At 43.2% G+C, this 288,358-nt stretch overlaps 1 protein-coding gene across 2 annotated transcripts; it reads right to left on the reverse strand.

Moving 5' to 3' along the window:
- Positions 1 to 8,699: 8,699 nt before the first annotated feature.
- Positions 8,700 to 214,620, reverse strand: LOC109868726 (contactin-associated protein-like 4). 2 transcript variants are annotated; one of them, XM_020458456.2, is made up of 24 exons: positions 214,329 to 214,619; positions 171,677 to 171,787; positions 148,706 to 148,899; positions 145,141 to 145,288; positions 120,549 to 120,758; positions 105,045 to 105,226; positions 103,850 to 103,990; positions 98,816 to 99,116; positions 98,437 to 98,586; positions 97,338 to 97,509; positions 71,169 to 71,275; positions 61,276 to 61,395; positions 54,834 to 55,031; positions 53,692 to 53,848; positions 50,986 to 51,113; positions 49,861 to 50,031; positions 46,017 to 46,238; positions 30,963 to 31,202; positions 29,617 to 29,847; positions 22,156 to 22,289; positions 18,908 to 18,995; positions 12,860 to 13,078; positions 12,343 to 12,414; positions 8,700 to 10,099 (listed from the first exon to the last, which is right to left on the reverse strand). In XM_020458456.2, exons 1-24 carry the CDS (start codon positions 214,411 to 214,413, stop codon positions 9,900 to 9,902), a joined length of 3,981 nt encoding a protein of 1,326 aa, XP_020314045.1. In that variant the 5' UTR covers positions 214,414 to 214,619; the 3' UTR covers positions 8,700 to 9,899. The 2 variants fall into 2 exon arrangements, with proteins under 2 accessions (XP_020314045.1, XP_020314046.1); XM_020458457.2 differs by lacking the exon at positions 12,343 to 12,414 and having other exon boundaries at positions 214,329 to 214,620.
- Positions 214,621 to 288,358: the final 73,738 nt, after the last annotated feature.

Consider the following 288,358-nt stretch of genomic DNA (forward strand, 5'->3'; position numbering starts at 1 on the left):
ATTTGAAGAATGTGAAATGTCAGAATAATAGTAGAGAGAATTAATTATTTAAGCTTTTATTTCTTTCATCACATTCCCCGTGGGTCAGAAGTTTACATACACTCAATTAGTATTTGATAGCATTGCTTTTAAATTGTTTAACTTGGGTCAAACGTTTCGCGTAGCCTTCCACAAGCTTCCCACAATAGGTTGGGTGAATTTTGGCTCATTCCTCCTGACAGAGCTGGTGTAACTGAGTCAGGTTTGTAGGCCTCCCTGCTTGCAAACGCATTTTTAATTCTGCCCACAATCTTTCTACAGGATTGAGGTCTGGGCATTGTGATGGCCAGTCCAATACCTTGACTTTGTTGTCCTTAAGCCATTTTGTATTTCTACTTGCACATCATCATCTGCACATCTATCACTCCAGTGTTAATGTCACGACTTCCGCCGAAGTTGGGCCCTCTCCTTGATCGAGCGGCGCTCGTCGTCCACTTTTAATTTTCCATGTGTTTTGTCTTGTTTTTCCTCACACCTGGTTTCAATTCCCCCAATTACTTGTTGTATATTTAACCCTCTGTTCCCCCCATGTCTTTGTGTGGGAATGTTTATTGTAAGTGCTTGTGCACATGTTGACTGGTGCACGTCTGGTTTTGTACCCATGTCATGTTATTCTTGATGCCGTTGGTTTTGCAATTAAACTGCTCCGGCTATTACCTAGTTCTGCTCTCCTGCGTCTGACTTCCCTGCCACCAGTTACGCACCCCTTACAGAATCCCACACCAGAATATGGAGACAGCAGAAGCAGGTGCCACTGGAATAGGGGTGGAGGAGCGTGTCCGGGAGCATGCGGCGATGCTCCGTCATCTTGATTCCGCCATGGACCGTGTTGTCTAAACTATGGACCGCTGGGAGAGACAGGGAGTTCCTCCAGTGCCTCCACCAGCACAACCAGGGCCTCCACTACTTGTCCCCCCTTCACCTAGTCCCAGTGGGATTCGTCTCGCCCTGGTTTATGGTAATCGCCCGGGATTATGACGATCTCTACCTGGCAACCGTCCCCCCGGCTCCTTCAGGTCCTGAGAAGGTGTCCGCCCTCGTCTCGTGCCTCTCTGAGAAAGCCTTGGAGTGGGCCAACGCCGTTTGGGGAGAAGGAGTTGCGGTGCTGGACCATTTCGAGGATTTCTCTTCCATCTGAGGCAGGGGACGAGGAGCGACCATGAGTTCGCCATGTTTGTTTTTTACCCTGGCCGCCGGTGCGGGATGGGAATGATAGGGCCCTGATCGACCACTATCGCTGCAGTTTGCGCGAGGACGTCCGTCGGGAGTTGGCCTGCAGGGACACCACCCTCACCTCCAACCAGCTGGTGGACCTGTCCCTTCGGCTGGATAACCTGCTGGCCAGCCGCGGACGTCCAGGTCGGGTTCTGTCGGTTCCATCCCCCAGCACCACCGCTCCGGTGCCCTTGGAGCTGGGAGGTGCGTAGGGAGACTGGAGGAGGTTCCGGCTCGTGCACCATCTGTGGCCGCTATCGCGGGGGGTTACACTGCCGGTCGGTGTCGGGTTGGTTCCTCTGGGGTTCGAGGCAGCAGGCAGGACACTCTGGCGTCATCCCAGGTGAGCCGTCACCCTTCTCACCCAGAGCCCTCTGTTGCAGACATGTTTTTGTATGTTTCTTTTCCTGAGTTTCCCCCGGATTCCCAGCATAAGGCGCTCGTCGATTCAGGCGCGGCTGGGAATTTTATAGACAGATCGTTCGCTCTTAGTTTAGGGATCCCCATTGTTCCCGTGGCTGTGCCCTTCCCCACTCACGCCTTAGACAGTCGACCATTAGGGTCAGGGTTAATTAGGGAGGCCACCGCTCCTCTGGGTATCAGTCTCTTCCTCAATGACTCTCCTGCGTTTCCCGTGGTGCTAGGCCTACCCTGGTTAGCTTGTCATGACCCCTCTGTTTCTTGGCAACGGAGGGCTCCCACGGGGTGGTTGCGAGAGTGCTCGGGGAGGTGTTTCGAGGTTTGTGTTGGTGCTACTACGGTGGAAAGTCCAGACCAGGTCTCCATCGTGCGCATTTCCCCTGAATATGCCGATTTGGCTCTCGCCTTCTTCAAAAAGAATGTGACTCAATTACCACCCCATCGATGGGGCGATTGTGCGATAAATCTCCTGGTCGACGCTGCACTTCCCAGAAGTCACGTGTATCCCCTCTCACAGGCGTAGATGGTGGCTATGGAAACATATGTCTCCGAATCTCTGCATCAGGGGTACATTCGGTCCTCCACTTCACCCGCCACCTCGAGTTTCTTTTTGCGAAGAAGAAGGAGGGAGGTCTGCGCCCGTGTATTGACTACCGAGGCCTAAATCAGATCACGGTGAGGTGCAGTTACCCGCTACCTTGAGTCAATGCATGGGGCGTGCTTCTTCCCCAAACGAGATCTCAGGAGTGCTTACACCCTGGTGCGTTTCCGGGAGGGAGACGAGTGGAAGTCGGTGTTCAGTACGACCTCAGAGCATTATGAGTACCTCGTCATGCCGTACGGGTTGATGAAAGCTCCATCAGTCTTCTAAGCCTTTGTAGACAAGATTTTCCAGGACCTGCACCGGCAGGGTGTAGTGGTGTATATTGATGACATTCTTATATACTCTGCTACACGAGCTGAGCATGTGTCTCTGGTGTGCAGGGTTCTTGGTCGACTGCTGGAGCATGACCTGTACGTCAAGACTGAAAAATGCCTGTTCTTCCAACAGTCCGTCTCCTTCCTAGGGTACCGCATTTCCACCTCAGGGGTGGAGATGTAGAGTGACCGTATTTCAGCCGTGCGTAATTGGCCAACTCCCACCATGGTAAAGGAAGTGCAGCGGGGTCCTCGGGTTTGCCAATTACTACCGGAGGTTTATCCGGGGTTTTGTTCAGGTAGTAGCTCCCATTACCTCACACTGCTGAAGGGGGGGCCGGTTCGTTTGCAGTGGTCGGCCGAGGCGGACAGGGCTTTTGGTCACCTGAGGGCTCTGTTTACCTCGGCTCCCGTGCTGGCCCATCTGGATCCCTCTTTGGCGTTCATAATGGAGGTGGACGCGTCCAAGGCTGGGATAGGAGCCGTGCTCTCTCAGCGCTCGGGTACTCCACCGAAGCTCCGCCCCTGTGCCTTCTTCTCAAAGAAGCTCAGCTCGGCAGAGTGAAACTATGACGTGGGGGACCAGGAGCTGTTGGCTGTGGTCAAGGCTCTGAAGGAGTGGAAACATTGGCTTGAGGGGGCTAAACTTTTGTAATAGTTTCACCATAGTTTCTGTGGCCCTTACTGTTACTTTCTTTTTATACAATGGGTGGGTTTACTCCTGTATGCTGATTGATTAAAACCACATTCCAGCTGGTGTCTATTCCACAAGTTACCACCGATAATAGATAAATCTATGATGTTAAAATGCCTATTTACTCTGTTCCAGCTGACTGCGCAATCTCTCACCAGCCCACTATAAGAAGCATCTAGACATTCTCACATTTCTTTTAGACTAACCTTTAGTTTTTAACAGAGGACTGCCATCTGTCTCTCCGACATTTACAACAATCTCTCACCAGCCCACTATAAGAAGCATCTAGACATTCTCACATTTCTTTTAGACTAACCTTTAGTTTTTAACAGAGGACTGCCATCTGTCTCTCCGACATTTACAACAATCTCTCACCAGCCCACTATAAGAAGCATCTAGACATTCTCACATTTCTTTTAGACTAACCTTTAGTTTTTAACAGAGGACTGCCATCTGTCTCTCCGACATTTACAACAATCTCTCACCAGCCCACTATAAGAAGCATCTAGACATTCTCACATTTCTTTTAGACTAACCTTTAGTTTTTAACAGAGGACTGCCATCTGTCTCTCCGACATTTACAACAATCTCTCACCAGCCCACTATAAGAAGCATCTAGACATTCTCACATTTCTTTTAGACTAACCTTTAGTTTTTAACAGAGGACTGCCATCTGTCTCTCCGACATTTACAACAATCTCTCACCAGCCCACTATAAGAAGCATCTAGACATTCTCACATTTCTTTTAGACTAACCTTTAGTTTTTAACAGAGGACTGCCATCTGTCTCTCCGACATTTACAACATATTCAAAATAGTTCTCCAGCTGTCCCATATTAATGAACAGGATGAGACAGACAGTTAGGCAGCTTTTCTCAGCCAGTCGAAATCATGAATCAGCAAAATAGTTCTCCAGCTGTCCCATATTAATGAACAGGATGAGACAGACAGTTAGGCAGCTTTTCTCAGCCAGTCGAAATCATGAATCAGCATCATTTGTATGGATTTATACAAATAAATGTCGATAGAAAACAAAACAAACAAAACGAAGTGCAGCTAGTTTACAGTCTTTCCAGCTTTAGTGATTGTGTTAGCCGTGTTGTTGGCTAGCTCTCGAACAACAGTGTTGTGACGAGAGAGCGCATTTTAATGCCAGGTGCAATCGCACCTCATTATCACATTGTTATGGATGTGGCCAAATAAATTTCACTCGAAAACAACTTAAACAAATGCAAATGCAGCTACTTCATTGTTATTCTGGATGCACTGTTTGACGTGACTGTAAGTTTAGTCGTAGATAGCTAGCTAGCAAGCAAGGGATAGCCAGTATAACAACTTTTTAAGGGTTCTACCTAGAACATTTAACATCTTAAAAAAAGGGTTTTGGGAGAAAGGGTTCTTTGATGATTCTTTGGGAGGCAATTAGGCTTCTTTGAAAGGCAAGAAGGTGTTACGGTTTTCTTCCGTCGAAGGAGAGTCGGACCAAAATGCAGCGTGGTTGAAAATATACATCTTTAATGAAGATGAATACGGACAATACAAAAACAAGAAACGGAACGTGAAAACCTATACAGCCTATCTGGTGAAATACAAAACACTGAGACAGGAACAATTACCCACGAAACACTCAAAGAATATGGCTGCCTAAATATGGTTCCCAATCAGAGACAACGAGAATCACCTGCCTCTGATTGAGAACCGCCTCAGGCAACCATAGACTTTGCTAGAACACCCCACTAAGCCACAATCCGAAAACCTACGAAAAACCCCCATACATAAACACAACACAAAATAAACCCATGTCACACCCTGGCCTGACCAAATAAATAAAGAAAACACAAAATACTAAGACCAGGGCGTGGCAGAAGGGTTCTACATAGAACCATACTGTATATAATATTTCCCAGCATGCTCTATTGCAGTGCGATTTTCTGAAATGTTCGTTTTACTGTTTTATTTGTGTTTAAATTGATTGGTTAATACATTTTATGCTACACAAAGATAAATAACATACCGTTTTCTGAACTAATCCAATCTGTTGGTTTTATGGCACCCATTACTTAGATGGTTGTTCCAGTTTAAATGATTGAGGTAGTCTCAGTGTTCAGACTTCCCTAACCTGGCAGTCATTCTGAATGCAGGTTGTGGGGGATTAACAATTACACTTGTTGGATATGCTAACTATGGCTGGATTCGAATAGGAATGACTCATCACGTGGCCAGCCAGCATAATGTGACTTGAAGGCCTGATTTGCAGGCCTGATTTGACTGGTTGAAATAATATTTAGGGTTAGAATTTCACAGATTCCTTTCTTTGCAAATTGAACGAGTGGAAATACAAAATCGATCGTGCATGCTATATGGACATTTTTAGGATATGAAAAATGATTTTATCTAACAAAATGACACTTCATGTTATCTCTGGGACCTTTTGGATGATAAATCAGAGCAAGATTTCAGAATGTAAGTACACATGTCACCTTCAGAGGTGAATATATCAAACCTATCATAGTGAAAAGTGTTTTGTTGTTAGGAGCTCTCCTCAAACAATAGCATGGCATTTTTTTCAGTAGGAAGAACCGTCCAAAGATAAAAGGGTTCTTAGTAGATCCCTTCATAGAGTTTTTTATGCAGAACCCTTCATAGAGGGATCTAGTTAGGACCATATACAGGGGGTTCTTTGAAGAGCCCTACATAGAGGTTTCTCTGCAAAGGGTTCTACAATGCACCAATAAGGGTTCCCCTATGGGGACAAACCAAAGAACCCTCTACAGTTTTACTTAGCACCTTTTTTCCAAGAGTGTAGTCGTAAAGATTTGTCATTCAGCTTTTAAAATGTATGACCTTTTATTGTGGCGTAAACACAACCAGCCATTATGTTTGCATCTGATTGTCAATCACTTAAAAGGGCTCCTTTACTAGGCTAACCCGTGCAGGTTCATCCACTCACAACAGCCTCCAAACAGTGGTGAATGGAAAGAGACATCTGCTACACAAAACACCACAAAGTGTAATGACATTTGGCGATTGTCATTAGGCCAGAATTTATGCATCCATTGCTGTCCGTGCGCATCTCGGTGTGGGCCATTCATCTCTGCCTTGGCAAAATGTCAGTGTTCTCGTTTAGCCACATGGCATTTTGGAGGGTGGGCTATACCACCCGCTTTCAAATCCATTCGCTCATTTTTCAAGCCTCTGACATGCCTAATGATAAATAATAGTGTAATAGCCTACAGTTTTCATAATAGTTTTACCATAGTTTCTGTGGACCTCACTGTCTTTCTTTATAACTTTACTTTTAGGTATATCAGACTTAATTTCATGCAATTTCTGCCCAACAGTATGTTTGAATGCACTGCTTACTGCGCTCTCTGGCTTTGAACCTGCGTTGTGTTGTGGTGCATGTAGATTGACTGGAACCAGGACACACTGCTAGTGGTTCTGGTCTTTTATTACTGGCTGAGATGAAATACCTACAGTGAATAAATTGCAGTGCAAAGCCAATTACATTAAATGGCAAGCTTTTCCACGCTGCACACACCTCTCCTCAGCAAGCATCGAAGCAGACTCATATAATACATTTGTTAGAAAACATGAAAAGTATTTAATTATCTTAAGTACTATTATTCAAAAGTAATCAACAGTAATATTTTTTATAGCTACTAGCGTAGCTACTAGCTAGTTACTAACCAGCTAGCTAGCTATCTACTAGCTAAGTAGCTAGCTACGTCTGGACTAGTGAGGATCAGCGCTAGTTCGGACCAGAGCTAGGTAGCTACTAGCTACGTCCTGGACCAGGGCTAATTAGTGCACACCAGAGCTAGACCAGAGCTAATTAGTGCAGCCCGGAGCTAGCTAACTACAAGCTACATTTTGGATGAGAGCTGGACCAAAGCTAGCTAGCTAGCTATTAGATACACCCTGGATCAGAGCTAGTGCCGGCGAGCTCTCTTAATCTACTAGCAACACTCTGGACCAGAGCTAGTTAGTGCAGATCAGAGCTATCTAGCTAGCTACTGGCTACACCCTGGGTCAGGGCAATAATGCTAGTTATTGTGGACCAGAGCTAGCTAGCTACAAGCTATGCCCTAGACCAGAGCTAGAGTTGACCAGAGTTACTAGCTATGCCCTGGACCAGAGCTAGAGTTGACCAGAGTTACTAGCTATGCCCTGGACCAGAGCTAGTTACTAGTAACAGTAATATTCTTAGATAGTCTGAATAAAACAGTTCTGAAATTACAAAAAAATACAGGTAAAGACGTTTTTATTGTCAGATACATTGGATAGGTGCAGCGAAATGTGATGTTTTTCAGGGTCAGCCATAGAAGTACAATACCCCTGGAGCAATTTAGGGTTCAGTGCCTTGCTCAAGGGCACATAAACAGATTTTTCACCTTGTCATGGCCTTAAATACTTGGCCTTAAATACTTACTACATAACTTCAGTAATTAATAATTGTTTCATAACAAAAAGGAAAATTCATATCACTTTACATCAGTACTTAGCAGCTACATACAAACTACTAACAGATTATTAACGTGTTCTTACCTGTTCATTGCAGTCTTATTCCCTTGTTGTCCAGACGTTACCGTTATTTCAGCACTGTAAACTGAAGTGCTACCATTTCATCAGATGTCTTCTCTTCTTCTCTGTCAGCGTCTCACAGATGACTTTCCTCTGATTATCCCCTTGTTACCTGTGAATCACTATGCCACCCGAACTGTCTGTCTGTCAGGCAAACCAAACCATGTATTTTCCTAGAGATTAGCATTTAAAAAATATGAAATTCTTCTCCTGCGTCGGCATTAAAAGGAAGGTAACAATCAGACAGAATATTTTAGAGCCTTGTGTTTTGACTTCTGGATTTTCTGAGAACTTGATCTGTTAAAGGGGTCTACCTGCGGGAGGTAAGGAAGCGGTGTTTAAATGGTAATGCTTTATTTTTGTCCAGGATAATGCAGAGAAAGCACATAAAATTACAGGTAATGCTTGCAAAGGAACTGTCTGAAGTACAGAAAAGCCCCCCCCCCCCCCAAATGAACATACTGTATGGAACATAATACTGTATTAACATACAAGTTTTGTCAGTGGAATTTTCATTATTTTCATTTGTTCAATTATCATTGATATGCAGGGTGCAAATTGTAGGGGGGGTGGGGGGGATTTCCCCCCTCCACCCCCCACCCCTCTGCTTGAGTCATACCCATTTCTAAAGGGTTATATGTATTTTGGTAGATTGGTTTGATCTGATGCTTTTACTGCGGTACCAGAGAAAGTTGGTGTGCCATATTGGAAATATGTAAATACACAGTACTATATGTGGAGTGTACTTTAGAGGGATTCTGCATGGCTCAGACATGGTAACACTACATGAAGCCAACATTCATCAATATAATAGCAAAATATTTTCAACTCAATAATCCAAACATTTATTTTCATCTTCATAACCATACTGCAGTTACATATAAATCCCTCTAGTGTATGTTATTATCATCTTTTAGGTGTTGTATCACCGGAGAAGAATATTAGACAGCGATTGTTATAAAGACATTAATTAATTCAACATTTACATTTTTAAGAATATTTACAGTCCCATGACAGTATCAACACCTTTCAATGTCTCTATCATTAACACTTCTGTGTCATATCACCAGTACCTGTACTGAACAAAAATATAAACACAACATGCAACAATTTCATTGATTTGACTGAGTTACAGTTCATATGAGAAAATCAGTCCATTTAAATAAATTCATTCGGCTCTAATCTATGGATTTCACATGACTGGGAATACAGATATGCATCTTTTGCCACTTGATAAAATACAATTGTGTTCGTTTTCTGTAGTTTATGCCAGCCTATACCATAATCCCACCACAATGGAGCACTCTGTTCACAACGTTGACATCAGCAAACTGCTTGCACACACGATGACATACACATGGTCTGCGGTTGTGAGGCTGGTTGAACGTACTGTAAATTCTTCAAAAGTGATGTTGGAGGCAACTTATTGTTGAGAAATGAACATTAAATGCCAATTGCACACTCCCTCAAAACTTGAGACATCTGTGGCATTGTGTTGTGTGACAAAACTGCACATCTTAGTGGCCTTTTATTGTCCCAAAGTGCACCTGTGTAATAATCATGCGGTTTAATCAGCTTCTTGATATGCCACACCTGTCAGGTGGATGGTTTATCTTGACAAAGGAGAAATGCTCATTAACAAGGAAGTAAACAAATTTGTGCACACCATTTCAGAGAAACAAGCTTTTTGTGCATATGGAACATTTATGGTCTCTTATTTCAGCTCATGAAACATGGGACCAACACTTGACATGTTGTGTTTATATTTTAGTTCAGTGTAGTATATAAAAAAACAACACCCAGTAAAACAAGAAAAAACAATACATGGACGAATTGATAGGATATTTTTTAAATCTTCTCCACATTTTGGTCAGCCATCTTGTTTTGACTGTTGCTGAGGATCTTTTACTGTGTGTGTGTGTAATGCACTGTGAATGTAATTAATGTCTCTAGGGCATTTCTGTACTTCCTTAATCAGATTCACTGGATAAGTCAAACATTTAGAAAGTCCGGGGGTGGACAGATGGAGCTATATGAAATACTCCTTTTGGTTTTCACTTAGTACGTTCTGTGAGGTGGGCTCGCTGTGGAAAGGGTACTCAGGACTGTCTGCCTCAGGTTTGATGCTTTTGGGTTCTTGGCTGTGGAACGTCACTTTCCGTCGATACAGGAACCTTACCATTACTGCCAACGCAGACAGAATCACAAATATCACTACAGCAATCACACCTGCAGAGGAGTACAAAATATTGAGTTACGAAACAAGAAAAGGGCACTTATTTCGAATCAAAATGAATTCACATTCACTATTCCTTATGTTGTTACAGAAAAAAAATGCACTTCGACAAGAGAATAGTTTTTTTTTTGGAGAACAACTAAAGAATTCTAACTAGCAACCAATTATGATCCATTGTGTAACTGTGACATCTGCATGGGTTTCAGAAGCAAAGACAGAGAAAGCACAGTGGCTTTGAGACCACATGAATGCCTTTCTCAACTCCACGTTTTGCTCTGTGAAATCTGTCTATGGCATCGGAGCCTTAACAGAAATAATATGGCAATGTAGCCTGTGGGTATTTCATTGCTATTACCCAGCCTGTCTGATTTCTGTTGCTAATCTAAACTCTAAAAAGGCATTACGCAAGCGTCTGAAAGCCGTGGTTCCTCTTTGTGCAAGGCGCGGCACAAAGAAATCCAGTTCAATTCTCGCAAATGTCGCAGGCATTCATTTCATAAACCTTAGCTACAGTCCTTGTACACTGCTATGCTATGCATGGTGCATTTCATTATCAAGAGAAAATGATATATCTTATTAGGAAGCCAGAGTACGGCCAGACCCAATTCAATGGTATATTACAGTGGTTTAAAATGACAAAGTATTTGAAGATAGCTGTAAAAAGTTCCTTAATCAGCAAATAATTTATTTAAACGTTTAATTAGTTTTGGTGTCCTTTGTGCATTTGGCACTGAATCAGCCTGTATAAGGACGACTTTGAACTACTTTCTACATTCCAGCAATTGTAACGGATGGGAATTAATCAACCTTGACTTTGAATCTGTGGCGATGGTCGCTTAAAAGTTTTTGTGATGTGATGCTGCAAATATGCCATATCAATTGCTGAAATATTTCATTTATTTAATTCAAATTGGAATTATACAGTGTTGTCTCTGAGAAAAACGAATACAGTGCCCTCTGTAATTATTGGGACAGTGAAGCATTTTTTCTTATTTTGGCTCTATACTCCAAAAGTTTGGATTTGAACTCAAAACATGATTGGTGGTTAAAGTACAGACTGTCAGCTTTAATTTGAGGGTATTGTCATCTATTTCGGGTATAGAAATTACAGCACTTTTTGTGCATAGTGCACCCATTTTAGGGGAGCAAAAGTATTGGGACAAATCCACTTATTTGTGTATTCAAGTAGTAAAAAAGGATATTTGTTCCAATATTCATAGCACCCAATGATTACATCAAGCTGTTCACTCTACACATCTGTTGGATGCATTTGCTCTTTGTTTTGGTTGTGTTTAAGATTATTTTGTGCCCAATAGAAATGATGTATTGTGTCATTTTGGAGAAACTTTTATTGTAACTAACAATAGAATGTGTTTATAAACACTACTACATTAAATGTGGATGCTATCGTGATCACAGATCATCCTGAATGAATCGTGAATAATGATGAGTTAGAAAGTTACAGTCGCACAAATATCGTACCCCCAAGAACCTCGCACCATTACAATAACAGAGTAGGTTAGCATTTTTTGAGGGGTATGATATTATGTCCATCAGCAACTTTCTCACTCATTATGTAATTTGTAAACGGTTCACCAAATTTGGATGAAAATACCCTCAAATTAAAGCTGACAGTACTTTAACCTCATAGTCATTGTTTGAAATACAGTATATAGTCAAAAGAAGAAAAAAATGCTTCAGTGTCCCAACAATTACAGAGTGCCCTGTATTATCAACGTTCTCTATTTTTATCCAATTGGTAGTAGTTACAGTCTTGTCGCATCGCTGCAACGCCCGTACGGACACGGGAGAGGCAAGCCGCACTGCTTCTTGACACAATGCCCATCCAACCCGGAAGCCAGCCGCACTAATGTGTCGGAAGAAACACCATACACCTGACGACCTGGTCAGCGTGCACTGCAGCCCGGCCCGCCACAGGAGTTGCTAGTGCGCGATGAGACAAGGATATCCCTGCCGGCCAAACCCTCCCTAACCCGGACGACTCTGTTCCAATTGTGTGCCGCCCCATGGGCCTCCCGGTCGCGGCCGGCTGCAACAGAGCCTGGACTCGAACCCAGAATCTCTGGTGGCACAGCTAGCACTGCCTTAGACCACTGCGCCACCCGGGAGGCCCAACGTTCTCTATTTTGACCAGGATAATCTAATACCTGCCATTATGTTGTTTCACTAAATACAACTATGGTTTATTGTGACATGAGAAACATGTTCCTGTTACCTCCAATCAATGCAGAGTCACTCTTGATTGCGTTAACTATAGGCTCACCAGTACCTACTGTACCTGAATGGTCTACAGCAGAGAGATGCACAGAAAGACACAGAGAGATAGAGAGCGAGAGACAGCAGAAAAAGAAATAGAGATAGATGAGAAAATGAAGGATAAGAAAGACAAAAGAGACAGAGAGAGGGAATCAGTAGCAGAAGTCATCATCAGTCTATGCAGGGTTCATTTAATACTACGCCCTCAGTCATAAACTGCATGAGGATGCCCACGAAAGAAAGATGATGCAAATGAGAAATCTCTCTCATAGAAATTAATTAACTAATCTGCCACAGTGTAATCAGTTCCATTCTCAGTTAATGATCAAGGAAGATGGTGTACTCATTAAATGAGCCATTGATAAAGTTTGAAAAGCAGTTCAGAAAAAAGTGGAGATTCTCAAGTGGAGTTAAAGCAAAATAAAAAGCACTCAAACAGAAAGAGAGCCCTTCACCAAAGACTCCTCCCCTCTTACCTGATAGGGGGTGTGTGGTTTCAGCTGGGTAGGTATTGGCTGGAGATGAGGAACCACAGGTGGACTCAGCTAGGGGTCCTGTCACTATGACTGGGCTGGTGTTTGGGTAGAGTAGCGCTGCCTTCAGTGGAGTGATGGAGTTAAACTGGACCACCGACAGACAGCCACTGAAACCCAGGGAGTTCAGCCTGGCAATCTCTGGATCCAGCTCACCAGACTCTTAACACACAAACGCATACGCACGCACACACAAAAATGCAGAAACAGTCAGTGAGATCTGGTATAGTTATCGTCTAGGGTAAAAGGAGTAGGATCCACTGATTTGGCAGATGATCTAATTCATTGACAGCTAACAATAGCTGCTACTCCCCCTATTGACATTTCCCCCCCAAAATGCTGCTCCTCCTAGGGACATCCTACTCCTCTCTACCCCATTCCCCCTCCCCTATTGACATTTCCCCCCCAACATGCTGCTCCTCCTAGGGACATCCTACTCCTCTCTCTCCCTCTCTACCCCCTCCTCTATTGACATTTCCCCCCCAACGGTCACTTACCTTACATGCTGCTCCTCCTAGGGACATCCTCCCCCCACATCAACGATATTCAACTGTCACGCCTTGGTCTTAGTATTTTGTGTTTTCTTTAATTATTTGTTCAGGCCAGGGTGTGACATGGGTTATTGTGTTGTCGTATTGGGGGTTTTTGTAGGCATTGGGATTGTGGTTGATTAGGGGTGTGTCGAGTGTAGGCTTGGCTGCCTGAGGCGGTTCTCGATCAGAGTCAGGTGATTCTCGTTGTCTCGGATTGGGAACCGTATTTAGGTAGCCTGAGTTTCACTTTGTATTTCGTGGGTGATTGTTCCTGTCTCTGTGTAGTGTTCACCAGATAGGCTGTAATAAGTTTCACGTTCCGTTTGTTGTTTTTGTATTTATAAGTTATTTCATGTATCGTCGTTTATTTCATTAAAGACATGAGTAACCACCACGCTGCATTTCGGTCCTCTCTTTCGACAAACGAAGAACGCCGTTACATCAACACTATTGTAGTTGTTAATATGTATATTATAGATATTTTTCTTTCAGTTGGTCCCCACACATCCTCAATGGTCATGCTGCTCCCTTTATGGTCACCCCCCCCCCCCCCCCCTCAACAGTCTAATCTGCTTCCACCCCAATGGACGTTTATTTATGAATCACTGCCACAGTTGTTATGATGTATTATTTTATTTCATTTAGTCCTGCATGTTCGAGCTCAGAGCCTAAGATTTTCACTGGACACTGCAATCACACCTACAACCCTGTACTATTAAACTCTCTTAATCTGAATCTAGACATGAAGAAGATAATGAGAGACCCCAGAAACACTGCCCCCATTTGACTGGCTTGGATCCAGTGAAACCCTATGTTTGCCAGGGAAACTGGGTTACTGTCTCTTCCAAATGACAATGACTATGAATTTTTATGATGGGAATTTGCATGGTTATAAGTGCTCTTAAAGGCAGTGAGCTGATGGCATTGTACAGCATCACGTTGTATCACACTGCTACTGTATCCTGAAGGTATCCTTCCTTCTTACAACAGCCAGATAGCTATTTCTCCTGTCAGACCTCATCAATATACTCTCATCTTTCTCTCTCCTTCTTTCTCTGACTCTCTCCTACTCACTCTCCCTCTCTCTGCCTTTATCCCCTCTCTCGCTCACTCACTCTCTGAGTGGCTCTCTCTTTATCGCTCCCTCTCTACCTATCTCTCTCTCTCCCTTTCCCCTCCGCTCTCTCTCTGTCTCTCTGTGACTCTCCCTGTCTCTCTCCTACTCCTCTCTCTCTCTCTCTACCCCATTCCCCCTCTCCTACTCCTCTCACCCTCCCCTCTGCATTCATTACAGGTCAATTTGTTAGTGTGATTGATGACAGGTGTTGCTGGGAAGGACACTGAAACCACTTCCATGCCAGCTCTTTGATCCTGATATGACACACAGACTGTGGCAGGGTGGAGGGGTTAGAGAAGAGTGAGGACCTGGTCACGTGTTAACATGGTTCAGGTCATCTGAGATACACTACACTCCCATAGAGCTTCGTCTCTCTCTCTCTCTGTGTGTGTGTGTGTGTGTGTGTGTGTGTGCGTCAAATCAAATTGTATTTGCCACATGCGCTGAAGACAACAGTTGTCGACCTTACCGTGAAATTCCTACTTACAATCCCTTAACCAACAATGCAGTTTTAAGAAAAACAAGAGTTCAGAAAATATTAAAGGACTGTCTGCCTCAGGTTTAAAAAAAAAACTAGCACAATAAAATAACAATAACAAGGCTATATACAGGGGGTACCAGTACCGAGTCAATGTGCAGGGGTACAGGTAAGACAAGTTAACTGAGGTAATATGTACATGTACAGTAACAGTCAAAGGTTTGGACACACCTACTCATTCAAGGGTTTTTCTTTATTTTTACAATTTTCTACATTGTAAAATAATAGTGAAGACATCAAAACTATGAAATAACACACATGGAATCATGTAGTAACCAAAAAAGTGTAAACAAATATTTTATTTTTGAGATTCTTAAAAGTAGCCACCCTTTGCCTTGATGACAGCTTTGCACACTTGGCATTCACTCAACCAGCTTCATGAATGCATTTCAATTAACAGGTGTGCTTGTTAAAGTTAAATAGTGGAATTTATTTCCTTCTTTATGCGTTTGTGCCAAACAACTGTGTTGTGACAAGGTCGGGGTGGTATACAGAAGATAGCTCTATTTTTGTAAAAGACCAACTCCATATTACAGAACAAGATCAGCTCAAATAAGCAAAGAGAAACAACAGTCCATCATTAGACATGAAGGTCAGTCAATCTGGAAACGTTTAAAGTTTCTTCAAGTGCAGGCGCAAAAACCATCAAGCGATATGATGAAACTGGCTCTCATGAGGACCGCCACAGGACAGGAAGACCCAGAGTTACCTCTGCTGCAGAGGATACGGATGGTCCTTAGAGTTACAAGCCTCAGAAATTGCAACCCAAATAAATGCGTCACCGAGTTCAAGTAACAGACACATCTCAACATCAACTGTTCAGAGGGGACTGCTTGAATCAGGCCTTCATGGTCGAATTTCTGCAACGAAACCACTACTAAAGGATACTAATAACAAGAAGAGACTTGCTTGGGCCAAGAAACACAAGCAATGGATGTGTCTTTGTGAGATGCAGAGTGAGTGAATGGATGATCTCCGCATGTGTGGTTCCCACCGTGAAGCATGGAGGAGGAGAGGTGATGGTGTGGGGGTACTTTGCTGCTGACAATGCTAGTGATTAATTTAGTAGGCGCACTTAACCAGCATGGCTACCACAGCATTCTACAGTAGTACACCATCCCATCTGGTTTGCGCTTAGTGGGACTATCATTTGTTTTTCAACAGGACAATGACCCAAATCACACCTCCAGGCTGTGTAAGGGCTATTTGACCAAGAGGGAGAGTGATGGAGTGCTGCATCAGATGACCTAGCCTCCACAATCACCTGACCTCAACCCAATTGAGATGGCTTGGGATGAGTTGGACCTCAAAGTGAAGGATAAGCAGCCAACAAGTGCTCAGCATATACAGTGCCTTGCGAAAGTATTCGGCCCCCTTGAACTTTGCGACCTTTTGCCACATTTCAGGCTTCAAACATAAAGATATAAAACTGTATTTTTTTGTGAAGAATCAACAACAAGTGGGACACAATCATGAAGTGGAACGACATTTATTGGATATTTCAAACCTTTTTAACAAATCAAAAACGGAAAAATTGGCAGTGCAAAATAATACGAATACTTTCGCAAGGTATCTCCTTCAAGACTGTTGGAAAAAGCATTACAGGTGAAGCCGGTTGAGAGAACGCCAATAGTGTGCAAAGCTGTCATCAAGGCAAAGGGTGGCTACTTTGAAGAATATAAAATATATTTTGATTTGTTTAACACTTTTTTTGGTTACTACATGATTCCATGTGTGTTATTTCATAGTTTTGATGTCTTCACTAATATGCTACAATGTAGAAAATAGTCAAATAAAGAAAAACCCTTGAATGAGTAGGTGTGTCCAAACTTTTGACTGGTACTGTAGGTAGGGGTGACTATTCATAGATAATAAACAGCAAGTAGCAGCAGCTAATGCAGGCGTTAATGCAAATAGTCCGAGTAGCCATTTGATGAATTGTTCAACAGTCGTATGGCTTGGGTGTACAGTAGAAGCTGTAGGGAGCATTTTGGACCTAGACTTGGCGCTCCGGTACAGCTTACCGCGAGGTAGCAGGGAATACAGTCTGTGACTTGGGTGACTGGAGGCTTTGACGATTTTGGAGCCTTCCTCTGTCACCGCCTGGTATAGAGGTCCTGGATAGCAGGAAGCTTGGCCGTACGCACTACCCTCTGTAGTGCCTTGTGGTCGGATGTCGTGCAGTTGCCATACCAGGCAGTGATGCAACCAGTCAGGATGCTCTCGATGGTGCAGCTGTATAACTTTTTGAGGATCTGAGGACCCATGCCAAATATTCTGGTCTCCTGAGTGGGAATAGGCATTGTTGTGCCCTCTTCACGACTGTCTTGGTGTCCTTGGGCCATGATAGCTTGTTGTTGATTTGGACACCAAGGAACTTGAAGCTCTCGACCTGCTCCACTACAGCCGCGTCGATGTGAATGGGGGAGTGCTCGGCCCTCCTTTTCCTGTAGTCTATAATCATCTCCTTTGTCTTGACCACGTTAAGGGAGAGGTTGTTGTCCTGGAACCACACTGTCAGGTCTCTGACCTCCTCCCTATAGGCTGTCTCATTGTTGTCGGTGATCAGGCCTACCACCGTTGTGTTGTCGGCAAACTTAATGATGCTGTTGGAGTCGTGCTTGGCCACGCAGTCGTGGGTGAACGGGGAGTACAGGAGGGGATTAAGCACACACCCCTGAGAGGTCCCGTGTTCAGGATCAGCGTGGCAGATGTGGTATAGGCTACCCTTACCACATGGCGGCAGCCTGTCAGGAAGTCCAGGATCCAGTTGTGGAGGGAGGTGTTAAGTTCCAGGGTCCTTAATTTAGTGATGAGCTTTGTGGGCACTATGGTGTTAAAACACTGAGCTGTGTCTGTGTGCGCGTGTGTGGTGTGTGTGTCCCACATGACCAGAGAGCAGACCCCTTAGCCCCACATGTCATTATAGCCCAGAGCTATACTGGATTATTTCCCGATTTTAGACTAATGGAGCTTCTTGAAAGGTCATAAAGAAGTCAATAACAATGTCACAGTAGCTACTGTATGACTTTGTCACTGTGACATTCTTGACATTGTCACAGATGAATTGAAATGGTTTGCATCTGAAATACACTGTAGGTTGGCCTAGTATGAGAGCACTATTTTACTTGTTTTGTTTGTTAAAATGTTTCAGAATGCACTAGACTGCAACTGCTGTATTTGCATCTGTTCCTTTCAATCATTTCTCATTACTATTGAAAACAGACGTCCTATTTTGAAGCAAATACATTGGTATTAGACATGCATAAAGTGCCCTATTTCTGAAGCAGGGGATAGGCAATAACAATGCATAAAGCCGATATTATTCAGACTTTAAGTAAACAGACATGCACCAATCATAACATGTCATGTCGAATTTTGATTGCCTGACTGAACAAACAATACTGTAATACATGTGCATTTGCCCCATCAGTTTATCATCCTCCTACATAGCACTAAAATTCACGTAATAATACATAATGATTCCACTCATACTTCTATTTTATATAAAAGCTTCTGGTGAGTGGGATTGTAACCAGCTCTTTAGTCCTGTGTTCGAGAGACACGGCCAAACACCTTTCAGCATTCTTTATTCAATAGCTTTCTCCTTCATCATTTTAATAATCCTGTCGTACAGATGTAGGGTCTTAATTTAGGCCAGTTTTCTACAGCATAAAAGTAATCATGCAGCAACAGGAAATGTGAATTATTATATGGATTATAATTAATGGCCATTTTTTTGTAAGGGTCTCAGCAAACAAAAGAGTGATCAAATTAAGATCCTACATCGGTATATTTCTCACCTTGCACTTTCCCAAGGACAACTGACTTGATAGCATTGAATTCTGTATCAGATGTGAGATTGAAGTCTTCCCTTCTTTGCTGGTCAATCTAAAACAAAACAAAAAATAGAACCTGTAAACACTTTGTTGAATAGTCAAATTGGAGATGAAAAAAAAGACAATTTACACTTTCATGTTTCAGATGATGGAGAATGTACTCTTCCATTTAGAGTGTTTTAATTAAACCCTGCTCTTCAAAGTACTTTAAACACATCATCGCTTGGCTGTTCAGTCTCTGCCATTCAATTAAAAAGGAAAGTAGTACTAGAGCTTGGACAGATTTTCGAGTTGAACTTACATTATTGAAAATGTGATCACTACTCGAAGTGTACACTAATTGATGCAGTTTAGCTGAGAATGCCAAACAGTAGCTTAACAAAATTGATTTTTTTGTTGACGTAGTCAGACTCGAACATGTCCAAATGTGTCTTTCGAAGAATGGCTGAGAAGAATGACAACCAACTTTGGTGTTACAACTCATGAAATGTAAAAACATATTCTGCCAGTCTCCTCACAGATTTCAACCCCTTCGGAAGACGACTGTACATTTTCGACTGTACATTTTCTATTGATTTCTCTATACTCTTCTCTATCCTATTCCTTTTCTCCACCCTTTCTTCTTCAGAGTCATTCATGTTGCCCGAAATGTCTTTAAATTGTGAATGAGTGTGCCCGCTTAATGGCTGAGAGTTGGAATGTGTCTGTGCATTCTGAATATGTACAGCTCTGCAACACAAGCCTAGGGTTGTCGCTTACTGTGATGTTGACAAAGGACTTTGACTTCATGATAGTTGCAGTCTTAAAAAGCAGAACTACGGTATGCAAAACCTGCATCACTCTTCATCCCACTACACTCAAGTTGTATCACATCTCACTGTATATCTAAATCGTCTGGGAGTGATGTTCTTTCATTTCTTAATTACTTTCACTGACCACGACACAGATCCCACACTGCTAACATGTACACACTTGCATTTACAGCTCAGCAGTGTAGATATAGTGCATATAGACCTACTTGTCTATACTTGCCTCTTGCTGACTTTCAAAAAGAAAGTGGTTCTGAATCTTTTTAGGTTATGCTACACTCAATTACATTTTGCTCTGCTTGCATTACCTCTTCATGTACAACCAATCATCAGGACTATGTTCTTGTGAATCTTCCCAAGTACACCTTGTGGATAGGTCAGGTACCCCAAGGAGTACTAGCACCCCACGAGAGAACCACTGCGCTAAGTTACAGTGCATTCGGAAAGTATTTAGACCCTATCCCTTTATCCACATTTTGTTACGTTTCAGACTTATTCTAAAATGAATCAAATATATTTTATCCCTCACCAATATACACACAATCTCCCATAATGACGAAGTGAAAACAGGTTATTGGACATTTTTTACAGACACTACCGCTCAAAAGTTTGGTGTCACTTAGAAATGTCCTTGTTTTTGAAAGAAAAGCTATTTTATTCTCCATTAAAATAACATCAAATTGATCAGCAATACATTGTAGCTGAAAACTGTTGTCCTGATTAAAGAAGCAATTACAACTGGCCTTCTTTAGACTAGTTGAGTGTCTGGAGCATCAGCATTTGTGGGTTAGATTACAGGCTCAAAATGCCCGGAAACAAATATCTTTCCTCATCAAGTCTATTCTTGTTCTGAGAAATTAAGGCTATTCCATGCGAGAAATTGCCAAGAAACTGAAGATCTCGTACAATGCTGTGCACTACTTCCTTCACAGAACACTGCAAACTGGCCCTAGCAGAATAGAAAGAGGAGTGGGATGCCCCGGTGCACAACTGAGCAAGAGGACAAGTACATTACAGTGTCTAGTTTGAGAAACAGATCACTCACAAGTCCTCAACTGGCAGCTTAATTAAATAGTACCTGCAAAACACCAGTCTCAACATCAACAGTGAAGAGGCGACTCCGGGATGCTAGCCTTCTAGGCAGAGTTGCAAACAAAAAGCCATATCTCAGACTGGCCAATAAAAAGAAAAGATTAAAATGGGCAAAATAACACAGACACTAGACAGAGGAACTCGGCCGAGATGGCCAGCATCCCGTAGTCGCCTCTTCACTGTTGACAGTTTTAAGCTGTGCTGACATAATTGCAAAAGGGTTTTCTAATGATCAACTAGTCTTTTAAAATGCTAAACTTGGAATAGCTAACACAACGTGCTATTGGAACACAGGAGTGATGGTTGCTGATAATGGGTATCTATTCCATAAAAAGTCAGCCGTTTCCAGTTACAATAGTCATTTACAACATTAACAATGTCCACACTGTATTCTGATCAATTTGATGTTATTTTAATGGACAATTATTTACATTTTCTTTCAAAAACAAGGGAATTTCTAAGTGACCCCAAACTTTTGAACGGTTGGTATTTTAGACCCTTATCTATGAGACTCGAAATTGAGCTCAGGTGCATCCTGTTTCCATTGATCATCCTTGAGATGTTTCTACAACTTGATTGGAGTCCACTTGTGGTAAATTCAAATGATTGGACATGATTTGGAAAGGTACACACTTGTCTATATAAGGTCAGATCAAAAACCAAGCCATGAGGTCTAAAGAATTGTCCGTAGAGATCTGAGACAGGATTGTGTTGAGGCACAGACCTGGGGAACTGTACCAAAACATTTCTGCAGCATTGAATGTCCCCAAGAACACAGTGGCCTCCATCATTCTCAAATGGAAGACGTTTGGAACCACCAAGACTCTTCCTAGAGCTGGCCGCCCGGCCAAACTGATCAATCGGGGGAGGCGTGGCTTTGGTGCCCGCTGTGCACCCGTCACAGCAGAGCCTGGACTTGAACCCGATCGAACATCTCTGGAGAGACCTGAAAATAGCTGTGCAGCAACGCTCCCCATCCAACCCAACAGAGCATGAGAGGATCTGCAGAGAAGAATGATAGAAACTCCCCAAATACAGGTGTGCCAATATCGTAGCGTCATACCCAAGAAGACTCGAGGCTGTAATCACTGCCAAAGGTGCTTCAACAAAGCACCTTTGTAAAGGGTCTTATGTAAATGTGATATTATATGTAGATAGATTTTAGAATAAGGCTGTAATATAACAAAATGTCGAAAAAGTCAAGGGGTCTGAATACTTTCCAAATGCACTGTATATACTGCACTGTAACTTCTGAGTATGTCTTTGTTTTGAATGAGAATAAGTTACATTAATAGTGACAAAATAAATTACCTGAACACGGACAGTCTCTGATATCCTCCTGATGGAGACTCTGTGAAGTTGTCCATTGGCCAAGTTCCTAATGCTGGTCCTGAATACCTCAGCATCTCTACTGTTCTGCAGCTTGTATTTAACATCCAGGTAACCTTCAGGAGATATAGAGACAAAACTTGAATATACAGTATCTTATATTTAACATCCAGGTAGCCATCGAGAGATATATGAAGACATAACTTTAATATCACGTCTACTTAATATCCAGGTACCTTTCAAGTGATAAATATAAACTCAGCAAAAAAATAAACATCCTCTCACTGTCAACTGCATTCATTTTCAACAAACTTAACATGTGTAAATATTTGTATGAACATAACAAGATTCACCAACTGAGACATAAACTGAACAAGTTCCACAGACATGTGACTGACAGAAATGGAATAATGTGTCCCTGAACAAAGCAGGGTCAAAATCAAAAGTAAAAGTCAGTAACTGGTGTGGCCACCAGCTGCATTAAGTAGTGCAGTGCATCTCCTCATGGATTGCACCAGATTTGCCAGTTCTTGCTGTGAGATGTTACTCTTCCACCAAGTAACCTGCAAGTTCCTGGACATTTCTGGGGGGAATGGCCCTAGCCCTCACCCTCCGATCCAACAGGTCCCAGACATCCTCAATGGGATTGAGATCCGAGCTCTTCGCTGGCCATGGCAGAACACTGACATTCCTGTCTTGCAGGAAATCACGCACATAACGAGCAGTATGGTTGGTGGCATTGTCATGTTGGAAGGTCATGTCAGGATGAGCCTGCAGGAAGGGTACCACATGAGGGAGGAGGATGTCTTTGCTGTAACGCACTGCATTGAGATTGCCTGCAATGACAACAAGCTCAGTCCGATGATGCTGTGACACACCACCCCAGACCATGACGGACCCTCCACCTCAAAATCGATCCGGCTCCAGAGTACAGGCCTCGGTGTAACGCTCATTCCTTCGACGATAAATGCGAATCTGACCACCCCTGGTGAGACAAAACCACGACTCGTCAGTGAAGAGCACTTTTTGCCAGTCCTGTCTGGTCCAGCGACGGTGGGTTTGTGCCCATAGGCGACATTGTTGCCGGTGATGTCTGGTGAGGACCTGCCTTACAACAGGCCTACAAGCCCTCAGTCCAGCCCCTCTCAGCCTATTGTGGACAGTCTGAGCACTGATAGAGGGATTGTGCGTTCCTGGTGTAACTCGGGCAGTTGTTGTTCCTATCCTGTACCTGTCCCACAGGTGTGATGTTCGGATGTACAGATCATGTGCAGGTGGTGTTACATGTGGTCTGCCACTGCGAGGATGATCAGCTGTCCGTCTTGTCTCCCTGTAGCGCTGTCTTATGAGTCTCACAGTACGGACATTGCAATTTATTGCCCTGGCCACATCTGCAGTCCTCATGCCTCCTTGCAGTATGCAGGGACCCTGGGCATCTTTCTTTTGGTGTTTTCAGAGTCAGTAGAAAGGCCTCTTTAGTGTCCTAAGTTTTCATAAATGTGACTTTAATTGTCCACCGTTGTGAAGCTGTTACTGTCTTGTCGACCGTTCCACAGGTGCATGTTCATTAATTGTTTATGGTTCATTGACCAAGCGTGGGAAACAGTGTTTAAACTCTTTACAATGAAGATCTGTGAAGTTATTTAGATTTTTACAAATGATCTTTGAAAGAAAGGGTACTGAAAAAGGGGCATTTCTTTTTTTGCTGAGTTTATAACTTTAACGTCACCTCTATACTCTATATAACATCCAGATAACCTTAGAGAGATATCAAAATCCATAACTTTAATATCACTTCTATAAAACAGCTAGGTAGCGAACCTTCGAGTGATACAGTCGCTAGTGAAAGTCTACACACCCCTAAACGTCTTCACATTTTTCTGCCTTCTTAGCAACAATGTGAATGTTCCTGATTGGTTTAGTCTTAACATTTCCTTAAAACATTTGAATATTGCTGTCCATCAATGATTCCCCACCAAATGTACAGCTTGAACAATTTTGAGCATATGTATGGTACTAGGTACCAGGCACACCGGTTTGAGTGTGTCAAGAACTGCAATGTTGCTGGGTTTTTTTTTATGCTCAAGAGTTTCCCGTGTGTATCAAGAATGGTCCACCACACAAAGGACATCCAGCCAACTTGACACAACTGTGGGAAGCATTGGAGTCAACCTGGGCCAGCATCCCGGTGGAACACTTGACACCTTGTAGAGTCCATGCCCCAACAAATTAAAGCCGTTCTGGGGGCAAAAGGGAGTGCAACTCAATATTAGGTAGGTGTTCCTAATGTTTGGTACACTCAGTGTAGAGACATACCTTGAATATCACTTCAATATAACATCCAGGTAACCTTCAGAATTATATTGTCACACCCTGGTCTTAGTATTTTGTGTTTTCTTTATTATTTTGGTCAGGCCAGGGTGTGACATGGGTTTATTATGTGGTGTGTTTAGTCTTGTTTTTTTTGTAGGTATTGGGATTGTGGTATAGTGGGGTTTTCTAGAAAAGTCTATGGTTGCCTGAAGTGGTTCTCAATCAGAGGCAGGTGTTTATCGTGGTCTCTGATTGGGAACCATATTTAGGCAGCCATATTCTTTGAGTGTTTCGTGGGTGATTGTTCCTGTCTCTGTGTTAGTTTGCACCAGATTAGGCTGTTTAGGTTTTCGTGTTACATTTATTGTTTTTGTACTGTTCTTATTCATTAAACATGAATCTAAGTAACCACGCTGCATTTTGGTCCGATCCTTGCTACACCTCCTCGTCAGAGGAGGAGATAGAAGAAAACCGTAACAGAATCACTCACCACAACAGGACCAAGCGGCGTGGTGACAGGCAGCGCAGGAGGAGCAGCGATCACAGGACTTCTGGACTTGGGAGGAGATATTGGACGGAAAAGGACCCTGGGCACAGCCTGGAGAATATCGCCGCCCCAAAGAGGAACTGGAGGCGACGAAAGCAGGGAGGCGCTGGTATGAGGAGGCAGTACGGCGACGCGGATGGAAGCCCGAGAGTCAGCCCCAAAAATGTATGGGGGGCTCACAGGGAGTATGGCTACGCCAGGTAGGAGACCTGCGCAAACTTCCTGTGCTTACCGGGGGGCTAGAGAGACCGGGCAGGCACCGTGTTATGCTGTGGAGCGTACGGTGTCTCCAGTGCGGGTGCATAGCCCGGTGCGGTACATACCAGCTCCTCGTATCAGCCGGGCCTAGAGTGGGCATCGAGCCAGGTAAGGTTGGGCAGGCTCGGTGCTCAAGAGCTCCAGTGCGCCTGCACGGTCCTATCTATCCAGTACCACCTCCACGCACCAGCCCTCCGGTGGCAGCTCCCCGCAACAGGCTTCCTGTGCGTGTCCTCGCCCCTGTACCACCAGTGCCAGCACCACGCATCAGGCCTACAGTGCGCCTCGCCTGTCCAGCGCTGCCAGAGCCTCCCTCCTCTACAGCGCTGTCGGAGTCTCCTGCCTGTCCAGCGCTGCCGGAGCCTTCCTCCTTTACAGCGCTGCCGGAGTCTCCTGCCTGTTCTGCGCTGCCAGAGCCTTCCTCCTCTACTGCGCTGCTGGAGTCTCCCGCCTGTTCAGCGCTGCCAGAGCCGCCAGTCTGCATGGAGCAGCCAGAGCCGCCAGTCTGCATGGAGCAGCCAGAGCCGCCAGTCTGCATGGAGCAGCCAGAGCCGCCAGTCTGCATGGAGCAGCCAGAGCCGCCAGTCTGCATGGAGCAGCCAGAGCCGCCAGTCTGCATGGAGCAGCCAGAGCCGCCAGTCTGCATGGAGCAGCCAGAGCCGCCAGTCTGCATGGAGCAGCCAGAGCCGCCAGTCTGCATGGAGCAGCCAGAGCAGCCAGAGCTGCCAGTCAGCCAGGATCCGCCAGTCAGCCAAGATCCACCAGTCAGCCAGGATCTACCCGAACCGCCAGTCAGCCAGGATCTGCCAGTCAGCCAGGATATGCCGGAACCGCCAGTCAGCCAGGATCTGCCAGAACCACCAGCCAGCCAGGATCTGCCAGAGCCAACTACCTGCCTGAGCTTCCTCTCAGTACTGAGCTTCCTCTCAGTGCCGAGCTTCCCCTCAGTGCCGAGCTTCCCCTCAGTGCCGAGCTTCCCCTCAGTGCCGAGCTTCCCCTCAGTGCCGAGCTTCCCCTCAGTCCCGAGCTTCCCCTCAGTCCCGAGCTTCCCCTCAGTCCCGAGCTGCCCCTCAGTCCCGAGCTGCCCCTCAGTCCCGAGCTGCCCCTCAGTCCAGTGGCGTCCTTGGTGAGGGTTACTAGGCCTAGGTCGGCGGCGAGGGTCGCCAATCAAATGACGCGATGCATGCGGACTAAGACTTTGTTGGAGTGGGGTCCACGTCCCGCGCCGGAGCCGCCACCGTGGACAGACGCCCACCCGGAGGTAGGGTTAGTAGGGTTATCTAGAAAAGTCTATGGTTGCCTGAAGTGGTTCTCAATCAGAGGCAGGTGTATATCGTGGTCTCTGATTGGGAACCATATTTAGGCAGCCATATTCTTTGAGTGTTTCGTGGGTGATTGTTCCTGTCTCTGTGTTAGTTTGCACCAGATTAGGCTGTTTAGGTTTTCGTGTTACATTTATTGTTTTTGTACTGTTCTTATTCATTAAACATGAATCTAAGTAACCACGCTGCATTTTGGTCCGATCCTTGCTACACTTCCTCGTCAGAGGAGGAGATAGAAGAAAACCGTAACATGTATAGAGATATAACTTGTATACCGTAAGAATAAAAAACATGTAGCCCTTTCCTGCTGTCAAATTACCTAGTCATAATTAATTAATAAACATTTTCTCCAAAACCTGCTGAAAATCTAGTGTTTCTATGTCGAGCGGTTTTTGTATATTTCAGTCTTCTGTGATGTATATAAAGTGTAATATTGGGATGCAAACTCAAAATTTAATACATTTCAACTCTATATCTGACATGGTACAGGTGTCTTCTTTTTTAAGTCCATTGCCATGTGTGTGAGGTGTATAATTTTGTTTCAAAGGAGATTTGTGACCCTGATTTAGCCCACTGCAGTAAAAGGTTAAATGTAGACAGTGACAGACATGTAACAATATCACTGTCATTAAAATGCAGACAACCACTGAACAATATTGCTACCATGTGGGGAACGTTCACGATGTACCCCGGCAAATTGTTGTTTATACTGTAGCATTTCAAGGAAAGTTCCTCAATGTTCAAGGCTACAGTGACTGATTTCATAACATAAGCCTACAAAGCATTCAGCTACTAAGAGGATTAATCTCTAATTCCCTATCAATAACAGAGATATTAAATCAAATTTATTTTTGTAATTTGGAAGGAATTAAGTATCCGAGGGGCTCTGAGTAATGAACGGTCGTGTTGGTGTCGTCAGTCATCTCAGAAAAAACAACAACATTCACATTCAAATGAATGGGGAGATTGGAAATGTATTGTATTGTATTGAAATGTATTGCACCTCTTAAGACAACACACCCTTATTGATGCTGCTGCACACAAATGATCACTTCATACGAAGGTGGAATTGTACACTTTGAGCAGACAATGTATTTGTTATTTGAATATATATATATATTTTACACACATTAGGTAAAAAATAAACATTTATAAGGGCTAGAATAGACAAACGATTTGCGCAATAGGACAAATGAAACAATTCTATTAAATGTGGAGGACACATTTTTTGGATTTAAGCAGAGGGCAATCGTATCAGATAGTTCACAATTACTGAGGCACTGCAAGGATAGGAGTATTTGAGCCATGACATGATTTGTACCATAGGACTAAGAAACAATTATATTATATAACTGGAGAGGGACCATTCAGATTTTTTATTTTATTTAACTAGGTAAGTTAAGAACAAATTCTTATTTACAATGACGGCTTACCAAAAGGCCCCCTGCGTGGACAGGGGCTGGGATTAAAAATGTCATTAAAATTCAAATCTAGGACAAAACACACATCACGACAAGAGCGACACCACAACACTACATAAAGAGAGACCTATGACGACAACATAGAATGACAGTAACACATGTATGTGCTTTGGTTGAGAGTTTCAAATTCCTTGCTGTCCACATCAACAACAAACAAGATTGGTCCAAACACACCAAGACAGTCGTGAAGAGGGCACAAAAAAGCTTATTCCCTCTCAGGAAACTAAAAAGATTTGGCATGGGTCCTGAGATCCTCAAAAGGTTCTACAGCTGCAACATCGAGAGCATGCCTGGTACGGCAATTGCTCGGCCTCCGACCGCAAGGCACTTCAGAGGGTAGTGCGTAAGGCCCAGTACATCACTGGGGCAAAGCTGCCTGCCATCCAGGACCTCTGCACCAGGCGGTGTCAGAGGAAGGCCCTAAAAATTGTCAAAGACCCCAGCCACCCCAGTCATAGACTGTTCTCTCTACTACCGCATGGCAAGCGGTACCGGAGTGCCAAGTCCAGGACCAAAAGGCTTCTCAACAGTTTTTACCCCCAAGCCGTAAGACTCCTGAACAGATAACCAAATGGTTACCCGGACTATTTGCATTGTGTGCCTCCCCCCCAACCCCTCTTTTACACTGCTGCTACTCTCTGTTTATCTTATATGCATAGTCACTTTATCTATACATTAATGTACATCCTACCTAAATTGGCCCAACCAACCAGTGCTCCCGCACATTGGCTAACCGGGCTCTCTGCATTGTGTCCCACCACCCACCAACCCCTCTTTTAACGCTTCTGCTACTCTCTGTTCATCATATATGCATAGTCACTTTAACGATACCTACATGTACATACTACCTCAATAAGCCTGACTAACAGGTGTCTGTATAGAGCCTTGCTACTCTTTTTTCAAATGTCTTTTTACTGTTGTTTTATTTCTTTACTTACCTACACACACACCTTTTTTCCCCGCACCATTGGTTAGAGCCTGTAAGTAAGCATTTCACCGTATTCGGCGCACATGACAAATAAACTTTGATTTGATTTGGGGACGTTTAACAAAATGCGAATGGGTGCTGTTTGTGGAGGATGAGGGCTGCAGTAGGTATCTCAGATAGGGGGGAGTGAGGCCTAAGAGGGTTTTATAAATAAGCATCAACCAGTGGGTATTGGGACGGATACAAATGAATCCAAATGAATTGTGTTAAAGGTGCTAGTGGAAGGAAAGGAGCAGCCAGATTAGGACCTGCTTTCTAACAATGATCTCTCTCTCACAGTTGCCGTTAATAACCTTTCTAGACGTAGTAATATTTCATTCCTAAATGACTATAGATGTACACCTTGACGTTACTTGATTTGTCCGTTATTTTTCAATCTTTATAGACCCTACAAGATGACACATAGATTTGGATTCACTCTGTAAATGTAAAAGTAAATGCTAAATAAAGGTGTGTTACTTCGAATCATTGAAATGTTTAAAAACGCCAGAAAAGACTTTTTTTTTGTATTTTCTTTATCTCTCTGCTTCTTACCATTCCTGTTGAGCAGCACAGCCAGGTACTCTCTGTAGTAGGAGCAGATGTAGAGAAGTAACGCAGGGCTCTGTGTGGTTCTGAAGCTAAACGAGACATTCTCTCCTCGTAGCGTCAGGTCAGAGTAGATGGAGGAGGACTGGGACTGAGTGCTGGTGTTTCTAGTCAGCTCGTACGGCTCCTTGAACGTGTATTGGACTGATGTCCCAGGTTTGAAGTAAGCAGAGACCTCTGGAGGTTGGGAAAGCAGAATAGAGGAGTTGGTGGTTATTTTGGGGGGTTTGAATTGAACAGGCCAATCATTCCACATTGTGATAGAACAGTTTTTCACTTTGTTCGAGATCTGTTATCATTCTGTCCATGAGTAAACTCTATTAACAACTTAAAAACTTTAATTTATTTAACAATCTATGCCTTTGTTCATATTTTCAATTTATTTTTAACAGACATACTGTAAATAAAACCATACAATCAGCATGTTACATACAGAACAATACTCTATTTAATGCTCAACAGTCTACCACTGTGGCATTGTGGCATGGCGACTACCCGCTGATGTTCTAAACAGGAAATGGTCCACGTCATTCTTATGAATTTTTGAAAATGTACAAATCGGCCTGCCTGCATCACCATCGCCGATGGCGATGACTCAGAGACATCCAAGGATGTACAGAAACACTCCTGTATCAAGCTCTTGATGGAGCTAATGCACACAGCTGGTAAGAACTTGTAAAGTAATGTTTGACCTCGAGCTCAATATGAGGGTCCTCTAAAATAATATCATTTTGATGGTTCTCATTTAGTACTGTATGCACCACTTTCTAAATGGCTGTTCTGGAAGGTATTTCCACTCCTTGGTAGGAAGTGACGAAGAGGTAACCGTATCTATTAGCCTTATAATAAAGGAATGAAATAAACTCTCAGACAGTAGCAGAACCATCAACAAAAAACATATAGCTTTACAATCTACCAACAGTTCTAACATTAGTCTTGTACTGTAATACAGTATGTCCTCTGTGTTTTTGTTGAGTGCACAAATATAAGCTCCACCAGCTGGTCCCAAATCGTTCCTATCCTCCCTCTAATCCTTGTTAGATGTATGCAGCTAGATCTAAAGGGTCAGAGACAGGTACTGTATACGCAGTAAAGTGGTGAAGCTTCCTCCACATTGCTTCCACCTTATCTGCAAAAATTGAAAGGGTTGGGGCCAAAGAGGAGGATTAAGGAGTGAATTGGGACTGACATACATCCTCTCACATGGCTGATCGCCCAGAGGCAAGTGAGTTGATCAGAAGAACCTCAGAGCTCAGAGGCTGAGGTCGAGGTGATGCTCCTAGTCTATTTACCTCTCTGGCAGAAGGGGCCTGCGTAGGCGGAGAGGCCACAGTCGCAGGAGAAGCCATTGTACCTCTCCACACACCTCGCCTGGTTCTGGCACAGATGCCCGTAGCTGCTGCAGTGTCCCGGGCAGCCCGGACTCACCCCAGGCGTAATCTTAGCCCTCTCCTCCAGGTCCAGAGTCCTCCCGTTCAGTTGCAGCGAGCGGATACAACCCAGGAAACCTTTCATCCTGGAAGCAGTGCCACCTGCCAAGAAACAACACAAAATGCATTGTTCCTGTTTTTTTATCTGTTCTGTTATCTTCTTCAGTGTGATGGGGCACGCAGGGCTACAGTACCAGAGTTATTGGACATGTCACCCGCCCATCGCTCGCGGGAGGGTACATTTGTCAACACTTTTTTTTAAAGAACAGAAGTCATTTAAACGATGACAGGGCGATGAAAACAAAGTTGAGAGTGGAAAACGCATTCAGGGAGTTGAATTTGATCAGCTGTCTGTCTGCTGCCACTGCTCTGGCTGCTAACCTCCATCTCCTTTTCTTCTCTCGCTCTTCTTTCTGGCAACCCCCCATCCTTCAGAGCTGGCAGCTCAAATTGTTCTTGGAGTTCATGCAAGGCTTTTCGCAACAAAGAATCAATGAGCCTTTCCCCCTGCAAGGCAAGGCATTCTGGCTCTCTACGAGTACAATTGGCATTCTGATTCAAACTGAAAACCTGATTCTAATGTTTCTTTTAAGCAGCACTCCAATGTTAAAACATTTTTTAGGTGGGTTGTGTTTGACCCTTTGGTCAAATATGATTGAAAGCTTTTTTGAAGCAAATCAGCACGACAATCCATTTCTTAGCTATTGTCAAATTCTTGGTCAAATGGAATGTAAAAAAATATTTCCTTCTATAAACTGTTGAATAAAATGTCACTTGGTCATTGTAGACGGAACATTAACTGATGCTGACAACGTGGATTTTTAAAAACAAACTTACACTACAATGTAAAAGCGTAAAAGCGTTTCTAAGGTAGTTGTCAAATCAAATGTTATTGAATACTCTTAAGCTAGTTGAGTTGGAATAAACTGTAATTTGGTCATCGCAGAGCAGACTTTGGGTAACTGTCCGGTGGGATTTAATCATGTTTGGGTAATTGTGCATCAGAATGAGCTCATGATTCCGAGAAAGTGGAACAGTGAGCCGAGACAAATCCCTGAGGAGAGGAGAAGCCAGTGCGTTTGGGCCACTGGAGCAGGAAAAGGAGAGAAATGCTGTCACAGAGAGAGAAAGAGAGAGAGATTTGATTTGAGAGAGAGAGAGAGTACGAGTGAGAGAAAGAGAGAGAGAGTGAGGGGGGATGAGTGAGAGAGAAAGAAAGAGAGAGCGAGAGAGATAGACAGAAACTGGCGGAGAGTGAGAGAGAAAGAGAGAGTGAGGGGGGATGAGTGAGAGAGAAAGAAAGAGAGAGCGAGAGAGATAGACAGAAACTGGCGGAGAGTGAGAGAGAAAGAGAGAGTATACGTGTGGAGATAAAAACTGTCAGAGAATTAAAACACTTAAAAGGAAAACATGACATTAGGAACCTCAGGTGAAAGTCAGTGTGTTTAAAAGATAGGCTAATAGATTTTCACAGTTAAATTAGGCTACATGTCATTACTACAAAACCTACAATAGAACCACTAAAGCAGTCATTTGGACTGCTCATGAATTTAAAAAAAATGTATTACTATGCCATTTTTAAAGACAATCTTTGACTTTTCCTAAACAAATCTATAATATGCAGTACCGGTCAAAAATTTGGACACCTACTTTTCTTTATTTTTACAATTTTCTACATCGTAGAATAATAGTGAAGACATAAAAACTATTAAATAACACATATGTAGTAACCAAAAAGGTGTTAAACAAATGAGATTATTCAAAGTAGCCACACTTTTCCTTGATGACAGCTTTGCACGCTCTTGTCATTCTCTCAACCAGCTTCACTTGGAATGCTTGTCCAACCGTCTTCAAGGAGTTCCCACATATGCTGAGCACTTGTTGACTGCTTTTCACTCTGCGGTCCAACTCATCCCAGTTGGGTTGAGGTCGGTTGATTGTGGAGGCTAGATCATCTGATGCAGCACTCCATAACCCTTACACAGCCTGTAGGTGTGTGGGGTAATTGTCATTTTGAAACACAAACAATAGTCCCACTAAGCGCAAACCAGATGGGATGGCGTATCGTTACAGAATGTTGTGGTAGCCATGCTGGTTAAGTGTGCCTTGAATTCTAAATAAATCACTGACAGCGTCACCAGCAAATCACCCCCGCATGCTTCACGGTGGGAACCATGCATGTGGAGATGATCCGTTCACCTACCCTGCTTCGCAAAGACATGGTGGTTGGAACCAAAAATCTCAAATTTGGACTAATCAGACCAAAGGGCAGATTTCCACCGGTCTAATGTCCATTGCTCGTGTTTCTTGGCAAAAGCAAGTCTCTTCTTTCTTATTGGTGTCCTTTAGTAATGGTTTATTTTCAGCAATTCAAACAATTCATGCATTCTCCTCTGAACAATTGATGTTGAGATGTGTCTGTTACTTGAACTCTGTGAAACATTTATTTGGGCAGCAATTTCTGAGGTGCAGTTATTCTAATGAACTTATCCTCTGCAGCAGAGGTAACTCTGGGTCTTCCTTTCCCAGTTTCATCATAGCACTTGATGATTTTTGCGAATGCACTTGAAGAAACTTTCAAAGTTCTTGAAATTTCCCAGACTGACTGACCTTAATGTCTTAAAGTAAGGATGGACTGTAATTTCACTTTGCTTATTTGAGATGTTCTTGTCATAATACGGACTTTAGCAAATAGGGTTATCTTCTGTATACCACCCCTACCTTGTCACAACACAACTTGGCTGAAACACATTAAGAAGGAAATAAAATTCCACAAATCAACAAGTCACACCTTTTAATTGAAATGCATTCCAGATGATTACCTCATGAAGCTGGTTGAGAGAATGCCAAGAGTGTGCAAAGCTGTCATCAAGGCAAAGGGTGGCTACTTTGAAGAATCTCAAATATAAAATATATTTTGATTTGTTTAACACGTTTTTGGTTACTACATGATTCCATATGTGTAATTTCATAGTTTTGATGTCTTCACTATTATTCTACAATGTAGAAAATAGAAAAAATAAAGAAAAACCCTGGAGTAGGTGTCCAAACTTTTGACTGGTTATGTAAATTCTGTTATTGTTAGAATCTTAATATCACAAACAGAACTGGTGTTATCCACAGTTTTAGGAGGGCATGTCATTTTTTACATGGTTTTTCCCCATTGCACCTCTGTCTCATGAAAGTAGGGCCTGCTCTCCTCCTTCTCCGGAGAGTTAAAGATGTCTGTCCAGTTGAAAATCACTCCGATAATTGCCTCCAAGTTGAACCGAAAGTGACTAATTTCAGACATAGGCCTATAAAAAGAGATAAAATAAATGAAGTAGGCTAAAGTATGATGGGGAGAATGGGATGAGTTGATGAGCGAGGGAAAGCGAACGATTCATAATTATGTAATCACCAATTGTGAATGAAGAACAGGGCGGGCCATTCTACTCTATTCATCTATTCTAATCAGTCTACTCAGGCCTACTTGGAATATACAGTGAGGGTGTGCGTAATTTACAATGGTAAGAAGACCAAGACAAATGGATGCACTCGTTAGCGTTGCTACAAAATCTGAATGAAAACAACTCTGACAGTGGGGAATAAATAAATCAAGATGACATCTCTGATGAGTATTCTTCTGATTCTGAGCCGAAACCGAAACCGACACCTCCGGGGCCTAACTGCAAAAAAAAAGACAGAACTGTGCACGCTGAGTTGGTGCCCAGGTCACCACCAAATGAAATCGTCGAGACAGGAGCTAGGAAGGCACTGGTTGGGAATAGAACAAGCCGTTGAGAATTCTATGAACAGCACCAAATGTCATCACTGATAAGCAGTCCCTACATCTCAAGCAAGAAATAAAATGAGCTACGCACTCAGCGGCTTTCGTTCTTCAGGCTATGTGAAATGTACATGTAATTAACTTTTTGACTAACATATTAACACATATTCATAATGCTATTATTTATATTGTCAAGCACACGTGGTGATGATGATGATAAATGATAAATAATGATATTTAGGCTACTGATGTTTTCGTCATTTGACTATGCATCTTGCTGACCGTGCATCTTAGTGGTTGGGGTATTTAATTTAATTTGTTTATTTTGTATTTTATTTATAAAAATAAGCGTATAGCCTACCAGGTTCCAACACCGATGCTTTCTGTTTCATATTTGTAACATAGGCACTCCACGAATACAATTTATTAAACAGTTAATAATATTATTTGTGTTTTTATATTGCCTATAGGAGGTACCTTAAGGGGCAGCAGGTAGCCTAGTGGTTGCTGGATCGAATCCTCAAGAAGACAAGGTAAAAATCTGTCATTCTGCCCCTGAACAAGGCAGTTCCCCAGTAGGCCGTCATGTAAATAGGAATTTGTTCTTATCTGACTTGCCTAGTCAAATAAAGGTAAAAAAAATAAGTGCCTCCTATGGAAATCAAATGTCTGCCCAAGGGATTTGTACCAGGGCCGGCACTGAAATGGAACAAATCCTTTTACAATACACAGACTGTTATCTCTAAGCAAATGTATGATTTCATTTCATTATGCCTTCTGACAGGCTCTGATAAACCTTTACGCAACCTCATATTGAGCCTATCAGTGTCACTGTGCTGGTCTTCAGTCTGTTTTCGCCTGAGACCATCTTCTAATGATTAAAGAAAGGAAACACAAGGAAGGCTGCAGTAGAATAGTTTATCACCAAGCAAATATGTTTTCTTTTTCTTGTCATATCTGCAAACACCCACTTTGGAGGAAGAACAAACAGTGGCTTCTAGGGAAGAAACAGAGACCGGGTATTTGAATGAATATTGATGTGAGGAATGTCTTTAGCCAGTAATCCTAGAGAATGGTTACCAGTGGGGGACCATATCAAGATGCCCTATGGGGAAGAAAACCTCCTGGGGTTCCTAGGAAGTAAAAAATATCTTAAATGTAAATTCCCCATATTTAGGGACTCTGTTAGATTATATATTTATTTTTAATTCAGTATAGTATGAGAACGGTAGCCCCTATCTGTAAAAGCATGGCGTTTCCGAAACGCTGAGTATGTTGACTATTGATCGGTGCCTTCAAATCTTTGGTGACTTATTACCATATATGGGCATACGGATTTATAAGGGCAGCCCGAGCCCTTGACCTCATTTCAAGATGTCTGCTACCTACATTCCGTTTAACGTTGTGAAGCATAAACAAAATAAACACGGAATACATTGATACACATCGGAAGCTGGGACTAATCTTATCTAAATGGCTGTGACCTACTGTTATTTTTCACCAGCCCGAGAGTCAAAATGTTTATTTTACACAACGTTTTCACCAAACATCTTAGAAGGTAAACTTCGATTTGGTCTGTGTTTGAGCTATAGCTACATGGGGGGTATCAAATGAATCCTTAGGTTGGTAGGAACACATCTTGCATATTGCCATGTTATTTGATGATGTATGACTTAATGGAAACATCGAATGCCCACTGAGTGACTTTATCTTTGCGCATAACAGATAGTGTTGACTTAATTATTATTCTACAATGTAGAAAATAGTAAAAGGAAAAACCCTTGAATGAGTAGGTGTGTCCAAATGTTTGACTGGTACTATAGTCTCATGCTTTTCATAGTGCTTGTGGCACCATTTGTCCAAACAAAATCGGTTTCCCCAAGACCAAGGTAGACGACATGACAAAGACAGGGGAGAGGGGGACGTTGGATCAGGACTAACAATCTGCTTTTTTGTTAAATGGAACTAGGGAAGTATCCATGCTCAACACATGCCAAACGACAGATGGAGGAACTGTAAGCACAAAACACAGGGGGAAAAAGGGAAAAATGACAGATTTTCTGTCCGAAATGCCAGTTCGCTTTTTCTTTCCTGGCACAGAGGGACTTTTATTTTATTTATTTATTTCACCTTTATTTAACCAGGTAGGCTAGTTGAGAACAAGTTCTCACTTACAACTGCGACCTGGCCAAGATAAAGCAAAGCAGTGCGACACAAACAACAACACAGAGTTACACATGGAATAAACAAACATACAGTCAATAACACAATAGAGTAAAAAAGTATATATACAGTGTGTGCAAATGAGGTAAGATTAGGGAGGTAAGGCAATAAATAGGCCATAGTGGTGAAATAATTTAAATGTAGCAATTAAACACTGGAGTGATAGATGTGCAGAAGATGAATGTGCAAGTAGAGAAACACTTGAGTGCAAAGGAGCAAATACATAAATAACAGTATGGGGATGAGGTAGTTGGATGAGCTATTTACAGATGGGCAATGTACAGGTGCAGTGACCTGTGAGCTGCTCTGACAGCTGGAACTTAAAGTTAGTGAGGGAGATATGGGTCTCCAGCTTCAGTGATTTTTGTAACTCGTTCCAGTCAATGGCAGCAGAGAACTGTAAGGAAAGGTGGCCGAAGGAGGAATTGGCTTTGGTGGTGACCAGTGAAATATACCTGCTGCAGTGCGTGCTACGGGTGGGTGCTGCTATGGTGACCAGTGAGCTGAGATAAGGTGGGGCTTTACTTAGCAAAAACGTATAGATGACCTGAAGCCAGTGGGTTTGGCAACGAATGTGAAGCAAGGGCCAGCCAACGAGAGCATACAGGTTGCAGTGGCGGGTAGTGTATGGGGCTTTGGTGACAAAATGGATGGCACTGTGATAGACTGCATCCCGTTTCCTGAGTAGAGTGTTGGAAGCTATTTTGCAAATGACATCGCCGAAGTCAAGGATCGGCAGGATAGTCAGTTTTACGAGGGTATGTTTGGCACCATGAGTGAAGGATGCTTTGTTGCGAAATAGGAAACCGAATCTAGATTTAATTTTGGATTGGAAATGTTTGATGGGGTCTGGAAGGAGTGTTTACAGTCTAACCAGACACCTAGGTATTTGTAGATGTCCACAGTCAGAACCGTCCAGAGTGGTGATGCTGGACGGGCGGGCAGGTGCGGGCAGCGATTGGTTGAAGAGCATGCATTTAGTTTTACTTGCATTTAAGAGCAGTTGGAGTCCACGGAAGGAGAGTTGTATGGCATTGAAGCTCGTCTGGAGGTTAGTTAACCTTTTGTAACTAGGGGGCAGTATTTTCATTTTTGGATAAAAAACGTTCCTGTTTTAAACGGGATATTTTGTCACGACAAGATGCTCGACTATGCATATAATTGACAGCTTTCGATAGAAAACACTCTGATGTTTCCAAAACTGCAAAGATATTGTCTGTGAGTGCAACAGAACTGATGTTACAGGCGAAACCCAGAAGTGATCATATTTTGAAAGCCCTGCATGCCAATGACTCCTTATATGGCTGTGAATGGGCTACGAATGAGCTTACGCTTTCTACGCATTCCCCAAGGTGTCTACAGCATTGTGACGTCTTTTTACGCATTTATGTTGAAGAATAGCCGTAAGGGACCACATTGAGCAAGTGGTCACATGATGGCTCCCGCAGAAAATCTTGCGTAAAGTACTGAGGTAGCCATTATTCCAATCGCTTCTAATAAGAAACCAATTGTCCCGACGGATATATTATCGAATAGATATGTGAAAAACACCTTGAGGATTGATTCTAAACAACGTTTGCCATGTTTCTGTCGATATTATGGAGCTAATTTGGAAAAAAGTTCAGCATTGTAGTGACCGCATTTTCCGGTCGATTTCTCAGCCAAACGTGAAGAACAAATGGGAGCTAAAAAGGTACATTTGCTATCTAACTGGGAGTCTCCTGAGTGAATACATCCGAAGTTCTTCAAAGGTAAATGATTTAATTTGGTTGCTTTTCTTATTTTCGTGAAAATGTTGCCTGCTGCCAGCAGAGCCTAGCATAGCATTATGCCATGATAAACTTACACAAATGCATGTCTAGCGTTGGCTGTAAAGCATATTTTGAAAATCTGAGATGACAGTGTGATTAACAAAAGGCTAAGCTGTGTCTCAATATATTTCATTTGTGATTTTCATGAATAGGAAGATTTTCTAGGAAGATTTATGTCCGCTGTGTTATGCTAATTAGTTTGAGGCGATGGTTATGCTCCCGGATCTTTTTGGTTTGAGAGTCGCAAGAAGTTAACACAGTGTCGAAAGAGGGGCCAGATGTATACAGAATGGTGTCGTCTGCGTAGAGGTGGATCAGAGAATCACCAGCAGCAAGAGCGACATCATTGACATTTACAGAGAAAAGAGTCGACCCGAGAATTTAACCCTGTGGCACCCCCATAGAGACTGCCAGAGGTCCGGACAACAGGCCCTGCGATTTGACACACTAAACTCTGTCTGAGAAGTAGTTGGTGAACCAAGCGAGGCAGTCATTTGAGAAACCAAGGCTGTTGAGCCTGCAAATAAGAATGTGGTGATTGACAGAGTCGAAAGCCATGGCCAGGTCGATGAATACAGCTGCACAGTATTGTCTCTTATCGATGGCGGTTATGATATCGTTTAGGACCTTGAGCATGGCTGAGATGCACCCATGACCAGCTCCCTAAATTATATCAGCATATCGATTGAGTGACCTGGGCTGGCAAAACCCTAGATCATTGTTATTCTAACTTCCGCGACGCAAAAAAGGCTCTCCCCCACCCTCCTTTTAAAAAAGCTGACCACGGCTCTATTTTGTTGCTCCCAGTTTATAGACAGAAACTAAAACAGGAAGCACCCACGCTCAGGTCTGTTCAATGCTGTTCCAACCAATCGGATTCCACGCTTCAAGATTGCAACGATCACGTGGACTGGGATATGTTCCGCATAGTGTCGAACAACAACATTGATGAATACGATGATTCGGTGAGTGGGTTTATTAGCAAGTGCATCGGTGATGTTGTACCCACAGCGTCTATTAAAACATTCCTCAACCAGAAACCGTGGATTGAGAAACCGCTGAGATCCTGGTTGAAGACAGCAGAGGTGTATTTGGAGTGCAGGTTGGTTAGGATGATATCTATGAGGGTGCCTTGTGTTTACGGATTTGGGGTTGTACCTGGTAGGTTCATTGATAATTTGTGTGAGATTGAGGGCATCAAGTTTAGGATTGTAGGATGGCTGTTAACTTCTTAAGGTATAGTGGGCAGCATTTTCACTTTTGGATAAATAGCGTGTCCAATTTCAACTTCCTGATACTCATGCCAGGAATATAAGATATGCATATTATTAGTAGACTTGGATAGAAAACACTCTGAAGTTTCTAAAACTGTTTGAATCACGTCTGTGAGTATAACAGAACTTATGTAGCAGACAAAACCAGCTAGCTAGCTAGCTGCGATGATCCAGGTGAAGAGGTTCAGAGCTTGCTTTAGGAATCAGTTCATATGGAGAAAAAAATTGTCCGATAAGCTCTGGGTTGAAACATGCTGTACAGACTGGCAGGAGTTGTCCTGGCTAAATGTTAGCTGATGACCGCTAGCAGTGGCTAGCTGACTACTAGCTAGTAGCTAGTTAGCTGGCTAGCTGCTTTTGGGGGTTCTGGTTCTAAAGTAAAGAAAATAGCAGATCCATACCACACTGGGTGAGGTGGGTTGCAGGAGAGTATGTTGAAGTTGGGGTTAAGAAAAATATAAAAAATATGTAAAAAGATATATACACGGGATACAAGATGAAGGCACTATAACTATGAACACACCATATACATGTAATTGCCAAAATAAAGGAAACACTTCAGTAAATGAGAGATGCAAAATATATTGAATGCAGGTGCTTCCACACTGGTGTGGTTCCTGAACAATTCCTAAGCAATTAATATCACATCATGCTTAGGGTCATGTATACAAATTATGGGCAGAACCAGTTGCACATGATTTTGGCTACCATGGCCATGCCCACATCCATAGTGCATGAGGGGTCACTAAATGTGTTTATAAACGTTAAAACGATGTAAACCATATGCCATGGCCATTTCAGTAACTCGATCTCAACCCAATTGAATGCTTTGGGAGATTCTGGAGTGTTGCCTGTGACAGCGTTTTCCACCACCATCAAAAAAACACCAAATGATGCAATTTCTTGTGGAAGCATCCCTCCAATACAGTTTTATTCACTTTGTGTTTCCTTTATTTTGGCAGTTACCTGTATGTTTGATGATGCCGCAGATTTGAAGTGTTCTTTACAAAATATTCAACCACATTTTCATAGGCTTACTGTCATGTGTAATTAAGACATATTCAATTCAAATGTTTTAGGTTGAAGTGTCATATGTACTTTACAAAATATTCAAATCACATATGTTATACTTTCGTATACAGTGACTTTTGAAAATATTGATACCCCTTGACTTATTCTACATTTAGTTGTTACAGACGGATTTCAAAATTGATACAAAAAATCATTCTCACCCATCTACACACAATACCCCATAATGACAAAGTGAAAATATGTTTTTAGAATTAATAAAATATATATATATTGAAAATGAAATACAAAAACATCTAATTAAAAAAAGTATTCCCAAGTCAATACTTTGTAGAAGCACCTTTGGTGGCAATTACAGCATTGAGTTGTCTTCTTGGGTATGTCTGCAGCATATTTGCACATCTGGATTTGAGGATTTCTGCCCATTTTTCCTTGCATATCTTCTCAAGCTCTGAACAGCAATCTTCAAGTCTTTCCACATATTTCCAATGGGATTCAAATCTGGGCCACTCAAGGACGTTCACATTCTTGCTATGAAGCCATTCCAGCATTGCTTTGGCTATAGGCTTGGGGTCATTGTCCTGTTGGAACGTAAATCCTTGCCCCAGTCTAAGGTCCTTTGCACTCTGAAGCAGGTTCTCCTCAAGGATTTAACTGTATTTGGCTCCATTCATTGTTCTCTCTATCCTTACCAGTCACCCAGTCTCTGCCACTGAAAAGCATCCCCATAGCATGATGCTGCCACCACCATGGTTCACGGTAGGGATGGTGTTAGATGGATTATGAGCTGTGCCTGGACTTCTCCAGACATCACGATTTGTATTCAGGCCAAATAGTTCAATTTTTGTCTCATCAGAACACAGAACACTCATCTCACAGCCTCCCCTAATCTTTGTTGGCTGGGTAGTAGGATAGTATGTGTGTAGGATACCTAATGTTTGTGTGTGAAAGTATGTGCGTAAGGAGTCTGTTTGTCTGTGAAAGTATGTGCGTAAGAAGCCAGTATAAAATGAATGGTTTTGTACAACTAACCAGCGCTCTCGTAAATAAACTTTCTGACTATCGTAGCTGGGCCTCCGTCTGTTTCATTTCAACCAGTATCTTAAAAATTCTGGGTTGCAGACTAAGTAGTTTAATTGAATTGGGTTATGAACATTCAGAACATAATTCTCATAACAATTTGGTCCTTCGAGCCGGATTCCAATACCTGTCCCTGTTGTCCGAAAGTACCATGCCGAAAACCGTGCATGGGCATTGCCAACTACAGGAAGCATTTGTTTGTAGTCATAACAGCAAAAGATGGCACAACCAGTTATCGAGTGTAAGGGGGACCTTTTTACAAATGGACATTGCATAACTTTGTTCATTAAATAAGTACCACATTTGTGTTATTTGTTCACTCAGGTTCCCTTTATTTAATATTAGGTTTTGGTTGAAGATCTGATAACGAAAATATGCAAAAATAATTGGAGGGCTTACACACATGTACACACATGTTCACACACACACACACACACACACACACACACACACACACACACACACACACACACACACACACACACACACACACTCTCCTACTGTAGAACCGCATGATCCAAAGCCCATCAGCAGCGTGATTCATGGTTATTTATTGAATGTGATTATTGTTCAGGAAACAGTCAGCTCAGCACCTGCACATTGAATAGGAAACCACAGAGGAATGGCATTTAGCCAATAATGTGATGGAGGCTGCTCGATAGGTGGCAGGTAGCTAAGTGGTTAGAGCATTGGGCCAGTAACTGAAAGGGTTCTAGTTCGAATCCCTGAGCTGACAAGGTAAAAATCTGTCGTTCTGCCCTGGAAAAAGCAGTTAACCCACTGTTCCTAGGCCATCATTGTAAATAAGAATTTGTTCTTAACTGACTTGCCTAGTTAAATAAAGGTAAAATAAATGTAAAAAATCCACTGCATCTTACTATTAGAAGCTTGGCCTTCTTCTCCTAAGTACTTACTTCACATATGAACTATGCTGTACAGTACTTAAAAACTTCAGAAATTGCACAATATTTCACACACCAATTTAATCTGGAATTACCGTTACTTGTATTTGGAAGCCATGGATTCAGAGTCTCTGTTCACCACTGACAGAGCAAACAGAATCACATTGTGCCCCAACTCAAAGATTGTGTCCCAAATTACACCCTATGTAGTGCACTTATTTTGACCAAGGCCAGTGGATACACTAGGGAATTGGGTGCCATTTGGGAGAACGCTAAAGTAGACGTTAATCCATCGGCTTACAAATGACAGACGTCCCCTCCCTTTGATTCTAAGTGTGGGTAAGGCTGGTGGATGTGGAAAGGCTAGTAGCTCTGACTGAGTCATTAACACAGAGTGTAGAAAACATTGTGAACACCTGCTCTCTCCATTGCATAGACTTTCCAGATGAATCCAGGTGAAAGCAATGATCTCTTATTGATGTCTCTTGTTAAATACACTTCAATCAGTGTAGATGAAGGGGAGGAGAGGAGACATGTTAGAGAAGGATTTTTAAACCTTGAGACAATTGAGACACGTATTGTGTATGTGTGCCATTCAGAGGGTGAATGGGCAAGACCAAAGATTTAAGTGCCTTTGAATAGGGTATGGTAGAAGGTGCCAGTCGAATCGGTTTGTGTTAAGAACTGCAACGCTGCTGGGTTTCTCATGCTCAACAGTTTCCCGTGTGTATCAAGAACATCCAGTCAACTGTGGGAAGCATTGGAGTAAACATGGGCCAGCATCTCTGTGGAACGCTTTCGACACCTTGTAGAGTCCATGGCCCGACAAACTCAATATTAGGAAGGTGTTATTTTTCTCTGGTAGAACCAGGATTCAAATTATATTTGAAATAATTCCAAATAGTTTCATACAGTGCATTCAGAAAGTATTCAGACCCTTTGACTTTTTTCCACATTTTGATATGTTACATTTTGATACGTTACAGCCTTACTCAACAATTGATTCTTGATTCTTCTACAGTCTACACACAATACCCCATAATGGCAAAGCAAAAACAAGTTTAGAAAATGTAGCTAATTTATTACAAATAAAACAGAAATTCCTTGTTTACATAAATATTCAGACCCTTTGCTATGAGACTCAAAATATAGTTTCCATTGATCATCCTTGAAATGTTTCTACAAGTTGATTGGAGTCCACCTGTGGTAAATTCAATTGATTGGACAATCTTTTGGAAAGACACACACATGTCTATATAAGGTCCCACTGTTGACAGTGCAAGTCAGAGCAAAAACCATGAGGTGGAAGGAATTGTCCGTACAGCTCCGAGAGGATTGTGTTGAGGCACAGATCTGGGGAAGGGTACCAACAAATATATGAAGCATTGAAGGTGCCCAAGAACTCAGTGGCTTCTATCATTCTTAAATGGAAGAAGTTTGGAACCACCAAGACAGGGAGGTGACCAAGAACCGATGGTCTCTCTGACACAATTCCAGAGTTCCTCTGTGGAGATGGGAGAGCCTACCAGCACTCCATAAATCAGGCCTTTATGGTAGAGTGGCCAGACAGAAGGCACTCCTCAGTAAAAAGCACATGATAGCCCACTTGGAGTTTGCCAAAAGGTACCTAAAGGACTCTCAGACCATGAGAAACAAGATTCTCTGGTATGATGAAAACAAGACTGAACACCGTGGCCTGAATGCCAAGTGTCACGTCTGGAGTAAACCTGGCACCATCACTACGGTGAAGCATGATGGTGGCAGCATTATGCTGTGGGGATGTTTTTCAGCTGCAGGGACTGGGAGAGCAAAGTACAGAGAGATCCTTGATGAAAACGTGCTCCAGAGCGCTCAGGACCTCAGACTCACCTCAACTTCCAAAAGGACAACGACCCTAAGCACACAGCCAAGACAACACAGGAGTGGCTTCGGGACATGTCTCTGAATGTCCTTGAGTGGCCCAGCCAGAGCCTGGACTTGAACCTGATCGAACGTCTCTGGAAAGACCTGACAATAGCTGTGCAGCGACACTCCCCATCCAACCTGAGAGAGCTTGAGAGGATCTGCAGAGACGAATGGGAGAAACTCCACAAATACAGGTGTGCCAAGCTTGTTAGCGTCATACTCAAGAAGACTCAAGGCTGTAATCGCAAAGGTGCTTCAACAAAATACTGGGTCTGAATTATTTTTATACATTTGTAAAAATAAAAAATAAACAGTTTTTGCTTTGTCATTATGGGGTATTGTGTGTAGACTGATGAGGGGAAAAAACAATTTCATTTTGAATAAAGCTGTAACAAAATTTGGAAAAAGTGAGGGGGTCTGAATACTTTCCGAACTGTATGTGCTTGATTTAGCTTGCCTGGTTTAATGGACCAATAGAATAGCCTCAAAACTGTAAACCCCACCTATCTGGCACTCCCAGGGCAGGCTAAAGATAATCTCGGTTAAGTTCTGGATCCATACATGTTAAGAGAAGAGAGAGAACGCGGGACGAAGAGCTCCACCCTCACTATTTTTTTCAAGTTACGGGTAAGTCTATGGGCCAAATGTCCCTTCCTCTTCCGGAATTCAAAGATACTAACATCTGCGAAATCGTGATTTGTCCAAAGCACTGGAACTAATGCTGCTCGTTATCTCACGCATTCCATTGTATCATGACAAATACACAGTACCATTTATGTTTACATAGTCTGTCCACGAGAGATTAGGCGAGAGCAAACACGAGTATTTGAAACATTTTGAATAGCATTTGAACCCAGGTCTGGTGTTTTTCCATTCCTCTAATGAGGGAGATGTAGCAGCCTGAAGCAGCTGGATTTTCCTACCTACAAATAATTGGCTGTTGAGTTGCAGATGGATGTGACCGTCGGCGGGGGCCTTCTGTGTGGTGCCCGGGAAAGAGTCCACACACAGTGAAGCCTCTTTCACGTTCCGCTCCGCTCGAACGCGGTGCCACCTGTCGTCGTTTAGCGCCATGCCGCCCGTCTCCACACGCACCTCAAAGGGGCCATTGCCCACGTCAAACGAGAAGACGACCTCCATCGGAGCTGTGGGAGGGATGGAGAGAGGAGGATGGGGGAGAGAAGGAGAGATGGTCAGACACACCAGATGAGTAGCATTTGGATGGGTGGTTAAATATCCCACTAGCAGAGAGTAGTAGCAGAGCTTTTTACAGCCAAATAACTATCAAATGACACCAGAATTAAACCCCCTGGACATCTCAATATTTTCCGGACATTTTATTTCCGATGTCTATAAAAATCCTCATCCGGCCCCTGCGAGCGAAACCTGACAACATAATAACTTTCACTGCTCAGACAAGATCATATGACTTTCTTTTATTTCACTTTTCTGTGAAGCATTGTTGATTGAATGTGGTGGTTGCTTTGACCTCGAGTATCAACAGAATAAAGATATATGAGGTGTTGTCATGCCAATACCAGTACAAAGTGGCCTTACGACATTGTGTTCCAGTTCTACTCTCCCCGAGATCTATCATCGCATGTATACACTGAGTGTACAAAATATTAGGGACATGTCCTCAGAACATCCTCAATTTATCGGAGCATGGACTACAAGGTGTCGAAAGCATTCCACAGGGATGATGACCCATGTTGACTCTGATAATTCCCACAGTTTTCTCAAGATGGTTGGATGTTCTTTGGGTAGTGGACCATTCTTGATACACACCGAAAACTATTGAGCGTAAAATACCCAGCAGCGCTACAGTTCTTGACACACTTAAACCGGTGCGTCTGGCACCTACTATCATACCCCGTTCAAAGCCACTCAAATCTTTTGTCTTGCCCATTCACCCTCTGAATGGCACACATACACAATCCATGTGTCAATTGTCTCAAGTTTTAAAAATCATTATTTAACCTGTCTCCTTCCCCTTCATCTACACTGATTGGAGTGGATTTAACCCGTCTCCTCCCCTTCATCTACACTGATTGGAGTGGATTTAACCCGTCTCCTCCCCTTCATCTACACTGATTGAAGTGGATTTAACCCGTCTCCTCCCCTTCATCTACACTGATTGGAGTGGATTTAACCCGTCTCCTCCCCTTCATCTACACTGATTGGAGTGGATTTAACCCGTCTCCTCCCCTTCATCTACACTGATTGGAGTGGATTTAACCCGTCTCCTCCCCTTCATCTACACTGATTGGAGTGGATTTAACCCGTCTCCTCCCCTTCATCTACACTGACTGGAGTGGCTTTAACCCGTCTCCTTCCCTTCATCTACACTGATTGGAGTGGATTTAACCCGTCTCCTCCCCTTCATCTACACTGATTGGAGTGGCTTTAACCCGTCTCCTCCCCTTCATCTACACTGATTGGAGTGGCTTTAACCCGTCTCCTTCCCCTTCATCTACACTGATTGGAGTGGCTTTAACCCGTCTCCTTCCCCTTCATCTACACTGATTGAAGTGGATTTCACGTGACAACAATAAGGGATCATAGATTTCACCTGGATTCACCTGGTCATTCACCTGGAAAGAGCAGGTGTTCCTGATGTCGTGTACAACACGCCCATCCAAATCATAATTTACAACAAAAACATCCATTGCTGACCTGGCAGTTGGCTGCACTATGCAGTAGCTATCTGTCTTTTCCCCCCCTTGAAAACATTTGTCAGGCATTTTTCATTCATTCAGCGCATATGTTCATACAGGGCTGTGTAATTGATGCTCCTCCTGCCTGCCCATCTGTAGGATGATGGGATCTCACACACACACACACACACACACACACACACACACACACACACACACACACACACACACACACACACACACACACACACACACACACACACACACACCACTGTGCATAGGAAGCTGAGGCCAGGGCCAGAGTTTGTCATCAAACACTTCTCTGGTCTGCATGGCGGCGACAAAAACTCTGTGAAAAAGCTAATAATCTATTCTGATCTCTTTAGTATTCACTGCACAGCTAGCTTCCCCTTCTGCCTCTTAAGAAGACACACACACATACACACCAATGCCAACGCACCCACAAGCACACACCTTGTCTGAGGGAATGTGACGGCAATGGTAAGGTAAAAAAATAGCATCGACATTCACAATTGAATAAATTAGGGGGTGAATGTAAATTGTTCTATTTCCATAGGATATACTTTGATTAAGCCTGAAGAGTCAGCTGTGCAACTGTTACTAGTCTACACGGATGCTCAATCGATAACATGGTATGGCTGTGACCTCACAACAATAGACACGTCTCTCTGTACAATAGGTACATGTCATGCTGTGTCCCCAGTAATTCAGTCTGGTGGGATTCAGGGGCTTTAATCAAGCTCTGTGATTTCAGTGATGTGTACAGATATAGGATCGTAATTTGATCACCCTGTCACAGGAAAACAATCATGCAATGCAGGAAATGTAAAACTTGTAGTGTATTAGATGGTTAAAAAGGCTTCTGAAGTTTAAGTGCCATATTGAAATTTCAGGCTTGATGTTCACTTACGAAGAATGTATCAATAATCCGCATTAATTATAATCCACATAATAATTCACATTTTCTGCGGGATAATTATTCTGCTGTAGAAAACTGGCTCAAATTAAGATCCTACATCTGTAGAATGGGTCATTACAGCAGGAACATACCCCTGCACCCTGGAAGGTCTCTCTATGCAGGACTCCCATCCATCACCCCTGGCTATTGTCTCTATAGACAATAACATCTAGCACCGCGACAACAGTGTTAACATTCCGCTACAGATGTCCAAAAAAATCAGTCCTGACAATACAGAAGAGAAAAGGCTTCTTCCCTCCTAAGTCGGCATCCTCCAATTGCAAAGGCTCATGGGGATTCTACCAGAGTGCGGATTAGTTGTCATGGGACCAGGAGAAGGCATATGAAACAATAACAGTCACAGCGCCAGACCATCATTTAGAGACAAAACTTCTTATTCCGGACCCATAATAATGCAGTTCTATCTAAACAAGAGTCAACATAAATTAAGTATATCAGCTCCAAAGTCTGTGCTTCGCTTTAACAATGGCAGTCCCATAATTTCCCCAAGGAGAGTATGCTCATGATGTCTGTGTAGCGCCGCAGACTCTCTCTATCATATGTCGTCTCAGAAAGGAGTTTCACGCTTTACTGCTGCTTCACAAATAGACCAATAGAAAGCACCGTTCAGAGTTATTAGAGCTTTACAATCTCTGCAACTGCAAATATCTCTGACAATGAGCTGACCTAATAAGCCAAATCATGTTCAATGCCACGAAGAAAGATGATGTGATCCATTCAAGCCAAATAATGTTATAAGACTATTCGGAGATGTGTATTGCATTCGAGCTGAATCATTTTCTATCATCATGGTCGAAGAGGATGTGCATTGCATTCAAACTAAATCAAGCTAACACCATTCAAAGATGTTAAGGCCTTATTGCATTCAAGCTAACTTGTGCCTAACACCTTTGGAAGATGTGTATTGCACTCAAGCAATTGTAAGCCAAATTCAGGACCTATTACATTCAAGATGAATGCCATGGTCTCTCCGCAGAAGTTCAGTGAATTTTAGTGAGTGCAGCTTCTCCTTTCCGAGTCTATATGCCTTCTTGAACCCTGCACCGAAACACTTGATCATGAACCATAGTCAAGCATTCTCTCCACGGTGGTATCATTCACTTTACTTACAGCTGAGTTCAACCCGTATGAAGTCTTTAATGCCCAGGTTTTCCAGGAAGACCCCTGAAGAGGCGGTGGTTTTGAACAGGAAGGAGATGTCTGCACTGAGCTCTCCGTGGAACGTGGGGAAGTGCAGGTACGATGTCTCTTTGTTGAAGAACGCTGCATTCCAGAAGTTCTCTAAAAATAAAAAAATTTGGCAAAAAATATATATTAATTCAAATGTATACTGTTTATACTTTTATACAGTTATGTTTTTTTTGTTGTCTTCTATGCTGTTGTACATATTGTATGCACCAATCCTTGAGCAAAAGGTTGCTAATTGCAAAAAGGGTCTAAATAGACTGAGAATTAAATAAGAGTCTACTGTCCCCAACCCAGTCCATTACAATGAGCCATTGAGACTGTCAGGTACATAAACAAGCCAACCGTTTCTACTAATTAGTCTTAATAATATTCCACCATCGTTTCCCCCATTTACGTCTAATTTACTAAGAGTAATATTTGTAGGTAACCAAGGCTGCAATTAGGAATAACAAAGAGATGGGGATTATTTCATTATTGCGTGATTAACAACAACGACTACCTACTGCCATCAGCATAACAACATAGAAGAGAGAACATTATTGTTTTTGTTACAATTCTGCTAATGTGGTATTTCCCTACACATAATTAGACGACGTGCATAACCAGAGTGCGAGAGGAAGAGAATGTTGCACTACCATCAAACAGGTGTGGAACGAATGACTGAGCTGAGAACTCAGAGTAAAACAGCTGGTAGTCTATTACTATGCGCAGGTCGTTTCTCTGCATTTGTTTGAATCACAGCCTGTGTGTACTGCACATACTCCATTTCCATATAGGACATAATGGACGGATAGATTAACTGATAGACTGACATATCAAAAGCAAGCATACAGTATTCAGTATGACCCAGTCAATGTATCTGGGGAGGGCCAGTAATGGAGTAAATAATAGACTGATACAGTAAAATGACTGATTGACATTATACTTACTATCTAAGCCACACACAGGAAGGCATTGTGTGCCAAAATGTTAGTGCTGTCCAATAAATCTTTGGGAGTATAGATAGTCACACACTCTATCTTTATTATTTTATCACTTGGTACTTACTGTCGCCATGACATCTAAGTGGGCTGACTCTATAGGCTGCCTCTGATTCAGGCCTCTGTATATCCCCCACCACCACCCATCTGACTGGTAGATTCTCCTTATGGATGAGCAGGCCAGAGTCAGCAGCCCTGTTGGAAATCAGGGCAGGTTAGCGTTTTTCATCATGAATCTTGTTCTGCAGGTAGAGTGGTCACTAACTGACACAACCACAAAGTCATAAAATCTGATTTTAAACCTAACCATAACCACACTGCTAACCCTAATACCTAACACTAACCACATTTTTGTTTTCCTTCATTTTTACAATACAGGCAATTTTGACTTTGCAGCTGGCCTATCTAAGGGGAAATCGCTTAGTTCACCCTCCAGCACAATAAACGTAAACTTGCGAAATAAGAGAGGTGGTATGCATTACAACAACATAGTAACAACGTACAACGTAAAAAAAAATGGTTTAGTCCATCAGACCTGTAGTACCAAATAGTACTTGTATCTCATATCTTTTAAATGAACAAAAATATAAACACAAAATGCAACAATTTCAAAGATTTTACAGTTCGTAGAAAGAAATCAGTCAATTTAAATAAATAAATTAATCTAATCTATGGATTTCACATGACTGGGAATACAGATATGCATCTGTTGGTCACAGATACCTTTAAAAAAAAAGTAGGGGCGTGGATCAGAATACCAGTCAATATCTGGTGTGACCACGATTTGCCTCATGCAGTGCGAAACATCTCCTTTGCATAGAGTTGATCAGGCTGTTGACTGTTGCCTGTGCCTCCTCTTCAATAGCTGTGCGAAGGTGCTGGATATTGGCTGGAACTGGAACACGCTGTCGTACATGTCGATTCAGAGCATCCCAAACATGCTCAATGGGTGACGTCTGGTGAGCATGCTGAAATGTTCAGCTTCCAGGAATTGTGTGCAGATCCTTGTGACATAGGGCTGTGCATTATCATTCTGAAACATGAGGTGATGGCACAACAATGGTCCTCAGGATCTTGTCACGGTATCTCTGTGCATTATCATTCTGAAACATGAGGTGATGGCACAACAATGGGCCTCAGGATCTTGTCACGGTATCTCTGTGCATTCAAATTGCCATCGATAAAATGCAATTTATGTTCGTTGTCTGTAGTTTATGCCTGCCCTTACCATAATCCCACCACCACCATGGGGCACTCTGTTCACAACGTTGACATCAGCAAACCGCTCACCCACATGACGCCATACACGCTGTCTACCATCTACATGGTACAGTTGAAACCGGGATTCATTCATGAAGAGCACACTTCTCCAGTGTGCCAGTGGCCATCAAAGTTGAGCATTTGTCTTCTGAAATCGGTTATGACGCCAAACTGCAGTCAGGTCAAGACCCTGGTGAGGATGACGAGAATGCAGATGAGCTTCCCTGAGACGGTTTCTGACAGTTTGTGCAGAAATATTTTGGTTGTGCAAACCTACAGTGTAATCAGCTGTCCGAGTGCCTTGCCTCAGACCATCCCGCCGGTGAAGAAGGCAGATAGGGAGGTCCTGGGCTGGCGTGGTTACACTGACAAATTCTCTAAAACGACATTAGAAGCGGCTTATGGCAGAGAAATGAACATTCAATTCTTGGGCAACAGCTCTGATAAACATTCCTGTAGTCAGCATGCCAATTGCATGCTCACTCAAAACTGCAGACACTGTGGCATTGTGTTGTGTGACAAAACTGCACATTTTAGAGTGGCCTTTTATTGTCCCCAACACAAGGCGCACCTTTGTAATGAGCATGCTGTTTAATCAGCTTCTTGATATGCCTAGCAAATATGCACAATATTTGAGAGAAATAAGCTTTTTGTGTGTATGGAACATTTATGGAATCGTTTATTTCACATCATGAAACACGAGACCAATACTTTACATGTTGCGGTAATATTTTTGTTAGTATACATTAGATGCAACTGATTGACCTGGTTCATTGGAACCAATGAAATAGTCCCAAAAGTGCAAACCTAGCACATCTAGTACCACCAGGCAGGCTCAATCAAGCACTCAAAGAATTAGAGGTTGGTGGCACCTGAATTGGGGAGGGCTTGTGGTTATGGCTGGAGCGGAAAGAGTCAAATGGTATCAAATACTAAGCTACACATGGAAACCATGGAAACCATGTGTTTGATGCCATTTCATTTGCATCGTTCCAGCCATTATTATGAGCCGTCCTCCCCTCACCAGCATCCACTGATTTTAACCCATGTCTGCAGTCCATAACAACTTTAGAATAGGAAATAGAAAAGGAGATTGTGCAAATACTAACAAACATCATCCAGATTATGTTCATTTTTACTTTCAGATGCTGTTTGAGTTCTTGCAGGCTTATAACACTATTGCCGGGGCTATAAAATTATATCTAAAAATATAAATGCCGGCGAGAGAACAAGGCCCTTTCTGAATAAGATTAAATATTGAATGGAGAATCTCAGTCAGTAGAGTTCATATAGAGTACCAAACATATATAAGGAACCAAACAGTATATAGGAAAGAGGGTAAGGGAGGAAAATACATAGGACAGGATGAGGTAAAGGAGCTGAAGAGTAGTGGAGAAATAAACAAAGTGTGCGAGAGAGAAGAAGATAGGGAAAGAATGAGGAAAAAAGAGAGAGCGAAGGAACAATGGAAAAATATACAGAATGAGAGTCGTAATTGGTGATGGTATTGTACCATTCTTTGCGGTCAGCGTCACAATTGCAGTAGTGGTCTGAGTCGATGCAGTTACCCTGAAGACCACAGCCACACTGCTGGCTCCCTGGTACTGCCCCGCCCCAGTACGTCTGGGGCTCGTCTGTACGTCCCACCCACCAAGTGAACGGAGATCCATCTGAGGCACACACACACACACACACACACTTATTCAAAAACCCTACAGACTCCAAAACTCGTTGGGCTCTAATGTAAAAACATTAAGCTCAAGGTATTGCAAATGTCTTCTAAACAGATCGGACAAGGTGTGTTTTACCTAGAGACCAATAAGTGCTATTTGCAATGACAACACTGATGATATATAACAGATGCACTTTCCACAAAAAGACTGGAACAAGAGGAGAGCGAGAATGTTTGATAGAGAATGGTTAAATCACCAGTTTCGGACCTCCACAAAAAAAGCAGTAGAGACTCCAAAGGGCTCCCAACACTTGTCTGATCACGCTCCCCTCATTATTCTTCATTTGACATTTTCCAGCATGATTTATTTAGCTTTGACATCGTTTTCCTCTTCTCTCAGTCAGCCTCTACAGTAACGAGACAGCTAATGGACAGCAATTACTCTGTGAAGCTGTGCGTTGCCTCGTTTCATGTTCATTTGCAGGTCTAAAATAGTAATTACAAGGTTGACAAAACTACAAATGAATACCACATGGCAAACACCAATGACACACCAACAAAAAAACTTTAAAAATCGGCTAAAAGCTAACTCACTCAGTGCATAAACATGTAGCATTTCCAGAAATGGTGAATATTCTATCACAACACAATGGTGTTAGGCCTACATACATTACTCAAAGAAAGTACATCTCCCCTCCAAACCTAAATTAGTTTGCAACAAAGAGCATAATAATCCAATTGTGACGTCTGCTTAAGCTCTGCGTGTGGCGTGCAGCACTCCCAGAGTGTCTCCCAAATGGCACCCCGTTTCCTATATAGTGCAGTACTTTTGGCCAGAGACCTATGGGCCCTGATAGGGAAATAAGGAATATGGAGCCATTTGGGACGCATGCACCGACTCACAGCCGACCGAGTGAACAGCTTCTTAATCATCCTGACCTTTATGGCTGGCTGGGATCAATACTGTTAATGAAAGGGCTTACCTGGTGTGTTTAAGAGGCGTGACTTTCTACAGTGGTAGAAGACTTCCTGCTCGCAGTGCTCCGCCTGGGTAATTATGGCTCCGAGCTGTTCCGCATCGGCCGAATAGTTAAAATAGGCTAAATGCTGATTTATCCCAGAGGAGGCCTTTAATTTGGTTAGCTCCGTGTTATTGTGTTGGATCACCATCCACGTTTTATCTGCAGGAGAAGAGAGAGAGAGAGAAATGGAGGGGAACCCCTAAGATCATTTTACATCATTATGCAAATATTAATGATAACAAAGACACTCTGAAAAATAGGGATGGGGTGGGTGGGAAGATGAGATGATTCCGATAGCTGCTGGTGCCAGCCCTGAAGGATTGGAATTCTGTCAGATGATCTGTGATCCCACCCAGAGATTCAGATTCAGTTTCAGAGTGTTTAATAGTCACATGGAAGTGGTTGTAGGTGTGATTGCAGGGTACAACATGCAGGACTAAGTTAAATAAAATTATGAAAATAGTCATAAAAAAACAACAATAGAAATAGCCCTATATACGTACATCATAACAACTGTAGCAGGGATGAATGAATAAATGTCCATTGGGGTGGAAGCAGATTAAAGACTGTTGAGGGGTGTGGGGGGAATTACCATAGGGGTAGCAACATGACCAGTGAGGGGGTGTGGGGACCAAGTGAAATAAAATCAATAACAATTTGTAAAAATAAATCAAACTATGCATATTTACACCTTCATCAGTGATTAATGTGATTGGGGTGGGGGAAGAGTAAAAGTCTGTTGGGGGGGGGGGGGTGAAGGATGTCCCTAGGAGGAGCAGCAGGTAAGGTAAGTCAGGGGTTCCCAAACGTTTTCACTCGGGGTAGTAGGTTGGGATTCAGCAAGCTGATCTGGTCTGAGGGTAGAAACTATTGGCCAGTCTTCAAGTTTTTGCCATGCTGCTCCTGTACTGCCCGCGTATCAGTGATTGAAACGAGGAGAACAGAGCATGACTTGTAGGTGTCCTGTAGGGAAGGCAGGCACGCACCCTCTGAACCTACAGCTCACAGCTCAGTTACTTACTGAGAACCATCAACTGCACCCTAAACGGGTCGATCTCTTTCCGTCAGTGAGAGAGATAGCTTAAGCGCCACTGGGGGGCAATAAGCCAGTACCATACGCCAGTGTAGGTGGCCATTTAGTTGTACCTAACCTAACTTTGCTGCTATAACAGCCTACACTCTTCTGGGAAGGCGTTCTACTAGATGTTGGAACATTGCTGCGGGGACTTGCTTCCATTCAGCCACTAGCAGTACTGTGGTCGGGAACTGATGTTGGCCGATTAGGCCAGTCTAGCAGTCGGCGTTCCAATTCACCCCAAAGGTGTTCGATGGGGTTGAGGTTTGGGCACTGTGAAGTCAAGTTCTTCTCTTCAGTAAGGTTATTCTACTGCCAATGTTTCTCTATGGAGATTGTGTGGCTGTGTGCTCCAATGTATACACCTGTCAGCAATGGGTGTGGCTGAAATAGCCAAATCCACTAATTTGAAGGGGTGTCCACATAGTTTTGTACACTGCTCAAAAAAATAAAGGGAACACTTAAACAACACAATGTAACTCCAAGGCAATCACACTTCTGTGAAATCAAACTGTCCACTTAGGAAGCAACACTGATTGACAATAAATTTCACCTGCTGTTGTGCAAATGGAATAGACAACAGGTGGAAATTATAGGCAATTAGCAAGACACCCCCAATAAAGGAGTGGTTCTGCAGGTGGTGACCACAGACCACTCAGTTCCTATGCTTCCTGGCTGATGTTTTGGTCAATTTTGAATGCTGGCGGTGCTTTCACTCTAGTGGTAGCATGAGACAGAGTCTACAACCCACACAAGTGGCTCAGGTAGTGCAGCTCATCCAGGATGGCACAACAATGCGAGCTGTGGCAAGAAGGTTTGCTGTGTCTGTCAACGTAGTGTCCAGAGCATGGAGGCGCTACCAGGAGACAGGCGAGTACATCAGGAGACATGGAGGAGGCCGTAGGAGGGCAACAACCCAGCAGCAGGACCGCTACCTCCGCCTTTGTGCAAGGAGGAGCAGGAAGAGCACTGCCAGAGCCCTGCAAAATTACCTCCAGCAGGCCACAAATGTGCATGTGTCTGCTCAAATGGTCAGAAACAGACTCCATGAGGGTGGTATGAGGGCTTGACGTCCACAGGTGGGGGTTGTGCTTACAGCCCAACACCGTGCAGGACGTTTGGCATTTGCCAGAGAACACCAAGATTGGCAAATTCGCCACTGACGCCCTGTGCTCTTCACAGATGAAAGCAGGTTCACACTGAGCACATGTGACAGACATGACAGAGTCTGGAGATGCCGTGGAGAACGTTCTGCTGCCTGCAACATCCTCCAGCATGACCGGTTTGGCGGTGGGTCAGTCATGGTGTGGGGTGGCATTTCTTTGGGGGGCCGCACAGCCCTCCATGTGCTCGCCAGAGGTAGCCTGACTGCCATTAGGTACCGAGATGAGATCCTCAGACACCTTGTGAGACCATATGCTGGTGCGGTTGGCCCTGGGTTCCTCCTAATGCAAGACAATGCTAGGCCTCATGTGGCTGGAGTGTGTCAGCAGTTCCTGCAAGAGGAAGGCATTGATGCTATGGACTGGCCCGCCCGTTCCCCAGACCTGAATCCAATTGAGCACATCTGGGACATCATGTCTCGCTCCATCCACCAACGCCATGTTGCACCACAGACTGTCCAGGAGTTGGCGGATGCTTTAGTTCAGGTCTGGGAGGAGATCCCTCAGGAGACCATCCGCCACCTCATCAGGAGCATGCCCAGGTGTTGCAGGGAGGTCATACAGGCACGTGGAGGCCACACACACTACTGAGCCTCATTTTGACATGTTTTAAGGACATTACATCAAAGTTGGATCAGCCTGTAGTGTGTTTTTCCACTTTAATTTTGAGTGTGACTCCAAATCCAGACCTCCATGTGTTGATAAATTTGATTTCCATTGATAATCTTTGTGTGATTTTGTTGTCAGCACATTCAACTATGTAAAGAAAAAAGTATTTAATAAGAATATTTAATTCATTCAGATCTAGGATGTGAAATTTTTGTATTCCCTTTATTTTTTTGAGCAGTGTATATATAGTGTATTTGAGGTTTAAAAAGGGTTTCAGAATTTTGTAATTTCCACTTTGAAATTTCAGACTTGATTTGTATGTATCAACCCATACAAAAATGTCATTAATTATAATCCACAGAATAATTCTAATTTCCTGTTGCTACAGGATTATTTACCTGCTAGCAAACTGTCTCAAATTAAGATCCAACATCTGTATACATTAGGCAATGGTAGAAACTAAAAGAACAGTCACGGTGCTGCCAGTGGTTATGTATGCAATGCACTAATGTATGGAGAAAGGTAATGTATGCAGGGAAACCCTACTGTAGCTCGTCATCCAGTGGTTTAATTAGCTCTGAAGTTTGTATGAAAATCCTTTGTTAGACTGCCACCAAAACTCCAACATCCAAAAGTTGATAATGAAACAATATTTCTAACATAAAGGATGTTGGAAATGGTCAGTGAGGATAAAGAACAATCCTGTCAAAGTGTTTATTATTTTGTGATATCATTAAGGATGGTATAAATAAATAACTGTATCTCTGAGGGTGTACATATTCTAGTTGTTAGGATTGCATCTAAATGTTGTATAAAATATATGATTAAGTATGACAATACTTTTGTGAAGATAACAATGTGATTTTAGCCTTCTAAATGAGATAATGGCTTTTCATATAAATCAGTCATTAACCACCCCCACGTGAGCACAGACATTGTGTCGGCGTGATGGAACGCTCCTAAGACCAGAGTGCTTAAAAGGACTCGCTAATGAAATTAACATTAGACCAATACATGCCGGATTGCTGCCGGCGTGTAAAGTGGTCCTAGCTGTACCCTGAATAATCAACCATTGAGACCAGAGAAGTTGAAATGGGTAAAAAGACTACACCAAACATTCACAGTCTGCAGCTGTGCATGTAAAGTAGTCTCGGCCATTTGACCAAAGACGAGAGGGAAGACAGATCCCTCTCACCAACGTGTGGTACATCTGAAGTATCTATTCTAATGAACACTCAAGAACAAAAGAGCCTACAACTAAGAAGGAAATTGTGACTTCTGGTGGACAACCAGAGACTTACATCAAACCACTTCCAATAGAACCATCGAGATCAACAGAGAGATGATGAAGACATCTATGAGCAAATATATACATTGCATTTATTTTCCGAAAGAGCGGTCGTTCATGTGCAAAGAATTCATATTCCCATGAGCGTAGCTTCTAAGAGGATGTATGATAAGTTGAGACTCTGTCTCCCCGTCTCCGTACATACCCCTCCCTTTCCATTGTGTAACCAAACAGTCATGCTTTGTTTAGTCCACTAGGGAAATGTTTTCATTGTATTATGTATGTAATCAATAACCTATGCTGTGTGTGTTTACGTATTCTGTGTGAAGATTTAGTTAGTAAATAAATAATTAAGCCAATTTGTGTATCGCTGATTCATCACTTAGGTTAGGGTTCGTGCAGATATCCAAGAATTGTGCGATGTTCAGAATGAGACTGATGAGGTAATAATAAAAAATGTACTGTTATTGACATAAGAGATATTTTTGTATTTTCAGAGTTTAAGTCGGGAGATAGTAACTCGTTAAAGAACTTTTCCCATGATGCTTCAAATTCCTAATGAGTTCATTGTTACATGATTCATTTAATTGTAGGTAATTATTTGATAAATAGCAGTCATCACATTAATTAATGATAGTCACATAACTACAACATGTTTTATGCTATTTGGAGCAGGGGGGCCTCGAGGGGGACCCCAAATCTCCGAAACCAAAATAATATACTTTTTTTGCCCCACTGTATATATATATATATAGTATATGAACTCAGCAAAGAAAGAAACGTCCCTTTTTCAGGACGCTGTCTTTCAAAGATAATTTGTAAAAATCCAAATAACTTCACAGATCTTCATTCTAAAGGGTTTAAACACTGTTTCCCATGCTTGTTCAATGAATCATAAACAATTAAAGAACATGCAGTTGTGGAACGGTCGTTAAGACACTAACAGCTTACAGACGGTAGGCAAGGCTTTTCAGAGGCTTTTCTACTAACTCAGGAAAACCACAAAAGAAAGACGACCAGGGTCCCTGCTCATCTACGTGAATGTGCCTTAGGAATGCTGCAAGGAGACATGAGGACTGCAGATGTTGCCAGGGCAATAAATTACAATGTTCGTACTGTGAGACGCCTAAGACAGCGCTACAGGGAGACAGGATGGACAGCTGATCGTCCTCGCAGTGACAGACCACGTGTAACAACACCTGCACAGGATCGGTACATCCGAACATCACACCTGTGAGACAGGATGGCAACAAAGGATGGCAACAACAACTGACCGAGTTACACCAGGAACGCACAATTCCTCCATCAGTGCTCAGACTGTCCGCAATAGGCTGAGATAGGCTGGACTGAGGACGTGTAGGCCTGTTGCAAGGCAGGTCCTCACCAGACATCACCGGCAACACCGTCGCCTATGGGCACAAACCCACCGTCGCTGGACCAGACAGTACTGAAAAAAGTGCTCTTCACTGACGAGTTGCAGTTTTGTCTCACCAGGGGTGATGGTTGGATTCGCGTTTATTGTCAAAGGAATGTCAGATACACCGAGGCCTGTACTCTACAGCCGGATCGATTTGGAGGTGGAGGGTCCGTCATGATCTAGGGCGGTGTGTCACAGCATCATCGGACTGAGCTTGTTGTAATTGCAGGCAATCTCAACGCTGTGCATTACAGGGAAGACATCCTCCTCCCTCATGTGATACCCTTCCTGCAGGCTCATCCTGGCATGACCCTCCAGCATGACAATGCCACCAGCCATACTGCTCATTCTGTGCATGATTTTCTGCAAGACAGGAATATCAGTGCTGCCATGGCCAGCGAAGAGTCCGGATCTCAATCCCATTGAGCACGTCTGGAACCTGTTGGATCGGAGGGTGAGGGCTAGGGCTATTCCCCCCCAGAAATGTCCGGGAACTTGCAGGTGCCTTGGTGGAAGAGTGGGGTAACATCTCACAGCAAGAACTGGCAAATCTGGTGCAGTCCATGAGGAGGAGATGCACTGCAGTACTTAATGCAGCTGGTGGCCACACCAGATACCGACTGTTACTTTTGATTTGGACCCCCCTTTGTTCAGGGACACATTATTCCATTTCTGTTAGTCACATGTCTGGAACTTGTTCAGTTTATGTCTCAGTTGTTGAATCTTATGTTCATACAAATACTTACACATGTTAAGTTCGCTGAAAATAAGCACAGTTTATTTACACAGACGTTTAACAGAGTTGATATAGCCCATGGGCCCGTGTGTCTGTGAGTGTGCGTGTGGCTTACCTGTCATGTTGCAGTAAATCAGCTGTGGCTTGATCAGGCCGCTTCCATCCACGTCTATGTAATACAGCCCTGTTGTATTGCCCTTGTGTTTGTACACTTCACATGACTGCTCATAGACGGCTGAGGAGGAGAAAACAAATACTCAGGTTACTTACTGCTAAACCCTGAAATGAGTACTGACTGAAATGATTAACAAAAATGTGTACACACACACACACACACACACACACACACACACACACACACACACACACACACACACACACACACACACACACACACACACACAAACACACTCTCTACCCACAGCAAGCATACAAGGCCCTCCCTTGTCCGCTATTCAGCAAATCAGATCATGACTTGGTACTCCTGCCTACTGTATACAAGGAGAAGCTCAAATAGGAAATACCTGTGACTCGCCCCGTTGAGAAATGACCATCCGAATCGTAGAGATTATGTTACAGGAATGCTTTGCATGGCTTTGCATTGTCCCCACAGTGAAAGTTTGCTGCTTCCCCAATCAAAATCCCCGGGTTAACACAGATGTTGGCGCTAAACTAAAGGACAGGGCTACCGCGCACAGGGTTATCGCAGACAAACCTGAGGCTCCAATAGAGGACAGCAACAATAAGTCCGACAACAACAATAAGTCCACACGCACTCATCCACCGAACAAAAGGACAATAAAGGAGTAAGGCGGAATCATACTACATAGGCCCTGACGCCCGCCATGTGTGACAGGGGCTACAGTCCATTACGGAATACAAAGGAAGACCCAGCCACAATCAGCCCAACGATGCCTTTTTATTTTATGTATTTCACCTTTATTTAACCAGGTAGGCTAGTTGAGAACACCTTTATTTAACCAGGTAGGCTAGTTGAGAACACCTTTATTTAACCAGGTAGGCTAGTTGAGAACACCTTTATTTAACCAGCTAGGCTAGTTGAGAACACCTTTTTAACCAGGTAGGCAAGTTGAGAACACCTTTATTTAACCAGGTAGGCTAGTTGAGAACACCTTTATTTAACCAGGTAGGCTAGTTGAGAACACCTTTATTTAACCAGGTAGGCTAGTTGAGAACACCTTTATTTAACCAGGTAGGCTAGTTGAGAACAAGTTCTCATTTGCAACTGCGACCTGGCCAAGATAAAGCATAGCAGTGTGAGCAGACAACAAAGAGTTACACATGGAGTAAACAATTAACAAGTCAATAACACAGTAGAAACCAAAGGGGGAGTCTATATACAATGTGTGCAAAAGGCATGAGGAGGTAGGCAGATAATTACAATTTTGCAGATTAACACTGGAGTGATGAATGATCAGATGGTCATGTACAGGTAGAGATATTGGTGTGCAAAAGAGCAGAAAAGTAAATAAATAAAAACAGTATGGGGATGAGGTAGGTGAGAAAGGGTGGGCTATTTACCAATAGACTATGTACAGCTGCAGCGATCGGTTAGCCGCTCAGATAGCTGATGTTTGAAGTTGGTGAGGGAGATAAAAGTCTCCAACTTCAGCGATTTTTGCAATTCGTTCCAGTCACAGGCAGCAGAGTACTGGAACGAAAGGCGGCCAAATGAGGTGTTGGCTTTAGGGATGATCAGTGAGATACACCTGCTGGAGCGCGTGCTACGGATGGGTGTTGCCATCGTGACCAGTGAGCTGAGATAAGGCGGAGCTTTACCTAGCATGGACTTGTAGATGACCTGGAGCCAGTGGGTCTGGCGACGAATATGTAGCGAGGGCCAGCCGACTAGAGCATACAAGTCGCAGTGGTGGGTGGTATAAGGTGCTTTAGTGACGAAACGGATGGCACTGTGATAGACTGCATCCAGTTTGCTGAGTAGAGTTTTGGAAGCCATTTTGTAGATGACATCGCCGAAGTCGAGGATCGGTAGGATAGTCAGTTTTACTAGGGTAAGCTTGGCGGCGTGAGTGAAGGAGGCTTTGTTGCGGAATAGAAAGCCGACTCTTGATTTGATTTTCGATTGGAGATGTTTGATATGAGTCTGGAAGGAGAGTTTGCAGTCTAGCCAGACACCTAGGTACTTATAGACGTCCACATATTCTAGGTCGGAACCATCCAGGGTGGTGATGCTAGTCGGGCATGCGGGTGCAGGCAGCGACCGGTTGAAAAGCATGCATTTGGTTTTACTAGCGTTTAAGAGCAGTTGGAGGCCACGGAAGGAGTGTTGTATGGCATTGAAGCTTGTTTGGAGGTTAGATAGCACAGTGTCCAAAGACGGGCCGAAGGTATATAGAATGGTGTCGTCTGCGTAGAGGTGGATCAGGGAATCGCCCGCAGCAAGAGCAACATCATTGATATACACAGAGAAAAGAGTCGGCCCGAGAATTGAACCCTGTGGCACCCCCATAGAGACTGCCAGAGGACCAGACAGCATGCCCTCCGATTTGACGCACTGAACTCTGTCTGCAAAGTAATTGGTGAACCAGGCAAGGCAGTCATCCGAAAAACCGAGGCTCCTGAGTCTGCCGATAAGAATATGGTGATTGACAGAGTCGAAAGCCTTGGCAAGGTCGATGAAGACGGCTGCACAGTACTGTCTTTTATCGATGGCGGTTATGATATCGTTGAGTACCTTGAGTGTGGCTGAGGTGCACCCATGACCGGCTCGGAAACCAGATTGCACAGCGGAGAAGGTGCGGTGGGATTCGAGATGGTCAGTGACCTGTTTGTTGACTTGGCTTTCGAAGACCTTAGATAGGCAGGGCAGGATGGATATAGGTCTGTAACAGTTTGGGTCCAGGGTGTCTCCCCCTTTGAAGAGGGGGATGACTGCGGCAGCTTTCCAATCCTTGGGGATCTCAGACGATATGAAAGAGAGGTTGAACAGGCTGGTAATAGGGGTTGCGACAATGGTGGCAGATAGTTTCAGAAATAGAGGGTCCAGATTGTCAAGCCCAGCTGATTTGTACGGGTCCAGGTTTTGCAGCTCTTTCAGAACATCTGCTATCTGGATTTGGTTAAAGGAGAACCTGGAGAGGCTTGGGCGAGGAGCTGCGGGGGGGGCGGAGCTGTTGGCCGAGGTTGAAGTAGCCAGGCGGAAGGCATGGCCAGCCGTTGAGAAATGCTTATTGAAGTTTTCGATAATCATGGATTTATCAGTGGTGACCGTGTTACCTAGCCTCAGTGCAGTGGGCAGCTGGGAGGAGGTGCTCTTGTTCTCCATGGACTTCACGGTGTCCCAGAACTTTTTGGAGTTGGAGCTACAGGATGCAAACTTCTGCCTGAAGAAGCTGGCCTTAGCTTTCCTGACTGACTGCGTGTATTGGTTCCGGACTTCCCTGAACAGTTGCATATCACGGGGACTATTCGATGCTATTGCAGTCCGCCACAGGATGTTTTTGTGCTGGTCGAGGGCAGTCAGGTCTGGGGTGAACCAAGGGCTGTATCTGTTCTTAGTTCTGCATTTTTTGAACGGAGCATGCTTATCTAAAATGGTGAGGAAGTTACTTTTAAAGAATGACCAGGCATCCTCAACTGACGGGATGAGGTCGATGTCCTTCCAGGATACCCGGGCCAGGTCGATTAGAAAGGCCTGCTCACAGAAGTGTTTTAGGGAGCGTTTGACAGTGATGAGGGGTGGTCGTTTGACTGCGGCTCCGTAGCGGATACAGGCAATGAGGCAGTGATCGCTGAGATCCTGGTTGAAGACAGCGGAGGTGTATTTGGAGGGCCAGTTGGTCAGGATGACGTCTATGAGGGTGCCCTTGTTTACAGAGTTAGGGTTGTACCTGGTGGGTTCCTTGATGATTTGTGTGAGATTGAGGGCATCTAGCTTAGATTGTAGGACTGGCGAGGTGTTAAGCATATCCCAGTTTAGGTCACCTAACAGAACAAACTCTGAAGCTAGATGGGGGGCGATCAATTCACAAATGGTGTCCAGGGCACAGCTGGGAGCTGAGGGGGGTCGGTAGCAGGCGGCAACCGTGAGAGACTTATTTCTGGAGAGAGTAATTTTCAAAATTAGTAGTTCGAACTGTTTGGGTATGGACCTGGAAAGTATGACATTACTTTGCAGGCTATCTCTGCAGTAAACTGCAACTCCGCCCCCTTTGGCAGTTCTATCTTGACGGAAGATGTTATAGTTGGGTATGGAAATCTCTGAATTTTTGGTGGCCTTCCTGAGCCAGGATTCAGACACAGCAGGGACATCAGGGTTAGCAGAGTGTGCTAAAGCAGTGAGTAAAACAAACTTAGGGAGGAGGCTTCTGATGTTGACATGCATGAAACCAAGGCTTTTTCGATCACAGAAGTCAACAAATGAGGGTGCCTGGGGACATGCAGGGCCTGGGTTTACCTCCACATCACCCGCGGAACAGAGAAGGAGTAGTATGAGGGTGCGGCTAAAGGCTATCAAAACTGGTCGCCTAGAGCGTTGGGGACAGAGAATAAGAGGAGCAGGTTTCTGGGCATGGTAGAATATATTCAGGGCATAATGCGCAGATAGGGGTATGGTGGGGTGCGGGTACAGCGGAGGTAAGCCCAGGCACTGGGTGATGATGAGGGAGGTTGTATCTCTGGACATGCTGGTAGTAATGGGTGAGGTCACCGCATGTGTGGGAGGTGGGACAAAGGAGTTATCAGGGGCGTGAAGAGTGGAACTAGGGGCTCCATTGTGAACTAAAACAATGATAACTAACCTGAACAACTGTATACAAGGCATATTGACACTTGAGAGAGACATACAGCGAGGCATACAGTAATCACAGGTGTTGAATTGGGAAAGCTAGCTAAAACAGTAGGTGAGACAACAGCTAATCAGCTAGCACAACAACAGCAGGTAAAATGGCGTAGACTAGGCAACGGGGCCAACAGATAGAACAAACAAGCAGAATGGAGTACCGTGATTAATGGACACTCCAGCGTGCATCAGCTATGTAGACAAGAGGTCAGTGTCCAGGGGGCAGCGGTGGATGGGGCAGGGAAGCTGGCCTGGCGAGTGTTATCCAGGTTAAAAAAAACTAACAATGACTAAATAGCTTGTAGCTAGTTAGCTGGTTAGCTTCTGGAGGTTCTTGAGTGTGTTCTAAAAATAAATAAAAAATAATAGCGATTCCGTATCACATTGGGTGAGGCAGGTGTCCGGAAGGTATAAACAAATTAAAAGTCAAAAGAGATAGAAAGTAAATATGGGTCCGGTGAGCGTTTGAGACGCGGCGATTCAGGCGGTTAGCAGGCCTGTGCTAACAAGCTAACAGTTTGTAGGCCCGGGCTAGACAAGGTAGCAGTTAGCGGGCCGGAGCTGGACAAGCTAGCAGTTAACAGGCCGAATTAGCAAGCAGGGAGATAGCGAGGGCTAGATAGTTAGCCTTTGGGGGACGTCGCGATGGGGTGAGTATGTTTATTCCTCTTCATGCGATGACATCGGTAGACCGGTCGTGGGCCCGGGTATTGTAGCTCAGGAGTAGCACAGGTGCTACGGCCGGGCTAGCTTCAAGCTAAGTGGGTGGAAATGCTAGCCAGGAGTAATCCGAGGTTGCGGTTTAGCTAGATAGCTAGTTGCTGAAAAATCCAGCTGAAAGATGTTCCGTTTGCGGTGGGAATCCGGGGATGAAAAATAAATAGGTCCGTTGTGCTCTGGTTAAAGTCGCGTTGTACGAACAGGCGAGAGCTTTCCGAACTACAGGTTAGCTGATGACCGGTTAGCTGGAGACCGCTAGCATACCCGCTGGTTAGCTGGCTAGCTTCAGTTGAGGGGTCCCGAAGTAAATATAAATACTTTAGGAAAAATAGCTACATTGGGTGAGTCGGGTTGCAGGAGAGTATTTGGAAGCTTAGGGTTTAGCAAAATGTTTTCAAAGAGATATGTGGAGAAAATATGTAAGAAAACGAAAAATAAACGATATATACAGGGACACGACAGGACAGGACGACCTACTGCTACGCCATCCACACTTCGACAATACAACACCGTAACGTGTGTGAGAGCTGATCTACCGACTGGTGCTACTTGCACAGCAGCAGGGCTGGACGGTATTCCAGGGTGCATTCTCAGAGCATGTGCAGATCAGCAGGAAGGCACATTCACGGTTATTTTCACCCTCTCCTTGTCCCAGTCTTTAATCCCCACGTCTTAAGATGAATACCATTATTCCTGTTCCCAAGATCTCCATCATGCCACAATGTCTACTGCCCTGTAGCACTCACATCTGTAATCATTAAGTGCTTTGAAAGGCTGGTTATGGCACACAACTCTATCCTCCCAGACACTCTAGACCCACTTCAATTTGCATACCGCCCCAACAGATCCTTAGACAACGCAATCGCAATTGCACTTCACACTGCCCTCACCCACCTAGATAAGAGGAATACCTACAGTTGAAGTCAGAAGTTTACATAGTATACATTTCAGCTCAGTTTTTCACAATTCCTGACATTTAATCCGAGTACAAATTTCCTGTCTTAGTTCAGTTAGGATCACCACTTTATTTTAACAATGTGAAATGTCAGAATAATAGTAGAGAGAATGAATGATTTCAGTTTTTATTTATTTCATCACATTCCCAGTGGGTCAGAAGTTTACATACACTCAATTAGTATTTGGTAGCATCGCCTTTAAATTGTTTAACTTGGGTCAAACATTTAGGGTAACCTTGCACAAGCTTTCCACAATAAGTTGGGTGAATTTTGGCCCATTCCTCCTTGCTCACACATGCTTTTTCAGTTATGCCCACAAATCGTCTACAGGATTGAGGTCAGGGCTTTGTGATGGCCACTCCAATAGCTTGACTTTGTTGTCCTTAAGCCATTTTGCCACAACTTTGGAAGTATGTTTGGGGTCATTGTCCATTTGGAAGTCCCATTTGCGACCAAGCTTTAACTTCCAGACCAAAGCATCCCCACAACATGATCCTGCCACACCCTTGCTTCACGGTTGGGATGGTGTTCTTCGGCTTGCAGGCCTCCCCCTTTTTCCTCCAAACATAACGAGGGTCATTATAGCCAAACAATTCTATTTTTGTTTCATCAGACCAGAAGACATTTCTCCAAAACGTAGGATCTTTGTTCCCATGTGCAGTTGCAAACCGTAGTCTGGCTTTTTTATGGCAGTTTTAGAGCAGTGGCTTCTTCCTTGCTGAGCAGCCTTTCAGGTTATGTCGTTATAGGACTAGTTTTACTGTGTATATAGATAGTTTTGTACCGGTTTCCTCCAGCATCTTCACAAGGTCCTTTGCCATTGTTCTGGGATTGATTTTCACTTTTCGCACCAACGTACATTCATCTCTATGAGACAGAATGCATCTCCTTCCTGAGCAGTATGACGACTGTGTGATCCCATGATGTTTATACTTGCGTACTATTGTTTGTACAGATGAACGTGGTACCTTCAGGCGTTTGGAAATTGCTCCCAATGATGAACCAGACTTGTGGAGGTCTACAATTTGTTTTCTGAGGTCTAGGCTGATTTATTTTTATTTTCCCATGATGTCAAGCAAAGATGCACTGAGTTTGAAGGTAGGCCTTGAAATACATCCACAGGTACAACTCCAATTGACTCAAATTATGTCAATTACCTTATCAGAAGCTTCTAAAGCCATGACATAATTTTCTGGAATTTTTCCGAGCTGTTTAAAGGCACAGTCAACTTAGTGTATGCAAACTTCTGACCCACTGAATTATAAGTGAAATAACCTTTCTGTAAACAATTGTTGGAAAAAATTACTTGTGTAATGCACAAAGTAGATGTCCTAACCGACTTGCCAAAACTATAGTTTGGAAATCTGTGGAGTGGTTGAAAAACAAGTTTTAATGACTCCAACCTAAGTGTATGTGAACTTCCGACTTCAACTGTATATGAAAATGCTGTACAAATCATTTTCAAGTAACTTAATTGAGTTAGTAATTTTTTTTATACTTCAGTGTGATTTGGACATGATTTGGCATGAAAAGGAAAATAGGGACCATACTGTATATCAAAACCTCGACACAGTTTTCAGCTGAGGCTTTCGGGTGGCAAGGACTGTCCAGTGATAGTCCATAACGCATTCACATTTGTGAATGAATAACTAACTCACAGAATACATAACATGCACATATAGTAGACAAATCATTATTATATATATTTTTCTTCACATTCTAATCTAAGGCACCTAGGCATGTTGGGCGTGCCAACACAACACACTTATACACAAAGACAAACTTTTATATTCCAAGACACTACTGTACTGAGGCATGTTGGTGTTTGCCAAACAGCAATGCTGCCAAAGACACAGAACCGCAAAAGGCTCTCTTTATCTTGGGCCATCTCTCTTTCCACTCTGCTTTACCCTCTACAGTAGCTTTGTGTGCCAGCTGTCTGTTCTGTTGTTGCGGAGGTTGTTACATTATTGATGTGCTCACCGTCATTATTTGAAAGGAAACACACAGAAAACCATTGCATGCCAGAATAAAGGGTGCTAGCTGGTGTCCCAAAGGAACGCAGGCCCCATCACTGCAGATGTTGCTGTTTCTCTTGACTGCGTCCATAATGGTACCCTTTTTCCTGTATAGTGCACTCTTTTTGTACAGAGTCCTATGGATCCTGCTCAAAAGAAGTGCACTATATAGGGAAAAGGATGCCATTTCAGACACACACACTGTGTATCCCAGTCCATACAATTCTGAATAGCTCCTGGATAATGGCTAGTGGGCCTGACTGACTGATAAATAATGAATACAAGGCTATAATAATAACAATGTTAACCGGAGGATGCATCCAGGTGAGTGTTCCTCTTCACTAAAGAATTTCCCCCCTCTTTCCTTTGTTCTTGCCCAGCACACACACTTGCAGCTAATCAAGGGCTTGATAATCAAGGTGATTCGTTGGATAAGACTTGTTAGTTCTGGACAGGAACAAAATGTGCACCCTGTGGTGGGTCGCCATGAACAGCACTATGAAACCCTTCTGTTCTGTAACTAGAACACATTGACCTGGCATAGTACAGACCCCTCATGAAATAAAGCACAGATACCCATACAGCACAGGAGGCTGCTGAGGGGAGGGCGGCTCATAATAATGTCCGGAATGGAGCGGTGGAATGGTATCAAACACATGGAAACGATGTCCTTGATGTATTTGATCCCATTCTACCTATTCCACTCCAACCATTATCACGAGCCACATCCTCCCCAATGAGTGCCACCACCAAACTCCTGTGCCGCACACTGATGAATGCTGCTGTTGTTTTGTTGTGCAACCTTTTGACTCGAAGGTCTCCGTCAGACATTTCTTTGTACCCTGCAAGTCATTAGATGTGTGTGTACACATTTGAAACAATACAAACCCTCCCCTCCAGACAGAACAGAATAAGTAACATCCTTTAACAATTTAGTCACACATGACACCTCCAATCTCGTAAATGTCTTACTTCCTCCTCACCTGAAACACTTCCTGTGATTGATCTGGGTCTCTGCTCAAATCTAATTATACATACAGAGGCAATCGTTGCTAGTCCTTTCTTTGTCTCCACCACCTCACTTTCAGCGCAACTCTAGTGTGAACGTGTTAAATGGTGAGGTGATTATGTTTGACTGACAAATGGCTTAATTTCAAGTTTTAATCTTCTTCCACACAATTTATGATGACCCGGGTTGCAGCGAGAGAGAGAGAGAAGCATCATTAAAGGCTTTGTCCAATTCCTTATCTATGGTGTGGCTTTGCCACGAGGTTCTGGTGTTGCTGCATGCTATTGCTGCATCACAGATAAGGCATTTGACCTTGAATTCAACGGACGGTTTCACTGTGCATGTATGCTGAACAAACACATTATTCTCTTGACAGTGTTTCTGCTTAGTCCAGTCCAGTCATACAGACACATACAGGCATGTACTGCATATATTCTTCAGATACAACAAACAAACACAGACGATACAGAAAAGGCCTCTTACAGCTGTGACATGTTGCTCCACTGTAGCCTGTGTTAGAGCAATTGCAATGGAAGGTACTCCAAGACTGAGTGCATCTCCCCCCGTGTTCACAATGGCTTGGAGAGCATCTGGAAAGAGAAGAGAGATATTTATTCATCACAGATTTCCAAAAGGTCAAAAATCTGCATGTATATTTTGAAGGATTCAAGTACACTTTCAAGAGTTAAAGACAATTTATGCTTGCTATGGAGGGTGTGGATGCAATTGTGGAGCCTCTGGAGGCTTGCAGAGGCCAAATGGAGCTCCGTACCGCATCGCCATGTGTTGTAACAATGCGGATGGCTCCGTGTAGCTCCGTATTGACATGATTGGTTGACGGTAGGTGGGGGCTGGAGGTCCTGTAATAAACACAAACTCACTTCCTCGGCATCTTCCTTCATGACAGCTCTGCTCTGCTCCGCAAAGTGCAAGAAGTATGAATGCCCTGACTTCTGCAGAGGCCGTATCACAGGAAATGCTGTACGGTCACCGCAAACTACTTTCTCAGAAAGGCATATCTGATTAAATACAACCGTTGTTTGACGTGCTGTGAATGTCCTGTGAATGTCCCGGAATAAATATGTCTTTATGTCCTTTATGATACCGTGCTTTAAGATAAGCGCAACAGCTTTTGGTTCAGTGTCCTTTTACTTGAGCTGATCTACACCTCTCTATCCTCAAGTATCCTCAAGAACTGTTCAGCACAGGTGGACATTATAATGTCCATTCCTGACATGAAGGGAATGTTCTCCTTTCAAATGGTCAGTTCTGAAAATGAATAATGGGCACCATTATAATTGCATTCCCATTCTCTGAAAACAGTATGAAAAAGTCACGTGTGCGGAGATGTACGTGTTTCATGATGCATACCTTTTCGTAGCCTACGTTACCACATACGCTACCGTTCAAAAGTATGGGGTCACTTAGAAATGTCCTTGTTTTTGAAAGAAAAACACTTTCTTTTTTGTCCATTCAAATAACATCAAATTGATCAGAAATGCAGTGTAGACATTGTTAATGTTGTAAATGACAATTGTAGCTGGAAACGGCAGATTTTTAAAATGGAATATTAACATAGGCATACAGAGGCCCATTGTCAGCAACCATCTCTCCTGTGTTCCAATGGCACATTGTGTTAGCTAATCCGATTTAATCATTTTAAAAGCCTAATTGATAATAAATAAATAAACTTTTGCAATTATGTTAGCACAGCTGAAAACTGCTGTGCTAATTAAAGAAGCAATAAAACTGGCATTCTTTAGATTAGTTGAATATCTGGAGCATCAGCATTTATGGGTTCAATTACAGGCTCAAAATGTCGGAAACAAAGTAATTTCTTCTGAAACTCATCAGTCTATTCTTGTTCTGAGAAAGGAAGGCTATTCCATGCAAGAAATTGCCAAGAAACTGCAGATCTCATACAACGCTGTGTACTACTCCCTTCACAAAACAGCACAAACTGGCTCTAACCAGTTTGCGCTAACCAGTTGTGCACCAGTACACAACTGAACAAGAAGACAAGTACTTTAGAGTTTAAGAGTTCTAGAGTTCTAGTTAAAGAAACAGTTCTAGAGTTCTAGTTTAAGAAACAGACACCTCACAAGTCCTCAACTGGCAGCTTCATTAAATAGTACCCGCAAAACACCAGTCTCAACGTCAACAGTGAAGGCGTGACTCCGGGATGCTGGCCTTCTAGGCAGAGTTGCAAAGAAAAAGCCATATCTCAGACTGGCCAAGAGAAATAAAAGATTAAGATGGGCAAAAGAACACAGACACTGGACAGACGGAGATTGGAAAAAAGTGTTATGGACAGACGAATCTAAGTTTGAGGTGTTGGGATCACAAAGAAGAACATTTGTGAGACGCAGAAAAAAATGAAAAGATGCTAGAGGAGTGCTTGATGCCACCTGTCAAGCATGGTGGAGGCAATGTGATGGTCTGGGGGTGCTTTGATGGTGGTAAAGTGGGAGATTTCTAAAGGGTAAAAGGGATCTTGAAGAAGGAAGGCTATCACTTCATTTTGCAATGCCATACCCTGTGGATGACACTTAATTGGAGCCAAATTCATCCTACAACAGGACAATGACCCAAAGCACAGCTCCAAACTATGCAACAACTATTTAGGGAAGAAGCAGTCAGCTGGTATTCTGTCTATAATGGAGTGGCCAGCACAGTCACCGGATCTCAACCCTATTGAGCTGTTGTGGGAGCTGCTTGACCGTATGGTAAATAAGAACTGCCCATCAAGCCAAAACAACTTGTGGAAGATGCTTCAAGAGGCAGGGGGGGAAATATCTTCAGATTACCTCAACAAATTGACAACTAGAATGCTAAAGGTCTGCAAGGCTGTAATTGCTGCAAATGGAGGATTCTTTGACGAAAGCAAAGCTTGAAGGACACAATTATTATTTGAATTAAAAATCATTATTTATTGTCAACATCTTGACTATATTTCCTATACATTTTGCAAATTATGTTTTCATGGAAAACAAGGGCATTTCTAAGTGACCCCAAACTTTTGAACAGTAGCGTGTGTGTGTGCATTTTGTAGCTGTAGGTTCTAAATGCCACATGGGTACGGATTTTGACCCCTTCCCGACAAAAACGGAATGAGAGAACATATTTCAGGCTGAGAATGAAACCGTTGCCTTCTAACACTGTTCTCTCTCAGATAAAGATTTAAAATGGCATGTGAAGGAGGGAGGACATCCTGCCAGCCGTCCCCATCATCCTCAACCCAGCAGCACAGCCTGAGACACATTCGTCTGCCTGGCCTGACTGGAATTGATTCCAGGACAGCCACTGAGCTGAATCACAGGATTTCACAGGCTGCCTCACGCTCTCACTGCTGCCTGCTGCCTCATGCACACATTATCTTTCTCTCTCTCAAACGCGCGGGCGTGCACACACACACACTATCTCTCACTGCAGCCTGCTGTTCACATGGCAAGCTTTCTTCTCAGGCACACATGTAAATGCCTGCAGGCAGGTAACATTCTCTTGTTAATAACAGTCCCTTTAATGACATTGTGGGTTCAGGTGGTCAACTGCCCGGAGCTCTGAGACTTGGAGACAGTCAGACACACAGACACACACACACACCTGTCTGTCCCAACCATCACTGACTGAATGATGGCTGTCAAGTCAGAATCACATGAAGGAATGGTGTCACAACACAGGGCTGACAATGCCCGGTTCACAAACAAATCAAACTCAAATCAAAGTTTACATAGACTAACACATACACCAATGTGCAGATGCTTATGCTCCAGCAGTGCAGTAATACCTAAACACATATAGTATAATAATAAAAACAAGAAATGAAGCAATATCAGTGAGCCGTAATAGAACGAGTCCGGAATATATATACTGTATATAGTAGTAGTAGTAGGATGAGCCATGGTTAGAATACACTATATATTATACATATGAAGAGGGTAGAACAGTATGTAAACATTATTAAAATGACCAGTGTTCAATGACTCTATGAACTTAGGGGAACAATCTCTAAGGTGCAGGGTAGAGTACCGGGTGGTGACCGGCTAGGGACAGTGTGTAAGGATCAGGGTAGAGTACCGGGTGGTGACCGGCTAGGGACAGTGTGTAAGGATCAGGGTAGAGTACCGGGTGGTGACCGGCTAGGGACAGTGTGTAAGGATCAGGGTAGAGTACCGGGTGGTGACCGGCTAGGGACAGTGTGTAAGGATCAGGGTAGAGTACCGGGTGGTGACCGGCTAGGGACAGTGTGTAAGGATCAGGGTAGATTACCGGGTGGTGACCGGCTAGGGACAGTGTGTAAGGATCAGGGTAGAGTACCGGGTGGTGACCGGCTAGGGACAGTGTGTAAGGATCAGGGTAGAGTACCGGGTGGTGACCGGCTAGGGACAGTGTGTAAGGATCAGGGCAGAGTACCGGGCGGAGGCCAGCTGTTTAACAGCCGGTTGCCTGGGGATACAACCTGTTTATCAGTCTCTCGGTCCAAGGTTATGATGCACCTGTACTGTCTCCGCCTTCTAGATGGTTAGCGGGGTGAAGAGGCCGTTACTCAGGGGGCCAAGCCAAATTTCTTCAGCCTCCTGAGGTTGAAGAGGCGCTGTTGTGTTGTTAAATGTTGCAATTAAACGTGTATGGAAAGTGAAGAGTGATGGGTGATGGGTACAGCAGATAAAACCCCTTATGATAGAACGGTGCCAGGGGTTGAGGAGATTGTTGAAATGTATTTGGAAAGTGGGAATGGAGTTAGGGATGTCTGTCTTCATCTGCAAGACAAGAGCGGGGTCTGATGCTGAAAGAACGGGGTCTGGCTAGTTTATCCAATACAAAGAGACACTTGGCTGGTGTATATCATTGCAATGTCTATCATCACGCGCTGTGTCCATCCAACTGTACTCAACGTGACTCCAAGTCACTACAGTTCACAGCCATGTCACTGAACCCCCCCCTGGTAAAGAACCTTAAAGAGAAATGTCCTACACTGAACCCCCCCCCTGGTAAAGAACCTTAAAGAGAAATGTCCTACAAAGGACTTCAATGATCTACAAAGTAAATAAACTCATTCCCCTAAACAGTGTGATGTGTATATATTTGTATCCCCTTCTGGGCAGTGGGAGAGAGAGAGAATCTGCTCCAGGACAGTACGCCACAGTAGCTCACAGACAGGGTGACAGGAGGTTGGCACAGCTAGGCACCCTCTGCTACTTATAACCCCCTCTCTCCCTGGCCCTGATGCCACCTCCAGCCCAGCCCTCGGCAGGCTAAGCCTCTTTCATCGTGACCCCAATCACAGAGAGGTCACAAATATAGCCGTGTCACAGGGTGGAAAAGTCACCGGCTGAGAGACAGGCACAGCAGGCCGGGAGAAACAACAGTGTAGGCTACCGTGTTGTTTTCTTAGTCGTCATTCACTGGTGTCTGAACTGTAGTTTGTCTTCAAGAGGCAGCTGAGCCTGACAAGGGCCCTGAAGGAGACAGGTAGAGTGACCCCATGTCAAGGATTATGCGGGACAGTCCCGCAATTGGCCCTTTGTCCCAGTCAAACAATCATGTCCATCACTTTATCAACACATTCAAACACCACTAAATAAGAAACAAAAGGTTGATTTCATTTGCCCAGTATTAAAGTCAGACATTCCGACCTGTATTTAATGACTGTGATAGCCTGCTGGTGATGTTAAACACTTCTCCAATCGTTGTTCCGACCTGTATTCTGCACTAATGACTGTGATAGCCTGGCCTGCTGGTCAAATCAAATCAAATCAAATTTATTTATATAGCCCTTCGTACATCAGCTGATATCGCAAAGTGCTGTACAGAAACCCAGCCTAAAACCCCAAACAGCAAGCAATGCAGGTGTAGAAGCACAGTGGCTAGGAAAAACTCCCTAGAAAGGCCAAAACCTAGGAAGAAACCTAGAGAGGAACCAGGCTATGTGGGGTGGCCAGTCCTCTTCTGGCTGTGCAGGGTGGAGATTATAACAGAACATGGCCAAGATGTTAAAATGTTCATAAATGACCAGCATGGTCGTATAATAATAAGGCAGAACAGTTGAAACTGGAGCAGCAACACAGTCAGATGGACTGGGGACAGCAAGGAGTCATCATGTCAGGTAGTCCTGGGGCATGGTCCTAGGGCTCAGGTCCTCCAAGAGAGCGAAAAAAAAGAGAGAATTAGAGAGAGCATATGTGGGGTGGCCAGTCCTCTTCTGGCTGTGCCGGGTGGAGATTAAAACAGAACATGGCCAAGATATTCAAATGTTCATAAATGATCAGCATGTTCGAATAATAAGAAGGCAGAACAGTTGAAACTGGAGCAGCAGCACGGCCAGGTGGACTGGGGACAGCAAGGAGTCATCATGTCAGGTAATCCTGGGGCATGGTCCTACGGCTCAGGTCCTCCGAGAGAGAGAAGGAGAGAATTAGAGAACGCACACTTAGATTCACATAGGACACCGAATAGGACAGGAGAAGTACTCCAGATATAACAAACTGACCCTAGCCCCCCGACACATAAACTACTGCAGCATAAATACTGGAGGCTGAGACTGGTGATGTTAAACACTTCTCCAATCGTTGTTCCGACCTGTATTCTGCACTAATGACTGTGATAGCCTGCTGGTGATGTTAAACACTTCTCCAATCGTTGTTCCGACCTGTATTCTGCACTAATGACTGTGATAGCCTAGCCTGCTGGTGATGTTAAACACTTCTCCAATCGTTGTTCCGACTTGTATTCTGCACTAATGACTGTGATAGCCTGCTGGTGATGTTAAACACTTCTCCAATCGTTGTTCCGACCTGTATTATGCACTAATGACTGTGATAGCCTAGTCTGTTGGTGATGTTAAACACTTCTCCAATCGTTGTTCCGACCTGTATTCTGCACTAATGACTGTGATAGCCTGCTGGTGATGTTAAACACTTCTCCAATCGTTGTTGCGACCTGTATTCTGCACTAATGACTGTGATAGCCTGCTGGTGATGTTAAACACTTCTCCAATCGTTGCTCCGACCTGTATTCTGCACTAATGACTGTGATAGCCTGCTGGTGATGTTAAACACTTCTCCAATCGTTGTTCCGACCTGTATTCTGCACTAATGACTGTGATAGCCTGCTGGTGATGTTAAACACTTCTCCAATCGTTGTTCCGACCTGTATTCTGCACTAATGACTGTAATAGCCTGCTGGTGATGTTAAACACTTCTCCAATCGTTGTTCCGACCTGTATTCTGCACTAATGACTGTGATAGCCTAGCCTGCTGGTGATGTTAAACACTTCTCCAATCGTTGTTCCGACCTGTATTCTGCACTAATGACTGTGATAGCCTAGCCTGCTGGTGATGTTAAACACTTCTCCAATCGTTGTTCCGACCTGTATTCTGCACTAATGACTGTGATAGCCTAGCCTGCTGGTGATGTTAAACACTTCTCCAATCGTTGTTCCAACTTGTATTCTGCACTAATGACTGTGATAGCCTGCTGGTGATGTTAAACACTTCTCCAATCGTTGTTCCGACCTGTATTATGCACTAATGACTGTGATAGCCTAGCCTGTTGGTGATGTTAAACACTTCTCCAATCGTTGTTCCGACCTGTATTCTGCACTAATGACTGTGATAGCCTGCTGGTGATGTTAAACACTTCTCCAATCGTTGTTGCGACCTGTATTCTGCACTAATGACTGTGATTGCCTGCTGGTGATGTTAAACACTTCTCCAATCGTTGTTGCGACCTGTATTCTGCACTAATGACTGTGATAGCCTGCTGGTGATGTTAAACACTTCTCCAATCGTTGCTCCGACCTGTATTCTGCACTAATGACTGTGATAGCCTGCTGGTGATGTTAAACACTTCTCCAATCGTTGTTCCGACCTGTATTCTGCACTAATGACTGTGATAGCCTGCTGGTGATGTTAAACACTTCTCCAATCGTTGTTCCGACCTGTATTCTGCACTAATGACTGTGATAGCCTGCTGGTGATGTTAAACACTTCTCCAATCGTTGTTCCGACCTGTATTCTGCACTAATGACTGTGATAGCCTGCTGGTGATGTTAAACACTTCTCCAATCATTGTTCCGACCTGTATTCTGCACTAATGACTGTGATAGCCTAGCCTGCTGGTGATGTTAAACACTTCTCCAATCGTTGTTCCGACCTGTATTCTGCACTAATGACTGTGATAGCCTGCTGGTGATGTTAAACACTTCTCCAATCGTTGTTCCGACCTGTATTCTGCACTAATGACTGTGATAGCCTAGCCTGCTGGTGATGTTAAACACTTCTCCAATCGTTGTTCCGACTTGTATTCTGCACTAATGACTGTGATAGCCTGCTGGTGATGTTAAACACTTCTCCAATCGTTGTTCCGACCTGTATTATGCACTAATGACTGTGATAGCCTAGCCTGCTGGTGATGTTAAACACTTCTCCAATCGTTGTTCCGACCTGTATTCTGCACTAATGACTGTGATAGCCTGCTGGTGATGTTAAACACTTCTCCAATCGTTGTTGCGACCTGTATTATGCACTAATGACTGTGATAGCCTTCTGGTGATGTTAAACACTTCTCCAATCGTTGTTCCGACCTGTATTCTGCACTAATGACTGTGATAGCCTGCTGGTGATGTTAAACACTTCTCCAATCGTTGTTGCGACCTGTATTATGCACTAATGACTGTGAAAGCCTGCTGGTGATGTTAAACACTTCTCCAATCGTTGTTCCGACCTGTATTATGCACTAATGACTGTGATAGCCTGCTGGTGATGTTAAACACGTCTCCAATCGTTGTTCCGACCTGTATTCTGCACTAATGACTGTGATAGCCTGCTGGTGATGTTAAACACTTCTCCAATCGTTGTTCCGACCTGTATTCTGCACTAAAGACTGTGATAGCCTGCTGGTGATGTTAAACACTTCTCCAATCGTTGTTCCGACCTGTATTCTGCACTAATGACTGTGATAGCCTAGCCTGCTGGTGATGTTAAACACTTCTCCAATCGTTGTTCCGACCTGTATTCTGCACTAATGACTGTGATAGCCTGCTGGTGATGTTAAACACTTCTCCAATCGTTGTTCCGACCTGTATTCTGCACTAATGACTGTGATAGCCTAGCCTGCTGGTGATGTTAAACACTTCTCCAATCGTTGTTCCGACTTGTATTCTGCACTAATGACTGTGATAGCCTGCTGGTGATGTTAAACACTTCTCCAATCGTTGTTCCGACCTGTATTATGCACTAATGACTGTGATAGCCTGCTGGTGATGTTAAACACTTCTCCAATCGTTGTTGCGACCTGTATTCTGCACTAATGACTGTGATTGCCTGCTGGTGATGTTAAACACTTCTCCAATCCTTGGTTCGACCTGTATTCTGCACTAATGACTGTGATAGCCTAGCCTGCTGGTGATGTTAAACACTTCTCCAATCGTTGTTCCGACCTGTATTCTGCACTAATGACTGTGATAGCCTGCTGGTGATGTTAAACACTTCTCCAATCGTTGTTCCGACCTGTATTCTGCACTAATGACTGTGATAGCCTAGCCTGCTGGTGATGTTAAACACTTCTCCAATCGTTGTTCCGACCTGTATTCTGCACTAATGACTGTGATAGCCTGCTGGTGATGTTAAACACTTCTCCAATCGTTGTTGCGACCTGTATTCTGCACTAATGACTGTGATAGCCTGCTGGTGATGTTAAACACTTCTCCAATCGTTGTTCCGACCTGTATTCTGCACTAATGACTGTGATAGCCTAGCCTGCTGGTGATGTTAAACACTTCTCCAATCGTTGTTCCGACCTGTATTCTGCACTAATGACTGTGATAGCCTGCTGGTGATGTTAAACACTTCTCCAATCGTTGTTCCGACCTGTATTCTGCACTAATGACTGTGATAGCCTGCTGGTGATGTTAAACACTTCTCCAATCGTTGTTGCGACCTGTATTCTGCACTAATGACTGTGATAGCCTGCTGGTGATGTTATACACTTCTCCAATCGTTGTTCCGACCTGTATTCTGCACTAATGACTGTGATAGCCTAGCCTGCTGGTGATGTTAAACACTTCTCCAATCGTTGTTCCGACCTGTATTCTGCACTAATGACTGTGATAGCCTAGCCTGCTGGTGATGTTAAACACTTCTCCAATCGTTGTTCCGACCTGTATTCTGCACTAATGACTGTGATAGCCTGCTGGTGATGTTAAACACTTCTCCAATCGTTGTTCCGACCTGTATTCTGCACTAATGACTGTGATAGCCTGCTGGTGATGTTAAACACTTCTCCAATCGTTGTTCCGACCTGTATTCTGCACTAATGACTGTGATAGCCTAGCCTGCTGGTGATGTTAAACACTTCTCCAATCGTTGTTCCGACCTGTATTCTGCACTAATGACTGTGATAGCCTGCTGGTGATGTTAAACACTTCTCCAATCGTTGTTGCGACCTGTATTATGCACTAATGACTGTGATAGCCTTCTGGTGATGTTAAACACTTCTCCAATCGTTGTTCCGACCTGTATTCTGCACTAATGACTGTGATAGCCTGCTGGTGATGTTAAACACTTCTCCAATCGTTGTTGCGACCTGTATTATGCACTAATGACTGTGATAGCCTGCTGGTGATGTCAAACACTTCTCCAATCGTTGTTCCGACCTGTATTATGCACTAATGACTGTGATAGCCTGCTGGTGATGTTAAACACGTCTCCAATCGTTGTTCCGACCTGTATTCTGCACTAATGACTGTGATAGCCTGCTGGTGATGTTAAACACTTCTCCAATCGTTGTTGCGACCTGTATTCTGCACTAATGACTGTGATAGCCTGCTGGTGATGTTAAACACTTCTCCAATCGTTGTTCCGACCTGTATTCTGCACTAATGACTGTGATAGCCTGCTGGTGATGTTAAACACTTCTCCAATCGTTGTTCCGACCTGTATTCTGCACTAATGACTGTGATAGACTGCTGGTGATGTTAAACACTTCTCCAATCGTTGTTCCGACCTGTATTCTGCACTAATGACTGTGATAGCCTGCTGGTGATGTTAAACACTTCTCCAATCGTTGTTGCGACCTGTATTCTGCACTAATGACTGTGATAGCCTGCTGGTGATGTTAAACACTTCTCCAATCGTTGTTCCGACCTGTATTCTGCACTAATGACTGTGATAGCCTAGCCTGCTGGTGATGTTAAACACTTCTCCAATCGTTGTTCCGACCTGTATTCTGCACTAATGACTGTGATAGCCTAGCCTGCTGGTGATGTTAAACACTTCTCCAATCGTTGTTCCGACCTGTATTCTGCACTAATGACTGTGATAGCCTGCTGGTGATGTTAAACACTTCTCCAATCGTTGTTCCGACCTGTATTCTGCACTAATGACTGTGATAGCCTGCTGGTGATGTTAAACACTTCTCCAATCGTTGTTCCGACCTGTATTCTGCACTAATGACTGTGATAGCCTAGCCTGCTGGTGATGTTAAACACTTCTCCAATCGTTGTTCCGACCTGTATTCTGCACTAATGACTGTGATAGCCTGCTGGTGATGTTAAACACTTCTCCAATCGTTGTTGCGACCTGTATTATGCACTAATGACTGTGATAGCCTTCTGGTGATGTTAAACACTTCTCCAATCGTTGTTCCGACCTGTATTCTGCACTAATGACTGTGATAGCCTGCTGGTGATGTTAAACACTTCTCCAATCGTTGTTGCGACCTGTATTATGCACTAATGACTGTGATAGCCTGCTGGTGATGTCAAACACTTCTCCAATCGTTGTTCCGACCTGTATTATGCACTAATGACTGTGATAGCCTGCTGGTGATGTTAAACACGTCTCCAATCGTTGTTCCGACCTGTATTCTGCACTAATGACTGTGATAGCCTGCTGGTGATGTTAAACACTTCTCCAATCGTTGTTGCGATCCAATGTGATAGGCCAGGGATGGGTAACTTTGATAGAAAATGTAAAAAAAATTAAATCATAACTCATTATGAGGGACAGCAGTTGCTTCCGGGTCTGCATATAACCACCCCAAAACTCCAAGATTTTCATAAAGATCCACAGATGTATGTGGTCTCTCATTTCTGCATCACCAAATTTTGCATGAGGCAAAAAAGAGTAGGCTAGATGTGTTTCAATTGCTCCTAAAGGGCAGCAGACTGCAGGCATGTAGAGCTGCCTGAGCGCACCGGAGCTTCGCTCTGCCACTTCTCACAATGGTGCTTGTTTACTAAAGTTAGCTGAATCAATGTCTTGGAAGATCACATAATGATGAATTAGCATTCTACATCACATAACCAAATATACAGTGCTTTCGGAAAGTATTCAGACCCCTTGACTTTTATCCACATTTTGTACCGTTACAACCTTATTCTAAAATGGATTAAACCATTTTATCCCCATGTATCAATCTACACACAATACTCCATAATGACTGGTGCAAAAACAGGTTTTCGTCAGCGATTACAGCCTCAAGTCTTTTTGGGTATGACACTACAATCTTGGCACACCTGTATTTGGGGAGTTTCTCCCATTCTTCTCTGCAGATCCTCTCAAGCTCTGTCAGGTTGGATGGGGAGCGTCGTTGCACAGCTATTTTCAGGTCTCTCCAGAGATGTTTGATCGGGTTCAAGTCCGGGCTTTGGCTGGGCAACTCAAGGACATTCAGAGACTTATCCCGAAGCCAATCCTGCATTGTCTTGGCTGTGTGCTTAGTGTGCTTAGTGTCATTGTCCTGACCCCAGTCTGAGGTCCTGAGCACTATGGAGTAGGTTTTCATCAAGGATCTCTCTGTACTTTGCTCCATTCATCTTTCTATAGATCCTGAGTAGTCTCCCAGTCCCTGCCGCTGAAAAACATCCCCACAGCATGATGCTGCCACCACCATGCTTCACCGTCGGGATGGTGCCAGGTTTCCTCCAGACGTGACGCTTGGCAAACCTGTTTTTGCTTTGTCATTATGGGGTATTGTGTGCAGATTCATGAGGGGGAAAAACTATTTAATCAATTTTTGAATCATTTAACAAAATGTGGAAGAAGTCCAGGGGTTTGAATACTTTCCGTATGCATTGGAATAGGATAGTATAACGTTACTCTTACATCAAAAAATGTATTTAATGAGATTTAAGGATGGTTAGCTGAAAAGTAAACAATTTTTTTTATATAATGCATCCAAAACTAAACAGTGTCACAAGGCAGAATGTGCTTTGATTGAAACAAAATATATATAGTTTGTTAGTGCCATCTGCTCTAATTTGCTAATTCAAGAAAATGTAAATGCATATTAGGGGTGAGATCTTGGTGCATCCTGGGAAGTGATCTCTGGAAGCTGACAGGCCAAACTCACTGGTCCAACACTCCGCGATGCGACAAAATACAGCCAGACCTGAGTTCAAATTGGGGTGGCGGTAATTTGCCAGCCAAATGACTGCGGTCTCCGTAATAAAAGATATCTATGTTTTGACAAATATTTTTTCCTTTCTTTCATTCCTGACTGCATGTGCTGCCATAGAAATAGGATGAATAGAACAGGTGTCCCTATTCAAGTCAATGATGGCGTAATGGGTGGACTTGCGGCCATTGTTCTCATAGGACCAAAACAGGAAGTGTACCCATCAATCTGTGCTGTGTTCGAAAATCATGTGTTTTTTTTCATGTGATTCTTTCATGTCTTTTTGTTGTAAGGGCAGTGGTGTAAAGTACCTAAGTAAAAATACTTAAGTCATTTTTTGGGGTATCTGTTCTTTACATCTATGACAACTTTTACTTCACTACATTCCTAAAGAAAATGATGTACTTTTTACTCCATACATTTTCCCTGACACCCAAAAGTACTCGTTACATTTCGAATGCTTAGCAGGACAGGAAAATTGTCAAATTCACACACTTCTGAAGAGAATATCCCTAGTCATCCCCAATGCCTCTGATCTGACGGACTGACTAAACACTAATGCTTTGCTTGTAAATTATGTCTGAGTGTATGAGTGTGCCCCTGGCTATCCTTAAATATTTTTTTATTTTTTATTATCCCGTCTGGTTTGCTTAATATAAGGAATGTGGAGTGATTTATACTTTTACTTTTGATATTAAATTTGAGCAATTACGTTTACTTTTGATACTTAAGTATATTTAAAACCAAATACTTTTAGACTTTTACTCAAGAAATATTTCACTGGGTGACTTTCACTTTTACTTTAGTCATTTTCTATTTAGTTATCTTTACTTTTACTCAAGCATGAACATTGGGAACTTTTTCCACCACTGTGTAAGGGCATGTCTGGATACAGCAAATTTCATCCAAAACCCACAGCAGCCATAGATAACCTGGCTATACAATTCAGTAGCCTCTGCTGCGGACCCAATGGGAAAACAAAACAAAACCCACAGCAGCCATAGATAACCTGGCTATACAATTCAGTAGCCTCTGCTGCGGACCCAATGGGAAAACAAAACAAAACCCACAGCAGCCATAGATAACCTGGCTATACAATTCAGTAGCCTCTGCTGCGGACCCAATGGGAAAACAAAACAAAACCCACAGCAGCCATAGATAACCTGGCTATACAATTCAGTAGCCTCTGCTGCGGACCCAATGGGAAAACAAAACAAAACCCACAGCAGCCATAGATAACCTGGCTATACAATTCAGTAGCCTCTGCTGCGGACCCAATGGGAAAACAAAACAAAACCCACAGCAGCCATAGATAACCTGGCTATACAATTCAGTAGCCTCTGCTGCGGACCCAATGGGAAAACAAAACAAAACCCACAGCAGCCATAGATAACCTGGCTATACAATTCAGTAGCCTCTGCTGCGGACCCAATGGGAAAACAAAACAAAACCCACAGCAGCCATAGATAACCTGGCTATACAATTCAGTAGCCTCTGCTGCGGACCCAATGGGAAAACAAAACAAAACCCACAGCAGCCATAGATAACCTGGCTATACAATTCAGTAGCCTCTGCTGCGGACCCAATGGGAAAACAAAACAAAACCCACAGCAGCCATAGATAACCTGGCTATACAATTCAGTAGCCTCTGCTGCGGACCCAATGGGAAAACAAAACAAAACCCACAGCAGCCATAGATAACCTGGCTATACAATTCAGTAGCCTCTGCTGCGGACCCAATGGGAAAACAAAACAAAAGCAGCTCTGCAGGAGGTGAAGTAATATACATGAATGGCAATACGAGCGAATGCTATGAATAACTATACAATAGAGTGGAAGTCATTTTTCACTACATAATAAATACAATTAAGTGAGACAATTATGGGGTGGAAATCTGGAAAATTTACCAGAATGGTGATTAAGATCTTAAGATAAATACATGTTTGCAGTGTATATTAGTGACATCAACACATCTCCAATTCTTACTGCATAAGGCGAGGTGGCTATGGACCCGATCGTGCCTGTTCTCTGTTCCTGAGAAACTGGATCTTTTTATAGATTTAGGTAGCTTGCAAACCTAGAGAGAGCGCAGACTAAAATCACTGTGCATTATAAATTATTCAATTCCCCTATCCACTCATCAGGCTTAGCTACCAGCTTTGTGCTCCTGCCTTATTCCCTTTGTCATGCACACACACACACACACGCACGCACACACTCACACACGCACGCTCTGTGTCTTAAAGTAATGGTGTGTGCCGCATGCCTGCCTGACATGTCAACATTGGCTCCATTATTTCAGTATATACTCTATGCACTGTTTATGCCTGTTAATTTATCGAAGGACCACTTTCCACACGCAAAGGTGTCACACAGACCAAAGGGACATTGAGTCAGCTAAAAACAGCGCTCCCCTCTAGCTTCCACATGCAGGCACAAATTGCAGCGCACTCACACACACACACACACACACACACACACACACACACACACACACACACACACACACACACACACACACACACACACACACACACGCAAAGGTGTCACACAGACCAAAGGGACATTGAGTCAGCTAAAAACAGCGCTCCCCCTCTAGCTTCCACATGCAGGCACAAATTGCAGCGCACTCACACACACACACACACACACACACACACACACACACACACACACACACACACACACACACACACACACACACACACACACACACACACACACACACACACAAAGGTGTCATAAAGACCAAAGGGACACACACACACACACACACACACACACACAAAGGTGTCATAAAGACCAAAGGGACATTGAGTCACACAAAGGTGTCACACAGACCAAAGGGACATTGAGTCAGCTAAAAACAGCGCTCCCCCTCTAGCTTCCACATGCAGGCACAAATTGCAGCGTACTCACACACACACACACACACACACACACACACACACACACACACACACACACACACACACACACACACACACACACACACACACACACACACACACACACACACACACACAAAGGTGTCACACAGACCAAAGGGACATTGAGTCAGCTAAAAACAGTGCTCCCCCTCTAGCTTCCACATGCAGGCACAAATTGCAGAGCACTCACACACACACACACACACAAATTAACTCCCTTCCCCCTTCCCCTCTCTCACACAAACACACACACTATCGCTACTCCCCTTTTCTCATATTCATTTCTTCATCCTTCCTGACAAGCAGCAGAGCAAAAGCATCACACAGGCATTCATATTTACAATGTGGAGAGACTGTAACAGCGGTAGGGGCTAGAGCAGGAGTGTCATACTCATTTTGCCCTGGGAGCAGCATTCGGTCTTCAATAAGGTCCCGGGAGGGCCGAACTGACAATTGCTTATATTTCCTTGCAGTCACAGTTTGCAAAGAATTGTCCTCTATTCCTCGTTTTTGGAATTTTCTATGCTCCCTGACTGTCCAGTGATTATTAGCTAACTGGACAGTCAAGAAACGGTATAAATATAGGTCCATTACAGTGGCGGTCGGGGCTGTTTAAGATGAGCATGGCCTTATGTCCATTACAGCATATTGGATGGCTGTCATTCAAATCTCAATTACCAAGGTCAATATAACATCGATAGGTTTAGGCTACTACATGATACTCAAATTGTCCCTATATCCCTTGATGAGGTTGCTTCAACGTAGCCTACAAATGAAAGTTAACAACGTAGGGGCACAGGTCGATAAGAAAATTTGAGTAATCAAGGTGACAGACAGTGACACATTCAATACCGTAATGCACACTCTTGCCTGCATCTAGCTGATCTAGAGTGTAATCATTAGTCCAAAAGTTGCAAACGAGTGTTTCTATTGGACAAATTCGAGAATGTTTATCGTTCCGTTTAAGAAACGTTTTTTCAACAGAATCAGCAGAATGAATACACCACTGATCACACACAAACACAGTTCACTTTCAAAGCAACCACATACAAACAGCATGATCAATTTGATCATTGTATAATTCCTTCCTTAAGAGTCCATTTGTGGAATTTCTTTCCTTCTTAATGCGTTTGAGCCAATCAGTTGTGCTGTGACAAGCTAGCGGTGATATATATTTGGTAAAAGACCAAGTCCATATTATGGCAAGAACAGCTCAAATAAGCAAAGAGAAATTACAGTCAATCCGGGAAATTTCAAGAACTTTGAAAGTTTCTTCAAGTGCAGTCGCAAAAAGTCTTTGTGAGACGCAGAGTAGGTGAACGGATGATCTCTGCATGTGTGGTTCCCACTGTGAAGCATGGAGGAGGTGTGATGGTGCTTTTTTGGTGACACTGTCAGTTATTTATTGAGAATTCAAGGCACACTTAACCAGCATGGCTACCACAGCTTTCTGAAACGATACGCCATCCCATCTGGTTTGCACTTAGTGGGAGTATCATTTGTTTTTCAACAGGAAAAGGACTCAAAACACACCTCCAGGCTGTGTAAGGACTATTTGACCAAGGAGAGTGATGCCCTCCATAATCACCCAAACTCAACTCAATTGAGATCGTTTGAGATGAGTTGGACCGCAGAGTGAAGGAAAAGCAGCCAACAAGTGCTCACCATATGTGGGAACTCCTATAAGTTCATGAAGTTAAGAGATGACAAGAGTGTGCAAAGCTGTCATCAAGGCAAAGGGGCAACTTTGAAAAATGTCAAATATATTTTGATTTGTTTAACACTTTTTTGGTTACTACATGATTCCATATGTGTTATTTCATAGTTTTGATGTCTTCACAATTAATCTACAATGTAGAAAATAATCGAAATAAAAACCCTTGAATGTGTAGGTATGTCCAAACTTTTGACTGGTACTGTATAAAAATGTTCTTTACACATATTTAACGCCTTTAATGGCTAGGCACAAAACTACCTTCATACATCCATTCATTTTTTTAAACTGGTACTGGTTTCATTCAGATCAGTCCTAGGATGAGGTAGGTAGAGTTGGGTGGGCTATTTACAGATGGACTATGTACAGCTGCAGTGATCGGGTAGCTGCTCAGATAGTTGGTGAGGGAAATAAAAGTCTCCAACTTCATTCAAATTCGTTCCAGTCACTGGCAGCAGAGAACTGGAAGGAAAGGTGGCCAAATGAGGTGTTGGCTTTGGGGATGATCAATGAGATATACCTGCTGTAACGTGTGCTACGGGTGGGTGTTGTTATCGTGACCAGTGAACTGAGATAAGGCGGAGCTTTACCTAGCATAGGATTATAGATGACCTGGAGTCAGTGGGTCTGGCAATGAATATGTAGCAAGGGCCAGCCGACTAGAGCATACAGGTCGCAGTGGTGAGTGGTATAAGGTGATTTGGTAACAACACGGATGGCACTGTGATAGACTGCATCCAGTTTGCTGAGTAGAGTGTTGGAAGTCATTTTGTAGATGACATCGCCGAAGTCGAGGATCGGTAGGATAGTCAGTTTTACAGGGTAAGTTTGGTGGCGTGAGTGAAGGAGGCTTTGTTGCAAAATAGAAAGCCCATTCTAGATTTGATTTTGGATTGGAGGTTAGTTAGCACAGTGTCCAAGGAAGGGCCAGAAGTATACAAAATGGTGTCGTTTGCGTAGAGGTGGATCAGGGAATCTCATGTTCTGACAAACACTGCTCTAGCTCTGTCACCTTTCACCGCAGATGTGGAAGTGCGACATTGGCGGATGCGATGGATGTAGACACATCCAATGCAGATATCTCTATCTTAAAAGTATGGATTTTGATGGGGATTATCAATCAATTATTTGGTGAGTAATTTTAAAGCATATTGAGTTTGTCCTCCCCCCAACAATACTCAAACCACCTGCGGGCCAAATTGGAACCCCTCGCAGGACATATTTTTGACACCACTGGGGTCGAGCGATCCAAGAACACATGTATCAAGATTTAAAGAAAAAAAGTGTGGACTATGCAGAATTTGCCCCTTCCACCACCCTGAAATTCACTTCTAGAATATAACCTAGTCAGCAGGCTTGTCAAACATTCTATTTTTATTTTAGCACACAATTTTTCAGGTTTTCAGGCCAGGTTTCTGAACCCAGATTAAGTGCATAGCGCTGTTTTGGCAGTATCAGAGGTAGAACTGCATTAGTGCTGCCAAATCCACAATCGGCTCCTTGTGTTGCCTTACCACAGACACTGCTAATGGATGCAGCGAAACCACACCCGAGTATATGACAAATCCCATGCAGCCAAATTAGACGTTCAAACACTCGAATTAGACTAATATGCATAAATCCCCCGATCCAAATTCAAATGAATTATGTTTCGACATTTGAGTCATTAGGCTATTTCCAACATCGATAGTGCTGTTTTGAACTTTTAACGCAGCAGGGATAATAAGTAAAGGGAGTGGTTTGTGACACACGAGAGCAGCCGCTCACCGATATGTTAGTTCATACAGCAGTTGCACCTCCAACACCGCCACATCTGCTATGTGGATGTCGGCCAACGCTGGTTAATGCTCGATCTGATTAAGTCCAGGCCTAAGCTTTCTCCCTGGACTGATAGGCATGCTCAGCTGAGAAGGTCCATTGAAAATGCTTTTAAGGCAACACAGTCAGTGTAGTCTGTGTCTGGGAAAGCGGTCCTTGGTGTTTGAATCTAACAATTTTCCTATTGTTTAATATATAGTACTGAAATGTGTGGCACTCATTAGATATGGTTGAATATAATTTGATGGATATGTACGGTACCATTACATTTTGTCATTTTTTCTGCCTATCTGTTAGACTCTTGTCGGTTTCTCTCTACAGCTGACACACAAACATGCGCACATTCGCACGTGCCAACACGCACACATACGCGCCTGCAGATGTAATAAGTTCCACTGAAATGAGAAGAAAGTTGGGGATATCAATAAATTATTTCACCCCCCCCCCCTAACATTACACCACAGTAATGTCTGTTAAATGGAGTTAGAAGATGACAACTTTATTTCTGCTGGCTGTAAATGTTTTTACTATGTGATTCTGTCCAGTGAAAAAAGAAAATCCCAAACCCCTGTCTGACTGCCTGTTTACTAACACATAAGGGACGGTTTGAAGTTTACAGAACGTGGTTCTAATTAGAGAAGGTGTAATTAATTTGAAGAGTGTTCATTTTAATTAGGCTCTGCTAACAACAAGAGGACTTTGTGTTAGAGCCGATTTCTTCCTATTTAAGAAATAAGAGCTAGGCCTACCCGTTTGACAGACAAAAGTATAGGCTGCTATCCATAGATTTGTCAGCCAATTACTCCACCCCCCCCATGGACTCTTTAAATATCTATGTGTCAGTGAAGGGTTTGGTGTGTCAAGTTAAAGCCAGTGGTATACCTACCCCTTGTAACACCATTTAAGAGAATAAAAAAGGAGCAGACTATAACAGCGCTGTAGTCCGCAATGCTTTTTGCTGTAAACAAAGTACCCGAGAAAGACGTGACTCTGATGCATATGGGGATATATTTGGGCTCTATGACATTCAGAGATTGAGTTACAACCTTTTATAGTCAAGGAGATATATAATGTATTTATAAAAGGCTACTTTCTTCTCAGACCCACAAATGCAATGATAGATTCATACAATGTTTTTTTGAAAGGAGATATTTTTTACCCCTACCCTTGTCCATGGTGGTCTGCAAACCCACAACCTTCTGACCAGCAGCACTATATAAATTACCCCTACCCTTGTCCATGGTGGTCTGCAAACCCACAACCTTCTGGCCAGCAGCACTATATAAATTACCCCTACCCTTGTCCATGGTGGTCTGCAAACCCACAACCTTCTGGCCAGCAGCACTATATAAATTATCCCTACCCTTGTCCATGGTGGTCTGCAAACCCACAACCTTCTGTCCAGCAGCACTATATAAATTACCCCTACCCTTGTCCATGGTGGTCTGCAAACCCACAACCTTCTGGCCAGCAGCTCTATATAAATTTCCCCTACCCTTGTCCATGGTGGTCTGCAAACCCACAACCTTCTGGCCAGCAGCACTATATAAATTACCCCTACCCTTGTCCATGGTGGTCTGCAAACCCACAACCTTCTGGCCAGCAGCACTATATAAATTACCCCTACCCTTGTCCATGGTGGTCTGCAAACCCACAACCTTCTGGCCAGCAGCACTATATAAATTACCCCTACCCTTGTCCATGGTGGTCTGCAAACCCACAACCTTCTGGCCAGCAGCTCTATATAAATTACCCCTACCCTTGTCCATGGTGGTCTGCAAACCCACAACCTTCTGGCCAGCAGCACTATATAAATTACCCCTACCCTTGTCCATGGTGGTCTGCAAACCCACAACCTTCTGGCCAGCAGCACTATATAAATTGTCACTTTGCCATGTAATGTTTGCACATTGTCATGTAATGTTTAAAACAGCATATCTATTGCTCTGGTCTGTCCTATAAGTGAGGGTTAATGGTAGGCATGTTCTCTGGAATCCACTTCATGTTTTAATTATTACTTTGGGTAGAGGGGAGGGTCACTTGTTCTTTTTTCAAGTGTTCAGGGACGGTCGGATAAAATATATTTTACTGAAAGGAGGGCCATCCATTTTCATTTTAGTGAGTTCTGATTTTCTCCAAGTACAACCTACTATAAATATCGTACGGGTATTTCACTGAGTGGTATATGAAAAGACACAGTCATACAAGTATGTTGTGCATGGTTGCCATTGTATGTGAACACCTGCTCGTCAAACATCTCATTCCAAAATCATGGGCATTAATATGGAGTTGGTACCCCCTTTGCTGCTATAACAGCCTCCACTCCTCTGGGAAGGCTTTCCACTAGATGTTGGAACATTGCTGCGGGGACTTGCTTGCATTCAGTCACAAGAGCATACGTTAGGCCGGGCACTGATGTTGGGCGATTAGGCCTGACTTGCAGTCGGCGTTCCAATTCATCCCAAAGGTGTTCGATGGGGTTGAGGTCAGGGCTCTGTGCAGGCCAGTCAAGTACACCAATCTCGACAAACCATTTCTATATGGACCTCGCTTTGTAAACAGGGGCATTGTCATGCTGAAACAGGAAAGGGCCTTTCCCAAACTATTGCCACAAAGTTGGAATCACAGAATCATTTAAAATGTAATTTTATGCTGTAGCGTTAAGATTTCCATTCACTGAAATTAAGGGGCCTAGCCCGAATCATGAAAAACAGCCCCAGAATAGTAATCTTCCTCCACCAAACTGTACAGTTGGCACTATGCATTGGGGCAGGTAGTGCTCTCCTAATATCCTCAAACCCAGATTCGTCTATCAGATTGCCAGATGGTGAAGCGTGATTCATCACTCCAGAGAAGGCTTTTCCACTGCTCCAGATTCCAATGGTGGTGAGCTTTACACCACTCGGTGGTAGCATTCTGTGAGCTTGTGTGGTCTACCACTTCGCAGCTGAGCTGTTGTTGCTCCTAGACATTTCCCCTTCACAATAACAGCACTTACAGTTGACCGGAGCAACTCTTGCAGGGCAGAAATTTAACGAACTGACTTGTTGGAAAGGTGGCATCCTATGACGGTGCCACATTGAAAGTCACTGAGCTCTTCAGTACTGGCCATTCTACTGCCATTGTTTGTCTGTGGAGATTGCAAGGCTGTGTGCTCGATTTTATACACCTGTCAGGAACAGGTGTGGCTGAAATAGCCGAATCCAATCATTTGAAGGGCTGTCAGTGCATTCAGAAAGTATTTAAACCCGTTACTTTACAGAGTTAAATGATTTTCCACATCAATCTACACACAATACCTCATAATGACAAAGCAAAAGTAGGTTTTTAGAATTTTTTTACAAATGTATTTAAAGAACCCACTGATATATTAAATTTACATAAGTATTCAGACCCTTTGCTATGTGACTCGAAATTGAGCTCAGGTGCATCCTGTTTCCATTGATCGTCCTTGAGATGTTTCTACAACTTGATTGGAGTCCACCTGTGGTAAATTCAACTGATTGGATATGATTTGGAAAGGCTCACACCTGCCTATATAAGGTCCCACAGTTTACAGTGCACGTCAGAGGAAAAACCAAGCCATGAGGACAAAGGAATTGTCTGTAGAGCTCCGAGACAGGATTGTGTTGAGGCACAGATCTGGGGAAGGGTACCAAAATATTTCTGCAGCATTGAAGGTCTCCAAGAACACACTGACCCCCATCATTCTTAAATGGAAGAAGTTTGGAACCACCAAGACTCTTCCTAGAGCTGGCCGCCCGGCCACACTGAGCAATTGGGGGAGAAGGGCCTTAGTCAGGGACATGACCAAGAACCCGACGGTCACTCTGACAGAGCTCAAAAGTTTGTCTGTGGAGATGGGAGAACCTTCCAGAAGGACAACCATCTCTGCAGCACTCCAACAATCAGGCCTTTATGGTAGAGTGTCCAGACGGAAGCCTCTTGGAGTTTACCAAAAGGTACCTAAAGGATTCTCAGACATGGGAAATAAGATTATCTGGTCGGATGAAACCAAGATTGGGCTCTTTGGCCTGGATGTCAAGCATGAGGTCTGGAGGAAAACTGGCACACAGGCAAGACAACGCAGGAGTGGCTTCGGGATAAGTCTCTGAATGTCCTTGAGTGGCCCAGACAGAGCCCGGACTTGAACCCGATCTAACATCTCTGGAGAGACCTGAAAATAGCTGTGCAGTGATGCTCCCCATCCAACCTGAGAGAGCTTGAGAGGATCTGCAGAGAAGAATGGGAGAAACTCCCCAAATACAGGTGTGCCAAGCTGTATCCAAGAAGACTCGAGGCTGTAATCGCTGACAAAGCTGCTTCAACAAAGTACTGAGTAAAGGGTCTGATTACCTATGTAAATGCAATATTTTTTAAACATTTGCTGACATTTCTAAAAACCTGTTTTTGCTCCTATCATTATGGGGTATTTATTGTGTGTAGATTGATGAGGGGATAAAATGGTTGAATCAATTTTAGAATAAGGTTGTAACGGTACAAAATGTGGATAAAAGTCAAGGGTAGGGAAAATACTTTCCGAAAACACTGTATATTTGGTTACGTGATCTTCCACGACATTGATTCAGCTAACTTTAGTAAACAAGCACCATTGTGAGAAGTGGCAGAGCGAAGCTCCGGTGCGCTCAGGTAGCTCTATATGCCTGCAGTCAGCTGCCCTGAATGAGTAATTGAAGCACACCTAACCTTCTCTTTTGCCTGGTGCAGAAACGAGAGATCACATATGTGAGGCTGTTTTATGAAAATCTGAGAATATTTGGTTGGGTATGCAGTACGTAAGCAACTGCTGCCCCTCGTGTTGAGTTGTGATTTGTTGTGGCCCCTACCCCCATCAAAGTTGCCCATCCCTGGCCTATGACATTGGCCTACGTCTCGTCTTGCGTTACACAGCATATCAGATCTCAACTGTTTAACATCACCAGTAGGCTAGGCTACCACATCCCTATAATATACTGTATATCGTTTTATAAGTGAGTATTGTGTCTAGGCAACTGAAATAATCGTAATTTACAAAATTTTAAATTCAGGCTGTAACACCAAAATGTGGAAAAATTCAAGGGGTGTGAATACTTTCTGAATGCACCGTAAATTCCTTAAAAAGGGCAGCCCCCCCCCCCCCCCCCCCCCCCCCCACACACACACCTTGGGCCAATCAGAGTAATTTTGTAAATGCCAGATCTCCATGGCAAGATACATAATTCACCCTAGTTTACAGTCCCTTTCCTGATTTCATTGTGGGGGACAATGAAATAATAGGATACATTTACAAACGTGCAGATATTCAATTAAAATCAGTGAAGCAGGAGATATTTCTCTCTCTCTTTGATGACTATGTAGAAGCAGTACAGAGACATAGCTAAAACTGTGTGTGTGTGTGTTTGTGTGTGAGAGTATGTATGGCCACAAGGAGAGTAGATAATTGTCCCATTAATTGTTTTCCTATTTGGGCGTGGAGGAAGCCGACAGTAATCCATTAGCTCTGCTCTTTGGTGGCTTTGACTCGCTGTCTCTTTCATATCAAATGCGATCTGGAATAGATGGTGGATAACGGGAAGAACTATGGCGAAGATTAAGATAACAATGTCTGCATCCCAAATGGCACCCACCCTATTCCCTATTATGCGGCCAGGCCAGGGCCTATGGTCAGAAGTAGTGCACTATATAGTGAAAAGGGTGCCATTTGGGATGCACGCAATAACAATACTGATAGATGGTGATAGTGGAGGGGTGATTGCAGTGATGGTGACGACTAGTATGAGGGTGGTGATGATAAGAATGATAATGGGGGATAAAAATGATGATGACTTTGATGATGATGACTTTGATGATAATGGCCGTAACGGCAATGACAATATAAGAGGAAGGCGATGGGAGATACTGACCAAACGGATGGCAACGTAAAGCCAAAGAAAGACAAGCGAAGAGACGGGAATAAGAAACAAACCAATCGCTCTAAAATAAACTACAGCTTAAAGTTGACAGGGCAGCCGAAGCAATGACATAATTGTAACAAATCGTATTCTGCAGGGAACGTAACGGTGCTTATTTCCAAACTATGGCCTCCACTGAACAATAAGTCTATATTTCCATATTTCCATATTTCATATGGGACCCATCTTGTACCTTCTGCTGATTCCTCATCTGTGTGACACAACATGGTGGTGTAATCTCTCCCTTTCACCTTCCACTGTTGTATTGTAAATGAATTGTATTGTCAAAATAGCACATCTCATCTCAAAAAAGGTTCCACTTCTTATAAAGTTAGGTGAGAAAACAATCAAAAGAAGCAGAGCAGAAGATCTTAGGATTTAATAGGTAAGCGTTCGAGTGACAAGCACACAATGCACACAGAGTTCTCTGTCTAGCAAAATCAAACCTGTAACCTAAACATTTAATTGAAGAAAAAAAAAATCTTCAAATCAACACAGAACTACATCTAGCAAATACATTATCTACAAAATGTACACGAAGTTGAATCAGGAGCTTTCATAATACGATAAATTCATCCAATAGTCCACACACTCAGTTTGTCAGTGTACCTTGTTTGGGTGTGTGTGAAGCCAGGAAGATAAAGCATTGGTAAAAGTATTTTTAAGGTTACAAAATGCCGATACTTTTCCCAAAATGCCTAGGTTTTCCAGAATCCAGGTTAGAAGATTGCTGCAATCAGCAGGGAATAAACAGGAAATATGTGAATCCTTCCACCAGACTTTCAGGAAAGTTTTGAAACCCTAGTAATAATCCAATCAGGGAGTGGTTTATTGTACTGACCTGTCGATGATTCCACACATGTCAATCTGCAGGTCGCTGTAGTTTCCTATCAGCATCTGTTGCACCTTGATCAGATCCACAGCATTGTTATCCACATGGATGTGTCTCATACAACCTTGGAACACGTTGAAAGGGTTTCTGCATTCCTGGTTATTCTTGCTATCCGGGCAACCTGTGTTAGACCAAACGCCATCAATCAATAGCCATTCCCTAGTAGGACTTACAGAAGACAGGTGGCCATTACCCCATGATAAAGAATTGTATAGATATGTGGTATCATATATGAATGTACATTGTTCATACAGTAGCGAAGCAGAGTATCTTCATGATCGTCTAGAAAAAATACCATACAGCGCAAGTCAAGCTCAAGGCCAAGTGTTGAACACAGGAGATTTTCTAAGCATTAGTGTTATTCTGCCTGGTTTCGAGTGTGTTTAGACCGTGGACATTGAGCTGGTGCTGCCTGCCTGCTTGGCTCTCTGGTTACACTGCTGGCTAAAGGTAATTAAATGGCATGACAAGCCTGCTGAAGAGCCTTTGCTGAGAGGAGGCGAGGAGGGGGACAGAAAGACCAGCTCAGAAGCAGAACTGATGGAGAAATGAAGGGCGCTAAAGATGAGAAGGATGATGAGGAGGAGCAAGAGGAGGAGGGGAGGAGAGGCGAGAAGAGAGGAGGACAGAGAGAACAGCTCAGAAGCAGAACAGAGAGAACTGAGAAGAGCTAAAGAGATGGAAGAGGAGGATTAGGAGGAGGAGAGGTGAGAGGGACAGAGAGAGCAGCTCAGAAGCCAAACAGAGAAACACTGCTCTAAAGGAAGCTAAATTGGAGGAGGACAGATCCTGCAGTCTGGTTAAGAAGTTATATGCTTCTTTGCACTAAGCCCTGAGATCAAACACTACTGGTCCAATTCAAATCTTGATACATTTATGCACCAACAGTAGTCAAAGTTACACTTGCCTATCTAACTACAATTAGGGTTAGTCCTTGGAAATCCAAGCAGTATTTACACTTAGGGCCCAGAGTTTTTCCTGGTCATGTGACACAGTCAGGAAAAACTTGGGGTCTAATGTCTGATGTAAGTGTGTTGCTCTCTCTTACCTCCAAAGAAGAGGTTGTTTCCTGACACCACAGGGAAAGATGGGCTGGCATGAGCTGTGGAGCTTTCCTCTTTATCCACAGTGATGGTCAGACGACCTCTTCTTGCAGTCAGGTCTACTGAATGCCACTGGCCGTCGTTCAGACCAAACCCTATAGACAGAACATACACAACAACAATGTGCAAGAGTCAGCGTTTCAAAACAGTAAGCTGCTCTCAGATAACTCGATATTCCCGTATAACAAAGTCTTAGGGCGCAACAAGGACGTTTTACTTTTACAGTGATTAGCTATCTAGGGTAATAAGACTATTTCCTGAAATAAAAACAGCACATGGAACACAAAAAATAAAACGTCAACCAGATGTTACTATTGATCTGACCTGTGACAACGTCCAGTAGGATCCTGCCAGCCTTGTGTATCTGCAGCCTGACTCTGGTCTCGCTCAGGTAGAGCCACAGGCTCCCCACCTGCTGCTGGAGGTCAAAGGTTAACAGAAGGCCCGCTCTGTTCCAGGTCCGGAACTGCAGGCTGATCGCCACACCAACCGCCACCAAGGCAACCCCACCGCCACCGGCGTCTCTCTGCTGTAGAGCTGCACCCGGCAACTGGAGGAAACTCTGGGCGCCAGCGAACGTCACTGGGACGGAGACCGGCTCAGCACAAGTAAAGGTCACATTGCCCTAAAGAAGCAAAAAAAATCGATAATAATATTGAAATATGAAAAACATAAATATGAATTAGACCTCAGCAAGAAGATGAAATAAAGCTAAGGGACATCTGACCTGAGTAAATCGGGAATAGCAATAGAAGAGATCGAGCTAATCAGCTACATTTCCTGAAGGAGGGCATAATACATATTATCATAATGAGAGTCCTCAAACTTATAGTGACATGGTCTCAGGACATTAGCAGAGCAAACAAAGAGGACTGGTGTCAAAAGCTAAACTGGCTAAACCATACTGAGCGCTGCGCTCAACCATTGTTTTGCTTCAGCTAAAACAACGGTGAGCACAGCATTCAGTTAGGATTTAAACAGGTTAGTTAAATGCAGATTTCTGAAGTAATGACTGCAGGCTGTCTGTGAGTCTGAGAGTACGGTTTGGACATCTAGTATGTTGGCCATTGTTGTTGGATACTGGTAGAAATGAAGGTTTCATGGTCCCTTGCTGAGGCAGCAAAAGTGATGTATTACAGTACTGTCTAGCCCAAAGGGATATCAGGGAGGTATCTTTATAGCGGTTTGGCTTTGCTGTTCAGTAACTGCAAGAGGGAAACAGTAGCAGTCAAAGTGATATGCAGCAACACATGTAGTGTAAAGTGCTTACAGTGTGTTACAGTACTGAACAGAAACTTCAGGCCCAGAAAAATGACAAAGAAAATGTTATGTCCTTAAAGTATAATCCTTTGGCTGGCTGTCTTTCTTTATTTTAAAAAAAATGAAATCATTACCCTCATTAACATCCTTATTACATTTAAACAAACAAATGTCTCATCTCTGGCTACTGATAATCCCTTTTTTAGATTGAGGGTGTGTACTCTTTTCAGTGCAAAACCTAAAAATCTTTTCCACACGGATGATTTCTCATTTCTCCCTACTTCATGTTGGAGTGGTTAATGTAATCATTTACAAGATGGAAATGTGTTCAGGAGAGAGCTAAATACCACCTAGAGGGATTTAGCTCCACAAAAGAAGACTCTGCTCCCTATCTCATCATGGATTTGTTGAATTAATTAATGGACCAATCAACATGAAAATAACCCATTTTTGTATTGAGTAGGGCTGTGACGGTCATAGCATTTTAGATGACGGTATTTGGCCAGCAAATTAACAATGTCACCGTAATAACTTTTTGAATAGCATTCTTTCATTTTTATTTACTTAATTTTTACTCCGCTCTTGACTGCGGGGGCTGGCAATCTTTCAGACAATTGAGAAACAGATGTACGATCTCGTTTAAGAAAACCTTTGGACACTGTTGTGGAATGATCAGAATTAGTTGGGTAACATAGATAAGATGTGTTATTTTCATGATATGCTTATGAGTTATTTCTCATAAGAATGTATTTTGTTGTACTATAGTGGTGGCCATTGGCAGTTATCTGTTCTATGTCAGGACTAAGTTGCATGGGCCACAGAGAGGGGAGAGGTCAAGGGGTCATCATGTGTAAACATATCTTTTCTGTGTGCCAGTGACTCCCTAATTTTCTCATGGGGGGAAAGGAGGGTGACAGTGTCTGGAATCATTCTATGCTCCCTCTTTGTTGACCTATAGGGTCACTCTCCTCTCCGTGAGTTTGTCCTCTGATTGGTTGTATTTAGAATTGGTTCTATCTAAATGACAATTTGATATATATCATAGGGTGGGGGTAATGTCTTGGTACCATTTTGTACCAAGGACGAGATAAAAGCTTTGTTTAGGAGACCAAACTGAATGATAATTTATAGCCCACTCTGTCTGACTAGGGGATATTCTCTCTGAAGTAAGGTTTTTTCTTTGTAAGTTCCTAAGACATGTGTTTTGTCATGTCGTCTAGAAGGGGTGGATCTTTGCTACAAAGGATCCCATTTGCCATTGTGTGAGGCACTATCAACTTTTCATTAGAGATACTGAAATGTTGAAAGTCAAAATGCTATTGCAAAAGCTTAATTATTATTAAAGGTAAAGATTAAGCATAACTCTGACTCGTGTGATTTGCTCTCTCATCAGTTGGTAATTAAGGAAGTTTCCACGACAACACACCAACTCATTCAAGGGTTTTTCTTTATTTTTACTGTTTTGAAAACTATTAAATAACATATGGAATCATGTAGTAACCAAAAAAGTGTTAAACAAATCTAAATATATTTTATATATGAGATTCTTCAAAGTGAGGCTATTAATCATCATTTTTATCTCGGCAGGCTTTTTAAACGGTGGTTTAATTGACCCTGGTCAGTCAATCAGCCTCTAGCTGACTCAACGGTTAACCTGTCAACTTCATAGTTCATCTTTATTTTAATTTCAACAATTTACTACAGTGATGTGTTCGATGCCTTGCTTAAGATTGAGGTAATAAAAAAAACCCGCTGGGGCTGATATGCTTGATCCATTTTTGCTGCAGCCCCTCCCCCCCTTGATTGCTGAATCATTAACCCATATTTTGTATCTGACGAATATATCTGGTACTAAATAATTATTGGCCTATTTCTAAACATTAATTGCCTCGCTAAATTATTAGAATCCTTGATTAATTCTCAGCTGAGAACTTTCATATCTTTGAAATCTATTCTAAAATGAATATCAGTCGGGTTTTAGACCAGGTCATAGCACTATCACTGCTGCATCCCTAGTTACAAATGATGTGGTTAACTGTATGGATAAAAGGCAACATTTTGCCCTCTTCATTGACCTGTCAAAGGCATTCGAAACTGTTGATCACTCACTGCTAATACAGAGGCTTTTCTCAATTGGCCTAGATCAGCCTGCACATAAATGGTTTAAAAATGACTTGACAGAAGGATCTCAGTGTATATCTACAGAAGGTGTTAAATCAGGGTTCCTCGATATTATGAAAGGTGTCCCGTAGGGATCGATTCTGAGTCCTGTAGTTTTTAATATTTACATTAACAATATTGACTTGTCTCTAAAAAATTGTAACCTGCATTGTATGCCGATGATACTGTTTTGAACGCTATTGCCCTCAGTCTGCCTTTATAGTATTCCAGAAAAACTTTATTGACCTGAAATTAGTACTGGATGCCGGTAAAACAAAGTATATGTTATTCTCTAGAGCACATAAAAAAATAAGTCAGATGATTTAAGCATATGTAGTTTGGATGGTGTACATATTGATCGTGTGTCCCTGCTTACAAATATCTAAGCGTCTGGATAGATGAAAAGCTGTCTTTTAAAAAAGCATATTGACGACTTAGTTAAGAAGCTGAGAATAAAAACGGGCTTCTATAGAAATCTTGTTAAATAGCAGAAAGCAGATTATTCAATCGATGGTCCTAGACTGTGGCCACATCTATATGAACGCAGCTGCCACGTCGTTAAAGCCGTTAGCATTTATCATATTGCTTTATTACCGGCAACATTTTTAGTACTCATCACTGCATTCTATATCAGAAAAGCCCTCTTTGATGTCCAATAGTCCCATAATATCATTACTAAACTTTAGACATACAAGTTACCACATGGACGGCTAACTCTGGAAATGACTTTTGTCTCTACTGAGTTAGGTAAATCAGCTTTTTGATTTGATTATTATTATTATTTATAAACTTGATGTTCTGGTGCCTCTAGGGCGATTCAGAACGCTGACTAAGGACCTTATTATTGTTTTTTTATGACCGTGTTTTTCCTTTCTGCTTTCATTTTTGATGTGTTTAATTTCAGTCATTTATGTCATTCAGGGCTCACCTGTTAAATCAACATTGGTCTCAGCATGAGATCAAATAAAGGTGAAATAAAATGTAAGTATTCTAAATCCTAATTCAATGCATCAGTTAACATCATTTGGAAAAAAACATTCTACACGATCATGGACATGTTTTCATCACAATACCAGGCAGCCATTGTGAGTGTACCCATGAGTTTACCAGTCACATTGTCAGGGTTAGAGGTTCCAAGACAGTTTTAATAATTCTATTTCTGTGCGCTACTGCATTGTGGGAGAAACCAAAGACTTGTTTGCTTGTTTCAGAAAGTAAGTAACAAAGTTTCTTCATGTTGTGGCAGAAATAGACTCAACTGCAAAAATGCCTGACCGTCCCGTCATCAGTCAGCTGTTAGCTTTCTTGGGGGGGGGGGGGGGGGGGCAGCCCTAGTGTTGACTACAACAGCTGTCCCGTATATACACACACAACTCTTTGTCAGGTTAAAGCAGGGTGCAAACACCTTCCAAACCTCAAACAGTAGAGGATGTTTCTTATTTTCCAATGCAACTCCAAAGAATACAGCTCAATATATACATCACCTGACCTGGGCTCAAATATCTGTTCTTTTTTAAATACATTATTCCACTTGTTCTATTGTCACAGCCAGTCAAACTCAATCAAGGTCAACTACTGTATTTGAAAGAAAACAAATACTACTTGAAACCAGGTAGGAGGATACGCACAGTACAAACCATCCAAAGTTCCCCAGGGTCGTATTCTCTAAACACCAAACAGATGAAAACGGATTTTAAACGGGAAGGGACAACCTGAACTAGTGCACACCTGAAAACTTTTTCCGATGTGTACTATACCAGAACCTCCAACAGCACACATTATTGTTGTAGACAAACTCAATGAGAGCTTGATGATTAGTTGACAAATTGAATCAGGTGTGCTTCTCCGGAGCTATAACAAAAATGTGTGCTGTTGGGGGTACTGGAGGACTGGAGTTGGGAAACACTGCACTATACGACCAAGGCTGAGGTAACATACCGTGATGGAGACCTTCTGGCGCTGCTTGGCCAGATCATTGACGTTCACCTCATTCCAGAGAAGGTTCTCAAGACACCCATGGAAGTTCCTCCTGGACAGAACCATCTGTGTTCCATGGCACTGGACGCCACCAAAGCTTATCTTGTGAAAGAACATCCAGCCAATGTTAACATGCTAAAATGTTCTTACCTACATTATCATGACAAGCGACTATGACATAGGAACATGCTTGAACTAGTGGTGATAGAATAGGATTGGAAGTGGTTCATCAATGACCGATATTTAGGAAGTAATAAAAGGCCAAGTAAAGTAAGTCACTATCACATTAAAGTAAAGTGAAGTAATGATCAGATGTTGTGTATTTAGGTAGGGTCAACAATGGCACTGTACACATAACTGTCTCAGTAGGTCTTACATAGACTATGACCAGAAGTGAATTGTGTTTCAATTTCAATAGAAAAAGATTTTCAACTCCCATTTATTGAAAACAGTCTAGAAATATTACATGGAGGTCGGGTAAACCTTTAACTGAAATGGGCTAAATCAGGTGCACGCAGAGTGTTTCTTGGTAGTCTTAAACAAATCTACTTTGAAACAAAAATCTACACCTCACACACATGGTTATGGGCTTAAAGAAGGAAGATACCATGTCAGATAGAGCTGAAATGTACACAACTTTGAGTTTGAATCCCAATATTACACTTTATATACATCACAGAAGACAAATATAACAAAACTGTTTGACATAGAAATAGAGGATTTTGGCATAAAGATAAAATACAAATGTATTAATGAAATTATGAAAAATGTTAACATTTCTCCCATGAGGCCACTTGAGGGCAATTTGGTAATTTGACTGTTATTGATTAGAATATTATTTTGGATGGCCTTGGATGAATCACTCTTGTAGGGAATTCAGTGGCTATTAGACATCCGTTATAGAAAGCTATAACTCTATTACATATACGTTTTATTGTTTGTGTGTGTGTCTCCTGTGTGTGTCTCCCCTGTGTGTGTACGTTGTACAGTATCTGTGAGCACATCTGTTGGAGACAAATGGAGCATGCTATTTGGGAAAGCATGAGAGAACGCAGGAATGGCTTTGTGTGTGTGTGTGTGTGTGTGTGTGTGTGTGTGTGTGTGTGTGTGTGTGTATCTGTGGAATGATTTGAGGAACAGATCACATACAACACACCTCGTTTATCTCAAAAGGACTGAGTTCTGCAGGGACCTGGATCTGCTGAGTGCTTTTATCCACAGTGAAGTTGACATGGCCGCTAACACGCTCGATGGCTACATGGTGCCAGTGCAGGTCATCTAGAAGACTACCCAGTGACACGACCGTGTGGCTCTCAGGACCAGTAGAGGCACCTTTACCTAGAATACAACACAGAGTCTGGTAGAAGTGAAAGTGTTCTCCTTTCTAGGCCAAGCAATGCTAGAATAAGGAATGTTTCCAGCAGTGGAGACTGGTGAGGGGAGGATGGTTCATAGTTATGACTGGAATGGAACAAACAGAATGGTATCGTATACATGGAACCCATGTTTTTGATGTGTTTGATACCATTCCAGCTATTAATATGAGCTCGCCCTCCCAGGTAAAGTGCCACAAGCAACAACTGGTTTTCAGTGTTTAGGTCACCACATACTGAAATATTCAAGAGATACAAATAGCAGTAAGAGAGGCGCCAGTCAACTACTCAATCTATCAAGCAACATGACTTCCAAGCAGTTAACCGAAGTGACTCAGGGAAAAACAGTTGAATAGTGCCAAGATCTTGACTGCTCATTGTTTCAATGTTTTAAACTACAATAGACAGTTAATTGAACCTCAGACAGGAGATTTATGTGCGCCCTAGTCCCTACACAGTGCACTAATTTTGACCAGAGCCCATAAAACACGTGCTCTGCATAAGGAATAGGGTTCATTTGAGAATCAAACAGAGGCAACAACATCATTAACAGAGATTGCATGCTGCACGGACCTCTGGAAATTACGAATGTGTGTCACTTTAACACATTAATTATGTAGATGTTATTTGTATGATGTCAGATTAGTTTAGAAGAGATGGGGATGGGGCACGATGAAGAGGTTTTGAGGGCGAGCCTCACAAACAAATAAATATCAGTTTATTGGTATTGATTAACTGAGCTGCAAACTTATTCCGTCACCAAGGCAGTGTGGCCTATACCTAGGGTGCCTCCCAAATAGCCCTATTGACTATTTAGAGCATTACTTTTGACCAGGTCCAATAGAGCTCTGGTCAAAAGTAGTGCACTACTGTACAAAGGGAGTAGGGTGCTCTAAGGCCCACAATAATCCCCATGAGCAGATGTGAGGGAGGAGTCTCGTGGCAGAGTTAGAGTCTTAAAAACACATTATTTTGCTCTGGTGTCAAACTTTAACAACTCTCCTCGTGATCAATCTTTCAGAGGGTAAGATTGGACGAGGTTGTCGCTATCTCACAGTGTCAAGATCTAAGCACGGATAACTTTGTAATTAAGAGCAGTGCTGTTATAAACAGGACTTCCAAAACCCAGGATACATCCCAAATGGTACCCTTTTGACCAAGACCCATTTGAGACACAACATTTAAATAAACCATGCTGGTGAACATCTGCTCGGGTACAGTGATGTTAAAGAAGACATTTTGGGGATAGAAATAGAAAAATAGATGACAACGAGCAAACAGCAAGGTACAGCATCTTTCTACAAATTATATATTCTACACAAAGTCATTTGTTGAGACGGCCATCTGAAAACAGCCTTTTTTATGTTCAGGTAGGTGCCAAAAGAAAAGAAAAGAAAAGCTTAAATGCACCTTGGCATAGATTCTACAAGTGTCTGGAACTCTATTGGGGGGATGAGAAACCATTTTTCGAAGAGAAATTCCAGAATTAATTTTGTTGATGGGAAAACGCTTTCTCGGGCAATGCTCCAGAATGTCCCGTAAGGGTTAAATTGTTTTATTGGTTAACATCGTTTTCCTGCTCATCAAATCATTCAGGTACCACTCGTGTCCTGTGGATGGGGGCATTGTCATCCTATGGGGGCATAGCCATGGTAGCCAAAATAATGGCCAAAATAATAACCCTAAGCATAATGGGATGTTAATTGCTTAATCAACTCAGGAACCACACCTGTGTGGAAGCACATGCATTCAACATACTTTCAATATACATTTACTCAATTGTTTCCATTATTTTATCAGTTACCTGTATATGTCTGCTGTTGACCAAGGAAATGCAGAGCTCTTATATAAAGAGGCAACCATAAAAGCCATAACTCTCCGTTGATGGGGTAGCGAATGCTTTGTGTCTGAAAGATCTGGTTATTTAATGTCATTATATTTGCTGGAGAATAAACTGGAATACTCAGGGGGACAGCCTGAAAAGAGCATAATTTAATTGTATTTATGCAATTACGTCGTTTGCTGCAACTTTAAATCAGATTAAATAATCATATCTGGAGATGTAGGATCTTAATTAGATATTTTGTTGCTGAGAATGGTCCTGCAAAGCAGGAAATGCAAACTAGCGTGTTTGTGTTTCAAAAAGGCTTCTAAAGTTTGTAATTTCCACTTAGAAATGTCAGACTTGATTTTCCCCAACTAAAAATGTATAAACACCTACACAAATGTCCATTAATTATAATCCACATAATAATTCAAATTTCCTGTTGCTGCATGATTATGTTCCTGCTGTAGCAAATTGGCTCAAATTCAGAAGTAGGATCTTAATTAGATACAGTTTGCTACAGCAGGAAAATAATCCTGCAGGTCTACATCAGATGCTGGTGGAAGGAGCTATAGGAGGATGGGCTCCTCCCACCAGCCTCCTCTGGTCTACATGTATCATTGACAGAAAGGTTAAAGTCATTAAGAATGATGAAGGCAAGGCTTGTTGCCATATAATTGCTCTGACTAGGTTTATAGACTGCGGGTCTCAAAAAAAAGACTGCCGGTCTCAAAATTACAAATACAAATGTATTAAATACAAAAATTGGCTATCGAAAATTGTGAAAAATAAAAAAGCATACCAGTTTTATTTAAGATCCAAAAAATTGACAGCTGCACCATACAGGTTGCAAAATAGTTTGGGAATAGATTTTCGTTGTACCACAAAGGCACGCCAGATTCAAAACTTAGAATCTTTCACTTTAATTATACAAAAGTCTTGCAACCAATAGAATACATGAAGGATACAACCATCGCAGCTCTGCAGAATCAATAGATCACTTCTTTTGGTACTTCCCATATGAAACTTGGTTTTGGTCGCATGTTCAGGAATGGCTGAAAAACTGCAACATTTACTTGGTGCTAACTTTGCAAATGGCACTGCTGGGTGACTTGAAAAGTAAAAGTCAATTGATCAATAATATAATACTCTTAGTAAAATGTTGTCTCTTTAATTTACAATCAGTAGAAACTATGAGAATAGAAAGGGGCAGAATTTTTGTGACACGTCACAACACAGTGGAGAAATATATGGCAGATAGAAATCAAAACTGGATGGTCTTGAGATAGATGGGAGGGGTTGAGGGTATTTCTTAATTTCACCTTTATTTAACCAGGTAGGCTAGTTGAGAACAAGTTCTCATTTGCAACTGCGACCTGGCCAAGATAAAGCGTAGCAATTCGACACATACAACAACACAGAGTTACACATGGAATAAACAAAACATACAGTCAATAATACAGTAGAACAAAAGAAAACAAAAAGTCTATATACAGTGAGTGCAAATGAGGTAAGTTAAGGAAATAAATAGGCCATGGTGGCGAAGTAATTACAATATAGCAATTAAACACTGGAATGGTAGATCGGCAGAAGATGTGCAAGTAGAGATACTGGTGTACAAAGGAGAAAAATAAATAAATAAATACCAGTATGGGGATGAGGTAGGTAGATAGATGGGCTGTTTACAGATGGGCTATGTACAGGTGCAGTGATCTGTAAGCTGCTCTGACAGCTGGTGCTTAAAACTAGTGAGGGAGATGTGAGTCTCCAGCTTCAGAGATTTTTGCAATTCGTTCCAGTCATGGGCAGCAGAGAACTGGGAGGAAAGACGACCAAAGGAGGAATTGGATTTTGGGGTGACCAGTGAGATATACCAGATGCAGCGCGTGCTACGAGTGGGTGCTGCTATGGTGACCAGTGAGCTGAGATAAGGCGGGGCTTTACCTAGCAGAGACTTGTAGATAACCTGTAGCCAGTGGGTTTGGCGACGAGTATGAAGCGAGGACCAACAAACGAGAGCGTACAGGTCGCAATGGTGGGTAGTGTATGGGGCTTTGGTAACATAACGGATGGCACTGTGATAGACTGCATCCAATTTGTTGAGTAGAGTGGTGGAGGCTATTTTATAGATGACATCACCAGAGTCGAGGATCGCTGGGATGGTCAGTTTTATGAGGGTATGTTTGGCAGCATGAGTGAAGGATGCTTTGTTGCGATATAGGAAGCCAATTCTAGATTTAATTTTGGATTGGAGAGTCTGGAAGGAGAGTTTACAGTCTAACCAGACACCCAGGTATTTGTAGTTGTCCACGTATTCTAAATCAGAGCCGTCCAGAGTAGTGATGCTGGACGGGTGAGCAGGTGCGGGCAGTGAACGATTGAATAGCATGCATTTAGTTTTACTTGTGTTTAAGAGCAGATGGATGCCATGGAAGGAGAGTTGTATGGCATTGAAGCTCGTCTGGCGGTTAGTTAACACAGTGTCCAAGGAGGGGCCAGAAGGATACAGAATGGTGTCGTTTGCGTAGAGGTGGATCAGAGAATCACCAGCAGCAAAACCAACATCATTGATGTATACAGGAAAGAGAGTCGGCCCGAGAATTGAACCCTGTGGCACACCCAGAGACACTGTCAGAGGTCCAGACAACAGGCCCTCCGACACTGAACTCTATCAGAGAAGTAGTTGGTGAACCAAGCGTGGCAATCATTTGAGAAACCAAGGCTGTTGAGTATTGAGTCTGCCAATAAGAATGTTGTGATATACAGAGTCGAAAGCCTTGGCCAGGTCAATGAATACTGTTGCACAGTAATGTCTCTTATCGATGGCGGTTATGATGTCGTTTAGAACCTTGAGCGTGGCTGAGGTGCACCCATGACCAGCTCTGAAACCAGATTGCATAGCGGAGAAGGTATGGTGGGATTCGAAATGGTCAGTAATCTGTTTGTTAACTTGGCTTTCAAGGACCTTAGAAAGACAGGGTAGGATGGATAGAGGTCTGTAGCAGTTTGGGTCTAGAGTGTCACCCCCTTTGAAGAGGGGGATTACCGCAGCAGCTTTGCAGTTTTTGGGAATCTCAGACGATACGAAAGAGAGTAGAACAGGCTAGTAATAGGGGTTGCAACAATTTCGGCAGATAAGTTTAGAAAGAGAGGGTCCAGATTGTCTAGCCCGGCTGATTTGTAGGGGTCCAGATTTTGCAGCTCTTTCAGAACATCAGCTATCTGGATTTGGGTAAAGGAGAAATGGTGGGGGCTTTGGCGAGTTGCTGTGGAGGGTGCCGGGCAGTTGACCGGGGTAGGGGTAGCCATGTGGAAAGCATGGCCAGCCGTAGAGAAATGCTTATTGAAATTCTCAATTATAGATTTATCGGTGGTGACAGTGTTTCCTAGCCTTAGAGCAGTGGGCAGCTGGGAGGAGGTGCTCTTATTCTCCATGGACTTTACAGTGTCCCAGAACATTTTGAGTTAGTACTACAGGATGCAAATTTCTGTTTGAAAAAGTTTGCCATAGCTTTTCTAACTGCCTGTGTATATTTGTTCCTAACTTCCCTGAAAATGTGCACATAACGGGGGCTATTCGATGAGGGCAGACAGGTCTGGAGTGAGAGGGGCATGCTTATTGAGAGGGGCATGCTTATTTAAGATCATGAGGAAGGCACTTTTAAAGAATAGCCAGGCATCATCTACTGACGGGATGAGGTCAATGTCATTCCAGGATACCCCGGCCAGGTCGATTAGAAAGGCCTGCTCGCAGAAGTGTTTCAGGGAGCGTTTGACAGTGATGAGGGGTGGTCGTTTGGTTGCAGACCCATTACGGATGCAGGCAATGAGGCAGTGATCACTGAGATCTTGATTGAAAACAGCAGAGGTGTATTTGGAGGGCGAGTTAGTTAGGATGACATCTATGAGGGTGCCCGTGTTTACTGATTTGAGGTTGTACCTGGTAGGTTCATTGATCATTTGTGTGAGATTGAGGGCATCAAGCTTAGATTGTAGGATGGCCGGGGTGTTAAGCATGTCCAAGTTTAGGTCACCTAATAGCACGAGCTCAGAAGATAGATGGGGGCAATCAATTCACATATGGTATCGAGGGCACAGCTGGGGGCAGAGGGAGGTCTATAGCAAGCGACAACAGTGAGAGACTTGTTTCTGGAAAGGTGCATTTTTAGAAGTAGAAGCTCAAATTGTTTGGATACAGACTTAGCCTGCAGAGTTCTGTATTACTATCTTTGCAGTAGATTGCAACACCGCCCCCTTTGGCAGTTCTATCTTGGCGGAAAACGTTATAGTTAGCGATGGAGATTTCAGGGTTTTTGGTGGTTTTCCTAAGCCAGGATTCAGACACGGCGAAGACATCTGGGTTGGCAGAGTGTGCTAAAGCAGTAAGTAAAACAAACTTAGGGAGTAGGCTTCTAATGTTAACATGCATGAAACCAAGGCTTTTACAGTTACAGAAGTCAACAAATGAGAGCGCCTGGGGGGTGGGAGTGGAGCTAGGCACTGCAGGACCTGGATTAACCTCCACATCACCAGAGGATCAGAGAAGAAGTAGGATAAGGGTACGGCTAAAGGCTATACGAACTGGCCATCTAACACGTTCGGAACAGAGAGTAAAAAGAGCAGGTTTCTGGGCACGATAGCATAGATTCAAGGCATAATGTACAGACAAAGGTAAGGTAGGATGTGAGTATATTGGAGGTAAACCTAGGCATTGAGTAATGATGAGAGAGATATAGTCTCTAGACATGTTTAAAACAGATGATGAAGGCTGGGACTAAAAACAAAATATAACTAATGTAAAATATCCTGTCTGTAAAATGTATAGAGTATGTATAAGCTGGATGTAGAAGCCTAAGAATTGTTTATCCATTCATTTACTCCAATTAGGGGAGGGGTAGTAGGGTTAGGGGAGGGGTAGTAGGGTTAGGGGAGGGGTGGTAGGGTAGGGTTAGGGGAGGGGTGGTAGGGTAGGGTTAGGGGAGGGGTGGTAGGGTTAGGGGAGGGGTGGTAGGGTAGGGTAGGGTTAGGGGAGGGGTGGTAGGGTTAGGGGAAATAATAAACTAAAACATATTTACATTATATGGGGGATACAGCAGACACTGAGCTAGGATTAGGGGAAGATAACTAAGGAAAATACATTTTAAATAATATATAGATTTACAAAAGGATCCAAATGCAGGAACAGAAGGCAGATAGTTGGAGTCTTACAATGTTTATTAATCCAAAGGCGTAGGCAGGAGAATGGTCGTAGACAGACAAAAAGGTCAAAACCAGATCGGATTCCAGGAGGTACAGAGTGGCAGACAGGCTCGTGGTCAAGGCAGGCAGAATGGCCAGGCAGGTGGGTACAAAGTCCAGAAACAGGCAAGGGTCAAAACCGGGAGGACTAGAAAAAGGAGAATGCAAAAACGCTGGTTGACTTGGAAACATACCAGACGAACTGGCACAGAGAGACAGGAAACACAGGGATAAATACACTGGGGAAAATAAGCAACACCTGGAGAGGGTGGAGACAATCACAAGGACAGGTGAAACAGATCAGGGCGTGACATATATGTGGGATTGGAAATTATGCAGACAATTACATTGATATAACAATAAAAATAAATTAAAGGATAAACACTCCAGACAGCCTACCCGACCACTCGGAGGCATCCGCATGGTCCTAAAGCACACAGTTCCAATGATAAAACTGGGGGGGACAAAAATGCAATTTCAGAATGTGGGGGGGACATGTCCCCCCATCCCCAGTGAAAGTTGCGCCCCTGTTCAGATGAACAAAATATGAGTTGGCCTACTGTATGTTATCTGGATATGTTCCATGCCATAGGATGTAAGCTTGTTCATTTAGCTGACAAGATATGCTTATAAGTCTCATGCCATTATTTTATATTATATGATTTTATAGTAAGAAGAATAGAATTTAACATAGCTGAATAAAATAAAAAGGATATTTTTCCCCATTCCAGAGCGAGTTTGTATAGTGGCTATGTTGAACATAAAAGTGATCATTTGAAACAGGTCATATATAGTAGATTTAGAGATATTTAGCAGCTTTAGTTGATACAAACCTTAGAATTCCAAACATATACGGGCTGCATCATCCGACTATAGGCTATTGATCATTTGAGAAAATCAACAACAACAAAAAAACTTGCACTGTGTCCCTCAGGCCTCAGGCTGCACAGCTGTTCTCTCATCAACATATTTTTATCCTTCAGACTATTCTCAATGTAATATTGTCTTCAGTAATATGTCAAATTAGTTTAAATTTAGAAAGTCTCACTATCAAATGAGCAAGAACAGAGGCAGGGGGGGGACAAAATGACATGTCAACTGTATGCACTCGAATAGGGAATGGATGGAGCACACTTTCCCGGTCCGTTTTTCAATGATGCCGGGTCGGCTACTTCGGTTTTATGTGCTTGATGTATGAGCAGCTGAGAAATGAATATAAAAACACTTATTTCACTCCATGCATCAACCACTGTTTGAGGAGCATGCTCTCGATAAGCGACAGGTGATATTCCGCTCAAACTCCATGTGCCATGGGCTCTCCAACCCTGTTCCTGCCGCTACCCAGTGCTTCATTTGGGATACCTGAAATCTCAAACTCATTCCACAGAGGGCTGAGTTTCTGCAGGTATTTGGTTTTTCCTTTCAATTAAGACCTAGACAACTTGGCGAGGGGAGTTCCTCACTAATTAGTGACCTTAACTAATCAATCAAGTACAAGTGTAGAGCAGAAAACCTGCCGGCCCTCGGTGGAAAGAGTTTGACACGTGACCTAGAGCTGTACATTCTGTCCCAGACTGGTGGATAGCCATTTTTTTTTAGCTAACATAAGGTAACCAATCTATCCAGTATGCATAATGAGGCAGTCCACACTCAAAGGGGATTACTCAAATGTGTTTCATTTTGGAGTATAGGCTAGTCCAAAAATGTACCAAAGACTCCTTAAATTGGCCAGAGCAAAACACTTTTAGATTTTAGTTCACAAAACAACCCTTAATATACCTCTACGCATTTACAGTACCCTTACAATATTTACGGCTGACATATTTGTAACTCTGTTGGATACAATCACCACCCCACATCCAGAATGCACTGGAGCAGGTCACAATGACCCTCGTATATTTGCATCCAATAAATATTACAGATGACAGTTAAGATTTGGGATGAAATATGAGCCAGTGGGGCACAATATAAACCGACATTTTGATGAATGTAAACTACAAAGGAAATGGAATGGTTTTGGATACTGGACATAAATCTTGGCAAGCCCATTCGTTTCATTCATTTTCACGCACGGGCTGCGAAGTGGCTGCAAACAGCCTGTGACTGTCTGTCTGTGCCTTGGTCGTGGAACTGCCTATGTTTTTCAATGTGAGCACTGCAGCCTTGGTTCATGTTGGCTGCACAGTGTTGACTGAGGAAAAGCCTTTTCCAGAGCTTCGTTGACACTGTGTGTATGTGTGCACTCATACATGGATACTGTATTTGAGTGTTTTGATGTCTGTATGGGCATGATGTAAGGCGCGAGAGTGGTTTGGTTGTTTTCCTCAACAACTGGTATGTAGGGGTTTATGGAATTTCACAATGAAGCTGTAGAGTATGAACATGTGTTTGTTTGAACGTGCGTTTGAATGTAACTCACAGAGCAGATGAAGTTGGTGCTATAGCAGTAGCACATGTTTTCTACAAGTTCTCCATGCGGGTTTCTGCCAGAGCCAGTTTAGTAACAGCTTTAAAGTGCAGTGTGCCCCTACAGCACTGTAAATCTCTCCTTTCCCAATCCACTGAGGAGTGGATGGAGAAAGAATGGCCTGCCATCCCTCCTCACACTACCTCACACAGCCATGACAAGGCCCTTTGTGGTGAAAACTACTCTGACAAACGGCACTCACTGATTACCTCAAAGAGAAAGAACACGGCTCAAATGGCACCCTATCCCCTATACAGTGCACTACTTTTGACCAGCGCCCATTGGGCAGTGTGCACTATAGGGAATAGGATGCCATTTGGGGGACACCACAAGGCGACTAGCGTTTCACTTCAAGCTAGCCATCACGATAACAGAAACTGTGCAGAGAAAGCGTCTTGACAGGGGAATGACACCCGTTATAGTAGTAGAGAGAGGAGAGGACAATCCCCCAGATAACCATCTCCGTCTCCTCTACATTGTTATTGTAATATTGTGACATACATCAGCGTTGTGGGTACGAGAGGTACAGTATGCTCCAGTTACTAATGGCATATTGGATGTCTGATGCTTTCAAGGCACTTTTACCATCCTGTATAGAGGACTCAATCTCAATGCTTTCCTGTATTGGGACTGTTTCATTTCAGGATTTAACGTGTGTAAAATGGCTGTTTGCACCATAGCTTCAGGGCTAACACACAGTCAGAGGTACTGACCTAAATTACACAGTCTACAAACTGCAAGAACCAGAGAGAGACAGGCAGACAGACAGAGATACAGACAGAGAACAGAAGAGAGCACCTGTGTCAAATGAAATCATGCTGTATTTCAAGAGATCGTGCCAATTTGACCCAGCATTGATATTAAGCAGAGGAAGCAGCACACGGACGAAATAGACACAACGTTACATTCATGTCAGGGGTGGGGTGGCACGGAGAGGAAGAGTAGCAGAGACAGACAGAGCAGACAGAGAGGATACAACTGCAAATGGCAAATTACTGCATGAGAAGCAAATTGGAAAGAGAGAGAGGGGGAGGGAGAGAGGGGTGAGGATTGGGATAAAAATGTGAAAAAGCCTGATGAATGACAAGAGGGAAAGAGGAAAACAGTGAAGTGACGTCAAATACGGAGATGGAGTGCGTTTCAGACAAGCACTTTGATTGAGTTGGAGACGCATTGCTTTTGTCAGCGCCGGTCCATGTCAGGATAAGCAGAATAACATCTCTCGTCAGCGCCGGTCCATGTCAGGATAAGCAGAATAACATCTCTTGTCAGCGCCGGTCCATGTCAGGATAAGCAGAATAACATCTCTCTTGTCAGCGCCGGTCCATGTCAGGATAAGCAGAATAACATCTCTCGTCAGCGCCGGTCCATGTCAGGGTAAGCAGAATAACATCTCTCGTCAGCGCCGGTCCATGTCAGGATAGGCAGAATAACATCTCTCGTCAGCGCCGGTCCATGTCAGGATAAGCAGAATAACATCTCTCTTGTCAGCGCCGGTCCATGTCAGGATAAGCAGAATAACATCTCTCTTGTCAGCGCCGGTCCATGTCAGGATAAGCAGAATAACATCTCTCTTGTCAGCGCCGGTCCATGTCAGGATAAGCAGAATAACATGTCTCTTGTCAGCGCCGGTCCATGTCAGGATAAGCAGAATAACATCTCTCTTGTCAGCGCCGGTCCATGTCAGGATAATCAGAATAACATCTCTTGTCAGCGCCGGTCCATGTCAAGATAAGCAGAATAACATCTCTTGTCAGCGCCGGTCCATGTCAGGATAAGCAGAATAACATCTCTCTTGTCAGCGCCGGTCCATGTCAGGATAAGCAGAATAACATCTCTCGTCAGCGCCGGTCCATGTCAGGATAAGCAGAATAACATCTCTTGTCAGCGCCGGTCCATGTCAGGATAAGCAGAATAACATCTCTCTTGTCAGCGCCGGTCCATGTCAGGATAAGCAGAATAACATCTCTTGTCAGCGCCGGTCCATGTCAGGATAAGCAGAATAACATCTCTTGTCAGCGCCGGTCCATGTCAGGATAAGCAGAATAACATGTAGTAAACGACGGATGATTTTAATTTTCTCCTTTCAAATGACAGAGCTGAACTGCGGTTTACTGTCAGCACGTTGACAATCAGCTCGATTCAATCACAAGGTGGAGAGGAAAACAGCGATTGCAGGGGAAATGAAACTGCTGTTGAGGGAATTCAGTTTGAATTCCGTTTGTTGGAGAGGTGTCGAGGGGCGAGCAGGTGGCAGGGCTCTAAGATAGAACAGAAAAGGCAATACGTAGACTCTAGGCTCTAGAGCAGGCCTGGGCAATTATTTTCCATGGAGGACCACATTAGAATATATTTTTTGCCATCGCGGGCCAGAATCATATTACAGAAGTATACATCATGTGTATGACTGTGTTGACAGATATATCTACTGGAAATCCTGTCCAGATAGGCTACTTATTTTACTTTTTTAACAAGCACAGAAATAAACCACATCGTTGTTCTCCTTTTGGTAGATATTTTCATTATTAAACATGCAATGAACTACACAGAGGGAAAAGCATTCAGCACCACGGACAGAACTCTTGTTAACGGGTATGCACAAAAACACAAGAGAGAGAGAGACCTCAACATTACATTTAAACTTCTCAATCAGTGTGAGGAGTGAAGTCTCTGATGGGCATTGACTAGAGCAGTGAAGTCAGGTATAGTTTCTGACGTCGCTATATGCAGGATGGCTGAGAGGTGAGAGTCAGTAAGAGATGATCTGTGCCTTGACTTCTTATATTTCATCACTGAACATGTCTGTTCACATACGTAGGTTGACCCAAACAGTACAAACATCTTCTGAGCATGACTCCTAATCTTTGGAAAGTCATTGAGAGATGCATAGAACCTCGTCAGAGACACTGTTTTGAATAGTTCTCCAATACCGGTATGAGATTGAAGATCGATAAGCTCAAGTTGAAGGTACATTTCCCTTGAAGGCTTTGACAAGGCTGTATATCTGATGTGCAAAAAGTCCCTTGTAGTTTGGAATTCAGCTCATTCATGATGACCATGATGTCCACAGTGAAAATCAGCCAACTATTCTTTATCTTGCAGTTGAGGGAAATCCACATATTTTCCTTTCATTTGCAAAAACTCAGCAATCTCCGACTTCAGGTCCCACACCCTTTTAAGCAGCCATCTCGTGTTTGTGTGGTAGGGGAGATCTGCATCACCCGACTCTGTCTCTTCAAACTGTGAGACAAACTGCCTGTGGTTTAAAGATTTTGCTCTTATGAAGTGTATCACTTTAGTGACTGTATCCACAACATGGCTTATTTTCAGAACACATTTACAGAGCACCTCCTGATGAATAATGCATTGCAGGAAAATAATTATCTGATCTGGGTTCAACTCAGTTACTTGATCTTGTATCCTTTTCAAAAAGCCAATGTTTTTTCCTGTCAAGGTTAGGCACCTATCAGTGGTCACACTGGATAACTTTTCAAAACTCAGTTCCAGCTTTGCCACACACTTATTAACCTCCTCCAACAAATATTTCCCCATTTCATTGACTGCACTGAGGCAAGCTCCTCTGTAATTTCAAAGTCTGGGATTATGCCTCGTAAGAATATCAACAACTGCACCGTGTCACGTGCATCACTGCTCTCATCCAGGGCCCAGGAGAAATAGGTGAAATCCTTTATCTTGTCTTTCAACTGTTGTTCCATATTCTCTGCGATGTCCTCAACACGCCGTGCCAATATTAGTCCTAACAGGGAAACATTTTCAAACAGCACTTTCTTGTCAGGGCAAAGTATTGCTCCAGAGTCAATTAAACATTCTTTAATAAATTCACCCTCAGCGAATGGCTTGCTATGTTTAGCAATTTTGTGGTACATAGCGAGCTCTCGCAATTCCGTTGTTTGCTGAACGCAGTTTTGTGAAAAGTCCTTGCTGCTTTTGCAACTGAGAAAGCAACTCTTTCGATCCACTTGCCCCCAGCTCAGAAGACCTATTCCTATATCTCTCTGCACACTTCATCTGGATGTGTCTTGACAAGTTGTAGTCTTTTAAGACAGCGATGCTCTCTTTGCACACTAGGCACACAGCTTTCCCTGATACCTCAATAAATAAATATTTTTGATGTCCACTCTTTCTGGGACACCCTACATTCATTGTCTACTTTCCTTTTCTTTGAAATCCTTTGCACAAATTCTAGCTAGCCGCCATTTGTAACTTTGACGTGTGCGTCAGCCTGTCGGTCACTGTCTGTCCTCGTGCAGTTGTTATTTATACGGGCCTTCAAAATAAATGTCCCACAAGCGGTGGGAGTTCAATCATTACACAAAGGCCAGTATTCATTGGGCTTTTAATTTGAATGACAAATACGTTTTTCAAAACTTGACTAATCGCAAATTATTTTTGAATCAGGTCGCCGCATACGGCCTCTGGGCCGGCCTTTGCCCTGCTCTAGAGAGTGAACCTAACTTAGAACTGCTTAGAGGGAGTGCCTATTAGCTATTGTTGGAAGAGATATATGGAGGAGGTATTTAGACCTCGAATGGAAAAACCTGGTCAAATAAATGTTAAATCACAAATGGGTATAAACTCCTACAAACAGACTTTTGAAATGTCCACACTATGCTCAGACATGCTCAGACAGGAGTGCCTGCCCATCCAGGTGTGTAAGTATCTACTTCCACCAGAAATGAAATGCTCAAACATCTTTGTCACTCAAATAGATTGTGGTCTCACAACCGTCTTCAGTTAGGCCTCAGTCATCAATGCACTGTAACATGAAAAAAATAAATCACGATGATAGATACTGTAGCCTATGGCCATTTTGATTGATTTAGTCCAGCAGGCAATTTGATCCTCTCAAGTAGTTTGATATACGATTATTGTTTTTTACCTTTTATTCTGTTTTTGGCACAGATCCACTTGCTTTCTCTTTTCCCCATCCTTCTATTTTGAAAATCATGTCTTTCCAGAGAAAGATTGTCCAGTTAAATTTTTAGGTCTACCACTACTAATGAATAACAGAGCATCATTGAAAATACCCTTTATTGGGTTTTGGGATTAGATATCCTAACCAACTACAGTATACAGCAAACTACCATATCCAGCAACTAGGTATCCTGACCTAAATAATTCAGTAAGTATATTGTTGTGACCCTAAATTATCTTAACTGTCTCAACAATCCTATGTAGGCCAACAGAGTATTAGACATGCTTAATGTGCTGACAGTACATCTGCACTACAGTGCTCCATGTGTGCTCCATGTGCTCTGTGTGTGTGTGTCTTGTACGCTCCGTAAAATTTTAGTAAAGTAGATCTGCACTAAGCACTAACCTCCCTGTAGAGACAGAGAGAGAGGTGTCTCTCCTGCCCTCCTTCTATCCTAGTGGAGCGCTAGGCTGAGCAAGGCTGGGAGGAGGGCCAGGAGGAGGGCAAGCTGGGAGGTGTAGTATGCAATAGACAGATGGTCCTGCTAAGAGGTGTAGCATATGTCGATGCCTTCGACAAGCTGGCTCCCAGACAACACAGTACCCACTTGAAGTTCAGCCCCACTTCAAACGTTATTTTCCGGCTCTGCTGTGCTGTACGTACTAAGTAGTCAATGTATCGTTTTTACTACAGTACGCTAATCTCCTGAAACCACTGAGTCGGCACTAAACACGTGCCTAACTGTGAAAACCATACATCGCATAAAAAGTAGAGTAGACGCTGTAGGATATTATGGGATGGTACTGTGATTAGTACTGTACCTTTTCTGAGGTGGAGTAAAAGTGTTCCTTTGTGCAACTCCAGCGTGAGGCTGCGATCTTGTTGTCCCTCTGTGTGTATCAGTGTCCCAGAGTTTTGCAGGGTTTTGAACTTCAGAGAGATACTGTCTTTGGCTGTTCGAATTGGTGTTGGGTTGGGGCTGAACCTGTAGAGCAAGCAGCCACTGCCTTCAAAACTTGCCACATCAGACTCTGCAAAAAAACATATTCATAAGTAAAGATTCTACAGTAGGATGTAGTACAATCAGACTCTGCAAACAAGAGATTACATTACAACAAGATTCTGCACTAGGAGAGTAGAAATGCATATCACAACCCGCATATTCAGCAGAAAGACAAACGCATACATTATCTTCAGTTCTAGTTGTAAACCAACTGGAATAACTGAATTTAAACCACTTAAAGAGAATAGTAGAGGCATGAGGAGGTGATTCAGTCTCAAAGTGGTGGTCATTCAGAGTGTTCAGTATTTTCATGAGCTATTAGCTATACATTATAGACTCCAGTGTGTGCTGGTTGAGTGAGATTCAGATAAGAAGCTAATTTCTCCATACTTAACTGCTTCTAATGAAGCAGGGTAGCCTTTGTCCCTCACACATCAAACCACTTCAATGATTGAAGACCTGTGATTAAGAACACTTTAATATGAGGGTACTGACACATTTGATCATTTATCTTATATTTGATCTTATTTATATTGTTGGTAATGTACAGTGGGGGATATACCATGAGGCAAAAGAGGCCTCACATCATCAATGGGCCTCATAAGCTGGGCATATTTATTATTATATATATTTTTGTATAAAAAATGATTTCTCCGTTTGTGGCCCCCCATGCACCGATCGAGGCATAATAACATAAAATGACATCCGTCTGTTTAAGCCAGAGATATCTGTTTTTGTATAGGCTGTGTCTAAATCCAACGCATACGCCAATATTGGTTTTCCATATCTGTGATAGAAGGTGGCTGAGCTACAGTGGTGTTTGTCAGACAAGAACACATACAGAAAATCGTTCTTCTCACAAAAAAATGTCTGTAGCATAAGAGCGGTTTGGGCTACACACTAATATGACTGCAGCGGGTGCGTAATTGGCGATAGAGAAGGTGCAGGAGAGCAAGAGAGCAGAACTGGGTGATAACCGGAGATTTATTATGCAAAACCAACGGCATCCAGAACAAGAAGATAAATAGGCACAAAAATAACCCGTTGTGAGCTCACGGGGAAAAGTGGATCGAAGATGGCTAGAAGGCCGACCGCCGAGCGCCGCCCGAACAAGGAGAGGACCCGACTCGGCGGAAGTCGTGACAGTACCCCCCCTTGACACGCGGTTCCAGCAGCGCACCGACGCTGGCCTTGGGGACGACCCGGAGGGCGAGGTGCAGGGCGATCCAGGCAGAGACGGTGGAACTCCCGCAGCATTGAAGGGTCCAACACTTCCTCCACCGGAACCCAGCACCTCTCCTAAGGACCGTACCCCTCCCACCCCACGAGGTACTGAAGGCCCCTCGCCCGACGCCTCGAATCCAGTATAGAGCGAACAGAGTACGCCAGGGCCCCATCCAGGGGGCAGAGGAACCTCCTGCACCTCAGACTGCTGGAGCGAGCCAACCACCACCGGCCTGAGGAGAGACACATGGAACGAGGGGTTAATACGGTAATCAGGGGGAGCTGTAACCTATAACAAACCTCGTTCACTCTCCTCAGTACTTTAAATGGCCCCACAAACCGCGGACCCAGCTTCCGGCAGGGCAGGTGGAGGGGCAGGTTTCGGGACGAGAGCCAGACCCGGTCCCCCGGTGCGAACACCGGGGCCTCACCGGGGTCTGCGCTGGTTTTCTGGTGCAGCATGGCCAGCTGGAGGTGAACATGGGCTGCGTCCCATGTCTCCTCCACACGCCTGAACCAGACGTCCACCGCAGGAGCCTCGGTCTGACTCTGATGCCACTGCACCAGAACCGGCTGGTATCCCAGTACGCACTGGAAGGGGGAGAGGTTAGTGGATGAGTGACGGAGCGAGTTCTGAGCCATCTTGTCCCAGGGCACGAACGCTGACCACTCCCCCGGCCGATCCTGGCAATACGACCGCAGAAATCTGCCCACATCCTGGTTCACTCTCCCCACCCGCCCATTACTCAGAGGGAGGAGACAGCAGGACTTAGAGAACCAATCCACAACGACCAGGATCGTGGTGTTTCCCTGTGGGGGGGGGAGGAATCCTCCGACAGGTAGTTTCCCTCTGGGCAGGTGCCTAGGAGCCTTACACTGGGCGTACACCGAGCAGGAGGAAACATAAACCCACGTCCTTGGCCAAGGTAGGCCACTAGTGCTTCCCAACCAAACACCGTCCGACCGATCGCAGGATGACCAGAGGAGGTTGACGTGTGGGCCCAATAGATCAACCGGTCACGGACAGTAGACGGAACGTACAGACGACCAGCAGGATACTGGAGGGGATCGGGCTCTGCAGGTAACGCCCGCTCAATGTCCAGCTCCCACACTACCGCCACCATCAGGCAGGAGGCCGGGAATATGGGAGTGGGATTCATGGGCTGCTCCTCTGTGTCATACATTTGGGACAGTGGAACGTTGTGTTAGAAAATCATTTTAGAAAATCATTTTGCCTTCATGTTTTGGGAACCTGGTCTGTAGGAAAGTGAAAAAACAAAACGGTTGAAAAACATGGCCCACCTTGCCTGGCGAGGGTTCAGTCTCCTCGCTGCCCTGATGTACTCCAGATTGCGGTGGTCAGTCCAGATGAGGAAAGGGTGTTTAGCCCCCTCCAGCCAATGTCTCCATGCCTTCAAAGCCTTGACAACAGCCAACAGCTCCCGGTCCCCCACGTAATAGTTTCGCTCCGCCGGGCTGAGCTTCTTCGAGAAGAAGGCACAGGGGCGGAGCTTCGGTGGCGTACCGGAACCCTGAGAGAGCACAGCTCCTATCCCAGCCTTGGACGCGTCCACCTCCCAAATAGGGATCCGGATGGGCCAGCACGGGAGCCGAGGTAAACAGAGCCCTCAGGTGAACAAAAGCCTTGTCCGCCTCAGCCGACCACTGCAAACGAACCGATGATGAGTAGGGCGTTTCCACATCAAGAGGTATACGGGTAATTCCTCGATAAATTACTTTTCAATTTTTTTATTATCAAAACATACTTCCTTTTAAGTAGTCCTTTGACAATTTGTTCATGTTTGAATCTGTTATTCAATGTGTTTCTATGGGCTAATACGATTAAGGACAAATTCAATGTTTAATCAGATGTACACTACCATTCAAAAGTTTGAGATCACTAAGAAATGTCCTTGTTTGTGAAAGAAAAGCGATTTTTTTTTGTCCATAGCATCAAATTGATCAGAAATACAGTGTAGACATTGTTAATGTTGTAAATGCCTATTGTAGCTGGAAACTGAAGATTTTTGATGGAATAGTTATATAGGCGTAGAGAGACCCATTATCAGCAACCAATGTGTTCCAATGGAACGTTGTGTTAGAAAATAATTTTGCAATTATGTGAGCACAGCTGAAAACTGTTGTCCTGATTAAAGAAGCAATAAATTGGCCTTATTTAGACTAGTTGAGTATCTGGAGCATCATCATTTGTGGGTTCGATTACAGGCTCAACAAATAACTTTCTTCTGAAACCCGTCAGTCTATTCTTGTTCTGAGAAATGAAGGCTATTCCATGCGAGAAATTTCCAAGAAACTGAAGATCTCATACAATGCTGTGTACTACTCCCTTCACAGAACAGCGCAAACTGACTCTAACCACAATAGAAAGAGGAGTGGGGTGCCCCGGTGCACAACTGAAAAGAGGACAAGTACATTAGTGTCTAGTTTGAGAAACAGATGTCTCACAAGTCCTCAACTGGCAGCTTCTTTAAATAGTACCCACAAAACACCAGTCTCAACGTCAACAGAGAAGAGGCGACTCCGGGATCCTGGCCTTCTAGGCAGAGTTCCTCTGTCCAGTGTCTGTGTTATTTTGCCCATTTTGCCCATCTGGCCAGTCTGAGATATGGCTTTTTCTCTGCAACTCTCCCTAGAAGGCTAGCATCCCAGAGTCGCCTCGTCACCATGCTTTTCTTTCAAAAACAAGGACATTTCTAAGTGACCCCAAACTTTTGAACGGTAGTGTGTAAATACATGTATGTATGTATGTATGTATGTATGTATGTATGTATGTATGTATGTATGTATGTATGTATGTATGTATGTATGTATGTATGTATGTATGTATGTATGTATGTATGTATGTATGTATGTATGTATGTATGTATGTATGTATGTATGTGTGTGTGTGTGTATGTATATATATATATATATATATATATATGGCATTCTCTCAACCAGCTTCATGAGGAATACTCTTCCAACAGTCTTGAAGGAGTTCCCATATATGCTGAGCACTTGTTGGCTACATTTCCTTCACTCTGCGGTTCAACTCATCCCAAACCATCTAAATTGGGTTGAGATCGGGTGATTGTGGAGGTCATGTCAACTGATGCAGCATCCATCACTCTCCCTGGTCAAATAGCCCTTACACAGCAAAGCACCCCCACAACATCAAACCTCCTTGTCCATGCTTCACGGTGGGAACCACACATGTGGAGATCATCCGTTCACCTACTCTGCATCTCACAACGACAGCGGTTGGAACCAAAAATCTAAAAAATCTCAAATTTGGACTCATCAGACGAAGGACAGATTTCCACTAGTCTAATGTCCATTGCTCGTGTTTCTTGGTCCATGCAAGTCTCTTCTTCTTTATTGGTGTCCTTTAGTAGTGGTTTCTTTGCAGCAATTCAACCATGAAGGCCTGATTCACACAGTTTCCTCTGAACAGTTGATGTTGAGATGTGTCTGCTGCTTGAACTCTGTGAAGCATTGATTTGGGCTGCAATTTATGAGGCTGGTAACTCTAAGGATCTTATCCTCTGTAGCAGAGGTAACTCCGGGTCTTCCTTTCCTGTGGCAATCCTCATGTGAGCCAGTTTCATCATAGCGATCCATGGTTTTTGCGACTGCACTTGAAGAAACTTTCAAAGTTCTTAAAATGTTCTGGATTGACTGACCTTCATGTCTTAAAGTAATGATGGACTGTCGTTTCTCTATGCTTATTTGAGCTGTGTCATAACATGGATGTTGTCTTTTACCAGATAGGGATTTCTTCTGTAACCACTCGTACCATGTCAAAACATAACTGATTTGCTCAAACGCATTAAGACGAGATTAACATTTAACAATGCATTCCAGATCACTACCTCATGAACCTGGTTGAGAGAATGCCAAGAGTGTGCAAAGCTACCATCAAGGCAAAGGGTGGCTACTTTGAAGAATCTCAAATATAGTTTGATGTTTTCACTAGAGAGAGAGACAGAGAGAGAATGAGAGAAGTCATGCAGAAGAACAGCTCCTGACTTGTTATAACATTCTGGTTGTTAAGAGTGAGATTTACAAGACTAAATTAGCAAAAAATGTAAAGGCAATCAAATTGTACAACTGAAGATCATAACAGGAGGAAAAGATTGACACGAGAGTGAGTTAAAAGACCAATCTTAATCGCGCTAGCTAGCCAAATATAGCTAGCTTACCGTCTAGCTCCAACTGTTTGCTGGTGGTAACCATATCAACATGGCCAATGAGGCAGCGCTAGCAGCACCAGCAGCAGCAGTGACTGAGTGACTTTCCCCCAATTTTTTTATCATTTCCAGCAGAAATCAAATCAGAGAAGGAAAGAATCCATTTTAAACACAGAATTCTGAGGGAGAACCTGGAAACTTTGTTTTCCGACTGCTCATGCAACAGGACTGTTACAAACCTGTTATTTTACACAGACCACTCTACTGCCTGGCTTACAGCTGTAACCAGGCATTTCAGCTGCAAGACAAAGAAAGGCATCTGCAAGAGAAGACAAATCCACATTTTTGAGGACAGCAAGAAGGACAAGGAAAACAGGTGTCTGACGGTAAACATGTACCAGAACGGAACTGTCCTGGTCCAGGGCAGTGAGGCTGCACTTAGCTATTTTGTGCAGGTCTTCTCCACTCTAAGGAAGATAGCGGAAACCAAAAATGACCCCCGACCTCTCCCCTCACCTCAAGCTCTCCAGCAGCAGGAGCCCAGACCCACTCAACAGGTCTATCCTGCCCCTGCCGGCCTACGACCACCAGAGCCAAGATCACACCACCATCAGCCTGCTGAGAGACAGGTTGGCTCTGTTAGAGGTGTGGGTTACTGTGCAGAAGGAGCAGCCCCCCAGCTACACCACCTCCAGCCCAGACACAGAGCTTCTTCAGGGCCAGATCAATCAGTGCAGGACCCACCTGAAGAACTCTGTCCAGGAGCTGAGAGAGAGCCTTACCATAGCGCTTGAGGAGGTAAAGGCCAACATGAGGAGAGAACCAGTGCAGGTAAAAGAGGAGATGACAAAGGAGGCCACAGTGTCTCCTGACCCCTCCTGTCTCAGCCTCCAGTGTTTATGCTGCAGTAGTTTATGTGTCGGGTGGCTAGGGTCAGTTTGTTATATCTGGAGTACTTTTCCTGTCTTATCCAGTGTCCTGTGTGAATTTAAGTATGCTCTCTCTAATTCTCTCTTTCTCTCGGAGGACCTGAGCCCTAGGACCATGCCTCGGGACTACCTGGCATAATGACTCCTTGCTGTCCCCAGTCCACCTGGCCGTGCTGCTGCTCCAGTTTCAACTGTTCTGCCTGCGGCTATGGAATCCTGACCTGTTCACCGGAAGTACTACCTGTCCCAGACCTGCTGTTTTCAACTCTCTAGAGACAGCAGGAGTGGTAGAGATACTCTCAATGATCGGCTATGAAAAGCCAACTGGCATTTACACCTGAGGTGCTGACTTGCTGCACCCTCGACAACTACTGTGATTATTATTATTTGACCATGCTGGTTTATGAACATTTGAACATCTTGGCCATGTTCTGTTATAATCTCCACCCGTCACAGCCAGAAGAGGACTGGCCACCCCTCGTAGCCTGGTTCCTCTCTAGGTTTCTTCCTAGGTTTTGGCCTTTCTAGGGAGTTTTTCCTAGCCACCGTGCTTCTACACCTGCATTGCTTGCTGTTTGGGGTTTTAGGCTGGGTTTCTGTACAGCACTTTGAGATATCAGCTGATGTACAAAGGGCTATTTAAATACATTTGATATGAGTTAGAGCATAGAGAACATACTGTAGAGCCTCCCAGTGTCACGCCCTGACCTTAGAGAGCCGTTTTATTTCTCTATTTGGTTAGGTCAGGGTGTGATGTGGGGTGGGCATTCTATTTTTTGTTTTCTAGGTTTCTTTATTTCTATGTTTTGGCCAGGTATGGTTCTCAATCAGGGACAGCTGTCTATCGTCGTCTCTGATTGGGAATCATACTTAGGTAGGCCTTTTTCCCTCTTTTCAGGGTGGGTAGTTATCTTTGTTTGTGGCACTTAGCCCTGTAAGCTTCACGGTTGTTTCTTTCGTTCGTTTTTTTGTTGGCGACATTTTAAAATAGAATAAACTTTACGTTCACAACTCTGTAATTTGGTCCACTTCTTTTGACGGCCGTGACACCCAGAGAGAAGCTACAGCCCTTCACCACCCCTAACACCCCCACTGACCCACTCTCATCCACAACCCCTTCCCATACCAACCACCCTTTACTCACACCCCCATTCAACAAGGAAGCGGGGACACCAACTACAGAGAGAAGCTTTCTGGGGCCCCCTGACCCCCCCCCCCCTGTACACAGGCCCTGTTTCCAAGCCCCACACCGTAAACCCACTACTCTGGTAAAACCCACTGAGGTGGCCAAACTCTTCCCGCACCATAAGGTGTCCAACATATGGTGCCAAAAAACACAGGATGCCCTCCACATCCGGTCCCAGGCTGACTTTATTGACCAGGCCACATTATTATTCACACCGGCACCAACAACCTGAGAGAGGAGCAGGAGAGAGTAGGCAGCCTGGTCAACAGAGTAGCAGAGAGGGCCTTTGAGTGGTTCCCCAACTCCCACATCACCATCTCTACTCTGCCACCCCGCAAAGACTTTAATTCCCATACCATTCATAAACTTAACGCTGACGTGGCCTACTCCCGAATATGTACATTGCTCACTACCCAACAATCACCCCAGAGCATCTGCACGACCACTCCTACCTGAGGAAGCAGACAGTGTGAATGTTTGCAAAATCTCTAAAGGGTGTGACACTTGGTAGACAAACACCCCATGCCGCACTGGACAGAGGACCCTCCCCAGAGAACCCTACCAGACCACTGCACCACCAAGGAGCCCCAGGCCCCTTCAACGCCCCACCAGACCCAGCGCACCCCACAGGTCCTACTCTCCACCAGAGCATCACCACTTCCATCAGCTTAGCCAGACTGGACCGGGCCCAGCCTACTACCCTGCACCAGAACACCACCTCTACCAGACCAGACAGGAAGCCCCCCTGGCCCAGACCTGGCCCCCCCCACTCCCCCGGGCACAACAGCAGGACCAGCGCAGCTATGCGGAGGTCCTCAGAGGACAAGAGAACCCTGTAGGATTGAGTGAGATTAAACAGTTAATCTGCACTAAATGCACACACACACACCTGTTGTACTAAAGGTTTACTTGTTCAATGAGTATATATATATATATATATACAGTGGGGCAAAAAAGTATTTAGTCAGCCACCAATTGTGCAAGTACTCCCACTTAAAAAGATGAGAGAGGTCTGTAATTTTCATCATAGGTACACTTCAACTATGACAGACAAAATGAGAAAAAAAATCTAGAAAATGACATTGTAGGATTTTTTATGAATTTATTTGTAAATTATGGTGGAAAATAAGTTTTTGGTCAATAACAAAAGTTTATCTCAATACTTTGTTATATACCCTTTGTTGGCAATGACAGAGGTCAAATGTTTTCTGTAAGTCTTCACAAGGTTTTCACACACTGTTGCTGGTATTTTGGCCCATTCCTCCATGCTGATCTCCTCTAGAGCAGTGATGTTTTGGGGCTGTTGCTGGGCAACACAGACTTTCAACTTCCTCCAAAGATTTTCTATGGGGTTGAGATCTGGAAACTGGCTAGGCCCCGCCAGGACATTGAAATGCTTCTTACAAAGCCACTCCTTCGTAAGGGCAGTGTATTTGTGATCATTGTCATGCTGAAAGACCCAGACACGTTTCATCTTAAATGCCCTTGCTGATGGTTTTCACTCAAAATCTCACGATACATGGCCCCATTCATTCTTTCCTTTACACGGATCAGTCGTCCTGGTCCCTTTGCAGAAAAACAGCCCCAAAGCATGATGTTTCCACCCCCATGCTTCACAGTAGGTATGGTGTTCTTTGGATGCAACTCAGCATTCTTTTTCCTCCAAACACGACGAGTTGAGTTTTTACCAAAAAGTTCTATTTTGGTTTCATCTGACCATATGACATTCTCCCAATCTTCTTCTGGATCATCCAAATGCTCTCTAGCAAACTTCAGACGGGCCTGGACATGTACTGGCTTAAGCAGGGGGACACGTCTGGCACTGCAGGATTTGAGTCCCTGGTGGCGTAGTGTGTTACTGATGGTAGGCTTTGTTACTTTGGTCCCAGCTCTCTGCAGGTCATTCACTAGGTCCCCCCGTGTGGTTCTGGGACTTTTGCTCACCGTTCTTGTGATAATTTTGACCCCACGGGGTGAGATCTTGCGTGTAGCCCCAGATCGAGGGAGATTATCAGTGTTATTGTATGTCTTCCATTTCCTAATAATTGCTCTCACAGTTGATTTCGTCAAACCAAGCTGCTTACCTATTGCAGATTCAGTCTTCCCAGCCTGGTGCAGGTCTACAATTTTGTTTCTGGTGTCCTTTGACAGCTCTTTGGTCTAGGCCATAGTGGAGTTTGGAGTGTGACTGTTTGAGGTTGTGGACAGGTATCTTTTATACTGATAACAAGTTCAAACAGGTGCCATTAATACAGGTAACGAGTGGAGGACAGAGGAGCCTCTTAAAGAAGAAGTTACAGGTCTGTGAGAGCCAGAAATGTTGCTTGTTTGTAGGTGACCAAATACTTATTTCCCACCATAATTTGCAAATAAATTCATTAAGTCATAAGTACCTATGATGAAAATTACAGGCCTCTCTCATCTTTTTCAGTGGGAGAACTTGCACAATTGGTGGCTGACTAAATACTTTTTTGCCCCACTGTATATATATATATATATAGTCAGCCACCAATTGTGCAAGTTCTCCCACTGAAAAAGATGAGAGAGGCCTGTAATTTTCATCAGAACAACTGTTTGCTGTTATCCTGTTCATCACACTCCTAACAACTTAGTAGTTACTGTATTTCTGACTGTGCAATTCTTTCTTTTTGCAACATGAAATCGCTATCAGTTAGCATGTGGAACATTCAGGGCCTAAACTCATCAACCTTTGGACTGAAGAGTTTAGCATTGGAGTTCCAAAAATATTTTTACGATGTTGATGTCATCGTTCTGCAGGAGACATGGTGTAAAGCAGACGTTGTCACTCACTGTCCCACAGGATACAAGGTAATTGAGTTATCATAGAAACACAGCTCTGTCAATAGAGGCAGAGACTCTGGAGGATTGATCATTTGGTACAAATCCGACTACAAAATCTAATTGATCCCCTCAAAAGTGGTAAATATCACAACTGGATCAAACTGAAAAAATTATTTGTACTGACATAAAAAAATGTGTTCCTTTGCGCAATATATATCCCCACTCAGAATCCCCATATTACTCAGAGGAGATAACTCTCTCTTAGATAACTTTCTGGATACCACATCCACTCACAGTAAAGAAGGCTAGCAGTAGAAAACATCAACTATATATTCAGGCAAACGGCAAAAGAAGCACAACTGAAATTGATAACAAAAAAGACCACAGATGACAACTGGTTTGTAGCAGATTGTATAACTATAAGGAAAGAACTTAGGACACTATCAAACCAAAAGTACAGAGACCCAAATAATGGTGAAGTACGCCTTCATTACTGTGAGACTTTAAAATTTTTAAAATGTGAAAATAATCTAAAAATCAAAACAAGAGGAACTAGCGATACAAAGTAGTGACATATGGACAACCCATTTTAAAACACTCTACAACAGAGTTCAAAATAGTGACATATGGACAACCCATTTTAAAACACTCTACAACAGAGTTCAAAATAGTGACATATGGACAACCCATTTTAAAACACTCTACAACAGAGTTCAAAATAGTGACATATGGACAACCCATTTTAAAACACTCTACAACAGAGTTCAAAGTAGTGACATATGGACAACCCATTTTAAAACACTCTACAACAGAGTTCAAAATAGTGACATATGGACAACCCATTTTAAAACACTCTACAACAGAGTTCAAAGTAGTGACATATGGACAACCCATTTTAAAACACTCTACAACAGAGTTCAAAATAGTGACATATGGACAACCCATTTTAAAACACTCTACAACAGAGTTCAAAATAGTGACACAAAAATGCCAAATTCATTAGAAGTTGAATGGAAAGCTATAAAGGCCTATCGAAATCCATTGGACTCCCCAATTACTGACCAGGAGCTCTATAAGAAACTTCAGGCCCTCAAATTTAAAAAGCATGCGGACCTGATGGCATCCTAAATGAGATGCTCAAATTAGCTTAAAATGTCAATTGGATATTTTAAAACGGTTTAATTTGATCCTGAGTGTAGGTTATTTCCCTGACACCTGGAATCAAGGACTCATAAACCCAATCTTTAAGAACGGAGACAAATTTGAACCTAACAATTATGGAGGCATTTGTGTGAACAGTAACCTGAGCAAGGTTTTCTGTAGTATTCTAATAATGTATTACAAAAGTAATTTGAAATGTTTTGGCAAAGTTTACAGGTACCTTTTGAGATATTTTGTAGTCACGTTGCGCAAGTTGGAACCGGTGTTTTTCTGGATCAAACACGCCAAATAAATGGACATTTTGGATATATATCGACGGAATTAATCGAACAAAAGGACCATTTGTGATGTTTATGGGACATATTGGAGTGCCAACAGAAGAAGCTCGTCAAAGGTAAGGCATGAATTATATTTCTGCGTTTTGTGTCACGCCTGCAGGGTTGAAATATGTTCTCTCTTTGTTTATGGAGGTGCTACCCTCAGATAATAGCATAGTTTGCTTTTGCCGAAAAACCTTTTGAAATCTGACATGTTGGCTGGATTCACAATACGTGTAGCTTTAATTTGGTATCTTACATGTGTGATTTAATGAAAGTTAGATTTTTATAGTCATTTATTTGAATTTGGCACTCTGCATTTTCACTGGCTTTTGGCCAGGTGGGACGCTAGGGTTCCACATATCCCAGAGAGGTTAATAAGCACAATGTCTTGAGTAAAAGCCAAATTGGATTTTTACTAAAACATCGCATGAACAATCATAATCTCAGCAATAAAAGAAACATCCCTTTTCAAGGACCCTGTCTTTCAAAGATAATTAGTAAAAATCCAAATAACTTCACAGATCTTCATTGTAAAGGGTTTAACCTCTTTTTGGTAGGGGGCAGTATTTTGACGTCCGGATGAAAAGCGTGCCCACAGTAAACAGCCTGTTACTCAGGCCCAGAAGCTAGGACATGCATATGGTAGATTTGGATAGAAAACACTCAAACGTTTCTAAAACTGTTAAAATTGTGTATGTGGGTATAACAGAACTGACATGGCAAGCGAAACCCGGAGGACAAACCACCCCCCCCCCCAAAGGCAATTCAGCCTTCCACAATTTTCAATGGCTACCACTTTTATTATAAGGCCAAGTCCTCCCAGATTGCAGTTCCTAGGGCTTCCACTAGATGTCAACAGTCTTTAGAAAAAGTTTCAGGCTGGTTTTTGGAAAAATGAGCCAGAAATTGTAGTTTTTCTAAATGGCTCCCATTTTGGCTGTAGTGTTTCCAAGCGTGTGGAAGAGAGCGCATTCTTTGGTATTTTTCTCCGGTAAAGACAATAACGCAAATTGAATTGAGAGAGAGGAAGAGAGCTCATGAGTTCTTCTGCAAATAGAATTAGAGTTGGATAAATGTAGATAAACTTTCCTTTTTTAGAAGGATTTATACAGGATACTAACCTCAACATTAAAACCTTTAATCCATATTAAAATTCCATTACTAAAACCTTGATTTTTTAAAAAATGTGCTAAATGGATTATTACTACCAAGGACTATCAAGAAAAAACTTCTAACAAACCAAAAACTGCAGAAGAAACACAGCGGTACCTGGAAATACCATCCAACACAAAACTGAGTGAGTAATATTCAGTCTGAAACTACTTCTGAAACCAAAAAGTAGGTCATTTTGTTACATAAAGCTAAGTAAATATGTATACTAAGCTACCAAGCTGCTAGGACAGAACAGACCCGGCAGCAATTTCGATTAGCACTGAAGTGTGAAGTCCGTTGTGTAAACTCTTGAGCCCCACAATGGCAGGAGAGTTTCTTAGCCCCTCCCCTGCCCAAATGTAGAGGCCTATGAAGCCCCAATGGCTTATCCATGTCCAGAGGTCATTACAATGCGGTACCTCATGGAAATTAAAAATATCCCTGCAAAAAAAGCTCTTCAAGGACAATCCAGACACGTGTACAAGTCTTGTACACTAATGGTGCAGGGCATCCTCATGCAGTTCCAGCAGAACTTTTATGGGATTAGAAAGAGAGAGCACAGCAGAAAAAGCTCTCTCTCTGTGATGACTCCCCCACCCTGAGTGAGTCTGATCACACCTCTTCAAACTGTCCTGCAGACGAGGATTGTCATCCTCCCAGCACTGAACACACCCAGGTCCCATAACTGCACTGCTCCTCCATCATTGAGGAGATACATTCACAGAGCTGGAGAGAGACATGGTGGAGCTCAGAGAGCTAGCCCACACAATACAAACAGAACAAGCCCACAAAACAGGCCAACAAGATCAGGAGGGCAGAAGGTGGAGATGGATGACTGTCTGAGAGAGATGGATGCTCTACAGACTGAGGTGAGAGAACTTGAAGAGGCACACATGGCACTGAAGGACAAGATCAGAAAGCTGAGGTATGACAGAGAGCAGGACACTTCCCCCAGACAAGCCAGCAGAACAGCTCACCTCAGACCTGGACCACAGCCTCAACACCACAATGGGACAGACAACATAGGACCCACCAACCCAACAGACCGAACCACCTCCTAACAGCCCTCCTGTCAGCTCCCCCGATAAGCCCCCCCCACATCCTGATGGCGCAGCGGTCTAAGGCACTGCCTCTCAGTGCTAGAGATTTCACTACAGACCCTGGATCGATTCCAGGCTGTATCACAACCGGATGTGATTGGGAGTCCCATAGGGCGGCGCACAATTGGCACAGCATCACCTGGGTTAAGGTTTGTTCTTAACTGACTTGTCTTGTTAAATAAAGGTTAAATAACATTTTTAAAAATATATATATAAATCCACTGAGGACACACAAAAGCCAGAGATTGTGTACCTCATGGATTCAAAAGGCAAATATATTCAAGAGGATACTCTTTTCCCCAAACACAAAGTGGCTAAACTCTGGTGCCCAAACAGTAGACATGGCCTGGAGCTGTTGTCAGACGACAGACTAGGGTCCCCCAGCCACATCATAATTCACATGGGCACAAATGACTTGAGGGCCCAGCAGGAAATTGAGGCAAAAGCACTCAAGGGAGTGATTGAAAAGGTTTCTTCCACTTTCCCCAATGCACAAGTGGTTATCTCCACCCTGCTACCACAAAAAGACTTTCACCCTGCCACCATACAGCGGGTGAACGCAAGCATTTTGTGAGACTGCCTCAAAACCTAATCTTACCTGGCCCAACACTCCACCCTTGACTTGAACAGCCTTTACAACCAAGTCCACCTCTACAAAGCAGCAATCCCAACTTTTGCCAGGACCCTGAAGGAAGTCACCCTCAACCCTAGCCCCAGTACTACACACTGGAGCATCAGAGCAACGGACACCCCGCTCAGACCAGCGAGACACCCCCCCAGACCTGCCAGACCCCCTCCTGAAGGACCTGCACCGAGAGAACCCACGCCAAGAGGACCTACACCCAGAACACAGCATCACCAGCCACATCCAAAATCAGCTACGACCACCCCAAGCAAACCCTAGCCACACCCTATATAAGCCCCCATATCAGAGCAATGCCCCTTCTGCCCACCCCATGACCCCTGCCCCTGCAGCAAGGACCTCAATATGACAGCAGAGCATATGCCCAGGCCGTAAGCAGAGCAACAGGCCCAACCGCCACTATTACTCCCGCCCAAGCCCCATCCTGTGACCTAAGATGCTCAACACAATCTGCTTACACCTACTATGATGGTCCAGGCCTAAACCACACAAAAACAATACCAGACACTAAGTAAAAGCTTTGTGTTTCAATCTCGTCCTGGAATATACAAGGTCATCTTCCTTTGGCCTAAAGAGCAGGAACCCAGACTTCCTCAAAGAAATTTGAAATACAGACATTGTTATCTTATAAGAAACATGGTATAAAGGAGACAGACCCACTGGTTGCCCTGTAAGTTACAGAGAGCTGGAAGTCTCATCCACCAAACTACCAGGTGTTAAACAGAGGAGACTCAGAGGGTATGCTAATTTGGAATAGAGCAGACATAACCCACTGTATTAAATTAATCAAAACAGGAACATTTTACATCAGGCTAGAAATGAATAAGGAAATTATCTCAACAGAGAAAAATTTCCCCATGTATGCTACCTATATCAAATCAAATTTTATTGGTCACATACACATGGTTAGCAGATGTTATTGGGAGTGTAGCTAAATGTTTGTGCTTATAATTCTGACAGTGCAGCAATATCTATCAAGTAATATTGAACAATTCCACAACAAAAACCTAATACACACACATCTAAGTAAAGGAATGGAAAAATAATATAAATATTTAAATATATGGATGAGCAATGTCAGAGTGGCATAGGCTAAGATGCAATATAGAATACAGTATATACATATGAGATGACGCAAGATATGTAAACATTGTTAAAGTGTCGTTATTAAAGTGACTAGTGTTCCATTTATTAAAGTCACCAATGATATCAAGTCTGTATATAGGCAGCAGCCTCTCTGTGCTAGTGATGGCTGTTAACAGTCTGATGGCCTTTAGATAGAAGCTGTTTTTCAGTCTCTCGGTCCCAGCTTTGATGCACCTGTACTGACCTCGCCTTCTGGATGATTACGAGCTGAGGAACTTAAAACTTTCCACCTTCTCTACTGCTGTCCCGTCGATGTGGATAGGGGAGTGCTCCCTCTGCTGTTTCCTGAAGTCCACGATCATCTCCTTTGTTTTATTGACGTTGAGTGAGAGGTTATTTTCCTGACACCACACTCCGAGAGCCCTCACCTCCTCCCTGTATGCTGTCTCGTCATTATTGGTAATCAAGCCTACTACTGTTGTGTTGTCTGCAAACTCCACACAGACAGTGTGGAGAACTTCAGGAGGCTGAATAAATTTGGTTTGTCACCTAAACCCTCACAAACTTTTACAGATTCACAATTGAGAGCATCCTGTCGGGCTATATCGCCGCCTGGTACGGCAACTGCACCGGCCACAACCGCAAGGCTCTCCAGAGGGTGGTGCGGTATGCACAACGCATCATCGGGGGCAAACTACCTGGCCTCCAGTACACCTACAGCACCAATGTCACAGAAAGGCCAAAAAGATCATCAAGGACAACTTTCTAGGCAGAGATGCAAAGAAAAAGCCATATCTCAGACTGGCCAATAAGAAGAGAAGATTAAGATGGGAAAAAGAACACAAACACTGGGTAGAGGAACTCTGCCTAGAAGGCCAGCATCCCGGAGTCACCTCTTCACTGTTGACATTGAGACTGGTGTTTTGCCGGTACTATTTAATGAAGCTGTCAGTTGAGGACTTGTGAGGCATCTGTTTCTCAAACTAGATACTCTAATGTACTTGTCCTCTTGCTCAGTTGTGCACCGGGGCCCACTCCTCTTTCTATTCTGGTTTGAGCCAGTTTGCACTGTTCTGTGAAGGGAATAGTACACAGCGTTGTACGAGATATTCAGTTTCTTGGAAATTTCTCACATGGCATAGCCTTCATTTCTCAGAACAAGAATAGACTGACGAGTTTCAGAAGAAATAACTTTGTTTCTAGCCATTTTGAGCCTGTAATCGAACCCACAAATGCTGATGCTCCAGATACACAACTAGTCTAAAGGCCAGTTTTATTGCTTCTTTAATCAGGAGAACAGTTTTCAGCTGTGCTAACATAATTACAAACAGGGTTTTCTTAGCTAGCGAATGCAGCTCAATTTGATGTCATTATTTGACAAAAAATCTGCTTTTCTTTAAAAAACAAGGATATTTTTAAGTCACCCCCAACTTTTGAACGGTAGTGTATGTACTGTATTTTATATACCATGTATTTTATATACCATCTATTGCATCTTGCCTATGCCGCTCTGTCATTGCTTATCCATATATTCCTTTGTATATATTCTTATTCCATTATTTTACTTAGATTTGAGTGTACTAGGTAGTTGTTGTGGAATTGTTAGATTACATGTTAGATATTGCTGAACTGTCGGCACTAGAAGCACAAGCATTTCGCTACACTCGCAATAATATCTGCATGTGACCAATACAATTTGATATGATTTGAGAGACAGAGACCCAGAAAACCTGAGCCTACGTCTTCACTATTGTGAACTACTAAAACAATACAGAAATACACCATGGAAAAAGAAGGAACAGCACGTCAGAAATCAGGTCAATGTAATTGAAGAATCCATAGAATCTAACCGCTTATTTGAAAAATTTGAAAATTCTAAACAAACAACACAAAGAGTTATTTATCCAGATGTATGGAAAAAACACTTATCCAGTCTTATTGGCTCTATAACAAAGCACAAACAGCAAAATCATATCATGATTAAATACAAGTCTTAAAATCAACTATTAAAAACTACCAGAGCCCAGTGGATTCTCCAATTTCATTGAATGAACTGCAGGACAAAATATAAACCCTCCAACCCAAAAAGGCCTTTGTGGTTGATGGTATCCTAAATGAAGTTATAAAATAAACAGACCACAAATTCCAATTGGCTATACTTAAACTCTTTAACATCATCCTCAGCTCTGGTATCTTCCCCAATATTTGGAACCAAGGACTGATCACCCCGATCCATAAAAGTGGAGACAAATGGGCTTTTTAACAAATTACTGTACATCAGACCACGTTTTCACCTTGCACACTAGAATTGACAAACAAACAAACAAACAAAGTCTTCTCATGCTTTGTTGATTTCAAAAAAGCTTTCAACTCAATTTGGCATGAGGATCTGCTATACAAATAGATGGAAAGTGGTATTGGGGGAAAACATAACGACATTATAAAATCCATGTACACAAACAAGTGTGCAGTTAAAATGAGCAAAAAACACACATTTCTTTCCACAGGGCCGGGGGGTGACACAGGGATGCAGCTTAAGCTCCAACCTCTTCAACATATATATCAAATAATTGGCAAGGGCACTAGAACAGTCTGCAGCACCCAGCCTCACCCTACTAGAATCTAAAGTCAAATATCTTCTGTTTGCTGATGATCTGTTGCTTCTGTCCCCAACCAAAGAGGGCCTACAGCAGCATCTTCGCCACAGATTCTGTCAGACCTGGACCCTGACAGTAAATCTCATTAAGACAAAAATAATGGTGTTCCAAAAAAGGTCCAGTTGCCAGGACCACGAATACAAATTCCATCTAGACACCGTTGCCCTAGAACACACAAAAAACTATACCTATCTCGGCCTAAACATCAGCGCCACAGGTAACTTCCGCACAGCTGTGAACGATCTGAGAGACAAGGCAAGAAGGGCCTTCTATACCACCCCAAAAAAAATTACATACCAATTAGGATTCTGGCAAAAAATATTTGAATCAGTTATAGAACACATTGCCCTTTATGGTTGAAAGGTCTGGGGTCCACTCACCAACCAAGATTTCACAAAATGAGACAAACACCAAATAATTAATGCAGAGTAGAATTAGGCCAATACCCGGTAATGATAAAAATCCAGAAAATAGACTTTATAATTCTATAAGTACCTAAAGGGAAGCAATTCCCAAAAGCCACCACCTACAGAGAAAAGAACCTGGAGATTTTTTTTAAATCCAAATGCTTAGTTATCTTTGTTTTTTAAATTATTTTGGTTAGGTCAGGGTATGACGAGGGTGGTATGTGTGTTTCAGCCTTGTCTAGGTTTTTTTTGTATATCTATGGGGTTTTGTTATGTCTAGGTATATGTAGGTCTATGGTGGCCTGAATTGGTTCCCAATCAGAGACAGCTGTTTATCGTTGTCTCTGATTGGGGATCCTATTTGGGTTGCCATTTTCCATTTTGGTTTTATGGGTTATTGTCTCTGTGTAGTTGCATGTCAGCACCAGTTGTTTATAGTGTCATGTTCATTTTGTTGTTTTGTTAGTTTGTTTAAGTGTTCTTCGTTTTAATAAAAGGAGAATATATTCCAATCCCGCTGCGCCTTGGTCTCCTTGTTACGACGAACGTGACAAATGCGTTTTTGGGCAGAAATGCCTTCTCGAACATGTGAACTTTCATGTGCCTTAATAACAAACTTGTATGCCATCTGTAAATAAAAATACAATTGTTAAATTACGAGCCTAGTTGGTTTAGCCACAGAAAAAGCAAGAAACCTTCCCGCTAGCTATGATTGGCTGAGGTAATGAGTGGGCTGGACATGCCGAGAGATGAGTTTGGATTGGTCGGCCATATAGCCCCCTTCTGTCTATTTGAGCTGGTCAGTATGTGTTGGTAATCCTGTCTAACGCAGCTTTTTTTAATGAATCGCATTGTAAAACTGTGTTGCTCTCCACTTTCTGGAAGTGGAAATAAGTGGAATTCGAGTATGATAGCTAAGAATATGGAGAAAACACTAATCTCCGGATTAGAGTGGACTGTTAGCTAGCTGGCTGGCTCACTATTTAACGTTACGTGTATGATCTTATTATTTGTATCTCATAACCATTTGCTTGGCTAATTATAGCCTAATGTTAGCTAGCTAACATTAAAACTGGTTGGTTAGCTACTTGAGAATTCATGCAGGGTAGTAACGTCATGAGTTGGTGTTATGGTTCATTGTTTAGCTAGCTAGCTAGCTACATGTCTTAACAAAAGACTCCACTATGCAAGTAACCATTTCGGGTGCGTTGGTAAATTCACCTACTCCGATTTCAGAGCACTCTCATCTGTGTGCCAGAGTGCAGATTAACTGATACATTTATGAATGCTATAAACACCCATTGAATGTGGCCGGTAAATGTCGGCTAAAAAGCGTAATTAAATTGTTGCCAGGAGCACAGTTAAAGTCAACAACGCTCAGGATAATATAAAAATAGCCTAACCAGCTCTGCTAGGGCGAGTAAAATGGTCAAAGTTTGGGTGGGGGCTAAAGCTTAAGAGGGTGTGAATGATGCTGAATGGGTGTAGACAAAGAAGAGCTCTCCATTATAGGGCAAATTTCTCAAAAAGTGAGGTTACAAGTTAATCAACTTTCAAAGTAGAATTACTTTCCCATTTCCCACTTAGACTTTAGGGGGATAGAATACGCATTTCTTCAGTAAAAAGACAGGTGCTGCTGATAATACTGACATCGTTGTCAAGGCACAGGCAAAGGACAAAGTAACTTCAGAAAGTATTCACACCCTGTCACGTTCTGACCCTTATTTTCCTTTGTTTTGTCTTTATTTAGTATGGTCAGGGCGTGAGTTGGGGTAGGCCCTCTATGTTTTGTGTTTTTATGTTTGGGTTTCTGTTTCGGCCTAGTATGGTTCTCAATCAGAGGCAGGTGTTGTTAGTTGTCTCTGATTGAGAATCATACTTAGGTAGCCTGGGTTTCACTGTTGGTTTGTGGGTGTTTGTTTCCTGTGTCAGTGTTTGTGCCACACACTGTTTCGGTTTGGTTTATTTCATGTAATCGTTTATTGATTTGTATTTCATAGTGTTCAGGCTTTTCTCATTAAAATTCGTCATGAACACTTACCATGCCGCATCTTGGTCCGATCCTTACTCCTCTTCGGACGAAGAGGAGGAAATCTGCCGTTACAGAAAAACCCACCAACAAAGCACCAAGCGGCGTGGTAATGGGCAGCAGCAACATCGATGGCAGGACTCCTGGACATGGGAGGACGTTTTGGACGGCAAGGGTTGCTACACATGGGAGGAGATCCTGACTGGAAGGGATCGCCTCCCATGGGAACAGGTGAAGGCAGCTAGGAGAGCAGAGGCAGAGATGAGCCAGCGATACGAGGGAACACGACTGGCAAGGAAGCCCGAGAGGCAGCCCCAAAAATGTATTGGGGGGGGCACACAGGGAGTGTGGCGAAGCCAGGTAGGAGACCTGTGCCAACTTCCTGTGCTTACCGGAGAGCGAGAGGGACCGGGCAGGCACCCTGTTATGCTGTGGAGCGCTTTGTGTCCCTGGTGCTAGTGCATAGCCCGGTGTGGTACATTCTAGCTCCTCGTATCGGCCGAGCTAGAGTGGGCATTGAGCCAGGTGCCATGAAGCCGGCTCTACGCATCTGGTCTCCAGTGCGTCTCCTTGGGCCGGCGTACATGGCACCAGCCTTACGCATAGTGTCCCCGGTTCGCCAGCACAGCCCAGTGCGGCTCGTCGGGCAACGGGGAGCATTCAACCAGGTAAGGTTGGGCAGGCTGGGTGCTCAAGAGCTCCAGTGCGCCTGCACGGTCCGGTCTGTCCAGTACCAGCTCCACGCACCAGCCCTCCGGTGGCAGCCCCCCACACCAGGCTGACTCTCCGTCTTCTGCCTACAGGGTCTTCAGCCTGTCCAGCACTGCCAGAGCCTTCCTCCTCTCCAGCGCTGCCAGAGTCTCCCGTCTGTCCAGAGCTGCTAGAGTCTCCCGTCTGTCCAGAACTGCTAGAGTCTCCCGTCTGTCCAGAGCTGCTAGACTCTCCCGTCTGTCCTGAGCTGCTAGAGCCGCCAGTCTATCCTGAGCCATCAGAGCCGCCAGTCTGTCCAGAGCCGTCAGTTAGCCAGGACCTGCCAGAGCCGTCAGTCAGCCAGGCGATGCCAGAATCGCCCTTCACTCCAGTGCTGCCGGAGTCTCCCGCCTGTCCGGCGCTGCCGGAATTCCCCCGTCCATTCGGGACCCATGTCTAGGGTTCCCAGTCCAAGGTCGGTGGCGAGGGTCGCCGCTTTAAAGAGGCCACGGAGGCGGGCAAAGAGGCGCACTAGAACTTTGGTGAAGTGCGGTCCTCGTCCCGCACCAGAACCGCCACTGCGGACAGACACCCACCCAGACCCTCCCCTATAGGTTCAGGTTTTGCGGCCGGGACTGTTTAGGTTTGGTTTATTTCATGTTATCGTTTATTGTTTTGTATTTCATAGTGTTCAGGCTTTTCTTATTAAAATTTGTCATGAACACTTACCACGCCGCATCTTGGTCCGATCCTTACTCCTCTTCAGACGAAGAGGATGGAAATCTGCCGTTACACACCCCTTGACTTTTTCCACATTTTGTTGTGTTACAACTTGGGATTAAAATGGACTTAATTGTAATTTTTTTGTCAACGATCTACACAATATGCTGTAATGTCAAAGTGGGGAAAAAAATACAACCTTTGTAAAAAAAATAATGAAAAATAAAACTAATATATGTTGACTAGATAAGTATTCAACCCCATGAGTCAATACAAGTTAAGAAATATATACAGGATTGTTCTTTTAAAACAAGGACATTAAAGACCTAGATTGACTACATGCAAATGTTTAAAATATAATATGCTACCGTTGGCAGTGATTATAGATGTGAGTCTTTCTTGGTAAATCTCTAAGAGCTTTGCATACCTGGATTGTACAATATTTGTATATTATTATTTTTTAAATTCTTCAAGCACTTCGGGTCCCGCGGACTGACTTTGGGGAACTCTGGCGTAGCCCATGTATCGGATGCTGCCCATGTATTGGATGCTGCCAGCATCCGATACATGGGCTACATTTAATAAAACAGAGGGGCGCTGTGTCGCTTGCTCGGTTGCTTTCTACGGTGAGATATTTTCAGCCACTTGCAAATTGAGCGAAAGTTTGCCGGTGTCCTGTTCGGATGCTGGAATTATTTTGGATGAACGTGTAAAGTGATCTGAAGTGATTTGTTTGACAATCAGATGAGAACATCATGACTGGGTATGTTCATGGCACTTTACAGTTCAATGACATGTCTTTACTATTAAAAAAATCCCTATTATTTGGAGGTGGGGGGGGCTCAGAATGGCCTCTGGCTGGGGCGTTCAAATCACTGCCATACATACCTTAATATACCTTGAGTATACTACTGTAAACCATACGAACACTTGATCTTTCCATGTCATTAACTGACCAGATGAATCCAGATGAAATCTATAATCCCTTATTGATGTCACTTGTTAAATCCACTTCAGTCGGTGTTGATGAAGGGGATGAGGCAGTTTAAATAAGGATTTTTAAGCCTTGAGATAAATGGATGGGCAAGACAAAACAGGTTTGTGTCAACAACTGCAACGCTGCTGGGTTTTTCTCGCTCAACAGTTTTCCGTGTGTATCAAGAATGGTCCACCACCAAAAGGACATCCAACCAACTTGACACAACTGGGGGAAGCATTGGAGTCAACATGGGCCAGCATCCCTGTGGAACGCTATCGACACCTTGTAGAGTCCATGTCCCGATAAATTGAGGATGTTCTGAGGGCAAAAGTGGGGGTTGCAACTCAATAGGAAGGTGTTCCTAATGTTTGGTCAACTCAGTGTATAATATATTGTAATTTGTGTAACACTGTTTTACAAGGCTACTTCCCTGGCATTTACTTTACATGGTTACTGATTACATGGTCATTACAGAAAAAAATATTGGAATTGGGCTGTAGAACAATTATAGCACTGGTAGCACAAAAAATTCCAGATTGTAATTCCATACTCAAAAGTCAGATAAATTCGCTATCAATAAGTATAAACAAACCCTGGACACTAATTGTTTTGAGAGTGAAACCATCTGTTCTCGCGTACAATCATTCAAAACAAAACACAACATATCAAAACACATCCACTCTGTCCTCTCTCATTTATCTCATAATACATTTCCTCCCACTAGTGCCTACCTACAAAAAGAACTAAAAAAAACAATTCATATATTAATGTAATACAACTCATAAATCATCACTCTACATGGGGGACTGATTAAAAAACAATCCAGGGATATGTTGTTGGACTGAGGGAGAAACGGAGGCCTAGCTGCCAGAGTATGAGAAAGAATATACAACATATGTCTGTGCGAGACAGAAATGACAACAGTGAAAATAAAATAGATTCAGCTTTCGCATAATGTTTGTTGGCTCATCTTAAGAAAAAAGCTGCTAGTACAACTACCTACAGTAGTTTCTTTCCTAGTTTAATAATGGAAAAAATACCCAAAACTGGTTGCAATGACATCAATACAACCAGATTAGAGTAATCTCATTACAATAAGATGTCCTGTCCACCCCCCCCCCCTGGTTGTACTTACTGTAAGGGCATCCATAGGCCTCCAGCCTCAGGCCTATTCTCCCATTAGGGTTCCAGTCTAGAGGAAGTAACCGTAGGAACCTGGCAAAGACTGGCTGCTGCAGTTTGAACTGCACCACACTGTCTGCATTGCTGTTTCCAGTGAATGCCTGGAGAAACACAAATATACAGAGAGGGTTAGGGTTAATGGATAGTTCATTGAAATGTTGTTGACAGTTAGTTGAACATCTACAACCCGTCTATTTGGGACTATCCAAATAAGGAGTTACCATATACCTGATTTAGCACTGTATGATATGATTGTTTTTCTTCTTTGGGTCAGAGGAGGCTGGTAGGAAGAGATATAGGAGGACGGGCAACTTGTAATGGCTGGAATGGAATTCATGGAACTGAGTCAGACATGTGGTTTCCATATGTTTGACGTGTTTGATACCATTCCATTCCAGCCATTACAATAATCCTGTCCTCCTGCAGCTCCTTCCACCCTCCTCCACTGCTTTGGCAAACCCACTTTTTTTTCATGAAATAAAAATAGATACTCCCACACTGATGAATGCTCCCAATAGCTTTGCCTCCACCTATTGAGAAGAGCATGTGGCCACATTGATGAATTGGGTTCTGAAAGGGGTTTGTTACTGATGAGATTAATAAGAAATGTAATACTGATGCTCTTTCCATCTCATGTTTGCTGGCAAATACTTAGGTCTACTATTTGAGTAATGAGCGTCGTTAACCTCTCTGATCCTAACTTATGTTTCTAATAAGACATGCACATATTACATAGCAGTATTGTGTTCTATTATTTGTCCTCTCCTCCTGTTCCCTGGCTGTGTCCCAAATGGAATGCTATTACCTATTTAGTGTACTACTTTTACTGGTGCCGTGTATGGGCCCTGGTCAAAAGTAGTGCACTAAATACGGAACATGGTACCATTTGGGACACAGCCCCTGTCTCTCATTAAGATGGATAAATAATGGGTTCATCCCCTAGGAGTTTTCCATCCTACCTTTGAAGTTGACACTCCAGTTAATTGGTGGTTCACACGCTAAAATAAGGGTGAAATACCCAATTAACACTGTTAACGTCCTAACTATTATTGTGAGATAGACAAGAGTCAGGCCAGTAGCTCCCTTTCATGTTGGCTAGGGGAGACGATAAAGTGCATTCGGAAAGTTTTCCACATTTTGTTAGGTTACTGCCTTATTCTAAAATGTATTAAATCGTTTTTTCCCTCATCAATCTACACAGAACACCCCATAATGACAAAGCAAAAACAGGTTTTTAGAGATCTGAAATATCACATTTACTTTACTCAGTACTTTCTTGAAGCACCTTTGGCAGCGATTACAGCCTCAAGTGTTCTTGGGTATGATGCTACAAGCTTGTCACACCTGTATTTGGTGTGACAAGTTTCTCCCATTCTTCTCTGCAGATCTTCTCAAGCTCTGTCAGGTTGTTCGGGGAGTGCCACTGCACAGCAATTTTCAGGTCTTTCCAGAGATGTTCGATCGGGTTCAAGTCCGGGCTCTGGCTGGGCCACTCCAGGACAATCAGAGACCTGTCCCAAAGCCACTCCTGCGGTGTCTTGGCTGTGTGCTTAGTGTCAATGTGTGCTTAGTGTCGTTAACCTTTGCTGAGGTCTGAGGTCCTGAGCCCTCTTGTCACACCCTGGCCATAGAGGCTTTTATTCTCTATTTTGGTTAGACCAGGGTGTGACTAGGGTGGGCATTCTATGTTCATTTTCTATGGTTTGTATTTCTTTGTTGTTTGGGCGGGTGTGGTTCTCAATCAGAGGCAGATGTCTATCATTGTCGCTGATTGAGAACCATACTTAGGTAGCTTTTTCCCCACTGGGTTTTGTGGGTAGTTGATTTCTGTTTAGTGTTTTTCACCTTTCAGGACTGTTTTGGTTATTCCAGTGTTCAGTGTCAATAAACAAATATGAACACGTAACACGCTGCGCTTTGGTCCTCACCTTCTTCCACCAACAGACGTTTCAACTCTGGAGAAGGTTTTCATCTCTCTATACTTTGCTCCGTTCATCTTTCCCTCGATCCTAACTAGTCTCCCAGTCCCTGAGGCAGAAAAACATCTCCCAATATGATGCTTCCACCACCGTGCTTCTCCTTATGGATGGTGCCAGGTTTCCTCCATGCGTGACACTTGGCATTCAGGCCAAAGAGTTCCATCTTGGTTTTGTGTCGAAAATATGCATTTATAATATAACATTTGATGTCTGTCCCAAACTGAAATTGACTTTCTTAGTGTTGTTGCATAATTTGGAGGGCTGAGAAGCAGCATCATCATCATCTTTGAAGAGAGCGGATGAGCCGTGCGTCTGGTGAAGCAAAATGTTAAGCCCAACAAATTCCACTGTTTTCTGCTAAGAAAGCTCAGTAAGCTGCATCTTATGTGTGTGTGTGTGTGTGTGTGTGTGTGTGTGTGTGTGTGTGTGTGTGTGTGTGTGTGTGTGTGTGTGTGTGTGTGTGTGTGTGTGTGTGTGTGTGTGTGTGTGTGTGTGTGTGTGTGTGTGTATGTGTGTGTGTGTGTGTGTGTGTGTGTGTGTGTGTGTGTGTGTGTGTGTATGTGTATGTGTATGTGTGTGTGTGTGTGTGTGTGTGTGTGTGTTCCCATAAGTGCGTCTCATTTGCTCCGGGAGGGAGGTGTCCCTTTGAAATATGCCTGAGTCAAGGTGCAAATCCCTCCAACGCCTGCCCCCTGTCTGACAAGCCTTCGCTCATAGAAGAGAAAGAGAACAACACTCATCCCTTAAACTCAAACTTATTAAGCCCGGTCTGAGGAAACAAAAAACACGTACCAGGACTTGTGACTGGTACTGATAGTAGACTCCTGCTGTCAACTAGAGTTTAAAAACCCTCTAAGAGGTTCTTAGGATTGATGAGAATGTGCAGAAATTTGATGCCAAGTACTTCAAAATATGCGTCGTCAAACTGTGAGTACAGAAGAGGACTGTATGCACATATGTTGTGAAATCAGAATTTTCTTATTGACAATCTTTCTAATTCTCTCTTCCTCATGTCAGCTAAAATTAACAAAATGCTATTTAGTACAAAAAGCAAATAACAAGGATGGCAACACACTAAAATGCAGCTGTATCCAACAATTCTCTCAGCCAACAGTATAGAGCTGAGCTGGGCTTTTCCTGCCTTCCAGTGATTCATCTATTATTCATAGACAGTGAAAGGACGCTTATGAGGCTATTTGAGAGTTTGGCTACATGGTGTACTTGGCAGCGTCTCAAATGGCACCCTATTCCTATAAAGTGCACTACTTTTGACCAGACCCTCTGCTACAGGCTTTCACCTCACCACAACGTGAGCGAAGCCTAGGAGCAGAGGCTAGCCCTGGTCAAACGTAGCACAAGGGTGCCACAGGGTGCAATTTCAGATGCAGCCATATGGTCTTTGCTCAGTGACTTACCCCAATGCTGTCTTGCAGGTTTAAATGACTACAACCAGTCAAGGTTGCCCCCTGACCCTGACACTGTCTTCCAGGTATGATTACCTACGATGTACACTAGTTAAGGTTGCCCACGGAGACTTACCCCGATACTGTCCTCCTGGCGGTACTGTTTCCAGTTGCGTCCCGTGTCGCTGAACATGAGGAGGAAGGAGGAGACCCAGTCTGAACTGCCGTAGCGACCCTGCGTGGCCACGGCTGTGATCTCCGTCCGCTCCCCCAGGTCCACCTCCAACCACTGGTACTTATTAGACTCTACAGGAGCCCAGCCTCCGGCACCTGACGGAAAAACACACAGGGATCCCAGATATGGTAACTCTTTACATTATAAACTAACTCTATGAGAAGAGGAACAGACACACACAGACACAAAGGGGCAGTTTCCCGGACACAGTTTAAGCCTAATCTTGGACATTAAAAGCATTTCCAATGGTGATTCTCCATTGAGAATGGTTTTCAGTCCCAGACTAGGTGTAATCTTTGTCTGGGAAACCGGCCTTATGACAGAAGGAACACGCACAGGCATAGTTACACATCCAACATCATGTAACCTATTGTCAATGATAGTCTATCGGTGGTTTGTTGAGCATAGGGGGCATGTCAAAATAAAGTGTTATCACAAACCCTGTAAGAGCAGGCATAAACTTTGAGGAGGATTGTGTGATAATGTGTATTTGTTTATGAGTGACCCTGTGTGACGTATTACATAACTCAATGGTTCTCATCCATTTTTTGGTCATTTTACCCCAAGCACATTTTGCTCTGCTTGAAGTTGCACATGAGGGGGTCATGTGCAACTGATCATTAGGCCTATATTCTTATGAGTCTTCCCAAGGACCCCCTGTGAATAGGCCAGGTAACCCGCTGATGGTGCCCATCATTATATTGTCAACTCTATGAGAGGAGAAATACACTTTTGAGGGAAACCGTTTGGGAAAGTGTGTTTTTAACATATGGGTGACCTTATAGTTCAGGGGATGGACTTTCTTTTTTTTTTTAAGAAACAAATGGGCTTTAGATAAACAAACCTGTCAACACAAACAGCATACGATAAGCTTGTGCATACTCCAGTTTGGTAGCAGTCTAGTATCCTATAGTATTGTAGCACATATGACATACACTGAATTAACCAAACATTAAGGACACCTTCCTAATATTAAAATGCACCCGTGAGCCTGGCACCTACTACCCCGTTCAACGGCTCTTACACGTTTTGTCTTTCCCATTCACCCTCTGAATGGCACACATACACAATCCATGTCTCATTTGTCTCAAGGCTTCAAAAATCCTACTTTAATAACCTTTTACTGCAGTGTGCTAAATTAGGGTCATAGAGTGTTTCTTGGTAGTCTTAAACAAATCTTCTTTAAAACAAAAGTATACACCTCACACACATTGTACCATGTCTGATATAGAGTTGAAATGTATTCCATTTTGAGTTTGCATCCCAATATTACACTTTATATACACATCACAGAAGACTGAAATATAACAAAAAGCTTTGACATAGAAACACCGGATTTTCCAATTAACTCTTCATCTACACTGATTGAAGTGGATTTAACAAGTGACATTTATAAGGGATCATAGCTTTCACCTGGATTCACCTGGTCTGTCTATATCAATGAATGTTTTGTATACTCACTGTACATATTCAATTAACAGATTCTGTACAGTGCACTGTATATCATCTCTGAGAATATAGCAGCCTTGCACAACGAAATTGAACCTAAACACATCAACATCCATTACAGAGCTCGTAGCAAAACGAGGAAGAATGATCCAACATCAGGTGATGTGCTCATGGGATACATTCTTCTCAGGTATCATTGGTATTCAAGGCTCATATATGAGCAAGCAGTCACTCTCCATTTGCCAGTAGCAAACACATGATACAATTATATTCATATGACAAAGCAGAGCAGCTCCAATGATGCAGCAGACTGGTTTAAATGTGCAGAAAAGTCCTCCGTGACATTTCAAGTCACATCATCGGATTCAAAATAAAGTAACCACTTAAACTGGAGCTCTGGGTATGACTGCAGTAGGGTTTAGAGTCAATCCCCTACTTGCAATGACTGTGATATATGGTTGTTTTACCTTACCTACCTTAGTTGAATGCACGTTCTGGATAAGAGCGTCTGCTGAACGACCAAATGGAAATGTAGATAGAAAAAATAGAGCAATCGAATCAGCAAAGTGTCCTGTTCCATGAAACCACACAACAGGCTGTGGAACAGGAACAGGTCTTTGGCTTCTGCAGGAGCCAGGAGGAGGGAGAGAGAGGGGGTAGCCAAAGAGAGACATGAGGAGGAGGAGGAGGAGGGAGAGAGAGGGGGTAGCCAAAGAGAGACATGAGGAGGAGGAGGAGAAGGAGGAGTGATGAAATAGCACTGTAGAATGGAGACACCATCGTGAGAAAGAAGGGACCACAGGATGAGAGGTGTGCTAATGTCTGTGACAGAGGGGAAGTAGAAAATGCTGAGTCGGGCAAAAGCACGACCTCAGGGCCCCGGACACCAGATGGACGGAGTGGGAGCAGAGAGGAGTCTAGAGGAGGTACCCAGGCTTCCAGCAGGGCCGCCCCAAAGACACAACAGAGCTAGAGGACCGAAACTAGTCACACCGCAGCTGGGAATAGAAATGTCCCAAAACCCTGCAGTGGGCCTTACTCTATACAGAGAGACACACAGAGCCTTTGAAGTAACCAAAACAAAAACACAGAGGTTAAAGGTCACTTAACATTTGCAAAGACGATGTCATCTAACTAAGCTGACGCAAAAACTCTCCAGGAACTGGTAGGAATCCCACAGAGGCATAGGGACCAGATTCTCCACACTTCTCCCAAAGTGTGCACCAGCACAATTCCCATACTATGTAGACAACATGTAAGGTTCTATTGAATTACATCCTTCAGCACCTCACACCTGCAGCAAACTAAATAAGGACGATAAAGATAATCGAGGACATACTACATACACAGGTAATTGTTTAGATGTTGTACACTAAGCTATATTTCATTCCTTATCTGAATGCGAAGTGAATGAGTTGGTAGTTATGTATATCATTTATATTCATTATCCCAGGTCTTTTATTGTTTATATGACCGCCTATTGGTTCCACTCATACTGTCTGGTCTGTTCAGGGGCAAGACAACACGCTGCCCGTATGTGTTGGCATTTAGGACGAGAGGCAGCGAAAGGCCAGGTTGAATAAGTACTTAACTCTAGTAGCAGACAGATGCTGCCATTGACACAGCGATGAGAGGCAGAGAGCAAACACATTGACCTTTGCTCAATACTGCCGATGGAATAGACAACATGCAGGGGGGAACAAAGAGTAGAAGAGTACACAATACCAGGAAGGAATCCACCTACAAAGACAGAAGACAAAGACAGAGTAGTCATCCCAAATGGGCCCTGGCCCAGGTCAAGAGTAGTGTATAGGGTACCAACAGTAGGGCATTCTATAGGGGACAGAGTGCAATTTGGGACGCAATCAAATACAGAAAATGGGTTGTATGAAGCACGTTTCTCAGCTTTTATCTCTCATTCTCACAAGCAGTTAACACATTCGTGTGTTTTATTCTGTCTTAAAAATGGGCAATTCTTAACAGGAGGGTGTCTATTCATGGCTGCTGGGAAGCAGAACTGGGATAACTATAGTTTTAATTGTACTTTCTGAAAAGTAAAACAAATTTGCAGGGGAACAAATAGTTATTTTGGAGGTGACTACAAATTTTGAAGTACAGATCCCCAAAAATGACTACTTTTTAAAAAGTAGTACTTTTTTTATTTTTTTTATTGGAATACAGATCTCAGAAAGTAACAACTAAAAAAATATTTGAATACAGGAAGTGACTACTTCTCTGAAACTATTGGATTGGCTTCCTTCAATTAATGGCAGGGCTGTATCTGGAACGTCATGTTGAAGATAGAAATATAATTAATAGAGCACACACAATCTCCTAAACTTTTCCAATCTATCTGACAATCATATTTGAGCTACACAATACATTTCAATCTGTACATTTTATAAATCCTCCTTATACAACCTCTACAGGATCGGTGTCCCCCCCCAAGGGACGGTTAAGCTAACGTAGGCTAATGTGATTACCATGAGGTTGTAAGTAACATGAACATTTCCTAGGACATAGACATGTCTGCTATGTGCAGAAAGCTTCAATTCTTACATGTCAAAGACGGTACAAAAAACGCATGGTTTTTCTTTGTTTTATCTTTTACCAGATCTAATGTGTTATATTCTCCTACATTAATTTCACATTTACAAACTTCAAAGTGTTTCCTTTCAAATGGTATCAAGAATATGCATATCCTTGCTTCAGGTCCTGAGCTACAGACAGTTAGATTTGGGTATGTAATTTTAGGCAAAAATTGAAAAAGTTTAACTAATTAGCAAATGATATTTTGTAAAGATAAGTATACTGAACAAAAATATAAACTCAACATGCAACAATTTCAAAGATTTTACTGAGTTACAGTTCATAGAAGGAAATCAGTCAAATTCATTAGCGCCAAATCTATGGATTTCACATGACTGAGCAGGGCGCAGCCATGGGTGGGCATAGGAGGGCAAAGTCCCACCCACTGGGGAGTCAGGCCCAGCCAATCAGAATATGTTTTTTCCACAGAAGTGCTTTATTACAGACAGAAATAATCCTCAGCACACCCCCCCCCCCCCCCTCTTCAGACGATCCCGCAGGTGAAAAAGCCGTATGTGGAGGTCCTGGATACACGTGGTCTATGGCTGTATGGACATTTGGATGTACTGCCAAACGCTCTAAAACAACATTGCAGGCGGCTTATGGTAGAGAAATTAACATAAAACTATCTGGCAACAGCTCTGTTGGAAATTTCTGAAGTCAGCATGCCAATTGCACGCTCCCTCAAAACTTGAGACATCTGTGGCATTGTGTTGTGTAACAAAACTGCACATTTTAAGTGGCCTTTTATTGTCCCCAGCATTAAGCGGCAACTGTGTAATGATCATGCTGTTAAATCAGCTTCTTGATTTGCCACATGTCAGGTGGTGTCACGTTCACTGTCTTCAAACTCCCTGTCATAAATTGAGCCAAGGCGCAGCGTGCATGTAGTTCCACATCTTTAATAAAGTGAAACCTTCACAAAACAACAGGTAAACAGAAACCGAACATGACGCAACTGTTGCGCACACAAACACACACAGAAAATACATAATTACCCACAAACACAGGTGGGAAAAAGGCTGCCTAAGTATGATTCCCAATCAGAGACAACGATAGACAGCTGCCTCTGATTGTGAACCATACCCAGCCAACAAAGAAACAGACAAACTAGAATGCCCACTCAAATCATACCCTGACGTAACCAAATTAGAGAATAAAAACTAGGCCAGGGCGTGACAGGTGGATGGATTATCTTGGCAAATGAGAAATGCTCACTAATAGGGATGATAATAAGGATGTTAACAAATTTGTGCACAGAATTTGAGAAATTATATTTTTGTGCATATGGAACATTTCTGAGATCCTTAATTTCAGCTCATGAAAAATGGGAACAACACTTCACATGTTGCATGGATATTTTAGTAAGAGTATATAAATACGCACAACACGCCATTGAAAAGGTCAGAAGCTGTAATACATTTCACATACTGCAGAGTAAATCAAAGCCATTTGCAAACATTACAAAACAGCAAGTTGGATGCTTAGAAAAACAACCCTCCATCTGAGGGTAAGTGCTCTTGTTTCAAACACACACTATACCGTCTTCAAAGGGATTGTTTACTCAGAATACAAAACTAACATGATTTTCCGCCTACATTGGCTGTAGTTGATTCAAGAAGTCCGTTTTGGGATATTTAGTTTCCTGTCAACACTTAATAGCATATTGTGTAACTGTTAGTATTCTCAGTAACACTTAACATTAAACTGTGGTTGTGCCTGTGAAATAAAACTGTAATTACTTTGAGAAAAAGTTTATTAGCATGTTGTTACATAGTACTTTGCTCATTTAATTGCAAAGCAACAAGCTGATGGTGACTGTTCCTTATTATAACCACTTATGTAATTTATCCATTAATATGCAATTATAAAGCAATTTCCAAAGTCCTATGTAACAACAATGTTGCTATTGTCATAATCAACATTACTACACATGTATAGGCACTTGATGTCAAGTGTTACTGTGTGTCTAGTGTCTAGTTTAAGAAACAGACGCCTCACAAGTCCTCAATTGGCAGCTTCATTAAATAGTACCTGTAAAACACCAGTCTCAATGTCAACCGTGAAGAGGCGACTCTGGGATGCTGGCCTTCTAGGCAGAGTTGCAAAGAAAAAGCAACATCTCAGACTGGCCAATTACAAGAAAAGATTAAGATGGGCAAAAGAACACATACATTGGACAGAGGAACTCTGCCTAGAAGGCCAGCATCCCGGAGTTGACTCTTCACTGCTGACATTGACACTGGTGTTTTGCGGGTACTATTTCATGAAGCTGTTAGTTGAGGAATTGTGAGGCATCTGTGTTTCACAAACTATACACTCTAATGTACTTGTCCTCTTGCTCCGTTGTGCACCGGGGCATCCCACTCCTCTTTCTATTCTGGTTAGAGCCAGTTTGCTCTGTTCTGTGAAGGGAATAGTATACAGCGTTGTACGAGATCTTCAGTTTCTTGGCAATTTCTCGCATGGAATAGCCTTCATTTCTCAGAACAAGAATAGACTGACGAGTTTCAGAAGAAAGTTATTTGTTTCTGGCCATTTTGAACCTGTAATCGAACCCACAAATCCTGATGCTCCAGATACTCAACTAGTCTAAAGAAGACCAGTTTTATTGCTTCTTTAATCAGAACAACAGTTTTCAGCTGTGCTAACATAATTGCAAAATGGTTTGCTAATGATCAATTAGGCTTCTAAAATTATAAACTTGGATTAGCTAACAGAGTGTGCCATTGGAACATAGGAGTGATGGTTGCTGATAATGGGCCTCTGTACACCTATGTAGATATTCCATTAAATTAGCTGTTTCCAGCTACAATAGTCACTTACAACATTAACAATGTGTACACTGTATTTCTGATCAATTTGATTTTATTTAATGGACAATAAATGTGCTTTTCCTTCAAAAACAAGAACATCTCTAAGTGACACCAAACTTTTGAATGGTAGTGTACATAGCTAGCGAATGCAGCTTAGCCTACTGAAACACCCAGCTCAAATCAGAGAGGGATGCTATGTTACCTAGCTGGCTATGGCTATCCAACACTGGAACTCTTCCAGGTCAAGGTAAGCTTTTGGTTTTATTAATTCATTGCCACCAGGGCCTACTGGTGTAACTGCTAAACTGCTTGCTAACTGTACACTGTATTGCATGATTGTAGCGGGTTTACGAATGCATTAGTTCTAGTAGCTATGTTGACTTGACGGTAGCTAATATGTAACAACTATGTAGGCTGTGTGTAAGGGTTAGCGGTTGTGATATGAAGGTTTAGCTTGGAAAGGTTTTTTCGACTGGTCAGACAGCTGATGTGTTCTGCACTGAAATCCACAAGCAAAGGGAAAAGGTGAGAGGAGGAGAGTGCATCGATGCGATATGGAATTATCAAACGATTAAAGGGATCATGCTGTTTGTATATGGCAGTTATGAAAGTGACCTGTGTTTGCATGTGAACAAGGGTGTATTCGTTCCGCTGATTCTGTTGAAAAGAGTTTCTTAAATGGAAGCAAACAGAATGAAACGGGGATAAACACACCTGAATTTGTCCAATAGAACTCTCGTTTGCAACTGTTGGACTAATGATTACACCATAGATCAGCTAGATGCAGGCAAGATTATGTCAATGTCTGTCACCTTGATTACTCAAATTTGCACCTAAGTTATAAACGTTCATACATAGGCTAGGTTGTAGCAATCTTATGATGGGTATAAGGAAAATTTGAGTCATGTAGTAGCCTAAACCTATCGATGTTACATTGAGCTGGGTGAATGGAATATGAATGGCAGTCATCCAATATGCTGTAGTAGAAATAAGGCTATGCTCATCAAAAATGTTATCGTACTCCCTCATTTTAAACGGCACTGGCCACCACTGCTGTGCTAGGTTATTAGGGTTAATGAAGTGTCATGGACGTGGGCATTAAACCACCGCTGTGCTGCTGCCCATTTACATCAACACATGAAACAATATCAGTAGGAAATCATATTTTCTCTAAAATCAACACTTAAATTAACCATAAGTTTTCCGTGAGCAAAAAAAATGTGACAAGTGTAATATTTTACCCTTGTATGAAATCAGCACTTGCTGTAGCCAAACAGTGTAACATTTCTATAATGTCAATCTCAAATCCCAAATAAATGTTTATTGGTCGCATGCACCTAATACAACAGGTGTAGTAGACCTTACAATTAAATGCTTCCTTACGAGCCCCCAACCAACAATGCAGTTTAAAAAAACGAATAATATGAGACAAAAGTAACAAGTAATTAAAGAGCAGCAGTAAAACAACAATAGCGAGACTATAAACAGGGTACCTGTTACGCTCGACTTCGGATGATAAATGACCGGACCAAGGTGCAGCTCTTTATTTGAAAACGTAACACCGGGAAAAAACAAAGAACATAAACCGAACGTAAAGCTTGTCATGTTAAGGCCTAAACCAAACTAGTGGTCTGGCTGATGTGTGGTGGATCTGTGGACCCAAAAGAGTGCTGAGACCCATTCTTAGAGGAGACTGGACTTGTCATGTTAAGGCAACAAACAAAGACGAAAGCGCACAATTCTGTAAGGAAAAATAAACTATACAGAAAACAAGATCCCACAAAACCCAAAAGGAAAATGACAACTTCTATATGATCCCCAATCAGAGACAACGATAGACAGCTGCCTCTGATTGGGAACCATACCCAGCCAAAAACACAAAGAAATAGAAAACATAGATTTTCCCACCCGAGTCACAGCCTGCCCTAACTAAACATAGAGAATAATAAGGATCTCTAAGGTCAGTACCGGTACAGAGTCAATGTGAGGGGGCACCGGTTAGTTTGTGGTAGTACGTACATGTAGGTAGTAGAGTTATTGAAGTGACTATGCATAGATGACAACAACAGAGAGTAGCACGGTGTAAAGAGGGTGGGGGGGGGGCAAATAGTCTGGGAAGGTGTTTGATTAGATGTTCAGGAGTCTTATGGCTTGGGGGTAGAAGCTGTTTCGAAACCTATTGGACCTAGAATGATATTGCTCACATACACATGGTTAGCATATGTTATTGCGAGTGCAACGAATGGCTTGTGCTTCTAGTTCCGACAGTGCTGCAATATCTAAAGTGACTAGTGATCCGTTTATTAAAGTGGCCAATGATTTCAAGTCTGTATATAGGCAGAAGCCTCTCTGCGTTAGGGATGGCTGTTCAACAGTCTGATGGCCTTGAGAAAGAAGCTGTTTTTCAGTCTCTCGGTCCCAGCTTTGATGCATCTGTACTGACCTCACCTTCTGAATGGTAGCGGGGTGAATAGGCAGTGGCTCGGGTGGTTGTTGTCCTTGATTATCTTTTTGGCCTTCCTGTGACATTGGGTGCTGTCGGTGTCCTGGATTGCAGGTAGTTTGCCCCCGGTGATGCGTTGTGCAGACCGCACCACCCTCTGGAGAGCCTTAGTTGTGGGCGGTGCAGTTGCTGTACCAGGCGGTGATGCAGCTTGACAGGATGCTCTCAATTGTGCAGCTGTAAAAGTTTGTTAGTGTTTAGGTGACGAGCCAAATTTCTTCAGCCTCCTGTGGTTGAAGAAGCGCTGTTGGACGATTTCAGTTTGTCCGTGAATTGTACGCCGAGGAACTTTCCACCTTCTCCACTGCTGTCCCATCTATGTGGATAGGGAGGGAGGGGGGGGGGGCTCCCTCTGCTGTTTCCTGAAGCCCACGATCATCTCCTTTGTTTTGTTTATGTTGATTGAGAGTTTTTTTTTGCTGACACCACACTCCGAGTGCCCTCACCTCCTCCCTGTAGCCTGTCTCGTCGTTGTTGGTAATCAAGCCTACTACTGTAGTGTCGTCTGCAAACTTGATGATTGAGCTGGAGGCGTGCAAGGCCACGCAGTCATGGGTGAACAGGGCGTACAGAAGGGGGCTGAGCACGCACCCTTGTGGGGCTCCAGTGTTGAGCATCAGCGAAGTGGAGTTGTTGTTTCCTACCTTCAGCACCTGAGGCGGCCCGTCAGGAAGTCCAGGATCCAATTGCACAGGGCGGGGTTGAGACCCAGGTCCTCTAGCTTAATGATGAGCTATGAGGGTACTACGGTGTTGAATGCTGAGCTATAGTCAATGAACAGCATTCTTACATAGGTATTCCTCTGTCCAGATGGGATAGGGCAGTGTGCAGTGTGATGGCGATTGCATCGTCTGTAGACCTATTGGGGCGGTGAGCAAATTGAAGTGGGTCTAGGGTGACAGGTAAAGTGGAGGTGATATGATCCTTGACAAGCCTCTCAAAGCACTTCATGATGACAGAAGTGAGTGCTACGGGCGATAGTCATTTATTTCAGTTACCTTTGCCTTCTTGGGTACAGGAACAATGGTGGCCATCTTGAAGCATGTGGGAACAACAGACTGGGATAGGGACAGATTGAATATGTCTGTAAACACATCAGCCAGCTGGTCTGCGCATGCTCTGAGGACGCGCTTAGGAATGCCATCTGGGCTGGCAACCTTGCAAGGGTTAACACATTTAAATATCTTACTCGGAGAAGGAGAGCCCACAGACCTTGGTAGCGGACCACGTCGGGGGCACTGTATTATCCTCAAAGTGGGTAAAGAAGATGTTTAGTTTGTCTGGAAGCAAGACGTTGGTGTCCGTGACGTGGCTGGTTTTCTTTTTGTAGTCTGTGATTGTCTGTAGACCCTGCCACATAAGTCTCGTGTCTCAGCCGTTGAATTGCGACTACACTTTTTCTTTATACTGACATTTCACTTGTTTGATTGTCTTGTGGAGGGAATAACTATACTGTTTGTATTCGTCCATAATCCCTGTCACCTTTCCATTGTCAAATGCAGTGGTTCGCACTTTGAGTTTTGCAAGAAAGCCGCCATCTATCCACGGTTTCTGGTTAGGGTAGGTTTTAAATGTCATGGTGGGTACAACATCTCCTATGCACTTCCTTATAAAAACTCACTCACCGAATCAGTGTTTATGTCTATATTATCTGAGGCTACCCGGATTATCTACACGGTTTCATATGCTTGTGTGTCATCTGTAAATACAAATAAAACAGTTAAATTACAAGTCTAATTGGTTTAGCCATGGAAAAAGCCAGGAACCTTCCCACTAGCCATGATCGGCTGAGATAAAGGATGGGTTGGACATACTGCGAGATGAGTCCAGATTGGTCTGCCAACCGATCCGCTACCTCCCTCTGGTCAGAAGAAACACAAACACATATCACAAGTCCACAACAGGTGCACCCAACTCATTTCCCACACACCCTGAAATCACAAATGGATCTGCCAAAAGGCAAGGATCCACTTCTCCAAAAATGTCACTCCTACTGGACCAAACGTATCTTCATCATAACTATGTCCATCAATGCAAGGCTCAAACTCCTCACAACACCTTCTACCCCTTCTATTTCAACTCCTGAACTCAAACTGGCAACCAGCTAACTCTGTTTGAACATTGTTATTGCTAGCTTCAACAGATTAAAACCCATCCGCTACCTCCCTCAATCTTTTCAACCTCCTCTCTCTCTTTTCAACCTCCTCTCTCTGTCCCTCCATCCTCCTCCCTTAACCAATTACCCAACTCCTCCTGAAAATATTACACTTTTCCAAGCCCAAATCTATTTTTAGCCTCCTCGAAAGACATGCTAAGCCCTGTACTCCCTCCACGTCATACTTTTCTCTTTAGATTTGGTTATGTTGTGTATGACAGGCCTTCCAACCAGGAAATTGAAATCATTCTCTTCCTGTTATGGGAGGATTCCAAAATGACAACCTATTTGCGTCTTCTTCTGTGATCTTTAAACAGCGGTTTGCAATCAAAAAGGTGCATTACCGCCACCAACTGGACTGGAGTGTAAGTCCTTTACACTTTGTGTTACAAAACAGGAAAAAGAGAAAATTAAGAAAAGTGCCCTGTCAACTAACCCTACACTCATTAAAAACCCACCACCCCATTCTACTACTTTACCTGATCCGACACCAGGTCAACGGCCTGGGAGGACGGGACACTACCATTCAACACACCTTGTAACTCGTCTGCAGTATAATCTCATAAACCACAGTACTTCTCTGCAGCTGCCATCACAACACCTTTTCTGTGAATTGTGTTCCATTTCTACAGTACAGTTGGTAACCATGGCATTGAATGCTAAAAAGCCAATCTTACTGAAGCACATTTCATTCGTAGGCCTATCACTTTGTACTGGCAAAATACTTTTACTACTCACCGGGAACCTCTTAGGATCCCTCACCCTTGACCCATCCTCTACTTACTTCACTGCCTAAGCATACAACACCTTCTGTACAACTCTGACCATGGTAACCTCAACCTGCCTCTCTCGCACCGGACACTTCGGTATAGGGAGTAGGGCACTGTATAGGGAGTAGGATACCATTTGGTATGCACACAGCTCTGTTAAGAACCTATTTCAGGCCTGGTCTGTGCTGCTCTCTCTCTCTTTAAGAGAAGAGATGGGGAAATCATGGCCGACATGACTTTGGCAAGTTGTACCAGCTTTTTAGCGAAGAACAGATGCGTGTCTAATGAACGGGCGACTCTCTCATCAATTATGTACTGTTTTTCCACCTGCTAGCAAATTAATGAGAAATAGAGAGCCGTTTAGGGTGCGGGGTCTTGGGTGACATAAACCCTCCAATAATGGCCATATGAATAGCATGGCAGATCGTCAGAGGGAAAACACCGGGCGGAATTAGGGAGGTTTAATTGCAACATAATTAGGCCAATGCAACGCTGATAGGGCTTTCCAAGCTGGCATCTGGCTGAGCTGCCAGTTAAGGTAAATGTTCACCAGACCAAATACATGGAGAGACCATCAGACCATGACACAGGAGTGGGAAATAGATCAATATGTGATTAGCCAATAGTTCTTAGTTAATTTCAATGAATGGCTTTTAATTTCACTTTCAAATCTAATTTGATCTTTTTAGAAAGTGATTACCTGGCGAGGGGATACTTGGCGAGGGCATGAACTGAAGTTGTCTGAAATTCTTCTACACTGTATATCTCCATTAATATATTATTAATATCTACATTTCCGGTAGAAATGGATCATCTACATTTCCTGCTTGTAAGCAAACCACAATATCCAGAATGCATAGTGATTTCAGGATGCAGTACAGCCCCTGTCGAGATGGTTCCAGTTGAGAATGAGAGTCAACAGGTAGCTAATGTTCCTTACCGGACCAGCCACTCGTTAGTAGAACATCAGCTTGCGAAGAACTATTAAACAACTGTACATTTTATTCATGGTGTTCAGTTCCTGGATGTGAAAACCTCAAGCAAGCGCAGGCTGCTGAGGTAACATTCCATTGGTTACTTTGCAAGCTAACGATAGCTACGTTAGATTTCGTTAGCTACAGCCCGCCGGACCGTATCTAACCGTCAACTAGCGAACTACTGCAAGTGACTGGCCTGTGTGTTCTATTTACAGAGTCCAATCCCATCAACATCTGCAGCACCAGGAACTAGTCTAAATCACCTTTGACTGCACAATGCTGGCAAGAGCCAAAGTGTATAGTCTATGAGTCCAAGGTCAATGGAGCTCATGAAGTTCTGCCAGACCAGCTGAAGAACATTCAGGACCCTGCCTAAAACATTCTGCCAACATAATATCCACATTCAGTTAGGCTGATGTTGTAGGTGTCACGCCTGCTCCCGCTCCCCCTCTCTGGCGCTCAAGAGCCATCATTACACACACCTGTCACCATTGTTACACATATCAGCGTATCATTGGACTCACCTGGACTCCATCACTTATTGATTGACTCCCCTATAAATGTCTATTCCTCAGTTTCCTCCCCATGTTAGCATTGTCATTTTGTTCACCCTGTCCAGACGCTGTTCTTGTTTTGTTATTTTTTAAATATTCACTCCCTGTACTTGCTTCTCGCCTCCCAGTGTCTGTGCGTACAGAATGCTGACAGAATGCTGACACCCCAATTTGAAACATCATGGAGTTTTTTTGTGTTTTGTTGGTGACGTTGGGTCCGGGTGCCACTGCCGAAGGAACCGGGGATGCCACAGCTGGCTCGAGAGGTTTTCTTGCATCGGCCAGCTCGTCGGGTTCCCACGCCTCAGCCAGCTTGTCGAGCTCCCACACCTCGGCTGGCCCACCGGGTGGTGCCCCTAAGGGGGGGGGGATTCTGTCACACCTGCTCCCACTCCCCCTCTCTGGAGCTCAAGGGTGCCAGGCGCGCATTACGCACACCTGTTACTATTGTTACACGTATCAGCGTATCTTTGGACTCACCTGGACTCCATCACTTATTGATTGCCTCCCCTATATCTCTCTATTCCTCAGTATCATCTCCGTGTCAGCATTAATGTCATTTTTGTTCCCCCTGTCCAGACGCTGTCCTTGTTTTGTTTCATGTCGGGTATTTGTTATATATTCAATCCTTGTACTTGCTTCTCGTCTCCCAGCGTCTGTCCTTACAGTAGCATAGTATAAAATTCCCAGTATTCTCAGAACTGCATTGTGGTATAGATATTGCTAGCTCTTGTACATATGTATATAATGGAGTTTGAACAATAATATCTTTTTTTTGTTTGACAAGTGACTAAATGATTCCAGCTGCATCAGAAACCAATAAAGTGTCGACTTCAACTTCTGGATCAATTCATCATGGTATTTATGAAATGGATTTGGAAGTACCTAGTTATCTTACTCACAGAGGTAAGCTTACACAGCAGTATGTAGGAGCAGTTATGGCAATGTTTGACATTGATTAAAAAAATATACTGCTAATGCCTATAATAAATACTACAGTTCTACAAAAGGAATACTTGCATATGGTTTGGTGGGTGCAGTGAGCTGCATTCACTTTGATACAAGGGGAGATGTTTGGTATGGAACCTTTCACATCTCCTCTTGAGACAAATTGCTTGAATGGCCCCAACACCACACAGGTATTGATACTCAGAGACTAATATCCCACTGGGCACAGACTTCAATTCAACATCTATTCCACGTTTCATAGATTACGTGGAAACAACCTTGATTCAACGAGTTTGTGCCCAGTGGGATGAGACATAAACCCAAAGTTATTCCTTTTGTCTTCGTTACAATCGTCAAAACAGTTCAAGTTTTGCTCGTAATGAGATGCACTGAGGCTAACTAGCTAGCTGTAACCTTAGGCTACAGTACACTTTGGGTATAGCAAACAAAGCTAGCTAGCTTGTCCTTTAGTGGTACTAGCAAGCCGAATCGATCACAAAATTATACTGTATTGAACAACACTGCCTTGTGTAATAAGAGAGCTTATAATGCTAGCTAGCTACCGCCAGCAAAATAACTTACTCATTTGTCATTTGCCCTCCTGGTCCAGCTGGTCTAAGCTGCCGCTGACAGTTGTTCTTGGAGGTTCTGAATAACGTCTCCAGCACCCCTCTATCCATATGTTCGTCAAAATTTTGATGATCTGTCACACACACACACACACACGATCCATGGCGTCTGCACTGACCTCTAGTAAGAACTTTTCGTGATTGAATGTGTTGTAGCACAGACATTTCTCATCTGTCGGCATGGGCTGGACAGCACCCGCATAGGCAGCACTATTCGGAGTCTGACCATGGCTCCCCATCGTTGCTTTGCAGGTCTCGCTAGTCTTGTTCTCACTGTCTCAAGTCCTCTTCAGTGTATTCCGGGCTGACATGAATAGGGCTGTATGTCCCTGTGGGGACATACGGTTTCGTTTGTCCAGCTCTTCTTGGAAAGAGGAATCATTAGCAGCCGTTGTAATTATTTAGCAATCTCGGATAGACGGTGCACGGTAACATAGCTCCCCGTGAACCTGTGAAACTAATACCGACCCCGGTTTGATAAGCCTGCCTTCGAGTGTGGGAACACAATTGGAAAAGGAAGCAGGACTCCCGTCAGTCTGTAGTCTTTACAAGGCCTGGGAAAATGAGTCAACCTAGATACGTTGCAATGTCGTGGCACATAGCAATGGCTCCATTGAACAAGGACAACCATGGCTCTACTGTCCAATGGCTCCATTGAACAAGGACAACCATGGCTCTATTGTCCAATGGCTCTATTGAACAAGGACAACCATATCTACTCACTTCTAGCGTGATCGTGCAATCGGTGAAACACAAAGGCCACAATAATTGCTACAAAACAGGACTCCATTTATTTTGCGGTCTCCCACCGCATAAATAAAAGAATACCTCTATGGTACCTAATTATGTCTGAAACACCTCTCATCAGTCATAACTATGTAGGGATACTGGAAAAACACCCCCAATAGTGTCTAGTGGTGAAGTTTCCCTTTTAAACTGGAGACAGAGTAATAATAATTAGAATTAAACACACCGTTGCTGCATTCAAGGGGACAGGGCAGTGATGATGAGAGGGAGGGAATGAGAAAGGGAAAAGGAGAGAGAGAAGTTATTATAAAGAGAGAAGGGGGGAAAGGGAGAGAGAGCAGAATAGGTATGAAAGAGAAAAGAGGAGGGAGGGAATGGAAAGGTAATGAGAGAAAGGGAGAGGGAGGGAGGGATAGATAGAGGGAGAAAGAGAGATAGGGAGAGGGGGAGGAAAACGAGAGAGAAACTGGGTTGAACTAAGTAAACAAATTATGTTTTATTGGAGGAGAGAACGACAGCGTGACAGGGAGAAAATAGAAGTCAGAGGGAGATCAAAACCTGGCCTGCCATAATGTGTTCTTGTCCCCTAGGGAGGGGGTTTAACCAGATCTGATCCTGACTGGATCTCAATGGGTTTTTGATGTTTCTACACAACCTTGGATTGCATGGACATGGCACATATCTGATCACAGCATGTGTAAAATAGTTGGTGGGTTGGTGTGTGTGTAAGTGCAGAATGGTGAATAGCATTCTAATTCTAATTTGAAGCTCAGATGGTAGAGCATGAGGCTTGTAACGTCAGGGTTGTGCGTTCGGTTCCTGGACCACCCATATGTAAAATGTTGGCACGCATGACAGGAAGTCGCTCTGAATACAAGCGTCTGCTAAATTAAATATATTTTTATATTATATTATTGACCAGAGAGGGGAACCAACCAATCCACTCTGAGGACAGTCTGAGGACAAACAATATAATTTGCATGGATCAGGCAATGGACCATTTTGATATGTTCATACACAATGACCTTACAGACTATATACTGTATGCAATCCTATCACCACTGTTCTCATGTTGCTCTTCTCTGACTATAATTAGTGAATGGAAGTATTTCATTCAATATTTCAATCAACTTAGTTGTCAGATCACAAAAGACCATTCTTAATAATTAACAAGCCTGGTGAGAAGATATTATACCAGTAGAACTGAACAGAGGGCAAAATTATGAAGCTTTTGACAGTTACCACTGTTCATTTAGTCAGCAAATTGAATCAGTAATGTGAATATCCTCTGAGAAACACTAGAGGATGCTGAGTGTTACATTTTCCAGACAGAGATGTAAATTAGATGCATCCATTAATTGATTCATTGATTTCTTCTTAGAACAACTGGGATATTGTCATCTAGTGCATTTTGTAATTAACATCACTGTTTCAATCCTTGGCGATGCCATGCTAGATCCTCCTCCAGTCACATAAAGAACAGAGTGTGACCTTAAAAAGTGGTCAAAGGTCAAATAGAAGAGTGGTTGTTGAGAGGCAACCGAGTAAACAACCATGTAACCTCTGCCATGTAAACAACCGATTACATACTCCAACATTACATGAGAGGGAGAAATGTTCAACCTGTCACGCCCTGATCTGTTTCACCTGTCCTTGTGCTTGTCTCCACCCCCCTCCAGGTGTCGCCCATCTTCCCAACTGATACCTGTGTTTTCTGTCTGTCTGTGCCAATTCGTCTTGCTTGTTCAAGGCTACCAGCAGGTTGTCTCAGCGCCTGCTTTTTCCAGTCTCTCTTGCCTGTGCTGACTCCGAGTCCGCCTGCCTGACCACTCTGCCTGCCGTCCTGTACCTTTGCCCCTACTCTGGATTGCCGAACTCTGCCTGACCTGACCTGACCCCTGGGCCTGTCTGCCATCCTGTACCCTGACCCACTACTCTGCATTATCGACCCCTGCCTGCCTTGACCTGTCGTTTGCCTGCCCCAGTTGTTACAATAAACATTGTTACTTCTACACAGTCTGCACTTGGGTCTTACCTGAAACATGATACACCCAGAGAGTTATTTGTAGAATCTTTGAGACTGTGAAAGGTTCTTTATAGAACCATTATCCACAAAAATTCTATAAATAACCATTAAGGTTATAACCATTAAGGGTTCTAAACAGCACCAGGTTGTAACCATTAAGGGTTCTAACCATTAAGGGTTCTAAACAGCACCAGGTTGTAACCATTAAGGGTTGTAACCATTAAGGGTTCTAAACAGCACCAGGTTGTAACCATTAAGGGTTCTAACCATTAAGGGTTCTAAACAGCACCAGGTTGTAACCATTAAGGGTTGTAACCATTAAGGGTTCTAAACAGCACCAGGTTGTAACCATTAAGGGTTCTAAACAGCACCAGGTTGTAACCATTAAGGGTTCTAAACAGCACCAGGTTGTAACCATTAAGGGTTCTAAACAGCACCAGGTTGTAACCATTAAGGGTTCTAAACAGCACCAGGTTGTAACCATTAAGGGTTCTAAACAGCACCAGGTTGTAACCATTAAGGGTTCTAAACAGCACCAGGTTGTAACCATTAAGGGTTCTAAACAGCACCAGGTTGTAACCATTAAGGGTTCTAAACAGCACCAGGTTGTAACCATTAAGGGTTCTAAACAGCACCAGGTTATAACCATTAAGGGTTCTAAACAGCACCAGGTTGTAACCATTAAGGGTTCTAAACAGCACCAGGTTGTAACCATTAAGGGTTCTAAACAGCACCAGGTTGTAACCATTAAGGGTTGTAACCATTAAGGGTTCTAAACAGCACCAGGTTGTAACCATTAAGGGTTCTAAACAGCACCAGGTTGTAACCATTAAGGGTTCTAAACAGCACCAGGTTATAACCATTAAGGGTTCTAAACAGCACCAGGTTGTAACCATTAAGGGTTCTAAACAGCACCAGGTTGTAACCATTAAGGGTTCTAACCATTAAGGGTTCTAAACAGCACCAGGTTGTAACCATTAAGGGTTCTAAACAGCACCAGGTTGTAACCATTAAGGGTTCTAAACAGCACCAGGTTGTAACCATTAAGGGTTCTAAACAGCACCAGGTTATAACCATTAAGGGTTCTAAACAGCACCAGGTTGTAACCATTAAGGGTTCTAAACAGCACCAGGTTGTAACCATTAAGGGGTCTAACCATTAAGGGTTCTAAACAGCACCAGGTTGTAACCATTAAGGGTTCTAAACAGCACCAGGTTGTAACCATTAAGGGTTCTAAACAGCACCAGGTTGTAACCATTAAGGGTTCTAACCATTAAGGGTTCTAAACAGCACCAGGTTGTAACCATTAAGGGTTCGAAACAGCACCAGGTTATAACCATTAAGGGTTCTAAACAGCACCAGGTTGTAACCATTAAGGGTTCTAAACAGCACCAGGCTGTAACCATTAAGGGTTCTAACCATTAAGGGTTCTAAACAGCACCAGGTTGTAACCATTAAGGGTTCGAAACAGCACCAGGTTGTAACCATTAAGGGTTCTAAACAGCACCAGGTTGTAACCATTAAGGGTTCTAAACAGCACCAGGTTGTAACCATTAAGGGTTCTAAACAGCACCAGGTTGTAACCATTAAGGGTTCTAAACAGCACCAGGTTATAACCATTAAGGGTTCTAAACAGCACCAGGTTGTAACCATTAAGGGTTCTAAACAGCACCAGGTTGTAACCATTAAGGGTTCTAACCATTAAGGGTTCTAAACAGCACCAGGTTGTAACCATTAAGGGTTCTAAACAGCACCAGGTTGTAACCATTAAGGGTTCTAAACAGCACCAGGTTGTAACCATTAAGGGTTCTAACCATTAAGGGTTCTAAACAGCACCAGGTTATAACCATTAAGGGTTCTAAACAGCACCAGGTTGTAACCATTAAGGGTTCTAAACAGCACCAGGTTGTAACCATTAAGGGTTCTAACCATTAAGGGTTCTAAACAGCACCAGGTTGTAACCATTAAGGGTTCTAAACAGCACCAGGTTGTAACCATTAAGGGTTCTAAACAGCACCAGGTTGTAACCATTAAGGGTTCTAAACAGCACCAGGTTGTAACCATTGCAGAGCCTTTTTTTAATAGTTCTTAAAACCTCTACAGGATCACTGTCCTGTGTTAAATATCTACAACAAAGCTCTCTTAGTGTCCAACAAGCTTTCTCCACCCTTAACCTTGTTCTGAACACCTCCAAAACAAAGATCATGTGGTTTGGTAAGAAGAATGCCCCTCTCCCCACAGGTGTGATGACTACCTCTGAGAGTTTAGAGCTTGAGGTAGTCACCTCATACAAGTACTTATGTATGGCTAGACAGTACACTGTCCTTCTCTCAGCACATATCAAAGCTGCAGGCTAAAGTTAAATCTAGACTTGGTTTCCTCTATCGTAATCGTTCCTATTTCACCCCAGCTGCCAAACTAACCCTGATTCGGATGACCATCCTACCCATGGTAGATTACGGAGACATCATTTATAGATCGCAGGTAAGGGTGATCTCGAGCGGCTAGATGTTCTTTACCATTCGGCCATCAGATTTTCCACCAATGCTCCTTATAGGATACACCAGTGCACTCTATACTCCTCTGTAAACTGGCCATCTCTGTATACCCATCGCAAGACCCACTGGTTGATGCTTATTTATAAAACCCTCTTAGGGCTCACTCCCCCCATCTGAGATATCTACTGCAGCCCTCATCGTCCACATACAACATCCGTTCTGCCAGTCACATTCTGTTAAAGAGCCCCAAAGCACACACATCCCTGGGTCGCTCGTCTTTTCAGTTCGCTGCAGCTAGCGACTGGAACGAGTTGCAACAAACACTCAAACTGGACAGTTTTATATCAATCTCTTCATTCAAAGACTCAATCATGGACACTCTTACTGACAGTTGTGGCTGCTTTGCGTGATGTATTGTTGTCTCTACTTTCTTGCCCTTTGTGCTGTTGTCTGTGCCCAATAATGTTTGTACCATGTTTTGTGCTGCTATCATGTGTTGCTACCATGTTGTTGTCATGTTGTGTTGCTAACATGCTGTGTTGTCATGTGTTGCCGCCTTGCTATGTTGTTATCTTAGGTCTCTCTTTATGTAGTGTTGTGTTGTCTCTTTTGTTAATCCCAGCCCCTGTCCCCGCAGAAGGCCTTTTGCCTTTTGGTAGGCCGTCATTGTAAATTAGAATTTGTTCTTAACTGACCATCCTAGTTAAATTATGGTTAAATACATTTTAAAAAGGGCACATCTGTGTCTTTTGCCTAAATGTGCCTTTTGAAAAGATATACGATTGTTCATTGGATCAGTCTAAAACTTTGCAAATACACTTGTGCCATCTAGTGGCCAAAACCTAAATTGCTCCTGTCCTAGAATAATACATTATGGCCCCTCTCTTGCATTTCAAAGATAGTACAATTTTATTTACAAAAGAAAACATGTTTTTTTTCATTGTATTATATTTTACCAGATCTAATGTGTTATATTCTCCTACATTACTTTCACATTTCCACAAACTTCAAAGGGTTACTTTTTTGAATGGTATCAATAATATGCATATCCTTGCTTCAGATCCTGAGCTACAGGCAGTTAGATTTAGGTATGTAATTTTAGAGGAAAATTGAAAAAAGTGTCAGATCCTTAAGGGGATTAGGAAAGGGTTCTTTATAGCACCATAAAGGTTCTGTTTAAAACTGTATGAGCATATCTCTTATAGAACCTTATTTGGCACAGATCCACCTGTTTTATTGTGTAACAACATATAGTAATTTCATCCAGCTTTGCTCTGGTGCATATATTATCAGATATGAATAAAAACAGTTAACCTGACTGATACGACTTCATCATGGTCAAACACAGAGAAATACAGTATACCAAACTGATAATACCATAGACAGTTTTAGGCACCTATTGATCCACTTCACTCAGCTCAACTCAGATGGGAACAGTGAAAAACCAACAGTGTGCTTACTGCTACAGCCATCAAAGACAGCTTGGAAGAAGCATCCAACAAGCTTAGATTGCTTTGGTCTCACAGTCGAAGAAAATCATGTGCACAGATCCTTGTTATGTGGCTGCTAAAAATCCCTCCTATTCCCATCTGAGTTTCTGCTTTCAAGGTTGGATAAACCACAAAATAGATCAACCCTACCAGTTTTAAAACATTCATCCAAAGAACCGCCGTGATAGCATTTTCCCGTCTAAGGAATGCAAGGATACCATTCTATCAGCATTCAGCATCCAAACCAACCAACAAAACCAACCAATCCCCTTTAGATTTTTTTTCTGGATGAATTCAGATGCATTGCAAAGGTAAAGAAGGGTGACCTTGCACTGGGGCTTGTAATGTAGTATTCCAATATCTACCTACTGTAGGCGACCCACTGGGGACGAGGTAACAGCAGCTCTCTGTCTCTCTCTCTCCTTCCTTTCTCAAACTGAAGTCACCAGCAAGGGAATTCAGTTTTTTTAAAGGGATCTGGTTCCTGCGCTACTGCTGCTGCTGCTGAAACGAAACCTGCCTTTGATGTTCTCTATGCACAGTCCTGTGGGGAATCCAACCCTCTCTCTCCCTCTCCGCAATGAGTATTTGAGCACCACAACACAGCAGCCCACTGTGTACGGCCGGAATACAGGCTCGAAATAACAGTGGAGATAATAAGGAATCCTACAATCAATACAGTGTCCATATCAGGCAAATGTGTCAAAAGTCCAGTACTCACCATCTCTCCTGTTTACTTTGGCAAAGCCGGGTCCATGGCTGTTGGATAACTGTGATGAGCTTCTGAAGGAGGACTGGGGCAGGCTGGACACCAGTGGGCCATCACAGCTGTCTGTCAAGCAAACAGGGAAACACAAAGGACAGGGTTAGGTTTTACAATCACAGGTGATCTCTGAACTATTAGTAACGTTATTATTAGTACAGTATTTCCAAATGATTCAGAGGTGTAGGGCGGAACCATGTTTAAAGCAATTTCAGAGACACTATTTTCCATTTTGTCACAATTTGATCACCATGTCGACCACCATTTCACACGCTGTTACTGCTTTCTGCCAGCAGCAATACTACGCACCAATGACACCATTGAAGTGATGCTAATAATAACTAAAATCACTAGAGTGCAGATCACATTGTTATGTTCCAACACCTTCACAAATGTGTGCATGAGTCACGTCCCTCTGGTCACACCACGTCAGTTCAATTCATTTTTTATTTATCCGTTATTTTACCAGGTAAGTTGACTGAGAACATATTCTCTTTTGCAGCAACAACCTGGGGAATAGTTACAGGGGAGAGGAATGAGCCAATTGTAAACTGGGGATTATTAGGTGACTGATAGTTTGAGGGCCATAATGGGAATTTAGCATTGGGATATTTTTATTTTTAGACCAGAGGAAAGAGTGCCTCCTACTGACCCTCCAACACCACTTCCAGCAGCATCTGGTCTCCCATCCAGGAACTGACCAGGACCAACTCTGCTTAGCTTCAGATGCAAGTCAGATGCAAGTCAGATGCAAAGCCAGCAGTGGTATGCAGGGTGGTATGCTGCTGGCAATGTGGAAATGTGGGTAATATTTGTTTGAGATGTTGACCAATGAGATTTCAACCTTTATACACCCACTCAAAAAGACAGCCAGATGTTTGTTGAATGCTCAATGTGTTATCACTATGCTTTCAACGACCTAAAAGCACAACCAAATTCCAAATGGGAAAACAATGTCTGATTCGGGATTTAGGGCTCGATTCGCCAAAATATAGAGCGCCTGAAATGTAAAGGTAATATCCGATTGAGCTGACATATGGAGTGTTTTCAATGAATGAAATGTAAAGGTAATATCCGATTGAGCTGACATATGGAGTGTTTTCAATGAATGAAATGTAAAGGTAATATCCGATTGAGCTGACATATGGAGTGTTTTCAATGAATGAAATGTAAAGGTAATATCCGATTGAGCTGACATATGGAGTGTTTTCAATGAATGAAATGTAAAGGTAATATCCGATTGAGCTGACATATGGAGTGTTTGCAATGAATGCGGTCTCCACAAATGTGGGAACGTTGCCTTTAAATTTCAATCGCGCTATAGCGCTGAACTTTGGTGATACGGATTGAATCGAGCCCTTAGTTTTCATATAAATGTGCTACCACTGCACATTCAACCATTTAAAAGAACAAGTTCAAATGGGAATACAATGCCAGATATGTTGGATTTATACAACAACTTAATGTGTTATCATTGTGCTTCATCCAACAGTACAAAAAAAAAACTGGATTGCAGTTGAGATTACATTAAAAGTACATAGTGCTTTTCCATGCTATCTCGAACATGTACACTTTCTACGATTACATAAGACATTTACAGTATACTTAAAGTAACCTCAACATGTACACTTTCTACGATTACATAAGACATTTACAGTATACTTAAAGTAACCTCAACATGTACACTTTCTACGATTACATAAAGACATTTACAGTATACTTACAGTAACCTCAACATGTACACTTTCTACGATTACGTAAGACATTTACAGTATACTTACAGTAACCTCAACATGTACACTTTCTACGATTACATAAGACATTTACAGTATACTTAAAGTAACCTCAACATGTGGTCACGGATGTGTTTCTCATGTTAAGGTTGAATAAATACTTTTACATTAGCCTTTTACTGATATACTGGGCCGTACTCACTACCCTCTGTAGTGCCTTGCGGTCAGAGGCCGAGCAGATGCCATACCAGGCAGTGATGCAACCCGTCAGGATGCTCTCGATGGTGCAGCTGTAGAACATTTGAGGACCCATGCCAAATCTTTTCAGCCTCTTGAGGGGGTATAGGTTTTGTCGTGCCCTCTTCGCAACTGTCTTGGTGTGTTTGGACTTAACGTTAGCTAGCTAACAAGCCAGAAACAAACCACAACTTTGTTTGCTTTTAGTTGCCTGGTTTTCTAGATTGACGTAAACTAAATTCATTTTTAAAATGGTTTATTGGTGTTCAAATACACCAGTTATGCTATTTTGGACCGTCAGGCTGCTGATTTCATGCAATCTGTTGTTTTTGTGTTTATACTTCTTCACAACGACAATGATGTCAGTGCAACAACTTTATACAGACATGTCGATAGATGTAGTATACATCAATCTTTAGTCTTGAAAACTGGTTGTTTAGTACACTACCATACTCACTCTGTTTAGCACATGGCCTCACATGTGAATCCTTAAAGAGATGTTGAAAAAACAATGTTGAATGGGTGTAGACAAAGAAGGGCTCTCCAGTAGGTGAACCAAATAATTCAAGGGCCATTTTCTGAATAGTTGCATTACAAGTTACTTTCCCATTGTTCCTCAACTGTAGTGTATGATATACCATTTCCTAGCTCTGGGTCTCTACTTTTATCCAATGTAAAAAAACACAATTTCAAATGTTGTTACATAAGACAGATTTGAGCCGGTCGGTCACAAATATGTAGAATTGTAGGAAATTAGATATAAAACTGCAACAAAAAAAGTTATGTACAGCAAACGTATTTGTTTACCTTAATGTACGTACTTATTAAATGATAGTTTTCAAACCCAATGCTGAGTTAATGTGAGTTAATGTGTAGCGGCTAATTGTACAGCTAATAGTCTACGTTTTTGTAGATTGGTTGCTGTAGTTTCACTCACCTCAATCAATGTGATAATGGCTGAGGTAAGTTTTGCTTGTTTTTGCTGTTCTCCAAATAGCATTTTAGATGATGACATTTCAACTAGATAATGCTAGAAAAACCAGCTTGCCGAACCTCTTATCAGTAGTGCACACATACTCTCCTCATGACCAAACTACATTCCCTGTCTCTCAATGACTAGATTAGGGTTGTTTGTTGGGTATTCAGTGTGAAAAGCTTTTCAATTATAGTGTTTTAGAGTGGGAAATGGGAAAGTGCACTCCAAAGAACAGAGCAGAGGAGTAAAAGCTAAGTTGATAATCACTAATGAGAGTTCTTGTTGAAAACTACTTGACAGAAAGAGCAGAGCGTTTGAAAACACAAGAGCCATTTATCGGCGTTCAGAGTTTGGCATTTCAGTGCCGTTACCCACGTCTCTGACTGACTGTGATCAGTCGTGCACAGACGTCCGTTGTGCGGAGGCAGAAATTGGAGGTAAATGCTGAATATCTGGTTGTTTGCATCCACTGAACCTTGATGGAAAACTCACCCTCCCTTGTGCTAGAGCCACCTTCGCAAAAATAGGCCTTTACTGTAGCTACCGCACCTCATTCCTTCAGCTAGCTCTATCCCAAAACAACACGTAAATACCAAGGTAATGTTTTGTTTTGTCTTAGAAACACAATATATGTAATAATTAGCTGGATTCTCTATAACGCTTTGCTACATAACACTACTACCTTAGATAATGGGTGCGTCCCAATATGGCAGCCTATTCCCTGTATAGTGCGCTATGGGCCCTGGTCAAAAGTCGTATAGGGATATTCATCTCCAAGGTGGCATAGCAGTTCAGACGTCTTTTGTCCTCGTCTTGTCGTGTCCTGTATATATATATATTTACAACTTTTTCACATACATTTTATTTTTATTTTCCATCAACTCATCTTCAAAACACTCTCCTGCAACCCGCCTCACCAATGTATATTTATAAAAAAGTATTATTTACCTCAGATCTGTAATCCTACAAGAAGCTAGCCAGAAACTCCAGGAGGCTGGCCTGAAACTAGCCAGAAGCTAATCCAGAAGCTAGTTCAGAAGCTAGTTGGCTCCTTTACTGGCAAGTCGTTGGTGTTCAGCTAAAGTCTATCGCCAGTTCTGTACGGCGCAGCGCGGCTCGGAGCGGAGCATACCGGACCAATTTTTCGCTCCATGTCCCTGGATTTCGACTGCTCTCTGGACATTCATGCCCGGATCTGACAGCTAGCTAGCTGCTATCCGTGTGACTATCGGCCTTCGTCGATTCCGGAGCAAACATCAATTGTTCCGGAGCTAGCAAGCTCCGTCAATCACTCCTGAGTTCCATCAATCGCACCTGGGCTGCAGTCGCCTATCCGGACCCGTTTTGCTGCCTTCGCGGAGCCCCACCGGGCCTTCACACCTGGACTGCCGACGTTATCTACCCGAAGGAGTTATTCGGCTGGCTCCTCCGTCGCGACGTTACCTGAACGCCCATCTGCGGCCTGCTAACCGTTAGCTGTCTTACCGGCTGCTATCTGAATAGACAATCGGACAATTTTTTATTTTATTTTTTTATTATTATTATTATGTTTTCTTCTTGGGCCTCTATAACTATATCTATTGTTTTTATTTTTGTTGTTGTTGTGTGATTTGGATTGATCCCCTCTACCACATGGAACCCCACTAATCTACTGACGGAGCGCAGGAGGTGGCAAACAACAGACCTCCATCCTATGCTAGCTTGCTACCGATGCCCTGGCTAGCTGTCTAAATCACCAACCAACCTCTCCACTCACCGGACCCTTTTGATCACTCGACTAAGCATGCCTCTCCTTAATGTCAATATGTCTTGTCCATTTCTGTTCTGGTTAGTGTTTATTGGCTTATTTCACTGTAGAGCCTCTAGTCCTGCTCACTATACCTTATCCAACCTATTAGTTCCACCACCCACACATGCAATGACATCTCCTGGTTTCAACGATGTTTCTAGAGACAATATCTCTCTCTTCATCACTCAATACCTAGGTTTACCTCCACTGTATTCACATCCTACCATACATTTGTCTGTACATTATACCTTGATGCTATTTTATCGCCCCCAGAAACCTCCTTTTACTCTATGTTCCAGACGTTCTAGACGACCAATTCTCATAGCTTTTAGCCGTACCCTTATTCTACTCCTCCTATGTTCCTCTGGCGATGTAGAGGTGAATCCAGGCCCTGCAGTGCCTAGCTCCACTCCTATTCCCCAGGCGCTCTCTTTTGACGACTTCTGTAACCGTAATAGCCTTGGTTTCATGCATGTTAACATTAGAAGCCTCCTCCCTAAGTTTGTTCTATTCACTGCTTTAGCACACTCTGCCAACCCGGATGTTCTAGCTGTGTCTGAATCCTGGCTTAGGAAGACCACCAAAAACTCAGACATTTTAATTCCAAACTACAACATTTTCAGACAAGATAGAACTGCCAAAGGGGGCGGTGTTGCAATCTACTGCAAAGATAGCCTGCAGAGTTCTGTCCTACTATCCAGGTCTGTACCCAAACAATTTGAACTTCTACTTTTAAAAATCCACCTCTCTAAAAACAAGTCTCTCACCGTTGCCGCCTGCTATAGACCACCCTCTGCCCCCAGCTGTGCTCTGGACACCATATGTGAACTGATTGCCCCCCATCTATCTTCAGAGTTCGTGCTGCTAGGCGACCTAAACTGGAACATGCTTAACACCCCAGCCATCCTACAATCTAAACTTGATGCCCTCAATCTCACACAAATAATCAATGAACCTACCAGGTACCTCCCCAAAACCTTAAACACGGGCACCCTCATAGATATCATCCTAACCAACTTCCCCTCTAAATACACCTCTGCTGTCTTCAACCAAGATCTCAGCGATCACTGCCTCATTGCCTGCATCCGTAATGGGTCAGCGGTCAAACGACCTCCACTCATCACTGTAAAACGCTCCCTGAAACACTTCTGCGAGCAGGCCTTTCTAATCGACCTGGCCGGGGTATCCTGGAAGGATATTGATCTCATCCCGTCAGTAGAGGATGCCTGGATATTTTTTTTTATGCCTTCCTAACCATCTTAAATAAACATGCCCCATTTAAGAAATTTAGAACCAGGAACAGATATAGCCCTTGGTTCTCCCCAGACCTGACTGCCCTTAACCAACACAAAAACATCCTATGGCGTTCTGCATTAGCATCGAACAGCCCCCGTGATATGCAGCTGTTCAGGGAAGCTAGAAATCATTATACACAGGCAGTTAGAAAAGCCAAGGCTAGCTTTTTCAAGCAGAAATTTGCTTCCTGCATCACTAACTCAAAAAAGTTCTGGGACACTGTAAAGTCCATGGAGAATAAGAACACCTCCTCCCAGCTGCCCACTGCACTGAAGATAGGAAACACTGTCACCACTGATAAATCCACCATAATTGAGAATTTCAATAAGCATTTTTCTACGGCTGGCCATGCTTTCCACCTGGCTACTCCTACCCCGGACAACAGCACTGCACCCCCAACAGCAACTCGCCCAAGCCTTCCCCATTTCTCCTTCTCCCAAATCCATTCAGCTGATGTTCTGAAAGAGCTGCAAAATCTGGACCCCTACAAATCAGCCGGGCTAGACAATCTGGACCCTTTCTTTCTAAAATTATCTGCCGAAATTGTTGCCACCCCTATTACTAGCCTGTTCAACCTCTCTTTCGTGTCGTCTGAGATTCCCAAAGATTGGAAAGCAGCTGCGGTCATCCCCCTCTTCAAAGGGGGGGACACTCTTGACCCAAACTGCTACAGACCTATATCTATCCTACCATGCCTTTCTAAGGTCTTCGAAAGCCAAGTCAACAAACAGATTACCGACCATTTCGAATCTCACCATACCTTCTCTGCTATGCAATCCGGTTTCAGAGCTGGTCATGGGTGCACCTCAGCCACGCTCAAGGTCCTAAACGATATCTTAACCGCCATCGATAAGAAACATTACTGTGCAGCCGTATTCATTGATCTGGCCAAGGCTTTCGACTCTGTCAATCACCATATCCTCATCGGCAGACTCGACAGCCTTGGTTTCTCAAATGATTGCCTCGCCTGGTTCACCAACTACTTCTCTGATAGAGTTCAGTGTGTCAAATCGGAGGGTCTGCTGTCCGGACCTCTGGCAGTCTCTATTTTGCTCCTTTGCACCCCATTATTTTTTATTTCTACTTTGCACATTCTTCCATTGAAAAACTACCATTCCAGTATTTTACTTGCTATATTGTATTTACTTTGCCATCATGGCCTTTTTTGCCTTTACCTCCCTTCTCACCTCATTTGCTCACATTGTATATAGACTTGTTTATACTGCATTATTGACTGTATGTTTGGTTTTACTCCATGTGTAACTCTGTGTCGTTTTATCTGTCGAACTGCTTTGCTTTATCTTGGCCAGGTCGCAATTGTAAATGAGAACTTGTTCTCAACTTGCCTACCTGGTTAAATAAAGGTAAAATAAAATAAATAAAATAGAGTGCCAATTGCGATGCAGTCATTACCTCGTTCAAAGTAGCACTTCTCAGGGAGTGTCAGTGGCGTCAGAACCCACCAGAAGTGTTCAAATCACTATTGATAAAGGACTGATCCTTGGCAGAAGCTCCAGCCGATAGATTGAGACAGGCTACTGTACATCTACTGTGTCCCATTTCACATTTTGTTGCTCAGTCTCCAGACAGATTGAAGAGCAGAACGATAACTACACACCCAACCTAATGTGCTATCTCAGGGGTATTCAACCTGGAGTCCGCTGACCCTGAACCTGACCCCAGGGGATCCACAATTATTATTTATAAGAGTACATTTTTTCCAAAATGTTTTTATAAATATCGCGAGCAACAACAGAACATTTATTTTGAATTACACTGACCAAAAATATAAAACGCAACATGTAAAGTGTTAGTCCCATGCTTCACGGGCTGAAATAAAATATCCCAGAAATTATCCATGAACACAAAAAAGACGTTTTTTTTTCTCCCAACTTTCTTTAATCTATCCACCTGACAGGTGTGGCATATGAAGAAGCCAATTAAACAGCATGATCATTACACAGGTGCACCTTGTGCTGGGAACAATAAAAGGCCACTCTAAAATGTGCAGTTTTGTCACACAACACAATGCCACAGATGTTTCAAGTTTTGAGGGAGGGTGAAATTGGTATGCTGACTGCAAGAATGTCTACCAGAGTTGTTGCCAGATAATTTTCTGTTCATTCCTCTACCTTAAGTCGCCTCCAACATTGTTTTAGAGAATATGTTAAACTGGCCTCAAAACAGAACTCCACGTGTATGGCGTTGTGTGTGCAAGCAGTTTGCTGATGTCAAAGTTGTGAACAGAGTGCCCCGTGGTGGCGGTGGGGTTATGGTATGGGCAGGCATAAGCTAAGGACAACAAACACAATTTCCTTTTATCGATGGCAATTTGAACACACAGAGATGCCATGACGAGATCCTGAGGCCCATTGTTGTGCCATTCATCCGCCACCTTTATGGCCCCATCTCGCATGCTCTGTAGACAAATTCCTGGAAGCTGAAAATGTCCCAGTTCTTCCATGTCCTGCATACTCGCCAGATGTGTCACTCATTGAGAATGTTTGGGATACTCTGGATCGACACGTACAACAGTGTGTTCCAGGTCCCGCGAATATCCAGCAACTTTGCACAGCCATTGACTAGGACTGGGACAACATTCCACAGGCCACAATTAACAGCTTGATCAACTCTATGCGAAGGACATGTGTCGCATTGCATGAGGCAAATGGTGGTAACACCAGATACTGACTGATTTTCTGATCCACACCCCTACCTTTGTTTTAAGGTATCTGTGACCAACATATGCAGATCTGTATTCCCAGTCTTGTGTAATCCATAGATAAGGACCTAATAAATATATTTCGATTTATTTTCTTATATGAACTGTAAATCTATATTTTTGTTCAGTATACACACCTACAGTAGAAAGGAGGAGAATATCTTCTTTCTAATGATTTTATTTCTCAACTCCTAATATTGAGCAAATTACCCTAATTGGAGCTAAATACACTCACTGGAGTACCTGACATAGGCTTTGAAAAAGCACACGTGAGTACCAATTGCTTCAAGTGGCGCTGGCTGCGGTTAAGCTTTCTTGACATGGACATACATTTTCCCAACAATTGGCTAACTATCATAACTCAAGGTGAGACCCAGATGCAGACACAGGGGGCAGATGGTTGGAGTCGTAGGTGTTTATTTATCCAAAAGGGGTAGGCATGAGAATGGTCGTGGACAGGCAAAAGGTCAAAACCAGATCAGAGTCCAGGAGGTACAGAGTGGCAGGCAGGCTCGAGGCCAAGGCAGGCAGAATGGTCAGGCAGGCAGGTACAGAGTCCAGAAACAAGCAAGGGTCAAAACCAGGAGGACTAGAAAAAGGCAAATTAGCAAAAGCAGGAGAACGGGAAACCCGCTGGTTGACCTGGAAACATACAAGAAGAACTGGCATAGAGAGACAGAAAGCACAGGGATAAATACACTGGGGAAAACAAGCAACACCTGAAGGGGGTGGAGACAATCACAAGGACAGGTGAAACAGATCAGGGTGTGACAGCTTACCTTTGTTTATTCAGCTAAACAGCGGTTATGAACAAAAATGTGTTAGGAGTTACATTTCTAGCTAATAGGCTATGTTAGAGTTAACACTTCCTCTTTCAATTATTATATAGGGAGGTGAAAATTATGAAAAACTATTTACCAAATGTTGATTAATTCTCCTTGGCATTATCATTCATCTGGTAATAAGATGTCTTGTACTTAAAAAAAATATAGATGTACAGGGTCGCTGATTTACCTGGGTGGGGGTCCCCTTTGTTAACTGAATGTCGTGACTTTTCAGGGGTGCTTCAGTAAATTAGCTTGTTCGTCTGGCAGGGAATTAATTGGCCAGATTGAGAGAGAGGGAGAGCCAGATTGTGCTTGTGGCCAGCTAGCACAATGTGGTTAGCTGTACTTGCATCTCAAATGGCACCCTATTCCCTATAGGCTCTTGTCAAAAGTAGTGTACTATATAGGGAAGAGAGTGCCATTCGGGACACATCCTATAACATTTGCACCGACTGCCACAGGAAGTAGAGCAGCTAGCAGCTTCTGTAGAGTGAAATACATGCATAACCAACCTCCACAGGGAAAGGAAGTAGAGCAGCTAGAAGCTTCTGTAGAGTGAAATACATGCATAACCAACCTCCACAGGGAAAGGAAGTAGAGCAGCTAGAAGCTTCTGTAGAGTGAAATACATGCATAACCAACCTCCACAGGGAAAGGAAGTAGAGCAGCTAGCAGCTTCTGTAGAGTGAAATACATGCATAACCAACCTCCACAGGGAAAGGAAGTAGAGCAGCTAGAAGCTTCTGTAGAGTGAAATACATGCATAACCAACCTCCACAGGGAAAGGAAGTAGAGCAGCTAGCAGCTTCTGTAGAGTGAAATACATGCATAACCAACCTCCACAGGGAAAGAAATGTCCAAAATAATAAAATGTACTTATTAGACCTTGTTTTTCATATTGGCCCCAAAAGATACTCTACAATCTACAATCTACAATAATTACAAAATGCCGGAAGTTAATTTCGAACAAAATACATCTGAATATGGAACCGATGGAGGAAGTTTGTGAATGACATATGCTCTCCAAAGGGAAAAAGTTCACAAAAATCAAGTTAGTCAAAAACATGGATAATCAACTTTAATCCCGTCTATGGCTTTTGAAGACGATGTGTGTGTTTGAAGAAAAAATAACTGGGTGACCAGTACCTTTCTCTGCAGCATGTTTGTGACCAGTTTGAAACGGCTAGCTAGCTAGTTAGCGGTGCGCTTTAGTAGCGTTTAAATCGGTGACATCACTCACTCTGAGACCTTGATGTACTGACGTTGTTTCCTTTGCTTTGCAAAGACCGTGGCTTTTGTGGAGCGATAAGTAACAATGCTTATAGGGTGACTGTTGTCAATGTGTGCAGAGGGTTCCCGTTTCAAGCCCAGGTTGGGGCGAGGGACAGAAGTAATACTGTTACATGAGCACAGGATGGCTCTGCAGAAATAGTGGTGAGTGAGCATTAAATAATGTACTAATAGGCCTGCAAACTGCCTTGTAGTGTGATCTGTGAACTGTCATTGACTGCGATTACACAAAAGCAAGATCTGGCTCTCCAGAGCAAAACTATCCAATCATTGAGATGTTATGATAGCTGCAGCCTGTAATGGGGCATTATCAAGCCCCAATTCTCCAATCTGTAGTGGAACCCTGCTATGTTTCAGAGGTCATTTGCTTTGCAGCAGTTACGTGCACACACACACACACACACACACACACACACACACACACACACACACACACACACACACACACACACACACACACACACACACACACACACACACACACACAAGGATAGCTGCACTAAACTACAGAAGCATAATCAGAGTGTCTGTAACTGTGAGGGCTCTCTCTCTCTCTCTCTCGCTCTCTCTCTCTCTGATGTTGTTGTTACTGGCACTAATAGACAGAAATGTTCGCTAGCTCTCCTCTAACTTCTCATTTACTGCTGCTCAGTCAGATACCTCTCCCAGCAGTCTCTCTGTCTCACCCCCCCCCCCCCCCCCTCTCTCTCTCTCTCTCTCTCTCCCCCTTTCCTCTCTGGAAGCCGTCAAATGGCAAGCTGAAGCTCTGCTACTGCGCTAACAAACTGTGTGTGAGTGTGTGCACTGATGCTCTAACAAACTGTGTGTGTGTGTACTGATGCTCTAACAAACTGTGTGTGTGTGTACCGATGCGCTAACAAACTGTGTGTGTGTGTGTGTGTGTGTGTGTGTGTGTGTACTGATACGCTAACAAACTGTGTGTGTGTGTGTGTGTGTACTGATGCGCTAACAAACACAAAGAGAGAGGTGTTTGATCCTCATCGCTGTAGCCTCCAGCAAACACACCTGGCATCCTTGTGACGCCTCCAAACTTCAGCTTCCACCAAAATGATCCAGTTAAACAATGCAGCAAGACAATAGTTAACAATAGCTGACAATAGCTATCCACATCCATGGATAAACCATGCTCAGTTCACCAGACAAACAATCTTCATCTTTGAAATGATATGAAAACAATCATTTGTACTTTACAAAAACAACATACTGTAGCACCAAGGTTGACCACAGCCAAGATAAATGTAATCAGAGAGGGCTACGATCAAAGGGAGGAGGATTTAAAAAAAACTCTTTATCCTGAATCTGTCAGTCTGCCAGTCTTAACTCTCTTTACAATACCACGCAGACACAGAGTTGAAACAAGCAGGCAGCCGCTGCAAGGCTGTCACTCACGTGATTGGGTTCAAACATTTATTATTAGAGAGCAGACACACCGAGGAACATTCACTGACTGCAATACTTTGCCTTGCTATCATGCTAATGAAGATTACAGCAAAAATACTTCAGGTAACTTCACTTACACTAAGTCAGTAGCGGTGTGGGGGTAAAATCACTGGGGAAGCCAAGCCCTCCCCCCCGTTAAAACAAAACCTGTTAATTCATGGTTCTGATTCCTGTGTGTGTGCGTGTGTGCGTGTTCGTGCAAGTAGAAAAATATGTTGACTCACCCTACTTGTAGAGAAATGCCAATGCCATCCTCCTCTCTTTCATGTTAACGAAACATGTTATTTGTTGTTGGCTAAAATGCTTGCTCCCTAGCCTAACTTTGATTCATGGGCAAAGTTAGCTAGTTAACATTAGCCTTCTACATCTAGCTACATATTGAAACTCCATTCTCTCAGGCCAGGGGCACAACAATGTATGAATTAATGGTTGGATCAGAATCACCGTTATAATCATTAGCCAGTACGGAGAATTAAGTAAAACCACAAGTCCAAATCCCTATCTCCATCCATGGCTAATTTAGGAAAGGCATAATTTTAGCTAGCTAGCTAGCTAGACACCGGAGGACAACAACACAACGAGACACAACAATTCAACAATGCAAGCTGGCTTGACACTTCCTTTGGTGCGCCAGGACCATTCACAGTTAAGCTCGCTCAGTTTAGCTCAATGCTGATTGGCACATTTTTAAATACTTTTTTTTTTATCAAGGGAGGCCAAATATTCGCTGGCTTCCCTTGCCTTCAATGCTACAGGAAGCAACAATGTCATACTCTTTATGACCACACAGCATCAGATAGATGGCCTATACATAGAGAGACAGAGGGGCGCTGTTTCGCTCACTCAGATGCTTTCTCCTGTGAGATACATTAAGCCTCTTGGGAATTCAAGGAAAATTATAAAACATAAAGAGATGAAATACCACATTTTTTTTGGGGGGGGGCAATATTTTGGGGAAGCCTGCCTTCCCTTGGCATCAATGAATACACACCACTGCTAATAGTTACCAAGAATGGGTAATCAAAAAGAAAGCATGATGCTCTATAACCCAGCAACGAGACTAAGGATTTGGCCCAGATGACACCCTTTTCCCTTTAGTGCCCTAGGCCCAGGTCAAAAGTAGTGCACTATTAAGAGAATAGGGTGCCATTTGGAAAACATACTAAGATGTTTTCAACCATTATTGCAGCCAGCTGGGTCCTGCCCTCCCTTCACCTCTACTCCTCTGTGATGGGCCTGGCTTAGACATGAAGAAGACATGAAGATACACCTGTCTTGTGATATATAATCATTCTCCCACTACAGCGCTTACATTTGACATAAGCCTGCAATGTCCATCCTCAGCACTGTGGTCTGGTGTGTGGGTGAACAGTGTACTTTCTCCAGAGTGAGCAGAAAGAAGTGACAGCATTATAGCCACCCAGCCCTGATCCAGGTGATAGGTATAGGTCTATTCCACAGGACACACTATACCCGTGGTAACCAACCAGTTGATCCAAGGCATTCCTAGTCGATCACCAAGCATTTCTGTGAAAAAAAACAACGATAAAGCCTTGCATTCCTATTTATTTATTTGTTATTATTTGTATTATTTAGCGCTGTTTTCATTGGCCCTTGCACCGGGAAGGAAAGTGCATTTCATGTGCCTGAAGGTAGAACTTTGCCCAGAGAGCAAATCAAGTGCACCTATAGGCCTAGTGCTGGTCAATCCGATAGCTCAGATCACCGTGTGTGCACAGTTTCCAACGAATACAGCAAAGATGTCACTCCCTGACCGTAGATATCTCTGTTTACTTGATATTTTGGTTAGGTCAGGGTGTGACTAGGGTGGGTACGCTAGTGTAATGTGTAATGTCTAGGGTTTTTGTATGTCTATGTTGGACTGATATGGTTCTCAATCAGAGACAGCTGTTTATCCTTGTCTCTGATTGGGGATCATATTTAGGAAGCCATTTCCCTTTGGTGTTTGTGGGATCTTGTCTACGTGTAGTTGCCTGTCAGCACTCGTTTGGATAGCGTCACGGTTTGTTTTGTTAGTTTGTTCAGTGTTCATTCTCTTGATACTACCCAGCGTTGTCATCAATTGACACTAATTAGCATAACGCAATGGACATAAATATTACAAAAAAATATTCATATTCACAAGTGAAATATATTGAAACACAGCTTAGCCTTGTGTTAATCACCCTGTCATCTCAGATTTTGAAAATATGCTTTACAGCCAAAGCAAGACAAGCATTTGTGTAAGTTTATCGATAGCGTAGCATAGCATTATGCCTAGCTAGCAGCAGGCAACCTGGTCTCGAAAATCAGAAAAGCAATCAAATTAAATCGTTTACCTTTGATGAGCTTCGGATGTTTTCACTCACGAGACTCCCAGTTAGATAGCAAATGTTTATTTTTTCCCAAAATATTATTTTTGTAGGCGAAATAGCTCCGTTTGTTCTTCACGTTTGGCTGAGAAATCGACCGGAAATTGCGGTCACGACAAATATGCCAAATTAGCTCCATAAATATTCCAAATTAGCTCCATAATATCAACAGAAACATGGCAAACGTTGTTTATAATCAATACTCAAGGTGTTTTTCAAATATCTATTCGATAATATATCAACCGGGACTGGTGGCTTCTTAGTAGGAGCGAGAGAAACAATGGCCGCATTTGTCCTTTACGCACAAAACACACTGAGAGACTTCAGCTGACCACTGACGCAATGTTGACGTTCAGGCTAATTTTTCAAAATAAAAGCCTGAAACTATGTATTGTGACACTAGACACATTAGGGAAGCCATAGAAAAAGGAATCTGGTTGATATCCCTTTCACTGCTCAATAGGGACGCATAGGAACGCAGAGGTTTCTAAATAAGAGTCACTTGCTGATTGGATTTTTCTCAGGCTTTCGCCTGCAATATCAGTTCTGTTATACTCACAGACAATATTTTTACAGTTTTGGAAACTTTAGAGTGTTTTCTATCCTAAGCTGTCAATTATATGCATATTCTAGCATCTTGCCCTGACAAAATAGCCAGTTTACTTTGGGGACGTTATTTTTCCAAAAATGAAAATAGTGCCCCCTAGATTCAAGAGGTTATAAATAAGAATGTACGAATACCACGCTGGGCCTTGGTATCATCATTATAACGAACGTGACAAAAGAGATGCTGTTTTTATTAGTACGTTCGTGTTTTTGTTATTCATCACTGTTCAACACTTTTATACACCATAAAATGTACCTTCTTCATACTTCCACTCATACTTCAATGACTGAGTATAGCAGTTTTCGATAAGCTTGCATTGTTATTATTACTGACTTGTTTCTTTTTTAATATTGTGGAAAATTAAACTTTCTCTCATCATAGGAACATAACAACATGAATTGGTGCATGAGGCAGAAATAATGGAAGGATATTGACCTCATACCGTCAGTAGAGGATGCCTGGTTATTCTTTAAAAGTGCTTTCCACACCATATTCAATAAGCATGCCCCATTCAAAAAATGTAGAACTAAGAACACACAGTGTGGAAAGCAAAGGTTAGCTTTATCAAACAGAAATTTGCATCCTGTAGCACAAATTCCCCAAAGTTTTGGGACACTGTAATGTCCATGGAGAATAAGAGCACCTCCTCCCAGCTGCCCACTGCACTGAGGCTAGGAAACACTGACACCACCGATAAATCCACAATAATCGAGAATTTCAAGAAGCATTTTTCTACGGCTGGCCATGCTTTCCATCTGGCTACCCCTCCCACGGTCAACAGCCTTGCGCTCCCCACAGCAACTCGCCCAAACCTCCCCCACTTCTCCTTCACCTAAATCCAGATAGCTGATGTTCTTAAAGAGCTGCAAAATCTGGACCCCTACAAATCAGCCGGGCTAGACAATCTGGACCCTCTCTTTCTAAACATTATCTGACGAAATTGTTGCAACCCCTATTACTAGCCAGTTCAACTTCTTTTGTATCGTATGAGATTCCCATAGATTGGAAAGCTGCCGCAGTGATCCTCCTCTTCAAAGGGGAAGACACTCTAGAACCAAACTGCTACAGACCTATATCTATTCTACCCTGCCTTTCTAAGGTCTTTGAAAGCCAAGTTAACAAACAGATTACCGACCATTCCGAATCTCACCGTACCTTCTTCGCTATGCAATCTGGTTTCAGAGCTGGTCATGGGTGCACCTCAGCCACGCTCAAGGTCCTAAACGATATCAAAACCGGCATCGATAAGACATTACTGTGCAGCCGTATTCATCGACCTGGCCAAGGCTTTCGACTCTGTCAATTACAACATTCTTATTGGCAGACTCAACAGCCTTGGTTTCTCAAATGATTGCCACGTTTGGTTCACCAACTACTTCTCCGATAGAGTTCAGTATGTCAAATCCAACACTCTACTCAACAAATTGGATGCAGTCTATCACAGTGCCATCCGTTTTGTCACCAAAGCCCCATATACTACCCACCACTGTGACCTGTATGCTCTCGTTGGCTGGCTCTCGCTTCATAGTCGTCGTCAAACCCATTGGCTCCAGGTGTAACACCAGTCGGAAGAAGTGGACCAAGGTGCAGCGTGGTACGTGTTCATGTTTCTTTATTTCTCAGAACACTAAACAAATAACAAAAGAACAACGAACGTCACGGTCTGTAGGCAACCCAGAGCTAACAAAAAACAATATCCCACAACCTAAGGTGGCAAAACAGGGTGCCCAAGTATGATTCCCAATCTGAGACAACGATAGACAGCTGTCCCTGATTGAGAAACCATACCCGGCCAAAACATAGAAATAAAAAACATAAAATGCCCATCCCACATCACACCCTGACCTAACCAAATAGAGAAATAAAACGCCTCTCTAAGGTCAGGGTGTGACACCAGGTCATCTACAAGTCTCTGCTAGGTAAAGCCCCAACTTATCTCAGCTCACTGGTCACCATAGCAGCACCCACCCGTAGTACACGCTCCAGCAGGTATATCTCACTGGTCACCCCCAAAGCCAATTCCTCCTTTGGCCGCCTCTCCTTAGAGTTCTCTGCTGCCAATGACTGGAACGAACTGCAAAAATCTCTGAAGCTGGAGACTCTTACCTCCCTCACTAGCTTTAAGAACCAGCTATCAGAGCAACTCACAGATCACTGCACCTGTACATATCTCATTTGTAAATAGCCCATGCAATCTACCTCATCCCCATACTGTATTTATTGATTTGTCTTGCTCCTTTGCACCCCAGTATCTCAACTTGCACATTCATCCTATGCACATCCTACCATTCCAGTGTTTAATTGCTATATTGTAAATACTTTGCCACCATGGCCTATTTATTGCCTTACCTTTCTTATCCTACCTCATTTGCTTTATATAGATTTTCCTACTCTATTATTGATTGCACTGAACTGACCAATAAAAATAAAAGATTAATAAGGGCAAAAGAACACAGACACTGGAACTCTGCCTAGGAGGCTAGCATCCCAGAGTCAAAAACAAGGTAATATCTAAGTAACCCCAAACTGTTGACGGTAGTGTATATACACTGCACAAAAAATAAAGGGAACACTTAAACAACACAATGTAACTCCAAGTCAATCACACTTCTGTGAAATCAATCTGTCCACTTAGGAAGCAACACTGATTGACAATACATTTCACATGCTGTTGTGCAAATGGAATAGACAACAGGTGGAAATTATAGGCAATTAGCAAGACACCCCCAATAAAGGAGTGGTTCTGCAGTTGGTGACCACAGACCACTTCTCAGTTCCTATGCTTCCTGGCTGATGTTTTGGTCACTTTTGAATGCTGGCGGTGGTTTCACTCTAGTGGTAGCATGAGACGGAATCTACAACCCACACAAGTGGCTCAGGTAGTGCAGCTCATCCAGGATGGCACATCAATGCGAGCTGTGGCAAGAAGGTTTGCTGTGTCTGTCAGCGTAGTGTCCAGAGCATGGAGGCGCTACCAGGAGACAGGCCAGTACATCAGGAGACGTGGAGGAGGCCGTAGGAGGGCAACAACCCAGCAGCAGGACCGCCACCTCTGCCTTTGTGCAAGGAGGAGCAGGAGGAGCACTGCCAGAGCCCTGCAAAATGACCTCCAGCAGGTCACAAATGCGCATGTGTCTGCTCAAACGGTCAGAAACAGACTCCATGAGGGTGGTATGAGGGCCCGACGTCCACAGGTGGCGGTTGTGCTTACAGCCCAACACCGTGCAGGATGTTTGGCATTTGCCAGAGAACACCCAGATTGGCAAATTCGTCACCGGCGCCCTGTGCTCATCATAGATGAAAGCAGGTTCACACTGAGCACCTGACAGAGTCTGGAGATGCCGTGGAGAACATTCTGCTGCCTGCAACATCCTCCAGCATGACCGGTTTGGCGGTGGGTCAGTCATGGTGTGGGGTGGCATTTCTTTGGGGGGGGCCGCACAGCCCTCCATGTGCTCGCCAGAGGTAGCCTGACTGCCATTAGGAAGGCATTGACGCTATGGACTGGCCCGCCCGTTCCCCAGACCTGAATCCAATTGAGCACATCTGGGACATCATGTCTCGCTCCATCCACCAACAGACTGTCCAGGAGTTGGCGGATGCTTTCGTCCAGGTCTGGGAGGAGATCCCTCAGGAGACCATCCGCCACCTCATTAGGAGCATGCCCAGGCGTTGTAGGGAGGTCATACAGGCACGTGGAGGCCACACACACTACTGAGCCTCATTTTGACTTGTTTTAAGGACATTACATAAAAGTTGTATCAGCCTGTAGTGTGGTTTTCCACTTTAATTTTGAGTGTCACTCCAAATTCAGACCTCCATGGGTTGATAATTCCATTGATAATTTTTGTGTGATTTTGTTGTCAGCACATTCAACTATGTAAAGAAAAAAGTATTTAATAAGAATGTTTCATTAATTCAGATCTAGGATGTGTTATTTTAGTGTTCCCTTTATTTTGTTGAGCAGTGTATATATACAGAACCAGTCAAAAGTTTGGACACCTGCTCTTTAAAGGCTTTTTCTTAATTTTTTATATTTTCTACATTGTAGAATAATAGTGATCAAAACTATGGTTACTACAGATGACCTCAGACCTTTTATATATTATATCCAGGATGAAATAGTCAAAGCTTTGTGTTCCATATTGTATAGTGTTGGTTTTGTGTGGTTTGGGCCCAGACCGTCACAGTAGGTGTGAATAGAGCATATTGAGCATCTGATACATACCTCTTAGGTCGCAGGTTGGGGATTGGGCGGGTGAAATAGTGGGGGTTGGGCCTGTTGCTCTGCTCACGTCCTGGGCATAATATTTTGCTCACTTAGATGTGCCTCACAAGTAATACAACAATTGATCTACTACCAGTGTGATCATAAACCATTTTTTTATACATATATAATTTCAAAATGGCCTGAGAAGAACAACACTGGCAGGGCAATTCAACCATACAGTTGAAGTCGGAAGTTTACATACACTAAGTTGACTGTGCCTAGAAGCTTCTAATAGGCTAATTGACATAATTCTTGTCAACTGGAGGTGTACCTGTGGATGTATTTCAAGGCCTACCTTCAAACTCAGTGCCTCTTTGCTTGACATCATGGGAAAATCTAATGAAATCAGCCAAGACCTCAGAAAAAAATTGTAGACCTCCACAAGTCTGGTTCATCCTTGGGAGCAATGTCCAAATGCCTGAAGGTACAACGTTCATCTGTTGTATAATAATACATAAGTATAAACACCATGGGACCACGCAGCCGTCATACCGCTCAGGATGGAGACACGTTCTGTCTCCTAGAGATGAACATACTTTGGTGCAAAAAGTGCAAATCAATCTCAGAACAGCAAAGTACCTTGTGAAGATGTTGGAGGATCAGGTACAAAAGTATCTATATCCACAATAAAAACGAGTCCTGTGTCGACACAACCTGAAAGAAGCCACTGCTCCAAAACCGCCATAAAAAGCCAGACTACGGTTTGCAACTGCACATAGGGACAAAGATCGTACTTTTGGAGAACTGTCCTCTGGTCTGATGAAACAAAAATAGAACAGTTTGGCCACAGTGACCATCGTTATGTTTGGAGGAAAAAGGGGGAGGCCTGCAAGCCGAAGAACACCATCCCAACCTTGAAGCATGGGGGTGCAGCATCATGTTGTGGGGGTGCTTTGCTGCAGGAGGGACTGGTGCACTTCACAAAATAGATGGCTTCATGAGGCAGGAACATTTGGTGGATATATTGAAGCAACATCTCAAGACATCTGTCAGGAAGCTAAAGCTTGCTCGCAAATGGGTCTTCCAAATGGACAATGACCCCAAGCATACTTCCAAAGTTGTGGCAAAATGGCTTAAGGCCATCACAAAGCCCTGACCTCAATCCTATAGAAAATGTGTGGGCAGAACTGAAAAAGCGTGTGTGAGCAAGGAGGCCTACAAACCTGACTCAGTTACACCAGCTCTGTCAGGAGGAATGGGCCAAAATTCACCCAACTTGTTGTGGGAAGCTTGTGGAAAGCTACCCAAAACATTTGACCCAAGTTAAACAATTTAAAGGCAATGCTACCAAATACTAATTGAGTGAATGTAAACTTCTGATGCACTGGGAATGTAATGAAATAAATAAAAGCTGAAATAAATCATTCTCTCTACTATTATCCTGACTATTCACATTCTTAAAATACAGTGGTGATCCTAACTGACCTAAGACAGGGAATTTCTACTCGGATTAAATGTCAGGAATTGTGAAAAACTTAGTTGAAATGTATTTGGCTAAGGTGTATGTACATTTCCGACTTCAACTGTAGTGTAGCGATAATGTATTGGGCCTATATTCTACTGCACAAACCTCATTGCTACATAACTGTTTTTAATTGGTTAATGTTGCATAGGCTTACATTTTTTAAGTCATGTTTAAAAAAGAGGGGTAGATCTCGGCTTGCATTTTGCCTCAGAAAAAATCTTGACAAAAGGTTGGTGACCACTGTACTAAACTATTAGCACTACTGCTTTAAAAAGATAATTTCTCCCCCGTGACTGACACCACAGTCCTTCTGCAGGGCTGGAGCACTGGGATAGCAACTAAACAAAACACAATGAGCAGACCTGCATGGATTCAAATACTATTTAAAATATATAAAATACTTTAAATGTGCTTTTTTGAGCTTCCTGCTACAATAGAATCAATAGAAAAGATTGAAAACTGCAAACCCCGACCACCTGACAAGCCAGGCAGGCTAGAGCAAATGCTCAGTAGTATTTGAAAGACTTCAAATAGTGTTTGAACTCGGGTCTGGCACTGATAGGTTCTTTCAGCAGTAAAGCCTCAGAGGGATAAATGACGACCATATACCATCACACAAAACAGTCAATGCATTCCATATCATATGTGTAATATTAAGTACAGTAAAGGGGAAAATGCCATCACTCTCCACCAATATTTGGCTTTTTTTTATCCTTCTCCTCAAAGATGCCACATTTCCCTCAAGCTGCACTTTCTCATATTTTTCATTTAAGTGCATGTTTTATCTAATGCATTTTATTGTAATCCATCTTGCTTCATGTGTTGTACAGTTGCCGTGTCAGTGTGATTTTCCAGTGTTGAGATATGCCTGTGTACCAACTGATAATCACCAGAGGCAAACAAACTAGAGTTAGGATGTATCCTGATTTTCATAGGATGTATCCTGGTTTCTGTACCATACCGAGGTATACGGTATTACCGGAAGTGCACAAAAGAGGCACTATTAAAACATTTAATACCAATTTAGGCAACAGGGATATTTGATCCTGTCATGCCCTGATCTGTTTCACCTGTCTATGTGCTTGTCTCCATACCCCTCCAGGTGTCAACCATTATCCCCAGTGTATTTATACCTGTGTTCTCCGTTTGTCTGTTGCCAGTTCGTCTTGTCAAGTCAACCAGCGTCTTTTACTTAGTCTCTGTTTTTCTAGTCTTTCCAGGTCTGATCTTTTGTCTGCCCTGACAAATGCCTGACCCTTCAGCCTGCCCTGACCTCTAGCCTGCCTGCCGCCCTGTACCTTTTGGACTCTGACCTGGTTAATGAACTTCTGCCTGTTCTCGCCCTCCTTGGAACCTGTCAGGCGTTTCTTTCCCAGTGCTCTCTCACCTTTGAGCTGCAGCCCTCTTAATTCCTTTCGGCCGTTCAAGAATAGCGTATCTTAAAACGCTAATGTATTGTAGGGCGCTCTCCTGGGCTACGGCGGTTTGGGAGCAAAAATCTGCCATTTGCCTTCGTTTGGAGGATTTCGTGGCGGAGGTGAGGAAGGTATTCTATTCTCTGGTTTCTGGGAAAGAGGCGGCCCAAAGGATAATCAGATTCCACCAAGAACCCCATTAGCATGGCAGACTACGCAGTAGACTTTCGCACCATGGCTGCCGAGAGTGCCTGGAACCCGGATTCTCTATTCGATACATACTTTATTGACTATCCGAGGAGATAAAAGATGAGATCGCAGCTCGGGAGTTACCCCTGGACCTCGACTTCCTCATAGCCTTTACAATAAGGATTGACGGACGTCTACAGGAGCGCAGGAGAGAGAGGAGGTCTGTTTTTCGGCTCCACTCGTTTGTCTACGACTGCTTGCTCGCCCCCAAAGAATCCCAGAAGTCCCCGAGGCCTGCATTTCCGGGAGGATCCAAAGGCCCCCAAGCCCCTTCGGGAATCTACAGGAACGAGCGACTCATTTACTACGGTGCCTACACAACAGGGTAGAATTAGGAACAACTACAGAGGCTTAACTCCAACAGTTGCCTGTATTGTGGTGCTACAGGGCATTACAAATCTGCTTGTCCAGTGAAAGACCAGACTCATCAGCTAGGTAAGAGTACCATGGTGGGTCATACAGGGAATGTTCTAACTCTCATTACTCATACTCCCTTTCATGTTATACTGCTGTGGGATGACCGGTCTAAATTCCTCTGCGTGCTCATTGACTCTGGGGCTGATGAGAGTTTCATGGACGCTACTCTGGTATCTGAGCTAGGTATATCCACACAACACCACACCACGGTCACCACACCACCTCAAGGCCGGCTATTTTCCGTCTGGCCCTAAGACTAAGGCCATGGAGGAGAATATTGAGGACTCTCTGGCTTGCCCTTCTGCCTCCCCTGTCGACTGAGGCCTATTCTTCATGGAAAAGAAGGAAAAGACCCTGCATCCATGTATTGAATACTGGGGCCTCAATGACAATAATAGTTACCCCCTACCACTCCTCTCTGCTTCCGAACTTCTTCAGGAGGAAAATATATTTTACAAGTTGGACCTTGAGATTGCCTACCACCTTGTTCGGATACGCGAAGGAGACGAGTGGAAGGCAGCCTTACAAATGACCTGTGGACACTACGAGTACCTGGTCATGCCGTTTGGGCTGCCACTGTTTTCCAGGCCCTGGTCAACGATGTGCTCTATGACATGACGTAGGGAACCGGGAACTTCTGGCGGTCAAGATGGCGCTGGCTGAAAGGGGCACATCCATTTTTGGTGTGGACTGACCATAAGAATTTAGAATATCTCCGCATAGCCAAGCGCCTTAACTCTAGGCAGGACCGCTGCGCTCTGTTATTCTGTTAAACACTTCTGGTGGCCCACCATGGTTCCTGACGTCTCGGCCTTCATCGCCGCATGCACGTATGTGCCCAGAATAAGACTCCGCTGCAAGCTCCGTGTGGCCTCCTTCAGCCAATCCCTGTTCCTCATCGCCCCTGGTCCCATATTTCCCTGGATTTTGAAAAACTGGGCTTCCACCATCTAATGACTACACCACTATGCTGGTGGTTGTGGATAGGTTCTCTAAATCCGCCCATTTCATCCCTCTCCCCAAGTTACCCTCAGCCAAGAAGACGGCCAAGCTCATGGTGAAGCACATCTTCCGAATCCATGGGGACTCCCTATCGACATTGTCTCTGATCATGGTCCTCGATTCTCATATATATTTTTCTATGTTCTACATTGTAGAATAATAGTAAAGAAAAAACTATTAAATAACACATTCGGAATCATGTAGTAACCAAAAAAGTGTTCAACAAGATTCTTCAAAGTAGCCACCCTTTGCCTTGATGGCAGCTTTGCACACTCTTGGCATTCTCTCAACCAGCTTCATGAGGAATGCTTTTCCAACAGTCTTTGAAGGAGTTCCCACATATCCTGAGCATTTATTGACTGCTTTTCCTTCACTCAATTGGGTTGAGGTCGGGTGATTGTGGAGGCCAGGTCATCTGATTTAGCACTCCATCACTCTCCTTCTTGGTCAAATAGCATGTACACAGCCGGGAGGTGTGTTTTGGGTCATTGTCCTGTTGAAAAACAAATGATAGTCCCACTAAGCGCAAACCAGATGGGATGGCGTATCACTGCAGAATGCTGTGGTAGCCATGCTGGTTAAGTGTGCCTTGAATTTTTTGTAAATCACTGTCAGTGTCTCCAGCAAAGCACCCCCACACCATCATATGTGGAGATCATCCATTCACCTACTCTGCGTCTCAGTAAGACATGGTTGATCAATCCAGAAATCTCAAATTTGGACTCATCAGACCAACGGACAGATTTCCACCAGACTATTGTCAATTGCTTGTGTTTCTAGGCCCAAGCAAGTCTCTTGTTATTATTGGTGTCCTTTATTAGTGGTTTCTTAGCAGCAATTGGACCATGAAGGCCTGATTCACGTGGTCTCCTGTGAAACAGTTGATGTTGAGATATGTCTTTAACTTGAACTCTGAATAATTGTATTTGGGTTGCAATCTGAGGTGCAGTTAACTCTAATGAACTTATCTTCTGCAGCAGAGGTAACTCTGGGTCTTCCTTTCCTGTAGCGGTCCTCATGAGATGGTTTCTGCGACTGCACTTGAAGAAATGTTCAAAGTTTTAGAACATTTCCGAATTGACTGACCTTCATGTCTTAAATAAAGGAAAGCCAAATAGGTCCATCTTATGTATACCATCCCTACCTTGGCACAACAGGCAGTGGCTCGGGTGGTTGTTGTCCTTGATGATCTTTTTGGCCTTCCTGTGTCATCGGGTGCTGTAGGTGTTCTGGAGGGCAGGTAGTTTGCCCCCTGTGATTGCGTTGTGCAGACCGCACTACCCTCTGGTAGTGTACCAGCTGGTAGTGTACCAGCTGTGTACCAGCCGTTGAGGGCGGTGCAGTTCCTGTACCAGGCGGTGATACAGCCCGACAGGATGCTCTCGATTGTGCATCTGTAAAAGTTTGTGAATGTTTTAGGTGACAAGCCAAATTTCCTCAGCCTCCTGAGGTTGAAGAGGCGCTGTTACGCCTTCTTCACCACACTGTCTGTATGGGTGGATAATTTCAGTTTGTCCGTGATGTGTACGCCGAGGAACTTTCCACCTTCTCCACTACTGTCCCGTCGATGTGGATGGGGGAGGGGGTGTCTCCCTCTGCTGTGTCCTGAAGTTCACGATCATCTCCTTTGTTTTATTGACGTTGAGTGAGAGGTTATTTTCCTGACACCACACTCCGAAGGCCCTTCCTGTAGGCCGTCTCATCGTTGTTGGTAATCAAGCCTACCACTGTAGTGTCATCTGCAAACTTGATGATTGAGTTGGAAGTGTGCATGGCCTCGCAGACACGGTGAACAGGGAGTACAGGAGAGGGCTGAGAATGCACCCTTGTGGGGCCCCAGTGTTGAGAATCAGCGGGGAGATGTTGTTTCCTACCTTCACCACCTGGGGGCAGCCCGTCAGAAAGTCCAGGACCCAGTTGCACAGGACAGGGTCGAGACCCAGGGTACTATGGGGTTAAATGCTGAGTAGTAGTCAATGAACAGCATTCTTACATAGGTATTCCTCTTGTCCAGATGGGTTAGGGCAGTGTGCAGTGTGGTTGCGATTGCGTCGTCTGTGGACCTATTGGGGCGGTAAGGAAATTGGAGTGGGTCTAGGCTATCAGGTAGGATGGAGGTGATATGATCCTTGACAAGTCTCTCAAAGCACTTCATGATGACAGAAGTGAGTGCAACGGGGTTATAGTCATTTAGTTCAGTTACCATAGCTTTCTTGTGAACAGGAACAATGGTGGCCATCTTGAAGCATGTGGTAAGAACAGACTGGGATAGGGATTGAATGTGTCCATAAACACACCGGCCAGCTGGTCTGCACATGCTCTGAGGACGCGGCTAGTCACGGAGAAGGAGAGCCCACAGGTTTTGGTAGCGGGCTGTGTCAATGGCCCTGTATTGTCCTCAAAGCGAGCAAAGAAGTTGTTTAGCTTGTCTGGGAGCAAGATGTCAATGTCCACGACGGGGCTAGTGTAATCTGGGATTGACTGTAGACCCTGCCACATACGTCTCGTGTTTGAGCGGTTTGATTCCCAATGGAATAACACATTAGGAATCATGTAGTAACCAAAAAATATATTTTTGATTTTAGATTCTTCAAAGTAGCCACCCTTTGCCTTGATGACAGCTTTGCACACTCTTGGCATTTTCTCAACCAGCTTCACCTGGAATGCTTTACCAACAGTCTTGAAGGAGTTCCACATATGCTCATCACTTGTTGGCTGCTTATCCTTCACTCTGTGGACCAACTCATCCCAAACCATTTCAATTGGGTTGAGGTCGGGTGATTGTGGAGGCCAGGTCATCTGATGCAGCACTCCATCACTCTCCTTCTTGGTCAAATATCTATTACACAGCCTGGAGGTGTGTTGGGTCATTGTCCTGTTGAAAAACAAATGATAGTGGGACTAAGTGCAAACCAGATGGGATGGCGTATCGCTGCAAAATGCTGTGGTAGCCATGCTGGTTAAGTGTGCCTTGAATTCTAAATAAATCACTGACAGTGTCACCAGCAAAGCACCCCCACACCATCACACCTCCTCCTCCATGCTTCACGGTGGGAACTACACATGTGGAGATCACCCATTCACCTACTCTGCCTCTCACAAAGACACGGTGGTTGGAACAAAAAATCTGAAATTTGGACTCATCAGACCAAAGGACAGATTTCCACCGGTCTAATGTCCATTGCTTGTGTTTCTTGGCCCAAGCAAGTCTCTTCTTATTGGTGTCTTTTAATAGTGGTTTCTTTGCAGCAATTAGACTATGAAGACCTGGTTCATGCAGTCTCCTCTGAACAGTAGATTTTGAGATGTGTCTGTTATTTGAACTCTGTGAAGTATTTATTTGGGCTGCAATTTCTGACATGCAGTTAACTCTAATGAACTCTTCAGCAGATGTAACTCTGGTTCTTCCTTTCCTGTGGCGGTCCTCATGAGAGCCAGTTTCCTCATTGCGCTTGATGGTTTTTGCAACTGCTCTTGAAGAAAGTTCTTGCTTATTTGGGCTGTTCTTGCCATAATATGAACTTGGTCTTTTACCAAATAGGGCTATCTTCTGTATACCACCCTGTCACAACACAACTGATTGACTCAAACACATTAAGAAGGAAAGACATTTCACAAATGTACTTTTAACAAGGCACACCTGTTAATTGAAATGCATTCCAGGTGAGTACCTCATGAAGCTGGTTGAGAGAATGCCAAGAGTGTGCAAAGCAGTCATCAAGGCAAAGGGCGGCTACTTTGAAGAATCTCAAATATATAATATATTTGGATATGTTTAACACTTTCTTGGTTACTACATGATTCCATATGTGTTATTTCATAGTTTTGATGTCTTCACTATTATTCTACAATGTAGAATATAGTAAAAATAAAGAAAAACCCTTGAATGAGTAGGTGTTCTCTCTCTCTCTCTCTGTATATATATATATATGTGTGTGTTTTAATGGTTGGAGGCACCCCCGCCTTGCACGTGCTAAGCCACTGCTTATAACTAACTATAATATTAAACTGTATTTAAAATCATACCGTAAAATCCTACTATATTTCTAAATACCCTGGGATACAGTATAAACAACATATTGCCCAATCCTGAAACAGACACAGCTACACTTCCAGAAGAAATAAAGAAACAGAAAGCAAAACATAGAATGCCCACCCCACATCACACCCTAACCTAACCCTAACCTAACCTAACCCTGACCTAACCTAACCCTGACCTAACCTAACCCTGACCCACCCCACATCACACCCTAACCTAACCCTAACCTAACCTAACCCTGACCTAACCTAACCCTGACCCACCCCACATCACACCCTAACCTAACCCTAACCTAACCCTGACCCACCCCACATCACACCCTAACCTAACCCTAACCTAACCCTGACCCACCCCACATCACACCCTAACCTAACCCTAACCTAACCTAACCCTGACCTAACCTAACCCTGACCTAACCTAACCCTGACCCACCCCACATCACACCCTAACCTAACCCTAACCTAACCTAACCCTGACCTAACCTAACCCTGACCCACCCCACATCACACCCTAACCTAACCCTAACCTAACCCTGACCCACCCCACATCACACCCTAACCTAACCCTAACCTAACCCTGACCCACCCCACATCACACCCTAACCTAACCCTAACCTAACCTAACCCTGACCTAACCTAACCCTGACCTAACCTAACCCTGACCCACCCCACATCACACCCTAACCTAACCCTAACCTAACCTAACCCTGACCTAACCTAACCCTGACCTAACCTAACCCTGACCCACCCCACATCACACCCTAACCTAACCCTAACCTAACCTAACCCTGACCTACTCCTAACCCTGACCCACCCCACATCACACCCTAACCTAACCCTGACATAACCCTGACCTAACCCTGACCTAACCTAACCCTGACCTAACCCTGACCTAACCTAACCCTGGCCTAACCCTGACCTAACCTAGACCTAACCCTGACCTAACCTAACCCTGACCTAACCCTGACCTAACCCTGACCTAACCCTGACCTAACCCAAATCACACCCTGACCTAACCTAACCCTAACCCAACCCTGACCTAACCCTGACCTAACCTAACCCTGACCTAACCTAACCCTGACCTAACCTAACCCTGACCCACCCCACATCACACCCTAACCTAACCCTAACCTAACCTAACCCTGACCTAACCTAACCCTGACCTAACCTAACCCTGACCCACCCCACATCACACCCTAACCTAACCCTAACCTAACCTAACCCTGACCTAACCTAACCCTGACCTAACCTAACCCTGACCCACCCCACATCACACCCTAACCTAACCCTAACCTAACCTAACCCTGACCTAACCTAACCCTGACCTAACCTAACCCTGACCCACCCCACATCACACCCTAACCTAACCCTAACCTAACCTAACCCTGACCTAACCTAACCCTGACCCACCCCACATCACACCCTAACCTAACCCTGACATAACCCTGACCTAACCCTGACCTAACCTAACCCTGACCTAACCCTGACCTAACCTAGACCTAACCCTGACCTAACCTAACCCTGACCTAACCCTGACCTAACCCTGACCTAACCCTGACCTAACCCAAATCACACCCTGACCTAACCTAACCCTAACCAAACCCTGACCTAACCCTGACCTAACCTAACCCTGACCTAACCCTGACCTAACCCTGACCTAACCTAACCCTGACCTAACCTAACCCTGGCCTAACCCTGACCTAACCCTGACCTAACCTAACCCTGACCTAACCCTGACCTAACCCTGACCTAACCTAACCCTGACCTAACCCTGACCTAACCCTAACCTAACCTTGACCTAACCCTGACCTAACCCTGACCTAACCCTAACCTAACCTAACCCTTACCTAACCCTGACCTAACCTAACCCTGACCTAACCTAACCCTGACCTAACCTAACCTAACCCTAACCTAACCCTGACCTAACCCTGACCCACATCACACCCTGACCTAACCCTGACCTAACCCTGACCTAACCTAACCCTGACCTAACCTAACCCACATCACACCCTGACCTAACCTAACCCACATCACACCCTGACCTAACCTAACCCACATCACACCCTGACCTAACCCTGACCTAACCCTGACCTAACCTAACCCTAACCCTGACCTAACCTAACCCTGACCTAACCTAACCCACATCACACCCTGACCTAACCCTGACCTAACCCTGACCTAACCCTGACCTAACCTAACCCAAATCACACCCTGACCTAACCTAACCCTGACCTAACCCTGACCTAACCTAACCCAAATCACACCCTGACCTAACCTAACCCACATCACACCCTGACCTAACCTAACCCACATCACACCCTGACCTAAACCTGACCTAACCCTGACCTAACCCTGACCTAACCCTGACCTAACCTAACCCACATCACACCCTGACCTTACCCTGACCTAACCCTGACCTAACCTAACCCTGACCTAACCCTGACCTAACCCAATAGAGACATAAAACGGCTCTCTAAGGTCAGGGCGTGGCAGTTACTCTCTTCTTTGGAGGGCACCCAAATCACACCCTGACCTAACCCAATAGAGACATAAAACGTCTCTCTAAGGTCAAGGCGTGACACTTTGATAGTCAGTGGCAGCCTGCACTCCATTAAACAGTTAGATGTGTCCCAAATAGCACCCCGTTCCCTATATAGATCACTACTTGTGGGACCCTGTCAAAGTAGTGCACTATAGGTACTATATTATTCTACTGCTAAGAAGGAGCCACTTGGGACAGTAAAATGTAGTGAGTAATTAGGCCCATACGCTTCAGGTAATTATTATTATTTATTTGCCAATCCAGAACAAGCCTTTCATTAACAAAAGAAGGTCCCCTGGGTGTGCTATTCCACTCCACTGTACTGTACTGATGTACTAGCACAGAGCTAATGAGGAATGGAGAGTGCATGTGTTGAAGGGGTTTGGGGGACCGCGGGAGAGAATACAGGGAGTAATGCCCTGTATTCAATTAATTCATCTGAAACCAATTCTAGATCCATTACTTGGTTATATGGGGCAATTCTAGACTATACTCAAATACACACACATATGAATTCACGGGTAAACAGACTGTGGCTGACTGTCAGTCAATGGGCGAAAGTTCTCTCTGAGTACTGTACGCCCTCTTCTCCTTACCTTCGGTTATTTTATATTCAGGGGATCGAGAAGGTACCGGTTCACAGAGTCTTTGTTGAACCACAACCCTGCTTCTATCTGTAGCCGTGATCACTGCTTTGAGCCTATGATGATGCTGATCGGAAATCTCATCAGAAGGTCAGACTAACTCACCGCCCAGTCATGTTTACAAATGAAGTCTTTTGAGGAGCCTGAGGTAACTCATAAAAGATTTAGGTGCCTGCCCTCCACACGGAGCAGTGGTACACCTGGGCTTGGTGTGTTCAGGTACGGTTTATAGAATGCTCAGAATTGAGCAGATGAGAGTAGGGGATGGAGAGGGAGAGGATATTTGACTCTCTCTTTAATGAGCCAACCTCATTCTACTAATCCACATTACCAACCACCAACCTCTCACCCAGACGGTCCAACAAAGACAGTAAAGGTATCACATCAGTGTAGACAGAGAATACATGCTGAACAGTTTCAGTCAATGAGCAGAATCGACAGGCCTAACCAACTGTTGGTAGCCAGGGCCCCATGTATCTGGAAGTCCCCTGACCATTTTGGCACCAGGAGCTTGTAGAGCACTCAAGAGAAGAGAAGGGAACAGAGCTGGAAGAAGAGGGTTCCTTTTTTAAAGTTCTGACCTAGATTTGGCACTGGGTCAGCCTTTCTGCCTGGGCTTCCCGAGGGAACCACTGGGGAGTGAAATGGGGGTACGAGCTCAGAATGTGTCAGTGAAGGGCTGGGAGCCGGAGGGTGACCACCAGGCAAGGCAAGATGCGCTGACCGATTCTCAGAGTGCAAATTAACTATATTTATAGTGATGGCCGTATAGTAAAGACATGCAATTACCTTTTAATCAGGTATGAACACTGTCAGTCATGACGTTTTCATCTTATTGTCAAACAAATCACTTAATTTTTTTTGAATTAGCCTTTTCGTACACTCCAAAATAATTCCAGCATCCAGACAGTGCACTTTGCACTCACACCATTTGACGAATGGAAAGAGAAATCGGTTACAAAACACCAAAAAGTGTAATGACATTTGGCAGTTGTCATTGGGTCTGCACTCTTGTAGCCTGAATTAATTGATGCGTCTTGCTGACAAAGGGACCTTTTTTGTAGAAAGAAAAGTCCGGACACCTGAAAAGGAGCTGAAATATGGGACTGTCCGGAGATGACAAGTGCAGACACATGACACAGAGGTGCTTTTTGTTTAGTTTGGAAAAAGCTTGTATTTTTAGATGTATTTTTAACAAACAGGTTACATTTTAATATTTAATTTTATTTAACCAGGCAAGTCAGTTAAGAACACATTCTTATTTTCAATGACGGCCTAGGAACAGTGGGTTAACTGCCTGTTCAGGGGCAGAACGACAGATTTATACCTTGTCAGCTCGGGGGTTTGAACTCGCAACCTTCCGGTTACTAGTCCAACGCTCTAACCACTAGGCTACGCTGCCGCCCCAGAGATCACGCCCAAAGTTAGATTTTTGTTACATTTAGGGAAGCTCATCTCTCATTCAGGGGGGTTTAGCCCCCCCCGGCCTCCCTGTAATTCACATTCTGCCAATTCTCCTTCTTCTCTGCCCTTTCCACTATAAGTGCTCAATGGGAAAGGAACAGTGCTGCTACTTTGGACCCAAAGCGTGTTGGTTTTTACCAAAAACACATTTTTATCAACTTCAAACGCAAGGATAGTAGGTTTGATTCCTGAGACCACCTGAGCGTAAAATGTTTGCACGCATGACTGCTTGATCTGAAAACATGGTCGGTGGCGCCATAAGTGTTGTGTGCGACAGAAGACAAATGGAGCTCTGTACCGCATCGCCGTGCGCCTCACAAATTTTGTAACAATGTGGAGGGCTCCGTAGAGCTCCGCATTGACATGGGAGGTCCTGCATAAACACAAACACACTTCCTTGACAAATACCTTCACAACAGCTCTGCTCAACTTCTACCCTGACTTCTGCAGAGGCCGTATCACCGCAAATGCTGCATGGCCAATGCAGCGCCTTTAAGCAATTGACTATGCAACGCCTTTAAGCCACTTTGCTTTGGATCAAAGCATCTGCTAAATGGCATATATTATATTATGAAATTCAACAACTCTTCCAACAATGGATCTTCATAAAATGCTTATTTTATGTTAAAACCAATGCTTTTAACAATAAAGAAGCATTTCTATTATCTTCCGTTGTCCTCCTAGAGCTGCAAAATTGTCTTTCCACGACACCTCCTCGGACGTCAAACTCTGTTCTCTACATAAGGCACCTTCCTGACTGTAGCCTTTAATACGAATGACTAAACTAAATAATTGAAAGAGAGCGGCTCTCCAGTTGGTCTGGTCTGTGACTCACTGACACGTTTCCCGGTCAGCGGAATAAGGCGACTTCGCAGAGTTACACACATTAAGGAACTTTATTTCCCGAGGACATATGAGAATGGATGTGGTTCTGTGTAAACAGACATGAATGCAATGAATAGTCTGTACACAATATGATAGCACAATGAGAGAAATAATGCTATTGACAAATGAAGGAGTGTATACAACTATAGCAAGGACTGTATAACACAAAGCACAACTACTATGACCAACTAATAATAGTTACAACAGTAAACAATAGACACACAAGTTACAATAGTTACACCAACTCACTTCTGTCCACACACTCCATCACACATGTCCACTTGAAGAGAAACTGAGGAGGCTGTGTGACCTGAGCAGGTCAGAGTACTGTCGGTTGTCCGGCTCCCAGCAACCACCTGACCCTAGCAACCTATCAGTGGCCAGGTCACAGAGGTCACTGGGAGTTTGGGGACACAATTTATGATCCCTCAGTCTCTCTGCCAATGTCAGGGAATGTGTGGAGTAAGGTGTGAGATGTGATAACAGTGGAACAGCACCATTGCCAGTGGGAATTATCTACAATAATGAATAGAAATGACAGAACAGATACTGTATCAGGAACTTATCTGTCAATCTGATCATTACTTTGATGATGCTATGTCTTTCTGCCAGGTGACTTGGACATGACATTTAAGGTCAATGCTTTAATCATTGCAAACAACAGCAGGCAACAAGAACAATATCAGCTATGTAACATGCTGTAACATACATGAGTGAAAAATGGAAAATAAGCCTAAGCAAATCAGGTGTTGAATGATGACTGTATGAATGTGAAACAAATCCAGACTAATCTGTAGAAGCAAGGTTGAATATTCTAGTTATGACTGCAAAGTAGAACTGAAGCTAACATAAGTTGAGAGCACAGTTGGACACACCATGTGCTAACAGTGCCACCATGACAGATATTTGGTCCAGTACCAACTCATCTACGATGATGAGGGCTGTGTGATGAATGTGTTCATTTTGAGGGTTCCAGTTTTTTTGAAGAATGATGCCTTGAGCTAATACAGAATTGCATGGGTCAGAATCAAAGATAGATGGACTGCCGTTTTATGTCAATTTCCTTGCTTAAACACGGCTCTCGCCGTTAATAATCTGGATTCATGACTGCCAGAGCCAGCCTCAAGTTCACACAGTAAAAACGACCAGCGCTACCCGCCGCTACCATTGTGCAACCTTGACTTCATAAGATCCAATTCATGCCTCGACTTCTCCATCACACATTTTCATAAATTACAGTAAAGAAGAAATATGAGGCCGATTTATTCTCTCCTCGCTATCCACTTCCCTCTTCTGTCATTCAGCCTCTATAAGCCGCCACCTCTCTCATGAATCATAATGGACAATGGGCTTTTCAGGGAAATACGTACGTCACACAGACATTTGCACCAAATTGCTTTTATTCACTGCTTTATGTTCTTCACAATACAAACAACCAGCTCATTGAAAAGTGAATAAATTCCGATGAGGCAGGGAGCTGTGTGCTGCATTTGAAGCTATGAAGCACCCGGTTGGTCGTTTACCAAATATACATAATTTCCAGTCCTGGCATATTTATTTAATTGATTAATAACCCCTGTCTGTGGGAAATAGTCGAGGTAGAGTGGATGAGGAGGGTGTCATTGCCTGAAGTCTAAGGCTGTGTCGCAAATGGCACCCTATTCCCAACATAGTGCACTACTTTTGACTAGAGCCCTATGGGCCCTGGTAAAAAGTAATGCAATATAGGGAATAGGGTAGCATTTGGGATGCTAACAGTCTAAATTAGAGGAATAAAAAGTTCCCTGCAGCCTCAATCACAAGCCAAACTCTCTGCTTGTTCCTAAACACCTTGGGGACACATTCAGCTGACTCACAGCCAAAGTGGGCATCTCCGCGAATGGTATGCTCCTGCCCTCGCTGGTCCACTGTAATTCATTATGTTGCCTGTATAGTCTGACGAAAAAGCCTACCGACATCACAGTTATGAAGCTTAATAAAGACCCTGGAGCGACATGAGTCTGGCAAGTGAGATGGTGTAATCTGCCATTAGGCCATGATTAGGAGGAGTGCTCCACTGACTCCAGATCCACGGAGGGGAAGGGGGGGACGGAAGGACTCGGTATCGATGGACGGACCGTTTATATCTGTCCATGAAAAAATGATGGTGCTCATATGAGTTTTGTGTTAACAAGAGTTGAGAGATGCAGGATTATCAACTCTCAATCACTTTCTGTCTGTTTACTGTGAGCTGTTAAATAGATTAGGAGATATTGTCCTCTCTCTCTCTCTTTCTCTCTCCCTACCTCCTTTTCTGTCCCTCCCACCCTGTCTTTCTTTCTCTCCATCTCTCTCTCTCCCCATCTCTCTCTTTCTGTCTCTCTGTCTCTCACACATACACACACAGATGGTAAACTAATGTACTGTACCACCACTGCTAACAGAGCAATGCTTCTACGAGAGGCTCTTCGCATGGTATATCACCAGGGCAATGCAGAGAAGTCCACCTTCTCTACTCATTAATGTGATTATATAAACTTGTCTCATGTTTACCGTATTATATATTGGGTCATATAAAAAGCAAACTTCATTAATTATTCATCCCATATGGAATAGAAGTGATTCACATAGCTGTGTTTTGGGCTCTTAATTGTAAAGGACGCTGGGGAGATGCATAAAAAATCAATCCGGGTGAAAATGGGTCACTCAAACGAGTGAACTATAAACAGTTAACTGTGGGTCCCCAGCTGAGAACTACTGAGGTTCTACCCCTGGCTACAGGGGATACAGCCTTGCTTCTGTAGTGTTCTCTCTCGTCTTGGGGTTTCTATCAAAATACTCAGAGCTCTGATTTAGCCTGATGCTCTCATAGATAAGAGGGTAGCCTCAGAAATAATTTAGGGATACTCTAGTCCTTATACAATACACAGTACACTGTGCAGTACCCCCCCATCTTCCCTATAAACAGCATAACCAGCCAGGGAGACCTTCACCTGATAGTGGAGGTCGAGTGCAGAGGCTCTCATGAAATAGCCTCCGAATATTTTAGAGATACGCATCTTCTACAGCATACAGTATAATATGGACAACCTCACAAACCGCATATAGTAGACCTTAACCTGACAGTGGAGGGCGAGGGCAGATGCTCTCATGAAATAACCTCAGAATATATTAGGGATATGCATCCTTACACAACAGGCAGTACAGTATACAGACCCTCTGATGAAATGAACAGCTACTCATGCAATATGTGTATGTGATCGCTACGAGAATTTAATCCAAAACATTTGCATTGCTAGCAACCCACTCTTCCCAACTGAGCCACGCGGGGCCTTAAATTCACAGTGGAGGGCCGGCCCTCTCATGAAAACTACAGACTACTGAACGGACTACTCAGCCATATGCAGGCAGTGTATGATGAGCCAGCAAGTTGTTTGATGATACATCCTGTCAATACGCATCAAACATCAAAGTCCTGGGCTATGTCCCAAATGGCACTCTATTCCCTACATAGTGCACTACTTTTGACCAGAACCCAATGGGCCTTGGTCAAAGGCAGTGCACTACAGGGTACCCTTGTGACGCAAACGTCTTCTCCATCTGCAGATGGCCATGGACTGGTGATAGCAGCCAGGTGATACATTTAGAATACAGCTAACAAGATACAGTTGAAGTCGGAAGTTTACATACACCTTTGCCAAAAACACTGCTCAAAAAAATAAAGGGAACGCTTAAACAACACAATGTAACTCCAAGTCAATCACACTTCAGTGAAATCAAACTGTCCACTTAGGAAGCAACACTGAATGACAATACATTTCACATGCTGTTGTGCAAATGAAATAGACAACAGGTGGAAATTATAGGCAATTAGCAAGACACCCCCAATAAAGGAGTGGTTCTGCAGGTGGTGACCACAGACCACTTCTCAGTTCCTATGCTTCCTGGCTGATGTTTTGGTCACTTTTGAATGCTGGCGTTGCTTTCACTCTAGTGCTAGCATGAGACGGAGTCTACAACCCACACAAGTGGCTCAGGTAGTGCAGCTCATCCAGGATGGCACATCAATGCGAGCTGTGGCAAGAAGGTTTGCTGTGTCTGTCAGCATAGTGTCCAGAGCATGGAGGCGCTACCAGGAGACAGGCGAGTACATCAGGAGACGTGGAGGAGGCCGTAGGAGGGCAACAACCCAGCAGCAGGACCGCTACCTCCGCCTTTGTGCAAGGAGGAGCAGGAAGAGCACTGCCAGAGCCCTGCAAAATTACCTCCAGCAGGCCACAAATGTGCATGTGTCTGCTCAAACGGTCAGAAACAGACTCCATGAGGGTGGTATGAGGGCCCGACGTCCACAGGTGGGGGTTGTGCTTACAGCCCAACACCGTGCAGGACGTTTGGCATTTGCCAGATAAGACCAAGATTGGCAAATTCACCACTGGCGCCCTGTGCTCTTCACAGATGAAAGCTGGTTCACACTGAGCACATGTGACAGAGCCTGGAGACGCCGTGGAGAACGTTCTGCTGCCTGCAACATCCTCCAGCATGACCGGTTTGGCGGTGGGTCAGTCATGGTGTGGGGTGGCATTTCTTTGGGGGGCCGCACAGCCCTCCATGTGCTCGCCAGAGGTAGCCTGACTGCCATTAGGTACCGAGATGAGATCCTCAGACCCCTTGTGAGACCATATGCTGGTGCGGTTGGCCCTGGGTTCCTCCTAATGCAAGACAATGCTAGACCTCATGTGGCTGGAGTGTGTCAGCAGTTCCTGCAAGAGGAAGGCATTGATGCTATGGACTGGCCCGCCCATTCCCCAGACCTGAATCCAATTGAGCACATTTGGGACATCATGTCTCGCTCCATCCACCAACGCCACGTTGCACCACAGACTGTCAGGGAGTTGGCGGATGCTTTAGTCCAGGTCTGGGAGGAGATCCCTCAGGAGACCATCCGCCACCTCCTCAGGAGCATGCCCAGTTATTGTAGGGAGGTCATACAGGCACGTGGAGGCCACACACACTACTGAGCCTCATTTTGACTTGTTTTAAGGACATTACATCAAAGTTGGATCAGCCTGTAGTGTGGTTTTCCACTTTAATTTTGAGTGTGACTCCAAATCCAGACCTCCATGGGTTGATCAATTTGATTTCCATTGATAATTTTTGTGTGATTTTGTTGTCAGCACATTCAACTATGTAAAGAAAAAAGTATTTAATAAGAATATTTCATTCATTCATATCTAGGATGTGTTATTTTAGTGTTCCCTTTTTTGAGCAGTGTACATTTCAACTAATTTTTCACAATTCCTGACATAAAAATTCCCTGTCTTGGGTCAGTTAGGATCACCACTTTATTTTAAGAATGTGAATAACAGTAGAGAGAATGATTTATTTCAGCTTTTATTTCTTTCATTACATTCCCAGTGGGTCAGAAGTTTACATACACTCAATTAGTATTTGGTAGCATTGCCTTTACATTGTTTAACTTGGGTCAAACGTTTCGGGTAGCTGTCCACAAGCTTCCCACAATAAATTTGGCGAATTTTGACCCATCCCCCCTGACAGAGCTGGTGTAACTGAGTCAGGTTTCTAGGTCTCCTTGCTCGCACATGTTTTTTCAGTTCTGCCCACAAGTTGATTGATGGCCACTCCAATACCTTGATTTTGTTGTCCTTAAGCCATTTTGCCACAACTTTGGAAGTATGCTTGGGGTCATTGTCCAATTGTAAGACCCATTTGCGAGCAAGCTTTAGCTTCCTGACAGATGTCTTGAGATGTTGCTTCAATATATCCACCAAATTTTCCTGCCTCATGAAGCCATCTATTTTGTGAAGTCGACCAGTCCCTCCTGCAGCAAAGCACCCCCACAACATGATGCTGCACCCCCATGCTTCAAGGTTGGGATGGTGTTCTTCGGCTTGCAGGCCTCCCCCTTTTTCCTCCAAACATAACGGTGGTCACTGTGGCCAAACTGTTCTATTTTTGTTTCATCAGACCAGAGGACATTTCTCCAAAAAGTACTTTGTCTCCATGTGCAGTTGCAAACCGTAGTCTGGCTTTCTTTATGGCGGTTTTGGAGCAGTGGTTTCTTCCTTGCTGAACGGCCTTTCAGGTTATGTAGATATAGGACTCGTTTTACTGTGGATATAGATACTTTTGTGCCGGTTTCCTCCAGCATCTTCACAAGGTCCTCTGCTGTTCTTCTGGGATTGATTTCCACTTTTCGCACCAAAGTACATTAATCTCTAGGAGACAGAACGTGTCTCCTTTCTGAGCGGTATGATGGCTGCGTGGTCCCATGGTGTTTATACTTGCGTACTATTGCTTGTACAGATGAACGTGGTACCTTCAGGCATTTGGAAATTGCTCCCAAGGATGAACCAGACTTGTGGAGGTCTTGGCTTATTTCTTTTGAGTTTCCCATAATGTCAAGCAAAGAGACACTGAGTTGGAAGGTAGGACTTGAAATATATCCACAGGTATACCTCCAATTGACTCAAATGATGTCAATTAGCCTATCAGAAGCTTCTAAAGCCATGACATAATTTTCTGGAATTTTCCAAGCTGTTTAAAGGCACAGTCAACCTAGTGTATGTAAACTTCTGACCCACTGGATTTGTGATACAGTGAATTATAAGTGAAATAATTTATCTGTAAACAATTGTTGGAAAAATTACTTGTGTCATGCACAAAGTAGATGTCCTAACCGACTTGCCCAAACTATAGTTTTAACAAGAAATTTGTGGAGTGGTTGAAAAACAAGTTTTAATGACTCCAACCTAAGTGTAGGAAAACTTCCAACTTCGACTGCAAGCAAAGCATGAGGCAAAATGAGGACAAAGTTGAGTAATTAGCATCAACATATGCACTTGCAGAACAAAGTTGAGTAATTAGCATCAACATATGCACTTGCAGAACAAAGTTGAGTAATTAGCATGAACATATGCACTTGCCAGGCAGAACACAGTTGAGTAATTAGCATCAACATATGCACTTGCAGAACAAAGTTGAGTAATTAGCATCAACATATGCACTTGCAGAACAAAGTTGAGTAATTAGCATCAACATATGCACTTGCCAGGCAGAACAAAGTTGCATACCACTATAAAGTGTATTTCCGTTAAATTAGAATGTCACTAATATTTTTGTCATTTATGTTTGACCCCTTATAACAGGCCTGTGTGTGTGTGTGTGTGTGTGTGTGTGTGTGTGTGTGTGTGTGTGTGTGTGTGTGTGTGTGTGTGTGTGTGTGTGTGTGTGTGTGTGTGTGTGTGTGTGTGTGTGTGTGCGTGCGTGCGTGCGTGCGTGCGTGTGTGTGTGTGCGTGTGTGTGTGTGGAGAGTCAGGCAGTGTCCGTGAAACAGCAGCAGACGCTGTGTCCCCAACGACAACCTATTTCCTACATACTGCACTACTTTTGACCAGAGTTCTATGAGCTCTATGGTAAAAAGTAGCGCACTATATAGGGAATAGGGTGCCATTTGGACATGAGGGCACTGAGTAGCAGAGCAGTGCAGGCAGTGAAGTGGAGGGCCAGGGGCTTGCAAAGTTTACAACCATCTGCTCCAATTACAATACAGATGCATCTCATTACAGTTCCAACCACCAAACCTCTCTCTCTCTCATACACACACGTGTGTGCACGTAAACACACAGACACAGACACAAACACACATACGCACATGCTCGCACACACACACACACAAATGTTTTTGTATCTTCCATTGTCTCTGAAATTCTGTTTTCTTGACATCTGTAGTTGCCTACATCCTGTAATGCATTAAGATTGATGCAATGAACATGTCTCCCTCGCTTAATCTCGTATACACACACAAACACATACACAGAGAGAGAGAGAGCGAGCGAGAGAGAGAGTGAGAGAGAGAGACACACGCACACACATTTCGTGGATCATGCCCGTAAAACCAAAACACTGGTTTCAGTGAAGTCATCCACCTTTGAAGGGAATCAGCCGGAATCACATTGTGCTGTGCGCGGCACTGATGTACAGAGAGGGTTCGTTTACGCACCAGTTTACTAGACCAGTTCGTTCTTATTCACACACACACCGTTCCGTGGAAACCCGTTCAAAATTCCTTCTTCAGTGCATTTTACGCAGTATTTGGAAAATCCAGCCTATAAAGTGTACGAAAATAATACATCAATTTCCCATCTCGATGTTGGTTAACTCAAACTATAGGCTATTATGCGCATTTGCCATGTTTGTGAAATTAGTCTTTATCGAATGGTATATCTTGAACTGTCTAAATGTAGCCTACACGTTGTTTACACTGGTGTATTTGTTGTAGCAAGTACAATTTGCGGGAGTAAGCACTGATACCATAACCATTCCACTTAACCACAGGGATATAATAATAACAACAGCTGCTACATTGTAGTACACTGCTCTGCCCTGCACTGCAAACTCGGATAGTCCAGTCCATGTTTCGCTTTGACACACGGGATGTGCTTGCTGCGCATTTCTGTCAAGTGAAAGCAGCATCATCATCAACTGCCGGTTTCCTACACACATGGCTAAGGGGAAAGCTCAGTTTAATCAATGACAGGGTGGGCAATAAAGGATTCTGGAAAACATATTTAAGCACTCAGCAAAAGAGGTTTAACACATTAACTACAGAGGAGTGTGGGTGTCCATACGAATAAATAGCAATAATGTCACTGCTGACAGTGGCAATCTGTCAAAAAAAGTCGTCTTGGCGAATATCCCTCGTCAAGGTAGACATAATGAAAGTAAAACATAAGCCACTATATTAAATCACACGGACTACATACAAGCAAAGTAGGCTACACAAAGCTGAGAAAAAAACGTATTGTCTTTAAAATGCCAATACTGCAAATTCCACTCCATCCCTCTCCATGCACTCAAGCAGCAGGTCGGCAACGGTGTGTGCGTGTGTGGAGAAAACACACGGTGCTCACCTTTTCCAATTGCCCCATATGAACAGCAGAGAAGGACTGCTAGCTGTAAAAGCATTTCAGTGTGTCTTCTGGTCTCCAAATCCATGTTTGAAACGAAAGGATGCTACTGGAGGACAGAGCCCTGTCCTGTCCTCTAGATTCGTCAATTAATCGCGCGCCTCTGTGTGCTGCCTGTGCGTCTGCTCTGTCCTGTGCAGTGCTCTGCTGCTCACGCCATCCAACTGCTGCCGAGTCCGACTCGAGGAGGAACAGTTGAATGCATTCCTTGTGGAGTGCTCAGAGAGAGTGAGAGAGCAGGCTGAGACACACCTCTACAGCCCCAGCCTCTGTTGGCGTTAAATCAGCAGCTTTTAAAGTGTCCACTAAGCAATGCCTTTAAGACCAAAAATTCATAGGCTGAATTTTGTCTTCTTTTTAACTAACTTCTGGCGCTGCGTCTCAGTTACAGGTATGGTGACATCATTTAGCCCAACATTTAGCCTGAACTACTGTATGAGTTGTTATTTTAATGAGATGTGGGCGGTGGCTGTGAGGAGGCATGGAGGACGGTTTTTGTATACATTTCCTTCAGAAAGTATTCACACCCCTTTACTTTTTTCCAAATTTTGTTGTGTTACAAAGTGGGATTTAACATGGATTTAATTGTCTTTTTTTTGTTGTCAACGACACACACAAAATACCCAGAAAAAAAATATGAAAAATAACACACTAATCTATCTGTTGTTAGATAAGCATTCACCCCCCTGAGTCAATACTGCTACAGTAGAATCACCTTTGTCAGCGATTACAGCTGTGTGCCTTTCTGGGTAAGTCTCCAAGAGCTCTGCACACCTGGATTGTACAATATCTGCACATCCTTCAAAAAATTCTTCAACCTCTGTCAAGTTAGTTGTTGATCGTCGATGGACAGCCATTTTCAAGTCTTGCCATAGATTTTTTTTAAACATATTTAAGACAAAAATGTAACTAGGCCACTCAGGAAAATTCAATGTTGTCTTGGTAGGAATAAAAAATAAATAAATAAATATGATTTATATTATGACAAAAGTAGTGCATTGGGCCTTTACTAGTCCTGTGTTAGCGGTCCGATATTGCCTTATTTATCTCGGGCATTAAAACAAATTATACATTCAAGCTACCTCCTGGGGGTGAGCCGGGTGCCCAGTTCTGGCGGAAGGCGACATTGGGTAACGTAAGATTCTGTGTTTTCACATGCAAAAGTGATTGCTTTTCATAAAACCCCTTTATCTGCCTTCCCAATGACAATTAGTTAGAAAATGTGAACATATACACAAAATTAAATCTAAACGCAACATGCAGCAATTGCAAAGATTTTACTGAGTTACAGTTCATATATGGAAATCAGTCGATTTAAATTTGAATTTCATATGACTAGAAATACAGATATCTCAGAGCATCTGTTGGTCAGAGACACCTTAAAAACAAAATAATACAGTGCCTTGCGAAAGTATTCGGCCCCCTTGAACTTTGCGACCTTTTGCCACATTTCAGGCTTCAAACATAAAGATATAAAACTGTATTTTTTTTGTGAAGAATCAACAACAAGTGGGACACAATCATGAAGTGGAACGACATTTATTGGATATTTCAAACTTTTTTAACAAATCAAAAACTGAAAAAATGGGCGTGCAAAATTATTCAGCCCCCTTAAGTTAATACTTTGTAGCGCCACCTTTTGCTGCGATTACAGCTGTAAGTCTCTTGGCGTATGTCTCTATCAGTTTTGCACATCGAGAGACTGACATTTTTTCCCATTCCTCCTTGCAAAACAGCTCGAGCTCAGTGAGGTTGGATGGAGAGCATTTGTGAACAGCAGTTTTCAGTTCTTTCCACAGATTCTCGATTGGATTCAGGTCTGGACTTTGACTTGGCCATTCTAACACCTGGATATGTTTATTTTTGAACCATTCCATTGTAGATTTTGCTTTATGTTTTGGATCATTGTCTTGTTGGAAGACAAATCTCCGTCCCAGTCTCAGGTCTTTTGCAGACTCCATCAGGTTTTCTTCCAGAATGGTCCTGTATTTGGCTCCATCCATCTTCCCATTAATTTTAACCATCTTCCCTGTCCCTGCTGAAGAAAAGCAGGCCCAAACCATGATGCTGCCACCACCATGTTTGACAGTGGGGATGGTGTGTTCAGGGTGATGAGCTGTGTTGCTTTTACGCCAAACATAACATTTTGCATTGTTGCCAAAAAGTTCAATTTTGGTTTCATCTGACCAGATTCCAAGAACACAGGATGAGATGTTACTATCCTTTGTGCAAGCACTTCCAAGAGTTAATGAACAGTGAGCCTGGTGAAATTTGGGGAGCGCATCGTCAGTAGTGTACCTTTGGTTCCTAGGGTGTTTCGGCCTTTCACACTATACACCCTCCCCAAAGGCGGCCAGCGACAGGGTGATCAATCCTACGCTTGCGTCCCATTCCCAATTAGTCATAGGAGTTGCCTTGTTGATGATAGCCAACATCCCATGGGACTATGCATGGCAGGGGCGTCCTCCTCCCTGAGTCAAGCATTGTTGAACGCATACCTCCTGGCTCTCTCACTTCGGGGCCCAGCTGGGGTCTTTCCTCTTCATCCAGAGCCACTGACTGCTGCCTTCTGCCGCCTCCGATACAGCTTTGATTGCCGAACGCTGGCTCTGGCCCTTAATTCCAAGGTCTCTAAGCAGTCTGGTTGTAGATGTTGCCACAAAACCTCTGCAGCCCACCTCAACTGGTCGGACTTCTGTGTTCCAGCCATGATGCCGTGCTTCGGCAGCTAGATCGGCATAGCGCAAATGCTTTCGCTCATAAGCCTCATCTACTGAGTCCTCCCAGGGTACTGTGAGCTCAATGATGAAGACCTTCTTGAGCGAACGGGACCAGAGCACCATGTCAGGTCTTAGGGTGGTGGTTGCGATCTCCGGAGGAAACACAAGTTGCCGGCCAATGTCAGCTAGCATTTTCCAGTCGCGGGCCAAGCGCAGCTGGTCTCGCTCTAATGGTGTCGAGCCGCGCTTCGGTGGTTTAGCCCCTTCGCGGACAAAGTTTGTCCGTAAGGGGTGTGATGCTGCTGGGGGTGGTAGGGAGTTGGTGGCAGCTCGCTTGTCCTCCAGGGCGGACGCAAGGTTTTTAAGGACTTGGTTGTGACGCCAAGTGTAGCGTCCTTGGGTGAGGCTTGTTTTACACCCCGTGAGAATGTGCCTGAGGTTGGCTGGCATGGAACAGAGGGCACAGTCCGGATATTCACCATACCATTGGTGAAGATGAACTGGAGTTGGAAGGACGTCATATGTTGCTCTGATGGAAAAGCTCAACCGCCTCGCTTCCATGGCCCACAGATCCTTCCAGCTGATCTTCCTCTTCTCCACACCGTCCCATCGAGTCCACTGTCCCTGTTTGGAAAGAGAGACTGCCTTGGCCCACCTTGCAGCCTCCTCCTGATGGCATACTTCCTGCACTACCATCTTCCGCCGCTCTGGTGCAGTGGCCTTACTCCAAGCAGCACGGCTAGTTAGCCCAAGGCCTCCTCTCCCTTGCTGAACATGACCCACAATGTCAGCATGTCTGAGGGCTGCTGTTGCCTCCTGGACTGCTTTTCCTGGCCTCCATTTGCGCCCAGTTGCCAAGGTCGGCGCGTTGTTGCTCACCACTGGGTCTCGAGATTCATTCAGTGTCATCTGGAGCCTGGTTTTTGAACACTTGAATTCCTCTGTTAGACTGGTGAGGGGCAGCTTGAGGACACCATCTCCATAGAGGCCCTTCTTCCACATGTTTGGTGTGTCTCCCAGGTGGCTTGTGGCAAACTTTAAACGACACTTTTTATGGATATCTTTAAGAAATGGCTTTCTTCTTGCCACTCTTCCATAAAGGCCAGATTTGTGCAATATACGACTGATTGTTGTCCTATGGACAGAGTCTCCCACCTCAGCTGTAGATCTCTGCAGTTCATCCAGAGTGATCATGGGCCTCTTGGCTGCATCTCTGATCAGTCTTCTCCTTGTATGAGCTGAAAGTTTAGAGGGACGGCCAGGTCTTGGTAGATTTGCAGTGGTCTGATACTCCTTCCATTTCAATATTATCGCTTGCACAGTGCTCCTTGGGATGTTTAAAGCTTGGGAAATCTTTTTGTATACAAATCCGGCTTTAAACTTCTTCACAACAGTATCTCGGACCTGCCTGGTGTGTTCCTTGTTCTTCATGATGCTCTCTGCGCTTTTAACGGACCTCTGAGACTATCACAGTGCAGGTGCATTTATACAGAGACTTGATTACACACAGGTGGATTGTATTTATCATCATTAGTCATTTAGGTCAACATTGGATCATTCAGAGATCCTCACTGAACTTCTGGAGAGAGTTTGCTGCACTGAAAGTAAAGGGGCTGAATAATTTTGCACGCCCAATTCTTCAGTTTTTGATTTGTTAAAAAAGTTTGAAATATCCAATAAATGTCGTTCCACTTCATGATTGTGTCCCACTTGTTGTTGATTCTTCACAAAAAAATAAAAAAAATAAATTTTATATCTTTATGTTTGAAGCCTGAAATGTGGCAAAAGGTCGCAAAGTTCAAGTGGGCCGAATACTTTCGCAAGGCACTGTATTTGTGGATCAGTATCTGGTGTGATCACCATTTGTATCATGCAGTGCAAAACATCTCCTTGGCATAGAGTTGATCAGGCTGTTGATTGTGGCCCGTGGAATGTTGTCCCTCTCCTCTTCAATGGTTGTGCGAAGTTGCTGGATATTGGCGGGAACTGGAACACAGAGGCTTACATGTCGATCCAGAGCATTCCAAACATGCTCAATGGGTGACATGTCTGGAGAGTAAGCAGGCCATGGAAGAACTGGATATGTTCAGCTTCCAGTAACTGTGTAGAGATCTTTGTGACATGGGGCCATGAATTATCATCCTCAGTGGTGGAAAAAGTATTCAATTGTCATACTTGAGTAAAAGTAAAGATACCGTAATAGAAAATTATTCAAGTAAAAGTAAAAGTATTTGGATTTTATTATAATTAAGTATCAAAAGTAACTGTGATTGCTAAAATATACTTAAGTATTGAAAGTAAAAGTAAAAGTATAAATCACTTCAAATTCCCTAAATTAAACAAACCAGGTGGCACCATTTTATCGTTTTTATTTATTTACGGATAACCAGGGGCACACTCCAACACTCAGACATAATTTCTAAAAGAAGCATTTGTGTTTAGTGAGTCTGCCAGATCAGAGGCAATAGGGATGACCAGGGATGTTCTCTTGATAAGTGCATGAATTGGACCATTTTCCTGTCCTGCTAGCCATTCAAAATGTAACGAGTACTTTTGGGTGTCAGGGAAATGTATGGAGTAAAAAGTACATGAAAGTAAAAACTGTACAGATACCCCAAAATAGAACATAAGTAGTACTTCAAAGTATTTATACTTAAGTTCTTTACACCACTGATCATGCTGAAACATGAGGTGATGAATGGCACGACAATGGGCCTCAAGATCTCGTCACAGTATCTCTGTGCATCTATAATGTCATCGATAAAATGCAATTGTGTTCGTTGTCCTTAGCTTTTGCCTGCCCATACTGTAACCCCACCGCCACCATGGGTCAGTCCGTTCACACCATTGACATCCTTGGCTGGCGTGGGTACACGTGGTCTGCGGTTGTGAGGCCAGTTGGACATACTGCCAAATTCTCTAAAATGCTCACTAACAGGGATGTAAACACATTTTTGAGAAATGAGCTTTTTTGTGTGCATGGAACATTTGTGGGATCTTTTATTTCAGCTCATGGAACATGAGACAAACACTTCTCATGTTGAGTGTATATTTTGTTCAGTGTGTTTTATGGAAAACATGTGTTGTATGTTTCTGAACGATGCACCCTGCTGCATTGTACACAATATAACCCAGGGGCTTAATCGGATCCCCTCACTCTCCAACTAAACCAGGAAACATGAACACCTCTAAAACTGTAAGGACAAACAAAGTAAGTATTTATGTTTATTTTGTATAATTGTACCGTTCATTTGTAGGACAATAGTTCAGTGACATAATGCATTGTCTGCAGCCAGCTCCAAAAAACAATGTCCTAGCTGGGTCATCCATAATACCTTTTAATGCGTTTTTTGGCCACCTGCACCAAAACTTGACACACACACACACGCACGCACGCACGCACGCGCGCACGCACGCACACACACACACAGACAGCAATAGAACTTGTGTCGGCCTTTTATTTTAATATATATTCCATCTCTTTGTAAAGCAACAACTCCACCCCTGTCATATTACATCGAACATAAAAACAACAATTCCACTTGTGGGAGAGATGCTATCATGTAGCATTTCTATGGTAACAATGGTAAAGACACTGCTTTGCTGCCACATTGTTCATCCATCATCTGAGAAAGACCTCCAGCACATTCTTTTGGAGATGATATACTGAAAGACGACGTATGGAATATAGCTGTGCGAATGTGCCTTAGAGCCAACCCCCATGGACACATACAGAAAGACAGTAGCCTACAAACTGTATACGCCTTACACCCACAGACATAAAAGAGACCACATTGTATTGTTGGGATGAAGACCATTTGTAGTATTGTACTTTAGGTCAAGCCTGTTGCTTCCCCCATTGAACCATTGTTCCCCCAGGTTTCCTTCACATGATTTCACAGTTCATATGTTAAAAGGATAAAAGACTTAAAGGGCTTGCATCCAAAACATTTGAATTCGTCACACACAAAGGAGTTACACAGACTCATAACGTATTTATAGACTAACTAATTATAATACAGGCCAATAAACCGTTATGTTGAGAGCTCACTGAGACAAAGACAACACGGAATAATGTACCTTTTGTATTGAGGCCACTGCCTAGGAGGGATGGGTTTCAAACACACGCACACACGAGCCCTAATCATCACACCCCATTGCACCGCTGACAGACTACACTTACATACAGGACTCACTGGGCTATTTAATTGCCGTATCGGATGTCCTGGCAGGTAAAAGGCTTTTGTACAATACATGGGATTCTGACTGACGGACAAGGAGAACCTGAGCTTCCAGCCATTTGCTGTACTTACTAAAGACTGAATTCTGTCAATGGAAACGCATCACTGTGTTTGAGTGACGTGCCTCCACAATACCAAAACGCCTTATACTGACCAGCTTTTGTCAATTCAAAGACAGAACTCTCCTTTTATTACCATGGTGTGGGAAATCACTTGACGATTCATGTTTGTGTCTCTTCTTTCATGATGCAGCTCTGTCTATCTATTTGGTACTAGTACTTCCATCTTTGGATAAATAAAACATTCCACTCTCTTGATTCAACCCTTGTTTCCCCATGTCGGATTTCCTTTATATGACCTGGGAAACAATGTTGGGGAGATATAAAATCAGCTTTGGAAGTAGAGGATATTCCCTTTTCTCGTTTCATATTACCTTGTATGTGACTAGCAGCACCTCATTGGCTGTATGTGCAATATAGGTTAGTACGAGGACTCTGTGTAGACTATATGTTTGTGGGTGTGAGTACAAGTCGCTGGATGCATCCCTATTGGCCCTGGTCAAATGTAGTGCACTACTTAGGGTAGAGGGTGCCATTTTGGATGCACCCACTATTTCTAATCTAAGACTGGGAAGCCCAAAGGGTTCGATTTTTCCAGCAAGATATTGTAGCTGGCTTGGGAAAGCCTCTCTACTCATGTGTAGAATGTATAACATATTTATAGACAGCTCAATACACATTTAATTTTCTATTTTTCAACAAGATTAAATCCAAACCATATTCCAGCCTCCTGTGTCGACAATGTCCAGGACAAGATATTGTGTCTCAGCATGTTGGGTATTGTGTTGTTGCATTGATATTGATATTTACATTGAGTTCCTAATCGTTTGCCTGTAGTTGATTTAGTTATAAATTAATCACTACAACAAATGCTAAGGTGATTCAGAGAACAACAAGGCTCATTTGTACAAACAGCAGTATCAAATCCCTTTATTGATATCTATTTGCATGCCTTAAGCCACACTGTGAATGTATCACAGTGTATAATTGCAATGCACACTCATACAAGCGTTAATGGAGGAGTTTCCTACTCAAACAGTCAGAGTTACTGGTGGAATTCAAATAAGTGAGTCCTGTAACAATGCATACCTACTGGGCTGCCTATCTTTGTTTTGGCATCAAGGTTGTTGTTTTTTCACCTTCAGATGTCCATTTCCCATGGTAACTCCCCATCCCATAGAACAGAGATGTTGAAAAGGGTCCTGAAAAAGAGAGATGTGAGGGCTTTCGGCCTAAGAGTGGGCAAGATGGAGTGTTATAGTGGACAATATACACACACCTTTAGTTTTAGGAGTGTTAGTAATTGAGGCTAAATGGTTTCGTAACAAGGAGTATGGAGCAGTTTTGTTTAAACTCAGTGGAATGGAAGGAAAACTGGTTGCTATACGAAACGGCTTTGCTCTGTAAAATAAGTTGGACAACAAAGACAGAAAATATCTCTAAAATTGCATTGGAGATATCTCTGAGAAAACATACAGTAGCTAATGCATATGTATACATCCAAATGTTGTCTTTGATCTACATTTGGTATGCCTACATTCATCTCTACTCATTTCCATTTCACACAAGTTTAATAAATGTAAACTTGGGAACAGTTTGCATATGAAATTGAATATTCATTCAGAAAACATTTACTCAGGATTTGTTGGTAGTTTTGTGCCTCAAAATCTTCTTCAATAGAACATTGTTTAAGAAGCTCTTCAGCCATTTGGACAAAATGCCTTCAAACTCAAACAAATCCAGCATACAGGAATCCCGCCTGCTTGATTATGCTGGTCGTTTTTTGCGAATAACCATAAAAATACTCATAATCTTGCTCAGGGTGCAATAATGCAAATCAGACGTTTCCTCAGTGCAAAACGTCCTAACTTCCTCATGTAGTGTGCTTTCAGAAGTCTAAATATGTTAGGATTGTGTTAGGATTAAGTCCTTGTGTGATGAATTCAAATGTTTCGGATCTAAGGTCTTTTCACATATGAAACGTGAGTTCATGTAAAGAAAATCAACAAAGGTACAACTTGTCCAGTGTGCTGCTGTAGCATTTCCCAGCACAATCATTTAAAGGAGTTCTTTGTTATGGAATAATTAAGCGGAAATTAGGCTCACGCAGTGTAGAGACGCTAGTTTTGCCATTAGTTAGTTCGGTTGTTTCCTTTAGTGAATGAGTCATTTGGCTTGGCAGCTGTTCTAAAGCAATCCACTGGTTTCAACCTTGTCTTTGTTTGCATACTAAATTGAACCACTCTATGATCGATGGCGATCGATGCACACTTATTCTGCTTCACATCCCCTCTCTGTACCAGCTGGTCTGTGCTGTGCTGTGTAGTGTTGTGTTTTTGTTGTATCACCCTGGCAAAGACTTGTGCAGTTGTCCTGTGTTGTTACTGTGTTGTATATTTATGAACTGACATAGAAGAATGTGCTTAGCCAGTTAGCTGAAAAGTATCCATTTCTGTAAGAGCAGAGATCAAGGCGTTTCTAGCACCTCTACTCGGTATGTCGGAACTCAGAAACAATAAGGAGTAAATCATGGGTTTGGAAGCGAAGGTCCTTGTGTTTTCACCGAACATACTGTAAATTAACTGCTTTATTTCAACAGGGGAGGTCATTGTGATGTGACCTGATAAGAGACAGTCAGGGGCAGAGAACCACTAAATGTATGGCGAGAAGGAGACTGTCTGCAATTTGTAGACTAACTGAATGTGGCCTTTTACAGGCTTAATAAATTCATGGGACCACAATTCAGCGAACACAAGGAAAGGAAATAAAGCCAGAGGAATCTAGTACAGTAATTTATGACGCTACTTTGCTGTTCAAGGAGAGGGTGGTGTGAGATTAGGTAGTTGAGCAGCTGATGCTTAGCTAGAGCAGTGGGGTCCAGTCGGTTTACAGCAACGAGCCCTGACAAACTTCCCCCTCAAACTCTATAGAAGGCTCACTCTAAATGAGGCTGTATATTCAAAATGTACTCACTTTCATATACTTTCCTTATCTAAGATAGACCTAAATGGTGGGCTAAATGGTTTATAGTGAAGTTCAATAGCTATGGTTACAGTATACAGTACACTTAGAAAAAAATAGTTCCTAAAGTACCCTTTTTGGTTCCATGTAGATCTCTCTGTGGAAAAGGATCTACATGTAACACAAAAAGGTTCTACCTAGAACCAAAAAGGGTTCTTCAAAGGGTTCTTCTATGGGGACAACTGAATAACCCTTTTAGGTTCTACAGTCTTGGCCAAACGTTTTGAGAATGACACAAATATTCATTTTCACAAAGTCTGCTGCCTCAGTTTGTATGATGGCAATTTGCATATACTCCAGAATGTTATGAAGAGTGATCAGATGAATTGAAAAGTCCCTCTTTACCATGCAAATGAACTGAATCCCCCCCAAATATTTCCACTGCATTTCAGCCCTGCCACAAAAGGACTAGCTGACATCATGTCAGTGATTCTCTCGTTAACACAGGTGTGAGTGTTGACAAGGACACGGCTAGAGATCACTCTGTCATGCTGATTGAGTTCGAATAACAGACTGGAATCTTCAAAAGGAGGATGGTGCTTGGAATCATTGTTCTTCCTCTGTCAACCTTTGGTTACCTGCAAGGAAACACGTGCCGTCATCATTGCGTTGCACCAAAAGGGCTTCACAGGCAAGGATATTGCTGCCAGTAAGATTGCACCTAAATCAACCATTTATCGGATCATCAAGAGCTTCAAGGAGAGCGGTTCAATTGTTGTGAAGAAGGCTTCAGGGCACCCAAGAAAGTCCAGCAAGCACCAGGGCTGTCTCCTAATGTTGATTCAGCTGCGGGATCAGGGCACCAGCAGTACAGAGCTTGCTCAGGAATGGCAGCAGGCAGGTGTGAGTGCATCTGCACCCACAGTGAGGTGAAGACTTTTGGAGGATGGCCTGGTGTCAAGAAGGGCAGCAAAGAAGCCACTTCTCTCCAGGAAAAACATCAGGGACAGACAGATATTCTGCAATAGGTACAGGGATTGGACTGCTGAGGACTGGGGTAAAGTTATTTTCTCTGATGAATCCCCTTTCCAATTGTTTGGGGCATCCGGAAAAAAGCATGTCCGGAGAAGACAAGGTGAGAGCTACCATCAGTCCTGTGTCATGCCAACAGTAAAGCATCCTGAGACCATTCATGTGTTGGTTTGCTTCTCAGACAAGGGAGTGGGCTCACTCACAATTTTGCGTAAGAACACAGCCATGAATAAAGAATGGTACCAACACATCCTCCGAGAGCAACTTCTCCCAACCATCCAGGAACAGTTTGGTGATGAACAATGCCTTTTCCAGCATGATGGAGTACCTTGCAATAAGGCAAACGTGATAACTAAGTGGCTTGGGGAACAAAACATTGGCACTTTGGGTCCATGGCCAGGAAACTCCCCAGACCTTAATCCCATTGAAAAACGTGTGGTCAATCCTCAAGAGGCTGGTGGACAAACAAAAACCCACAAATTCTGACAAACTCCAAGCATTGATTATGCACGAATGGGCTGCCATCAGCAGGATGTGGCCCAGAAGTTAATTGACAGCATGCCAGGGCAGATTGCAGAGGTCTTGAAAAAGAAGGGTCAACACTGCAAATATTGACTTTTTGCATCAACTTCATGTAATTGTCAATAAAAGCCTTTGACACTTATGAAATGCTTGTAATTATACTTCAGTATTCCATAGTAACATCTGACAGAAATATCTAAAGACGCTGAAGCAGCAAACGTTGTGAAAATTAATATTTGTGTCATTCTCAAAGCTTTTGGCCACGAGTGCATTTCTGTGTACGTTACTGTGTATGAAAATATACAATTTTTTTGTGAACCTGGGTAGTCAAGAGGACTTATTGAAGTCCTCAAACGGAATCACAACAGTTACTGAACCTTTTATAACCCATTAAATATTTGTTTCTCCCAAGGTCATGACCTTGAACTGCGGAGTCAGAGTGAGAGAGTTTGAAGTGGTTGTTGCACAGCTGCTGCTCTGTATGGGTTGCACATGGTACTGTAGCCATGGAGATCTATGGAAGCCTGTTCCCTCCACTGCCCCCCATCACAAAAAATGAAATAAAATCAGACCACGAATAGATAGTAAGTCATAATTTTGAGATAAGTCATAATTATAAGATAAGTCATATTATGGGATACCTTTACTCTCTAATACATAGATGCAAGGACTCTCACATATGGAGGCTGACCATCCATGAGATCAAAATTATAGTTGCTTTACTTTATTTTTGGTTCTGGCAGTTTGGTGTGGCGCAACTTTATTTTTGGTTCTTCCAGTTTGGTGTGGCGCCATTTCCGTTCCAATTTTCTGGAAGCTTGCTTCAGAACTCGGGTATTTTCTGTGTACCAGGGAGCTAGTTTCTTATAAGAAATGTTTTTCGTTTTTAGGGGTGCAACTGCATATAGGGTATTGCGCAGGGTTAATTTGAGTTCCCCAGTTAGGTGGTTAACTGATTTTTGTCCTCTGGCATCCTTGGTTAGACAGAGGGAATCTGGAAGGACATCAAGGAATCTTTGTATTGTCTGTGAATTTATAGCACGACTTTTGATGTTCCTTGGTTGGGGTCTGAGCAGATTATTTGTTGCAATTGCAAACATAATAAAATGGTGGTCCGATAGTCCAGGATTATGAGGAAAAACATTAAGATCCACAACAGTTATTCCATGGGACAAAACTAGGTCCAGAGTATGACTGTGACAGTGAGTGGGTTGGACAAAACCCAATTAAGTCGATGACGGCTCGGAAAGCCTTTTGGAGTGGGTCTGTGGACTTTTCCATTTGAATATTAAAGTCACCAAAGATTAGAATATTATCTGCTATGACTACAAGGTCCAATAGGAATTCAGGGAACTCAATGAGGAACGCTGTATATGGCCCAGGAGGCCTGTAAACAGTAGCTATAAAAAGTGATTGAGTAGGCTGCATAGATTTCATGACGAGAAGCTCAAAAGACGAAAACGCAATTTTTTGGGGGGTAAATTGAAATATGCCATTGTAAATGTTAGCAACACCTCCGCCTTTGCGGGATGCACGGGGGATATGGTCACTAGTGTAGCCAGGAGGTGAGGCCTCATTTAACACAGTAAATTCATCAGGCTTAAGCCATGTTTCAGTCAGGCCAATCACATCAAGATTATGATCAGTGATTAGTTCATTGACTATAATTGCCTTTGAAGTAAGGGATCTAACATTAAGTAGCCCTATTTTGAGATGTGAGGTATCATGATCTCTTTCAATAATGACAGGAATGGAGGAGGTCTTTATCCTAGTGAGATTGCTAAGGCGAACACCGCCATGTTTAGTTTTGCCCAACCTAGGTCGAGGCACAGACACGGTCTCAATGGGGATAGCTGAGCTGACTACACTGACTGTGCTAGTGGCAGACTCCACTATGCTGGCAGGCTGGCTAACAGCCTGCTGCCTGGCCTGCACCCTATTTCATTGTGGAGCTAGAGGAGTTGGAGCCCTGCCTATGTTGGTAGATAAGATGAGAGCACCCCTCCAGCTAGGATGGAGTCCGTCACTCCTCAGCAGGTCAGGCTTGGTCCTGTTTGTGTGTGAGTCACAGAAAGAGGGCCAATTATATACAAATTCTATCTTTTGGGAGGGGCAGAAAACAGTTTTCAACCAGCGATTGAGTTGTGAGACTGCTGTAGAGCTCATCACTCCCCCTAATTGGGAGGGGGCCAGAGACAATTACTCGATGCCGACACATCTTTCTAGCTGATTTACACGCTGAAGCTATGTTGCGCTTGGTGATCTCTGACTGTTTCATCCTAATATCGTTGGTGCCGACGTGGATAACAATATCTCTATACTCTCTACACTCGCCAGTTTTAGCTTTAGCCAGCACCATCTTCAGATTAGCCTTAACGTCGGGAGCCATGCCCCCTGGTAAACAGTGTATGATCGCTGGATGATTCGTTTTAAGTCTAATACTGCGGGTAATGGAGTCGCCAATGACTAGAGTTTTCAATTTGTCAGAGCTAATGGTGGGAAGCTTCGGCGTCTCAGACCCCGTAACGGGAGGAGTAGAGACAAGAGAAGGCTCGGCTTCTGACTCCGACTCGCTGCTTAATGGGGAAAACCGGTTGAAAGTTTCTGTCGGCTGAATGAGCGACACCGGTTGAGCATTCCTACAGCATTTCCTTCCAGAAACCGTGAGAAAGTTGTCTGGCTGCGGGGACCGTGCGAGGGGATTTATACTAACGTTACTATCTGTACTTACTGGTGGCACAGACGCTGTTTCATCCTTTCCTACACTGAAATGACGCTTGCCTAACGATTGCGTCTGAAGCTGGGCTTGTAGCACAGCTATCCTTGCCATAAGGCGATCGTTCTCCTGTATATTATGAGTACAGCGACTGCAATTAGAAGGCATCATGTTAATGTTACTACTTCGGCTTCGGCTGTTGGAGGTCCTGGCGAACCATGTCCTGATAAAGCGTCCGGAGTGAAAAAGTTGAGGGAAAAAACTAATATAAACGATAATTAAAAAGTAAAAACCGTAAAGTTGTCAGGTAGCAAAATAGGTTGGCAACCAAACGCACAGCAGCAAGTTGTGACCGGAAATGGCATTAATAGAGGAGCGGCAGTAATAAAGCCTCTCTTGAAAAAGCCAAACCTTGAAAACTATCGGCCTATATCGAATCTTCCATTCCTCTCAAATGTTTTAGAAAAGGCTGTTGCGCAGCAACTCACTGCCTTCCTGAAGACAAACAATGTATACGAAATGCTTCAGACCGAGGCTCTGCATCTGTCCTCGTGCTCCTAGACCTTAGTGCTGCTTTTGATACCATCGATCACCACATTCTTTTGGAGAGATTGGAAACCCAAATTGGTCTACACAAACAAGTTCTGGCCTGGTTTAGATCTTATCTGTCAGAAAGATATCCGTTTGTCTCTGTGAATGGTTTTCCTCTGACAAATCAACTGTAAATTTCGGTGTTCCTCAAGGTTCCGTTTTAGGACCACTATTGTTTTCACTATATATTTTACCTCTTGGGGATGTAATTCGAAAACATAATGTTAACTTTCACTGATATGCGGATGACACACAGCTGTACATTTCAATGAAACATGGTGAAGCCCTAAAATTGCCCTCGCTAGAAGCATGTGTTTCAGACATAAGGAAGTGGATGGCTGCAAACTTTCTACTTTTAACCTCTGACAAAACAGAGATGCTTGTTCTAGGTCCCAAGAAACAAAGAGATCTTCTGTTGAATCTGACAATTCATCTTAATGGTTGTACAGTCGTCTCAAATAAAACTGTGAAGGACCTTGGCGTTACTCTGGACCCTGATCTCTCTTTTGAAGAACATATCAAGACCATTTCAAGGACAGCTTTTTTCCATCTACTTAACATTGCAAAAATCTGAAACTTTCTGTCCAAAAATGATGCAGAAAAATTAATCCATGCTTTTGTCACTTCTAGGCTAGGCTACTGCAATGCTCTACTTTCTGGCTATCCAGATAAAGCACTAAAAAAACTGCAGTTAGTGCTAAATACGGCTGCTAGAATCCTGTCTAGAACCCAAAAATTTGATCATATTACTCCAGTGCTAGCCTCCCTACACTGGCTTCCTGTCAAGGCAAGGGCTGATTTCAAGGTTTTACTGCTAACCTACAAAGCATTACATGGGCTTGCTCCTACCTATCTCTCTGATTTGGTCCTGCCGTACATACCTCCACGTATGCTACGGTCACAAGACGCAGGCCTCCTAATTGTCCCTAGAATTTCTAACAGCTGGAGGCAGGGCTTTCTCCTATAGAGCTCCATTTTTATGGAACGGTCTGCCTACCCATGTAAGAGACGCAAACTCGGTCTCAACCTTCAAGTCTTTACTAAAGACTCATCTCTTCAGTGGGTCATATGATTGAGTGTAGTCTGGCCCAGGAGTGGGAAGGTGAACGGAAAGGCTCTGGAGCAACGAACTGCCCTTGCTGTCTCTGCCTGGCCGGTTCCCCTCTTTCCACTGGGATTCTCTGCCTCTAACCCTATTACAGGGGCTGAGTCACTGGCTTACTGGGGCTCTTTCATACCGTCCCTGGGAGGGGTGCATAACTTGAGTGGGTTGAGTCACTGATGTGATCTTCCTGTCTGGGTTTAAGTGTGCTCTCTCTAATTCTCTCTTTCTCTCTTTCTTTCTCTCTCTCGGAGGACCTGAGCCCTAGGACCATGCCTCAGGACTACCTGACATGATGACTCCTTGCTGTCCCCAGTCCACCTGGCTGTGCTGCTGCTCCAGTTTCAACTGTTCTGCCTTATTATTATTGGACCATGCTGGTCATGAATGAACATTTGAACATCTTGGCCATGTTCTGTTATAATCTCCACCCGACACAGCCAGAAGATGACTGGCCACCCCACATAGCCTGGTTCCTCTCTAGGTTTCTTCCTAGGTTTTGTCCTTTCACTAGCCACCGTGCTTCTACAACTGCATTGCTTACTGTTTGGGGTTTTAGGCTGGGTTTCTGTACAGCACTTTGAGATATCAGCTGATGTACGAAGGGCTATATAAATACATTTGATTTGAATCCAGGTTGTCTCTGGAGATATAATATTAAACGTTATACATATCCTCAGAGGATGGAAGGGGACCTGTATCAGTGATTTTGACCAGAAAGACAGATGACCTGCAGAAATGAAGCCCCTTATGTACTCATATATAGTTCTAACTGGTTCTAACTAGGTATGACTGTGTACAAAATCAAAATTACCTTACTTATATGCTTATTTTCAGTCAAAACAGCTCATAAAAGTATATCAGTGATATGAATACTTGGTAGAACTGTAATACAGAAACATCTGTATTATGTACACATGTGCTGTGTTGGTGTGTATTCTATACAAAATATTTATTCTACAGGAAATGTGATACGGGTGATTCTACAGAAGTGGTGTAAATTGCTGTTCTACTCACCCAATTTTTATTTATTTTTTAATTTAAAAAACAGTTAAGTCTCCAAATTAGGACATTTATTTGCATTATATTTTCTAATTCAATCCAAGGCAACTGGGAATTCGGAAACAAAAAGAGCTCAGACTGGGAAAAATTGTGCCATTGGTGATCTTCAGGCCTGAGCAGTCAGAGTTCTAGGTTGATGCCCCAGTTTCTGATTTGTAATTCCGAGTTGGGTGACTGTTGAAAATGATTTTTTTTCCAGTCGGCGAATGTTTTTTTCCCCAGAGTTCCCTGTTTTCTTGAACACACCATCAGTTACGGCTTCACATATGAACCGGAAATGATCATCCGTAGCCCATACCAGTGACCTTTCAATTTGTTGTTTTGGGCTAACATGAGCTAAGTAGCTAGCATTTGGAACGACATGTTATGAGTTATCTTGTCTGTACCGTGGGGCCTATGCATGTATTGATTGAAGAGTCACCTGAGGCTGGAGAGGAATGGGAGATGCAGTAGAGAAATTCAGTGCTGAGGGCAGAGGGGTCGTAATGAAGAGCTTTCTGGTGCCCAGAGGTGCTGAGGCATCAATCAAGTGGTGCCATACATTGTGAAGGAGAAGTCCAGTGGCCACACGGCACAGGCTGGTTCCCAGAGTAGCTAGGCATCTACAAGATTGTCACGAGACTATATCTTCATCGAACATCTTCCTGACCTCCTTCCTCTGATCAAACCATGAACTCTCCCTCTGCGTCTCTGCTGGCTGTAGCCAACTAGAGCTAGGCTACTCATGATTGTGTAGGGCTTGTTTGTTTTTGGCTTTTGCGCTTTGAGATTATTTTGAAAAATGCGACAGAAATGTAGTCAACTCTTTTTATACAAAATATGATTTATTTAGTTAAGTAGAGTATAAAGCTCTGACGAAGGCCAAGCGGCTGACACGAGCTTCAATTAAGAAGTTATACTAGCAAGAGCAGTGTGCAGCTTTCTTTTTTTCTTTCAACTTGTCTAATTGTGTTACCATGCACCTGAAACAAGATAGCTCAGATGAGTGAGTGCCTTTTTGAATGTTGAAAGTAAAATACACCAACAGTGGATGTACCGGTATCAAATATTTAATTTTATTAAACCCTTTACAGAAAGACTTTACGGTATATGTTTCCTGGAAAAAACACATTGCCTTTTATATCTTCCGTGCACATGCCAGCAAGTTTAGGAGTGGGAGAAGACGTAGGCTGATGTCTATTATTATGATACTTTTAAAATCTTTTTTTTACACCATTCTTTTCATGATTATGAGAACTTGTCTCATCGCAGCAACTCCCAAACGGGCTCGGGAGAGGCAAAGGTCGAGGCTAACTTCCTCTGAAACATGACCCACCAAACTGCTCTTCTCAACACCCGCCCACTTAACCAATGTGTTGGAGGAAACAGCTTTCAGATGATGACCGAAGTCAGCCTGCAGGTGCCCAGCCCACCACAAGGAGTCGCTGGGATCAAACCCCAGGCTGTAGTGAACCCGCAACACTGCGACACATTGCATTAGACTACTGTGCCACTCGGGAGGCCAAGGACATCTGTCTAAATAAATCCATAGACTATACACCATCAAAAATAAATCTATTGTTGACCTTAGAAACATTGTTAGACTAATAAAACATATATTTTTTTAGGATACATGGCTGTGCCATGCACATGAAATAGATAGTTATTTTGTTAATTAAACAGACAAGACACCCTGACTAGAACATAATGAAATATAATAAAATACAAATAATATTTTTTACCACAAAACATTTGTCACGGCAAATTGTGGAACTGCTGTCATATGTGATGTTTTGAAACAGAGCCCAAGGCAAAGCCTTTTTGATCAATGTTTCATCTCTTTTCTACCTCCACTCCGCTTTGTTATGGAGCGTAGAGTCTTATATTGTGAGTATCTACATCATGATATTGAAATAATAGAAATCTATATTTTCAAAGCATGTGAGTCTCATGTTCGGATAGTGGCTTGCGAAAGTATTCACCCCCTTGGCATTTTTCCTATTTTGTTGCCTTACAACCTGGAATTAAAATAGATTTTTTTAGGGGTGTGTATTATTTGATTTACCCAACATGCCTACCACTTTGAAGATGCAAAACATTTTTTATTGTGAAACACACAAGACATAAGGCAAAAAAACGGAAAACTTGAGCGTGCATAGCTATTCACCCCCACTCCAAAGTCAATACTTTGTAGAGCCACCTTTTGCAGCAATTACAGCTGCAAGTATCTTGTGGTATGTCTCTATAAGCTTGGCACATCTAGCCACTGGGATGTTTGCCCATTCTTCAAGGCAAAACTGTTCCAGCTCCTTCAAGTTGGATGGGTTCCGCTGGTGTACAGCAATCTTTAAGTCATACCACAGCTCAATTGGATTGAGGTCTGGGCTATTACTAGGCCATTCCAAGACATTTAAATGTTACCCCTTAAAACTTCTTAGGGCTAGGCCCCTTTTTCTCAAATTCCGCCTGAATGACGTGCCCAAAGTAAACTGTTGTTGCTCAGGCCTGGAAGCCAGGATATGCATATAATTGGTACAATTGGAAAGAAAACACTGAAGTTTGTAGAAATGTTTAAATAATGTAGGATAATATAACACAATAGATATGGTAGTAGAAAATCCAAAGAAAAACCAACCAGAATATTTTGGGGGAGAGAGCCCATACTCTTACAATGGAAAATATAGGGGCATACTGAATTCTAGCTCCCAGGATGCAATTCAAATCAAATCAAATGTATTTATATAGCGCTTCGTACATCAGCTGATATCTCAAAGTGCTGTACAGAAACCCAGTCTAAAACCCCACACAGCAAGCAATGCTGGTGTAGAAGCACGGTGGCTAGGAAAAACTCCCTAGAAAGACCAAAACTTAGGAAGAAACCTAGAGAGGAACCAGGCTATGTGGGGTGGCCAGTCCTCTTCTGGCTGTGCCGGGTGGAGATTATAACAGAACATGGCCAAGATGTTCAAATGTTCATAAATGACCAGCATGGTCAAATAATAATAATCACAGGCAGAACAGTTGAAACTGGAGCAGCAGCACGGCCAGGTGGACTGTGGACAGCAAAGAGTCATCATGTCAGGTAGTCCTGAGGCATGGTCCTAGGGCTCAGGTCCTCCGAGAGAGAGAAAGAAAGAGAGAAAGAGAGAATTAGAGAGAGCATACTTAAATTCACACAGGACACCGGATAGGACAGGAGAAGTACTCCAGATATAACAAACTGACCCTAGCCCCCCGACACATAAACTACTGCAGCATAAATACTGGAGGCTGAGACAGGAGGGGTCAGGAGACACTGTGGCCCCATCTGATGAATTCCTATGGCTTCCACAGGGTGTCAGCAGTCTATGTTCAAGGTTTCAGGCTTGTAACTTCCAAAAGGAATAAGAAATATCAGTTTTAGTACAGGGACACATTCTTGGAGATTTGTGTGCGCACGCGATGAAGACAGGACGCACCTGCTAAAATCGGATTCCTATTGAACATACTTCTTTCCGTAAGAAATATTATAGTTTGATTACATTTTAGGGTATCCGATGAGTAAACAGAAACATATTTTGACTTGTTGAAACAAAGTTTAGGGGTAGATTTTCAGATTATTTTCTCTGCACGTTGAACGAGTGGATTACTCAAATCGATGGGGCAAACTAAACTGACTTTTTGGGATATAAAGAAGGATTTTATCTAACAAAATGACACTACATGTTATAGCTGGGACCCTTTGGATGACAAATCAGAGGAAGATTTTCAAAAAGTAAGTGAATATTTAATTGCTAGTTCCGAGATAGGACTGCGTCAAGGCACAGATCTGGGGAAGGGTACCAAAACATTTCTGCAGCATTGAAGGTCCCCAAGAACACAGTGGCCTCCATCATTCTTGAATGGAAGAAGTTTGGAACCACCAAGACTCTTCCTAGAGCTAGCCGCCTGGCCAAAATGAGCAATCGGGGGAGAAGGGCCTTGGTCAGGGAGGTGACCAAGATCCCAATAGTTACTCTGACAGAGCTCCATAGTTCCTCTTTGGAGATGGGAGAACCTTCCAGAAGGACAACCATCTCTGCAGCATTCCACCAATCAGGCATTTATGGTAGTTGTCAGACGGAAGCCACTCCTCAGTTAAAGGCACTTGACAGCCCTCTTGGAGTTTGCCAAAAGGCACCTAAAGGACTGTGGGGATGTTTTTCAGTGGTAGGGACTGGGAGACTAGCCAGGATCAAGGGAAAGATAAAGGGAGCAAAGTACATAGAGATCCTTGATGAAAACCTGCTCCAGAGCGCTCAGGACCTCAGACTGGGGCGAAGGTTCACATTGCAACAGAATAACAACCCTAAGCACACAGCCAAGGCAACGCATGAGTGGTTTTGGGAATGTCCTTGAGTGACCCAGCCAGAGCCCAGACTTGAACCCATACTAACATCTCTGGAGAGACCTGGAAATAGCTGTGCAGTGACGCTCCTTGTCCAACCTGACAGAGAATCTGCAGAGAATAATGGGAGAAACTCCCCAAGTTCAGGTATCAAATCAAGTCAAATATTATTTGTCACATGCGCCGAATACCTTACCAGGAAATGCTTACTTACAAGCCCTTAACTTGTTTGGGATAGGGGGCAGCATTTTCACGTTCAGATGAAAAGCGTGCCCAGGGTAAACTTCCTGCTACTCAGGCCAAGAAGCTAATATATGCATATTATAAGTAGTATTGGAAAGCCGTGACACTTAGTCATTATAGAGTATTGCGTGTAGATTGATGAGGGGGGGGAAATAATTTAATCTATTTCAGAATAAGGCTGTAACGTAACAAAATGTGGAACATTTTTAAGGGACCTGAATACTTTCCGAATGCACTGTATACAGACAGAGATTCAGTGGAACCAAATCATATTGATTGATTAAAACAAGTCACAGGCTTTTGGTCGAGAGTAGGCCTAGGCTACTAAGCAACTGCGCATAAAGAGCTAAATAATCCACTTGCCAAGCTACATAACATTCTGGCACAATGTTCTGATCAGTGCTAATAAATGAGCCAACTAGACAAGATGATAATGAGCAGCACTCACCTCAATTTAGCTAACATTTCCACAGCCTAATTGTAACCTAACCTATATCGAAACAGAGATTATATCCAAGAAATAGCTGACATTGATTGATTTATCACTGAAGTCCTCACACTTGTCTCAAAGTAGCGCAAAACGGTGCTGAAATATTTGAGCACATGAGGATAGGCTATTGCTTCAAATGTCAATATCAAAAGATGACTTTGGGAGTACCAGTAAGCAACAATTTGATGCATTCAATTGCATTAGCCTACTTTATTCCAATATTTTCTTAATTTATTCCCTCAGTTATTCTTTATTGATCCATCCAGTTGTGGTTGAGAACTGTGAATTTTAGAACTGCCAGGAGGATAGTAGTGGTGGGCGCAACCATCAAGAGTTTAAGAGCGTAGTGCGTGCCAATGCCGCCTCAGCATTACGGCTACATTTCATACTAAGCCGTAGGCAGAACTTTACCGCAATCATGACTAGGTCAGTTGTTGGAAATAAAAATACAGGCTTTGTCGCCGGCCATACCTTTCATATATAAAGAAAAGTCTGCAAAAAGTTGGCCAGATGCTAAAGTTGTTGGAAAATCATCTTGGTTTGAAAGGTTTATTACAAACAAGAAACACTTTTCAATGTGGCAGTCACCTCCTTCTCCCATCCACATCTTGACCGTTCTGGGAGGGAGAGGAGCCCACAGCTGCACCCTGGGAGGATGAGGAGATAATGACTAGTGGTGTGATAGAGTGGCAGCCCTTGCAGCGCCTCATCCATCACACATCCAGGATGTGGCTTTGGCCTCCCCTCTCTCCGAGCTGACTCTGGTGGGGGGAGCTTTCAACTGTTGAAAAATGAGGAAAAGGATAGCTTTCAGCACCACACCTACTACATGTAAAGCCCTATTAAAAGGTATTATGCCAATTGCAGTAAATGTATTTGGAATACTTGTACCTTTCTAACATGTATATGTTCACACTTACATGGATGTGCCAGTGAAGCATAGGAAATAGATGTAAGCACAGCAATAAATATCAAGATAACATACAGTAGCGTACTGTGTATTTATGCTTAGAGTTCTCTCACTTCTTTTTCACCCATGCAGGTGACAGCTGCCCCTCCTGCTCACACTCCTACACGTAGATCCTGAAAAGACATAAGATGAAGTACAACATTAACCAAAACATGACCAAAGTAGAGTTGTGTGGAATTTCTGTAGCTAGACTGCCACATACTTTATTAAATTTACTTTCAGATTAAAATGTTATGTGCAATAAACCTAGCTAGCTTGCTAACTAGGCTAATGTTAGTTGTCGATCAACAACTAATAGTCCTACTTAAGCACATAGCTAGCTAAAGGCATGCCAGCAGGCTGCAAATCTGTTTTCAAAGATGTGCGATGAAATAGTTGTGGTCATTAAGGAGAACAACCTACTTACATTTGAACAAAACCAAAGAAGCTTCACCATTCGCCATCTTCTAAGTTGTTTTGTTGTTTACTTTAAGAGACATAGCTATCAAAACTAGCAGCCGAAAAGTGTACAGTGAATTGTAGCAGCATGGTGTAGAATATGAGACATTTCACAGACACATGTTAGCTAGCTAACTATCTACAACAAAGGTATAGTTACTCTAAGATGAATGAGTCATCAAGCCTATGTCAGTCCTTTACTCTCTGCCATCATCAAAACATTTATCCAGTTTTTCTCCTAATGAGAGGCACTGAGGCTCGCTAGGGTAGTTAGCTAGCTATAACGCTAGACTACAGTACATTTTAGGTACAGCAAACACAGCTAGCTAGCCTCTACGAGATCGGTTACCCTATACCGGGACAGTTGATGCTAACGTGCACTAACTTGCGCTAATATGACTAGAATGACGGTGTGAGTAACAGCAAACTTTCCAGGACATAGACATGTCTTATATGGCCAGAAAGCTTACATTTTGTTAATCTAACTGCACTGTCCAATTCACAGAAAATATTACAGTGAAAAAATACCATACTATTGTTTGAGGAGAGTGCACAACAACAAAACACTTTTATCACGCCAACTGGTTGGATACATTCACCTCCGAAGGTAAATAATGTACTTACATTCAGTAATCTGGCTCTGATTTTTAATTTTTTTATTTTACCTTTATTTAACCAGGCAAGTCAGTTAAGAACAAATTCTTATTTTCAATGACGGCCTAGGAACAGTGCGTTAACTGCCTGTTCAGCGGCAGAACAACAGATTTGTACCTTGTCAGCTCGGGGGTTTGAACTTGCAACCTTCCGGTTACTAGTCCAACACTCTAACCACTAGGCTAAATTTAGCATATTTTTGTTTGAGAAAATTCATTTTTATATTCAAATGTAGGAACTGGGTTCTACAGTTTGAACCCCTGCTGTCTCTGGCTCCACACCCACCCCACCCGGCCATCTAGATGTGTGAAAGTTGGTCTATAAGCTAATGATCCATCATGTATGACATTCCTGGTAGTGTGTAAACTTAAGTGTTTTATTACCATATCATTGTTGTATGTTCTCTGTGGTTATGTACTTAAAAATGTATCAAATGACCAATTCAGCACATTTGGGCCGACTTGATACAAAATACTGTGCAGTATTGCAATGCTTCACTGGATCAATCTGAAACTTTGCGCACACACTGCTGCCATCTAGTGGCCAATGCCTAAACTGCAATATATTATGACCTTTCTCTTGCATTTCAAAGATGATGAAAATTATCTTTACCCGATCTAATGTGTTACATTCTCCTAAAGTAATTTAATATTTCCACAAACTTCAAAGTGTTTCCTCTCCCCATCTGTGAGATGGAGAGAGGGCAATGTAGCACGGACCCACTGTAACCTCACAGGAGTCATGACAAAACAGTAGGAATTGAATTGGACATGTCTGACCTAGGAGGTCCAGAGCTCTTGGTGGTATAGTTGTTAGATGATGGTGCTATTAGGCCACTGTACAAGGTTTTTGAGATTTAGCGGTATATTGTCCATATGACTGAATTTGTTGCCTCCACATCATTGTGTTAAGGTATCAATAACTCAACATAGGAAATAGATCCACCGGTACAGTTATGGGGTATTTCTTTTCCAGTGAGGTTGGTCAGCTTATGGTTCCTCTCTCCATTTGTATTTATTATGTATTTATTACATGCCATTACATTTCATAACACCTTACCCAACAGATTCAGTGTGTTCCCTCAGGCCACAACTCCACCACCGCATATTTACAATACACATCCATGTGTACGTGTGTGTGGAGTGAGTGTCTTATCATGTGTATGTATGACTGTGTGTGTCCCTTCACAGTCCCTGATGTTCCATTAGGTGTATTTTTATCTGTTTTTAAAATCTGATTCTACTGCTTGCATCAGTTACCTGACGTATAGTTCCATGTAGCCATGGCTCTATGTAGTACTGTGTTCCTCCCATAGTCTGTTCTTGACTTGGGGATTGTGACCTTTGGTGGCATGGGTGTCTGAGCTGTGTGCTAGTAGTTTAAACAGACACCTCGGTGCATATTATTAATGTTAGCTCTCCGTGTACATTTAAATGCCAGCCGTGCTGCCCAGTTCTGAGCCAATTGTAATTTTGCGAGGTCCCTCTGTGGCACCTGACCACACGACTGAACAGTAGTCCAGATGTGACAAAACTAGAGCCTGTAGGTAGGACCTGCCTTGTTGATAGCGTTGTTAAAAAGGCAGAGCAGCGCTTTATTATGGCCATTTTAGCTACTGTTGTATCAACATGTTTTTACCATGACAGTTAACAATCCAGAGTTACTCCAAGCAGTTTAGTCACCTCAACTTGCTAATTTCCACATTATTTATTACAAGTTTTAGTTGAGGTTTATGGTTTAGTGAATGATTTGTGCCAAATACAATGCTTTAAGTTTTTTGAAATATGTAGGACTCACTTATTCCTTATTCCACCCATTCTGAAACTAGTTGCAGGTCTTTTTTAAGTGTTGCAACGATTACACTCGCTGTAGTAGCTGACATGTATTGTGTTAAGTCCTCCACATACATAGCCACACTGGCTTTACTGAAGGCCAGTGGCATGTCATTAGTGAAGATTGAAAAAAGTAAGGGGCCTAGACAGCTGCCCTGTGCAATTCCTGATTCTACCTGGATTATTTTGGAGAGGCTTCCATTACAGATTCACCCTCTGTGTTCTGTTAGACAGGTAACTCTTTATCCACTATAAAAGGAATGGGTGTTAAAACCTGTTGAGGCGATGGGTTCCACCCAGGGAACCCCACCCCCCCATTCAGCTGAAAAGGTGGCGCAGGGAATGCAAAAATATTCTTTAGAAATATTTAACCTCCACACATTAACAAGTCCAATACCTCAGATGAAAGATAAACACCTTGTTCATCTACCCAGCGTGTCAGATTTTTAAAATGTTTTACGGCGAAAACACAACATATATTTATGTTAGACCACCACCAAACCAAAGAAAAAACGTAAACATTTTTTCCAAAGATAAAATCACAAAAGCAGGATAAAAAAAAAATCTATCACTAACCTCTTGAAAATCTTCATCAGATGACACTCATATGACATGTTACACAGTACATTTATGTTTTTTTCAATAATATGCATTTTATATCCATAAATCTCGGTTTACATTGACGCCATGTTCAGAAAATCCTCCAAAATATCCGGAGGAATTATAGAAAGCTACGCCAGATAACAGAAATACTCATCATAAACTTTGACTAAAGATACATGTTCTACATATAATTAAAAAGATACACTGGTTCTTAATGCAACCGCTGTGTCACATTTTTTTTGGTTCTGGTTTTACGTTATGGAAAAAGCCTAACATTGCAATAATCTGAGACGGCGCTCAGACGTAAGAATATTTCTCCGCCATGTTGGAGTCAACAGAAATACAAAATTACAACATAAATATTCCCTTACCTTTGATGATCTTTCATCAGAGTGTAGTGCAAGGAGTCCTAGTTCAACAATAAATTGTTTTGTTCCATAATGTTCAATTGTAGTGTCCAAGTAGCCTAGTGGTTAGAGCGTTGGACTAGTAACCGGAAGGTTGCAAGTTCAAACCCCCGAGCTGACAAGGTACAAATCTGTCGTTCTGCCCCTGAACAGGCAGTTAACCCACTGTTCCTAGGCTGTCATTGAAAATAAGAATTTGTTCTTAACTGACTTGCCTGGTTAAATAACGGTAAAATAAAAAAATAAATAAAAATGCTATCACTTTCAGCTCACATGCCCAAAAAATGACTTCTGCTCCAGGATAACTTTGAATGAAAACTTCCAAAACGTCCAAAAGACATATATTACAGGTCGAAGAAACTAGTCAAACTAAGTGCAGAATCAATCTTCAGGATGTTATAATCATATATATCCAATAACATTCCAACCGGATCATTTGTTTTCATCTGGGGCTTATTGGAACAGCCGTAGCACTCAAAGAGAAATGCGCCACAACAAAATGGCATTCTCTTGCAACACCGACTATTGTCCCTCCCATTAGGTCAAGGTTCACAGCAAATGCTCCATTACACTTTCTACTGAATGAGGACATCTAGTGGAAGACGTAGGAAGTGTTTCCAGATCCATAACTTGTTGGGAAGGGAGGGGGCGATGACATCAAAGTTGCCCCAACTTTCAGGATTTCAAAACATGTTTGGAAGATTGCCTGCCCTGTGAGTTCTGTAATACTCACAGACATAATTCAAACGGTTTTAGAAACGTCAGAGTGTTTTCTATCCAATATTAATTATAATATGCATATATTAGCAATTTAGGACAGATTTTGATGCAGTTCACTATGGGTACGCAATTCATCCAAAGTGAAAATACTGCCCCCTATCTGTAAGTAACCACATAAATATCTTGATAAATAATGTCAAATCCGCACTAAAGTTTAAATAAACAGCTCCCACAATCTTTTCATCATCAATTTCTCTCAGCCAATCATCAGTCATTTGTGTAGATGCTGTGCTTGTTGAATGTCCTTCCTATAAGCATGCTGAAAGTCTGTTGTCAATTTGTTTACAGTAAAAAGTCATTGTATCTGGTCAAACACAATTTTTTCAAAAAGTTTACGAGGGGTTGGTAACAGGCTGATTGGTTGGCTATTTGAGCCAGTAAAGGGGGCAATTACTATTCTTGGGTAACGGAATTACTTTTGCTTCACTCCAGGCCTAAGGGCACACACTTTCTAGTACGCTTAGATTGAATAAATGGCAAATCGGAATGGCAATATCATCCTCTATTATCCTGAGTCATTTTCCATCCAAGTTGTCAGACCCCGGTGGCTAGTCATTTATGATAGAGAACAATATTTTTTTCAATTCTCCAACACTCACTTAAAATTCAAAATGCTTATCTTTCCCAATTTATCAGTTATACTTGGATGTGTAGTGTCAGAATATTTTGCTGGCATGTCATGCCAATGTTTGCTAATCTTGCCAATGAAAAATAGTTAAAGTAGTTGGCAATATCAGTGGGTTTTGTGATGAATGAGCAATTTGATTCACCTTCATTTCCTTTAAGGTGCTCCAAAGCTTTTTACTATCATTATTTGTTATTTATCTTTGTTTCCATAGCGCAGTTTCTTCTTTTTATTCAGTTTAGTCACGTGATTTCTCAATTTGCAGTATGTTTGCCAATTGGTTGTGTATAATAAGCAAGACTTAGTTCCCATTTCTTTTGCCTCGTCCCTCTCAACCATGCAATTTGTCACTTCCTCAACAATCCACTGGATTTAGCAGTTTCGACAGTCATTTTCGTAATTGGTGCATTAGTAACTGGGACAAGCCCTTTCATAAATGTGTCAAAACGTGTATTTACACCAACAACATAGAATTCACTTCAAAACTTATTTTATGATCTCTTATACACTACATTAGGCCCAGGCTTTGGAACTTCGGTTTTCCTAGATATGGCTACTATATTGTGATCACTACATCCAATGTATTTGGATACTGCTTTAAAGCAAATTTCTGCAGCATTAGAAAATATGTGGTCAATACATGTTGATGATTCCATTACTGTGCTTTTGGTGCAGTGCATTTGGAAAGTATTCAGAGCCCTACACTTTTCCCAAGTTTTGTTACATTACTGCCTTATTCTAAAATATATATATTTTTAAATCCTCATCAATCTACACACAATACCCCATATTGACAAAGCGAAAACAGGTTTTAGATTTTTTTGTAAAAGTATAAAACAATAAAGAATGAAATATGACATTTACATAAGAATTCAGACCCTTTACTCAGTACTTTGTTGATGTACCTTTGGAAGGGATTACAGCCTCATGTCTTCTTGGGTATCACGCTACAAGCTTGGCATGCCTGTATTTGGAGGGTTACTCCCATTATTCTCTGCAGATCCTCTCAAGCTCCTTCAGATTGGATGGGGAGCGTCGCTGCACAGCTATATTCAGGTCTCTTCAGAGATGTTCGATCAGGTTTAAGTCTGGGCTCTGGCTAGGCCACCTAAGCCACTCCTGTGTTGTTGTGGCTGTGTGCTTAGGGTCGTTGTCCTGTTGGAAGGTGAACCTTCGCCCCAGTCTGAGGTCCTGAATGCTCTGGAGCAGGTTTTCATCAAGGATCTCTGTACTTTGCTTGGTTCATCTTTCCCTCGATCCTGACCAGTCTCCCAGTCCCTGTCGTTTAAAAATGTCCCCACAGCATGATGCTGCCACCACTATGCTTCACCGTAGGGATGGTATTGGCTAGGTGATGGGCAGTGCCTGGTTTCTTCCAGATGTGACACTCAGGCCAAAGAGTTCAATATTGGTTTCATCAGACCAGAAAATCTTGTTGTCATGTGCCTTTCACTGAGGAGTGGCTTCCGTCTGGCCACTCTACCATAAAGGCCTGATTGGTGTTGTGCTGCAGAAATGGTTGTCCTTCTGAAAAGTTCTCCCATCTCCATAGAGGACCTCTGGAGCTCTATCAGAGTGACCATCCGGTTCTTGGTCACCTCCCTGACCAAGGCTCTTCTCCCCTGATTACTCATTTTGGCCAGGCGGTCAGCTCTAGGAAGAGTGTTGGTGCTTCCAAACTTCTTCCATTTAGGAATGATGGAGGCCACTGTGTTCTTGGGGACCTTCAATACTGAACACATGTTTTGGTACCCTTCCCCAGATCTGTGCCTCAACACAATCCTGCCTCTGAGCTTTATGGACTATTCCTTCGACCTCATGGCTTGGTTTTTGCGCTGACATGTACTGTCAACTGTGGTACCTTTCCAAATCATGTCCAATAAATTGAATTTACCACAGGTGGACTCCAATCAAGTTGTAGAAACATCTCAAGGATGATCAATGGAAACAGGATGCACCTGAGCTCAATTTTGAGTCACATAGCAAAGGGTCTGAATACTTAGGTAAATTAGGTATTTATTTTTTGTATTTGTAATTAATGTGCAAAAAAATGTAAATACCTGTTTTCACTTCATCATTAAGGGGTATTGTGTTTAGACTGATGAGGAATAAAAAAAAAAAAAAATTAAGATAAGGCTGTAACATAACAAAATGTGGAAAAAGTGAAGGGGCCTGAATACTTTTCAAATGCATTGTAACTACCCTGGTAGGTTGACTGATAATCCAAACCAGGTTGCAGTTATCAGTTACAGTTTGAAGCTTTCTCTTGAGTTGGCAGCCTGATGAAAGCTAGTCAATATTTAAATTACCCCCAAAAATATACCTCTCCATGATTAAGTGCTTGACCAGTAAAAAGGTTGTCAGATGAATAACAGTAACAAAAGTGGATAGCAATCGACAGCAATAGCACAACAATGATAAGATTTAATTGTGAAAGAAAAAAAACACACACTTGTGGGGTTACAGCCTATTACAAAAGGGAAATCTGTATTCATGATACCCAGCCACCAACAACCCCCCTTCCCAGCTTCTCATTTAACCACCTTGATATCCTTAAGAGTTTGTCTAGCGAACTCTACTTTGAAATCATAAGTCACAGTAACTAGTCAACCGTGATATTTACCCCCAATAATAACACCCCTAGGTAATCCTATTTGTTTGTGTTGCTAGGGGTCTCTTACTTTCCTATTTTCCCTTGACTTTTTTAGCAGGAGTTCAACAAACTGGCAGAATCATATAAGCCCTTCAACAATGTTATTACTTGTTGATTCAACACGCCAAAGAGGCTAGCATAACTCTCCATGTCAAGGATTAGCACTCTTAAAGCGTGGATTAGCCGACACCAGAGCGAGACTGAGCCTCACTCTGGTCCATGACTACTAACTCTCTTTCCTCACAGATGAAAACAGCAACAGCATAGGAAATAAACTTTTCATCACAAAGGTATTTTGAATAGAAGTAGATTGCAGTATCTACCTGGAGTTTCCTATTCCTACAGTGAACTAACATAGCCTGGTCTCAGATCTGTTTGTACTGTCTTGCCAACTCCTAAGGTCATTGTTATGACAATTTTGCCAACCGCACAAACATACCTTGGACCAGGCTAGAACTAAGTATCACCTGCAATGTGAACATTACTCTTGTAAGAGACAAGTAGAGAATATTTTGTAGGGATCCGCCAAGAATAGGAACAACATGGAGAAGCAACAGCTGTATAGTATGGAAAGATGTATGTGCATCCCAAATGGCACCCTATTCCCTAGTGAATTACTTTCAACCAGAGTCCCAGATCCCATGAGCCCAGGTCAAAAGTAATGCACTAAGAGCACAGACCTACAGTACAGAAATACTGTATTGTTTCAGTGTTAATTTCATCAACTAAAATTAGTGATGAAAATATTTGTGAAACACCAAGGGCTAGGATATGAAGATATTGGCGGCTTAGCCGAAAGCCAAGGGCATTCTCCGAGGGCATTCTCCCCCGCCCCCAAAAAGGAATTTCAACAGCTAAATGCATGAATTGAACATTAGCTTTCTACATCTAGCTACATATTGAAGTTCCATCCTCTCAGGCCAAGGGCACAAGGTACATTACTGAGTACCACTCTCCGTATGTTCAAGCATAGTGGTGGCTGAATCTTGTTATGTGTATGCTTGTAATCGTTAAGGACAAGAGTGTTTTTTAGGATTAAAAAGAAATGGAATGGAGCTAAGCGCAACCAAGATCTTAGAGCAAAACCCGGAAGTCTGCTTTCCACCAGACACTGGGAGATGAATTCACCTTTCAGCAGGACAATAACCGAAAACACAAAGCCAAATCAACACATAAGTATCTACTCAAGATGACAGTGAATGTTCCTGAGCGGCCAAGTTACAGTTTGACTTTAAATCTACTTGAAAATCTATGGCAAAACCTGAAAATGGTTGTCTAGCAATGATCAACAACAAATTTGACAGAGATTGAAGACATTTGAAAAGAATAATGGGCAAATGTTGCACAATCTCCTTGTCACGCCCTGGCCTTAGTATTCTGTGATTTCTTTATTATTTTGCCGGGGGACGAGAGAGACCGGGCAGTCACTGTGTTATACTGTGGAGCGCACGGTGTCCCCAGTGCGGGTGCATAGTCCGGTGCGGTACATACCAGCTCCTCGTATCAGCCGGGCTAGAGTGGGCGTCTCCTTGGGCCAGCGTACATGGCACCAGCCTTGCGCATGGTGTCCCCGGTTCGCCGGCACAGCCCAGTTCGGGCTATTCCACCTCGCCGCACTGGCAGGGCGACCGGGAGCATTCAACCAGGTAAGGTTGGGCAGGCTCGGTGCTCAAGAGCTCCAGTGCGCCTGCACGGTCCGGTCTATCCAGTACCACCTCCATGCATCAGCCCTCCGGTGGCAGTGCCCGCACTCGCCCTGAGGGGCGTGTCCTCGGCCCAGTACCACCTGTGCCAGCACCACGCACCAGGCCTACAGTGCACCTCGTCTGTCCAGCGCTGCCAGAGACTTCCTCCTCTCCAGCGCTAGCAGAGTCTCCCGTCTGTCCAGAGCCGCCAGAGTCTCCCATCTGTCCAGAGCCGCCAGAGTCTCCCGTATGTCGTGAGCCGCCAGAGTCTCCCGTCTGTCGTGAGCCGCCAGTCTCCCGTCTGTCATGAGCCGCCAGTCTCCCGTCTGTCATGAGCCGCCAGAGTCTCCCGTCTGTCATGAGCCGCCAGAGCCGCCAGCTTGCAAGGAGCCGCCAGAGCCGGCAGTCAGCCAGGATCCGCCAGAGCCGCCAGTCAGCCAGGATCCGCCAGAGCCGCCAGTTATTTGATTAGCTTTTCATGAGTTTTATATTCTTGGGGATAGAAGCTGTTTAGAAGCCTCTTGGACCTAGACTTGGCGCTCCGGTGCCGCTTGCTGTGCGGTAGCAGAGAGAACAGTCTATGACGAGGGTGGCTAGAGTCTTGCTAATTTTTAGGTCCTTCGTCTGAAACGAACTGACTTGTTGGAAAGGTGGTATCCTATGACGCTGCCACGTTGAAAGTCACTGAGCTCTTTAGTAAGTTCATTCTACTGCCAATGTTTGTCTATGGTGATTGCATGGTTGTGTGCTCGATTTTATACACCAGTCGGCAACGGGTATGGCTGAAATAGCCGAATCCACAAATTTGACAGGGTGTCCACATACTTTGTATAAATAGTGTATTTTTTGAACAGCCTACCATCTCATTAGTCTATTACACAGTCTAAAGCAGTGGTCACCAACCTTTTGAGTCGAGATCACTTTCTGAGTCAAAATGCAAGCTGAGATCTACGTTTCAGATTCTTTTTAACTTCTTATGGCTGGGGGGCAGTATTGAGTAGCTTGGATGAATAAGTTGTCCAAAGTAAACGGCCTGCTCCTCAGTCTCAGTTGCTAATATATGCATATTATTATTAGTATTGGATAGAAAACACTCTAAAGTTTCTAAAACTGTTTGAAGGATGTCTGTGAGTATAACAGAACTCATATGGCAGGCAAAATCCTGAGGAGAAATCAAAACAGGAAGTGAGAAACCTGAGCTTTGTATGTATTCACCAGAGTCCCCAATGAAATCCCCTTGAGATATTAATGATGTTGCACTGCCTAGGGGTTCCACTAGATGTCAACCATCAATATACATTTTGAATGAGACTTCTACGGTGTTGTGGGAGTGAATGAGAGCAGAATCTATCAGATGTCTGGCAGTCAGCCATTTTCTGATCACGCGCATTCCTCATGGTATTCACTTGCGTTCTATTGCTCATGAAGACACAAAGGAATAATTGGAACTTTTTTGAAGCTATATGTTAAAAACATCCTAATGATTGATTCTGTACTTAGTTTGAAATGTTTCTTCGACCTGTAATATAACTTTTTGGAAGTTTTTGTCCGATGTAAAGCTGACCAGAATGAGCGTTTGGATATGTATACCAAACGCACTCACAAAAGAAGGTATTTGGACATAAATAACAGACATTATCAAACAAAACAAACATTTATTGTGGACCTGGGATTCCTGGAGTACTTTCTGATGTAGATCATCAAAGGTAAGGGAATATTTAGCATGTAATTTCTTGTTTATGTTGTGAATGTACTGTACCGCAAGGAGCCATTTACAAAAAATGCAGGTGTTTCAAATGTATCATGCATCAAGCTAATATACAGTGTTACCCTACACTTCCCTTTACTAAAAAGCCTTAGTATTGTGTCAGAGTACCAATATTTGGAGAAATATTGTGTTTGGGGATGGAAGCAGTTGTTTTTTTTCAAAAGTAGAAGAACAGCATACAATTATAGTCAAAAAATATATTGATCTCTATAACCATTCCGAATGGCCTGTCTAGGAGATTTTGTGAGCTCTGATCATGAGAACACCCTGTTAGCAGCCAGTTTCAGTCATTCCCACAGCTTAGCCTCAGGTCAGCTAAGCCACAATCCACCTTCCAGACTGTTGGAGGGATGCTAAATAAACAGCCTGTGTCTGTGACTTGACAGGCCTTGACATAAAGGGAAAAATGGCATTGGCCCTCCGGACCAGTAATTCATCACAGCCAGCGGCCCGTTCAGCAGAGCGACTAACCCACTGTGACCTCATTCCAGTGTTCCAGGTACTCTGAGGCGCACACCACACTGAACCTACTGAGAAGGGCTAGGTGCACAACTCAACCTGCTGATAGGCTCTGAGGTGAACAGAAACTCTACGGAGAGGGGCTAGGGCTCTAGCTGTTGCACCACAGACCCTACTGGGAGTGGCAAGGAGTCAACGCCCTTAAGCATGTTCTGACGTTGTCCCGGATTCCTGAGCGGGACAGGCGGATGTACAGTTGAAGTCGGAAGTTTACATACACCTTAGCCAAATATATTTACACTCAGTTTTTCACAATTCCTGACATTTAATCCTAGTAAAAATTCCAAGTCAGTTAGGATCACCAGTTTATTTTAAGAATGTGAAATGTCAGAATAATTGTAGAGAGAATGATTTATTTCAGCTTTCATTTATTTTTATTTCTCATTCCCAGTGGGTCAGAGGTCTACATACACTCAATTGGTATTTGGTAGCATTGCCTTTACATTGTTTAACTTGGGTCAAGCGGTTTGGGTAGCTGTCCACAAGCTTCCCACAATAAGTTGAGTGAATTTTGGCCCATTCCTCCTGACAGAGCTGGTGTAACTGAGTCAGGTTTGTAGGACATCTTGCTTGCATACGCTTTTCCCCACAAATTTTCTATGGGATTGAGGTCAGGGCTTTGTGATGGTCACTCCAATACCTTGGTTTTGTTGTCCTTAAGCCATTTTGCCACAACTTTGGAAGTATGCTTGGGGTCATTGTCCATTTGGAAGACCCATTTGCGACCAAGCTTTAACTTCCCGACTGATGTCTTTAGATGTTGCTTCAATATATCCACAATTTTCCTTCCCTGTGACGCCATCTATTTTGTGAAGTGCACCAGTCCCTCCTGCAGCAAAGCACCCCCACAACATGATGCTGCCACCCCATGCTTCACGGTTGGGATCGTGTTCTTCAGCTTGTAAGCCTCCCCCTTTTTCCTCCAAACCCAACGATGGGTATTATGGCCAAACAGTTCTATTTTTGTTTCATCAGACCAGGACATTTGCAAACCGTAGTCTGGCTTTTTTATGGAGGTTTTAGAGCAGTGGCTTCTTCGTTACTGAGCAGTCTTTCAGGTTATGTCTATAAAGGACTTGTTTTTACTGTGGATATAGTTACATTTTTTACCTGTTTCCTCCAGCATCTTCACAAGGTCCTTTGCTGTTGTTCTGGGATTGATTTTCACTTTTCACACTAAAGTACGTTCATCAATAATTGAACGCGTCTCCTTCCTGAGCGGTATGACGGCTGCATGGTCCCATGGAGTTTATACTTGCGTACTATTGTTTGTACAGATGAATGTGGTACATTCAGGCATTTGGAAATTGGTCCCAAGGATGAACCAGACGTGTGGAGGTCTACAATTTTTTTCTGAGGTCTTAGCTGATTTCTTTTGATATCCCATGGTATCAAGCAAAGGTGCACTGGGTTGAATTAGCCTATTAGAGCTTCTAAAGCCATGACATCATTTTCTGGAATTTTCCAAGCTGTTTAAAGGCACAGTCATCTTAGTTAATTTAAACTTCTGGCCTACTGTATTTGTGATACAGTCAATTATAAGATAAATAATATGTCTGTAAGCAATTGTTGGAACAATTAATTGTGTCATGCACAAAGTAGATGTCCTAACCGACTTGCCAAAACTATAGTTTGTTAACAAGAAATGTGTGGAGTGGTTGAAAAACAAGTTTTAATGACTCCAACCTAAGTGTATGTAAACTTCCAACTTCGACTGTATTTGGATCACAGGAGGTTGGTGGTTTTATATATATATATATAAAAAGTAATTTTATTTAACCAGTAAGGGCTCATTGAGTTTTAAAATCTATTTTTCAAGAGCGTTCTGGCCAAGATAGGCGCCACGAAGTCATTACAAAAATTACAGACAAACAACATGAAAAACTACAAGTAATCTATTAAAAACCAAACAATTCACAAGAGTATAACAAAATCAAAAACAGTAAATTAAAAACATTGACAGGTCAGGGAATCAGTCTCAAGATCTTTCATCAGTGATTTAAAAATACCAAAGTACCATCATTGGGGAGGTTGGGCTCGTGGTAATGGCTGGAACGGAATAAGTGGAGTGGTATGAAATGTTGGTATCACACCCTGATCTTTTTTCCCTGTCATTGTGCTTGTCTCCACCCCCCACCAGGTGTCTCCCATCTCCCCTCATTATCCCCTGTGTATTTATACCTGCATTGTCTGTTTTTCTTGTCCCGTCAAGTCCTACCAGCGTGTTCCTGTGTTTGTTTCCTGTGCCGTAGTTTTTTTTTCTTGGTCTTCCCAGTTCTGACCTTTCTGCCTGTCCTGACCATGCCCGCTGTCCTGTAACTGCCTGGCTCTGATTTGGATTATGACCCTCTGCCTGCCATGACTTACCATTTGCCTGCCCCTTGCAGTATAATAAACTCTGAGACTCGTACTATCTGCCTCCTGTGTCTGCATCTGGTTCTTATCCTGAGCTGTGATCGTACGAACAGGCCATGACTGACCCAGCAGACTCAGACCAGCTCCACAATGCTCTCTCCCAGCAAGGAGCCACCATTGGAAGACACAAGAAGTTACTGCAATGCCTTATTGGTGGACTCTATAATCTGGCAGAATGCCATGACCATGCGTTTAATACATTGCTGGAGCAATTACGTGGATCCACTATTAGGCAGCAAGCCACAAAATTAATCACCCAGACTCTCAGCAGTGGCACTTTTTCCCAGCCTACACTAGTGTCCCGAGAATCTCGCTTACCTCCTCTGCAGTGCTATGCTGGAGAGTCTGGAACCTGCCTGGACTTTCTCTCCCAGTGCTCCCTCATCTTTGAGCTGCAGCCTTTTTCGTTCCCCTCGGACCGCTCGAAGATAGATGACCTCATAATGCTGGGTTACAGCAGTGTGGGAGCAACAGTCCGCCATTTGCCTCAGTCTGTAGGAGTTAGTGGCAGAGGTACATAAGGTGTTCGATTTTCCACTGTCCGGGAGAGAGGCTGCTCCTTGTTCGACATGTTCCTTCACGGATTAACAGAGGTGATAAAGAGGTGCTACCAGCCCGGGAGCTGCCTATGGACCTCGACTCCCTCATAGCCTTGACCATCCGGATCGATGGGCGGCTACAGGAATGTAGGAGGGAGAGGGAATATCTTCCCTGTTGCCCTCGCTCATCCTCGATTTCCACCTCGCCTCAGGGTGAGTCTACATTGCTGAGTGAATCCGATGTCACCCGTGTTCTCTCGGGAATCCCAGAGGGCTGCCGACTCGCCTCCTCTGGAACCCATGCAACTGGGCAGGGCTAGATTGTCTCCTGCTTAGCACTTACACAGACTTAACACCAAGAGCTGTCAGTATTTTGGAGCTAAGGGACATTTCTTATTTACCTGCCCACTAAAAAGACCAGTCTCATCAGTAGGTACTCATCAGTAGGTACTCGTAACCCCCTCTATGCTACCCTTTTTGTGGGGATGCCAGTCCGGATCCATCCGGGTGCTCATTGACTCTGGGGGTGACGAGCGCTTTATGGACACTACACTGGTTTCGGAGCTGAGCATCTCCACTCAATTCCTTTCCATTCCGATGGACATCAGCGTGCTGGATGGGCGCTCTACTGGAAGAGTCAACCAGAGTGTGGTTCCTATACACTTGCGAGTGCCAGGCAACCACATTGAATCCATGCAGTTTCTGATCCTGTAGTCACCTCATGTACCCATGGTTTTGGGGTTTTCATGGCTCCAGAGGCACAATCCCCTTATCGACTGGGCTACGGGTTGGAGCCTGTTTTGCCATGCTCATTGTCTGAAGTCGGCACCACCTGCCCTGGGACGTCTCCCTGCTCGCTTGAGAAAAACCTTGGATTTCTCCTCTCCTCCATTCCCGTGGAAAACAGAACTTACGGGAGGGGAGGTTTTCAACTCTGCCACATCCACCTTCTCCTGGGCACCACACCACCTCTGAGGCAACTTTTTTTTCCCTTCACTCGTTTCCATTTCACTATCTCCTACCGCCTGGGATCCAAGAATGTGAAGCCTGATGCACTCTCACGTTTGTGCAGTCCCGCTACTACCGGATGTTTGTCCTGGACTCTACCGTGCTCCTGTTCTGGGCACATTCCTCGAGACACACCTGTCATCCTGGCTCCTGTCGGATCTGGACTTTCGTGCGACAACAACATTTTTGGTGGCACACCATGGTTCCTGACGTCTCTGCGTTCGTTGCCTCCTTTACTGTATGTGTGCAAAATAAGACTCTGCGGAAGCTCCTCCTTCAACCATTCCCTGTCCCTCACCACCCCTGGTCCCATATATCCTTGGACTTCGTCATGGGCCTCCCTCTGTCAGATGGCAACAGGTTGTCCAACGCTGCCCATTTTATTCCCCTTCCTAAGTTGCCCTCAGCTAAGGAGATGCCCAACTCATTGTGCAGCACATCTTCTGGATCCATGGACCGTTGACATGGTCTCCGATCATCGCGGTCCTCAGTTCTCGTCCCGGTTCTGGAAGGCGTTCTGCACCCTCATTGGGTCAACGGCCAGCCTGTCCTCTGGTTTTCATCCCCAGTCTAACGGCCAGTCGGAGCGAGCTAATCAGGACCCGTAGACGACTCTTTGCTGCCTCATCTCCACCAATCCCACCACCTGGAGCCAGCAACTCTTGGGTCTGGAATATGCCCGCAACACCCTCCGTATTCTGCTACAGGTTTCTCACCTTTTGATTGTTCCCTGAGATATCATCCCCCACTCTTCCTGGAGCAAGAGGTCAGCATACCTTCTGCCCAGATGTCTGTTGCTGTCGCCGTACCTGGAAGAGAGCCCCGGCTTCTTCTCAAGAAGAGAGGTATCGATGACAGGCGGACCACCACTGGACCCCTGCTCCTCGCTACCATCTTGGGCAGAGTATGGCTGTCCACTCGGGATCTGCCCCTCATGGTGGAGTCCCGCAAACTTTCCCCCCATTTTATTGGACCTTTTCCCCCATCTCTAAGGTCCTTAGCCCCTCTGCTGTTCAACTTCTGTAGGCCCACATTCTCCGTATACATCCCACTTTTCATGTGTCTAGGACTAAACCCATGTATCGCAGCCCTTTGTCTCCGGTTTCAAGGAGGCAAAGTGCTGGTAGCCAGGCACATCAACTGGGGAGCTAGGCCGATCCAATCAGAATCAGTTTTTCCCAACAAAAGGCCTTTATTAGAGAAATAAATACTCTCCCCCTCAGACGATCCCTCAGGTGAAAAGCCGTATGTGGAGGTCTCTGGCAACAGCTCTGGTGGACATTCCTGCAGTCAGCATGCCAATTGCATGCTCCGTCAAGACTTTAGACATCTGTGGCATTGTGTTGTGTGACACAACTGCACATTTTAGAGTGGCCTTTTATTGTCCTCAGCACAAGGTGCATCTGTGTAATGATCATGCTGTTTAATCAACTTCTTGATATGCCACACCTGTCAGGTGGATGGAAAAATGCACACGAACAGAACGTTAAAAGATTTGAGCTAAATAAGCTTTTTGTGCTTATGGAACATTTCTGGGATCTTTAATCTCAGTTCATGAAACCAACACTTTACATATTTTTGTTCAGTGTATATCAAATACATGGTTTCCATTTGTTTGATGCCATTTCATTAGCTCCATTCCCACCATTATTATGAGCCGTCTTCCCCTCAGCAGCCTCCACTGATTTGGATGAGCCAGTTTCGCCAAGAAGGTTGCTAGGCTTGCCTATGAGGTCTATACAGGCCCGTTTCGAGGAGAAAGAAAAACAGGACGCAGCTCTACGGGTCGTTTTCCCACAGTAATATTTTGCGGGGTTTAGGGAGGAAAGGGTCCAGGCCAGAGGTGGGTTGCCTTGGGCCAGGAGGCGGCTTAGAGGACGGTTTTTAACCACCTTAGTGCTTCTGGGCAGCGCGGAGGTCTTTGCACAGACTCAAAGGGGGGGGGGGGGAGCGGATTCTTCCACTGCACAGGGGAAGAAGCAGACTTTGTGACCATATCTGGAGGCCGGGGAAGGGGGCGTGTTCTCTGGGCCCTGCTCCCCAAGCATTTACTATGGCAACAGTGCTCCCAAGTGACTCTGTCAATGGGGGCAAGTTACTGCTTGCCAAAGTTTCCAAACCTGGTGTGGGCCGGGTATCAGAACACCGGTACCACAAATTGTTTCTACCCAAGGGTCCTCTGTGTTCAGGGGTATAGAGAGTGCGTTATTGTCCAGGTGTGGGCATAGTAAACACAGTTTCTTCCCCACATTCAGACACACGGTTGTCAAGAGTGGTGGATATGAAAACAACCACAACAGTAAAAACGAATTATCCCAGTTCTCAGTGTGGTGCTCTGCCCCTTCAGGAGATAATGTATGGGAGACTGGCAGTGTACTCCATCCAGTGGTGGGCATGCACAGTTTTCTCAGGTATGATGAGGAAGGGGACAAATGGGTATGGACTGCAGTTTGCTGTAGGCTTCCTCCTTTTCATGGTGTCATTACCTCAATTGTCCCCGAGGTCCTCTCTCCTTCAAAAGCAGGCCTCAGAGCAGTTGGTACAGCCATAATTTCTTAGCTAGTTCCTAAGAGTGATGAAACTTTGCGTCCCATTCTGGACTTGTGTGTTTTAATCAAGCACCTCAAGGTTTGCAAGTTCTCACACTTCAGTGCTCACACTTCACCGGCTATTGCAGTCGGTGCATCCCAGCGATTGTTTCATGTCCATAGATCTGAAGGATGCGTATTTCATGTGGCTATACATCCTCCTCCACAGACAATTTCTGAGGTTTAATTTAAAGGTTGTGGCCTATGAGTTTCTAGTCCTGCCTTTCGGGCTCTCCCTATCGCCCACACCTTTTAAATGGTGTGGTGCCAGGGGATCAGAGTATTGGCATACTGTATCTGGACGATTGTCTGGTCATAGTGGAGTAGAGGGAACAGGTGGCGCTCCACACTGCCACACTGGTTTCCATTATTCAGTCTCTGGGGTTCATAGTGTATCACAAGAAAAGTTGTTTGACTCCGGCTCAGCGCATTCAATGTCACTCGGTCTCGGTCTGGACTCGGTTCTGAATCATGCGTTTTTGTCCCAAAAGAGGAGTGTCACATTCCAGCTCTGTCTGTCGCAGTTTCAGTTTGGACACTTTTCTCTCAAATGACTGATGATTGGCTGAGAGAAATGGATGATAAAAAGACTGAGGGAGCTGTTTTGTTTGAATTCAGTGCAGCTTTTAACATTATTAACATTATCATTGTCTGCTGATGGAAAAACATTGTGTTATGGCTTTACACCCCTTGCTATATTTTGGATAAAGAGTTACCAGTCTAACAGAACACAGAGGGTGTTCTTTAATGGAAATCTCTCCAACAGAATCCAGGTAGAATCAGGAATTCCCAGGGCAGCTGTCTAGGCCCCTTTTTTCAATCTTTACTAATGACATGCCACTGGCCTTGAATAAACCCAGTATGTAGATGACTCAACACTACACACGTCAGCTACTACAGAGTGAAATCACTGCAACACTTAACAAAGAGCTGCAGTTAGTTTCAGAATGGGTGACAAGGAATAAGTTAGTTATAAATATTTCAAAAACTTAAAGCATTGTATTTGGGACAAACCAATTCACTAAAGACTAAACCTCAACTAAATATTGTATTAAGTCATGTGGAAATTGAGCAGGTTGAGGTGCCTAAAATGTAAAGTAAAGCTGTCATGGTCAAAACATGTTGATACAAAAGTAGCTAAAATGGGGAGAAGTCAACCAACAATATCAACAAGGCAGGTTCTACAGGCTCTAGTTGTCATACCTGGACTAGTCATGTGGTCATGTTCCACAAAGAGGAACCTCGGAAAATTACAATTGGCTCAAAACAGGGCAGCACGGCTGGCTTTAAATTTACACGGAGAGCTAACATTAATAATATGCATGTACATTACTTATGGCTCAAAGTGGAGGAGAGATTGACTTCATCAATAATTGTTTTGGTAGGAAGTGTTGATAGGCTGAATTCACCAAAGTTATCTGTTGAAACTATGAGCACACAGCTCGGACACCCGTGCATACCCCACAAGACATGCCACCAAAGGTCTTTTCACAATCCAAGTCAAGAACAGACTATGGGAGGCAGCGCTATGTAGAGCCATGGCTATACGGAACTATATTCCACATCAGCTAACTGATGCAAGCAGTAGAATCAGGTGTAAAAAAAACAGATAAAAATACACCTGTAATATTTTAAACTGTATACAACTGCCTTAATGTTGCTGGACCCCAGGAAGAGTAGCTGACTTGGCTAATGGGGATCCTTAATAAATACAAATACATGGATGAGGCTTATAATCAAATTAGTCATCTTGACTACTTTCTTGTCCTTCTCACTGGCATTGTTTGACAAAACTGCACAGTTTAGAGTGATCTAAAGAAACTGTAATGAGCTGTTTAATCCGCTTCTTTATATGCCACACCTGTCAGGTGAATGGATTATCTTGGCAAAGGAGAAACGCTCACTAACAGGAATGTAAAGAAATCAAATCAAATGTATTTATATAGCCCTTCGTACATCAGCTGATATCTCAAAGTGCTGTACAGAAACCCAGCCTAAAACCCCAAACAGCAAGCAATGCAGGTGTAGAAGCACGGTGGCTAGGAAAAACTCCCTAGAAAGGCCGAAACCTAGGAAGAAACCTAGAGAGGAACCAGGCTATGTGGGGTGGCCAGTCCTCTTCTGGCTGTGCCGGGTGGAGATTATAACCAAACATGGCCAAGATGTTCAAATGTTCATAAATGACCAGCATGGTCCAATAATAATAATAATAATAAGGCAGAACAGTTGAAACTGGAGCAGCAGCACGGCCAGGTGGACTGGGGACAGCAAGGAGTCATGTCAGGTAGTCCTGAGGCATGGTCCTAGGGCTCAGGTCCTCTGAGAGAGAGAAAGAAAGAGAGAATTAGAGAGAGCACACAAATGTTTGCACAAAATAAGATTTTGTAGCTTATGGAAGATTTCTGGCATCTTTTATTTCAGATCATGAAACTTTAAACATTTTAAGTAAAACAATTATAAAAATGTAACAGTAACATAACAATCAGTCAAACAAACAGTCAGTGTACAGGTTAGAGGTATTTTGTACATGTAGGTAGGGGTGAAGTGACTATGCATAGATAATAAACAGCGAGTAGCAGCAGTGTACAATGCAAACGGAGGAGTGGGTCAATGTAATGGTCTGGTTGCCATTTGATTAATTGTTCAGTAGTCTTATGGATTGGGGGTAGAAGCTGTTAAGGAGCCTTTTGGTCTTAGACTTGGGGCTCCGGTATCGCTTGCCATGCAGTAGCAGAGAAAACAGTCAATGACTTGGGTGACAGGAGTCTCTGACAATTTTATGGGCTCTCCTCTGATACTGCCTATTATATAGGTCCTGGATTGCAGGAAGCTTGGCCCCAGTGATGTACTGGGCCTTACGCACTACACTCTGTATCGCCTTATGGTCAGATAACGAGCAGTTGCCATACCAGGCGGTGATGCAACTGGTCAGAATGCTCTCTGGTGCAGCTGTAGAATGTTTTGAGGATCTGGGGACCCAGGCCAAATCTTTTCAGTCTCCCGAGGGGGAAAAGGTTTTGTCGTGCCCTCTTCATAACTGTCTTGGTGTGTTTGGACCATGATAGATCATTGGTGATGTGGACACCAAGGAACTTGAAACTCTCGACCAGCTCCACTACAGCCCGGTTGATGTTAAAGGGGGCCTGTTTGGTCCACCTTTTCCTGTAGTCCACGATCAGCTCCTTTGTCTTGCTCACATTAAGAGAGAGGTTGTTGTCCTGGCACCACACTGCCAGTTCTGACATCCTCCCTATAGGCTGTCTCATCGATGTCGGTGATCAGGCCTACAACTGTTGTGTCGTCAGCAAACTTAATGATGTTGGAGTCGTGTTTGGCCACGCAGTCATGGGTGAACAAAGAGTACAGGAAGGGACTAAGTACACACCCCTGAGGGGCCCCAGTGTTGAAGATCAGCGTGGCAGATGTGTTGTTGCCTACCTTTACCACCTGGGGGCAGCCCATCAGGAAGTCCATGATCCAGTTGCAGGGGGAGGTGTTTAGTCCCAGGGTCCTTTGCTTAGTGATGAGCTTTGTGGGCACTATGGTGTTCAATGCTGAGCTGTAGTCAATGAACAGTATTCTCACATAGGTTTTGTCCAGGTGGGAAAGGGGGAGTGTGATTGAGATTGCGTCATCTGTGGATCTGTTGGGACGGTATAAAAATTGGAGTGGATCTAGTGTATCCGGGAGGATGAGGTTGATGTGAGCCATGACCAGCCTTTCTAAGCACTTCATGGTTACCGACGTGAGTGATACGTGGTATTCATTTAGGCAGGTTACCTTTGCTTCCTTGGGCACAGGAACTATGGTGGTCTGCTTGAAACATGCAGGTGTTACAGACTCAGTCAGGGAGAGGTTGTAAATGTCAGTGAAGACACTTGTCAGTTGGTCCGCGCATGCTTTGAGTACACGTCCTGGTAACCCATCTGGCCCCTCGCCTTTGTGAATGTTGACCTGTTAAAGGTCTTGCTCACATCGGCTACCAAGAGCGTTATCAGACAGTCATCCAGATTAGCTGGTGCTCTCGTGCATTCTTCAGTGTTGCTTCCCTCGAAGCAAGCACAAAAAGGCATTTAGCTTGTCTTGTAAGCTTGCGTCACTGGGCAGCTCACGTCTGGGTTTCCCTTTGTAGTCCGTAATAGTTTTCAAGCCCTGCTACATCCGACGAGCGTCAGAGCGTCAGGATTCAATTTAAATCCTGTATTGACGGTTTGCTTGTTTGATGGTTCGTCTGAGGGCATAGTGGGATTTCTTATAGGCGTCCGGATTAGTGTCTCGCTCCTTGAAAGCATCAGCTCTAGCCTTTAGCTCGATGTGGATGTTGCTTGTAATCCACGGCTTCTGGTTGGGATATGCAAGGTTCACTGTGGGGATGACGTCATTAATGCACTTATTGATGAAGCCGATGACTGAGGTGGTATACATCTCAATGCCATTGGATGAATTATGGAACATATTCCAGTCTGTGCTAGCAAAACAGTCCTGTTGCGTAGCATCCATGCCATCTGACCACTTCCATATTGAACGAGTCACTGGTACTTCCTGCTTTATTTTTTTGCTTGTAAGCAGGAATCAGGAGGATAGAATTATGGTCAGATTTGCCAAATGGAGGGCAGGGGAGAGCTTTGTATGCATCTCTGTGTGTGGAGTGAAGGTTGTCGAGAGTTTTTTTTCCTCTGATTGTACACGTGATGCTGGTATACATTTGGTAAAATTCATTTAAGTTTGCCTGCATTAAAGTCCCTGGCCACTAGGAGTGCCGCTTCTGGGTGAGCATCTTCTTGTTTGCTTATGAATTTATAGAGTTGGTTGAGTGTGCTCTTAGTCCCAGCATCGGTCTGTGGTGGGAAATAAACGGCTTCGAATAATATAGATGAGAACTCTTGGTATATAGTGTGGTCTACAGCTTATCGTAAGGTACTATACCTCAGGTGAGCAATACCTCGAGACTTCTTTAATATTTGATATTGCTCACCAGTTGTTAATGACTAAAAGACACACCCCCACCCCTCGTCTTACCAGACGTAGCTTCTCTGTTCTGCAAGTGCATTGAAAACCCCTCCAGCTCGTCAGTGTCGTCGTTCAGCCACTACTCTGTGAATCATAAAATATTACAGTTCTTAATGTCCTGTTGGTATGATAACTGTAATCGTAGGTCATCATTTTTATTTTCCAATGATTGCATGTTAGCAAGTAGAATTGATGCCAATGGGAGTTTACTCGCTCACCTACGGATTCTCAAAAGGCAGCCTGATTTGAGTCCTCGTTTCCTCCGTCTTTTCTTCACGCAAATTAAGTGGATCTGGGCCTGTTCCCGGGAGAAAAGTATATCTTTCTCATCGGATGTAACGGCCGTTGTTGGTGGAAGAAGGTGAGGACCAATATCCAGCGTGGTATGTGTCCATATTTATTAAAATGAACACGGAAATAAAAATAAAATAACAAAAATAACAAAGCGAAACGCCCAAAAACAGTTTGACGTCATCGCCCCCACCCTTCCCAAGCACCTACAGTCCTGGGAACAGTTCCTATGCCTTCAGCGCGGTGTCCGCTTTCAATGGGGCTTCTCATTGTGTGAATCGCGCGCTCACGAGATTAATGACGGGCCGAATCCTTTCGGTCGCGCGAGAAAACAGGTTACTCTCACGCGCATTCTGCGCCTGTGGTGTCTTTCTTTCAAGATTGATTAAACGATGCGTGTGTTTCTCTTTGTCCTGAGAATTGCGGTGAAGCTATATAGCATGCTAACGCTGTGTTCTGAACCAAGTTTGACAAGTTTAGTCGACATATAATATGTAATTTCGACGTTTTGGTGCAAACTAACTTTACTTTTTGGCTGCATTTCAACCGAAATATGTCGTGTTTGATAACCGAAAGACACAGACTTCAAAACTAAAGCTGTTTTTGGTAAGTATAAACCCTTCCAGGTCTTCTGATGGAAGAACAGCAAAGGTAAGGGAACATTTATGTGTTAAATTTGGGTTTCTGTGGACTCCGAGATAGAGGAGCCAAAATGCTAATTCCTGAGCGCCGACTCACATTATAGCCTAGTGAACGAAATCTGTAAAGTTAAAAATAAATGTAACACAGCTGTTTTATTACGAAGAAGTGTATCTTTCTAAGTATATGTAGAACATGTATATTTAGTCAACGTTTATGATGTGTATTTCTGTTATCTGGCAGAGTTACCATAATTTCTCCAGGCATTGTTGTAGCATTTTTTAGCCATGACCTTCTATGTAAACCGTGATTTATGGATATAATTAGCATATTATTGAAAAAAACATAAATGTACTGTATAACATGTCCTATTCCTGTCATCTGATGAAGATTTTCAAAAGGTTAGTGAATTATTTTACTTTTAATCCTGCTTTTGTGATTGCATCTATTGTTCTACAAAATGGCTATGTAAATTAGCCTATCTTTGGTGGTGGTTTGACATAAATATGTGCTATGTTTTCGCCGTAAAACATTTTAGAAATCTGACTTGGTGGCTAGATGAACAAGGTGTTTATCTTTCATTTGAGCTATTGGACTTGTTAATGTGTGGAGGTTAATATTTTTTGCGTTCTGTGTGCTACTGTGTCAGTTGAGCAGTGGGGGGAGGTGCCCTAGCGGGACGTGTGGTGCCAAGTAACACTGGAGTGAAAGATGTGCAGAAGATGAATATGCAAGTAGAGATACTGGGGTGCAAAGGTGCAAAAATAATATAACATCATGGGGATGAGGTAGTTAGGTGGCCTATCTACAGATGGGCTGTTGTAAAGATCGTTGTTGGTGAAATTAGACCAAGATGCAGCGTGGGGTAGGTTAATCATATTCTTTAATGATAACCAGAAAAACAAGAAAGAGGGAACCAACCAAATGTACAGCCTTGTAGGGCTCAACAGCAACGATACAAGGACAAGATCCCACAGCATAGGTGAAAAAAAAAAGGCTACCTAAGTATGATTCCAAATCAGAAACAACGATAGACCGCTGCCTCTGATTGGGAACCACACTCGGCCAAACACAAAGAAATACAACACATGGAATGCCCACCCAAATCACACCCCGAACAAAAAAAATAGAGACATAAAAAGGCTCTGTAAGGTCAGGGTGTACAGCTGCAATGATCGGTGAGCTGCTCTGACAGCTGATACTTAAAGTTAGAGAGGGAGATATAAAACTCCAGCTCCAGAGATTTTTGCAGTTCATTCCAGTCATTGGCAGCAGAGAACTGGAAGGAAAGGCGGCCAAAAGAAGAGTTGGCTTTGTGGATGACCAGTGGAAAATACCTGCTGGAGCGCCTGCTACGGGTGGGTGCTGCCATGGCGACCAGTGAGCTGAGATAAGGTGGGGCTTTACCTAGCAAAGATTTATAGATGACCTGGAGCCAGTGGGTGTAGCAACGAATATGAAGCGAGGGCCAGCCAACGAGAGCATACAGGTCGCAGTGGTGGGTAGTGTATGGGACTTTGGTGACGAAACGGATGGCATTGTGATAGACTACATCCAATCTGCTGAGTAGAGTGGTGGAGGCTATTGACATCGACGAAGTCAAGGATCTGTAGTATAGTCAGTTTTACTGAGGGTATGTTTGGCAGCATGAGTGAAGGATGCTTTGCTGCAAAATAGGAAGCCGATTCTAGATTTAATTTTGGATTGGAGATGCTTAATGTGAGTCTGGAAGGGGAGTTTAAAGTCTAACCAGACACGTAGGTATTCGTAGTTGTCCACATATTCTAAGTCAGAACCTTCCAGAGTAGGGATGCGAGACGGGCGGGCATTGAAGCTCATTTGTAGGTTTGTTAACAGAGTGTCCATAGAAGGGACAGAAGTATACAGAATGGTGTCATCTGCATAGAGGGTGGATCAGAGAATCACCAGCAGCAAGAGCGACATCATTGATGTATACAGAGAAAAGAGTCGGCCTGAGAATTGAACCCTGTGGCACCCCCATAGAGACTGCCAGAGGTCCAGACAACAGGCCCTCCAATTTGACACACTGTACTCTATCTGAGAACTAGTTGGTGAACCAGGCGAGGCAGTCATTTGAGAAACCAAGGCTGTTGAGTCTGCCAATAAGAATGCAGAGTTGAACGCCTTGGCCAGGTCGATGAAGATTGCTGCACAGTATTGTCTTTTATCGATGGTGGTTATGATATTGTTTAGGACCTTGAGCGTGGCTGAGGTGCACCCATAACCAGCACAATGTACCAGGTGGTACGGTGGGATTCGAAATGGTCGGTGATCTGTTTGTTAACTTGGCTTTCGAAGACTTTAGAAAGGCAGGATAGATATAGGTCTGTAACAGTTTGGGTCTAGAATGTCTCCCCATTTGAAGAGGGAAGACACTCTAGACCCAAACTGGGTTTCCAATCTTTAGGGATCTCAGACGATACAAAAGAGAGGTTGAACAGGCTAGTAATAGGGCATGCAACAATTGCGGCAGATAATTTTAGAACGAGAGGGTCCAGATTGTCAAGCCCAGCTGATTTGTAGGGTTTCAGATTTTGCCGCTCTTTCTGAACATCAGCTATCTGGATTTGGGTGAAGGAGAATTTGGGGAGGCTGGGCTAGTTGCTGTGGGGGGTGCAGAGCTGTGGACCGGGGTAGTGGTAGCCAGTTGGAAAGCTGGGCAGTTGGGCATGCTGGGCATGCTTATTTGACATGGGGAGGAAAGCACTTTTAAAGTATAACCAGGCATCCTCTACTGACTGAATGAGATCTATATCCTACCAGGTCGATTAGAAAGGCCTGCTCGCTGAAGTGTTTTAGGGAGCGTTTGACAGTGATGAGGGGTGGTCGTTTGACCGCGGACCCATTACAGACGCAGGCAATGAGGCAGTGATCACTGAGATCCTGGTTGAAGACAGCAGAGTTGTATTTAGAGGGCAGGTTGGTCAGGATGATATCTATGAGGGTGCCCCTGTTTATTGATTTAAGTTTGTACCTGTTAGGTTCCTTGATAATTTGTGTGAGATTGAGGGCACTGGAACTGGGGGCTACAGGGCCTGGGTTAACCTCTACATCAGAGGAGGAGTAGGATAAAGGTACGTCAAAGGCTATAAGAACTGGTTGTCCAGTGCATTGGGGACAGAGAATAAAAGGAGCAGATTTATTGGGGTGGTAGAATAGATTCAGGGCATAATGTACAGACTACAGTGGAGGTTAACCTAGGCGTTGAGTGACGATGTGAGAGGTTTCATCTCTGGAGGCACCAGTTAAGCCAGGTGAGGTCTCCGCATGTGTGTGGGGTGGGACAAAAGCGCTATCTAATGTATTTTGAGCAGGACTGAGGGCCCAAAGTAAACAGCCTGTTACTCAGGCCCAGAAGCTAGGATATGCATATAATTGGTAGATTTGGATAGAACTACTCTAAAGTTCCTAAAGCTGTTAATATAATGTCTGTGAGTATAACACAACTGATTTGGCAGGTGAAACCCTGAGGGAAAACCATCCAGAGGTCATAGAATTTTCCAATGTTTCTATGGGAAACCCTATTTATTAGGAACCTGGATGCAGTTCCTTTGGCTTCCACTAGATGTCAACAGTCTTTAGAAATTGGTCGACGTTTTTCTTTTGAGAAATGAAGAAGAAGTGCTGTTCTTTGTGTGTCACTCTGAAGGTCCCTAGTCTTTTGTTGCACGTGAACAGCAGCGTGCTCCGTGTTATTTTTCTTCGGTATTGGAAACAGATTATCCCGTCTTAAATTTGATTGATTATTTACATTTTAGGATACATGAGTTTGGATTAGGAACGTTGTATGAAATGTTTGGACCAAGTTTACAGGTAACTTTTAGATACTTTGTAGTCATGTTGGGCAAGTTGGAACCGAATCAAATTTGCAAATTTTTTTAAAAACATTTTTGGGATATAAAGAAGGAATTTATCAAACAAAGCGACCATTCACTGTGTCACTGAGACATTTGAGATTGCAAAAAGAAGAATATCTTCAAAGGTAAGGCTCTGATTTTTGTGTTGCACCTGCCTGGTTGAAAAAAGATTTTCATGTGATAGTATGCGGGGCGCTGTTCTCAGATAATGGCATGGTGTGCTTTCGCCATATTTGTGAAATCTGACACAGCGGCTGGACAAGAACAAGAACAAGATTAACAAGAAGTTATGCTTTATTTTGATGTATTACACTTATATTTTCATGAATGATGAATATTGATATTTCTGTAGTTTGAATTTGGCACTGCAATTTCACCGGATGTTGTCAAATCTATCCCGCTAACGGGATTGGCGCGTGAAGGGACCACTAAGAGGTTAACCCTTTCACACGTACCATAACGTGCGTGTGATTGTTCTACTGTGGTCCCTGAATCATATGACCACACCTGTGTGATTAGAATGCTTATTTAGAACGGTCAGTTTCAAATGAAGCAACAATCGGTATTTGAGCTGGCCACACTTTTTCAGAAACTATTTACACAAACCCAGTCCTTACGAAGTTATGTCCAGAATGTGTGAAGTTTATTTCTAGATGCAATATTCAAATATTCACAGAAGTATCTATAGCATAACACAATCATCCAAACCGGAAAAATGTAGGCTACATTTGTCCTAGCACTAACTGAGGAATGATTGACACATCACAAGCGGTCATATTTTTTCAACTCTTGGCAGACGTAAACTACAATATGAATTAGCTAATAGCAATTCATATTGATAATTAATCACATGGGTGAGCTCACCATTGATCGAAATAATTGAGAAAAACACTTTCTAGAAATCGAAAGTAATCCAACGATGATTAGTTTCAGCGCACCACCATGCTTTTCTTCCCTCACAGAAACCAAAGACAATAAGAGATGACAAGATGAGTTTGGTCTGTTTATAGTATGCATGTTGAATGGATGTGTCATCTACCATCGTTCACATCCTTCCATTCACTTCCTGAAGTTCTCAAAAAATGTGTGAACCCTCCCCCACCTCATATTGTTATAGCATCTTTGGTCCGACAGACGATTACTCAGAATGCATTGTATGTCAACAAACATGGCTCCACACATACCTGGAATTATCTTAGCACATATGTGCCCATTACAATCTATGCAAGAATCGGAATGCATGATTTATCACCGGAACTTGAAAACATGTGAATAAAACAGTAAATATATGAATAATTACCACACAAAACATTTTCTGATAGGGATTCATTGATACAAATGGAGCGTGCCTGCAGTCAATTACCTGACGTCTCTGAGCCATTCAGTGCTGCTGTTTATGTATGTAGCTAGTCAGCTAAGCTGTAGCATTCCCTCTGCCTACCCAAGGACATCAGAGGACAAAAATCAGTTAACCACCTAACTGAGGAACTCAATTTAACCTTGCGCAATACCCTAGATGCAGTTGCAGGCCTAAAAACTAAAAACATTTCTCATAAGAAACTAGCTCCCTGGTATACAGAAAGTACCCGAGCTCTGACGCAAGCTTCCAGAAAATTGGAACGGAAATGGCGCCACACCAAACTGGAAGTCTTCCGACTAGCTTAGAAAGACAGTACCGTGCAGTATCGAAGAGCCCTCACTGCTGCTCGATCATCCTATTTTTCCAACTGAATTGAGGAAAATAAGAACAATCCACAATTTATTTTTGTGAGGATGGCTTTCACTTCAACAGTAATAAATTTATGAACTTCTTTGAGGAAAAGATCATGATCATTAGAAAGCAAATTACGGACTCCTCTTTAAATCTGCGTATTCTGCCAGGACCTAGGATCAAGAGAGACACTCAAGTGTTTTAGTAATATATCTCTTGACACAATGATGAAAATAATCATGGACTCTAAACCTTCAAGCTGCATACTGGACCCTATTCCAACTAAACTACTGAAAGAGCTGCTTCCTGTGCTTGGCCCTCCTATGTTGAACATAATAAACGGCTCTCTATCCACCGGATGTGTACCAAACTCACTAAAAGTGGCAGTAATAAAGCCACTCTTGAAAAAGCCAAACCTTGACCCAGAAAGTATTAAAAAATATCGGCCTATATCGAATCTTCCATTCCTCTCAAAAAAATTTGAAAAAGCTGTTACGCAGCAAATCACTGCCTTCCTGAAGACAAACAATGTATACGAAATGCTTCAGTCTGGTTTTAGACCCAATCATAGCACTGAGACTCCACTTGTGAAGGTGGTAAATTACCTTTTAATGGAGTCAGACTGAGGCTCTGCATCTGTCCTCATGCTCCTAGACCTTAGTGCTGCTTTTGATACCATCGATCACCACATTCTTTTGGAGAGATTGGAAACCCAAATTGGTCTACAAGGACAGGTTCTGGCGTGGTTTAGATCTTATCTGTCAGAAAGATATCAGTTTGTCTCTGTGAATGGTTTGTCCTCTGACAAATCAACTGTAAATGTCGGTGTTCCTCAAGGTTCCGTTTTAGGACCACTATTGTTTTCACTATATATTTTACCTCTTGGGGATGTCATTCGGAAACATAATGTTAACTTTCACTGCTATGAGGATGACAAACAGCTGTACATTTCAATGAAAAATGGTGAAGCCTGCTAACCTACAAAGCATTACATGGGCTTGCTCCTACCTATCTTTCTGATTTGGTCCTGCAGTACATACCTACACGTATGCTACGGCCTCCTAATTGTCCCTAGAATTTCTAAGCAAACAACTGGAGGCAGGGCTTTCTCCTATAGAGCTCCATTTTTATGGAATGCTCTGTCTACCCATGTGAGAGTTGCAGACTGGGTCTCAACCTTTAAGTCTTTACTGAAGACTAATCTCTTCAGTGGGTCATTTGATTGAGTGTAGTCTGGCCCAGGAGTGTGAAGGTGAACGGAAAGGCTCTGGAGCAACGAACCGTCCTTGCCGTCTCTGCCTGGCTGGTTCCCCTCTCTCCACTGGGATTCTCTGCCTCTAACCCTATTACAGAGGCTGAGTCACTGGCTTACTGGTGCTCTTTCTTGCCATCCCTAGGAGGGTGCGTCACTTGAGTGGGTTGAGTCACTGATGTGATCTTCCTGTCTGGGTTGGCGCTCCCCCTTGGTTGTGCCGTGGCGGAGATCTTTGTGGGCTAAACTCGGCCTTGTCTCAGGATGGTAAGTTGGTGGTTGAAGATATCCCTCTAGTGGTGTGGGGGCTGTGCTTTGGCAAGGTGGGTGGGTTTATATCCTTCCTGTTTGGCCTTGTCCGGGGGTGTCATCGGATGGGGCCACAGTGTCTCCTGACCCCTCCTATCTCAGCCTCCAGTATTTATGCTGCAGTAGTTTGTGTCAGGGGGCTAGGGCCAGTTTGTTATATCTGGAGTACCTTTCCTGTCTTCTCCGGTGTCCTGTGTGAATTTAAGTATGCTCTCTCTAATTCTCTCTTTCTCTCTCTTTCTTTCTCTCGGAGGACCTGAACCCTAGGACCATGCCTCAGGACTACCTGGCATGATGACTCCTTGCGGTCCACCGTCCACCTGGCTGTGCTGCTGCTCCAGTTTCAAGTTAAATGTACTGTTGAGTAACAGTCACATTCTGGAATGGAGAGAACGTTCTAACATCACGTGCATAAAAAAACTCACGCATGAAAAGGTAAAATAAAGGTTAAAATAAAAAAAAGCTAAATGCTGTGGGTTTAAGTCTCGGGCTGCCATGATTCATCGACTCTATATAGCCCTCGTGTGCGCTTTACAGGTGTTTTGTTGTTTTGGACTTGCGGCTCCTTGTAGAGTTCTGACATTTCAGGTTAGCAAGGTGAGTACCGTGGGATCAATGGACTTAGGCTGCAGGGGCAGTGTGTCAGTGCACATAGCCAAGTTGCAGCAGGCTCTGGTTCCCAATATGGGGCTCTCACAGTTCAGCCCTCATCAGGGTCTGACAGTTCAGGCTTCTCAGGTCAGTGTTCGGGAAAAAGGAGCTGGAACCTGTGTGTGCTTGGTCTAACGTGGGGCTCCTAGTTTGGTACCCTCAGAGCCGGCTTGGGGCATGATTGTATGTCCCCATAGTATGTTATACCTCGTTCACTCCTTCAGGGAACAGTAGTTATGTTCATAACTGTACGATTTGAGGATAGTCAGCATATTGACAATGCAGGATAGGTGCAAGGGTATAAGTTGCTGGGATACATAAAAGTCTGTGATAATTGAAACACATCGACACAGTAATTATCTCAGGGTTCAATTATCCTTTTAAGCACATTAGGGTCTTAGTATAATTCAATGGGAAATAGTGAGAAGATGGGAGAGGTGTTCAGAATTATTCAAGTGTGACTCCTAGATCAGTGTTTCCCAAATGGTGGTGTGTCTCTGCGACTGATTCATAATCAAATCAATCACATTTTATTGGTCATATTCGCCGAATACAAGAGGTATAGACTTTCCCGAGAAATGCTTACTTATGAGCCTATTCCCAACAATGCAGATTTAAACAGTAAATCAATTAAATAAATTGGAAAAAAATGATATATTAACACAATAAAATAACCTTTAGGGTAATGACTTAACGATAGAATTAGAGTGGAGTGTGTGTACTTTGTGTTGTGAGCGGCACTTAGGTTGAGTTTGACGAGGGCCGTGTGATATTAAGTGTGATATGGAGCATGATATTAAGCGGTATACACCACAGGGCTCCGGCGCCGTATTGACCCCTGATCATCTCCACAGTATTAGCTTGTGAGTGGCAGACAGGGCTCTTCAGGTGGAACATTGATTGCATCCCAAATGGCACCCTGTTCCCTATATAGGTCCCTGGTCCGAAGTAGTGCACTATAAAGGGAATCGTGTGCCATTTGGGATGCTGGCATTGCTAGAGCAGCTAGGAGGTCCAGTTGGGGGAATTTCAATATGTTTAATGTGAGGGAAGGAGGGAGTGGCAGTGATACAACCCTCCATCAGGGGGCCGTCTGTGAATCAATGGACAGAATAATACGGAGGAATGGACTGACCCCACAGAAGAAACTGACCTCAATACATAACAGTAGTGGTACTGCATGGAGATGCACTGTTATAGGAGTTGTTCACTATTTATAACTTTATGTTAGATGGTTCCACACCCTGAAAGATGGTTCCTCACCGTGAAAGTAGTCCATGGGCCAGGATAAACTATAATCCATGGTTCAGTTTTCAAACTTCAGCCATCTTTAGCCACCGCTAGCTAAAAATCTATGGAAGTGATGGGAGCAAATAATGTCCAAATCACCTGAAATCAACTTCATTATTTGGTTTGATGTTACTTGAAGCTGATTTGATTTGGCCATTTTAAAAAAGAAAACATGGCCCCATCACTTCCATTGGGTTTCTGTAATGACTTTGCTTCATGTTAAAGAATTCTGTAGTTGCAGTAATTCACAAAATGGTGGTGAATTTAAATGTAGATTTGCCTGATACCTATAAAAAGGAAATTGGTCTTGTGCATGTGATTTTGACAATTGGTCATTTTTAATAACATATTTCTCACTCTTGAGTAACTCTTAAATGGATCATTTAGGATTTTGTCAATGAAGCCCTTTATCTACAGTATCTTTATCCCCAGAGTCAGAGGAATTTATGGATACCATTTTTATCTCGGCGTGCAGTTTGAAGGAAGTTGCTGACTAGCATTAGCGCAACTGCTCTATGGTAACTGCTAGCATGCTAGTAGATACCACAGACTTCCAGTCATTGCGCTAACATTGGCTCGTGAAACAACCTCTAACTTCCTTCATACTGGATGCAGAGACATAAGAATGCTATTCATGAGTTCATCTCACTCTGGTGAAGTAGAGAAAGGGATTAATTTCCAAATCTCCAAGTATCCCTTTAATCCCTTTAACGCTACCCAAGGGTATATTATCTGATTTGAATTATTTTTAAACTCTCCAACTCAATTTCCTCCTCTCTCTTTTCCTTTTTCACTCTGGGCCCTGTGCTGTGCAAATCTTGTATCCCTCCCAGCCCAGCCTGGCTTGTCAAACTGCGTTGGCCATTTCCTCAAGACAACACTGCTGACTGTCACAACTGTAACCTGTTTGATACAACATGCAAAGACGCATGCCAATTTCTGTCCCCTGACATTGTTTGATTGTGTCACAGTACAATTCACTGTATACAATATTAGATCAAATAGATGTATTGATGACATACTGTATGGTGACATGCTGTAGTAAATGTATTGTGGCCAAGGACATTGTGTGCTGCAACTGAAGAAAGAGAAGAAATAGGCTGCTAGTTACAAAAAATGTGGTAAAGGCTGCCTGAAGAAGACTCTTGCAGTCGAAACATTGCAGTTGTGCTTTTCTTATGTATACCATAGACTGATCAGCACCTGCTTATGTATTCATTGTAAATGTTATCTGTAAATAGTTTATTGCGTTTTCTGCATCCTACTGGCCGACTACTTTTTTTCTTTCTTGAATTACCTGCCATTTAATTCATGTTTGTATTTAGGGGCCTATTTTATCTTCCCTCATCCCGGCCTGTTCTTTAACATAAGCCTTTATATCCACAAATGACCTGTCAAATTAACTTTTGGATGCAACATCTAAGTTACAGCGCCTTCAGAAAGAATGCATAACCCTGATTTCACATTTTGTTGTTACAAAATGGATTAAATATATTTTACATCTACACAAAATACCCCATAATGCCAAAGTGAAAACCTGTGTTTAGAAATTGCAAATATATTGAAAATTAAATACAGAAATATGTCATTTACATAAGTGTTTACACCCCTGTGTCAATACTTTGTAGAAGCACCTTTGGCAGAGATTACAGCTGTGAGTCTTTCTGGGTAAGTCTCAGAGCTTTCCACAGTTGAATTGTGCAACATTTGTCCATTTATTATTTCCAAATTCTTCAAGCTCTCTCAAATTGATTGTTTATCATTGCTAGACAACCATTTTCAGGTCTTGCCATAGATTTTCAAGTAGATTTAAGTCAAAACTGTAAGACGGCCACTCAGGAGCATTCACTGTCTTCTTGGTAAGCAACTCAAGTGTATATTTGGCCTGTGTTTTAATGTATTGTCCTGCTGAAAGGTATATTTATCTCCCAGTGTCTGGTGGAAAGCAGACTGAACCAGCACAGCTTTTTGCCTTTGCTTAGCGCCATTGGAAAACCGTCATTGTCTTTGTGGTTGAATCTGTGTTTGAAATTCCCTGCTCGACTGAGAGACCTTACAGATTATTGTATGTGTGGGGTGCAGAGATGAGGTAGTCATTCAAAAATCATATTAAACTATATTAATGCACACAGAGTGAGTCCATGCAACTTATTATGTGACTTGTTAAGCACATTTTTACTCCTGGACTTATTTAGGCTTGCCATAACAAATGAGCTGAATATTTATTGACAAGATATTTCAGCTTTTAATTTTTTATTAATTTATTGATTTGTAAAAACATAATTCCACTTTGACATTATGGGGTATTTATTGTGTGTAGGCCAGTGACAAAACATCTCAATTGAATAAATGTTCAATTTAAGCTGTAACGCAACAAAATGTGGAAAAAGTCAAGGGGTGTGAATACTTTCTGAAGGCACTGTACATGCCCATTGCTGTCCCCTGGCATTGCTTTATAGTGTGATATAAGATCAAATAGATTCATTGAAGACATACTGTATGATGACATGCTGTGAAGTCGAGCCCGACATTGTGTGCTTGAGCTGAAACCTTTCCATCCACATGGCGACCTGTCAAAACATTTAATTAATTTAAAACCAGCTGCTGCACTGCTAAGAATTGTGATGGACATTCATCGTCTCAAATTGCTTTAATGCCGCTACATCTTAAGAGCATTTCAAAACAGACTCCAGGTTAAGCATTTAATTTCATAAGTGGCTTTAAAAGGCCATGAAAGCAGAGATACAATTTAGTTAATTTCAGCCAACTTGATGGGTTTCACAATCATTCCTCACAGTGTAATACGTCTCCTATCTAAAGACACGCATTATGAAAACCTGAATGTTTATTTATTTCAGTAATGAGTCCAGACTCAATGACAGAGAAACCATGTATTTTTTTTGGGGGGGGGGGGGCCTAAAGCCTTGCGGGGGTGTGTGTTACGCCAGTGATTCTGACCACAGGCAAGGCAAATGAACACGTGTGTTGACTCATATTGCCTTCTTAATGACAGGAGAGGTGATAAATGAATTGTGCATCATTGGATTCATAGTCAAAGGGTTAATGATGTACATGGAAATGACGTTGATGGAGCCAAGTGTTTGCCGCTTCCAGACGGGAGGAGGACGAGAAAGAGGGGCAGGATGATGAGGGAGGAGGAGGCACTAAAGAAAAGCATATGCAGGAGAGTCTTGATCTATTTGTGCTCTCAGAGGCAAGAAATCAAGGGAAACAAGGAAATACAACCACAAATTACCCAGGGAAAGAAAGCACGAGCTTGAGAAATGTAAATTAGCCAATGACTGTGAGGATTGTGATGTGAACCACAAATGAGCACAGAGAGGAGAGGGAATCTAAGATTGATCAGTCATTCTGCTCCATTTATTCAAGGGTGAATGATAGCACAACATGGCATCGCATCACATTACCTACTCCTCCAACTGCTTTGCATTATTACAATTATTCTAAGCAAATTTGTTCAAACATTCTAATTCAGTAGTCCTCCCAAGACTAAATTCAAATAAAAGTGTACCTTTTGCCATGGTATTTAAATAATGCTGTGGCTTGGTCGAATAATAGCAAATATAGTATTTTTCCTTTTTTTTTAAGTGGTCTTGTATAACTTTACTAATTAGTCATGACAGTTGAGCATTCACATTCTTCAGTTCATAACCTGAGTTATGATGTGTAAATGTATATTGTCTACATGGCTCTAAAGTAATTAAAAACACATTTAGACAGCCTCTGCCATTCTAGAACAACCTGAGGGAAACAGGACCACATAAAAATAATCACATTATTCTATTTCTATGATCAGAGTACACCATAGGGAGAAAGAAATTATATGTTAGCAAGTCTTTGTCAAGAAGCCAAGATTATATATATTTTTTTCCAAATTAAAACTTTTTTCTTAGCTTCAGTCATTTACATTGGCCAGCTCAAATTAAATTTGAGTAATTTCCCGTAGAATCTTTGAGACAAATAACAAACCTCCAAGCTGAGGCTGAAGTAATAGACCTATACAATTTTGAACCCATGAAAATATAGATTCATTAGTGCAGAAGTTGTATTCTTCGTTTCACTGTGAAATGGAGTTATACAGACTCCATGGCCATTGGTTTTGGCAGTACAAACACAGTCCTCTGCGTCATTGCTAGCACAGCTCAGTTGGGTTCAGTAAGATCACACAGGCCTTGAAGCTGGGCTCGCCGGTGTGTAGTTCTGAATTTACTTCCTTTGAAAGTTTATGTTCTCCGTCTTGAATATGAATGAACGAGAAGACAAAAACATCAGATCATAGGGCTTGTACCTGAAAGCATTATGAATGTCTCAATTCACATCAATGTACTAGCTAAGCTTTGCAAGTGGGCCAATTATTTCTGGACACTTGCAGGCGCCTACTCATTGCTCATTTAATTTGAGAGACATAATTCCAGCTACTGCAAATATACTGCATCTCTAAATAACCCTATTTGTTTTTAGGCCTCTTTAAGGTATTATGGCATGTAGCCCAAAGTTTGTACCTCAGACAACTCAGCCCTTTATACTCTGAGCTAGCCCTTATAGCTAATACCTAGCCTGAGTCCCAGATCTGCGTGTGCTGCCTTGTGTGTGTGTGTGCTGTCTTGTCAACTCTTACAGCAATGGAGTTGGCAAAACATCACAAACAGATCTGGGACTCAGGCTAGGCTAACACCAGCTTTACCATGGCCTTGCTCATGGTAATTAGAGAACGGGAAGGTCAAGCCTCAAGCAATTTGTCACTACATTCTGTGCACTGACCTTTTGATGAAAACAACAGTTGAATTAAAGAGTTTAAAGGATCCTCTTTAGCCTTACCCCTTCTTAAAAATTATAATTAAGGCTAGCTAGGCCTTGTCCAAAGGTATGTTTAGAAATACTCTACAAAGACCTTAACCCCAATATGTGAGAAAAGAAACACCAATCCTTTTTCATTCAGTGATACTTTATTGAAAATAACCATGTAACTTACAGTCTTTTTGGCCGCTATACTTCAAAAAGTTGTTTTAAGAGGCCTGTTGACATTAATCGGTATCCTTGGTATACTCATTCAAACAATAGACCCACTAGCTAACTGGCATTGGCAGGTGTTCTAAGCATCCTGAGTGAAATAGTCCGTACACAGCTGCGTGGGTGAGACTCCTAGGGTGAGAAGCAACAAGAGGGGAGCTTTGGACTACATTCCAAATGACACCCTATTCAGGAAGTATCCCTTGACTTTTTCCACATTTTGTTACTGTCACTTCCTGATCTGTTTCACTTGTATTGTGCTAGTCTCCACCCCCCCACCAGGTGTCTCCCATTTGTTCCCATTATCCCCTTGGCATTTTTACCCGTGGTTTCTGTTTGTCTGTTGCCGGTTCATCTTGTCTCCTCAAGCCTACCAGCATGTTTTTCCGTACTCCTGGTTTACTAGTCCCTGTTTTCTAGTCCTCCCTTTTCTGCCTGCCCTGACCTCGAGCCTGCCTGGCGTCCTGTACCCATCTGACTCTGACCTGGTTTACAAACATCTGCCTGTCCTCGACCTGCCTCTTGCCTGCCCCTTGTCTATTAATAATATCAGAGACTGAAACCATCTGCCTCCTGTGTCCGCATCTGGGTCTTGTCCTTTGTTGTTATAGTTATGTTACGCCCCTATTCTAAAATAGTTTTTTCCCCCTCATCAATCAACACACAATACAACATAATTTACTACAGTGAGGGAAAAACAGTATTTGATCCCCTGCTGATTTTGTACGTTTGCCCACTGACAAAGAAATGATCAGTCTATAATTTTAATGGTAGGTTTAATTGAACAGTGAGGGACAGAATAACAACAACAACAATCCAGAAAATCGCATTTCTTTGTCAGTGGGCAAATATACAAAATCAGCAGGGGATCAAATAAGTAAGTATTCACTTACTCACTTAAGTATGACACTTTACTCAGTACTTTGTTGATGTACCTTTGGAAGGGATTACAGCCTCATGTCTTCTTGGGTATGACGCTACAAGCTTGGCACACCTGTATTTGGAGAGTTTCTCCCATTCTTCTCTGCAGATCCTCTCAAGCTCTGCCAGGTTGGATGGGGAGCGTCGCTGCACAGCTATATTCAGGTCTCAGCCAGTCTGAGGTCCTGGAGCAGATTTTCGTCAAGGATCTCTCTGTACTTTGCTCAGTTTATCTTTCCCTCGATCCTGACTCTGTACCGGTACTCCCTGTATATAGCCTTGCAATTGTTATTCTACTGCTGCGGTTTAATTATTTGCTTAATTATTTGTTACTTTTGATATCTATTTTTTACTTAACTTTTTTTTAAATAAAAAAAACACCCTCTTAAAGCACTGTTGGTTAAGGGCTTGTAAGTAAGAATTTCACTGTAGGTTTACACCTGTTGTATTCGGCGGATTTGATTTGACTAGTCTCCCAGTCCCTGCCTCTGAAAAACATTCCCACAGCATGCTGCTGTGCTTCATCGTGGGGATGGTGCTAGGTTTCCTCCAGACGTGACGCTTGGCATTCAGGCCAAAGAGTTCAATCTTGGTTTCATCAGACCAGAGAATTTTGTTTCTCATGGTCTGAGAGTCTTTAGGTGCCTTTTGGCAAACTCCGAGTGGGCTGTCATGTGTCTTTTACTGAGGAGTGGATTCAGTCTGGCCACTCTACCATTAATGCCTGATTGGTGGAGTGTTGCAGAGATGGTTGTCCTTCTGGAAGGTTCTCCCATCTCCACAGAGGAACTCTGAAGCTATGTCAGAATGACCATCGGGTTCTTGTTTACTTCCCTGACCAAGGCCCTTCCCCCCCCCCGATTGCTCAGTTTGGCCTGGAGGCCAGCTCTAGGAAGTCTTGGTGGTTACAAACTTCCTCCCTTTAAGAATGATGGAGGCCACTGTGTTCTTGGGAACCTTCGATACTGCACAAATGTTTTGGTACCCTTCTCCAGATTTGTGCCTTATCACAATCCTGACTCGGAGCTGCATGGAAAATCCCTTTGACATCATGGCTTGGTTTTTGCTCTGACATGCACTGTCAACTGTGGGACCTTATATTCAGTAGATAGGCGTGTGCCTTTCCAAGTCATGTCCAATCAATTGAATTTAACAGAGGTGGACTCCAATCAAGTTGTAGACACATCTCAAGTATGATCAATGGAAACAGGATGCACCTGAGCTCAATTTCGAGTCTCATTGCAAAGGGTCTGAATACTTATGTAAATAAGGTAGTTCTGTTTTTTATTTGAAGTACATTTGCAAAAATTGCTAAACGTGTTTTTTGACTTTGTCATGATGGGGTATTTTGTGTAGATTGATGAGGATTTTTTAAAAATGTAATCAATTTCTGAATAAGCCTGTAATGTAACAAAATTTGGAAAAAGTGAAGGGGTCTGAATACTTTTCGAATGTGCTGTAGTGCACTTCTTTTGATCAAAACTAGTGCACTATGTAAGGAATAAAGTGCCATTTAGGACTCAGACCAGCTGTACTACAGTTCCAAAGCCATTAATCACCATGTCAATAGTAGTATAAAGCTCTCTCTATTATTGTGCATAATTATCATCACCATTGACTCTATTGATTTAGTCGTTAGTCGTTTTACATAACAGCACAGATATAAGTGTTTATCTGTCATTCACTTCTTAAGCCAGGATTACAAAGCTAATCATTGGCAATTCCTACATTTCAGAATCAGAAACGTTTCATATTTGTACTACATCAAACATACCGTATGTCTTTAGATGGAAGAAATGAGGACTGGCTGGTTGTGGGTTGGGCTGAGAAAAATAATAAGGATCAGATGTAAGGAATGAAGGGCTGCTCACGTTTTATGGCAGAAGCATGGGTCAGAGCATGTCTGAAGCAAAGAGCACGGAATCAACATCATTTTTTCTTTTATAGGAATGACATGTTTTCAGGCACTTTCCCGACAATCATCCCTCCTTCACCGCCCACCCCACTGAAATGGCGTGAGGGATTTTGGGTTGTTCTATTACCTTGCACTTCGTTTCGAGATGATGGGATCGATTCCCATACAAGTCTGAAAAGTGTCCTTGGGTTTCCTGCAGGTATTCACAACACAATGGGAAGTCTGAGTGTTCCAAGGCTTAGGGAAAGTTCCACCTTTGGGGAGCAATAAGTTTAACTCAGGCGGAATAATTTAAAAGATCAATGAAAAAAAGAGAAAGAAATCAATCTCAGATGTACTTTGCAGTATTTTCAGAATTGGTCTCCAGAGTCGTGTTTGACAAACACTTGTAGAATCAGCCCGTCAAATGATTTACGTTGATCACTGCTATCCAGTATCCACACAACTGCATACTGTAGTGATTCTTTCTTGACCTTAACTCATAAAATTATTTTGCTTTGGTGATACTGTAGCTTGATGGTACTGTAGCTTGCCTGAAAGAGTGTGCAGTAGCATTTATAACATCTATATTCTGCCGTTTATTATAGCTCATTCAACAAGATCAACATCTTATTTATTTCAAAAACTTAACTAGCTTACCAAGAAGCGCAGTGTTATGATGAGACGTTCTTATCTCACTCGTTTAAGTTCAGTTGTTTATAGGGTGGCAGGTAGCCTCGCGACTAGAGCATTGGGCCAGTAATTGAAATGTTACTGGTTTGAATTCCCGATCTAACAGGTGAAAAATCTGTCTGTGCCCTTGAGCAAGGCAACTTGCTCCGGGGCGCTGTACTACAGTACTATGGCGCTGTACTACAGTACTATGGCGCTGTACTACAGTACTATGGGTGACCCTTTAAAACAACACATTTCACTGCACCTATAAAACATATACACTGATGTCCAAAACATTAGGAACACCTGCTCTTTCCATGACAGACTGTCCAGGTCGAAGGCTATGATCCCTTGTTGATGTCACTTGTTAAATCCACTTCAAATCAGTGTAGATGAAGGGAAGGAGACAGGTTAATTAAAGAAGCATTTAAGCCTGGAGACACATGAGACATGGATTGTGTATGTGTGCCATTCAGAGGGTGAATGGGCAAGACAAAATATTTAAGTGCCTTTGAACAGTGTATGGTAGTAGGTGCCAGGCACACCGGTTTGAGTGTGTCAAGAACTGCAAACGCTGCTGGGCTTTTCACGCTCAACAGTTTCTTGTGTATCAAAAATGGTCCACCACCCAAAGAACATCCAGCCAACTTGACACAACTGTGGCTGCGTTGGAGTCCTGTGTGGTTCAGTTGGTAGAGTATGGCACTTGCAACACCAGGGTTGTGGGTTCAATTCCCACAAGCAACCAGTATGAACAAATATGAAAATGTACACAGTCACTACTCTGGGTAAGCGTGTCTGCTAAATTCCTTAAATGTAAATTAGTCAACATGAGCCAGCATCCCTGTAGAGCACTTTTGACGCAGCCCCAATGAATTGAGGCTGTTCTGATGACAAACGGGTGCAACTCAATATTAGGAAGGTGTTGTACACTCAGTATAGATATTTGTCATTTCAGACATCCTTTTTGCCATATTGCAGGCAAAGAAAGCATAATAATAATAAAAATAATAATAATAATAATAATAATACTGTATAAGGGACTTATTTTGTGCTTTTCAAGGATCCCAAGTCGCTTGCAGTATAGTTGACTGGCTGCAGTCAGAGGGCAATCATGAATTAGAATACTTAGAACTGTAGAATACCCAGAACATACTATACTGAGTCTGCATTGCTACTGCTTGGGGAGAAAACAACAATCATTCTGCCTAAGCGTAACACTTCCCTTGAAAAAGGCTAAGTAATGGAAAATAGCTTAAAAAAAACATTGCGCAATAGTAATCAGAAGAAAAATTGCCAGCAAAGATGCTTATATTGAGGAACAAAATCATTGACAGGACTGTTCAAATTGTTTTTTAATTATCATTTTATCATTATCAATACAGTGCAAAGCATGGACTCTCGTCACAAAGCGGTGACACACGAAAGGAATTATTACTTCAAAGCCAATGTATTCCTATCCCTTTGTACATTTGCGATTCGTAGCATTTCAGTTTGATGCTTGCAAATGCTGATAAGGAAATGTAAAATGTCTCTCTGTCAGCGTCAGGCAGTCATTTCATCAGAGATTTGGAGTATTCTTTTCTATCTTTTTGTTCCGGAGACAGCGGATGTGCCATGTCATTTTTGGTCCATCTCAATCAAGGCTCTTCAAGGAAATCTTTGATTACATTTTGGAACAAAATTGCAGCTGTTCCATAGCGTCGCCATTGCACATACATAGTGAAACATACACACACGAAAGCACAATCACACACACGCCTCCACAACCGGCAATCCAGAATGGGAAAAATATCCTTTCTGTGTTATTCATTTATGTTCAATTATATTATTATTAGAAAATAATGGCAGAGGACTTGTAAGCATATCTTGTCTGCTAAATGAACAAGTCTACAGCCTTTGGCTGGCGCATAGCCAGATAATGTAGGCCAACTCATATTCTGTTCATCTGAAATACATTTTCTGTTTGTTTTAGATCTGCCTAAAATAAATCATGGATTTATTGTAACAGTGTATATGAAATTGATTTATTCGAATTTTTAAAAGTGTAGATGTTCCAAAGGTGCTGATTAGCGCCTTGTATGCGGCTTATATGTGTAGAGGCCTGGAGATGCTAAACCGGTTTCTGTTAATTAACATTAAATTACTGTGAGACTGGCAGACTTTTGCATGACAATAACCGTCTGACAAAATGTTATGACCGCAACGGCCCTAGCCAACAGTTTGCACTCTGATACTGACTGTATGCGGCATAGACAATCATAAAAAATAAAACTAATCTACTGTAATGATAATGCTATGAGAAGCTCATGTATTGGGAATTGCATGCATTTTAAAGTGGAACTGACAGCGTTTTAGCAACATGAAATGGTATTAACATTTGTTCATATTCACCCTGCCAAGAAGAATTTGAAACCTTAAAAAATTAATTGAGACAATTGAGAACAATATTTTTTTTAATTCATAGAAATCTAATTGTATTTGTCACATGCGCCAAAAACAACAGGTATATAGACCTTACAGTGAAATGCTACTTACCTACAATCCCTAACAAACAATACAGATTCTAAAAATAAGAATAAATAAGAATAAAAGTTCAAAGATTTAAAACTAGCAATAAAATAATATTAGCGAGGGGGTACCGGTACAGAATCAATGTGCGGGGGCACCGGTTAGTCGATGTAATTGAGGTAATATGTACAGTTGAAGTCGGATGTTTACATACACCTTAGTCAAATACATTTAAACTCAGTTTCACAACTCCTGACATTTAATCCTAGCAAAAATTCCCTGTCTTACCTCAGTTAGGATCACCACTTTATTTTAAGAATGTGAAATGTCAGAATAATAGTTGGGAGAATGATTTATTTCAGCTTTTATTTATTTTATCACATTCCCAAGTGGGTCAGAGGTTTACATATATTCAATTAGTATTTGGTAGCATTGCCTTTTAAATTGTTTTTCTTGGGTCAAACGTTTTGGGTAGCATTCCACAAGCTTCCCACAATAAGTTGGGTGAATTTTGGCCCATTCCTCCTGACAGAGCTGGTGTAACTGAGTCAGGTTTGTTAGGAGGAATGTTAAAAAATACTTATTTTCCACCATAATTTGCAAATAAATTCATAAAAAATCCTACAATGTGATTTTCTGGATTTTTTTCCTCATTTTGTCTGTCATAGTTGAAGTGTACCTCTGATGAAAATTACTCTCATCTTTTTAAGTGGGAGAACTTGCACGATTGGTGGCTGACTAAATACATTTTTGCTCCACTGTATGTCTATATAGGGGCGGCAGGGTAGCCTAGTGGTTAGAGCGTTGGACTAGTAACAGAAAGGTTGCAAGTTTGAATCCCCGAGCTGACAAGGTACAAATCTGTCGTTCTGCCCCTGAACAGGCAGTTGACCCACTGTTCCTAGGCTGTCATTGAAAATAAGAATTTGTTCTTAACTGACTTGCCTAGTAAAACAATATAGGACTTGTTTTACTGTGGCTATAGATGCTTTTGTACCTGTTTCCTCCAGCATCTTCACAAGGTCCTTTGCTTTTGCAAATTCCCTAACCAGAAACCGTGGATTGATGGCAGCATTCGTGTGGAACTGAAAGCGCGAACCACTGCTTTTAATCAGGGCAAGGTGTCTGGTAACATGACCGAATACAAACAGTGCAGCTATTCCCTCCGCAAGGCTATCAAACAAGCTAAGCGTCAGTACAGAGACAAAGTAGAATCTCAATTCAACGGCTCAGACACAAGAGGCATGTGGCAGGGTCTACAGTCAAGCACGGACTACAGGAAGAAATCCAGCCCAGTCACGGACCAGGATGTCTTGCTCCCAGGCAGACTAAATAACTTTTTTGCCCGCTTTGAGGACAATACAGTGCCACTGACACGGCCTGCAATGAAAACATGCGGTCTCTCCTTCACTGCAGCCGAGGTGAGTAAGACATTTAAACGTGTTAACCCTCGCAAGGCTTCAGGCCCAGACGGCATCCCCAGCCGCGCCCTCAGAGCATGCGCAGACCAGCTGGCCGGTGTGTTTACGGACATATTCAATCAATCCCTATACCAGTCTGCTGTTCCCACATGCTTCAAGAGGGCCACCATTGTTCCTGTTCCCAAGAAAGCTAAGGTAACTGAGCTAAACGACTACCGCCCCGTAGCACTCACATCCGTCATCATGAAGTGCTTTGAGAGACTAGTCAAGGACCATATCACCTCCACCCTACCTGACACCCTAGACCCACTCCAATTTGCTTACCGCCCAAATAGGTCCACAGACGATGCAATCTCAACCACACTGCACACTGCCCTAACCCATCTGGACAAGAGGAATACCTATGTGAGAATGCTGTTCATCGACTACTGCTCGGCATTCAACACCATAGTACCCTCCAAGCTCGTCATCAAGCTCGAGACCCCGCCCTGTGCAACTGGGTACTGGACTTCCTGACGGGCCGCCCCCAGGTGGTGAGGGTAGGCAACAACATCTCCTCCCCGCTGATCCTCAACACTGGGGCCCCACAAGGGTGCGTTCTGAGCCCTCTCCTGTACTCCCTGTTCACCCACGACTGCGTGGCCACGCACGCCTCCAACTCAATCATCAAGTTTGCGGACGACACAACAGTGGTAGGCTTGATTACCAACAACGACGAGACGGCCTACAGGGAGGAGGTGAGGGCCCTCGGAGTGTGGTGTCAGGAAAATAACCTCACACTCAACGTCAACAAAACTAAGGAGATGATTGTGGACTTCAGGAAACAGCAGAGGGAACACCCCCCTATCCACATCGATGGAACAGTAGTGGAGAGGGTAGCAAGTTTTAAGTTCCTCGGCATACACATCACAGACAAACTGAATTGGTCCACTCACACAGACAGCATCGTGAAGAAGGCGCAGCAGCGCCTCTTCAACCTCAGGAGGCTGAAGAAATTCGGCTTGTCACCAAAAGCACTCACAAACTTCTACAGATGCACAATCGAGAGCATCCTGGCTGGCTGTATCACCGCCTGGTACGGCAACTGCTCCGCCCTCAACAGTAAGGCTCTCCAGAGGGTAGTGAGGTCTGCACAACGCATCACCGGGGGCAAACTACCTGCCCTCCAGGACACCTACACCACCCGATGTTACAGGAAGGCCATAAAGATCATCAAGGACATCAACCACCCGAGCCACTGCCTGTTCACCCCGCTATCATCCAGAAGGCGAGGTCAGTACAGGTGCATCAAACTTTAAACAATGCTACCTTATATAATGTATAATATACGTATATACTGTACTCTATATCATCGACTGCATCCTTATGTAATACATGTATCACTAGCCACTTTAAATATGCCACTTTGTTTACATACTCATCTCATATGTATATACTGTACTCAATATCATCTACTGTATCTTGCCTATGCTGCTCTGTACCATCACTCATTCATATATCCTTATGTACATATTCTTTATCCCCTTACACTGTGTATAAGACAGTAGTTTTGGAATTGTTAGTTAGATTACTTGTTGGTTATTACTGCATTGTCGGAACTAGAAGCACAAGCATTTCGCTACACTCGCATTAACATCTGCTAACCATGTGTATGTGACAAATAACATTTGATTTGATTTGATTTGATTTTTGTTCTGGGATTGGTTTTCACTTTTCGCACCAAATTACGTTCATCTCCAGGAGTTGAGCGGTATGACGGCTGCGTGGTCCCATACTTACTATTGTTTGTACAGATGAACGTGGTACCTTCAGGCATTTTGACATTTTGCCCAAGGATGAACCAGACTTCTGGTGGTCTACAATTTGTTTTCAGAGGCACTGAGCTTGAAGGTAGGCCTTCAAATACATCCACAGGTACACCTCCAATTGACTCAAATTATGTCAATTAGCCTAGCTTCTAAAGCCAGGACATCATTTTCTGGAATTTCCCAAGCTGTTTAAAGGCACAGTAAACTTAATGTATGTAAACTTCTGACCCACTGGAATTTGTTATACACTGAATTATAAGTGTCTGTAAACATTTGTTGGAATGACTTATATCATGCACAAAGTAGATGTCCTAACTGACTTGCCAAAACTATAGTTTGTTAACTTCTTGGTGACAGGGGGCAGTATTTTCACGTCTGGATGAAATGCATGCCCAAATTCAACTGCCTGCTACTCATCCCCTGAAGATAAGATATGCATATTATTAGTAGATTTGGATAGCGAACACTCTGAAGTTTCTAAAACAGTTTGAATCATGTATGTGAGTATAACAGAACTTATTTAGTAGGCGAAACCCAGAGGACAAACCATTCAGATTTTTTTTTGAGGTCACTCTCTTTTCAATGGGTTTTCATTGGGAATCCAGATTTCTAAGGGACCTGCTTGCAGTTCCTATCCCTTCCACTGGATGTCAACAGTCTTTAGACCAGAAAGCATGCTTCAGTTTTTCTTCCTGTATTGAACACAGATTATCCCATCTTCAATTTTATCGATTATTTACGTTAAAAAAATACCTAAAGTGGTATTACAAAATTAGTTTGAAATGTTTTGGCAAAGTTTACAGGTAACTTTTGAGATACTTTGTAGTCACGTTGCAAGTTGGAACCGGTGTTTTTCTGGATCAAACTCGCCAAATGAATGGACATTTTGGATATATATCGATGGAATTAATCGAACAAAAGGACCATTTGTGATGTTTATGGAACATATTGGAGTGCCAACAAAAGAAGCTTGTCAAAGGTAAGGCATGAATTATATTTTTGGTTTCTCTCTTTGTTTACGGAGGTGCTATCCTCAGATAATAGCATTGTTAGCTTTTGCCGAAAAGCCTTTTTGAAATCTGACATGTTGGCTGGATTCACAACAAGTGTAGCTTGACGCTAGCGTCCCCCATATCCCAGAGAGGTTAACAAGAAATTTGTGAAGTGGTTGAAAACAAGTTTTAATGACTCCAAACTAAGTATGTGTAAACTTCCGACTTCAACTGTAGGTAGAGTTATTAAAGTGACTATGCATAGATAATATCCGAGAGTAGCAACAGTGTAAAAGGGGGGGGGGGCAATGCAAATAGTCTGGGAAGCCATTTGATTAGATGCTCAGGAGTCTTATGGCTTGGGGGTAGAAGCTGTTTAGAAGCCTCTGGACCTAGGCTTGGCGCTAGGTACCGCCTGCCACGTGGTAGCAGAAAGAGCAGTCTATGACTAGGGTGGCTGGAGTCTTTGACAATTTGTAGGGCCTTCCTTTGACACCGCCTGGTATAGAGGTCCTGGATGGCAGGAAGCTTGGCCCGAGTGATGTACTGGGCCGAACGCACTATGTAGTTCCTTGCGGTCTTAGGCAGAGCATGTTTGAGCGAGATGAGCTAAAATATAATGAGGGAACATTAGATAAACCCTAAAAAAAGTAATAAACACTGCGGAATAATAGCCTAGCCTGCTCGTTCAATATGAGGGGGAAAAGTCGGTGTCTCACCCGCTCCCCCATTGACATGACATCCTCATGTTTAAAATGTTTTTGTACTGCATGGATCACCGGTGCGGTTGAATGCAGCATTGCTGTATGGGGCACTCAAAATATATTGTAGTTGAGAAGCCAGACTAGGCTACTGCTCAAATGTTTCTGTATTAGGCACATGCTTCTCCTTTTCATGGTGTTTTATTGCAGGTTTTGCTTTTTTTGTTTTTACTTTTTTAAGCTTTTTAAAAACTGAAGCCAGACTGAAACATTTTAGTAGCCTAACTAGGACTGTGACATGTGTCTGTACACTTTCCCTGCAGATGGCTCTGTATAGCTTCGCATTGACATGATTGGTTGATATTAGGTGGGGGCAGTACATCCTGTTTAAAGACAAACTCACTTCTTGCTTTGTACTGTTCCGCAAAGTGAAAGAAGTATGAATGCCCTGACTTCTTCTGAGGCCATTCTTGCTTTCTGCTGAGCACATATCACGTAAATGCTGCAATGCAGATGTCGGATTGACCATGCGCCCAGATGCACAATGTACTTCTCTCTCCAGAATGTGCTCTCTCCCTCCCTCCCTGCACATTCATTGTTTCATAACGAAATTGTGTGAATTGTTTGCATTTGATTGTTAGTGTATATCAATTTCCCAATTACATACAGTACCAGTCAAAAGTTTGGACACACCTACTCATTCAAGGGCTTTTCATTATTATTTTTTATTTTTTACATTATAGAATAATAGCGAAGACATAAAAACTATGAAATAACACATATGGAATCATGTAGTAACCAAAACAGTGTTATCTTCTTTGGGGTAGGGGGCAGTATTTTCACGTCCGGATGAAAAGCGTGCCCAGAGTAAACTACCTGCTACTCAGGCCCAGATCCTAGGATATACATCTTATTAGTAGATTTGGATAGAAAACACTGTTTGAGTGATGTCTGTGAGTATAACAGAACTCATATGGCAGGCAAAAAAATGAGAAAAAATCCAACCAGGAAGTGGGAAATCTGAGGTTTGTAGGTTTTCAACTCTTTGCTTATCCAAGAAACAGTGGAAATGGGGTCATGTTGCACTTCCTAAGGCTTCCACTAGATGTCAACAGTCTTTAGAACCTTGTTTTATGCTTCTACTGTGGAGTGGGGCCGAATGAGAGGGGAATGAGTCAGGTGAAAGTTCACGTGAAAGTTACCTCGTGTTCCATTGCTTTTCTACAGACAAAGGAATTCTCTGGTTGGAACATTATTGAAGATAAAGATTGATTCTATACATCGTTTGACATGTTTCTACGGACAGTAACGGAACTTTATGTACTTTTCGTCTGTACTTTCCACTGGACTTGCACGCGCGTCGTGAGTTTAGATTGTGTACTGAATGCTCGAACAACAACGAGGAATTTGGACATAAATG

This window comes from Oncorhynchus kisutch, linkage group LG23 (assembly GCF_002021735.2).
Source record: "Oncorhynchus kisutch isolate 150728-3 linkage group LG23, Okis_V2, whole genome shotgun sequence".
NCBI lineage: Eukaryota > Metazoa > Chordata > Actinopteri > Salmoniformes > Salmonidae > Oncorhynchus > Oncorhynchus kisutch.

Bases quoted from the DNA above. Each gene is read 5' to 3' on its own strand.
- LOC109868726 (XM_020458456.2), bottom strand. From the start codon at position 214,413: ATGGATTTGGAGACCAGAAGACACACTGAAATGCTTTTACAGCTAGCA. The intron at 61,396-71,168 runs GTAAGAGGCCTT...TCTCCTCCTCAG, and splicing joins TGGAGCAACATGTCACAGCT to CCGTCTATGAGCAGTCATGT. The intron at 50,032-50,985 runs GTAAGTACCAAG...TTTTATTTTTAG, and splicing joins ACTTAGATGTCATGGCGACA to AGAACTTCTGGAATGCAGCG.